General features: G+C 44.7%; 2 protein-coding genes, 1 long non-coding RNA gene and 1 pseudogene across 3 annotated transcripts; 1 reads left to right on the top strand and 3 right to left on the bottom strand.

The window, feature by feature from the left end:
* Positions 1–1,563: 1,563 nt before the first annotated feature.
* LOC143929945 (uncharacterized) lies at positions 1,564–4,716 on the bottom strand. Its single transcript, XR_013262661.1, has 2 exons — positions 4,475–4,716; positions 1,564–1,972 (listed from the first exon to the last, which is right to left on the bottom strand). It is a non-coding gene; the product is annotated as an uncharacterized LOC143929945 (long non-coding RNA).
* Positions 4,717–15,559: 10,843 nt separating this feature from the next.
* ADRB1 (adrenoceptor beta 1) lies at positions 15,560–17,725 on the top strand. Its single transcript, XM_077454982.1, has one exon. It carries the CDS (start codon positions 15,560–15,562, stop codon positions 16,724–16,726), a length of 1,167 nt encoding a protein of 388 aa, XP_077311108.1. The 3' UTR covers positions 16,727–17,725.
* A 127,253-nt stretch (positions 17,726–144,978) lies between these two features.
* On the bottom strand, positions 144,979–288,106 carry CCDC186 (coiled-coil domain containing 186). Its single transcript, XM_077454981.1, has 16 exons — positions 287,846–288,106; positions 278,519–279,145; positions 246,207–246,333; positions 224,769–224,897; positions 221,186–221,398; positions 216,011–216,130; positions 207,062–207,166; positions 203,965–204,063; positions 200,235–200,321; positions 199,885–200,027; positions 193,524–193,779; positions 192,615–192,804; positions 188,639–188,719; positions 182,891–183,101; positions 154,190–154,409; positions 144,979–151,163 (listed from the first exon to the last, which is right to left on the bottom strand). The coding sequence occupies exons 2-16, from the start codon at positions 279,124–279,126 to the stop codon at positions 151,089–151,091; spliced, it is 2,664 nt and encodes an 887-aa protein (XP_077311107.1). The 5' UTR covers positions 279,127–279,145; positions 287,846–288,106; the 3' UTR covers positions 144,979–151,088.
* Positions 254,959–255,043, bottom strand: LOC143932446 (U2 spliceosomal RNA; annotated as a pseudogene).
* Positions 288,107–288,358: the final 252 nt, after the last annotated feature.

Below are 288,358 nucleotides of genomic sequence, written 5' to 3'. Positions count from 1 at the left end.
CTGATAGGCAGCACTGGTGGGCACTAATAGGTTGAACAGATAGGCGGTACTGATGGGCACTAATGGGCATTGATTGACAGCAGTGATGGGCATTGATGGGCAGTACTGATAGGTGACACTGATTGCCAGAACTGACTGTCATCACTAATGGCCACTGATTGGTGGCACTTGTGGGCAGTGGTGGGCACTGATTGCTGCCCCTGGTGGGCACTGATAGCTGGCATTGGTGGGCAATGGTGGGCATTAAGTTGTGACACTATATTGCAATATTGTAATCAGGGCACTGAAGATCAGTGGCCTAATTACATTCCTAGCTGTCCCCTGTGAGGAGATGCCACTGATCGGCTCTTCTCTCCTAACACTCTGTCAGTGTGAGGCGAGGAGAGCCGATTATCAGCACTTCCTTGTTTACATGTGACCGGCTGTGATTGAACACAGCCGATCACATGGTTAAAGAGCCGCGGAAGCGGCTCTTTACAGAGATCGGGGTTGCACTGTGTCCTAGCAACACTGCGCGACCGCGATCACTGCTCGCCCCCATGCGCGCGCAAGAACGGCCGTTCTGGGACGCTGTCATATGACGGCGTCCCAGAACGAAAGTCGCCCCGGCGGGGTGGGCGGCAAGCAGTTAAATAAGTGGCACTTCAGCGATTTGCACAAAGCAAGGATTAACAGCAAACTACTTTATAAAAAAACAGACCTCCTTTCCAGATCATCTCTCCTTCCTCTCTGAAACATGCACTCTTTACCTCTCCTTTTCACAGTTGCAGCCTCTCTCCTCAAACTCTATTTTCTTCACCCCTCTTCTCCACCCCACAATCTGTACATATCACCCTCACGTCTGCCCTCTCCTTATTACTGCGCTCATGACCTCCTTCTAATCCTAATTCCACATGACATTGAAACCCCCCGGGATGCTGAGGCATGTCCCCTCATATAAATCATATTCTCATATTACCTCTCTTACACTTCTTTTTCCTAACCTCTGGAAATATATCCCCAAACCCTGGGCCTCGCTTATTTAACTGTACCCAACACACCCATCACCATCACCTGACATCCCCTGGCCTCTTCCCAAAACCAGCCTCCCCTTCTCTTGTGCCCTCTGGAATGCCCACTCTGCAACAAACTCACCGGTATTCATAACCTCTTTGTCACTTACTCCTTTAACCTACTTGTCACCGAAACCTGGCTACATGAATCCGACACCCCTTCTCCTGCTTCCCTCTCCCATGGTGGCCTTCTCTGGACTCACTCCCCTAGAGAGCACATGGGAGGTGGAGTGGGAATCCTCCTATCCCCACAGAGCACCTTCCAGGTTCTTCACTCTCCTCCCTCTCAACGTGAAGCTCACTGTATACGTTTATTATCTCCAACTTCCTTAAGATGTGCTGTGATCTACCGGTCCCCTGAACCATTATCAACTTTCCTTGATGACTTCTCTGCCTGGCTACCCTTCTTTCTCTCTTCTGAAATTCTCACAATCCTTCTCGGCGACTTCAACATTCCTGTTAATACAAACACTCCTAACAGACAAAAAACAAGCTCTGGACTGCCGCACTCTTCAGAAGACCACTTTCTTTTATTGGAAAATCACATCACAGCTCAACAAACACAGCGAACAAGGAAAAGTTGCTGACAGCAATGGCAGCAAGTAGTGGAACTGCGATATTGCGGTGGACAAATCGGACACTAATGCTGCGTACACACGACCGGTTTTCCCATCAAAATAAACTCCAAAGGTGTCTCTGACGGAGTTCTGCTGAATCTGTCTTGCCTACACGCGATCACATCAAAGTCCGACTGTCTAGAACGTGGTGACGTACAACACGTATGGCGGGACTAGAAAAAGGAAGTTCAATAGCCAGTAGCCAATAGCTTTCGTCTCGTACTTTCTTCAGAGCATGCGTCTTTTTTGGTCCGTCGGAACAGCATAAAGATGAGCAGTTTTCCCGATAGGAAATGGTTCCGTCTGAAATATTTAAAACATGTTCTATTTCTAGGTCTGTCAGAATTTTCGTAAAAAAAAGTCTGATGAGGCATATACACGATCGGAATATACGATGAAAAGCTCCCGTCTGACTTTTTCTGTCGGACATTCTGCCCATGTGTACACGGCATAAGGGGAGGCAGGGAGCACGCACTGTGCTTTCATTTTAGGTGTAAACAGTGTGACCAGCTCCCAGCAGTTCCGATTTACAGTTAGGCTGAGGATCGGGGAGCTCGGTCTCAGCTGCCCTTGCTGAAACCTTTGCCACTTCAACCCTGCTCTTTTCTATTCTGCTACTGACCACCTCTTTGACAAAATTTCACATCAGACATTTTTTGGTGGAATTTCCGACAACAAAAAATTGAGATCTGGTTCTCAAATTTTCAACAAAATGTGGGTGTAGTGGTTAGCAGTAAAAAACGTTGCTGGTTCAAATCCCAACCACGACACTACCTGCCTGGAGTTTGCATGTTCTCCCTGTGCCTGCATGGGTTTTCTCTAGGTACTCTGGTTTCCTCCCACACTTAAAAGACATGCTGGTAGGTTAATTGACTTCTGTCCAAAATTGGTCCTAGTATATGATGGGACTGATGTGAGTGTGCAATGTACAGGGATAGGGACAATTGCAGACACTCACTCAAGTTGAACTGGATGGACTGGTGTCTTTATTCAACCTTACTAACTATGTAAAATCCGTTGTTGGAAATTCTGATCGTGTGTACACAATTCCGACCCACTTACTGCCCAGTAGATTGCTAGTCACAGCAGAAATAAGATTGATTCAACTTATGATGAAATCTCCACTCTACAGGTATCTCCCCCACTTAACACCCTATGTCAACAGGTACAATTAACACTCCCCTTATTCAAACCTGCTACTATAGACGAAGTTGCTAAACTCATTTCTAACGCCCACCTGTCCCCTGGACCCTATTCCCTCTCAAATACTAGGATCACCCTCTGACTCTATACTACAATCTTTAACCCACATCTCCAATCTCTCCCTCTTATCTGGCATCTTCCCCAACGCTCTAAAACATGCACTGGTCACCCCCATACTTAAAAAGCCATCCTTGGACTCTACCAATCTATGCCCTATCTCCTTGCTCTCCTTTTCCTCTAAACTCCTTGAACGCCTGTTTCTACAACCAACTGAGGGACCACCTCATTAAAGAGGTTGTAAACCTCCATGGGAAAGTTGTACCTATAGGTAAGCCTAGAATAAGGCTTACCTATAGCTACTGTAAATATTGCCTAAACGTGTGTCGTTCAGGATATATTTAGTTTACTGTGCGGATGATGTCATCGGCGCATGAGCTCTGAAAGAATGGGCGCCTGTGCCATTTCTTCAGGCGAGTGTGCCGTGACCAGTGGCTCCCACGGGCATGCTCGGGAGAGACGTCTCACGGGTCATGCCAGTCGCAGACCCAGAAGGAAGAACACGGGGGCTTTGTTTGCAGGTGACACATAATGTGCTAGTATGTGATGCATACTAGCACATTATGCCTTTACTTTGCAGGAAAGAAGAAAGGAAGAAAAACCCACCAGGGTTTACTTCCTCTTTAAGAATAACCTTCTTGATCCCCTGCTGTCTGGGTTTCGCTCTCAACACTCCACAAGAAACTGCTCTTCTAAAACTCACAAATTGCTTATTAACAGCAAAAAGCAACTGACACTATTCTGTACTCCTACTTCTGGACCTTTCGGTTGCCTTTGATACTGTTGACCTACCCTCCTCAAACTTTACTCCCTTGGCCTCCATGTATGTTCTCTTCACTGGCTCTCACCCTATCCTACTGCACCTTCAGTGTCCCTTATAATTCTACTTCCGTCTCTGATTTTTCCTTTCTCCGTCGGGGTCCCCCAAGGTTCTGTTCTTGGACCTCTCCTATTTTCAATCTACACCTCCTCCCTGGGTCAGCTGATAGCCTCCCATGGCTTCCAATATAATTTCTACATTGATGACACCCAAATCTATCTCTCCACCCCCCAACTCACTCCATCAGTCTCCTCACGCATCACTAACTTACTAACTGACATATTTGTATGGATGTCACACCACTTCCGCAGACTCGACTTTTCCAAAACCAAGCTCATAATATTTCCTCCCCCACATGCCTCTTCCCTCTGTCAAGAGCAATGGCACAACTATCCACCCATCCCCACATGCCAGGGTGCTAGGTGTTATCCTGGACTCTGAACTCTCCTTTTGGCCCCACATGCAATCCCTTTTCAAAGCTTGCTGCCTCAACCTCCGCAACATCTGCAAACTATGTCCCTTCCTAACTAATAATACTATAAAGCTCCTAATTCACTCCCTGGTTATCTGTCGCCTCAACTACTGCAACTCCCTCTTCATTGGTTTAGCTTTCAATAGGCTATCTCCCCTTCAATTCATCATGAATGCTGCTGCAAGGCTCATCCAGTTTACAAACCGCTCAATGTCTGCTACCCCTCTCTGCCAATCCCTCCACTGCAAGGTACCTGTGGTAGGTAGTGTTCGAAGTGGAGCTTGTGTGCTGAGGATTCAGGCAAAATTCAGCAACAACAGATCAGGCAAAGCGGTACACAATTGAAATACAGAGAGTGGTCAGGCAGGCAGAGGTCATAAACGAGCTGGCGGTGAAGTACGAAATCAGCAGGCTAGAGAGTGGTCAAGAATCCAGGCAGAAGTCCATATACGGTAATCAGAATCACGGTGCTATCAATACACCCAGGGAGCTAGTCCACACCAACAGGCACTGAGTAACAGGAAGTGCTGCTATTTATGGGCTGCTTGATTTTATATTGTCCGCAGCTGGCAGCAGGTGGGGCTAGTGAGTCCAAGGCAATGCATCAAGCTGGGAGAACATTGTAACAACTCCAGAGCTCCCCCCAGAGGCACAACAGGTAAGGTTGCAGCTGTGGAACCAGGAGCATCCCAGTTCAATGACACCCAGGTACATGACAGCCTCTCACCCAACAAATTAAATTCAAAATACTAACAATAACTTACAAAGCTATCCACAACTCTTTTCCCAGCTACATCACTCGCCTAGTCTCAAAATGCCAACCTAATTGTCCTCTTCGTTCCTCCCAAGACCTCCTGATCTCTAGCTTCCTCGTCACCTCCTCCCATATTCGCCTCCAGGACTTTACCGGAGCATCTTCCATCCTCTGGAATTCCCTACCCCAATCTATCAGACTATCTCCAAATCTTTCCACTTTCAGCTGATCCCTGAAAACTTTTCTCTTCGGAGAAGCCTATCCTGCCTCCACCTAACAGCTGTACTTTCATTTTCTTCATCAGCACATCCCCCCGCAGTTTTTACCCTTTTGTATCACTTGATCCTCCCTCCTAGATTGTAAGCTCTAACGAGCAGGGCCCTCTGATCCTCCTGTATTGAATTGTATTGTAATTGTTCTGTCTGCTCTATCATTGTAAAGTGCTGCACACACTGTTGGCACTATATAAATCTTGTATAATAATAATAATAATAACTCAGAATTAGTAGCTGGCTGAAGAGGACCAAGATGACAGTGGAGGATACTAGCACAGACAGTTAGACCATTGCAGGACATTGCTGGGGAGCTGCTGGGCGGGCAGGCAAGCGTGTACATTCCACCCAATACAACAGGTAAGGGGGTATGGGGGAGGGTATAAAACATGTAGAGGGTAACATTCTTTTATAACTTTCCATAAACTTCAGTAAGCCGTACATCCAGGTATTACTCCCAAATTGTGCTTCACAAAGAACTTTGAAAATTAAACTCCTTTTTGCATAATCCCACTGAACAACACTCAGGTTTTTCCCTTTTGGTGTAATTTTACTAATCAGCAGAAAATCCCAAAATAACTCCCAGTATTGGAGAGTGATTATAGTGATGAGTCCACACCCAGGAATAGGTGATGTATCAGGTGTTTCGTGGTGCTCTTGTCTTTTTCTATTAAAAGGAATGTAAAGTCATTGTAATATTTAGCTTTTTCTATATCTATATATAAAAAAACAAGATAAAACTGCGATTGTGAATAACTAGATGTGTAAATAGCAGCACCACTAACATGTGATATAAGCTGAGATATAATCACACAGACAAGACATGGAGTGGCATTGATTTTGTCACTTCCCAGGTGGGCAAATATATTGATACATTTTTGCAGCCACTAGTGAAAAGAAATGCCCTCGTATGTTAAGGATACAAAATCAGTCATTAATTTGATAGGGGAATGTTCCTTTCAGGAATGATAGTGGTTGCTGACAGCAGACGTCGCATCACTATATACAATCATTCCTCATGAACTAGGTACATCTGCAGTGTAATACTATCTTGATAAGGATTCCCAGTTAGGCTCCATCCAGAAAGAATTTATTATGGACTTATTTAAATACTGTATGCAGTTACACATAATTATTTATTTTTCATGGAAAGTTTCTTCCTCCAAAATAGGGGGGTTGCAATGGGGCCAAGCATGCTCCTAGTATGGCAAATTTGTTCATGGCTAGATGGGAGGAGGTCATGTCATCTATACCCAATGCAAGAATGAACTGGTCCTGTGGGCAATATATATTGATGACATCCTCCCCATATGGAGAGGTGACTCTACATCACTGACGGAATTCATGAACACATTAAATTAAAATGATAGAGGCATTAAATGTAGTTATGAGATTATCCAAGAGTAAATTCATTTCTTTGGATCTGACCATTAAAGATGATAAAGGCCGTGTGATCGTGTCATATTTTTTCAAACCCACGATCGAAATGCGTACATTTCAAGGCATAGTTGTCATCATCGACCCTGGTTAAAAGGAGTTCCCAAGGGTCAGTTCTTCTGTTTAATAAGGAATTGTACCATCCTTGAGGATTTCAATGGGGAAACTGGGAAATTGAAAGGCAGATTTCTAGAGAAGGAGTATGACCCTGTTACACTGGAACTATGGACAGAAGAAATGCTATTGAGGGACAGGGTAAATAAGAACATAAAGGAAGATTGCAAGCTTGGTAGTATTTCTTGGATTACTTCAAATTGTCAAACGCATTTTAGGGAAGCACTGTCACATCTTGCAGAATGAGTCCTGAGGTTAGAGGGGTTACGTCATTAAAAGACAAAGTCGTACGTAGCATATTAGACCCTCCCTCTCGGTCCCCCCATTTCACAATCTCACCGGATATTACAAATGTGGGGGCTGTCAAATATGCAATCTTAATGACTTCAGCCTCAGAAGATTTGGCCCCTTAATGACCAAGCCATTTTTTGCGGTCGTGCAATGCTGTACAAAAACAAAATTGACTTTTTTCTCACAAATAGAGCTTTCTTTATGTGGTATTTGATCGCCTCTGCAATTTTTTTTTTTTTTGTGCTATAAACAAAAGAAGAGTGACAATTTTGGAAAAAAAAAAAAAAAAAACATATTTTTTACCTTTTGCTATAATAAATAACCCCCAAAAAAATTAAATAAATGTTTTCCTCAGTTTTGGTCGATATGTATTCTTCTACATATTTTTGATAAAAAAATTGCAATAAGTGTATATTGATTGGTTTGCGAAAAAAGTTATAGTGTCTATAAAATAGGGGATATGTTTATGGCATTTTTATTATAATTTTTTTTTTACTAGTAATAGAAGTGATCTGCATTTTTTTATTGGGACTGCAACATTGCGGCGGACAGGTCAGACACTTTTGACACTTTTTTTGGGACCACTGACATTTATACAGCGATCAGAGCTAAAAATAGCCACTGATTACTGTAATAATGTTATTGGCAGGGAAGAGGTTAAATCTAGGGGGCGAGCAAGGCGTTAAATGTGTGTCCTAGGGAGTGCTTCTAACTGTGGGGGGATGGGACTGCCTGGGGGAGGAGACCGATCATTGTTAATACTTAGTATGAACAACAGATATGGCTCCTCTCCCCTGATAGAACGGAGATCTGTCTGTTTACATTGACAGACCTCCGTTCTGCCTCTCTCAGAAGTGATCGCGGGTGCCCAGCGGTCATCGCGTCATCGTAGCTGGGTCCGTCATGGCGCAGCGTGGTCTTAAAGCAATCGACATACAGCTACGACAGTTCGCCCAGGGGAGCCAACCTGCAACAGTATAATGGCAGCGACTGGACGGGAAACAGTTAATGGATGCTAAAAAAGGAAGATGATGGATTTCTCTTCCAAAGTAACCTTAAAAACCTTTTTACCTTTTGAAGAGTTATGTTCCATATGGGTTAAATGTGAATACACATTATTTATTGGCGTATAACACACACATTTTGCCCCTTAAAATCGGGGGAAAATCATGTGTGCGTGTTATATGTCGAACAGCTGCCTCGGAGGGGAAGGAGGGAACGAGTGCCGCCAAAATAGACAGAGACGAAACTCCTGTGTACTCAGCTCTGCTCGCAGTCACGCCCAGTCCCACCTCCTAGCATTAACGTGCCACCATTGGACCAGTGTTATGTCCATCATAAGAGCCAGGCCAAGGGGTGGGACTGCAAGCTGAGCTGAGTACACAGGAGACCCAGCTCTGTCTATTTCGGTGGCGCTCGTTCCCTCCTTCCCCTCCAAGGCAGCCGTTCGTACAACACGCACACACAATTTTCCCCTGATTTTAAGTCATGTGCACAGCGTCATATCCAGAGGTTGTCTTTGAGAAATAGATGTATGAGTGCTGCCAGCATTGCTGCAGAGTTTGAAGGGGTGGGGGGTCAGCCTGTCAGTGCTCAGACCATACACCGCACAACGCATCAAATTGGTCCGCATGGCTGTCGTCCCAGAAGAAAGCCTCTTCTAAAGATGATGCACTACAGTTTCAGCAAGCAATTTGCTGAAACTGTAGTGCATCTTCTTTAGAAGAGATTCCTCTTCTTGGAATCTGTATCCCCTCTACTCAGCTCTCTCAGCTCAGATATGGAGATGAAATAGGACAATTGACTGAGAAAATAAAAGGCATTTACACAAAAAAAGAAAAAGATGCTGCAATGTTTAGGGAACCATGTACTGTGTGCCTGATTAATTGGGTTCAATTGGATCTACAGGACCAGAAAAATCCATTTTATTTCCTGACCCTCCCCTAGAGACAGGCTTACACATGGGCAGCCTGGGGGGGCAGTAAAAACAGGCAATTATGTTGCAGTTTTAGCCTGTATGCTAAAGCCTTGTACACAGAATCAGATTATCGGACACATTTTTGTCAGTTTTTGTTTCATGCTAGTCTCATGTGGAAAGTGAACAGGTTACTCACCATATGAAAATTCTCGTATGACAGAATTCAACGTCAGAAGTGTTGAATAGTTTTGCACATGTTCTTTAGTTTCTGAGCATGCGTAGTCTTACTCTTACGATTTTTTCGGATGAAAACTATACTAATTATACAAAAATCAGATGTTGTGTTTACATACGATTAAAATGTAATAGTCTGCTCATCCAGCTTTTGTCATACAAAAATTCAGAATCAGCTGTTGAAAGCACCCTACTAATGATGAGAAAATCGGCAGATCGTTTGTTGGACGACATTTAACTTGTACATGCCTTAACATTACAGCCAGACAGGTTTGCACACATGTCATGGCCATGATGCTCTGCAGCTACTGCGTTTTAATTCAGGCTGTACCACCTGTCAAAATGCACCCATTGAGAGCAATATGACTGAACTGCAACTACATGCCAAACTCTTAGCTTTCAGTTGTGGCACAGTCCCACAATGACCAAGAAAAGAAAACAAGAAAAAAAGTGCAGCAGTGCCTCCTGAACGCCTGCCAGCCACTGCTAAACCGCCCTCTGAAAAAGCGATCCACTGTGGATCACTTTTCAGGGAAGGTAAGCACTGCTGCCTGTCTTAAGGAAGAGACTGGTCTCTGCAGCCTCTTCTCCCCATGATGCAGTAGTAGCAGGTCTTCTGATGTCATGGATTATAATACAGGGACAGTGCACTGCTGGCACATAGAGGAGAAGAGAAGAGCACTGGCAACCGGAAAGGAAAAAAAAAGTGTTTAAACAAGTATTTAACCCTTGGCACTGAGATTACATTTGCAGCAGACCTTGCTTCTTCCTCGAAAATCAATCCACCGCGGACAGGCACCTGTGTTAACCGTGTGCATTGCATGCAGTTGCTGCACAGCCCTATTCACTTGAATGGGTAGCATTTGGTAGTGGCACTGCCCACTGAATGCGACGGGGGATTATAATCTTTTTTTCTGAGGCGATGTCATGTGTACAACCCCATACGGCTGCCTTTTGCAGCTTAGAGATGGGCTTTAACCACTTAAGGACTGGAAGGATTTGCCCCCTAATGACCAGGCCATTTTTTGCAATATAGCACTGTGTCGCTTTAACTGACAATTGCATGGTCATACATTGTACACAAACAAAAATTTGATGTATTTTTTTCTCACAAATAGAACTTTCTTTTGGTGGTATTTGATTACCTCTGCGTTTTTTTTTTTTTTTTTTGCGCTATAAAAAAAAAGAGTGACAATTTTGAAAAAAATAACAATATTTTTTACTTTTTTCTATAATAAATATCCAAAAAAAAATAGTCTTCGTCAGTTTAGGCCAATATGTATTCTTCTACATTTCTTTTTGATAAAAAAAATCACAAACGTATATTTATTGGTTTGCGCAAAAGTTATAACGTCTACAAACTATGGGATAGATTTGTGGATTTTTTTTACTAGTATCAGCGATTTTGAGTGGGACCGCAACATTGCGGCAGACCGATCAGACACTTTTGGCACTTTTTTGGGACCAGTGACATTTTTACAGAGATCAGTGCTAAAAATAGCCACTGATTACTGTATAAACGTCACAGGCAGGGAAGGGGTTAACACTAGGGGGCGATCAAGGGGTTAAGTGTTCCCTGGGAGGTATTTATAACTTTGGGGGAGGGTACTGACTAGAGAAGGAGAGAGATCACTGTCCCTGATCACTAGGAACAGTAGATTTCTCTCTATTTTCCTGACAGAACAGGGATTTGTTTGTTTACATTGACAGATCCCTGTTCTGGCTCTCTGAGGAGCAAATGCGGGTCGACTCCAGCGTTGCAGTGCTCACGTGCCCCCTAGAGATCTTAAAGCAGCCGACGTACACCTATGGCGATTGGCACAGCAATGCCAACCTGCTACCGTATAACGACGGCGGCTGGTCGGCAAGCAGTTAAAGAGTGTATATTGTTCAGGGGTGGGGGAGGGAACTGTGTCCCTCTTATTAAAATTATTATACAGGATTTATATAGTGCCAACAGTTTGGGCAGAGCTTTACAATATAAAGGAAGACAGTTCAGTTACAATACAATAAGAATACAAGAGGGCTCTGCTCATAAGAGCTTACAATATAAAAGATATGACACCTTACGGATAGGTGACTGTTGGGGGGCAATGGTTCTTCAGCGTGACATTCTTATTCCCCCCACACCAAACTTTTTTTAAAGCAAATACACCTCCCTGGATGATAAGCATACCTTCCAACTTTTTGAGATGGGAATGAGGAACACGTATCAGCAAAAGTATGCAGGCATAGGACACACCCATTGCCACGCCCCCTTATAGGAGAAATGTACAAAAAAACAAGATTGGTTAAACTCACAAGTGCTTTTTTTTTACCACTACTATTCCTTTATATTGACTTTTGGAATTTACAATTACAGCAATTTAGAAATCAGATGAAAGATTTAGCACTGGAAAAAGTCAATTTTATTAAAACATCTATACAGATCAGACCAAACAAAGGGGGTCCCCAGATCCCCCCCCCCCCTCGGGTGAATGAGTATAGGGTACATCATACCCCTACCCATTCACCTTGAAGAAAAGTAGTGTAGTGTAGTGTTAAAAAATACAGTAGACAGTTTTTGACAAGTCTTTTATCAAAAATCTTCTTTGCGGCTTCTTCCTCCATCTTCTCCCGCATCTTCATCCTCCGGTCTTCTCCTTCTTCCGCTCTTCTGTCTGGTGTTTTTCTTCCTCTTCCTCTGCTGCCGCCGCTGCTCCCAGCAACGATCCTACTTCGATGCTGCATACATTTTTCCTGTGTTTTTTTATGCATCAAAAATGCATTGAAAGTAGGTCATGTGGTTTCTAATGGTATAGTTCACACCAGTGCGGTCAGTTCCAGGGCTTTCCAGTTCCAGAAAAAAAAAGTGGAACATGCTGCATTTTTCCTGCACTGGACTGTACTGGATTGCAGTAAAAAGCTTTAAAAACATGCGTTTGCTGTGCGTTTTTGGTGCATTTTTGGGTTGCCTGCACCTGTGAAAAAATGTCCATGTGACTCAAAACCACACCAAAGATGCATCATGCAAGACTTTTCAAAACGCACTGCACCTGTAAGACAGTGGTGTAAAAAGTCCCATAGGATTTAAAGGGAAGCGTTTGTCTTGCAAGAAACAAAACACAGGAAAAACGTATCAAGGCGGGTTTACACAAAAACACACTCCAGATCCATTCCAGATGGATTTATGCATGTGCGTTTTTAAGACCTTTTTGATGAGTTTCCAGATGCATTCTAGTTTTTTTTTATTCTCTTTTCCTGTTTTTTTTCCCACTGTATTAGGGTCCAGTGCATTTGTATTGCATTTTACTGCATTCCAATACATTCTGGCATGTTTTTAAAGCGTTTTACTGCAATCCAATACAGTCCAGTGCAGGAAAAATGCAACATGTTCCACTTTTTTTTTCTGGAACTGAAAAGCCCTGGAACTGACCGCACTGGTGTGCACTATACCATTAGAAACCATATGACCTACTTTCAATGCATTTTTGATGCAGAAAAAAACACAGGAAAAACGTATCAGGGCCGGTTCACACCACAAAAACACACTACAGATCTGTTCTGGATGCGTTTCTGCATGCACGGATTTAACGCATTTCCAGGTGTATTCCAGATACTTTTTTTATGTTTTTTTTTTTCACTGTACTGGGGTCTGGTGCGTTTTGATGTGTTTTACTATGTTCCGGTACATTATTTTGCATTTTTTATGTGTTTTAACATGTTCCAGTGCAGGAAAAATGCAGCATGTTCTACTTTTTTTTGTGTAATTGGAATTCCCTGGAACTGACCGCACTAAAGTTAACTATGCCAATGGAAACCACATAACCTACGTCCCATGCGTTTTTGATACAGAAAAAAAAAACGCAGGGGCTGCATGTGGTGTGAACTGGCTCATAAAGTGGAACTACCCCATATTTTTCTATGGTCTCAGGACTGTCACTGTCCCTGCCATACCAACCCCCCATGTTGATCCTGGGGTCTTATCCAAGGTTCTTCCTATGCTGTCAGGATGAATATGTATCAGACAACAAAATTACAAACTTCCCATTTTGGTTACATTTAAAGGAGTACAATTATTTCCCTTTCCTCTTTCTGGATGATTTAAAGTAAAATTTAAAAAGATGAAAGAAAATGCCCCCTATAGTAAATTATCAGCTGTGTGTGACGTCAGCGGTGGATTGGCACAGAGTATGGCAGATGTCAGGCAGCAGGTTGCATGTGTGTGTGTTGCATTTTGACGTCACTGGAGTTGAGTTCACATACTCTTCTCCCCGATGATCAGCGCTGGTAGAGAACATTTGACAGATGGGCGTGGTTATGAAGCTGAATCCTTCCTCTCCTCCTCTCTGATTGGCTGGGAGGGGAAGCTGGAGGGAGGGGAGGTGGACAGGGAGCTGGAGAAGCTGCACAGTTCACAAACATGCTGAAATCCTACAGGAGGAGAGAGCTGAACAGTACAGGCTGCACCTGCCAGACTGGTCCTAGGGACTGTGCAATTACTACCACTATCAGAGGCTGCACCTGTCAGGCTGGTCCTAGGGACTCTGAAACTACCACTATCAGAGGCAGCACCTACCAGACTAGTCCGAGGGACTTCGCAACTACTACTAGCAGAGGCAGCGCCAGCACCTCTCAAACTGGTCCTAGGGACTGTGGAACTACTATCAACATCAGAGTCAGCACCTGCCAGACTGATCCTGAGGACTCTGCAACCACTACCAGGGGCAGCACCTGCCAGATTGGTCCTGAGGACTCTGCAACCACTACCAGGGGCAGCACCTGCCAGATTGGTCCTGAGGACTCTGCAACCACTACCAGGGGCAGCACCTGCCAGACTGGTCCTGAGGACTCTGCAACCACTACCAGGGGCATCACCTGCCAGACTGGTCCTGAGGACTCTGCAGCCACTACGAGGGGCAGAACCTGCCAGACTTATCCTGAGGGCTCTGCAACCACTACCAGGGGCAGCACCTTCCAGACTGATCCTAAGGACTCTGCAGCCACTACCAGGGACAGAACCTGCCAGACTGATCCTGAGGACTCTGCAAACACTACCAGGGGCAGAACCTGCCAGACTGATCCTAAGGACACTGCAACCACTATCAGGGGCAGCACTTGCCAGGCTGGTTCTAGAGACTGTGCATCTGATACCTTCAGAGGCAGCACCTGCCAGACTGATATTTGCATCTCTGAAACTACTATTGGCATCAGTGCCAGAGAGTGGAGACTACAGCACAGAGACTGGAGCTGCCTAGCGGATCACAAAGGACCTACATCTGGTAGCAGTAACAGGCAGAGGAGTCCAGGACCCAAAGACTGCACATGCCTGACTGATTGCTGGTGCTTTGTAACTACTTCTGCCAACAGCAACACTACTAAAGCTTGCACCCCACTGGCAGATGTCTGCTTCTGTAAGGAAAAGTCATCATTTGCTGCTACAGGACGCAGGAGTTATGTAACTACTACTACCAGCAGCAAGCACCTCCACAAGTGGGGAGAGAAGAGTACCAGTCAGTCTCAGCAGTTGTATCTACAGCACTGGCTCACCAGCTGCTCACACTGGGCACAGAAGTGCCATTAGAAAGGTGCCCAGGGTCCACTTCTAGGACCTGTCATTGTACTAGATCATCAGCTGCTTACTCTGGCCAGAGGACAGTAATTCCTACCACTTCCAGTGCCAAGCAGCATAACCCAGGGTTTGGGGTCACCACCTGTCTGAGTGAGCATTACATCTTCAATAAGGAATCACCATCTTCTGGGTGCAATGGAACTACTGCTACCATAAGCTCAGCAGTCACCCCGTTCATTGGAGGAGCAGGAAGATCTGGAGGCACACTCACTGCTCTCAGTGCATCAACTAGCACCAAGTGGAAGAATATAACAACTGCAAACAGCAGCTCTGAAGGTACTCTTGCCTGTGTAACAAACAACACCAGATCTGAAAACTGTATACTTGCTACAGACTGTTCCAGACAAAGGCATTATCCCACCCCATTCACGGGTTCTGCATCTGTATCTGCTGATACAGAAACTATTGGAGCTACAGCAAGATTCAGGAGCTCTGAATTTGGTGCTCCCACCACTGTAGAGTACGTTGACTCTATAGCCACCAGTACTGTTCTACCAATCAGTGCCTGGAGAAATATTACCACTAGCTCTGTACCCGGTGTGACCTACCCAGGAGTTCCTGAGACCAACAATTCCAGGTGGTGCCCAACAGTTTCCACCAATTTGGACCCAGGAGCCTGTTCTAAAATTGCCCTGCTGCTCAGCACTGCACTGACATGATACACCAACCCCCCTTCTTTAGCTGAACCCTCAAGTTCTGCTGCTACAATGGGGGATGGATGGGTGTCCCCTGACTGCAAAAACCGGAGTAGCCTACCTCCAACAGTGCCAAGCACTATGCAACTGCTTCCAGAGATGTCCCAGCAGTGGACAGTTGGTATGGCCATTTTGATGTCCATCATCATCTTGCTCATTCTGATGGGCAATATCATGGTCATTGTGGCCATAGGAAAGAACCAGCGTCTGCAAACACTAACCAATGTCTTCATCACTTCCTTAGCCTGTGCAGACCTGATCATGGGCTTGTTCGTGGTGCCCCTGGGGGCCACCCTTGTGGTGAGTGGTACCTGGATGTATGGCTCCATCTTCTGTGAGTTCTGGACCTCAGTGGATGTCTTGTGTGTGACTGCCAGCATTGAGACACTTTGTGTCATTGCCATAGACAGGTATATTGCTATTACCTCACCCTTCCGATACCAGAGCCTTCTCACAAAGGCCAGGGCAAAGGGCATTGTCTGTACTGTGTGGGCAATTTCTGCCCTGGTGTCCTTCCTACCCATTATGATGCACTGGTGGAGGGATACTGATGACCCAGAGGCCTTGAGCTGCTATGAAGACCCTGGATGCTGTGACTTTGTAACCAACCGGGCATATGCTATTGCCTCTTCCATTATATCCTTCTATATCCCTTTGGTAGTTATGATTTTTGTTTACTTTCGTGTCTTTAAGGAGGCTAAGAAGCAGATGAAGAAGATAGACAAGTGTGAAGGTCGTTTCTACCACAACCAGGCTCTCCATCTTGCCAGGTCAAGCCGCAGAAGGCTTTCCAAAATGTTGGTGGCCAAGGAGCACAAAGCCCTGAAGACACTGGGCATCATTATGGGCACCTTCACCTTGTGCTGGCTACCCTTTTTCCTGGCCAATATAGTCAATGTATTTTACAGGAACCTCATCCCTGACAAACTCTTTTTGTTCTTAAATTGGTTGGGATATGTCAACTCCATTTTTAATCCCATTATCTACTGCCGGAGCCCGGATTTCAGGAAAGCCTTTAAAAGACTCCTGTGTTGCCCTAGGAAGGCAGATAGAAGGTTACATGTCACAGGGGACTTGTCCCGACAATCTGGTGGGTTTACCAATTCTATGGACACGACCAATGCTTTGGGGACATGGTCTGAATATAATGGGAATGAGGAGTCTCTGCAACCAGCCTAGCATGAGCAAAGGGCACGAATGTGGTTATAAGGATCACGTACCACTGCAATTGGACTATGCACTGGTAAGCCAGTTCTGGTAAGCACGAAGGTTCTGTATGGGCATCTGACCCTACAGGGAGGTCAGTTGAACACGTTGACTATGGAAAGCTCAGGGATATAAAACACTTCATTGGAACTCTACTACACAAAGGACACCCTGGTGTAGAGACGGCACCCAACAGATAGCATAGCATAATGAAGAAAAGTTTTGTTCATGGTACATAGTACTCTTCAGGTAACACACAGTGACCTACCTAAATTGTCCTTTCAATTGCACTTATCTCTCCTATATGAATGTCAGGACAGCAAAACCAACTTCTGGCTCTGAAAGAGTTAAGTCTGCATTCTGTTGTTTTACATGGGGTTAAAACAGAATAATATGTTCCTTTTTTTGCTAAAATTATAATTTTAAGGTATTGTAATTTATTGGTCTAGTGACATATAAAGGTCTACCTCAAGTTGTGCACATTGCACAAGGAATAATATGTTTATATTAAACAGCACATTAAAGGGAGTTTATCCGGATAAAAAGATACAGGCTTCAATTGCTGACTTGTTTTTAAAGCTCACCTGGCATTGCTGTCATTCTCATCCTAGCTGTACTACTACTGAGTCACTGACCTGGGGGCAGCATGTGCCCATCAGGGAGTCCTGAAACATGGGGGTCACACACACTAGCATATTTGTTCTTGATCAGTGACTGACCAAGTAGTAAAAGGTGAGATAAACATGACAGCCCTGCTGCCTGAGCCTTTAAAAATAAGTCTATTTCTGTTCTGGTAGGGTCCTTTCAATACCCAGGACCCAGATAGTACAGAGCTTATATTGGATGCTAAAGGTGGGATCCTACAGGCTAGGAAGGGGTTAATTATACATGGCATCTGGCACAGTGGTATGTAGGATTTACATTGTAATTATGTTTTTTTTTTCGTTAATAAATGCTTTTAAATCTTTTGAATTCCAGTCTCAGTTTGCATGCTGGTACTTATAGTTCTAGTCGCATTAGGTTATCTCTATCCAATGTGTAGCTGAACTGAAGCTTGTGGAACTACAAATTTCAGCCTTGGCCCAGTGAAAACAAACATTCGTACCAGCAAATTATTTTTTTTTCTCAGATTGTAGAACTACATAACCCAGAATTTCAATTAAACCTGAGCCATGCCTTTAAAATTGCTCTTATTCAGTGTCTATAAACCACAAGTCCCAGCAGATCTTGCCTACATCAGAAACCACACATTCATTTGCATTTGTTCAGTGGCTGCGGAACTACAATTCCCAGAAGCTCCAACAAGCCACCCCAGATGGGGAATGCTGGGTATTATTGTTCCACAGCTAGCTACTGAAGACCCACATAAAAGGCATTCAAGCCATTTCTTGCATGGTTGAAGTAACATTTTTATTTGCCCTATGGACTGATACTAGCAGGAATCCCCTTTTGGCTTACCTTTCAATCTGAGCACAGGAGCAGTCAGGAAAGTCTCACTTTTACTGTTGGATTTTTTTTCTATGTTAGTTTACCTTTTGAAAAGTTAAGAGAATGGAGATAAAGCAAACAAACAAACATGGAGTCTATTTAAATCTCTTTACTTGTTGCCCATCTCATAAGCAGCATAATGACTGATTTCTGAAAATGGGGATACCGCCAACAAATGGTTAAATCTCCTTGTACAAAAGGGATTGAATTGTCTGTGTAGCTCTGAGCTGAGGACAATTGTAAGATTTTCATTAAATTCCATTTTTTAATCACATTATTAGGTAATTGTGCGCAGTGAGGCTTTTTTGGTAAGGATCAGAATTTTTAATGTGAGCAAACAATAGGAATCAAGTTTGGAGGGAGAGCATTGAGATTGCACAATGTATTTTGCCTTCCCATTACAGAGATTTGGTCATATATATATATATATATATATATATATATATATATATATATATATATATATATATATATATATATATAAAATGACAAAATACATTGTACAATCTCAATATATAATGTATATACAAAATGTTATTATGTATTTATTATTTGATGATATATATATATATATATATATATATATATATATATATATATATATATATACACACAAACACACACACAGCATATATTTATTTTTTTAATTTATTATTTGATTATTTTTAAAGTGATTTAAAAAAAAACACACACACACACACTCACAAGAATGGCAGTCATAATGTATGCCAATAGCCATAGCCAATGTGTCATTCAGCATCCATAACCAGAATACCAATATGAAATGGTCTCACTCTGTAAGCTTCCTCCTTCTCCTTCTGTGTAAGGAAAGGGTTAACAAACCCAAGAACCCCCTCTGTTGGTGGCAGGGGTCCCTATTGTATATGATTTCTTGTATGGGCACTAACAGGGACTGTCTGTAGCATAATAATGGATGAAATTGTATCTTCACTCACAAATAAAAGGAAAGTATTCTGGTTGTACACAACTACCAGGATCCATCTATTGCTGTAAAGTTAATTGTGATACAACGTGTAATGTTTTGTTAAAGATTCACAGGACAAACATTAATAATAATAACAACGTAATTTACAAATAAAAGGGTAAAACAAATCTTCTCAGTTATTTAAAATTGAACTCCAGGATTTTTTTTTTGTAATACATTGTTACAATGGTCCAGCTTGGCACAATGTAAGAATGCAGATCTTTTAACTGATGTGCCACTGGGAAGCTAACAATCATTGTAATAGTCGTCAGTGTTACTTTTGGCAGCAAATTTCAATTTACTTTTAGTCTTAGTCTTTTGAATAAAATGGCATTTAAGTTTTAGTCCCATTTTAGTTGTCTGCAATTGTTTTATGCCCCGTACACACGAGCGGATTTTCCGTCAGAATTCCGGCAGAATTCAAGCTCAAGCTTGGCTTGCATACACACGGTCACACAAAAGTTCTCTGAACTTTCAACCGTCAAGAACGCGGTGATGTGCAACACTACGATGAGCTGAGAAAATGAAGTTTAATGCTTCCGAGCATGCGTCGAATTGTTTCCGAGCATGCGTAGGAATTTCGCACTTCGGAATTTGTACAGACGATCGGAATTTCCAATCGGATCTTTTTCCGACTGAAAAATAGAGACTCTGCTCTCAATCTTTTGCTGGCTGGAATTCTGTCGGAGCAACACACCGCACCACCGAGCACAGGATAGAGCCTATGACATACGCTCTTTACCATGTGATCAGCTGTGTCCAAATACAGCTGATCAAAATGTAAATAGGGAGTGCCAGTTATCGGCATTCCTCTACTTACGCTGAGGAGTAGAGGAGAGCTGATAAGTGGCTTTCTTCACAGGTGGGATATGCACTGTTCAGTGCAATGATTATCGGGGCAGCCCCATCAGCCATGCCTGGCAGTGCCCACCAGTGATGCCTGCCAGTGCCCTTCAGTGCCTACCAGTGATGCCCATCAGTGCCCATCAGTGATGCCATTCAGTGTCCATCAGTACTGTCTGTCAGCGCCTCCTCATCACTGCCACCTCTAAGTGCCGTCTATCAGTGTCGTCTATTAGTGCTCATCATCAGTGCTGCATATCAGTGCCTCCTCATCAGTGCCCATCAGTGTCTGTCAGTGTAGCATCATCAAGGCACATGAGTGAAGGAGAAAAATTACTTATTTAATACATTTTATAACAAAAACAAAGAAAAACTTTTTTTTTCAGCATTTTCGTACTTTTTACATTTGTTTCGCAAAAATAAAAAACCCAGTGGTGAATAAATACCACCAAAAGAAAGCTCTATTTGTCTCAAAAAATGATAAAAATGTCATATGGGTACAGTGTTGCATGACCACACAATATTCATTCAAAGTGTGAGAGCGCTGAAATCTGAAAATTGGCCGGGCAGGAAGTGGGTAAAAGTGCCCTGTACTGAAGTGATTAATTTAGTCGACAAAAATATTTTAGTTGACGGAATTAACACTAGTAGTCAGCACTACTACAGTGATAGACATGATCTTCTAGAATCTAGATCTTTGCGAGAGTAGCTTCCCCTCTGCACACTAACCACACATGGGAGGATAATGCACTGCCACCATTCATAGAATGCCTTGTATTTTTTTTTCAGTGAGTACATGGCATCTGCTCACTGGGCAAAGTGAAGAGGAGAGGTGGTAAGGTCTCAAACTCCACCTCATCCAATCAGAGAATGCTTAGTATTTATTGAAAAAATACAAGGCACTCAGTGAATGACAGCAGTGCTGAGAGAGCAACACACTGTGATCAGTGTGGCAAGGTGAAACGGCTCTCATAGGACCTGAATGATCACTACTGTCACTGTAGTAGCACCTGCTACTACACTGATTGTCAGCTTCCCCAGGGACCCCTCAGGTATGGGATATGTATATTTACACCGTGCCAAGCTGAACCAATGTTAGTATACAATATAGATCGTACCCAGAGCTTTAGCACTGAACTCAAAAAAATTATACAGGCACACACACATAAAATATTTTTTTATTCTTATTAATTTTAATAACAATAATAATATAATAAAGATTTGCTATGACCTACAAATGTTAATTGTGACTAAGCAGTACCCCAAAAATGTACCTTTTCTCTGGAATACTTTTAGCTATATCAGTGGAAAGTCTGACACAGAAATCAGCAGAATAAGTACACCAGCAGGTCCCCCTGCTGGACGATGCAGGCTCACTCAAGGTGCAGGATTTAAGCATTAACCTGGTCATCACCAGAGCTCCTGATGGTGGAGATGGGTTTTGCTGCAAGCTAGAGCCAGATCGCGGCCCTCAGGCTCACCCCACCAGGAGGTGAGTAAGCTGGGGGGCGGTAGTATATGCAGCAGGTAGGGAGACACAGAAGTGTAGTCGGTGAACAAGCCAAAGATCAGTAACAAGTGGTTGCAGGTTGAGATCAAGTTGAGGCATAGTCAAAGAACAATCCAAAGGTCAGTAACAAATGGCTGCAGGTTGGGACCAAGCCAAAGATCGGTGGTGAAGATACAGACGGCAAAAGGTGCAAAATATTGGCTGGAGAGGGCACAATAATCAAGAACAAGAAGTTCAAGGTTCACCAGAAACCAGATACAAAGTAAGGTTGTGTAAGGGTAAAGTTAGGGCACTAGGCAGCATTCTCAGGTGGCACAGTAACAAGAGTCACTGGCAGATACAACAGAGTAGTGATGGTCCTTCCATTAGGGGTGCACGGGCGCCACCCCCCTATCCATGCATCCTTCCCCCTGATCTACATACAGGGCATCAGACTATGGATTCCATTGGGGGGTGTTTTTTTTAAGCATGTGATTAGAGACAGAATCTTTAATAGGCTTTAAAAAAAAAGTTGGGGTCAGGGCACAGAGCACTGTGGCCCCCATCCCACCCAGTTGTGTGACAATAGCGAATTAATATTTGCTGTTTTCACACTAAATATCCTCCCTGCCAATCAGGAAGCGGGTCGTGAGACACGTTTCCTGATTGACCAAAATGTCAGGCGATCCTATTGGTCACCTAGTGCCTAGGAAGGGGAGAGAGGAGACACACGTCGGCTTGCACAGCTGAAGCCACCGAGCTGGAGGAGAGAACACCGGAGCCACAGCCTGCCGCCCACCATGCGCCACCTACAGTGGTGTGAAAAAGTGTTTGCCCCCTTCCTCATTTCCTGTTCCTTTGCATGTTTGTCACACTTAAGTGTTTCGGAACATCAAACCAATTTAAACAATAGTCAAGGACAACACAAAATGCAATTTGTAAATGAAGGTGTTTATTATTAAAGGTGAATAAAAATCCAAACCATCATGACCCTGTGTGAAAAAGTGATTGCCCCCTAAACCTAATAACTGGTTGGGCCACCCTTAGCAGCAACAACTGCAACCAAGCGTTTGCGATAACGTGCAATGAGGCTTTTACAGCGTCCTGGAGGAATTTTGGCCCACTCATCTTTGCAGAATTGTCCTAATTCAGTTACATTAGAGGGTTTTCGAGCATGAACAGCCTTTTTAAGGTCATACCACAACATCTCAATAGGATTCAGGTCAGGACTTTGGCTAGGCCACTCCAAAGTCTTCATTTTGTTTTTCTTCAGCCATTCGGTGGTGGACTTGCTGGTGTGTTTAGGATCATTGTCCTGCTGCAGAACCCAAGTTCGTTTCAGCTTGAGTACACGAACAGATGGTCGGACATTCTCCTTCAGGATCTCTTGGTAGACAGCAGAATTCATAGTTCCTTTTATCACGGCAAGTCTTCCAGGTCCTGAAGCAGCAAAACAGCCCCAGACCATCACACTACCACCACCATATTTTACTGTTGGTATAATGTTCTTTTTATGAAATGCAGTGTTCCTTCTACGCCAGATATACTTGGACACACACCTTCCAAAGAGTTCCACTTTTGTCTCATCGGTCCACAGAATGTTGTCCCAAAAGTCTTGGGGATCATCAAGATGTGTTGTGGAGAAATTGAGACGAGCTTTGATGTTCTTTTTGCTCAGCAGTGGTTTTCTCCTTGGAACTCTGCCATGCAGGCCATTTTTGCCCGGTCTTTTCCTGATGGTGGAGGCATGAACGCTGACCTTAACTGAGGCAAGTGAGGCCTGCAGTTCCTTGGACGTTGTTGTGGGGTCTTTTGTGACCTCTTGGATGAGTCGTCGCTGCGCTCTTGGGGTAATTTTGGGCGGCCGACCACTCCTGGGAAGGTTCACCACTGTTCCATGTCTTCGCCATTTGTGGATAATGGCTCTCACTGTGGTTTGCTGGATTCCCAAAGCTTTGGAAATGGCTTTATAACCCTTTCCAGACTGATAGATCTCAATTACTTTCTTTCTCAATAGTTCCTGAATTTCTTTGGGTCTCGGCATGATGTGTAGCTTTTAAGGATCTTCTGGTGGACCTTACTGTGTCAAGCAGCTCCTATTTAAGTGATGCCTTGATTGTGAACAGGTGTGGCAATAATCAGGCCTGGGTGTGGCTAGAGAAATCGAACTCAGGTGTGGACAACCACAGTTATAGTATGTTTTAACAAGGGGGGCAATCACTTTTTCACACAGGGCCATGATGGTTTGGATTTTTTTTCACCTTTAATAATAAACACCTTCATTTACAAATTGCATTTTGTTTTTACTTGTGTTGTCCTTGACTATTGTTTAAATTGGTTTGATGTTCCGAAACACTTAAGTGTGACAAACATGCAAAGGAACAGGAAATGAGGAAGGGGGCAAACACTTTTTCACACCACTGTAGATGGGGTCTGCTGTGCTCGAGGACACCGGAGCCACTGCCCCGCCACTGTCTCTGCTTGATAGTCTCACCAGGTTTTGAGTGAGATTTGGTGATTTTACTATTATGACGTTCTACTTTCCGGAAACTCTGACATGTGAAAGCAAAGCTCTGCTTCTATCAAGATGGCTGCCCCCACATAAAGACACAGTGCTGAAAATACATGGTAAGTCTATAACGGAGAAAGATCAGCCACCAGTATGCCATGAGCATTAATTGGTAACTAGTCATTTGTCTATCTTTTGTGTCCTTGCTTCCACAATTTAGTTCTCCTCTTTAACCTTTTGTTAACAATCAGATGACGACAAGTTTACCAATAAACAATTAAAAGAGATGTAAACTGTAAATGGATTGCTTTTTCTTTTTCTTTGCTGTGCATTATATATTACAAACCGCTGTCACACTTTTCAAATATAAAGCCTGTTTTCCGAATTTTTCATTATTTTCCCCAACTCAGCACTGCTGATCTCCTACAGCCACTTTTATCCACTTCCTACATGCACTTTCTCCAGCATTGCTCTGGACCGACTTCCTAAAGGTGACAATGGTGGACCACCACTTCTGAGCAATGTGTGTCAGCATGGCTGCTTGCAGTCTTCAAAAAGGTTGCATGTGATAGGGTGACAATGCAGGGGTCCAATTGGAAGACAGTTGTTACCATAGGTGTGCACAGCCTGCTGCACCCCTAGAGCACAAAAACACACGTGTGTATATCAGCAGAGCAATGATTGGTGTCAGTAGGGCAGGGATGGTGTCAGTAGTTCGTTGTTTTTAATATTTTTGAATTATTTTTTACAATATTTTTAATTTTTTACACTTTTTTAGGAGACTCGTTGGGGGGCTTTGTTGAAATATCAAGGGTCTAAACCAGAGGTCTCAAATTGGCGGCCCTCCAGCTGTTGCAAAACTACAAGTCCCATCATGCCTCTGAGTGTGGGAGTCGTGCTTAAAACTGTCAGCCTTGCAAAGCCTCATGGGACTTGTAGTTTCACAACAGCTGGAGGGCCACCAGTTTGAGATCCCTAGTCTAAACAGACCCCTGATGTCTCACTTTTGAGAGAGAGAAGAAACTAACGATAGAGATTCCTCAGTCCCTTTCTCTGCAGCCTGCAGTTAACATAGTTTACTATGTTTCAGTTAAGAATGAAGACAGGAGCGATCAGTACAGATCACTCACTGTGTTCATTCAGAAAAGGAAGGCTGGTTAATAAAATATTTAGCAGCCCCTTCCCCGCTTCTGAGAGGGGAGGAGGGAAGCTGGCAGTACTGCAGAGGGGAGAGGCAAGGAGAATCAGCACCGCACGACACCCCTACCAGTGTTAAATGGTTTGTCTCATCCCTGTAACTGGAAGAGAGCTTTTCTTTTGAAAAACAGATTCCCTGGCTGGATCATCAGCTAAAAATAGAAGAAAGACTAAAAAAATACTTAATGCAGCTGTCACATCTAAGAATTGGAAAGATGCAATATGATAAATGTTTGCTTTTGAGTTTAATCCTGCTTTAAATTGCATATCAGAGTGTATGGTGGAATGGGTGACATGTATAGTTGGAATATCTGCTGTGTGTGGTCAGGGAAATTTAAATAAAGGTGCTCATCTTGGCAATCTCATTTACAGCCTTATTACATCCGACCCTGGAGTTCCCTTTCATCATCTACTTGTCACAATAACTTCATGTCACTTGTGTGTTACCCGGCTGTGCCAGCGCAGGCCTGTACAATGTAAGAACTTAAAGAAACACTCCGGTCCCTGCAAATCTTTTTTTATAGATGCTAATACCAGGGCAGTCTTGGTCTCTAATATCAGTTATATCCATGTCATTTAGTCATTTAGTGGACACCCTGAGTCATTTTGTGTTTGTGCCCACCTCTGAACTAAAGGAAATATTAGGTGGTGTTAGCCTTCATTGCCTCCTGAAAAAGCTGGCTTCATTACTTGACCTTGAACTAGCATGTAGCCAGTGAAGTCAGATCTGCTTCAGGAGAGGTGAATATTCACAGCGTTTATAGTCCCTCAGGACATGTTTCCTGTAATATGACTGAGGGAAGAGACCGTAAGGAAGAGATATTTTTTACTTTTTTCTATAATACATCCAAAAAAAAATGTAAAAAAATGAAATTCTTCATAAATTTAGGAAAATAAGTATTCTTCTACATATTTCTGGTAAAAAAAAATCGCTATAAGCGTATATTGATTGGTTTGCGCAAAAGTAACCGCATCTACAAAGTATGGGATAGATTTATGGACTTTTATTTATTTACTAGTAATGGTGGTGATCTGCAATTTTAAGCGGGACTGCGACATTGCGGCCAACAAATCTGAGTTACATTGATCAGTGCTATAAAAATGCACTGATCAATGTATAAATGACACTGGCAGGGAAGGGGTTAACACTATAAGGCGATCATGGGGTTAACTGTGTTCTAACTATAGGGGGGATGGGCTGCCAGGGACATGACAGAGATCACTAGCAACAGTAGATTTCTGTCATAGTTACAGAGTTAGTAAGGTTGAACAAAGACACCAGTCCATCCAGTTCAACCTGAGTGAGTGTCTACAATTGTCCCTATCCCTGTACATTGCACACTCACATCAGTCCCTACCCTTAAGGAGCCCATGATCCAAGGTCCCCATTCATATACTAGGGTCAATTTTGGACAAAAGCCAATTAACCTACCTGCATGTCTTTGGAGTGTGGGAGGAAGCCAGAGTGCCTGGAGGAAACCCACGCAGGCACAGGGAGAACATGCAAACTCCAGGCAGGTGGTGTCATGGTTGGGATTTGAACCAGCAACCCTTGTTACTGCTAGGTGAGAGTGCTAACCACTACACCACTGTGCCACCGAGTTCCCCGGGAATCCCCATTTTGCCTCTGTGCACAACCGCCAGCATGCTCCCATGCGCGCGCCGCAAATGTCACATGCACGGACCCATGTACAGGTACGTTGGTTCGCACAGGAAAGCTGTCCTGTCACAGTAAATGTATGTGAGCTGGTCGCCAAGTGGTTAAGGAAAGAGAAGAAGGGGATAAAGAAAGGAAGGAATGGCGGGAGGGCATGGATAGGAAGGAAGGAAAATAAACAGTTTAAGAAAAGAAGGGAGGGGGAAAGGAAGAAAGAAAAGGGAAGGAATGGAGGAAGGAAGGAAGGGAGGGAGGATGGAAAGAAGGGAATTGAAAGAAGGGAAGCAGAAAGGAAAGAAAAGAAGGGATGAATAGGAAAGAAAGAAGGAAGGCAGGAAGAAAGGAAGGAAAGAAGTGATGAATAGGAAGGAAGAAAAGAAGGAAAGAGAAGGGAGAGAGAGCAGGAAGGAAGGAAGGAAGAAAAGTAGGGAAGGAAGAGAAGAAGGAAGGGTGGAAGGAAGGAAGGAAAGGATGGGACGGTAAAAAGGAAGGAAGGGGAAAAAAAGAAGGGAGGAAGGGAAGAAAAAAAGGAAAGGAAGGAAGGAAGAAAAGGAAGGGAGGGAAGGGAAGGAAGGAAAGAGAAGGGAGAGAAGGAAAGAGTGATGTAAGTGAAGGGAAGGAAGGAAAGGGAAGGGAGGAAAGGGAGGAAGGGATGGATGGAGTGAGAGAAGTGATGGGAAGAGAGGGGAGGGAAGGAAGGAAGGAAGGAAGGAAGGAAGGAAGGAAGGAAGGAAGGAAGGAAGGAAGGAAGGAAGGAAGGAAGGAAGGGTGAGGAAAGAAAGAAGGAAGGGAGGGTGAGGAAAGAAAGAGAAGGAAGGAAGGCAGGCTCCTCCATCATTGTGGTGAAACGTTTTTTCTCTTATTCAGAACAGTCAAACAGTGACACGCTCCTATTGTTTTTAAAGTGGAACTCCATCCAATACTTTTACTTTTTTACTGGTAAGTGAGTGGTTGGATCCGCTGTTCTTTTTTTTATTGATGTCTGTGTCCATAACAGGAAGATTTCTCATTACATACTGTTGGGTCACTTGGGCAGGAAGTGAGAGAAAATCTCCCCAATTAGTAACAGTTGTTAAAGTGGAATCATTTTTATTACTAACTTACATTGGTCCAGCTTGGTACAATGTTATCAATGTCTATAGCTTGAGGGTTGCTGGGAATGCTAAAAATCAATGCCCACACCAGGTACTGCGATAGCCATGATCTTCCAGGTGCTGCTCCAGCAGCTTCCCCTCTGGAAACTGAAGATAGAGGAGTCAATCAATTCACACCACTGCTGTTTGAAGAACTCCTTCTATCATTTCATTGAACACAAGCAGTGCCGGTGCTAGACTATTTTGCACCCTAGGCAAGACCAGCTACATGCGCCCCCCCCCCCCCAAAAAAAAAAACTAACTTTTTTTTAAACACAGGCCACTGCACACTATGGATGAGTGGGGTAGAAATGCACCTGCATCCTTGGTGCCACTAAAATAAAATTGTCCCTGCATTGGTGGTTATACTGGGAGGACAAATGTCCTTGTTTCCGTGTTGTCACTGGAAGAAAAAAATTGTCCCTGTGTCCATTATATGTGACGTGCACCAGTAAGGGGATGGGGTGGTAGGAAGCTGGCAATGGGTTAGATGGGGATGAATATGACAGGGGGTGGGGTGATAGGAAGCTGGAAGTGGGGTACAGGGGGGTGAAGATGACAGGGGGTGGGGTGATAATAAGTTGGCAGTGGGGCACATGGGGATGAAGATGACAGGGGGTGGAGTGGTAGAAAGCTGGCAGTTGGGTACAGGGGGGATGAAAATGACAGGTGCTGGGTGGTAGGAAGCTGGCAGTGGGGTACATGGGGATGAAGATGACAGGGGGTGGGGTGGGGTGGTAGGAAGCTGGCAGTGGGGTACATGGGGGTGAAGATGACAGGGGGTGGGCTGGTAGGAAGCTGACAGTGGGGTACAGGTGAATGAGGATGACAGGGGGCAGGGTGGTAGCAAGCTGGAAGTGGGGTATGGGGGGAGAATGAAGATGACAGGGGGTGGGGTGGTAGGAAGCTGACAGTGGGGTATAGGGGGATGAAGATGACAGGGGGTGGAGTAATAAGCTGCCAGTGGGGTATGGGGCGATGAAGATGACAGGGGTGGGGTGGTAGGAAGCTGGCAGTGGAGTACAGGGAATGAAGATGACAGTGGGACGGGTGGTAGAAAGCTGGCAGTGGGGTACAGGAGGATGAAAATGACAGGGTGTGGGGTGGTAGGAAGCTGGCAGTGGGGTACAGGGCGATGAAGATGACAGGGGTGGGGTGGTAGTAAGCTGGCAGTGGGGTACAGCGGGATGAAGATGACAGATTGTGGGTGGTAAGAAGCTGACAGTGGGGTACAGGAGGATCAAAATGACAGGGTGTGGGGTGGTAGGAAGCTGGCAGTGGGGTACAGCGGGGTGAAGATGACAGGGGGTGGGGTGATAAGAAGCTGGCAATGGGGTATAGGGGGGTGAAGATGATCGCAGGTGGGATGATAAGAAGTTGGCAGTGGGGAACATGAGGATGAAGATGACAGGGGGTGGGGTTCTAGGAAGCTGGCATTTGGGTGCGGGGGGATGAAGATGACAGGGGGTGGGGTGATAGGAAGCTGGCAGTTGGGTACAGGGGGGGATGAAGATGACAGGGGGTGGGGTGATAGGAAGCTGGCAGTTGGGTACAGGGGGGGATGAAGATGACGGGGTGGGGTGATAAGAAGCTGGCAGTGGGGTACAGGAGGATGAAGATGAGAGGGGGTGGGGTGATAAGAAGCTGGCAGTGAGTTACAGGTGGGTTGAAGATGACAGGGGTGGGGTGATAAGAAGCTGGCAGTGGGGTACAGGAGGATGAAGATGACGGGGTGGGGTGATAAGAAGCTGGCAGTGGGGTACAGGGGGATGAAGATGACAGGGGTGGGGTGATAAGAAGCTGGCAGCAGGGTACAGGGGGATAAAGATGAGGGGGGCGGGGTGGTAGGAAGCTGGCAGTGGGGTACAGGGGGATGAAGATGACAGGGGGTGGGGTGATAAGAAGCTGGCAGTGGGGTATAGGGGGGTAAAGATAATCGGGGTGGGATGATAAGAAGTTGGCAGTGGGGAACATGGGGATGAAGATGACAGGGGGTGGGGTGGTAGGAAGCTGGCATTTGGGTGTGGGGGATGAAGATGACAGGGGGTGGGGTGATAAGAAGCTGGCAGTGGGGTACAGGGGGATGAAGATGACAGGGGGTGGGGTGATAAGAAGCTGGCAGTGGGGTAAAGATAATCGGGTGGGATGATAAGAAGTTGGCAGTGGGGAACATGGGGATGAAGATGACAGGGGGTGGGGTGGTAGGAAGCTGGCATTTGGGTGTGGGGGATGAAGATGACAGGGGGTGGGGTGATAAGAAGCTGGCAGTGGGGTACAGGGGGATGAAGATGACAGGGGGTGGGGTGATAAGAAGCTGGCAGTGGGGTATAGGGGGGTAAAGATAATCGGGGTGGGATGATAAGAAGTTGTCAGTGGGGAACATGGGGATGAAGATGACAGGGGGTGGGGTGGTAGGAAGCTGGCATTTGGGTGTGGGGGATGAAGATGACAGGGGGTGGGGTGATAAGAAGCTGGCAGTGGGGTACAGGGGGATGAAGATGACAGGGGTGGGGTAATAAGAAGCTGACAGTTGGGTACAGGAGGATGAAGATGACAGGGGTGGGGTGATAAGAAGTTGGCAGTGGGGAACATGGGGATGAAGATGACAGGGGGTGGGGTGATAGGAAGCTGGCAGTTGGGTACAGGAGGATGAAGATGACAGGGGTGGGGTGATAATAAGTTGGCAGCGGGGTACAGGGGGATAAAGATGACGGGGCGGGTGGTAGGAAGCTGACAGTGGGGTACAGGGGGATGAAGATGACAGGGGTGGGTGGTAGGAAGCTGACAGTGGGGTACAGGGGGATGATAAGAAGTATGTGACAGGAGGTAGGTTAGCAGGGAAACAGGCAGATGATGAGGAGGATAAATATGATGACAGGGGGACAGTAGGTGGCAGCATCATATATATTGTTAGGGCTGTGTGTGGGGCGGCTGTTAGTAGCAATTTGTAGGGCTCCCTCGGTCAGGGAGTGATGTCACGGATAATGTCAGTATCGGGCAGGACTGTCATGACTCATGTAGTACCTTGGGACTCCAGAAGAATGATGATCGCCAGGCTCCTGCTGTTCCAGGTCCTCCACCATAGTCCACAGCCATAGATGTCCATCCTGGAGAGGAGATCCGGGAGAGCTGCTCAGCCGTGGCGACCATTGTCCGGGCTCTGCATACATAGTAGGAGATGTGCAGAGCGCGGGGGCAGGGGAGGAGCGCACATGGAACCATCCACTGACCCAGCAGCTGTTGCACTTCCTGCTCTGTGTCCAGTTCACCAGCTACTCAAATGAAAGGAATGACAGCAACACCACTCCCCTGACAGGGGATAGAGAATGATTTTCTGACAAGTTCCATCACAGCGCTTCCTTCTCCACAGGACTACACCGTGCATTACGCCCCGAAAGCCTTAGCAGCAGCATCACTGCTGTCGCACAGTGAGATAGAGAGCCAGAGGCCCTGGCGGCGCCCTAGGCACCAGTGCGCCCTAGGCGACAGCCTAGTTCGCCTAGTGATAGCACCGGCCCTGAACACAAGGCATTCTCTGATTGGATATGGGTAGATTGTCATGTCCTTTCAGAGCACATCTTGTATTCACAGAAAAAACTATAAAGCATTCTCTGAATGGCAGTGACCCCAGAATTTAGCATGCAATGTGCCCGGTATTTATCAGTGAAGCAATCAGTCATCCCCAGTTTCGGGTATTACCCAGATCCGATGTGGAAATTGATCCAATTTACATGGGATTATATTACATTGTTTCCATTAAATCTACAGCTGAAAAAGAGCAGCCAAATCTGCATGCGGTGCAAATCCTTTATCTCAGCAACACAGTGTGCAAAGGCGTGAAAATCACCAAACCAGCTGAGCAGCAGGGAAATGGAGCATGTTTTTATGTTCACTGTCTGCGATGGGACAGTGTGCTTCCCCAATGACTCAAATTCTCACCCATTGTTTGTTTTATTATTTTCCATTGAGAGAAGTGTCCATCATGTGAGTAAGCGGAGACAAGCACTGGAGCCTGACCATGTGACCACTTTCCTCTGTGTAGGAGCTTCCCGTAATAAAGACCGCTCACTGCTGCTCTCTCTCCTTGTGCAGAGTGACTGGTCTTGTGTCCGCCCCCTCCTGTAGTTTTCTGCAGGCAGCTTGTAGTGGGTGGGGCCTGCTGGCCCCTCCCACAGCTCCGTTCTCAGCACCGTGATGATGTCACCACTAGTTTTATAAGGTGATAACTGGGTTTACAAAGGCATTAGGTGAACTCAAGGTCGATTTATGTCCTTTGTGGCTCATGAGGAATATATTTAATGAATGTTTTTGAGCTTGGAGTGCAGCTTTAAAAATATTGAATAATTACAAATGGCTATATATGAATATATGAGAGTTTAGTGATTTCATTAACATAGACTTTAAATGAGACTAGTCTCTGAATTATACCTCCGGTGTATTGCATTTCGCTCTGGCAATGGCGGAGTTAACTTTCCGCTGCAGTCAGGCTGGCTTTGAGCGGCGGAGGTAGTCTAGTGTATAATTAAAAATCAGAAATATAATTTACAATGATATTACCCGTCTTTGCATTCCCGCCTTTGATGTATCCTGCAGCTCTGAGATGAGCTGGGAGGAAGGAAAGATTTATGACAGCGATAGTGTGGGGGGGACTCATGGTGGGACCCACACACATCAGATGAAGGTTCCTATGTACAGTACACCCCGTCTACCATGGTGTCATTTTATAGCACAGCTGTCCTTTAAGCGGATGTTTAATCTGCCTTTATTTTGCCTTCCCTGGTTTCTCTCTCATTAACCACTTCAATACAGGGCATTTATAGAGCTTCCTTACCAGACCAATTTTTAGCTTTCATAGCTCTCACACTTTAAATGCCAGTTACTCAGTCATGCAACACTGTACCCAAACAAAATTTTTATAATTTTTTTCATACAAATAGAGCTTTCTTTTGGTGGTATTTAATCACCACTGGGTTTTTTATTTTTTGCATAAGTGAAAAAATAGCAAAAATTTAGAAAAAAAAACCTTTTTTTTAGTTTCTATGATAAAATTTTGCAAATAAGTCATTTTTGTTCATAAATTTGGGCCAAAATTGATACGACTACATCTCATTGGTAAAAATAAACCAAATTAGTGGATATTATTTAGTCTCTTTGAAAGTTATAGAGTCTACAAGCTATGTTGCAAATCATTGAAAATTGATCACATCTGATCACACCTGATGCACTGATGGCCTATCTCATATCTTGAGGCTCTGAAATGTCAGGAAAGTACAAATACCCTCCAAATGACCCCTTTTTGAAAAGTAGACATTCCAAGATATTTATAAAGAGGCATGGTGAGTTTTTTGAAGTTGTAATTTTTTCCCACAATTCTTGGGAAAAAGAAGAATGTTTTTTTTTTTTGTTTATTTTTTTTTTTTACAAAATTGTCATAATAACAAGTTATTTCTCATACACAGCATATGCATACTTCCAATTACAACCCAAAATACATTCTGCTACTCTTTCCGAGTATGGCGATACCACATGTGTGGGACTTTTACACAGGCTGGCCACACAGAGAAGTCCAAAATGCAAGGAGCACCGTAAGGGGTTCTAGGAGCATAAATTACACCTCTAATTTTCTAACAACCTATTACATTTGTGAAGGCCCTGGAGCACCAGGACAGTAGAATTACCCACAAAATGACCCCATTTTGGAAAGAAAACACCCCAACGTATATTCTATGAGGCATAATGAGTCTTTTGAACAGTTAATTTTTTTCCACAAGTCTTTGTAAAACATGGAAAGAAAATGAAAACATATTTTTTTTTACACAGAGTGGTCAGTTTATAAGATATTTCTAACTCAAAGCATGTACATAGCCAAAATTACACCCCAAAATACATTCTGCTACTCATCCTGAGTATGGCGATACCACATGTGTGTGACTTTTACACAGCATGTCACCATACAAAGGCCCAACATGCAGGGAGCGCCGTCAGGTGTTCTAGGAGCATAAATGACACCTCTAATTTCCTAACGACCTATTACATTTGTGAAGGCCCTGGAGCACCAGGACAATAGAATTTCCCACGAAATGACACAATTTTGGAAAACAAACACCCCAAAGTATATTCTATGAAGCATTATGAGTCTTTTAAGCAGTTAATTTTTTTTACACAAGTCTTCAGAAAACGTGGAAAGAAAATTAAAAACTTTTTTTTTTTTTACACAAAGTTGTCAATTTTTATAAGATATTTCTAACACATAGCATGTATATAGCAAAAATTACACCCCAAAATACATTCTGCTACTCCTGAGTATTGCGATACCACATGTGTGAGACTTTTACACAGCCTGGCCATATACAGAGGTCCAACATGGAAGTGGTACCTTCAGGCGTTCTAGGCGCATAAATTACACATCTCATTTCGTTCCTACCTATCACACAAGTTTGAAGGTCCTGGAGCACCAAGACAGGGAAATTACCCACAAAATGACCCCATTTTGGAAAGCAAACACCCCAATGTGTATTCTATGAGGCATGGGCTGCAAATAGGTACTCGGGTACTCTGACGGGCTGGTGACAGGTACTCTGTTACTCCGACGGGCTGGTGACAGGTACTCAGCTACTCCAACGGGCTGGTGACAGGTACTCGGGTACACAGATGGGCTGGGACAGGTATTCGGGTACTCCGATGGGCTGGTGACAGGTATTCGGGTACTCCGACGGGCTAGTGACAGGTATTCGGGTACTCCGACGGGCTGGTGACAGGTACTTGGGTACTCCGGGCTGGTGACAGGCATTCGGGTACTCAGATGAACTGTGACAGGTACTCGGGTACTCTGATGAACTGTGACAGGTACTCGGGTACTCAGATGAACTGTGACAGGTACTCAGGTACTCGGGTACTCAGATGGACTGTGACAGGTACTCAGATGGACTGTGACAGGTACTCGGGTACTCAGATGAACTGTGACAGGTACTCAGGTACTCGGGTACTCAGATGGACTGTGACAGGTACTCAGATGGACTGTGACAGGTACTCAGGTACTCAGATGGGCTGTGACAGGTACTCAGGTACTCAGATGGGCTGTGACAGGTACTCTGGTACTCGGGTACTCAGATGGGTTGTGACAGGTACTCAGGTACTCGGGTACTCAGATGGGCTGGGACAGGTACTCGGGTACTCAGATGGGCTGACAGGTGCTCAGGTACTCGGATACTCAGATGGACTGTGACAGGTACTCAGGTACTCAGATGGGCTGTGACAGGTACTCGGGTACTCAGATGGGCTGACAGGTACTCAGGTACTCGGATACTCAGATGGGCTGACAGGTACTCAGGTACTCGGGTACTCAGATGGGCTGACAGGTGCTCAGGTACTCGGATACTCAGATGGACTGTGACAGGTACTCAGATGGGCTGTGACAGGTACTCGGGTACTCAGATGGGTTGACAGGTACTCGGGTACTCAGATGGGCTGACAGGTACTCAGGTACTCGGGTACTCAGATGGGCTGACAGGTACTCAGGTACTCGGGTACTCAGATGGGCTGGGACAGGTACTCGGGTACTCAGATGGGCTGACAGGTACTCAGGTACTCGGGTACTCAGATGGGCTGACAGGTACTCAGGTACTCGGGTACTCAGATGGGCTGGGACAGGTACTCGGGTACTCAGATGGGCTGGGACAAGTACTCAGGTACTCAGATGGGCTGACAGGTACTCAGGTACTCAGATGGGCTGACATGTACTCAGGTACTCAGGTACTCAGATGGGCTGGGACAGGTACTCGGGTACTCAGATGGGCTGGGACAGGTACTCAGGTACTCAGATGGGCTGACAGGTACTCAGGTACTCAGATGGGCTGGGATGGGTGATGACAGGTACTTTGATGGGTGATGACAGGTACTTTGATGGGTGGTGACAGGTCCTCTTTATTGGGGGGGGTAATCAGTGTGATTGGTGTGTACACTGAGCGGTAACGAGATGTTACCGCAATCTCCTCCTCACGCACGATCAGTGTGTGAGTAGGAGAACCTGGTAACATCTCGTTACCGCGGATTGTTTACATTCTGTGACCGGCTGTGATTGGACACAGCCGGTCATGTGGTAAAGAGCCAATTTCATTGGCTCTTTACTTTGATCGGGGTTGGGCTGTGTCAGGGTGACAAGCCGTATCCCCGATCGGCACTCTGCATGCGCCCTAGGCGCGTGCACAAGCCCTATAACGGCACAGTACATATGACTGGCTGTGATTGGACACGGCCGGTCACATGTATCGGGGGTGGGTCGATGGGGATGGAAACCACACAGATCGGGGATGGGCTGTGTCCGAGGGACACAGCCCATCCACTATCACCGCGCTGTGAGCGGCGAAATATCGAGGCCGACATATGATGTCCACCCAGGATGGGAGATCCCATCTGTGGCCGTCATATGACTATGGCCGGGTATTGAAGTGGTTAACATGCTAATGACATTTTATATAAAAACTTTCTATTCTCATTATATTTCATTACCTTATTGTAAACCCAGTGATCTCATAAGTGGATCTCTCTGCTTCTCTAGGCAATGCCTGCAGATCATGGCTGGTGGGAGGGGCTGGCAGGGTGCTGTACGGAACTTCCTGAAATCATCACAGCCCCCCAGCCTCAGTACTTCTCTCAAAACCCCTAAAACCCAATGCAAATAACAAAATGCATCGATGGGTGGATGTCAGTTTGGAGGAGTGGGTGTTTCTAGGCCTTTTGTATTTGCACGCAGACCCCCCCCAGTCCCCCCACCCCCCATAGATAACCCCATATGTGATAACTGAAATCCAGTGAGAAGAGATGGGCCAGGGACAGTCAGGCTGGGAGGAAAGTGCTAGATGATGCTGGACATCGTAGGTGTGCGCAGCCTATTGCCTTAGGGTGTGCACCCCAAAGCTCCAACACATGTGCGTTTGACATATTTACCAGCCTCTTCCCCGCTCTCCAGGCTGAAACAACGGGAAGAAGGGAGAGCAAGGGAGCACATGGGGGACCCGGGCAACAGAAGGCAGAGGAACAGGAAAAGGAAAAGACTGTCAGGGGGTGTAACTCTCCAGAATCCCCCAAAAGACTTATCCGTTTTGGGTGGAGTGACTATTTAAATTCCCAAATCTGTCCTCCGTCAATGAAAGACACATATGGCAGCAATTATTACTGTTTTTATTCCTATTAATAACATATGTTTTTGATATTATGGCAACTGTCACTATTATTGTTACAATTGTTGTTGTTGGGTTTGTTCTTATTGTTTGGTTACCTGTAGAACATCCTTGCACTCATACACTGTGATGTCCTGTGTAGGTATATTCTGTACATTTCACAACACATTGTACTTGACGTCCTGCCAATCAGCCTTTGTACATTAGTGACATTTTCTAAACAGAGCCTTCAATCACATTCTAATGTAACATGCACAAATCCAATCAAATCCACAAACATATATATATATATATATATATATATATATATATATATATATATATATATATATATACACACACATATATATATATATATATAATGCATACAGAATTAAGACTTTTTAGGTTCTACAGTCTCAGAAAAATACTTTGTATTAATAGCAAGCAGATTGTTAAAAAACAAAACAAAAAAAAACATGGAACAATATAATACAGACCTACTATAATATAGTAGGTCAAGAATACATAAATATCAGAGCAATTTAGATATACACCAGTCACTTTATTAGGTACACTTTGCTAGTTCCGGGTCGGTCCCAATTTTGCCTTCAGAACTGCCTTCATTCTTTGTGGCATAGATAACAAGGTGTTGGAAACATTCCTCAGAGATTTTGGTCCATATTGACATGATAGCATCATGCAGTTGCTGCAGACCTGTCGCCTGCACATCCATGATGCCAATCTCCCTTTCCACCACATCCCAAAGGTGCTCTATTGGATGAGATCTGGTGACTTTGGAGGCCATTGGAGTAAAGTGACCTCATTGTCATGTTCAAGAAACCAGTCGTGAGATGATTTGAGCTTTGTGACATGGTGCATTATCCTGCTGAAAGGAGCCATCAGAAGATGGGTACATTGTAGTCATAAAGGGATGAACATGGTCAGCACCAATACTCAGGTAGGCTGTGGTATTTACATGATGCTCAATTGGTACTAAGGGGCCCAAAGTGTGCCAAGAAAATGTCCCCCACAACATTACACCAACATCACCAGCCTGAACAAGAATTAATCCATGCTTTCATGTTGCACTTTATGATAATCATGCACCATTTTGCACTATTTAGTATTCATTCAATTATTATTTAATATTTAGCAACTGATGATGATTTGCACGATTTGCACCTTATTAATTGTTTGTTTTAATTATCTGCACAGCAGCAGCTATTTTATTCACTTTATGAATTTATGGTAATGTGTTGTGCATTATTTGAATGACTATGACTACTTTATTTGAGTACCGTATATACTCGAGTATAGGCCGACCCGAATATAAGCCGAGGCCCCCAATTTACCCCCAAAAAACTGGAAAACTTATTGACTCGTGTATAAGCCGAGGGTGAGACATGGCTGTCCATCCCTGTGTGTCCGTCCATCCCTGTGTGTGTGTCCGTCCATCCATCCCTGTGTGTGTGTCCATCCATCCATCCATCCATCCATCCCTGTGTGTGTGTCCGTCCATCCATCCCTGTGTGTGTATCCATCCATCCATCCATCCCTGTGTGTGTGTGTGTGTGTGTGTGTGTGTGTGTGTGTATTCATCCATCCATCCATCCCTGTGTGTGTGTGTGTGTGTGTGTGTGTATCCATCCATCCATCCATCCATCCCTGTGTGTGTGTGTGTGTGTGTGTGTGTGTGTGTGTGTGTGTGTGTCCGTGCAGCCTTGTGTGTGTGTCCAGCCTACCTGTGTCCCAAGCCTCCGTCCCGAGCCGCCGTCGTCCCGTGCCTCCTCTGTCCCGTGCCTCCTCTGTCCCGTGCCTCCTCTGTCCCGTGCCTCCTCCGTCCCGTGCCTCCTCCGTCCCGTGTCGTGCCGATGGATCGCCGCTCCAGGATCGCCGCTCTTCTCGGCGGCCATTCTACAATTCAAAAGCCGCGCCTCCGTCCTCCGCCTGTGATAGGCGGAACACTCAATTTCCCAGCAGCCTGTGTTCCGCCTATCACGGACATCCTCTCATACTCGTCCGTAGTATGAGAATGAACGGATGTCCGTGATAGGCGGAACACTGACTGCTGGGAAATTCAGTGTTCCGCCTATCACAGGCGGAGGCGGAGAAGGAGGCGCGGCTTTTGAATTTTAATGTCCGCCGTCTGTCTGCTCGATACGCTGATCGAGCAGTCAGACAGCGGTGACTCGAGTATAAGCCGAGGGGGCACTTTCAGCCTCAAAAAAGAGGCTGAAAATCTCGGCTTATACTCGAGTATATGCGGTAGTTTGCGCAGCAGCTAAATAATCACATGTACAGCAAATAGATTATTTGCGTAGCTTGCACAGTAGCAGTTTTGCTCAGCAGCTAAATAATTGCATGCACAGCAGCAATTTACATTAGGATTCACCATTAGTATTGATATAATTATTGATATATTGCACCTTATCTATGAGGTAGAATTCATATCAAACAAGGATTTTCCATCTTTGTAGTAATATTTGGTATATAGTTTGCGCTGATCACATTTTTTATTTATTTTTATTTATTTACATTGGAGTACAGTGACCTCATTGTCATGTTCAAGAAACCAGTGGTGAGATGATTTGAGCTTTGTGACATGGTGCATTATCCTGCTGGAAGGAGCCATCAGAAGATGGGTACACTGTAGTCATAAAGGGATGGACATTGTCAGCAACAATACTCAGGCCATGGTATTTAAATGACGCTCATGTGGTACTAAGCGGCCCAAAGTGTGCCAAGAAAATATCCCCCACAACATTACACCACCATCAGCCTGAACTGTTTATACAAGGCAGAATTAATCCATGCTTTCATGTTGTTTATGCCAAGTTCTGACCCCACCATCTGAATGTCACAATTGAAATCGAGACTCATCAGACCAGGCAACGTTTTTACAATCTGCTGTTGTAGCCCATCTTCTTCAAGGTTCAAAGCGTTGTGCATTCAGAGGTGGTATTCTGCATACTTTGGATGTAACGAGTGGTTATTTGAGTTACTGTTGCCTTTCTATCATCTCAAACCAATCTGCCCATTCTTCTATGACCTGTGACATCAACAAGGCATTTTAATCCACACAACTGACACTCACTGGATATTTTCTCTTTTTCAGACTATTCTCTGTAAACCTGAGAGATTGTTGTGTGTGAAAATCCCAGTAGGTCAGCAGTTTTTGAAATACTCAGACCAGCCTGTCTAGTACCAACAACCATGCCATGTACAAAGTCACCTAAATCCCCTTTCTTACCCATTCCGATGCTCAGTTTGAACTTTAGCAAGTCATCTTCACCACGTTTAGACGCCTAAATGCATTGAGTTGCTGCCATGTGATTGGCTGATATTTTTTACCAAGCAATTGAACAGGTGTACCTAACAAAGTGGCTGGTAAGTGTATATTTAATACATGCATGTAATCCCCAATGACCACTACATTATTACATATCATCCTATTCATGGACATTAAAGAGGAACTTCAGCAGGGAATGAGAAAATTACCAGTCCATGGAGTCCACTAATGTCTTCTACGCAGCTAATGCTGCTCCTCCATGCCACCATCTTGGTTTCGGGAGCAGGCTATCAGTTCCTAATGGCCCACAGCCCGCTCCCTACTGCACATACACCAGACACAGTCTGCCGTGCAGCTGGTCCTGCACTCTCCTGGGATGTGTGACGTTATCCAGAGGGGCTGCATACGGGGCAGGCTGGACTGATGTCATCCTTGCCTAGCAAAGAAATGAGGAAGTAGGAGCCAGTCCAACCAACAAAAAAAATGCGCTTCTTGATGAATCGTCAAACATTCCCATAGACACACTCCTAAACCATGTGGACAACCTTCCCAGAAGAGTTGAAGCTGTTATAGCTGCAAAGGGTGGGCCAACTCAATATTGTACCCTACAGACTTATCCAACAGACTTATCCAATGAACAAATTTGCAATCGGAGCATGTTGTCGGAAATTCCAACCGTGTCTAAGCTCCATCTGACTTTTCCCATTGGAATTTCCGACACACAAAGTTTGAGATCTGGATCTAAAATTTTCCGAGAACAAAATCCGATTGCGGAAATTCTGATCGCGTGTAGACAGTTCTGACGCACAAAGTGCCATGCATGCTCAGAATACATAAATCAGACGGAAGCTATTGGCTACGGGCTATTGAACTTACTCTTTATAGTCCCGTTTTACATGTTGTACCTCACCGCGTTCTTGACGAACTGAATTTTCGACAACATTGTGCGACCATGTGTATGCAAGATAAGTTTGAGCCAACATCCATCTGAAAAAATCCAATGGATTTTGTTGTCAGAATGTCCAACCGTGTGTACAGGGCATAAGACTGGGATGCCATTAAAGTGGATGTAAACCCGATTCAAGAAATTTAAGCTGGGCACATATATCTGCAGTGCTTTCTTATCTCTCTTCTCACTATGTCCTGTAGCTGTCTCCTGCTCCGTTCTTCTGTTATTAGCCTGATTCTTCCTGACGAGTTATTCTCCATCACATATGATAAAAGCAGCCAGAGTTTGTGTGGGGGAGGATGCTATAAATAGATTAGGACTGAGCTGATTGATTCAAGGGACAGAGCTGAAAGTCTCTACCTATGAGGAGAGGGGGTGTGTGCCTTTCCACCAATCAGCTGTCTAGGCTATATGCCCAGGCTTTACTGAAGCGCTAACCAGGAAGAGAAAATCTAACACGATCTGAACTTTCTAAACAGTATATAAAGCTGGAGACAGCAGATATACGCGTAAAACGTATGTAGGGAGAATTGTTTCATCTGTGTATCATCTGAGGCTGTTCACTTCACTGGGTATAGGAGAGGGTTTACATCCACTTTAACCGCTTGCAGACCAGCTGCCGCAGTTTTAGTGCGGCAGGTTGGCTCCACTGCAGGAAATCACTTTATGGTACGTGATCTCGCGAGGTTCGGATAGCAGGCACTGCATGGGTTATGTGTGTCCTAGGGAGTGATTCTAACGATGGGGGGAGGGGCTATGTGTGACACGACACTGATCACCGCTCCCGATCACAGGGAGCAGTGATCAGTGACAGTGTCATTAGGCAGAACAGGGAAATGTTTGTTTACATTAGCATTTCCCCGCTCTTCGTCTCCGTGAGATGATCGCGGGTATGCCCGTGGACATCGAGTCCACAGGACCAGCGGCTGGACTCACGGAGCTTGTGGTGGTTGAAGTGGTTATAGTTCATGTACGTGTAAAGGCAGGTGTCCCAATACTTTTGACAATATATGTACGTATGTGTGTGTATACAGGGGCGGACTGACCATTCAGGCACACGGGCACTGCCCAAGGGTCCCATGCCACTAAGGGACCCCATCAGGGTTGCCAGCCTCAATAAAACCAGGGACAGCATGTAAAAATCTGTGTTTATTTAAAAATCCCAAGATTATAGCTGCCCCACCTCTCCAGTACCTTTTCAGTGTGTGTATGTGTATTCTGTGTGTGTATACTGTATGTGTATTGTGTGTCTGTGTGTGTATACTGTATGTGTGTGTATACTGTGTGCCCCATAATCTATTGCCTGGGGCCCCATAATCTCCAATTGCCTGGGGGCCCCGTAATCTCCTATTGCCCGGGGGCCCCATGAGTTGTCAGTCCGCCCCTGTATATATATATATATATATATATATATATATATATATATATTGTAATGGACGCCGTGGCTGGGTCCTGGAAGGACGCTATATTTCCCCTCTGTTTGGGTTGTGCTCTCTTTAAGGGAATACAATTGATTAACCCACCTGTTAAGGCAGTGTCTTTAAAAAGCAAGACAGGAAGTTGTAGATGGGTGTGGAGGAGTGTGAGCAGCTTGCTGCTGGTTGAAGAGTGGTTTGCCCTGTGGGAGACTGTAGTCCGTGTAAGGGACTGGGAAAGGCTGACAACCTTGAGAGTCAGGAAGACTAAGGAAGTCGGTGAGTCCAGGGGGCTGGAAAGAGTTGACAAACCTGTTGGGAGCAAGCAGAGGAACTGTTGACAATTGAGAGCCAGGTGGCTTGGTATGTTCATTTGTGTGCTGAATGAATTTAAACCCCTGCGTGGGATTACTGGATGAACTAATATTTTGTTTTCTTATAATAAACGTGGGCTACCAGGCCCTTAACCATAAAACGCCTGCCTGATGTAGACTAAAACGTGCATCTACCAATTGTGCTTAATCACCCGAACATTACAATATATATATATATATATATATATATAGATATAGATATAGATATATCTATCAGTGGCGGCCCGCCCATAGGGGGCGCCCGGGCGCCGCCCCACCCTCCCCCTAGGTGTAAAAAAAAAAAACAGTAAAAAAAATAAAATAAAATAAAACGGGCCCTTTAAGACATTAAAAAAAAAAATGTCATTTAACAATTTAACATAGTGTACTGTGGCGCCGGTCACAGTGCACTATGAGAAGTGCCACAAGATTTCATCCATGGCGCTTCATTTGCGGGTTAAAAACCCGCCTTGCGGCGCACTGCAGAACGCCGACTAGCTTCCGCCCGTAAAATCACTGTGATTCTACGGGTGGGAGCATTGTCATTCTTAGACAGGCAGGTCACTTCCGGCTTTCGGCTGCTTCACGAAACCCGGAAGTGACGTCGGCAGCTCCGTTCCTCAGCCCGAGCGGAGCTGCAAGACAGTGAGGCAGGAGGTGAGTCACCGCATAAAGGCTTTCTAGTTTCTACTTTGTTGAGAATGTTCATGCATTTAGCTGAATGAATGGAAAAAAAGCTTTCACAGCCAGAAAGGTTTCCCCAGGCCAGGCGACTTTTGCCGTGGCCAATCAGAGAATGAGCTCTGAAGGGGGAACTCCACGCCAAATTTCTGAAAAAAAATTTGACGTGGGTTCCCCCTCCGAGAGCATACCAGGCCCTTAGGTCTGGTATGGATTCCAAGGGGAACCCCCTAGGCCGAAAAAACGGCGTGGTGGTCCCCCCCAGACCCTTATCCGAGCACGCTACCCGGCCGGCCAGGAAAGGGGGTGGGGACGAGCGGGCGCCCCCCCTCCTGAGCCGTACCAGGCCGCGTGCCCTATCCTGGTGTGGATCTGGGGGGGACCCCCACGCCGTTTTTTCGGCGTAGGGGTTCCCTTGGAATCCATACCAGACCTAAGGGCCTGGTATTCTCCTGGAGGGGGGAACCCACGCCAAATTTTTTTTCAGATTACATAAGGGGCGTGGTTTATGAGAAGTGGTAAGGGGACAAAATGATGGGCGGGGTCTGGCGCCCCCCCATCCAAAAACTTCACCAGCCGCCACTGATATATATATATATATATATATAAGGCAGAGGTAGTCCTATATGTATCTTTAAGTGACCAACTGCAACTGTGATGGAGACCATGTAGGAGGATGAATGAGAAGAGGAGTAGGAACTTCAACAGCACATTGATGGTAGATGGTTTATATCCCTCTTTATCTTTGCTCTCTATCCTCTGACTATGAGCTCTTTCCAAAACATACTGACTTACCCCAATGCAGAGCTATTTGGTACCAGCTTCATGGTTTACAACTCTTTAACCTCATTAAATGCATGTAAAACATGCCTACAAGTGTTAGGTCTTTAGAAGAATTTTACATTTAAATGCTGTCTGTGCTTTAGATGAGTATTTTATGCAGGATCTTCTACTAGCTCTGCCAGCAGGAACCTGTGTTCCATGCAGGAATAACACATATGGTCATGTGAATGAGCCCTTAAAAGGCAGAACATAATCCTACAGGTCAGACTGATGAAGAGGAATGTCTATCTTTTATGCTCAAAACACATTTTGACCTAATTATGTCACCTGGATGGGAGGAGCTTATCGACACGCCTGTGGACTCACACCTGATCTCCCCCATATCAGCATCTTTTTCCATCAGTGCATGTTGTAAATGCTTTACTGCTCCCAGATGTTTTTCTCCTGTGAGTGCAATACAGTTTAGTTCATTACCGTTTTACTATACTATGGAGGTGCTCATTCCTCCAGAGCTGTGTCTCACTAATACTGGAGTTGTGTTACTGGCCAGATCACCAGGGGGAAACAGAGGGGAAAAAGCCAAAGAAAAGAAAACGAATGCAGCCACCATATCTAATGACTGGTAAGCTGCAATATAATGCATTTTTGATTTTGGGTTTAATGCCACTTTAAAGGCTCCCTTCATCGGGGCTCAGGTTTATTTTTGTGGAAGCAATGTGAATAAGTGCTTAATGCTTTGAATAACTTTTTGGTAAACTGTCACAAAATGCTTTTAGCTGTTTCAGATCCACACTATAGCCAAATGACGGCTATACCACTCAGTGCCACCCATCAGTGCCACCCATCAGGGCCCATCAGTGTCTCCTTATCTGTGCCCATCAGTGTCTCCTTATCTGTGCCCATCAGTGCTGCCTTATCTGTGCCCATCAGTGCTGCCTTATCTGTGCCCATCAGTGCTGCCTTATCTGTGCCCATCAGTGCTGCCTTATCTGTGCCCATCAGTGCTGCCTTATCTGTCCCCATCAGTGCTGCCTTATCTGTGCCTATCAGTGCCACCTTATATGTGCCTGTCAGTGCGCATCAGTGCAGCCTATCAGTGCCCACTTGTAGGAACCGTGAATATCTCCTAAACTTGGACCGTTTAGGAGATATTCACTGTATCAATCAGCATGTGCTGACGTCATCGGCACTTGCGCACTGAAGAAACAGCTCGCTCGTGCCGTTTCTTCAGCTGCTGTGCCATTACCGGCAGCTTCCTCACGCATGCGTGGGAGTGACGTCATCACGGCTCCGGTCAATCACAGAATCACAGCCCACGATACATGGAAATAACTCCGGGAGACATTTCATCGGCCACAGCGGTGTGCCGGGACCACTGCAGCAGGGGCTTCAATCTAAGGTAAGTATTTATAATGAGCTAGTATGCTATGCGTGAAAGACCGGGTGGATCCGAAACGACTCCGGGAGTTTTAGTTCAAAAGCCACGTCATTCAGCTTCCTTACAATAGGGAATGGACCCACAAACTTCGGGCCCAGCTTCCTGGATGGGCAAGCTAATTTCAGATTCAGCGTGGACAACCAGACCTGGTCCCCGACCTGGAGGTCGAGCTCCCCTCTAATCTTCCTATCAAAGACCTCTTTATTGTGTTCCTGAGTCTTAGCCAGAGTTTCTTGAAGGATCTTATTGTTGCTCTCGAAAAAATTAAGGTCTTCCTGTACCGAGCATTCAGGGAGATTACCGGGTAGAAAAAGCGGGTGGAAGCCAAAGTTTGCAAAAAACGGGGACTGTTTGGTGGCAGAATGGATGGAATTGTTGTATGCGAACTCTGCTAATGGCAAGAGCGATGCCCAGTCGTCCTGGGAGAAGGAAGAGAAGCAACGCAGATATTGCTCTAGCGTTTGGTTGGTCCTCTCGGTCTGGCCGTTGGTTTGAGGGTGATAGGCCGAAGAAAGGCGAAGCTCAATTTTCAGGGCCCCACAGAGAGCTTTCCAAAACCTGGACTTAAACTGTACCCCCCTATCAGAGGTAATGTCAGCAGGGATACCGTGGAGCCTTACCACTTCTCTAATAAAGATCTTAGCCATCTCCGTGGCTGAAGGGGTCTCCTTCATAGGCAAAAAGTGGGCCATCTTAGTATCCTATCTACCACCACAAAGATTGTGGAGAAGTCTTCAGAGGGAGGCAGTTCCACGATGAAGTCCATGGATATCATCTTCCAAGGTCTATCCGGGATGGGCAACGGTCTCAGCAAGCCCCAAACCTTTGATTTGCTACCTTTATTCCTAATACATGTGGTACATGCCTCCACGTATTCCCTGCAGTGCTTCTTCATTTGTGGCCACCAAAACGTGCGTTGGAGCAAGTCCGTGGTTTTGAACACCCCAAAGTGACCGGCCAGTGGGTGGTCGTGGCAGGAGCTGAGAACTGCGGCACGTATTTCTTGGGGAACGTAGATCCTGTCCTGATGCCAAAGAAGACCGTCTCTGGAGGTTAAAGAAATGTCAGGTGGGAGAGCCGGATCGCTGGAGGCCTGCTTAATTCGGGAAAGTAGGCTCTCCTGAAGCAGGAGAAAGTTTCCTGGGGGAAGAATGGTATCAGGAGTAGGGAGCTCCACTGATTCATTGTACATTCGAGAGAGAGCATCGGGTTTAACATTCTTTGATCCCGGCCTGTACGTGATGTGGAACACAAATCTAGAAAAGAAGAGTGCCCACCGGGCCTGTCTTGGTTTCAGTCTCTTGGCCGATTTAAGATACTCTAGGTTTTTGTGATCAGTATAGACCAGGATCGGGTGGGAAGCGTCTTCGAGGAGGTAGCGCCATTCTTCCAGCGCCGCCTTGATTGCCAGCAGTTCTCGGTCACCGACGTCGTAGTTCCGCTCCGCTTCCGAAAGCTTGCGGGAGAAGAAGGCAACCGGATGCAAAAGTGACTTAGGCCCCTGTCTCTGGGAGAGCACTGCCCCAACGGCCACATCCGAGGCATCCACCTCCAGGATATAAGGCAGCGTAGCATCGGGGTGTCTTAGGATTGAGGCAGATACGAACTGGTCCTTTAGGGTCTTGAAGGCCTCTTGTGCCTTGGAAGTCCATTGAAATCTTTGACCCTGTTTGGTCAGCTCGGTGATGGGGGAAATGATGGAGGAAAATCCTCTGATGAATTTCCTGTAAAAATTAGCAAATCCTACAAACCGTTGGACCCCTTTTCTGTCAGAGGGAGCGGGCCAGTCTAGGATAGCTGAGATTTTCTGGGGATCCATCTCTATTCCTTTTACTGAAATGATTAGCCCAAGGAATTGAATACTTAGCTGTTCGAAAACGCACTTTTCCGGTTTGGCGTACAGACCATGAAGGCGGAGTCGAGCCAAGACACTTTTCACATGTTCCCGATGTTCGGCTAAAGAGGAAGAAAAGATTAAAATATCATCGAGGTATACAATCACAAACAGGTCTAGGTAATCTCTGAAAACATCATTTACAAAATGTTGGAACGTAGCAGGAGCATCACAGAGTCCAAAGGGCATAACTAAATATTCGTAGTGCCCGAAGCGAGTACGAAAGGCGGTCTTCCATTCATCGCCTTCACGAATGCGGACGAGGTTGTAGGCACCCCGTAGGTCTAGTTTGGAGAATACCTCGGCCGACCCCAGTCTCTGAAATAGTTCGGGCACTAACGGTAGGGGGTAACGGTTCTTAATTGTGACTTTGTTGAGTGCTCGGTAGTCCACACATGGCCGTAGGGAGTGGTCCTTCTTCTGGACGAAGAAAATCCCCGCGCCTGCCGGGGAAGTGGATGGCCGGATAAAACCCTTCTTCAGATTATCGTCCAGGTAGGTTTTCAGGGTTCCCAGCTCGGTCTCGGATAAGGGGAAGATCCTTCCGAAGGGGATCTCTGCCCCCGGGAGCAATTCGATAGGGCAATCATATGGTCTGTGGGGAGGTAAAGTCTCAGCACCCTTTTTGCTAAACACATCCACAAATTGGTGATAAGCCTCGGGCACAGCCTGTCGGATTTCGGTGTCCGTTTCTAAGCAAAGCAGTGAAGAAGGGTCCGCATTGACGACTGGGAGGCAGTGCTGACGACAATAGGCAGACGGAAACTCTATTCCTCCAGTGAACCAATTTATCAGAGGGTTGTGGGCCTTCAACCAGGGCATGCCAAGGATAACGGGAAAAAGTGGAGACTTAATAATGTCCAGACACAGGAGCTCCTGGTGGGTTCCGGCGATGATGGCATGAAGAGGGGACGTCTCCTGGGTCACAGGTCCGGACTTTAGGGTGGAACCATCGGCCAAGTAGATTGAAAGTCCCTTTACCCTAGGCCGAAGGGGAATGTTGTTCTTTAAGGCAAAGGACAAGTCCATAAAGCCGCTGCAGGCCCCAGAATCAATAATTGCGTTGATGCTGATAGTCTTTCCTGAGAACTGTAAAAGAAGAAGCACAGCCAGATGAGAGGTGGTACTGGTACTAGGCAAGGGTAGAAGGAGAAGCAAGAGGTATAAGAAGGCACTTACGCGATTTGGCAGGGCAAGTGCGAACATAATGTCCCGGTTCTCCGCAGTAGAGACAAAGGTTACCGGCTCTTCGGCGTTGGCGCTCTTCAGGCGTCAGAGATGGGCGAAGTAGACCCAGTTGCATAGGCTCTGACGAATCCGGAGAAGATGGAACAGGAGGGACCGGGGGGTTGGAACTAGGAACCCGTGGCAACATCCAGACAGGGCGAGAGGTAGAAGAACGCTCTAGACGACGTTCTCTTAGGCGCCTATCGATCTGGACTGAGAGATCGATGAGCGCTTCAAGGGTTTCAGGGATTCCCACGCGAGCCAGTTCATCTTTTAATGATTCCGAGAGTCCCATGCGGAACTGGTAGCGGAGGGCTGAGTTATTCCACTCCGTGTCGGCGCTCCAGCATCTAAACTCAGACACATAATCCTCCACCGGCCTGCGACCCTGTTGGAGCACGTGCAAGGCTGCTTCTGCGGTAGCAGCAAGCTGGGGGTCCTCATACAGCCGAGACATCGCTTCGAAGAAGGCATTTAAAGAGTCCAGAGAGGGGTCCTTTCGTTCCAGGAGACAATGTGCCCAGGCCTGAGGCTCGTCGGTTAGTAGGGAAATGACGAAACCCACTTTTGTTGCCTCGAGAGAAAAGGTCCGGGGTTGAAGAGCGAAGAAGAGCTCACAGGAGTTCCGAAAGGCCCTGAACTTGTTTCGGTTGCCGGAGAAACGGTTCTTCACGGCCTGGGTGAGGCCGGCTAGGTGGCGGCAAAGCTCACCCATTGGCGAGGCTCCCTGCGAGGGCTCGGACATGGCTGTCCTGTACTGTCACGTACCTGGTTGGAGAGCCCAAACGTGCAGGGAGCGGCGCCTCGTAAGCCTCCGGCTCGAGAGCCCCTGGAGGTGGAAACAGGGATTCAGGAGTCCGGAGGGCACAAGTGCCAGGCCGGGTAGCAGCAACGGAGATACCACCAGCTGGTGCAGGAGGTCAGGCAGAGGGTGAAGGGTAGCAGATAGCAGGCACAGCGGGAACAGGTAGCTGACTGGAACGGCAGGTGCAACCAGCGCTGGAAGCCGGACAGGAACTGCAGAAACAGCTGGCACAGGTAGTCAGGCAGGAACCACAGGAGAAGTTGGTGCTGAAGTTCTGGTGGGTAGGCAGGCGTGGTCAGAGGCGAGCCGGGTCGGCAACTATCGGGCAGCAGAGGTACAGAGCAGAAGGCAGAAGCGAGGTCAATCAGGCAAAGGGTCGGAGGCGGGCGGCAAACAGGCAAGGTCAAGGAACAGGCCGGGTACAGTATCAGGAACACACAGGAACTGGCAGCAGAAGTCACAGGAACGCTGTAGACAGGACAGCACTGGGGAACAGAAGCTGATTCCTTAAATAGCTTGTTGAGCGCCAAGAACGGTCGCACGGTACGTTTGCGTACCCCCGCGGGTAACCGTGCTCCCGTTCGTGACCCTGCGTACCCGCGTACGCCCGTTCGGCTCGTCGCGCGCCCGCTCGTGTCAACGCGCACCCACGTGCGCCTGTTAGGGGCTACATGCACTCGCGTGCGTTCGTTAGCGCCAACCCGCGTGCGAGGGCACCGACGATCCTCTTGTACAGGAAACCTGCGGGTAAGTCTCCTATGTACGGTCAGGATGGTGGAACGATCGTGACAGTGCCCTACCAACCGACCCTGGGGGGGGGGGTTTGGGCTGGCATACTGTTCGCTGCCCCAGAAAAATGTTTCCACCTGCTGCCACTGATTATGTATATCATATATACAGTATCTCACAAAAGTGAGTACACCCCTCACATTTTTGTAAACATTTTATTATACCTTTTCATGTGACAACACTGAAGAAATGACACTTTACTACAATGTAATGTAGTGAGTGTACAGCTTGTATAACAGTGTAAATTGGCTGTCCCCTCAAAATAACTCAACACACAGCCACTCCTATATTACGCTCTCCTGAACCCAGTACTCTATATTACACTCTCCTGAACCCAGTACTCTATATTACGCTCTCCTGAACCCAGCACTCTATATTACGCTTTCCTGAACCCAGTACTCTATATTACGCTCTCCTGAACTGAGCACTCTATATTACACTCTCCTGAACCCAGCACTCTATATAACGCTCTCCTGAACCCAGTACTCTATATTACACTCTCCTGAAGCCAGTATTCTATATTACACTCTCCTGAACACAGCACTCTATATTACACTCTCCTGAACCCAGTATTCTATATTACACTCTCCTGAACCCAGTATTCTATATTGCACTCTCCTGAACCCAGCACTCTATATTAAGCTCTCCTGAACCCAGCACTCTATATTAAGCTCTCCTGAACCCAGCACTCTATATTAAGCTCTCCTGAACCCAGCACTCTATATTACGCTCTTCTGAACCCAACACTCTATATTACGCTCTCCTGAACCCAGTACTCTATATTACACTCTCCTGAACCCAGTGCTCTATATTATGCTCTCCTGAACCCAGAGCTCTGTGTATTATGCTCTCCTGAACTCTGTGTTATGCATTCCTGGTTTTATTGAACAATGTCCCTTTATAGCCCTCCCACTTCCAGCACCTATTCTCTGAGAAGCCGCCCAAAAAGAACTGGCCGCGCAGGGAAATCAATGGAGCCGACAGGGAAAGACAGTACAGTAAGGACCTATTTACATTTGGGGTTTGGGGAGCAGTAAAACCTCGTAGTTGAGACATGTTTCTACTACACATCCCCAACCACTAGTGTAGTGTCTGGAGTCACCATGTGGCACATTCTGTTTTCCACTTTGACAGAAGGCGTGGCAGGGGCAGTATATACAGGAACCGATCACTTCTATTTTCCTCCTGCAACTGCTGAAATAGACATGATCAGTGATCAAATAGCACCAAAAGAAAGCTCTATTTATGGGAACAAAATAAGAAAAAAATTGTTTGGGTACAGTGTAGCATGACCGCGCAATTGTGATTCAAAGTGTGACAATGCTGAAAGCTGAAAATTGGAATGGGCAGGAAGGGGGGAAAGTGCTTGGTATTGAAGTGGTTAACCACTTCAATACCGGGCACTTAAACACCTTCCTGCCCAGACCAATTTTGAGCTTTCAGCACTGTCGCATTTGAATGACAATTGCGCGGTCATGCTACACTGTACCCAAATGAAATTTTTATCATTTTTTTTCCCACAAATAGAGCTTTCTTTTGGTGGTATTTGATCACCTCTACGGTTTTTATTTTTTGCGCTACAAATAAAAAAATACCGAAATTTTTAAAAAAAAAAAATGTTTTTTTTTTTTGTTTCAGTTTCAAAACTTTGTAAATAAGTATGTTTTCTCCTTCACTGATGGGCACTGATGGGCACTGATAAGGCGGCACTGATGGGCACCTATGATGTGGCACCAGTGAAGTGGCACTGATGAGGTGGCATTGATGGACACTGATAGGCGACACGGATGGGCGACACGGATGGACACTGATAGGTGGCACAAATTGGCACTGATAGCTGGCATGGATGGGCGGCACAGATGGGCATGGATAGGCGGCACAGATGGGCATGGATAGGCGGCACAGATGGGCATGGGTGGGCACTGATAGGCGGCACATGTGGGCACTGATAGGCGGCACAGGTGGGCACTGATAGGCGGCACAGGTGGGCACTGATAGGCGGCACAGGTGGGCACTGATAGGCGGCACAGGTGGGCACTCATAGGCAGCATTGGTGTTATACTGTACTAATGGATGCCAATCAGTGCCAAACAATAATGCATGCCAATCAGTGATGCCCATTGTGGACACTGATTGGCATCCATTATGGGCACTGATTGGCATCCATTGTGCTGACTGGCATCCCTGGTGGTCTAGGGAGGATTACCTTTTGCTTAGCATCCCTGGTGGTCTGGTGGCGTCCCTGGTGGTCCAGTGTGGGCATCCTCGGGGGGGGGGCTGTGCTGATAATCGATCAGCACAGATCCCCCCGTCAGAGGAGCAGCCGATCGGCTCTCCTCTACTCGCGTCTGACAGACGCGAGTGAGGAAAAGTCGATCACCGGCTCTTCCTATTTACACTGTGATCAGCCGTGATTGGACACGGCTGATCATGTGGTAAAGAGTCTCCGTCGGAGTCTCTTTACCGAGATCGTAGTTGCCGGGTGTCAGACTGACACCCCGCAACAACGATCGCCGCGATGCGCGCCCCCGGGGGCGTGCAGCGGCTCATAATCCTGATCACGTCATATGACGTCCGATCAGGATTATGAAACCACTTTGCCACCGTCAATTTGTAATAGAGCGGGCGGCAAGTGGTTAAAATCTATTCCAAATAAAAAATGAAAAATATAATTGAGAACCATTTAATTTCATTGTGGCCCGCAACCAGTTAATAAATCACTTAAGTGGCCCTTGCTTTTCAAAAGTTTGAGCACCCCTGCCCTAAAGTAAGAATTTTTTCAAAAATATATATCAAATCAATATTTAGTGTGACCACCACCCAGACACAGGGTAGACATACTGCATCAGCAAGGTCTCAACCATGTAAAGATTTCAAAGCCGACTGGGGTTTCAAGATCTTTTGAAGAAGCACAAAGAAACGGGCAACAATGAGGACTGTAGACGCAGTGGTCAGCCAAGGAAACTTAATACATCAGATGAAAGACACATAATGCTTACTTCCCATCTACGTGGGAAAATATCCATCAGCGCAGAACTGGTGGAAATGGAGAAGTCTGGCCAGAAGTGGTCTTCGTGGAAGAATTGCGGCCAATAAGTCATACCTCTGACTTGGAAACAAGGCTAAGCGACTCAGCTATGCATAAAAACATAGGAACTGGGGTACAGAAAAATGTCAGCAGGTGCTCCGGACTGATGAGTCAAAATGTGAACTATTTGGCTGTAGCAGGAGGCAGTTTGTTGGTGAAGAGCTGGAGAATGGTACAATAATGAGTGTCTGTAGGCAACAGTAAAGCATGGTGGAAGTTCTTTGCAAGTTTGGGGATGCATTTCTGCAAATTAAGTTGGAAATTTGATCAGGATCAGTGGTGTCCTCAATGCTGAGAAATACAGGTATATACTTACTCATCATGCCATACCATCAGGGAGGTGTGTGATTAGCCCCAAATTTATTCTGCAGCAGGACAACAACCCCAAACATACAAACAATGTAATTAAGAACTATCTTCAGTGTAAAGAACAAGGAGTCCTGGAAGGGATGGATGGTTTGGCCCCCGCAGAGCCCTGATCTCATCATCATGGAGTCTGTCTGGGATTACATTAAGAGAAAGAAAGATTTGAGGCAGCCAACAAATCTACAGAAGATTTGTTAGTTCTCCAAGATGTTTGGAACTACCTACCTGCTGAGTTCCTTCAAAACCTTTGTGCAAGTGTACCTAGAAGAATTGATGCTGTTTTGAAGGTAAAGGGTGGTCACACCAAAGATTGATTTGATTTTGATTTATCTTCCGTTCATTTACTTTCTATTTTGTTAATTGATAAAAAATAAACCATTAAGACTTCTATTTCTGAAAGCATTCTTAAAGCATAAAAGCCAGCAGCTACAAATACTGCAGCTGCTGACTTTTAAATAGTGACACTTACCTGTCCAGCGCGCCCGTGATGTCGGCACCCGAAGCCGATCGCTCGCTCGTGCCGCCGCCATCTTGGGTATGGGAATCAGGAAATGGAGCCTTTCGGCTTCATTTCCCGGTTCCCTACTGCGCATGCGCGAGCCGCGCGGCGCAATCCGGACGGTCCCCGCTGCCTCTGGGAGCTGTGTGTTTCCCAGCAGGCAGCGGGGCACTTGCTGAAGGGGGCGGGCGCTTGCGGAAAGGGACGTAACGTACGCCCCTTTCCGCAGAGAGCTAGCCCGGAAGTGGGTGCAGTTACCTGGATTATCCAGGTAACTGCACCCCCCTCCCCCCTGAAAGGTGCCGATTGTGGCGCCGGAGGGGGGGGGGATTCCGATGAGCGGAGGTCCATTTTAGGGTGGACCTCCGCTTTAATTTACAGCATTTTTTTCACACCTGCCTAAAAGCTTTGCACAGTACTGTATATTTTTATTTCCAATTCATAGGGGAGAGGAGACTGAGGAAATGCTTCCTCCAGCCTGCAACAGATTGATGACATCATCTCAGCCTAAGCAAAGTCATTGATGGGACTACAAGGATAATTTTTTTAATGATAAATGTGGAGTTGTACAGAAAAATGTGAAAACTTTAGTTACTGAAACTTGCAAAAGTAACTGACAGGTTCTCTTAAAAAGATCTGGCCATACATACATGAAACCATAACTGTAAAATGTAGATCTGTTACTCTCCATCAAGGAATTGCAGGGGTCTAGGTGAGATAAGAATGTGACTAACATCTTCCCGAACGATATGTAACCTGGATACAGGCAGCCTGGTTGGGAATATTGGTGAATTTCTGATGTGTAATTCTCTCTACATCAACTCATGACAGTAAAAATATCCCCAGCTGTATGTGCAGATTATCAGGTGCTATAGACTGATATAGCCTCTGGAGAAGGGAGGGAAACAGCGTGGAATGTGTCACACCACCACAAGACCCCCGTTGTAGGCTCTGCTGTACAATATATATATAGATAGGATTGGGCACTCGTGTTTGGTTAAGGGGACCCTAAATCTTATCACTGGTTTACAATGGGCGTCAAGTGGTGCCCTCACTGATCTGCCATTCCTGAAATACCTTCCCCTTCCTATGGAATGTCATATGGAACGTATCGCTGTCACCACTGGCCTTACATGACAAGACATGGCGCCCATATTAAGCCAATGATTGTCCCGTGCAAGAGAATTGAGCACCCATAACTGAATTAATGACAGCGATGGACCTTTGCGTGGTACTGGGGACACTGTGGGTGAGATTTTCTAAAACTGAAGCACTCAGAACCTGGTGTAGCTGTGCATGGTAGCCAATCAGTAGGGATGAGCCGAACCCCCCCCCCCCCCCCCCCCCGGTTCGGTTTGCACCAGAACTTTCGAACGGACCCCAAATTCGTGCGAACGTTAGAACCCCATTGACTCGAACATTAGAAATTAAAAGTGCTAATTTTAGCGGCTAATATGCAAGATACTGTCCTAAAAAGGGTTTGGGGATCTGGCTCCTGCCCCAGGGGACATGGGTCAATGCAAAAAAAAGTTTTAAAAATGGCCGTTTTGGCAGGAGCACTGATTTTAATGACGATTAAAGTGAAAAAAAAAATATTCCTTTAACCACTTGACCACTGGGCACTTAAACACCCTTAATAACCAGACCAATTTTCAGCTTTCGGTGCTCTCGCATTTTGAATGACAATTACTCAGTCATGCAACACTGGACCTATATGAAATTTTTGTCCTTTTTTTCACACAAATAGAGCTTTCTTTTGGTGGTATTTAATCACCGCTGGGTTTTTTATTTTTTGTGCTATAAAAGAAAAAATACCGAAAATTCTGTAAAAAAATGAATTTTTCTTTGTTTCTGTTAGAAAATTTAGCAGATTAGTAATTTTTTCTTCATAAATTTTGGCCAAAATTTATACCACTACATATCTTTGGTAAAAATAAGTACAAATTGGTGGATATTATTTGGTCTTTGTGAAAGTTATAGAGTCCACAAGCTATGGTGCCAATATCTGAAAATTGATCACACCTGAAGTACTGACGGCCTATTTCAATTCTTGAGACCCTAACATGCCAGAAAAGTACAAATACCCCCCAAATGACCCCTTTTTGGAAAGAAGACATTCCAAGGTATTTAGTAAGAGGCATGATGAGTTTTTTGAAGTTGTCATTTTTTCCCACAATTCTTTGCAAAATCAAGATTCTTTTTACTTTTTTTTTTTTTTTTCACAAAATTGTCATATTATCAGGTTATTTCTCACACACAGCATATGCATACCACAAATTACACCCCAAAACATATTCTGCTATTACTCCCGAGTATGGCGATACCACATGTGTGAGACTTTTACACAGTGTGGCCACATACAGAGGCCCAACATGCATGGAGCGCCATCAGGTGTTCTGGAGCACCCAGGACAATTCTGACATTTCTCTCCTACATGTAAAAATCATCATTTATTTGCTAGAAAATTACATAGAACTCCAAAACATTATATATGTTTTTTTAGCAAACACCCTGGAGAATACAATGGTGGTCTTTGCAACTTTTTATCTCGCACGGTATTTGCGCAGTAATTTTTCGAATGCTTTTTTTTGGAAAAAAAACAGTTTTTTGTGCTTTAAAAAAAAAAAAAAAACACAGTAAAGTTAGCCCAATTTTTGCATAATGTGAAAGATGAAGTTACGCTGAGTAAATAGATACCTAATATGTCACTCTTCAAAATTGCACACGCTCGTGGAATGGCGCCAAACGTCGCTACTTAAAAATCCCCATAGGCGACGATTTAATTTTTTTTTACTGGTTATATGTTTTGAGTTACAGAGGAGGTCTAGGGCTAGAATTATTGCTCTCGCTCTAACGTTCGCAGCGATACCTCACATGTGTGGTTTGAACACCGTTTTCATATGTGGGCGGGACTTACGTATGCGTTCGCTTCTGCATGCGAGCACATGGGGACAGGGGCGCTTTAAAAAAAAATTTTTTTTTTATTGTTCATTTTACTTTATTTATTTTAGTTTGACATTTTTTTTCCCCAAAAATAATTTTTTTGATCACTTTTATTCCTATTACAAGGAATGTAAACATCCCTTGTAATAGGAATATGGCATGACAGGTCCTCTTTACAGTGAGATGTGGGGTCAATAAGACGGAGGGCGGCGGGAGGGGGGGGATGTCTATGGCTGGGTATTGCAGGGTATCACCGACTATGGCTGGGTATCTCAGAGTATGGCGTTGCAGAGCATTGCAGAGTGTTGCAGGGTATTGGCGGGTGTTGCAGAGCATTGCAGAGTGTTGCAGGGTATTGGCGGGTGTTGCAGAGCATTGCAGAGTGTTGCAGGGTATTGGCGGGTGTTGCAGGGTGTTGCAGGGTGTTGCAGGGTATTGCAGAGTGTTGCAGGGTATTGCGGAGTGTTGCAGTGTTGCAAGGTGTTGCAGAGTGTTGCAGGGTATTGGTGGGTGTTGCAGGGTATTGGTGGGTGTTGCAGGGCATTGCAGAGTGTTGCAGGGCATTGCAGAGTGTTGCAGGGCATTGCAGAGTGTTGCAGGGCATTGCAGAGTGTTGCAGGGCATTGCAGAGTGTTGCAGGGCATTGCAGAGTGTTGCAGGGCATTGCAGAGTGTTGCAGGGCATTGCAGAGTAATGGCAGGGCATTGCAGAGTAATGGCAGGGCATTGCAGAGTAATGGCAGGGCATTGCAGAGTAATGGCAGGGCATTGCAGAGTAATGCAGGGAATCGAGGGGTTAATTTTCGGTGAGCAGCGATGTGGGCACTGCAGATGCAGCCCACATCGCTGCTGACACCGATCTCTTCCCCCTCCGCTGTACCGATCGGTACAGAGAGGGGGAGGGAGGAACCGGCGTCATATCATGACGCCGGCTTGTTTACAAGTGATCACTCCGTCATTTGACGGAGCGATCACGTGGTAAACGGCCGCGATGAGCGGCCGTTTACCGTGATTCGTGATGCGCCGGGTCCACTGGACCCAGCGGTCACGGATGCTCTCGTGTGCGCGCCCCAGGGGGCGCGCGAGAGCAGAATTCTGGGAGGCCGTTAATTAACGGCCTCTCAGAGTTAAACAACCGCCCTGAAGCCGTTAATCGGCAATGGGTGGTTGTTAAGTGGTTAAATATCGTGCCTGGGGGGTGTCTATAGTATGCCTGTGAAGTGCCACGTGTTTCCCGTGTTTAGAACAGTCCCTGCACAAAATGACATTTAACGGAAATAACGTCATTTCTAACTGCTTGCGGTTTTAATGTTATATCTGGTTCCTGCAATATGGTTGAAAATCATTGAGAAAAATGGCATGGGCAGCCCTCCCTGCCCATTACCAGCCCCTTTGAGTCTTGTACGGATATTAAGGGGAACCCCGTACCCATATTAAAAAAAGGAAATATGTGTGGCCCCCAGGCCCTATATACTCAGAACAGCAGTATACAGGCGGTGCAAACAAGACAGGGACTGTGTAGATTTGTTGTGTTAAGTTGAATCTGTTTGTAATTTTCAACTGGTACATTTTTAAAGTGTAGCTCCAGTCAAAAAAACTATTTTTAAGCTTTTTGGAAAACATAGGGAATGGTTATCACCCCTGTATAATTTGTTTTGCCGTCCGTCTTTTTTCATCTCACTTGTTGTTGTCTCCTTCCGTTTGCAGTAGGAGATGTTTGTAAGTTGGATGTTTGAAAGTAGGGGCCTGCCCTATATGCTCTGCAGAAATGGCGGAACAAGGTGTTGGTTTTGCCACAACATTGTAAGCCCTCAAAGTGACTCTTGGTGGGCGCTGGAGCGCCCTGCTGTGAACGATTATATCAAGAATTGTAATTACATGCCATTGTTGAACAGTGGTAGAAAAATTGACCTTTGGTGGTTGTGGTGCTGGTGCCACAACACTATAAGTCCTCACAGTTACTCTGGGTGGGCACAGGAACGGGCCCTCCTGTGAAATATCAAGAATTGTAATTACATGTCCCTGTTAAACAGGGGCAGAAAAATTGGGCCTTATGCACTGGTGCTGGTGCCACGACACTGCAACCTCTACCATATACTCTAGTTTTAGTGCAGGAATTAGCCCTGCCGCAAAGCATTGCATCAAAAACTGTAATTAAACGCCCTGTTAAACAGGGGCAGAAAAATTGGGCCTTAGGCACTGGTGCCACGACACTGCAACCTCTCCCATATACTCTAGTTTTAGTGCAGGAATTAGCCCTGACTGCAAGCTCTATTTAAAACGAGCAAGATAGCTAGCTATATAGATGGATATAACGGTGTATACTGGGTTCAGAGCACGCAGACAGCACGCACAATCTCCTACCACTGACTGCAAGCTCTATTAAAAAAGAGAAATATAGCTAGCTATATAGGTGAATATAGCGGTGTATACTGCGGTCAAGGCACGCATACAGCACGCACAATCTCCTACCACTGACTGCAAGCTCTATTAAAAAAGAGAAATATAGCTAGCTATATAGGTGAATATAGCGGTGTATACTGCGGTCAGGGCACGCAGACAACAACCACTACAGAAGAGCAAGAACGAAAAATCGGCCGATAACGATCGGTGTATACTGTGTTGAAGGTACACAGAACACCCACTAACTCCTACAGACGCCAACACACTACACAAGGCCGCCGCGCTGGTGGCCTTATATAGTGTGGGGCGTGTACTACACAGCCTGAGCTATGATTGGCCACAGGCATCCTGCCTGTGGCCAATCATGGCTCTCCTCGCTGCCGGCGCTGTGATTGGCCAAGCATGTGGGGTCACAGTGCATGCTTGGCCAATCATGAGGCAGCAATGCACTGCAATGGCGCAGTGCATTGTGGGCCATGAGCGCCACACGAATTTGGCGCAAACGGTCCATAACGTTCGGAAGTTGCCGAACGGGCGAACAGCCGATGTTCGAGTCGAACGTATGTTCGACTCAAACACGAAGCTCATCCCTACCAATCAGCATCTAACTTCTGCTTTTTCAGTTAAGCTTTGACAAAAAAAAACATGGAAGCTGATTGGTTTCTTTGCAGAGCTGCACAAGATTTTGCACTCTCCAGTTTTAGTGAATCTCTCCCTGTGAGTGATATTAAACCCAAACTGGACTCGCTGTTCCCAAGGACTGAAGATAAATGCCTTGTACTTTCATGTATGGGGATCATGTGGCTCCCCTCCTCTCCTCCCACAGCAGTGGGAACTAGCCTCAAAGTCACCCAAGAATCTCACATTGGATAACGAGAAAGTCCTTAGCTCTGTGTTAGCTGCAGTGATGAGCCAAATGTACCTGGGTTTGGGTTTCAGAGAACTTCACTGAAGTTCAGATGTCATACCTGAACCCTATTGAAGTCAAAGGGAGACAAATCTTGAGCTCCAAGTTGCGACCATTAAGTCATTAATGGTGGCCCTACTTTATTGGGACCACCATTAAAGTGTTACTAACCCCACAACAGTAAAAATCATTCTGTATATGCAGTAAGTGTGGAGCCTAAGGGGTTAATCCTCTGCATTGTGTGAAAAGGCTGTTTGATCCCTTCTCCTCTAATCCTCCCCTTCTTCCACTATCCCCAATAAATCTCCAGATAGAACAGAGGCTAGATGACAAGCTGCACATGCTCAGTTTGGCATGTATTGCTAGTTTTTTTTTTTTTTTTGGGAGGGTGCATGTGATCAGCACAGGACCAATCAGCACTGTCCAGATGGAGGGTCAGGGATCCTGCAGCCTCATATGGAAATCAGTGGAGAATGAAATCTCCCCCTACAAGTTTTAACCAGACACTGCTAGAAGTCACAAGCTATATACTGCTGATAAAAAAAGATATTTATCAGTTTATATTTACTATACAAATACCATTGTAGTAATATGCTGAAATATCATATCTCTGTTTGAACTCAAAAAAATTAATTCCTGGATTGTACGATTTAGCCTTCGGTCATACTGCGACTTCCTCAATTTCCAGTGGGACCATGTAGTGCTGCTTTCTTGTACAAAGGGTTTTATTGGTAATCAGTTCAACAGAACAGCACATCACATCTATGGTCATATTGCAGATAAACATAAAATACCACAAACAAAAGGAAGACAAAAAAGGGAGTGCATTAAAATGTTCAGGTCCATAAGGGTCAAAGAATAGTCATACAGAACAATTGGGGGATGAATATCTCCTTCTGAAGCTACAGTATCTTGGAACACGCTGCTTAGAATGTAAGTAGAAAAATACCCTTATGGAATTTTGCATGCAATGTATTGTCAAACCATATGTTCTAAATATGTAATATCGAGGGTATACAATATAACAATACTGAAGATTAACCATGTGACCATATCAGCCAAGCTTAAGCCTGGTGGCCTAATGAGTTAGAAGGATATGTAAAAAGAGCAAGGAAAAAAAAAAGTAGGAGAATGAAAAGGAAGGAGGAGAGAAGAGAGGGTTGACAGAAAAGGATAACGAGAGAGGGTAGCAGTAAGAAGGAAAAGGGGATCCGCAGGGTGGAGGGCAAGCAGATATTAGATTGATAGGCGCATAGAATCAAATCTGGTAGGTCTTATGTAGGCGACCCAAAGCTGCCAGATCCTAAGGAATTTATCACGAGTGTCTGAAAGTATGGCCATCAGCTTTTCGTTTACCATAATATCGTTCATACAATTTTTAACAGCCTCAAAGCTGAGTATGGGTGTCTTCCAGGCACAGTTAGTTTAGTTACAGTAAACAGATGTAGCGCCATCTGGCGTTCCGGACGAAGCAGCCCTGTGATTGGTTTGCATAGCAGAGCCTCATAAGGGTCCATCTTCAGATTAGTATTAAATAAGGTGCAGAGAAGTGCATAGATCCTGACCCATAATCTGCATACTCTTGGACATGTCCACCAGATGTCCGACATGGTGCCCTCTTGAGAGCATCCCCGGAAGCAAAGAGGAAAATAAGTTGGAATGAATTGGGCCAGTCTAGCCAGGGTATAATACTACCTGTATAGTATATTATATGGATTTTCTAAAATGAGAATTTTTTTGGAGCATTTGGACAGAGCTATAGTCATGACCTGCCAGTCCTCCGGGTCCAGCTGCCTCCCCAGTTCATCCTCCCACTGGAGGTGGTAAGGTTTGATTGGTGCTTTTTTAGAGGAGATGATTACTGTGTAAATTAAAGAGATTAAACCCGAAGATTGAGGCCGGGATCTAAAAAGGCTAACAAAAGGGTTCAAGATGTATGGAGTAGGTTGGGACTTAATAAGCTGTAGTAGAAAGTGGCAAAGCTGTAGGTAGCTATAATGTTCACACAGTGGAATATCATGCAAGGAACGCAGAGCGTCAAATGCATTTATCCAGGTGGGAGTGAATGAAGAATGGATATCAACAAAACCGTTGTTAGTCCACCAAGAGAACTGTTGTGGGTTATAACGCCCTGGTCGAAAAAAAAAGGGCAATGGAGGAGGCAAAGTAAGGGAAGATGTGGGGAAATCAAGCCTGCCAAGTATTTAATCGAGTCCCACAAGCAAGGGACTGTGTCAGGCAAGACCCAAGTGTTTCAGGACAGTGTTTGTGAGGGAGCCAGGACAGGGAGGCGACCGGAATCGGATAAGAGTCAATTTAATCCATGGCATTTGATATTGCTCATGGAGATGAGATAATGGGGGCTATGTTCTCTGCTGTATAGTAGGCTTGCAGATTGGGAACCGAGAGGCCACCATTGATCTTATGGGCGTCTAGGACTTGTTTATTGATTCTGGTCTGGTAGAACTCCAGACATATTTCAGGATTTTACATTGATGAATGCGCAGAATATGTGTAGGAACTGGGATCGGCCAGACGCAAAAAAGGTACAGCAATTTTGGGATATAAGTCATGCGAACCGCTACAGTTCTGCTGAACTAGGATAATATGGGATGGGACCAGAAGGACAGCATGTCTGATAGCGTCCTAAACAGGGAGGAAAATTGGCCTGGTAGAGTGCCGTGTGCATCAGAGTGAGCCTAATCCCTTGGTGGCAGAGACGTTAGCCATTGAAATGAAAAAGCGTTTTTTAGGGTTGCCAGCTCCAAGGATGGAAGGATGGAAAGTTAAAAGACATAGCTTTCGATTTTCGATAATAATCTCGAAAATGACTCAAAGATATTTAGCAGAGAGAAAAGACTAGGCAAGGCGATCCGGGGGTTAGTTAGGGACATCAGGATGTCGTCTGCAAATAATGATATCTTATGAGAAGTACCCACTATGTCTACCCCTGTTATGAGTCATATAATGCCAAGAAAGATGGAGGAGAGAGCTGCACCAATATACAATATGTGTAATAATATTAATAGACCAGTAGTCCATATAAATCAATCTTTCAGTGACACAATAGTGACTCAACACACAGAAAAGAGTGGCTGGGTTACAGCCAGACGCCCTTTTTGCTGGCTATCTGGTAAGCAGGTTTATGATACGGTGGTCGGGCACTCTACAACATCAGTCATTTACCTATAGAAAAGTGCTGTAAAGCCATATAGGCCCGATCTCTTGCACACTTTCAGTTCTTTAATACATTGTAAGACTTCGGGGACCTGTAATGTAGTGCTACTTTCATAGGACATTAGCGTCTATGGGACTCTAATTCGCATTGAAATTGCATCAAAGTAGCGCAAGAACCTTTTTGAAAGCCGTTGTGGCTTGAGTCGCAATGATTGGAATGTCCGCCATTCTATGTGTCGCAAGTCGAGTGTCAAGTTGCAAGCAGTGTGAAACAGGGTTTAGTGTAAAATATTCAAATCTATTACATTTTTTATTTGAGCAATCATATTTCGGATTGGAATATTTAAATTTTCACTTTCTTTCACCACCTGAAAAAAAACAGGAGGTTCCGTACAGCAATACAATCCAAGCTTTGTCATTGCCAGTCTTTTGGTGGCCCCAATGCGGAACACCAGCACCACTCCCCCATCCTCTGCTGAGTCTCACTGCAACCCCAAACACCCATGCTGGAGCATGAGAGTGTAGTTGCAAAGTACAGAGTCTTATGACTAGAGGCTGCAGTCCTGTAAATCCTGATAAATCTGTCTTTAAATATTTATAAATAAATAACTTTTATGGTTCACCAAAATGATTTTGCTTGCTGCTTACATAGTTACATAATTGGTAAGGTTGAATAAAGACACCAGTCTATCGAGTTCAACCTGGACATTTTTAAAAGTAATGGTCATGGCAGAAATATGTAAATTGGCATTGCCAACATGTTGTTAGAGGTCCAAGCCCTGGGGCTCTCATCCTGATCCCTGTATTCACTACCTAATGCAATTCACTGACCTGGACTGAGCATTGCGTAATGTCACTGTGCCACATTTTCTCCACTTGATGATGACTGTCTTCATTGTGTTCCACAGTATAGCTAATGCCTTGGAAAATCTTTTGTACACTTCTCCTGACTGATACCTTTTAACAGTGAGATCCCCCTTATGCTTTGGAAGCTCTCTGTGGACCATGGCTTTTGCTGTAGAATGTGACTAAGAAAATGTCAGGAAAGACCTACTAGAACAGCTGAACTTTTTTGGGGGGTTAATCAGAGGCACTTTAAATGATGACAGATGTGTACTGACTTAATTCTGAACACAGCTACAGCACCAGTTATAAGAGGGTAGGCACACAAAAGCCCCATACACACTATCAGATTTTCTGCTGATTTTTTTCCTTCAGATTTACCAAAACCATATAATATGAGGACAAACCTTTATGCTACCACATTGTTTTAGTTTTTTACTTTTACTCCCCATCCTAAAAGATTTCAGTTTGTTTATCAATTGAGTTGTATAGTTTATAGAACACATTAAAGGTAGAAAAGGTTTTGAAATGAATTATCTTTATCTCATTTTTTTACATCACAGAAACCTGACATTTTAACAGGGGTGTGTAGACTTTTTATATCATATGTGTATGTATATATATATATATATATATATACACACACACACACACACACACACACACACACACACACACACACACACACACACACACACACACTTTTTTATAAATAAATCTGAATCTAAATATTTCCCAAATAACTTTTATGGTTCACCAAAATGATTTTGCTTGCTGCTTACATAGTTACATAATTGGTAAGGTTGAATAAAGACACCAGTCCATCCAGTTCAACCAGGACATTTTTAAAAGTAATGGTCATGGCGGAAATATGTAAATTGGCATTGCCAACATGTTAGAGGTCCAGGCCCTGGGGCTCTCACCCTGATCCCTGGATTCACTACCTAATGCAATTCACTGACTTGGACTGAGCATGCCGGAGTTTCCTCTTTGTTCCAGGTAAGTGAATCCACATCAGGAGCTCTCACCAATGGAGCTGGAGCTCACACCTTTAGATCTGGAGCTCCTACCAATAGAGCTGTAGCACCCACCTTTACAAACAAGCCAGCAATGGCAGCTCCCATATTTCTGTGCTGACAGGTTCACTATAAATCTACAAGACTCCAGATATCTCCTTTACAGGGTTCGTCATTATATAGCCATTGCGCACTTTGCACGCTCTCCATATTTGGTATAAACCAGTTTCATGTGCGGATGATCCGACCTGCTCAATCTGCTCTGAAACATGAGCTGGCATCATGAAGGGTAATAAAATGCTTGGGAGATTTGTAGGCTTTTAATGAAGATTTTGGGTCCATAACAAAGAATCATTACTGGAATCTTCTGGAAGAATACCAACGCAGTGTCTACGTGTATCTCCACTCAGGTCCTGGAACCAGTCATAGTCTGTGTGCCACCTTTACGTGAAGTATACATTCTGCAGTCTGTTTCATATACAAGCATGTTGTATAATGAGAGAACAATGGATGGAGGGGGAGCTGACATTTACATGTGTCACTTTTCATAGATCATGACAGAGGGGACACCGACTCATTCTAAGAAGTTACTGATTCATTTTTTTGTGTCTGAAATTTTCTTAGAGATACGTTCACTACATGTATACATTAACCACTTTCAGACCGGACCAATTTGCTGGTCAAAGACCAGACCACTTTTTGCGATTCGGCACTGCGTCGCTTTAACTGACAATTGCGCGGTCGTGCGACGTGGCTCCCAAACAAAATTGACGTCCTTTTTTTCCCACAAATAGAGCTTTCTTTTGGTGGTATTTGATCACCCCTGCGGTTTTTATTTTTTGCGCTATAAACAAAAATAGAGCGACAATTTTGAAAAAAACGCATTATTTTTTACTTTTTGTTATAATAAATATCCCCCAAAAATATATAAAAAAACATTTTTTTCCCTCAATTTAGGCCGATACGTATTCTTCTACATATTTTTGGTAAAAAAAATCGCAATAAGCGATTATTGATTGGTTTGCGCAAAAGTTATAGCGTTTACAAAATAGGGATAGTTTTATAGCATTTTTATTAATTTTTTATTATTTTTTTTACTAGTAATGGCGGCGATCTGCGATTTTTATTGTGACTGCGACATTGTCGGGGACCCATCGGACATTTTTGACACATTTTTGGGACCATTGTCATTTATACAGTAATCACTGCTATATAAATGCAGTGATTCCTGTGTAAATGACACTGGCAGTGAAAGGGTTAACCTGTGGGTGGCAGTGTAGGGGTTAAGTGTTCCTAGGGGTGTGTTACTAACTGTGGGGGGGTTGGGCTTTCATTTAGTGTACACTGATCTCTGCTCCAGTGTACACTGATCTCTGCTCCAATCACATGGAGCAGAGATCAGCGTCACTAGTTGCTAGGCAGAATGAGAAAATGTTGTTTATACAGCATTTCCTCCATTCCGCCGCTCCGTGAGACGATCGCGGGGATGCCCGCGGCGATCGGGTCCCGCGACCGGACTCACGAAGGTCCCGACCAGCGCGGGAGCGCACCGCCGGCGGCGCGCTCCCGATGGCACGGCGGCAACGAATATTGGACGTACATGTACGCCAATATGCCTGCCCGTGCCATGCTGTCGACGTACATCGTCGTGCACTGGTCGGGAAGTGGTTAATTACAAACAGGCATGCCTAATATATAACCACACAAATCATTATCCATAATACACATGCCAGCAACATGTAGATGTCAGTCCAGAACTGGAAGTGCAGTGGAACCTTGGATTACAAGCATAATCCATTCCAGGAGAATGCTTGCAATCCAAAGCACTCGCATTACAAAGCAAGTTTCCCCAGAGAAGTCAATGGAAATGACGATAATTTGTTCCACATTGACTTCAATTGCATGCAATACCACATGTGGCCATATGTGTGGGGGGGGGCGCCGGAGAGACTCGGAAATACTCAGAGACCACTCAGATGCACTCAGAAACCCTCGGAAAGGCTCGGAAACACTCGGGAACAAAGTATTTTCCGAGCATTTCCATGCAGCTCCGAACGACTCCGTGTGTCACCCACACCCCCGCATCTCTGGCCAAATGCAGCGCAGAGGCTTGAATCCTGTTTGTTTTGCAAGGCAACACTCACAAACCGAGTCAGGATTTAAAAAAAATAATAGCTCATATTGCGAAACGCTCGTTAACCGCTTTACTCGCACTCTGAGAGTTCAACTGTAACAGAGTTTTCTAGAACAGAATATAGTTGGTGAATATGTCATATGGGTACAATAAGATTCCTGGATACATTTTTTTTTTTAATTATGAGGATAACATACAACTCAGGAAAAGTTCTGAAATTATCTAATGTTTCAATGATGTTTATTGAAGTTTTTTATAGAACAATTAGCACAAATCTCGACATTTCCTTGTGCACTGCACAGTGGCCATTACACTTCATACATACAAAATGCACAGGGAATCTGCCTCATGTGTTTACAAGAGCAATAATCATTTTTGCTATAGACTGTATATTAGCTTTTATTAATTATTTTTCCCAACATTTATGGTATGCGTAACATCATAGCTTACGACCAAGGGCAAGCTCTATCTTATGGTTCTCGGAGTGCCCCCCGCCATCCTGAAACACCAGCTCTTCCCCCTGTCGTTGGGGGAATCTGGCCCCCAGGTCCCGGGGAGGCCCCCTCCGGACCTCCACAATCCATGTCTTGTTGAGAGAAGGGAGGGAGTAGGACACAGAAAAGAAGAAAAGGGGGTGGAGGGATCAAAGTTAGTGGAAGTAGAGTTGAGAAAAAAAGGGGGGGGTCCACACTCTATATGTCATTCAAGAATAGGGATGAGCTTCGTGTTCGAGTCGAACGTACGTTCGACTCGAACATTGGCTGTTCGTGCGTTCGGCGAATTCCGAACGTTTTGGCCGTTCGCGTCAAAATTCGAGTGACACGCGCGCGGACCACAATGCACTGCGTTGGCGCAGTGCATTGCTGTCCGATGATTGGCCAAGCATGCACTGTGACCCCGCATGCTTGGCCAATCGCAGCGCCGGCAGCGAGGAGAGCCATGATTGGCCACAGGCATCCTGCCTGTGGCCAATCATAGCTCAGACTGTGTAGTGCACGCCCCACACTATATAAGGCCGCCTTTAAGGCGGCCTCCTGTAGTGTGTTACTTTGCATCTGAAGCAGTGGGTGTTCTGTGTACCTTCAACACAGTACACACCAATCGTTTTTGGCTGATTTCCTATCTTGCTGCTGTGTAGTGGTTGTTGTCTGTGCCCTGACTGCAGTATACACCACTATATTCACCTCACCTATATAGCTAGTGATCTAGCTTTAACCACTTAACAACTGCCCATTGCCGATTAACGGCTTCAGGGCGGTTGTTTAACTCAGAGAGGCTGTTAATTAACGGCCTCCCAGAATTCTGCTCTCGCGTGCCAAGAGGTGTGCGCACTCGAGAGCATCCGTGACCGCCGGGTCCATAGGACCCGGCGCATCACGGTAAACGGCCGCTCATAGCGGCCGTTTACCACGTGATTGCTCCGTCAAATGACGGAGTGATCACTTGGAAACAAACCGGCGTCATGTTATGACGCCTGTTCCTCCCTCCCCTTTCTGTACCGATCGGTACAGCGGAGGGGAAAGAGATCGGTGTCAGCAGCGATGTGGGCTGCATCTGCAGTGCCCACATCGCTGCTCACCGAATTTAACCCCTCAATTCCCTGCCAATACTCTACAATACCAGTGCATACTCTGCAGTACCCTGCCATTACTCTGCAGTACCCCGCCATTACTCTGCAGTACCCCGCCATTACTCTGCAGTGCAGTACCCCGCCATTACTCTGCAGTGCAGTACCCCGCCATTACTCTGCAGTGCAGTACCCCGCCATTACTCTGCAGTGCAGTACCCCGCCATTACTCTGCAGTGCAGTACCCCGCCATTACTCTGCAGTGCAGTACCCCGCCATTACTCTGCAGTGCAGTACCCCGCCATTACTCTGCAGTGCAGTACCCTGCCATTACTCTGCAGTGCAGTACCCTGCCATTACTCTGCAGTACCCTGCCATTACTCTGCAGTACCCTGCCATTACTCTGCAGTACCCCGCCATTACTCTGCAGTACCCCGCCATTACTCTGCAGTACCCCCCATTACTCTGCAGTACCCCCCATTACTCTGCAGTACCCCCCATTACTCTGCAGTACCCCCCAATACTCTGCAGTACCCCCAATACTCTGCAGTACCCTGCTATTACTCTGTAGTACCCCGCCAATACCCCGCCAATACTCTGTAATACCCTGCCATAAATTGCCATACCCAGCCATACTCAGAGATACCCAGCCATACTCGGTGATACCCTGAAGTACCCAGCCATAGACGCCCCCCACCCCTCACCGCCCTCCGGTGCTTCTACCAACTCGCCAGTACGATCAAAGCCAGAATCTTTTTTTTTTATTTTTTATTTCAGGCTTCCCAGCCTAGAGGTGAGATGTGGGGTCATATTGACCCCCCCAGATTTCACTGTAAAGAGGACCTGTCACTCCATATTCCTATTACAAGGGATGTTTACATTTCTTGTAATAGGAATAAAAGTGATCAAAAATATATTTTTGGGAAAAAAAATGTCAAACTAAAATAAAGTAAAATGAACAATAAAAAAATAAAATAAAAATCAAAGCGCCCATGTCCCCATGTGCTCGCATGTGCCACACATGTGAGGTATCGCCGAGAATGTTAGAGCGAGAGCAATAATTCTAGTCCTAGACCTCCTCTGCAACTCAAAACATGTAACCAGTAAAAAAATATTTAAAGCGTCGCCTATGGGGATTTTTTAAGTAGCGACGTTTGGCGCCATTCCACGGCATGTGCAATTTTGAAGAGTGACATGTTTGATATCTATTTACTCAGCATAACTTCATCTTTCACTTTATGCAAACATTGGGCTAACAAGTGGTTAATAATAGAGCTTGCAGTCAGTAGTGTTAGGAGATAGTGCGTGCTGTCTGCGTGCTCTGTACCCAGTACATACCGCTATAATATAGGGCAGGCCCCTACTTTCAAACATCCAACTTACAAACATCTCCTACTTGCAAACGCAAGGAGACAGCAGCAAGTGAGATGAAAAAAGATGGACGACAAAACAAATTATACAGGGATGATAACCCTTCCCTATGTTTTCCAAAAAGCTTAAAGATATTTTTTTTGACTGGAGCTACACTTTAAAAATGTACCGGTTGAAAATGACAAACAGATTCAACTTAACACAACAAACCTACACAGTCCCTGTCTTGTTTGCACCGCCTGTATACTGCTGTTCTGAGTATATAGGGCCTGGGGGCCACACGCATTTCCTTTTTTTAATATGGGTACGGGGTTCCCCTTAATATGTGTACAAGACCCAAATAGGCTGGTAATGGGCAGGGAGGGCTACCCATGCCATGTTTCTCAATGATTTTCAACCATATTGCAGGAACCAGATATAACATTAAAACCGCAAGCAGTTTTAAATGGTGTTATTTCCGTTTAATGTCATTTTGTGCAGGGACTGTTCTAAACACGGGAAACACGTGGCACTTCACAGGCATACTATAGACACCCCCCAGGCACCATATTTAAAGGAATATTTCACTTTTTTTTTTTCACTTTAATCGTCATTAAAATCAGTGCTCCCGCCAAAACAGTAGTTTTTAAAACTTTTTTTTGCAGTGACCCATGTCCCCTGAGGCAGGAGGCAGGTCGCCAAACCCTTTTTAGCACACTATCTTGCATATTAGCCGTTAAAATTAGCACTTTCCAATTCGAACATTCGAGTCCCATAGACTTCAATGGGGTTCTAACGTTCGTACCGAACGCGGGGGTCGTTCGCAAGTTCTGGTGCGAACCGAACCGGGGGGTGTTCGGCTCATCCCTATTCAAGAAGGGTCCTAAGTTGTGATTGTCCTGGGATCATTTGTCAAATAACTGATCTATGGCTCCCATACTCTATTCTGAAATTATCTTTAATAATTTAATTATCATCACACAAACCTGACATTTTAACAGAGGTGTGTAGACTTTTTATATCCACCGTGTGTCTACACACACACACACACACACACACACACACACACACACACACACACACACACTTTTTTTTTTTTGAGGGGGGGTCTTGGTGTCAGCTTCACAGGTTGCCACTGGAGTCCTCTTCCACTCTTCCATGACGACATCACGGAGCTGGTGGATGTTTGAGACCTTGAGCTCCTCCATCTTCTATTTCAGGATGCCCCACAGATGCTCAATGGGGTTTAGGTCTGGAGACATGCTTAGCCAGTCCATCACCTTTACCCTCAGATTCTTTAGCAAGGCAGTGGTCTTCTTGGAGGTGTGTTTGGGGTCATAATCATGTTGGAATACTGCCCTGCGGCCCAGTCTCTGAAGGGAGGGAATCATGCTCTGCTTCAGTATGTGACAGTACATGTTGGCATTCATGGTTCCCTCAATGAACTGTAGCTCCCCAGTACCAGCGGCACTCATGCAGCCCCAGACCATGACACTCCCTCCACCATGCTTGACTGTAGGCAAGACACACTTGTCTTTGTACTCCTCACCTGGTTGCTGCCACACACGCTTGACACCATCTGAACCAAATAAGTTTATCTTGGTCTCATCAGACCACAAGACAGTAATCCATGTCCTTAGTCTGCTTGTCTTCAGCAAACTGCGGGCTTTCATGTGCATCATCTTTAGAAGAGGCTTCCTATTGGGACCATAGCCATGCAGACCAATTTGATGCAATGTGCAACATATGGTCTGAGCACTGGCAGGCTGACTCCCCACCCCTTCAACCTCTGCAGAAAGGCTGGCAGCACTCATACATCTATTTCCCAAAGACAACCTCTATGACGCTGAGCACTCAACTTCTTTGGTCGACCATGGCCAGTTTAGAGTTACAGAGGAGGTCTAATGCTATAATTATTGCTCTCCCTCTAACGATTGTGAAGATACCTCACGTGTGGTTTGAACACTGTTTACATTTGCAGGCACGACTTATGCATGTGTCCGCTTCTGTCCCTTTTTTTTACACTTTTATTGCTGTCACAAGGAATGTAAACATCCCTTGTGACCGTAATAGTCACGTGTCAGGTATTTTTTTTTTTTTTTAGTAATCTGGGGTCTATAAGACCCCAAATCCCTCCTTTGCACTTAAAAGCATTCAAAACACCAAGTTTGGCTGTTTTAAATACTGACATTTTTTTTTAAAGCTGAGTAATAAGACCTGATTTGAAAGGCTTCAACGCAATGTTAACTTTTTGTTTCTGGGTTTGCATACACTTATGCCCTATACACACGATCGGACATTCCGACAACAAAATCCAAAATATCTAAACATGTAGGTGAGTATCCATTGATTACCTATAGACGTTCCCAATCCCTTCGGGACATGCTTGTTCGTAGTCATTACGCTCCGGCAACTAAAACAAAGATCAAGGAAACTGGTACAAAACCTTGCTATCGATGCAACTTCTGTCGTTTTCTTTTTGTATCTAAGCGCATCTCTTTACCACACGGTCAGATATACAGACCAAGATTTCTGGCAACTTGCCAATCGATAGGCATTGTCTATATAATGCATGTGATTGTGGGGCCTACTATGTTGGGAAGACAAAGCGCCCATTTTTTCATCGCATCAGAGATCATGTATCTCTGGTGTGAGCTAAAAAAATGGAGACGCCGATTAGTCGGCATATGGGCCTCTTTCACGTGTTTGATGAGACACTCATGCATTTCTTTGCATTAGAGTCAATTCCCCCTGGAGAAAGAGGCGGGAATTATGACCGCATACTCCTACAGAAGGAGGCCCGCTGGATTTACACTTTAAGAGCAACTTGTGCCCCCGGGTTAAATGATGCGTTGAGTTACAAACCTTTTCTTTGACTGGCATTAAAGTCTTTTTATTTATCGCCTCCTTCCCTTTTTCTTCACTTTTTTATTTTTGTTTTTATGTGTCTTTATGTGTGTTTTTGACTATTTGCTAAGCGAACATATGCACTGTCCCATTTGTACTAGATTTTTGTATATATTATGTTTAGCCAATTGTTCTACAAGCTTGGGAAAATCGCTCTATACCCATTAATTTGTTCTACCTATTTGATACTTATCTGATTTCACCCATCTAAATCTATCTAGGAAGTCTCTATAAACATTAAAAAAAATTCTCTTTATTATTTATGGTCATTATTGGGTTTCTCTGGACCTAAAAGGCTTGTACGGGCGCCCGGGGCTTTGGTTCAATTTCGGCACTATTAATTTATGTCCGTTTTGTAACCCATGTAAGTCCCCCTTTTCACCTTGCACCAATCGGCGTTCTTTCTTGCCACATTACTGGTTGTTCTCCCTTCACTAAGGAACGGTCATTACGTTCTTTGGTATTGGGAGATTCTACACCTCTTTTGGTGTGGCTAGGTCTGGGATGTTCTTTGGTCGGCACTTCATCTTCTCCCCGGGGGGATGGGGGGGTGTCACCTTAGGGGTTGATGCGATGCCTTCCCGGTCCGTCCCTTTTTTCCATTCCTGCTTACCCACTTTTTGATGTGGGCCCTCCAGTTCCTATGATGGCGTTTTTGCCTCGACTGATGCAGCCCTGCGTCATTCGACGCATGCACGGACACGTCACTTTTGGAGCCTCCCTTCCACCTCTATTCTCAGTGGTTGTAGGAATTTCCAAAATGGCCGCAGACTGGCCTGTGTTTGGTCTTTTTTCGCTGTGAATATTGATTCTATTAGGTAACAGTATATATGGAAATATTATACAATTATTTTTGGGGAATCGCACTATTTGCGATTCCCGATATCACTGAATACAGTTATATTCATTTGATCTCTTTTTCTTTATATATTTATTATTTAATTCAGACTGACATTTAGGAGAGTCTCTCTGCCAGCCATAAAAAAAGGTCCAGATATCCCGTTATCCATTTGTTGAGGCCCCTTTTGGGTATGCTTTCTGTCCGGATCACCATCGATTGTTTGGTTCTTTGCTGACTTTATTGCAGGTGAGAGCGAAATTTCCCAAGTTTCTTGACCTTTGACTATACAGATGCCCTTATTTCTGTATACATTTTGTGATTTTTCTATTCAATTTATATGCATCTATGATAAAAAAAAATTCTGTGTATTTTTTGTAATGTTTCAAATACAATTCTGTATTTAATTTATTCATATGTCTCTCCATACAGCACTACAATTGTTATATTGATTCAAAGCTCCTGATGAAACTCTTTTTTGAGTGAAACATGTCGAGCATCGTTTTAAACTATATTGATTGAGTTCGAAATAAATTCTTCAAAATCATTATGTATTGGATGGATTTCTACACATGCTGTTTTGTATTATATTTTGATTATTTTCTCTTGTAATACATTTTGGGATTTTTAATTTATGATTTATTGTTGTTTGATCCCTATGGGTCCTCTCCATACTATACAATATTGATACCCTTAAAAGTCCAGTGAGGTTGGTTACCTCTCCCCCTGTTCCATATTTACATATTTAATTTGGGATGTGGTATCGTCTGATTTGGTGGCTCCAACTCGGCTTGCTAAACAAAATCCACAGATGTTGGCTCAAACTTGTCTTGCATACACACGGTCACACAAAGTTGGTCGGAAATTGCGAACGTCAAGAACGTGGTGACGTACAACACATATGACAAGCCGAGCAAAATTAAGTTCAATAGCCAGTGCGGCTCTTCTGCTTGATTCCGAGCATGCGTGGAACTTTGCGTCGGAATTCTGTACACACAATTGAAATGTCCGACAACTGATTTTATTGTCGGAAAATTTGAGATCCACATTTATCTGAAATCCGTAGGCTGTTTTACAGCTTTGTACATGTATTTAATAAATAAATACTATTTTGTATGTCATCCTGAGTGCCGACCATACCTTTCCTAAAAGTGGGACACATGGTGTGCAGGGGGTGAAAGGGGGTATGAGAGTCAGGCAACGGGGTGAGCAGCATCTCCCCAGCAGAAATACAGCAGTTGGGACAAATCAGCTGAGTTTTGTTCTCCCCTGAGATGAGGCATTTAGGGCAGATATGACCACTTTGTGTAAATACATTAATGGTCCATATAGTAAACTTGTTGCAATGTTGTTCATTTTAAGGTCATTGTAAATGACAATGGGGCATTCCTTACACCTGGAGTAAAAGAGCCCTCATCACACAGTAAAGCTTAGTTATGGTAAACGGGACCAATGTAAGTAAGCAATAAACATCATAACTGAGTTTAGTTGATGAATCCTGAAACATCCACTATATTGTCAAAGGTATTGGGTCACCTGTCTTTACACGCACATGAACTCAAATTGCATCCCAGGCTGTCCACAAGGTTTAGGAGAGTGTCTATTGCCCCGTACACACAATCGGACTATCCTTTGGACTTAGTCCAGCGGACCAGAGTCCGCCGAACAATTCGATCGTGTGTGGGCTCCAGCGGACTTTTTCTTCCCAAAAGTCCGGCGGACTTTGAAAGAAGACATGACTCAAAATTGTCCGCCGGACTCGGCTTTCGAGCGGACAATCCACTCGTCTGTGTGCCAATGAACGGACTTGCCCACACACGGAGTAAAGTCCATTAATTTTGTCCCATCGTAACGGAGTTACGTTCAAAATGAACGGACTTTACTCCATGTGTGGGCAAGTCTGTTCATTGGCAAAGTCCGGCGGACCTCCGCTGCAAAGTCTGGTGGATTGTCCGCTGGATAGTCCGATCGTGTGTACAAGGCATATGGGAACGTTTGACCATTCTTCCAGAAGTGCATTTGTGAGGTCAGGCACTGATGTTGGATGAGAAGATTTGTCTCACAGTCTTCACTCTAATTCATCCCAAAGGTGTTCTATTGGGTTGAGGTCAGGACTCTGCAGGCCAGTCAAGTCCTTCCACCCCAAACTCTCTCATCCATGTCTTTATGGACCTTGTTTGTGCACTGATGTGCAGTCATGCTGGAACAGGAAGGGGCCATCCCCAAACTGTTCCCACAAAAGTTGGGAGCATAAAATTATCCAAAATGTCTTGGTATGCTGGCGCCTTAAGAGTTCCCTTCACTGGAACTAAGGGACCAAGCCCACCCCTTGAAAAACAACCCCACACCATAATCCCTCCTCCACCAAATGATTTGAACCAGTGCACAAAGCAAGGTCCATAAGGACATGGATGACAGATAGAACACCTTTGGGATGAATTAAAGCGGAAACTGCAAGTCAGGCCTTCTTGTCCACATCAGTGCCTGACCTCACAAATGCACTTCTGGAAGAATGGTCAAACATTCCCATAGACACTCCTAAAACTTGTGGACAGCCTTCCCAGAAGAGTTGTAGCTGTTATAGCTGCAAAGGGGGGGGCCAACTCAATATTAAACCCTACAGAATTAAGCCCCGTATACATACATGGATTTTCTGACGATGGAATATCTGCTTTTTATGGCATGCTAGTCTCATGTCGAAAGCGAAGAGGTTACTTACAGTACTAAAATTCTTGTATGACAGAATACAACATCAGAAGTGACATATTGGGGGCTATTTACAAAAGGAAAATCCACTTTGCACTACAAGTGCAAACTACAAGTGCAAAGTGCACTTGAAATTGCACTGAAAGTGCACTTGGAAGTGCAGTCGCTGTAGATCCGAGGGGGGCATGCAAGGAAAATAAAAAACAGCATTTTAGCTTGCACATGATTGGATGATAAAATCAGTAGAGCTTCCCCTCATTTCAGATCTACCCAGGGCCGGCGCTCCCACTAGGTGAACTAGGCAGCCGCCTAGGGTGCACTGCCGCCTAGGGGCGCAACCATAGCCGCTGGGTCCCCTCAGGAATATCGGATTCCCCCTTGGCGGGTGGTGGCTGGTGCGGTGCGGAATGTAAACAGAGGTGGTTCTATCTGGCGGCCGCAGAGTCGCTGGGCGGGGAGAATATGCAGGCAGATCCCCCCCCCCATTCCCCTGAGCCAAAGGCGACCATGCCGATGTTACAGCTCTCTGCCTGCCCTGCCTTCCTCCCTTGGTGATGTGCAGCCATTGGAGAAGCAGGGCGGGTGGCATTGTGCACATAAAGAGACAGCCAGGATGGATCCACCCAGGCCCGGACTGGCCATGGGACACTCACTGGGCCGAGGCCGCCGGGCCACTTGTCCTGGAGCTGGAGGATCCTAAGCAAAGCTGCTCTTGCAGCCCGCCCTGCTTAACCAGCCTCTCCGCGACCGCCGGAGCCCGGGGGTGGAAGCGAATGATCAGCTGATCTGAACTGGGAGGAGCTGGAGGAGGTTCCCCTTGCAGGATCCTGGGACTGGTGATGACGACCGACGCCCACTGCCTGACATGTGGAGTGAGCTGGAAGGAAGTGCCCCAAGGTAAGAACTTGTCAGGTGGTGGGGGAAGCGCTGGGGATGAGTGGCCCAAGTCAGACCTTATCACTGGTGTGTGTCCCCACCTTGCTGCACCCACCTCCTGGCTCATCACTCCTCCTGACTCAATCCCTCCATCTGGCTGCACCCCCTCCTGTCCACCTGGCTCATCTGGCTGCACCCCCTCCTGTCCACCTGGCTCATCCCTCCACTTGGCTGCACCTACCTCCTGTCCACCTGGCTCATCCCTCCACCTGGCTGCACCCACCTCCTGTCCACCTGGCTCATCCCTCCACCTGGCTGCACCCACCTCCTGTCCACCTGGCTCATCCCTCCAACTGGCTGCACCCCCCTCCTGTTCACCTGGCTCATCCCTCCACCTGGCTGCACCCACCTCCTGTCCACCTGGCTCATCCCTCCACCTGGCTGCACCACCCTCCTGTCCACCTAACTCCATCCCTCTGCCTGGCTGCACCCCCCCCTCCTGTCCACCTGGCTCATCCCTCCGCCTGGCTGCACCCCCTCCTGTCCACCTGGTTGCACCCCTCCTGTCCACCTGGCTCATCCCTCCGCCTGGCTGCACCCCCTCCTGTCCACCTGGTTGCACCCCTCCTGTCCACCTGGCTCATCCCTCCACCTGGCTGCATCCCCCCTCCTGTCCACCTGGCTCATCCCTCCACCTGGCTGCATCCCCCCTCCTGTCCACCTGGCTCATCCCTCCACCTGGCTGCACCCACCTCCTGTCCACCTGGCTCATCCCTCCACCTGGCTGCACCCACCTCCTGTCCACCTGGCTCATCCCTCCACCTGGCTGCACCCACCTCCTGTCCACCTGGCTCATCCCTCCACCTGGCTGCACCCACCTCCTGTCCACCTGGCTCATCCCTCCACCTGGCTGCACCCCCCTCCTGTCCACCTGGCTGCACCACCCTCCTGTCCACCTGGCTCATCCCTCCACCTGGCTGCACCACCCTCCTGTCCACCTGGCTCATCCCTCCACCTGGCTGCACCACCCTCCTGTCCACCTGGCTCATCCCTCCACCTAGCTGCACCCCCCCTCCTGTCCACCTGGCTCATCCCTCCGCCTGGCTGCACCCCCCCTCCTGTCCACCTGGCTCATCCCTCCGCCTGGCTGCACCCCCTCCTGTCCACCTGGTTGCACCCCTCCTGTCCACCTGGGTCATCCCTCCACCTGGCTGCATCCCCCCTCCTGTCCACCTGGCTCATCCCTCCACCTGGCTGCATCCCCCCCTCCTGTCCACCTGGCTCATCCCTCCACTTGGCTGCATCCCCCCCTCCTGTCCACCTGGCTCATCCCTACACCTGGCTGCACCCCCTCCTTTCCACCTGGCTCATCCCTCCACTTGGCTGCATCCCCCCCTCCTGTCCACCTGGCTCATCCCTACACCTGGCTGCACCCCCTCCTTTCCACCTGGCTCATCCCTCCACCTGACTTCCTCCCTCCACCTGGCTGCACCCCCCCTCCTGTCCACCTGACTTCATCCCTCCACCTGGCTGCACCCCCCTCCTCCCCACCTGGCTCATCCCTCCACCTGGCTGCACCCCCCTCCTGTCCACCTGGCTCATCCCTCCACCAGCAGTTATGGTGCTAAAACTATTGAATTCATTTTAGATTTTTTTTTAAAGTAGCTGGTTTCGCCTAGGGTGCAAAATAGTCTAGCACTGGCCCTGGATCTACCCCTTCAGTGCAATTTCAAGTGCACTTTGCAATTGTAATATGCACTTGTAGATTTTTTTTTTGTATGAAAACCGTACTAATGATACGAAAATTAGACGTTGAGTTCACATCCGACAAAAATTCTATAGCCTGCAAATCCAGCTTTTGTCTGACTAAAGAGCAAAATCGGCTGTCGAAAGCACCGTGCTAACGAAATTAAAATCAGCAGACAGCTCGTCATATGAATTTTTTCATCCGATTTTCGTATGGTGTGTATGGGCCTTAAGGCTGGGATGCCATTAAAGTTCATACGTATACGTGTAAAGGCAGGCGTACCAATACTTTTGACAATATAGGGTACAAGTGGACCAAAGTTTCCATGGACTAGCCTTTAAAACCTTGGTGGCCATTGACTGTTGATTATATGAGAATATCTGCACTTCATAGATTGCACTTGGTGGTTCCTGAAGGTTTGGAATAGTCGTGTGCGTGAGAGCAGTCATAAGCCCTGACCCCATCTCACTAGTCTGCCATTAGGATTATCTTCCAGCAGCCTTAGATTGGCTATCTCAGTTCAACGCAATGCCGCACACCCAAGATAAGACCAATGGGATGAACTTCAGTGACCCCCCACCCTTTCCAATACTGAGAAGGAAAAAGATTTTAAAAATTCAGCGTTGAGTGAAAATTGCAAAAAACGAACACAAGTTTACATCTTCTATAAGGACTGTGTTGTATTTTTTTTACCTGTCCCCTACTTGCCCATTTTGTTCACGGAGCCAAAGTTCACTGGAGGTTAGTCTATTGCTTGGATTATCAGCCCTGGCTCTCATTATACTGCCTTTTAATAGAGATCCAATTGAAAAACAGCCAGGCCACTGACAGTGTAAAGATGAGGAGTTTTCATTTACCAGGAGAGAAAGTTGTACAGCATCAATCTGGTCTGCTGGATAGAGAATAGGTGATTGGAAGGGCCAAAATCCTGATTTATAGGATTGGTGCCGAGGTGGAAGAGCTGGAATCACAGAGAAAATATGAACACATGGAGAACATTAACACAATGCTGGTTTGCTCCATATGAGTTATTACAAACGCATACAAGTCCCTTCTTATGTTTATCACCTCTCCTTTCTCTCTCCTCCCTCTCCTCTCTTCTCTCTCTGCTCTCCTTTGTTTTGCGGATACCGGGGTATATCGTTTAGGAATATATGTTACAGGGATAAATAGTACAGGTGTATACAGTATGGTACAGAAATATGTGATATAAGGAGATATAATATTATTATTATTATACACGATTTATATAACGCCCACAGTTTAGGCAGTGCTTTACAATGTAGAGGGGGGACACCACAATTACAGTATTGTACAGTTCAATACAGAAGGGGCAGGAGGGCCCAGCTCCTAGAGCTTACATTCTAAAGGGAGGGGGTGGTGGTACAAAAGGTAATACATGCTGGGAATGATTTGACGGGGGTGGCTCAGGGACAGTTGTTAGGTGGGTGTGGGATAGGCTTCCCTGAATATAGTGAAGGGATTCATGATATACAGGGGTATACAATATAAAGATATATAATAAAGGGATATATGTTACATGGTACAAGGGTATATGCTATTATGATATAAGGATATATGGTATAGAGGGGTATATGGTACAGGGAGAAACAGTATTGAGATAAATGGTATAGAAATATACAGCATGGCACATATGATATAAGGATATATAGTAAAGGGATAAATGGTACAGGGGTATATGGTATAGGCAGGGCTTTTTTTCAGGGGGAACTTGGTGGAACTCAGTTCTACCACCTCTGGCTCAGGCCCTTTGGTGCCTGCTCACCACAATCACTTGTAAACACAGAAGTCTGGTTTCTGTGTTTACAAGTGACAGCTCTGCACTCTGTATGTAATGCAATCCTGGTATTTAATGCCCCTTTAAGACCCTCCTACTGTTTTCATGAAATTTGACTGAAAACACCCACTATTTGATGTGATTTGGAGGGTGTGTGTAGAGGGAGGGGTTTCGTGGGGCCGTGGTTATGTTCCAGCACCTATTGTTTGAGAAAAAAAGCCCTGGGTATAGGGATATATAAGGATATATGGTACAAGGGTATATAGAGATATATGGTACAGGAATATACTGTATAATATAATTATATATAGTAAAGGGATAAATGGTACAGGGATATACTGTATAATATAATGATATATAGTAACAAAATATATAGTGAAGGGATTTATGGTACAGGGGTATATAACCACTTCCGGACAGGCTCACAGACATTTATGGAAGCACGCTCCCCTGCACAAATCGCTGCACCTCTATGTCGGCTTCTTTAAGAGTCATAGCAGGCGTGCGCATGTGTCCGCTACATGGTGGGGGACCCGATGCGCGTGGCCGGCAGGTGCGATGTCCACCGGCCACCCCCAATCGCGGGAACCAGAGCCAGAAGGGAGATTTGTGTATGTAAAGACACAAATCCCCGTTCTGACAGGAGAGGAGAAACATATCTGCTGTTCCTAGTAATTAGGAACAGCGATCTGTCTCCCCCTCCAGTCAGTACACTGCCTCCAGTAAGAAACACACAGGGAACACATTTAACCCCTTGATCACCCTCCTAGTGTTAACCCCTTCCCTGCCAGTGACTTTTACACAGTAATCAGTGCATTTTTATAGCAATGTCTATGGTCCCAAAAAAGTTTCAAAAGTGTCCAATCTGTTCCGCTGCAATTTCGCAGTCTCGCTAATAATCACAGATCGCCGCCATTACTAGTAAAAAAATTATTAATTATAAAAATGGCATAAATCTTTTTTTTTTACCAAAAATATGTAGAAGAATACATATTGGCTTAAACTGATGAATAAATATGTTTGTTTTTTTGGGGGATATTTATTATACCAAAAAGTAAAAAATATTGTTTTTTTTTTGTTTTTTTTTAATTGTTGCTCTTTTTTTGTTTATAGCACAAAAAATAAAAACCCCAGAGGTGATCAAATACCACCAAAAGAAAACTCTTTTTGTGGGAAAAAAAAGGATGTCAATTTTGTTTGGGTACATTGTCGTATCCTTCCGGCGCTGAAGTGGATAAGCATACAGTATATGGTACAGGGATAAATTATATAAGGATCCAGACCAGTGGTTCTCAACCTTCTAGTGCCGTGGCCCCTTAAAATGTAAAATGAAATTTCCTAGGTTGTGGGGACCCCTAAAGCCCCGTACACACGAGCGGACTTATGTCCGACAGACTTCCAAAGGAGTTCCGTCGGAGTTCTGCTGGAATTCCGACGGAGTTCTGACAGACTTTTCGGCCGAACGGACTTGGCCACACACAATCACACTAAACTCCGACGGATTCGAACGTGATGACGTACGACCCGACTCGAATAAGGAAGTTCATAGCCAGTAGCCAATAGCTGCCCTAGCGTCGGTTTTAGTCCGTCGGAGTAGCATACACACGAGCGGAGTTTTCGAAGGGGACCGGGTCCGGCGGAGTTCCTTCGGGAAAATTTGAAGCATGTTCCATATTCTAAAGTCCTTCGGACTTTGGCGAGTCAAAAGTCCGTTGCAGCCCACACACGATCAGATAGTCTGACGGACTCAGTCCTTCGGACTTTGGATGTTGAAAAGTCCGCTCGTGTGTACGCGGCATAACAGGTTTTCTTCTAAGATTACCCTGTATTTGGCTCCATCCATCTTCCCATCAATTCTGACCAGCTTCCCTGTCCCTGCTAAAGAAAAGCATCCCCACAACATGATGCTGTCATCACCATGTTTCACAGTAGGGATGGTGTGTTCAGGGTGATGTGCAACGTTAGTTTTTCGCCACACACAGTATTTTGCTTTTAGGCCAAAAAATTACATTTTGGTCTCATCTGACCAGAGCACCTTCTTCCACGTGTTTGCTGTGTCCACCAAGTGGCTTCTCACAAACTGTAATCAGGATTCTCATGGATTTCTTTTTGCCACTGTTCCATAAAGTCTAGATTTGTGGAGTGCACGACTAATAGTTGTCCTGTGGACAGATTCTCCCACCTGAGTTGTGGATCTCTGCAGCTCCTCCAGAGTTACCATGGGCCTCTTGGCTGCTTCTCTGATGCATGCTCTCCTTGTCCGGCCTGTCAGTTTAGGTGGACGGACATTTCTTGGTAGGTTTGCAGTTGTGCCATACTCATTCCATTTTCAGATGATGGATTGAACATGGATTGTGCTCTGTGAGATGTTCAAAGCTTGGGATTTTTTTTTTCATAGCCTAACCCTGCTTTAAACTTCTCCACAACTTTACCCCTAACCTGTCTGGTGTGTCCCTTGGCCTGCATAATGCTGTTTGTTCACTAAGGTTCTATAACAAACATCTGAGGGCTTCACAGAACAGCTGAATTTATACAGAGATTCAATTACACACAGTAGGACTCCATTTACTTATTAGGTGACTTTTTAAGGCAACTGATACCACAAAATTTTAATAAGAGCTATTAAAGTAAAGAGGCTGAATACAAATGCACAGTTTTCAGATATTTATTTGTATAAAAAATTAAAACCATTTATCATTTTCCTTCCAGTTCATAATTATGTGCCACTTTGTGGATTTTATCACATAAAAAGTAACATGACAAAATGTGGAAAATTTTATGGGGTATGAATACTTTTTCAAGGCACTGTATGAGCTAAGGATACTGTATATTGTACAGGGATATATGATATAAGGATCTATGGTATAGAGATAATATGTATCATATGGCACAGGGACATAAAATACATGGATATTTAGAACAGGAATACATGGTACCATGATATATTATAAAACGATATGTGGTACAGGGATATATGATACAGAGATAGGAATATTCCATCTTGTTGATGTTGTTTCCACTGCCAGCTCTCTCTGGAAGCAAAGTTCCCTGTCCTCTCCATCTTCTGGTTGTGACATATAAGTGGAATCTTATTTTGCTGGAATAAACTATAAACATTTCATTGTCTAATACTCCAGATGTGTCCGAAATTAATCAGGAGCAAAATAAAAGCTTATAAAGAGGGATACACAATCCCTTCATTAGTAAGAGAAAATTAAAACAAACATGTTAGACTTGGAACCACACAAAGGCCTAAATTCTGTTCCTATATTCGAAAAACCAATGTATGTGATCCCCATTGAGGACATGAGAGTGGAACATAACTGTGGAATTCAATCAGTTCATATGGCGTTATCCATTTAGTTCTAGGAAATTAAATTCTTTATGTTCCTTCTCACTGTAACCTGATGTTCATTCTTTTATTCTCTCCTCAGTTACTGTTCTCATGAGCACCATTCAGAACAGGATCAAGGCATGGCCACCACCACCAGAGGAGAAGATGTAGGACCTGTGATGTCACTGGGCAGAGGACCCTTGGAAAAAAGGAATGTACATACCTGACAGCGGGCGGGTCTATTCAGCACATCATAGCAGTCTAATGTGCAGAATTAGTAACCCATGACTATCTGCTTCCTATTCAAAATACAAAGTGTGTCATTGGACGTTATTAGAGACATCACTGGAAGGGACAAGCAAGGGACAAAGTACGTGGCATGTTCACCAATGCCAGGAGCCTGGTGGACAAGATGAGAGAAATAGAGATACTGTTGTATGAGGATGATTTTGATTTTGTGGGAATTTCAGAGACCTGGTTCAACAGCTCTCATGATTGGCTGGCAACCATTCAAGGGTATTCCCTTTATCTCAGGGATAGAGAGGGTAAAAAAAGGGGGAGGGTTATGCCTGTATATCAAGACTAATGTACAGGTAAATGAGAGGGATTACACCACTAAAGGAGCTAGGGAGGGGGTGGAATCCTTATGGGTACAGCTCCAAAGGGATGAAACTAAGGGGAAAATAATACTGGGAGTATGCTATAGGCCCCCTAAACTGAGGGAGGAAGGGGAGATAGACTTTCTATCACAATCTGGATTAGCAGAAAATGGGGGATTTTATTTATCCAGACATAGACTGGGCGAAAGGAACCACATATTCGTCTAAGCCCTTGTACACACAGTCGGACATTCCGACAACCAAATCCGACGGATTTTGTCCGAAACTGTTGCATACACACAGTCGGACAAAGTTGTCAGAAAATCTGATCATACTTAACGTGATGACGTTATTTAGTTAGGACGGGACTACGTTCAGGCTAGTAGCTAATAGCTTTGGTCTAGGAATTTGATCTGAGCATGCATGGCACTTTGTCCGTCGGAGTAGGCTACACATGATCGGAGTATGTCCGATCGGAGCATTTTGTCTGAAAATTTTACCGGCAAGTTGGAAAAGTTGCAACTGAAACAGTCCGATGGAGACCACACACAGCCAGAATATCTGACAAAACGGTCCAATAGGACACATTCCGTCGGAATCTCTGACCGTGTGTACAAGGGCTTAGGCTCACCATTTCCTAAATGTCTTGCAGGACAAGTTCATGGGTCAGATGGTAGAGGCACCAACTAGAAACAAAGCGTTATTAGACCTACTGATTACCAACAATACAGACCTGAACACAGATGTGGAAATAAGGTGCAATATAGGAAACAGTGATCAATTGGCTTCAGTGTAAATCACACAAATAGGAAACATAAGGGGAATACAAAGACGCTGAATTTCAAAAGAGCCAACTTCCCTAAACTACGAACCTTGCTAGAAGATATAATTTGGAACAAAATCTTAGGAACAAAGAACATGAAGGAGAGATGGGGGGGGGGGGCTTCAGTAACCAAAACTGCAGTGTTTATTCTCATGGCACATCACAGGAAGCACCCTCATGGCTAACAGGGGACAGAATAAGAAATAGACTTGGAAAACTTAACATTAATAAGTCGCCAGGACCAGATGGCTTGCACCCGAGGGTCCTTAGGGAACCCAGTTAAGTAATTGCCAGGCCATTGTTCCTAATCTTTACCAACAGTCTACTGACTAGAATGGCACCAGCAGATTGGCAAAAAGCCAGTGTAGCACCAATATTTAAAAAAGGGCTGAAATACATCCCTGGGAATTACAGACCAGTTAGCCTAACATTAATAGTATGCAAGCTCTTGGAGGGGATAAAGGACCTTATACAAGATTTTAGTCATGAAAACTGCCATCTCTATAAAGGAAGGCCCGTACACGTGGTGTATCTGGATTTTGCAAAAGCATTCGACACAGTTCCCCATAACTTTTTACATGGTACATGGATTGAAAACTGGCTACAATGCCGAGTTCAGAGGGTGGTGATAAATGGGGAGTACTCTGAATGGTCAGGGGTGGAAAGTGGGGTCCCCCAGGGTTCTGTGCTGGGACCAATCCTATTTAATCTTTTCATAAACGACCTGGTGGATAGGGTAAACAGTTCAATCTCTGTATTTGCAGACGATACTAAGCTAAGCAGGACAATAACTTCTCCGCAGCATGTGGAAACCTTGCAAGAAGATCTGAAAAAAATAATGGGGTGGGCAACCACGTGTCAAATGATGTTTAATGTGGAAAAAAGGTGAAATAATGCATTTGGGTGGCAAAAATATGAATGCTATCTACTCACTGGGAGGGAGAACCTCTGGGGAATCAAGGATGGAAAAGGACCTAGGGGCATTGCTGTAGAGTGGGTTGTCAGAACCAGCAGCAAGGCAAATAATTTGCACCCCCCTAACCTGTGGACTTTTAGCATTCCCCGAGTCCCTTCCAATACAATAGTACTGACCTACCGATTCCTATACTGACCACTACACTAACCTACTTGATTTCAACACTGACCAACCTGATTCCTTTACTGACCATTACACACTACACTGACCACTATACTATACTGACCACTATACTATACTGTCCACTATACCATACTGTCCACTATACCATACTGTCCACTACACTACATTGACCACTATACCATACTGTCCACTACACTGACCACTATATTGTCCACTAAACTGTCCACTGCACTATAGTGCCCACTACGCTATACTGACCACTATACTATCCACTACGCTATACTGTCCACTGCACTATACTGACCACTACACTACACTACACCGACCACTATACTGTCCACTAAGCTATACTGTCCACTACACTACACTGACCACTATACTACGCTATACTGTTCACTATACTACACTGACCACAATACTGTCCTGCCTATAGTCTTCCTATACTGAGATACATGGTGCCTCCCTCCCCCCCCATTCCTCACCTTCTTGAGGAGGAGGAGGAGGTCCTGGCGGCTCACATGTTCCAGTACTTGTTTCCTGTGTCCCCCGCGCTCCAGCCGCCATGTTCAATGTTTCCCAGTGCACTGTGATTGGGCGCATGTGGGTCATGTGCAGAGGTGGGACTTCAGGAGAAACTGCGATCACGGACAGGAGAGCCCCACGCTGCACATGACCCCCATACGGTCAATCACAGGATACCAGACATCGGAGCGCAGGGGACACAGGAAAATAAAATTAGGAGGCAGCACCGTCTGTGACACGAAATTGGAGCGAGTACAAAGAAGGACAACAAAGCTAATAAAGGGTCTGGAGGATATTAGTTATGAGGAAAGGTTGTGAGCACCAAACTTATTCTCTCTGGAGAAAAGACACGGATATAGGAGATATGATTTCAATTTACAAATACCATACTGGTCATTTCCCCACTGACTGTAAATGCAATGGAACACTGACTGCTAATGTAGCGTCAGCTCTTCCCACCTAAACCGATATCTGACCCCCGAACATGGGGGGGGGGGATGTTAGATAAAAGCTGACACTCTGGACTTTGTTGGTGCACACAAACAACAGACGAAAGTATTTGGTTTCCAATTTTCATTAACAAATCTCAATTTAAAATGCTTGATGTTAAAATACTAAACAAAAAATGTATTTCCTGAGAGAAGACTCTCCAAACATGCCGTAGATGGTATCAGGTGGCTCCTCATTAACCTTGTGACTGCCTCTACGCATTTTGTGGAGACAAGGCCCACTTCTTCAGGATGGCTCCAAGGATTATTTCTCATCAGGACATATACATTCTCATTACTGAGCAATAAAGTTAATGCCAATTTCAACACATTCAATTGGAATATAACTCAATGCACATTCCGCCCACGCTGGGTCCATACAAAGAAAGAGATTGCCCTTATCATGCCTCCAATGCACCTAATAAAGTGAACTGAGTTATCTAATTGAATATGTTGAAAAATCTGAGTAAACAGGGTTTCTCAATGAAGAGAATGTATATGTCCTGTTAAAATTGTGAATTGATCTTGGAGCCCTCCTGTAGAAGCAGGTCTTGTCCCCGTGAAACACATAGAGGCAGTTACAATAGTTACAAAGTTAATGAGGAGCACCCTGATATAATCTATGGCATGTGGGGCGTTTTTTCTCAGTAAATACATCCACACTATATTGCCAAAAGTATAGTCCGTAGGGTTCAATATTGAGTTGGCCAACCCTTTGTAGCTATTACAGCTTCAACTCTTCTGGGAAGGCTGTTCACAAGGCTTAGGAGTGTGTCTATGGGAATGTTTGACCATTCATCCAGAAGCACATTTGTGAGGTAAGGCACTGATGTTGGATGAGAAGGCCTGGCTCGCAGTCTCCACTCTAATTCATCCCAAAGGTGTTCTATCAGGTTGAGGTAAGGACTCTGTGCAGGCCAGTCAAGTTCCGCCACCCTTAACTCGCTCATCCATGTCTTTGTGGACCTTGCTTTGTGCACTGGTGCAGAGTTATGTTGGAACAGGAAGGGGCCAACACAGGGGCGGACTGACCAGTCGGTCTCGGGCCCCTAATGACATGAGAGGCCACTTGAAGCGGCTGTGCCCGTATCACATGCCGCGATCATGCCGATTACAATACGGCGCGCTGCTTCCCGCCGGCCCCTCCTTCCCTCCCGTCCGTCCCAGGTGATGTCACAACGCATACAGTACAAGCACCTGGGACGGATGGGAGGGAAGGAGGGGCCGGCGGGGAGCAGCGCGCCGTTAGCCGTATTGTAATCGGCATGAGATACGGGCACAGCAGAAGAGTGCAGGGGCCGGCGGGGACCTGCGCCATTAAAAGTATTATCGGCATCCGCCGGTAAGTGAAGCCTGGGCCTGCCACAAGTGATGGGGGGGTGGTGGTACAGATGCATGGGGCCCCGGATCCCCCCAACTCAGTGTCCCCCCTGTGTGTGTGTGTCCCCTGTGTGTGTCCCCCCCGTGTATGTGTGTGTGTGTGTCCCCCGTGTTTGTGTGCCCCCCCTCCCCGTGTGTGTGTCCTCCCCTGTGTGTGTGTCCCCACCCTGTGTGTGTCCTCCCCTGTGTGTGTCCCCCTGTGCCCTCCCGTGTGTGTGTGTCCCCGTATGTGTGTGCGTGTCCCCGTATGTGTGTGTGTGTGTGTGCGAGTGTCCCCGTATGTGTGTGTGAGTGTTCTCGTGTGTGAGTGTCCCCATATGTGTGTGAGTGTGTGTGTTTCCCTGTGTGGTGTGAGTGTGTTTGTGTGTGTGTGTGTATCCCCGTGTGTATGTGTGAGAGTGTATCCCCCTGTGTGTTTTTGTGTGTGTGTGTGAGAGTGTATCCCCCTGTGTGTGTGTGTGTGAGAGTGTATCCCCCTGTGTGTTTTTGTGTGTGTGTGTGTGTGAGAGAGTGTATCCCTCTGTGTGTTTTTGTGTGTGTGATAGAGTGTATCCCCGTGTGTGTGTGTGTGTGTGTGTGTGTGTGTGAGTGTATCCCCGTGTGTGTGTGTGTGTGTGTGTGTGAGAGAGTATCCCCCTGTGTGTGTGAGTGTGTGTGTCCCTGTGTGTGTGTGTCCCCCCCCGTGTGAGTCCCCGTGTGTGTGTGTGTGTGTGTGAGTGTATCCCCCTGTGTGTGTGAGAGTGTATCCCCGTGTGTGTGTGTGTGTGTGTGTGTGTGAGAGAGAGTGTGTCCCCCTGTGTGTGTGTGTGTGTGAGAGTGTCCCCCTGTGTGGTGTGAGTGTGTCCTCCCCCCCGTGTGAGTGTAGGTGTCCCCTGTGTGTGAGTGTGTGTGTGTGTGTGTGCGTGAGTGTATCCCCCTGTGTGTGTCCCCCCCCCCCCCCCCGTGTGTGGTGTGTGTGTGTGAGTGTCCCCGTGTGTGTGTGTCTCCCTGTGTAAGAGTGTGTCCCCCTGTGTGTGGTGTGTGAGTGTCTCCGTGTGTGTGTGTGTCCCTGTGTGCGCGAGTGTGTCTCCCTGTGTTTGTGTGAGTGTGTGTTGGTGTGCGTTCTCCCTCCAGTCTCCCCCTGTGTGCTCCCCCCCTTGTCTCCCTGGCAAGATGTGGCGCCCAAGGGGGCCCCATGAGCTTCTATTGCCCGGGGGCCCCATTAGTTGTCAGTCCGCCCCTGGGCCAACACCAAACTGACCTAATCTGCATTTGTTCACTGTGGCTATTCAATAAAATGAAGAAATTTTAAGACCAACATCCGGAGTGCGGATCATTTTTTGGACATCCCCAAACTGTTCCCACATAGTTGGGAGCATGAAATTATCCAAAATGTCTTGGTATGCCGATGCCTTAAGAGTTCCCTTCACTGGAACTATGGGGCCAAACCCTGAAAAACAACTCCACACCATAATCCCCCCTCCACCAAATGATTTGTACCAGTGCACAAAGCAAGGTTCATAAAGACATGGATGAGCGAGTGTGGGGTGGAGGAACTTGACTGGCCTGCACAAAGTCCTGACCTCAACCCGATTGAATGCCTTTGAGATTAATTAGATTGGAGACTGCAAGCCAGGTCTTTTCTTTTGCAATATCAGTGACTGACCTCACAAATGCACTTCTGGAAGAATGGTCAAACATTCCCATAGACATACTGCTAAACCTTGTGGACAGCTTTCCCAGAAGAGTTGAAGCTGTTATGTTATATGCCAGTAAAGTTTGTGTGCGTGTAAAGGCAGGTGTCCCAATACTTTAGACAATGAAGTGTATATTAGTCTGTTGACTGAGTGCAGCGATAAGGTCCAGAGTGTCTGCTTATCTCTCCCTCCCCCCCCCCATTTTTGGGGGGTGTGACATATACATATCACACCTCCAAAAACGGAGGCCCAGTCTTAGTCCGTAGGGTTCAATATTGAGTTGGCCCACCCTTTGCAGCTATAACAGCTTCAACTCTTCTGGGAAGCCTATCCACAAGGTTTAGGAGTGTGTCTATGGGAATGTTTGACTATTCTTCCAGAAGCATACAAATTGTAAGTGGTGCATTGTAACCAACCCCCTCTCCACTCAAATAGAACTCTTCTAAACTGACCCCCGATGAAGCAGCACACTTCTCTACTGACTGATTAATGACCACACTCCTATAATGACCACCAATGACTGCTTTTACATTGTGCTAAACATGACATTTCTCAGACTGCTGGACATATTGTACATTCATAACACTCAGACTTTTTCAAGAATTCGCATTTCATCTCATTCAACAAGTGACCACATTTTTTTTAGTTAGAATACTCCACTACATTGATATGTGTTTTATTTATATCTGCCTGGAGTTGTTGTGGATGTTTTGGCAGTGATAAGAATACAATGAGGGATATTAGACACAGATATGTAAGCGTTCTTGTTCCTGGAGATAAAGGAGGCCTCCGCTTCTTCTACTTCCTGTTCAAACACAGATAAGATATTCCGAGAAGAGCTCTGCCCCAGGACGGTAAGGACGTGCAGTATGCGGTTGAGATACCAGGGATTGGAGAAGAGTCCTCTGTATATCGGTGGCACTGTTATTGGTGAGAGGTGACAGCAAAATGTAAACAAAGAAGAAATAACAATAACATTGCTGATACAAGGAGGCCGGCTCTACGAACCCCACGACCATAGGTTCACGGCTTTGAGATCTTGCCTGAAGGATAACAGTATAATAAAATGCTTCATTCTCTTGATTGAGTGTAAGTTTATTGTGAAAATGCCCGCACATTCACAGTCAGATAAAATCTTGATGCCTTTCACTGAAAGGGCTCGTTTACACTTGTGGTGGTGGCACACTTCTAAAAAGTGATCTGCAGTGGATTGCTTTACATTATGTGGCCTTGTGAACAAGTCTACAGCACCAAGGCACTACTGCATGCATTACACATGGTTACAAGGTGTCGGTCTGCGATTTTTTTCTGACAAACGTAACATGCTGTATCATATTTGCATTGTGGCCAGTGTAATATGTACTACCCCTTCCAGCAGCCATTACACAGTTTAGGTGGGCGGTTAGGGAGCACTAAGGGCTGCTTCGCACCAAGCACATTCTGTGTACTTTTCCCACACCACCTTTGTGATCAGCTGCGGAGGTCAATACATTGATACTGGCACCCCAAATGCAGATTGCGCAGTGCTCTTGCAGTACTCAGATCACATGGCACTGCAGTACCATGCGACTGAGCTCAGTAAGCTTTTCAAAAGTAGCGCATTCTCTACTTTTTTTGTCTTCTGGTGCAATTTGAAAATCCCACTGCAGGGGAACACAAACAGGAATCGCACAGGAAAGTGCAATGCAAAAAAAACTGCGGCGCAGCCACCTATTTTTCCAGTCCAAATTGCTTAAAGCTGAATTCCAGGAATTCACTTTTTGTAAAAAGTGAAGGCACACTGAGTTATATCCAAGGAGCTGTATGACACCTCCGGGATTTATCTCTATTATTTACATCTGACAGTTTTATATCTCTCCTGGAGGACATCTGTTGCTGTCTTTCTGGGAGCCTGATGCTTCAGGTCTAAACATCTTTAACACTAGAGTCAGTGACATATACAGCATGGAGGAATTGAGAGCCATAGCACATGAAAATATAGAGAAATTCAACACCCTATGGAAAGTATGGGTGGTCTTTAAATATTCTGAGGATTATAAGACCCTTACAAACTCCTGAACAAGGAGTAAAAGCCTAGCAATCTCATGGTATACCTGACACGCCTCTTACTCTGCTATTCTTTTTTACTCTCATTTACATCCCTAAATTTCTTCTACCAAACCTATTTGGTTATTGCAGTTGTACTTATGACAGGCCTAATGCTGGCCATACATGTGTCGAATTTCGAAAGAACTTTCTTTCGAAAATCTTATCTACGAATTTTCGGACGAATTTCGCACCATTAGTGGGCTGCAGTAATGGTCGATTTTCATGTGGCCATTGAATTTTAATAATCGGACATGTTGGACATTTTTTGAAAAAACTAACGATTTTCTAATCAATGATGGGAGAAATGTAATCGAAACTAAATGTGCATGTGCAAGAAAATAATATTCCCAGAAAGAAAAGAAGATTCCCAGACAGGAAAATTCTTTTCTGTAGGAACATGAGGTGAAATTGAAAGTTTGGTTGGTCGAATTTCGAAAATCAATGGTAGCACCATCGAATCACAAAACGCACACATTTTCTGATTTTCAAAAGAAAGTTCTTTTGAAATTCGACCCGTGTATGGCCAGCATTACAGTGTCTAGTTGATTTACACACAACGTTTGTATAATGAACAGACTTAAGTGAAAGATGATAGACTTGAAATGTGTTCAATCACTATGTGTGTTATAAGTTTGGCATTATATTGTTGTAATAATAGCACAGTTTTTTCCAATAAAACTTTATTGCGTTAAAAAAAAACGCTGCTATGCCTGCCCCTTCCCTTCTCCTACCCAATCACAAAAGCCTTTGTATTATGTGAACTCATTCACAATGTACAAAGGCTTCTCTGAGTGGGCAGCAGAGGGAAGGGGCAGGCATAGTGGTTCTGTGTGCCTCTCTCTCCTCTCTCACAGCCCTGAGTGTCAATGTATTCTCTGGCAGATGTAAATAGTAGAGAGAAGTTCAGCAGATGTAATGCACCTCCTTGGACTTAACTCAGCGTATCTGTGTCTTGTACAAAGTGGCTGAATTCTTGGAATTCAGCTTTAATCATAAGGACAGTACATATCTCGCTGTCAGCTGAATAAACAACCCAACAGCAAACACTGATGGTGTAAATCATCTTCCTTTCAATCAAAGCCGCAGCTGATAATTTGAATCTAGCAGATGCTTCAATTAGGAGTATCAAGAGTTGAATAAAAAAAAAAAATGCAAATCAACTAAAAATTATTCTAAACATCACCTAAAGCCCGAGTTTGAGAAACTTAAAGAGTAACTCCATTTTTGTTTAGGAGAAACCATTCCTCTCTGGGTGATCTATGTACATTCCAAGGATTTTTAACAAACTTTGTTGCAGATTCCTACCTTTTGTTATTCTGAAGAATCCCTGTGTGGGAAAGTGAGTTTAATGGGAGTGGTTTCATAATTATCAATCAGCTGTGCATCTGTAGGGCTATAATGAGGAATATTGCAGGGTCTGCATCCCTGTAGATGTGATTTCCTATTGGGAGTATCTCAGCAAAAAATTACATTTTTGTTGCAGGGGATGCTTGAAATCTTAGGCCCCTTTCACACTGGGGCAGTGCAGGCGTCGGCGGTAAAGCGCTTTACCGTCCTTTAAGCAGCGGCCGAAAAAGGGTTAAAACTGCCCGCAAAGCGCTGCTACATCGGCGCTTTGCCGGTGGTATAGCCGTGCTGCCCCATTGATTTCAATGGGTAGGAGCGGTTGAGGAGCGGTGAATACACCGCTTCTTCACCGCTCCAAAGATGCGGCTAGCAGGACTTTTTTCACCATCCTGCCAGCACACTGCTCCAGTGGGAAAACCCTCCAGCTTTCACACTGGAGTGAAAGAGGCTGTTTTTTTCAGGCGCTACACAGGCGCTATTTTTAGCGCTGTAGCGCCTGAAAACCTCCCTAGTGTGAAAGGGGCCTTAGTGCAGACTTCTGGGAAAATCAGCGAGCCAATCACACAAGAGGGAAATTATGTTTGTGAGGGGTGTTCTGTATGCCATCTATGCACAGAATGCCTCCAGGTTGCTATATTATTAAAATTACAGAGCTGCAGAATGAAAAGGAAAGTGATTTTTAATAACATTCAATTACGATATGACTTGAGTTGCAATTGTATAGACTACCGTATATACTCAAGTATAAGCCGAGATTTTCAGCCTCTTTTTTGAGGCTGAAAGTGCCCCCCTCGGCTTATACTCGAGTCATCGCTGTCTGCCCGCTCGATCAGCGTGTCGAGCAGACAGACAGCGGCCATTCTATAATTCAAAAGCCGCGCCTCCGGCTCCGCCTTCGCCTGTGATAGGCGGAACACTGAATTTCCCAGCAGCCTGTGTTCCGCCTATCACGGACATCGTATCATCCTCGTACTACGGACGAGGATGATACGATGTCCGTGATAGGCGGAACACAGGCTGCTGGGAAATTCAGTGTTCCGCCTATCACAGGCGAAGGCGGCGGCGCAGCTTTTGAATTTTACAATGGCCGCCGAGGCGCCGACGAAGAGGGCACGGGACGGAGGCAAGGCAAGGCACGGCACGGGACGGGACGGGACGGAGGCAAGGCACGGCGGCAAGGCACGGCACGGGACGGAGGCAAGGAGGCAAGGCACGGGACGGAGGCTCGGGACAAAGGCTCGGGACACAGGTAGGCTGGACACACACACACACACACACACACACACACGGATGGATGGAGACACACACACACAGGGATGGATGGATGGAGACACACACACACAGGGATGGATGGATGGATGGATGGAGACACACACACACAGGGATGGATGGATGGATGGACACACACACACACAGGGATGGATGGACGGACACACAGGGATGGACGGACACACAGGGATGGACGGACACACAGGGATGGACGGACACACACACAGGGATGGACAGGCATGTCTCACCCTCGGCTTATACACGAGTCAATAAGTTTGCCAGTTTTTTTGGGGGTAAATTGGGGGCCTCGGCTTATATTCGGGTCGGCCTATACTCGAGTATATACGGTATATTATTATTATTTTTGTTTTTACATTTGCTATTTGTTTTCCCACGAAAGTGGAGTTACCTTTTAAACATAAATCCTTGTAGTAGGGCTGTGCTCACATTGCAAGGTGAACTGCTCCTTTAGTCTAGGAGGGAAGAAAAAGCACTTAACTGATCCTCTGCTCTCCCAGCAGATGGCAATCCCCCATGGCTTAGTGGTGGATTGTCCCTCAGCGTCATAACATCCATGGCAGTGCTATGGACCCTGCATTGGCCCTGATGGCATCAGGACCTTAGACTGTGGCAGAGTACAGGGGGAGAAGATGCTGAAGGAAATGGTCTAGCAGCATGGAGGAGCAAAGGATCAGGTAAGTAGATTTTCAAGCAATGAACCCTTGCAGTGCGAGCGCAGCCCCATTGCAATAGATAATTTTTAAGTTGTGCTTCAATATTAGCATTTTTTTACCTTATTGATATGTATACTATTACACCTCTGTCCGTTCAAATAGGCCACAAACTGTGTTTCTACATTGTAACAGGTGTATTGATAAACTTGAATTTGGCCACTAGATGTCTCCACCGGGTTTTTAATGTTGCGCTATACTGTATGTCCCATTCCCATGAGTTTTGTTATTAAGATGGAACCTCACCTACAGTGTCAAAAGCAGTGGCGGCTGGTGCTTCATCGGTCGGGGTGGTGGCAGACAGATCTGACCACAGACATTCCCCCCCGTCGCTCCTGCCCGCCACCCCACACTAACACCCCCCGTCGCTCCAGCCCACCACCACACACCCTACCAACCCCCCCCCCCCCCCAAAGTCACTGGGTCACTCGCTCTCCCCCTCTGGCCACCAGGCCCCCAGTCAGCCCTGCACGTACCCCATGCAAGTCACGGCTGCGTCGGTTGTGGCTTCCCCCCTCTATCCCCCAGCCGTCGCTTCTCCTCCTGGCCAATGGGGTCATAGGACTCCCGGCCAATGGGGTCATAGGACTCCCGACCAATGGGGTCATAGGACTCCCGACCAATGGGGTCATAAGACTCCCGGCCAATGGGGTCATAGGACTCCCGGCCAATGGGGTCTCAGGACCCACTTCCTGATTGGCTGGGAGGGGAAACAGGAAGACATTAGTGAATATTAATTTGCTAATGTCACACTACAGGATGGGCTCAGGGTGCCCCAAGCCCACCCTTTTTTGAAACCAATTAGAGCCTCAGGATTTAATCACGTGCTTCAAAAAAAACCCATTGGAATCCATGCGTCCAGAGCCCTGCATGCAGATTAGGGGCTGGGCGCATGGATTAGGGGATTAGCTGCCACTGGTAAAAAGGGAAATTCCATTCATCCTCCAACACTTTTGGTTATTTATTTCGTTTTTTTCCCCGACAGGTAGCCAGCCGCTTCACTTCTGCTTGTATCCTCCACAGGTGCTCTGCAGGTCTATTCACAAAGCACAGCACAACTTGTGAATGTGCAGTGGGAAGTCAGCTGTGAGGCTGCAGGAAGTCAGAGCCAACTTCCCTCATCCAAGATATCGGCAACAACAACCCAAAGACCAGCGAAGAACCAGCCTGGGTGAGGACAGTGTTGGATCCCTAGACTTATAAATGCATGTTTATTAAAAGTCAGCAGTTAAAGCGGGAGTCCACCGGGACTCCACATTTATTTATTTTTTTTAAAAGCCAGCAGCTACAAATACTGCAGCTGCTGACTTTTAAAATAGTGACACTTACCTGTCCAGCGCGCCCGCGATGTCGGCACCCGAAGCCGATCTCTAGGTCGTCTGTCGGGTCCTGCCGCCGCCATCTTGGGTATGGGAATCAGGAAATGGAGCCTTTCGGCTTCATTTCCCGGTTCCCTACTGCGCATGCGCGAATCGCGCTGCGCAATAAGGACGCTCCCCGCTGCCTCTGGGATCTGTGTGTTTCCCAGCAGGCAGCGGGGCACTTGCGGGAAGGGGCGGGCACTTGCGGAAAGGGGCGTAAGTTACGCCCCTTTCCGCAGAGAGCTATCCCGGAAGTGGGTGCAGTTACCTGGATTATCCAGGTAACTGCACACCCCTGAAAGGTGCCGATTGTGGCACCGGAGGGGGGGAGGGTTCCGATGAGCGGAAGGTCCACTTTAGGGTGGACCTCCGCTTTAAAGTCTCTGTATTTTATTTTTACAGGCCAAAGATGTAATTTTATTTTAGTAGAATAAATGTCAGTAGGGTGACAAAGTTCTGTCTCTGTCTTCCAAAGGTGCTCCTGCCTTGTCAACCTGACACATATGTCACTGGCACACCAAAGATCTCCAGAACAGGTCCAAAGCTTTATTCAGCGATCACGTCATAGTTACTAAAGCAATGTTTCAGAGCCGCGCAGGACCCCTTCATCAGGCAGGGGACAACATACTTAATGAAGGGGTTCTGCAAGGCTCCGAAACGTTGTTTTTGTAACTATGATGTGATCACTGAATAAATCTTTGGACCCGTTCTGGAGATCTTTGGTGTGCCGGTGACATACGTCTCACTTTGAATGTCTTCAGTTTCCTGCCAGTGATTTCTGCAGCACCCACTTACATTTACTGCCACCTTGGAATATTGTGTTTTACCTTGTCAATCTGTCACACAAGCTTCCAGTGGTGACTACAGGTGTTCCCCTTTCCTTAGCAGCGCTACCACCCCCCCTCCTCTCCTGCTGGAGGCTGCTGCAGGCACACAAATTGATGTTTGAGGATGGAGAGCGGGGAAGAGGCCAGTAAATACTATAAGTCATTTTTATGGCCCCTTCCTTTCCTGAATAACCACATTGAGCAATCAGTACCAATCACTCCTATGTCCATTCATCAATGAAGCATAGTAAACTGTACTTATTATCCTTTTGTTTGTGAATGAGCAGGAAGCCTCAGAGTGCTTCCTATTCATTCACCTGTGCAGCTGAGGTTGCAGAGAAAGGAACTGATAAATCTATGTCCTCGGTCACTTTTGGCGGGGGGGGGGGGGGGGGAGGGGGGCATGTCAAGTAGGCTGTAGCCCTGGTTCCAACACATACTACATAGGCATGGTCCACTGCTGTCACCATCAGAAAATCTGCCAGGAGAAATGCCATGTAGCTATCACTAGATTCAGTGAAGACAGTAGGTGGTAGCAAAGAGGCTGCGGGAGATCTGCAGCACTGAGATGTAACAAAAGATGACAAAAAATGTAAATAGTATGTTATGATTTAAAAGTGGCAATTGTTCATGATACAGTGCCTTGAAAAATTATTCATACTCTTTGAAATTTTCCACATTTTGTCATGTTACAACCAAAAACGTAAATGTATTTTATTGGGGTTTTATGTGATAGACCAACACAAAGTGGAACAAAATTGTGAAGTGGAAGGAAAATGATAAATGGTTTTCAAAAAATTTTACTCATACTTTAAGCTAACAAAATGACAGAAAAATGCTGGATGAAAAATTTTGATAATAGCATTTTTGTGCCAGCTTCTAGTAGCATTTTAGTAGCAATTAGGAGCATTCAGCCTATTTTTCTGCTGGAAAAATGCTCCAAGAAACTCTACAAAAAACATGTTTTTTCTGCTCCTAGAAGCCGAAGCTCAAAAAAAAAACTATTAGCCTAAGGTAGTGTGCATGGACACACGTTCTTGATGGTCGAAAGGTCAGAGAACTTTCGTGTGACCGTGTGTATGCAAGGCAAGCTTGAGTGGAATTCTGTCGGAAAAAACATCCAAGATTTTTTCCAACAGAAATTCGTGTGTACGGGGCATAACACATGAATATGCTTTGCTCTAAACCATTCCATTGTAGCTCTGGCTGTAAGTTTAGGGTCGTTGCCCTGCTGGAAGGGGAACCTCTGCCCCAGTCTGAAGTCTTTGGCAGACTCTAATGCCGCGTACACATGACCGGACTTCCGACTAGGTCCGACGGAATGATAAAATAAACACACCACAGAGGTGATAGAATCCAAATAAATGAAAATCAAGTGAACAAAGGTAAGTAACTAAAAACAGTCTCTTAAAAAATTACTATTTTGATAAAGTGCAGAGAAAATGCAAAGAAAAAAAAGTAAACGCACTACAGAGTCAATTGAAAACCTCCATGGAAACACAACTGCTTCAATTGAGTGCAAAGCCAAAAAACTGTGAATTGATCATAAAGTGCCAAGTGCGTCTTATAAATGTGCAAATAAGTAAACACTCTCCAGAGGTGATATAAGTGAACCACCCTAATAATAAACAAATGATATACAAGAAAATAAGAAAGAGTATACCTAGACCAAAAAGAGGGTACCCTCTCCTGATCACATGGAAATAAACTTTAGAATTAAACTAAAAATATATATAATAGTAAACGCACTACAGAGCCGGCTGTAACATACGTTATATCAGAATTAATCTGGCCTCTATAGATTAAATATACATATTGAAATCCATCAAAAAGAAAAAAAAGAAAAAGATATAAATATTCAAGTCCATAAATAAACAACAGTCTCCTTTAAGTGCAAGTGCTTTGTGCAAACTTGTGCTTAATCCTGCTGTGATCACACTTTAGTGGGCAGTGGCCCCTTACCGATGGACCAAATACGACGCAAGTGAAGCTATTGGCTACTGGCTATTGAACTTCCTTTTTTAGTCCCATCTTACATCATCGCATTCAAAACAAACAGGCTTAATCCATTCGTGTGTGGGCAAGTCCGTTCATTCACAAGACCGTTGGACCTTTTCTGCCAGAAAGTACGCGGAATTATGGGTTTTCTTGTAAGATTGCCCTGTATTTGGCTCCATCCATCTTCCCATCAACTCTGACCAGCTTACCTTTCCTTACTGAAAAAAAGCATCCCCACATGGTGTGTCCAGGGTGATGTGCAGTGTTAGTTTTCCGCCACACATAGCGTTTGCTTTTAAGCCAAAAAGAGGATTTTTATAACAGCTTACCTGTAAAATCCTTTTCTTGGAATACATCACAGAACACAGAGCAGCATAGTAATAACTATGTGGGTTGTGGACCACCATCAGGTGATAAAAACTGGCACACCCAAGACAAGAAGTTGCCTCCCTATATAACCCCTCCCACACAGGTAGTACCTCAGTTTTTGTAGCAAAGCAATATACTTATATCCCAAAAAGAGGGGAGGGACCTCTGTGTCCTGTTATGTACACCAAGAAAAGGATTTTACAGGTAAGATGTTATAAAAAGCCTATTTTCTTTATTGTACATCACGAGACACAGAGCAGCATAGCAATTACTATGCAGGACATCCCAAAGCAATGCTATTTGAGGGGAGGGAGACACAACCAGCAGGGCGCCATCAGACTTGAGGACCTATACTGCTGCCTGCAGGACACTGCGCCCAAAGGCGATATCCTCATGCCTTTTTACATCCACCTGATAGAATCTAGTGAATGTATGGACTGAAGACCAAGTTGCGGCCTTGCAGATCTGAGCTATGGAGGCTTGGTGATGCACTGCCCATGAAGCATTAACTGCTCTGGTGGAGTGCGCTTTGACTTGAAAAGGTGGAATTCTCCCTTTTAAACCATAGGCCTGAATTATAACTTGCCGAACCCTTGCTCCTCTGTGGGAATTTCCATGATCACTCCTTGAGACATCAGCCGGTCTAATGCTAAAAACATTTCCTTTTCCCTGGATCTTTGGGAATGTTTGACCTCAGAAAATAAGGTGATGGGCACTCTCGGAAATTTGTCCTGAATCTCTTCCTGCCAAACTTCTGAGAACTGCAGAAGCCTTCCCCCCCACCCAAGCAAGCGGGGGCGCCCCTTCAAAAAGAGGACTTCGAATTTTGTTTTGAAGACTTCCGCCCCCAGGACTTCTTTTGTCCCTGGGCTTGACCTTGAGCCGCTTGAACCTGACGGTGGAGGCCGTCACGACTGATGCCCCTAGCCCTGGAGAAGAAGCCCATTTAAAAGGAGGGTGTTTACTCCTTCTTTTACCTGGTAAAAGGGTACTTTTCCCACTTGAAATTTGTTGGATGTATTTATCCAAATCATCCCCAAACAGCTAGCCCCTGAAAAGGAAACTCAGCCAGGAGTTTTTTGCATGGAGCATCGGGTGACTAATTTTTCAACCACAGGATCCTATGCGTATGCATTAGCAAGAGCATAAGGCATGACACCTGGTGAATAGAATCCTTACGTCAATTGCAAAACATAATGCCCTTGGCAGCTCAGCTAAGTCCCGGGCCTGCTGGACAGGGATCACCTTGAGAGTCTGTTTAAACTGGTCTTTTAGGGATGGACAAATGCCTATTGCAGCAACTGCAGGTTGAGTTACTGCACCTGCCAAGAAAAAAGAGGTTTTCAATAAGGATTCCAATCTCTTATCTGTTGGATCTCTAAACATATGAGCATTGTCTCCTGGAAAAGTTAAACTTTTATTCACACAGCATATAGCAGCGTCAACTGCTGGTATACTCAATTTTTTGGTGAATTTCTCCTCCATGGGATAAAGTGCTGAAAACTTTTTAGGAGGGAGATAATGTTTATTTGGGTGATCCCACTCAGCATATATAAATTGCTCCAGCAATGGATGGACAGGAAAGGCATGCAGAGCCTGAGGTGGTTTTAGAGAACCAAAGGAAGAAACGGACCTTTCAGCTGACTTGGTTAGGGGCAGCTTGAATGCAGAATGGACCATTTCTGTAAGGAATTGCACCAGTAATTTTTCAGATTGTGAGGCTGAAAGGGGCTCTTCCACAGTTGATTCCTCAGAAGAGGAATCACTACTCTGTCCTTCTTCCCGATCCTCTGAGGGTAACTCATTCTCCTCTGCCCACTGCTCCCTTGTTAGAGGGCCCAGGGCCGGGGAGGGGGATCCATTGCGTTTTCTCCCATTTTGGGTAGAAAATGTGATTCAATCAGCTAACCTTTCTTCTAACCCCACCAGGTTAAAAACAGGATAAAACACCCTCAGTTACATAGTCAGGAGCTGAAATGTTGGAAACATCTGCAACACCTAACAGTCCCAATGGCTCACCCTGGCCAGCCACTTCTGGTCCTTCAGGGGAAGATAGCATTGCAGAGGCATGATTAGGATCCTCAGTGCCCAAAGGTGATGGCTTTGGTCCCTTTTTTGAGGTGTTTGTACCCCCCTTCTTGGAAGACATAGTCCTAAGCACAAAAGCAGAGGTACTAAAAGAAACAAACGCACCACCCGCTGAGCTATAGTCCAGCAAAATAAAATGCTGCTATTAATGCTCAGCCTGATGCTGAATAAATGCGTCCTGGGTGCCCGTATGCACCAGCGTACATGTCCCTTCTGCTCCTGCGTCCTTTCGGATCAGTCGGCTGCACCTATGAGAGGATGTCTTATGGGCTCGGCAGCCCTACACCTGCGCCTGATGCACGTGGATGCTTGGTCATGCACATGGCGCTGTGATAAGCCACGCCCATTTCCCTCCCCCAACATGCCCCTCTCTATTATTTCAAATCTTTGATTCCTGCAGGCGCCGTCTGGATCTGCCGAACGGCAGATCCTGTGGGGGGGGGGGGGGAGAGCTGCCGCGTCCCCCGAGGGGGGCGCACAGGCCATTCATCATAGCCTCCATTCACCCTTGCTGCCGGGGAGGGAAAGAGCCTCATGTAGAAGGTGCAAGCTTATCCATGGAACATCCAGGAATCCCCCACTGCGATATCCTCCTGGTGTCAGAGACTAAGCACGCTGTCTCCATACTGACACAGAGCGAGATACCGAGGAGCTTGTAAAAGGTATGTACTCTCACACCCTCTAGTGGTAGAAACTAGGCATGACCATATTTACTCAAAAGAAGAAATCCATAAGTAAACTTAATGTTCCTTAGGATTCTTCACTTACCTTTTCCCTTTTCTGGTAACCAGACAGACTCAACCTTCACGGCGGGTTACGTTTAAAAAAAAACAAGTACCGAGTCCCTTTTTGTCAGGGGTCCACTCCCTTGGACCTGTATAGCACCCTGCCAGAAAACTTTATGGTATTAGATGAATGACCGAAGTACTGGATCCCAGGCTCCAGCCCTCCAAGGAGAGGCATTAAAGGCAAAACCTTGTTCTTCCTTTATGAGGCACAGTTACCATCCACTTTGGCCTCAGTGGCAAATGGATGGATCCGGTCAGCAAAAGAAAAAAATAGGATTTTTATAACAGCTTACCTGTAAAATAATTTGCTTTTGAAGTACATCACGGGACACAGAGCCATAGTAATCACTATGTGGGTTATAGGTCACCTTCAGGTGTTGGATCTTCATGAAAGGCATGCACAGGACACTCAGTTAAGGGTAGCATAAAATATGGAGCAGACACATTCAGTAAGAAATTGCACCCACAATGTGAAGCTTATCTTTTGCATATGACCCCTCAGAAGAGGAGTCATCAGCCTGTTCACGGTCCTCTGAGAGAAAACATCTTCTCTCGCCCCCAAATCCTCAGTTTGAGGGTCCTAGGGTAAGAGAATGGAATCTGTCGCATTTTATCCCAATCTGGGGTGCGATTAAAGCTGCCAGGGCCAGACTAGCCTACCGGGATACCAGGGAATTTCCCGGTAGGCCGCCTGCCCTGGGGCTGCTTTGAGCTGTGGCTCAAGCAGGGCCGATCCTGCGAAGCTGCACTGTGCAACGAAGCTTCTGCGCTGTCCTTCCCTCCCTCCACCTCATATGTGGCACACATACACAGCGCCTATCTCCCACTGTGTCATGAAGCTGGGGGTCCGTCTGAGCTGTTCAGCAGCGCTGTAAGAAAATCCCACCACCTAGACAGGCTTTTGTGTTTGACGGAACACTGATCCATGGGGCATTGAATCAGTGTGATGTGTGTCACAGGAGGTGGGTTTTACTTACAGCGGCCGCCCAGGCGGGCAATTTAAATCCAAGCTCCATGACACAGAAGATTGTTATCCAGATACTGGTGGGCACTGCACTGATAGGCAGCATTTGGTGGGTACTGCACAGGTGGGCTGCATCTAGTGTTCTGCATCTGGTTGGCTGCATCTGGTGTTCTGCATTTGGTGGGCGACATATGTAGTGTGCTGCAGTTAGTGTGCTGCATTTAGCGTCCTTCATTTGTTGGGCTGCAACTGGTGTTCCGCATTTGGTGTTCTGCATCTGGTGGGCTGCATTTCATGGAAATTGCACCGGTGGTCTGCATTTGGTGGGAACTGCACTCATGGGCTGCATTTGGTGGGCATTGCACAGGGGGGCTGCATTTGGTGGGCACTGCACAAGTGGGCTGCATTTAGCGGGAACTGATAAAGCTGAATTTGGTGGGCACTGGAGAGGCATCAGCACCGCCAAGCCCGTCTGAGGGGAGCGATTGATGTAAGGGGGTGAATATAATAGAGAAAGAGGGCACTGATATAAAGATTTCCCCCTTAAATCAGTCACCCCTTACCTTAGGCTACTTTAACACTGACGTGTTGCCGGTGCTATATTTAGCGTTGCTTTACAGACGTTTTAGCGGCACTATGCTGCCGCTAGCAGTTTTAACCCCCGCTAGCGGACAAAAAAGGGTTAGAACCGCCGCTGCAGCGCAGCTCCTACAGCGCTCCAAAGATGCGGCTTGCAGGACTTTTATGACAGTCCTGCAAGTGTACCGCTCCAGTCTGGAGAGACAGCAGCGGCTGTTTCAGGACGATTTGCAGGCACTATTTTTAGCGCTGTAGCACCTGCAAAGTGCCCCAGTGTGAAAGGGGCCTTAGTGTATTCTTTCTGCGGAAAGCCGCTAACCTTTTTCCCATCGTATCATGGCTGAGAAAAAAAACTTTTTAGAAATATAGGAAGGGTCTGCAGTGTTGTAAACAGTTGAAAACATTTGATGGCCCCTGAAGGCTCAATCTGACCAGCCACCCCCCCCCCCCCCTCAGGGGAGGATGCCATTGTAGAGATGAGTTTTAGGCTTTCAGAGCTTGAGGGAGATCCCTTTAGCACTCTTTTGGGGTGTTTCTAGCCCACCTTCCAACCATAGCCCGATACACAAAAGCAGAGGTACTACCAGAAGGATCGCATCCACTGCTTGAGCAATAGTCCAGCCACTGACGCTGCTATTAATGCTCAGCCTGATGCGAATAGTAAGTGTGTCAATATAGGAATGACTGTAAATAGGAATGCCTGTGTCACCAAACCTCTTTCATGCCCCTCTTTGCTCTTGTGTCCCTTTGACAACCTGCAGCCAGCATAAATGGAGTTTTTGAAACATACTCCCACTCTGGACGTTGGAGGACGCAAACACTGTGCTAAGCCCCGCCCCCTCATCGCATCGCCCCCCCTTTTTCGAAAGAGAGCCTTCCAGCGCAAGTGTGGGCCTCCGATCCGATGGGATCGGCTTGTGTGTGAGGGAGGGAGGGATGGCGACGAGGAAACCTCAGAGCCGCCGCCATGCAGGAACGGTGGAAGAAAACTGCATCGCCGATCGTTTTAGCTCTCCCCTTCCCTTGTGAAGAGAGAGAGAGAGCTTAGCCCAGGTGGGGGGTGTCTGGTGGAAGCAAACCCCCCCCCCCCCCAAACTCACTGGAGGAAAAAAGCCTGCTGCTTCCTGACACAGCGTGATCTCTGAGGAAAACATGAGAAGGTACATGCTCCATACAGCCCCCCGTGGTGACACTTAGGCATGACAACATTTACTTTTTTAAATAAGAAAATTAAAAAATTCCTTAGAAAAACTCCACTTACCTTTCCCTTCGCAGGGTTTTCTGTGGTAAAACCAACAGACCCAATCTTCACCCTTCACGGTGTGTTTCGTCAAACCATCAGGAACTGGGAACCCACACTCCTGGACCTGTAATAGCACCCCGCCAGTAAAACTTTATTGCTTAAAATACCAAGGTACTGGATCTTGGGGTCCAGCTCTCTAAAAAGAGAAGCGTTACAGGCAATATCTAGTTTCTTCCACCATAAGGCCCAGGTACCATTCCATTTGGCCTAAAAGACACTTTGAATGAATCCAGCTGCATAGCTAGCCCCAGCCAGGATTGCTCCAGTGGAGCTCAGCACATCTTTACTCGTGATCAACACCATAGACACTGGCAAAAAAACCGAGGTACTCCCAGCATGGGAGGGGTTATATAGGGAGGCAACTTCCTGTTTAGGGTGTGCCAGTGTCCAGCACCCGACGGTGGCCTATAACCCACATAGTGATTACTATGGCTCTGTGTCCCGTGATGTACGATTAAAGAAAAGGCTGTTGTGATCCAGCAAGGATCCTTCCAGCGGAGCTTTTCATAGCACATCTTTAACCGTGACCAACACCTAAGACACTGGCGAAACAACTGAGGTACTCTCTGTGTGGGAGGGGCTATATAGGGAGGTAACTTCCTGTCTTGAGTGTGCCAGTGTCCATCACCTGAAGGTGGCCTATAACCCACATAGTAATTACTATGCTGCTCTGCGTCTCGTGATGTATGATAAAAAAAAAAGTAAAATTTTGATTTCATCTGACCAGAGCACCTTCTTCCACATATTTGCTGTGTTCCCCACATGGCTTCTCGCAAACTGGACTTCTTATGGTTTTCTTTAACCACTTCAGCTCCGGACCAATAAACACCTTAAGGACCAGAGGTCTTTTTGCAATTTCGCACTGCGCTGCTTTAACTGGTAATTGCGCGGTCATGCAATATTGCACCCAAACGAAATTTGCGTCCTTTTCTTCCCACAAATAGAGCTTTCTTTTGATGGTATTTGATTGCCTCTGCGATTTTTTTTTTTTGCGATATAAATGGAAAAAGAGCGAAAATTTTGAAAAAAAAAGATATTTTCTTCTTTTTGTTATAAGAAAAATCGAATAAACTAAATTTTAGTCATACATTGAGGGCAAAATTTATTCAGCCACATGTCTTTAGTAAAAAAAATGTCAATAAGCGTATATTTTTTGGTTTGCGCAAAAGTTATAGCGTCTACAAACTAGAGTACATTTTCTGGAATTTACACAGCTTTTAATTTATGACTGCCGATCTCATTTCTTGAGGTGCTAAAATGGCAGGGCAGTACAAATCCCCCCCAAATGACCCCATTTTGGAAAGTAGACACCCCAAGGAAATTGCTGATGGGTATGTTGAGCCCATTGAATATTTATTTTTTTTGTCCTAAGGGATTGAATAATGACAAAAAAAAAAAAAAATTTTTTTACAAAAAGTTGTCACTAAATGATATATTGCTCACACATGCCATGGTTATATGTGGAATTGCACCCCAAAATATATTCCGCTACTTCTCCCGAGTATGGGGATACCACGTGTGGGACTTTTTGGGAGTCTAGTCACGCACGGCACCCCGAAAACCAATCACCACCTTCAGGATTTCTAAGGGTGCAAATTTTTGATTTAACTCCTCACTACCTATCACAGTTTCGAAGGCCATAAAATGCCAAAATAGCACAAAACCCCCCAAAATGACCCCATTTTGGAAAGTAGACACCCCAAGCTATTTACTGAGAGGCATGTTGAGTCCATGGAATATTTTATATTTTGCCACAAGTTGCGGGAATATTACAAACTTTTTTTTTTTGCACCAAGTTGTCACTAAATGATATATTGCTCACACATGCTATGGGCAGAAGTCAAATTACACCCCAAAATAAATTCTGCTGCTTCTCCCGAGTACGGGGATACCACATGTGGGGGACTTTTTGGGAGCCTAGCCACGTACGGGACCCCGAAAACCAAGCACTGCCTTCCGGATTATATATAAAAAACAAACTAACCAGAGTCACCCGTAACACTTATACGGTGATCAGTGGTGAAAGGGTTAACTAGGGGCAATCAGGGGGTTCAAATTTTTATTAGGTAGTATATGGGGGTCCCTGGCGCTATATAAAAACCTGACGGGGAACCTAAATAACTAACTGGCTAACCAGCGTCACCAGTGACACTTATACTGTGATCGCTGGTGAAAGGGGGTGAAAGGGTTAACTAGCAGCAATCAGGGGGTTAAAACCATTATTGGGTAGTATATCGGGGTACCTAGCGCTATAAAAACCTGGCGGTGAACCTAAAAAAATAACTAACTACCTAGCGACACTAGCGACACTGATGCAGCGTTCAGAAAAATTATCGCTTAGTGACACTGGCAAAAGGGGGTGAAAGGGTTAACTAGCGGAAATCAGGGGGTTAAAACCATTATTGGGTAGTATATCGGGGTACCTAGCGCTATAAAAACCTGGCGGTGAACCTAAAAAAATAACTAGCTACCTAGCGACTGTAGCGACACTAATGCAGCGATCAGAAAAACGATCGCTTAGTGACACTGGCAAAAGGGGGTGAAAGGGTTAACTAGCGGCAATCAGGGGGTTAAAACCATTATTGGGTAGTATATCGGGGTACCTAGCGCTATAAAAACCTGGCGGTGAACCTAAAAAAATAACTAGCTACCTAGCGACACTAGCGACACTGATGCAGCGTTCAGAAAAATTATCGCTTAGTGACACTGGCAAAAGGGGGTGAAAGGGTTAACTAGCGGAAATCAGGGGGTTAAAACCATTATTGGGTAGTATATCGGGGTACCTAGTGCTATAAAAACCTGGCGATGAACCTAAAAAAATAACTAGCTACCTAGCGACTGTAGCGACACTAATGCAGCGATCAGAAAAACGATCGCTTAGTGACACTGGCAAAAGGGGGTGAAAGGGTTAACTAGCGGCAATCAGGGGGTTAAAACCATTATTGGGTAGTATATCGGGGTACCTAGCGATATAAAAACCTGGCGGTGAACCTAAAAAAATAACTAGCTACCTAGCGACACATGCAGCGATCAGAAAAATGATCGCTTAGTGACACTGGCAAAAGGAGGTGAAAGGGTTAACTAGCGGCAATCAGGGGGTTAAAACCATTATTGGGTAGTATATCGGGGTACCTAGCGCTATAAAAACCTGGCGGTGAACCTAAAAAAATAACTAGCTACCTAGCGACTGTAGCGACACTAATGCAGCGATCAGAAAAACGATCGCTTAGTGACACTGGCAAAAGGGGGTGAAAGGGTTAACTAGCGGCAATCAGGGGGTTAAAACCATTATTGGGTAGCATATCGTGGTACCTAGCGATATAAAAACCTGGCAGTGAACCTAAAAAAATAACTAGCTACCTAGCGACACATGCAGCGATCAGAAAAATGATCGCTTAGTGACACTGGCAAAAGGGGGTGAAAGGGTTAACTCTAGGGGCAATCAGGGGGTTAAATCTTTATTGGGGGGTGATAGGGGGCTACCCTGGACCTAACACTAACTGTCCTGACAGTTTTTACTGTCACAACTGACACTGAATGCATTGATCAGTAAAGAAATGATCAATGCAATCAGTGACACCGTGACTGGGGGGGGAGGGGGGGCGATCGGGGGGGGGGTTTGTGTGCCTGTGTGTACCTACATGTCAGTGTAGTGTTGGTGCACACTTACTATTAGTCTTCTCCTCGTAGTCCGGTCAAAAAGACCGCCCCGAGGAGAATGACATCACTTCCTCCTTCCTGTGTAAACAATACACAGGGGAGGAAGCTTCTCATTGGCCAGGAGCGATCCAGAGGGGGTGGCCGAAAACCAACGGCCATCCCCTCATCACGGAGCGCTCCTGGACCGAATCGGACCGCCGTAAACAGCGGGAGGGGGTCCGATCGGACCCCCCACCCGCTGGAAGGCAATCACGTAAATCTACGTGATTGTGCCTGCCTGTGCCATTGTGCTGACGTACAATGGCAATACGGCGGTCCTGAAGTGGTTAAACAATGGCTTTCTTCTTACCACTTACCACATAAAGGCCAGATTTGTGGAGTGCACGACTAATAGTTGACCTGTGGACAGATTCTCCCACCTGAGCTGTGGATCTCTGCAGCTCCTCCAGAGTTATCATGGGCCTCTTGGCTGCTTTTCTGATTAATGCTCTCCTTGCCCCGACTGTCAGTTTCGGTGGATGGCCATATCTTGATAGGTTTGCAGTGACATACTCTTTCCGTTTTCAAATGATGAATTGAACAGTGCTCCGTGAGACATTCAAAGCTTGGGATATTTTTTTATAACCTAACCCTACTTTAAAATTTTCCACAACTTTATCCCAGATCTGTCTGGTTTGTTCCTTGGACTTCACGATGCTGTTTGTTAACTAAGGTTCTCTAACAAACCTCTGAGGGCTTCACAGAACAGCTGTATTTATACAGAGATTAAATTACACACAGTTGGACTCTATTGTTTGGCCGGGGAAAGAAGCAACAGCCCCAGAGCGAGGAGTAGCAGCCCTACCTTATCTTATCCTTATCTGCCTCCTAAGGTAAGGAGGCCTCTGATTGCCGCCTTCTGGGGTATGAATACTTTTTCAAGGCACTGTACACAGTGCACAAAGCAAACATTTTCTGATTTCCTTTCATTGATGTGACAGCGCAGTCTGTCTTGAGGTTGGAATTTTTTATTCATTATGTGTTCGTGGGGAAAGCAGACGCATTGGTGGGGGGAGGGGGGGTGTAATTGTATAAAAGGGTTTTCTCCTTCTATAAATTCCATCTCTCCTGGCAAAAACACATTGAGGATTCATCACATTAACTGTGATATATTGGGACTTAAACAGCCATTACCCCAGATGAGGACAACAATTGATCTATTCAGTTATCAGACAACATAAAGCATGAGAAATGTGCTCACCCTTTATGTTATTTCATAAACTCTTTATTTACAGTAGCAGCAGAACAGAAAGTTCCCGCCCGGAGAGCAGACGTAGCGGAATTCTTTGTCTTAGATTTTATTAGGTATGTTATTTATGATCTGTCCATGCAGTATGTTTAGATAGAAGAGCAAAAGGGGCGGAAGGAAGCTGGGCATATGGAGCCTGTTAGCCCTTGTACACACGGTCGGACATTCCAATGGACAATGTCCGATAGGACCGTGTTGTTGGATAATCTGACAGTGTGTGGGCTCCATCAGACTGTTTCCGTCGGAGTATCCGACGGACCAAGTTTTCCAGCTGGGCTATAAAATTTTCCGACAACATGATCCGATCGGACTTTGTCCGATCATGTGTATAGAATTCCGATCGGACAAAGTGCCACGCATGCTCAGATCAAATTCCTAGACCAAAGCTATTGGCTACTAGCCTGAACGTAATCCCGTCCTAACGAAATAACGTCATCACGTTAAGTACGATCGGATTTTCTGACAACTTTGTCCGACTGTGTGTATGCAACAGTTTCGGACAAAAATCCGATGGATTTGGTTGTCGGAATGTCCGACCGTGTGTACAAGGGCTTAGAGCTGCCTGGCTGTTACGCTGGCCCACTGGCTTCAATACACTGAGCACTGACCTGAAAAAAAGCCTACAAATCACATACTTACCATTGTTAAGAGACATTGTTAACCCCGCCCATGGTCCACATTTTATCCTCCCCCCCCCCCCCCACTTTCCAGATGAGTACATCCAAATGATGTCCACTTTAGAGGTAATGGACCCAACCACTCTTCCAAATATACAGGAGACACCCACCATCCCCACTTTGTGGGATGGCTCTAGGCTTTCTGAGACCTTAGGCAAATCTGAGACATGAGGCCCCACTCAGGCCGATAATGGGAGAAATAATTCAATGCAGTGGAGGATGGGGCTCAAAATTTTTTGGGGAGGAGCAAACAAACACTGAAAAAAAAACCATCAATTGCAGCCTCACTGTGCCATCAATTGCAGCTTTTGGGCCCGCCGTATGCAGCTTTTGGGCCCGCCGTATGCAGCTTTTGGGCCCGCCGTATGCAGCTTTTGGGCCCGCCGTATGCAGCTTTTGGGCCCGCCGTATGCAGCTTCTGGGCCCGCCGTATGCAGCTTCTGGGCCCGCCGTATGCAGCTTCTGGGCCCGCCGTATGCAGCTTCTGGGCCCGCCATATGCAGCCTCTGGGCCCGCCATATGCAGCTTCTGTGCCCATCTTATGCGGCCTCTGGGTCCACCATATGCAGCTTCTGTCACTCTCTCCCCCCCGCATGTCAGACTGGCACTTACCGTGACAGTGAGCTGGCTCCTGCATCTTCTATGGTTCCCGTGGCTCTCCTCCTCCATTCCACTAGGTGTCCAATAGGGATGTCTGTGCCTTCAGCCAATCAGATGATGGGTATTAGACCCGTGCTCCCTGATTGGCTGAGAGGCGGTTCAGTGTTCACAAAGCAAATATTCATTTGCTTTGCTAACATACCTGGGTGGGCTCGTAGCGCAATGCTCTGTGCCACGAGTTTACCTTTTTTGAAGTCTATTAAAGCCTATGGCTCTAATCAGGTGCTTCAAAAATACCCCCCGCCTGGCATCCGAAAAGGGGCCAGGCCCCTGAATAGGCCATGGAAACAATGTATGTGCAAAAAGGAGAGAAGAAAAACGAAACAAAAAAACCGTGGATAAAACTCTATTGAGCTGGGACAGACAGACAGTTCACTCCTCCACTGTGCTCCACTAGGAAGAGATCACTCCTTAACTCTACATACAGTGGTGTGAAAAAGTGTTTGCCCCCTTCCTCATTTCCTGTTCCTTTGCATGTTTGTCACACTTAAGTGTTTCGGAACATCAAACCAATTTAAACAATAGTCAAGGACAACACAAGTAAACACAAAATGCAATTTGTAAATGAAGGTGTTTATTATTAAAGGTGAAAAAAAATTCAAACCATCATGGCCCTATGTGAAAAAGTGATTGCCCCCTAAACCTAATAACTGGTTGGGCCACCCTTAGCAGCAACAACTGCAACCAAGCGTTTGCGATAACGTGCAATGAGGCTTTTACAGCGTCCTGGAGGAATTTTGGCCCACTCATCTTTGCAGAATTGTCCTAATTCAGTTACATTAGGGGGTTTTCGAGCATGAACGGCCTTTTTAAGGTCATACCACAACATCTCAATAGGATTCAGGTCAGGACTTTGGCTAGGCCACTCCAAAGTCTTCATTTTGTTTTTCTTCAGCCATTCGGTGGTGGACTTGATGGTGTGTTTAGGATCATTGTCCTGCTGCAGAACCCAAGTTCGTTTCAGCTTGAGTACACGAACAGATGGTCGGACATTCTCCTTCAGGATCTCTTGGTAGACAGCAGAATTCATAGTTCCTTTTATCACGGCAAGTCTTCCAGGTCCTGAAGCAGCAAAACAGCCCCAGACCATCACACTACCACCACCATATTTTACTGTTGGTATAATGTTCTTTTTATGAAATGCAGTGTTCCTTCTACGCCAGATATACTTGGACACACACCTTCCAAAGAGTTCCACTTTTGTCTCATCGGTCCACAGAATGTTGTCCCAAAAGTCTTGGGGATCATCAAGATGTGTTGTGGAGAAATTGAGACGAGCTTTGATGTTCTTTTTGCTCAGCAGTGGTTTTCTCCTTGGAACTCTGCCATGCAGGCCATTTTTGCCCAGTCTTTTCCTGATGGTGGAGGCATGAACGCTGACCTTAACTGAGGCAAGTGAGGCCTGCAGTTCCTTGGACGTTGTTGTGGGGTCTTTTGTGACCTCTTGGATGAGTCGTCGCTGCGCTCTTGGGGTAATTTTGGGCGGCCGGCCACTCCTGGGAAGGTTCACCACTGTTCCATGTCTTCGCCATTTGTGGATAATGGCTCTCACTGTGGTTCGCTGGATTCCCAAAGCTTTGGAAATGGCTTTATAACCCTTTCCAGACTGATAGATCTCAATTACTTTCTTTCTCAGTTGTTCCTGAATTTCTTTGGGTCTCGGCATGATGTGTAGCTTTTAAGGATCTTCTGGTGGACCTTACTGTGTCAAGCAGCTCCTATTTAAGTGATGCCTTGATTGTGAACAGGTGTGGCAATAATCAGGCCTGGGTGTGGCTAGAGAAATTGAACTCAGGTGTGGACAACCACAGTTATAGTATGTTTTAACAAGGGGGGCAATCACTTTTTCACACAGGGCCATGATGGTTTGGATTTTTTTTCACCTTTAATAATAAACACCTTCATTTACAAATTGCATTTTGTGTTTACTTGTGTTGTCCTTGACTATTGTTTAAATTGGTTTGATGTTCCGAAACACTTAAGTGTGACAAACATGCAAAGGAACAGGAAATGAGGAAGGGGGCAAACACTTTTTCACACCACTGTATGGGTAATAGAGTTTTATCCATGGTTTTTTTGTTTCGTTTTTCTTCTCTCCTTTTTGCACATACATTGTTTCATCCAGAGCACTGCACATATTTTTTTACACATTTGTATTGGATGATTTTGTATTTCCTCATCATCCATTCCCACTAATTTAACACACATTTAGTCTTCTCCTATTTCCCAATCATTTGTGTATATCTCATTCACACACACTTTTCAGTAATTAGCTATATTCATTTAACACGTTCAATCCAACACTCAGTATCCTGCTTTTGGGTTTTTATTTTTTATTTTTTTTGGTGACCCATCACACTTTTCTCTTTTCTTTTTCGCAGAATTGGGTAACACACATATACATTTAGTACCTAGTGGACCTGTGTTGAGGGTGTCTGGTTCGGTTCCCCCTGGCCTGCCCCCTGACATTGTTGGGGGATGGTCTGAACTCTGCCTCAACCCCGGATGAGACGGTTATATCTCAGCTCTAACAGTTCCCATTGCTGGAAGTTCTGCCCAATTTTTGGGCTATTTTGTAAGTCACTTTATCAATTAAGTGGACCAATTTGATACTCTCTCTATTTAACTGAGGTTCCACCTATATTAATATTTGTCATATTTATTTGCTTTTTTAGTAAAAACATGCATCCCACCCCTGATGACTGGCAAGAAGCCAAGAAACGCGTCGGGTTCTCAAACTAAGGATGCCTACTTAAGCTTATTTTAATCCTTGACAATATCAACTTTTGTCCTATAGAGTTTGTACTCATTCATGTGGTTTTATGATTTTTGATTAGTAATTTATGTATTTCTGTTATGAACTGCATTCATGTATGTCCATTGATTTGTCTATACTCCAGATTCTCTGATTACTATTATGAAAATATATTGAGTGTATATCTATATTTATATTACTGTACTACCATTGTATGCATTCAGATCATGGACAGCCCCTAGGGGTTATTGATTATAAATTAAATCTAAATTATTTTATTCACATGTATTCATAATTGTTATTTTCAATTGACATGCTTCATTTAAAGTCCCACTTGCTGCCCTTTTCTTTTTATACAATTTACCCAGGATGGAAGCATGCCATTGCTACTTGGTACTGCGGCAGGTCACTTCTCTTAAATCTAAATGATACAAGAGATGGTCAGAGACTGTGCAGACATGATACAAGAGATGATCAGTGACTGTGCAGACATGATACAACAGATGATCAGTGACTGTGCAGACATGACATAAGAGATGATCAGAGACTGCAGAAATAATACAGAAGATGGTCAGAGACTGCGGACATGGTATAAGAGATGATTAGAGGCTGTGAACACATGATACAAGAGATGATTAGAGGCTGTGGACACATGATACAAGAGATGGTCAGAAACTGCAGACATGATACAGGAGATGGTCAGAGACTGCAGACATGATACAAGAGATGATCAGACTGTGCAGACATGATACAAGAGATGATCAGGGGCTGTGCAGACATGATACAAGAGATGATCAGGGGCTGTGCAGACATGATACAAGAGATGATCAGGGGCTGTGCAGACATGATACAAGAGATGATCAGAGACTGAAAATAATACAGGAGATGGTCAGAGACTGTGGACACGATACAAGAGATGATCAGAGGCTGTGCAGACATCATACAAGAGATGATCAGAGACTGTGCAGACATGATACAAGAGATGGTCAGAGGTTGCAGATATTATACAGAAGATGGTCAGAGACTGCAGACATGATGCAAGAGATGGTCAGAGACTGCGGGCACGATACAAGAAATTATCAGAGACTGTGCAGACATTATACAAGAGATAACCAGAGACTGCAAACATTATACAAGAGAGGATCAGAGACTGCAGACATGATACAGGAGATGGTCAGAGATTGTGGACAGGATAACAGATGGTCATAGACTGCAGACATGATAAATGAGATGGTCAAAGACTGCAGACATGATACAGGAGATGGTCAGAGACTGCAGACATGAATGGGCTGAAATTGCACTGCACCCGGGTCACATCTGAATCGCACAGAATGCATAGTGCATTCTTTGAGATTCATGGTGTGAACCTGCCCTGCGTCTTGGAACCCACACTTTGCTCCACTAATTTTCCTGGAAGGGGGACACTAGTGTGGGCAACAGAACATTTGTCCACATCTCTTGTGGGGTGCCTAAAGCCACCCTTTTTGTGCCAGACAGCATCTGTTTGTGCTAGGGGGTGCTTTGGGAGAGAAGACATGTGTTGGGGGGATTGATTTCATATCCAAGTTCCCCTGTAGCACAAGTCCTAAAGTGTCCCCTAGCACATATGCTCTACCCCAAATCACTCTAAGCCCCCGTACACACGGTCGGAGAATCCGTCGGAATGTGTCCTATCGGACCGTGTTGTCAGATAATCCGACTGTGTGTGGTATGCATCGGACTGTTTCTGTCGGAATATCCGTCGGACCAAATTTTCCAACTTGTTGGAAATATTTTCCGACAAACTGGTCCGATTGGAATTCTCTACACATGATCGGAGTATGTCCTATCGGACAAAGTGCTACGCATGCTCAGATCAAATTCCTACATCAAAGCTATTGGCTACTAGCCTGAACGTAGTCCCATCGTAACGAAATTACGTCATCACATTCTGAAAGATCGGATTTTTCGACAACTTTGTCCGACCGTGTGTATACAACAGTTTCGGACACAATCCGACGGATTTGGTTGGCAGAATGTCCGACCGTGTGTACGGGGGCTAAGTGAACTGTTTGGTTGTCCACCCCTCCCCCGTGCTCCTCTCTTCTGAAAAAGACTCACTTTAGATTGCACAGATCACAGACCTCAGACCAGCATGCTCTTGGTACAGTGGTAAGCGTCCCCCCCCACCCCTCCTCCTCTGTGCACAGGAAAACATCAGAGCAGGTGAAGGAGTGGGTTCAGTTCGCTCCACAGTGCGCTGTGTGTGTCAGGTAGCTGGGGAGAGATGCCGGCTGCTATACACAGTGAAGCTTGCAGTGGGCGGGAATGGAGACACCCTGGGGCATTGCTGGACTCTGGGTCGGGAATGGATCAAATTGCAGGATAGTCACAGAGAATCATCGAGGTTGATGTATGTGCAATTTAGGCAGCCGCGAGGCCTTAGGCGACCGCCTAATTAGAGAGTCGCCTCTGTTGGCCCTACCCACACCCCACCTCTTAATATGATAGGATCTCTCACTCCCAACCCTTATCCCTGCAAGCAACACATTTTTGAGTTATTGTGCATGTGCAGCAACTATAATAATGTAGATTCTGTGGTCCCAGGACATGGACACGTCACCAGTGGGACAGAGGGCCAAGATGCAGGACTGTCCCAGAAAAATCCAGGATGGCTGGCAACTATGAGGTCAGGAATTCTGACTTTCTAACCTGCACACTTGTTCCAAGTTAGTAGCTCAAAGTGCTAAAGCCAGATCAGCCATCAATGACTGTCTTCATACTATTAAAGCCTTAAGAGGTAACAGGAGCCTCCAATAGTTAGAACCTGTGCACTGTGAGCCCCCATGCCCAGGCATTGGTTATGTGTCCTCAGCAGAGCCAGTGGCTTTGCCGAAAATTTAATTTTTCTCTTCTGGAAAAGTCATGACAAATACAGAGCTGCTGATAAGGTAATACAGCCAGCCCGCCTTTACTGGGCCCCAGGCCCTATCAGTTCAAAAGGGGCCCGGGCATCTGCCAAGTAGGAGGGTCGTACTGCCTTATTGCTGACACATGTGACTAGTGGATCCCCCTGCAGCTCTGCCTACTTCTACTTTTCTTTCACCCTCCGGCTGTACTGCAGGGGATTGGTTCTTGGAGCCTTCCACCTGCTGTTGGGCGGGGCCCCCTGTGTGCCTCCTTCCCACTTAATGCTGTAAGCTTCCATCCTCTCCTCTTTCACCAGAAGCTGCTGCGGGCTCACAGGGGGATCGGTTTCAGGATGGAGGGCAGAGAGGGGACCGGTAAACATGCCATATTTATCGACCCTTTCCTGAATGAACACAGCAAGTAATTGATATGGAATGCTCCTGTGTCCATTCATCTTTGAAGCAGAGTAAACTGTGCTAACTATGCTTCAGTTTGTGAATGAACAGGAAGCTTCAGAGCACTTCCCATTCATTCACTATCCAGTGCAGCTGAGGCTGCAGAGAAAGGGACTGATGTTCAGTCCCTTTTTTTGTCTCAATATGAGACATCAGGGGTCTGTTTTGACCCCTGATATTTCACCAAAGGCCCCCCAAAAGGTTATGTAAAAAAAAATAAAAAAAATACATGAAAATAAAACTCAAAAAAAAAAGTAAAATTCTGAAAAAATTAAAAAAAAAAAATTTAAAAACTTGTTCAAATGTACTTAGCTTTTTGAAGAACAATCAGCATTTGGATTGCTTTTTAGGGAGCATTTGACAGGCAGTGAGGAGGCAAATTGCCTCCTTACCTTCTACTTAAAATTTGCACTGACGCACAGAGCAGCGCTATTCACTTGAATGGGTCTTGATTGATAGGGGCATAGCATTGCAGCTATGGCAATTTATCCATGATATTTTTAGATTTTAGATCATGTGCTATTTTCGGGGATAGGGCCCAGTCAGGTAAGCTGAATGGGGCTCCATTATTTCTAACAGAAGCCCCGGACTAATGCCTTGGCATCTGATCACAATGCTGGACAAATGCAGCTGCTTGGCATTTCAGGGCTTCTTTAATGTCTTTTGGCTTTAGTGTGCAACGTTTGGTAGGGCAGCGAGGCAGCTAATGCTCACAGTGTGCAGTGAAATCAGAGTAAGCAGTTTTAGAAGAGGAACATGTACAACTGTGAAAGACTGAAGGGAAGGTCAGAGTTCAGATTTAAATATTATACTGTTGCTATAAGGTCCAATTTGTTGTGTGATGCAAGCAGATCACAGGAGATTGGCTTTGCTTAATTGATTGTCAAGAGCCACTGGACCAGAGAATCTGCAACACTCTACAAATAGTCCACACTGATAACTATGAGCAAATCACATGGCAAAGATTTGGGGGTTTATATAACCACCTGCCGACCGTAATACGTATATATATATATATATATATATATATATATATATATATATATATATATATATGTTGCGGTTTGCAAGTGGTTTACTAGGTTTTTGGCAGATAGAAGTATATACAATGTCTACATGTATGTACAGCATGTCCTCAAGATATGTCAGGAATGTGTCACCCAAGACTGATATTTTAAGAAGCCAGAACTTCCTCCAATGGCAATCACAGTTAAGCTATTCAAAGAAGCTGCACAATGTTCTTTGGAAAGTCTGGGAACTGGGTTAAAAATATGGCCAACTTTCCATTAATGGCCCCATCCCCGTGTGGAGGTCCAAAGAGGCCCTGGCGGGGTTTAGAAGGTTCTCAGCAACAGCACATTTAATCTTCTGCCCGCCCCAACCATACAGCTGTAAGGATACAGCATTGGGCTGGCTGTACACTAAAAGATTTACATACAAACATCCATATGAAAATTCTCATCAGTACATTTGATGACTTGACAATTGTTGTTCAAAAGTAATTTCCTGACAGAAAACAGCATTCTCTGTTCAAAATTCTGTTTTTCGAGAAAAATTTTCGATCCTTCAAATTTTCTCCTCACTGTAGTAAAACATTAAAGTCGATTTGACTCCACTAATGATTTGAAAATCAAACAAATATTCCTGAAATTAGTTTTCAAAACAACATTCATCTAGTGTATGGCTAATTTTGTAAGATCTTTCTGGAACAGACAATAGGTACAAAGTCGAGAATTATTAATTGCAGACTTTTTCAACTATTTAGCTAGAGTTTGAATGTGGTATTTATTACCGCGTCATGATATCGTTGCTAAATCCCTGGGTAAACAGTGCATCAGTGAGTGGTGCCCAGGGTATAGAAGACAGGTGACAGATCAGATTGAGGCAATTAGGGTGGTGGTGGAAAAAGTGGCAGATGAGATAGAGATGATCAGGATGGTGGAGAGGTGGCAGATCAGATTGAGGTGATCAGGGTGGTGGCAGATAAGATAGAAATTATCAAGCCAAGAAAAGATAACAGACCAGCAGGTGAAACCCAAGGCGGAGGACAGGCCACAGATCACATAAAGGTGATCAAGGTGGTGGAAAGGTGACAGATCAGCTGGAGTTGATTAGGATGAAAGCAAAGTGACAGATCCGCAGATGGCGAAAGAAAGAAAGGTGACAGATCAGCGGGAGGGGATCAGGGTGAATGAAAAGTGACATATCAGCAGATGGTGCCCAGGGTGTAAGACAGGTGGTAGATCAGATGGAGGTGATCGACGTGGAAGACCAGTGAATAAGTGGAGGTGATCAGGTAGGAAGACATAATACAGACGAGCGAGAGGTGATCAGCAGGGCTGGACTGGGACAAAAATTTGGCCCTGGACTTCATCCAGACCGGCCCACTCCAATTTTGCAAACGCGCACAAAAACAGTATGCTGCGCACTTGCACGAGAGTGACGTCATCACGGCCCGGCTAGACACATAGCAGGAGTATGCAAACTCAGAAGCCGACAGCACACTGCTGGTGATCTTTTATTTTCCAGCCCCCCCCCCCACCCCCTGGTGTCCCCCTGTCACCTGCCCGAAGTCTGGCTCTGCATTATATATTTTAAAATAAACAACTAATGCGCACACCTATTTTTGATCAACCGCAGTAATGAGAAGCTGCCAACATCAAACAGGTTTAAGCCCCTTTCACACGGGACGGATCAGTAATGATCCGCCCCGTGATGATCCGCTCGCTCAGCGGGGATCGCTCCGTTGTCCCCGCTGAGCCGGCTGCGGACAGGGCGGTCTCCGCACACTGTGCGGGGACCGCCCTGTCAGCTCTCCGCTCTCCTCTATGGGGATCGGATGAGCACGGACCGTCTGTCCGTGTTCATCCGATCCGCTCTGCAGACGGATAGAAAAATAGGATTTTCCTCCGTCTGCAGAATCGGACTGTTGCGGAGGCGGATGAAATCGGGTGTCTGCGGATGTTCATCCGCAGACACCCGCTATCCCATAGGGATGAATGTATGCCCGTATTTCATCTGCAAACGGATGGATGAAATACGGACATATCATCTGCATGTGTGAAAGGGGCCTAACACAAACCCACAGATAAATTGAATATATAGCAAAGGATGTGATGCTAACCAAAATAACATAAAAAAAATTTGGTGCAAATAATGATTAAAATAATACAAAAAATCCAACATAGCTAAAAGTACATCAAACGTGTCAATTAATATTGAAATTATAAGCATTTTTATATATGATTTTTTTGCTGAAAATATTTTTATGCACATTTTAATATTAATTGACAGTTTTGGTGAACTTTTAGCTATGTTGGATTTTGCATATTATTTTAACCATTATTTTCACCAAATGGACGTTTTATGTTATTTTATTTAGCACCACATCCTTTGCTATATATATATATATATATACACACACAGCTATATATATATATATATATATATATACACACAGCTATATATATATATATATACACACAGCTATATATATATATATATATATATATATATATATATATATATAATATATACACACATGCACAGCATATATATATATATATCCAGCCATGTGCTATATACAGTATTCAATGGGCCGGCCGGTTACCTGGATGGGTTCCTGCAGCACCGCCATCCTCCAGGCTCCCTCGTCTGCTCCAGGGACTTCTCTGCCTGTCGGCTGCTCTCATGGCGGCCCCCGGCTCATTTAAACTCACAGCGTCCGTTACCGCAGGGGCCGCCGGAGATAGCCGAGTTTTGTTCGCTGTCGGAGAGGAGCAGGGCGGGGGAAGCCGAGCGGTGGCGGAGGTGGCCGAAGATGTGTTATGAGAACGCCGAGTGGGGGCGGAAAGAGCCGAAGTGCGCCGCGCTGTGCTCAGAAGTACAGCGGTGCTCAAATGAATGGCTGTGCGAGTAGCGCAGCCATTCATTTGGCTAGGCTGTCACTGAAACCGGCCCACTGAGCCATCGGCCCACCGGGAATCTCCCGGTAGTCCCGATGGCCAGTACATGCCTGGTGATCAGGGTAGACGACCGCAGACCCAGAGCAACATCATGGGAGGATGCACGCGAGTCATAAAACATTTCCCCCAATGTAAAAATGTCCACTGGTGACTGTAAACAAAGTGGGCACCAGTATGATTCCCCCACCATCTGTTTGCCCCCTCTCTCCCCCTCCATTCACCTGGAACAGTGATACACAGGCGCCCACCGGTCTGACTTATTTCCCCACCGAAGACCGTTTGCTCTGGATGGCTAAGGATAACACATTTTTCCTCCCATTTCAATGATTTCTCCCAAGCAAGTCTGCCCAACGTACCCGGCACATGAGGTGTCCTCTCATGCAGCGGGGAAAAGCTCCTGAATAGGTGACATTATGAATATGTAGAAATGTCCCGAGCTCTCGTGGACACCAGCACCGATCTATCTCCAGACCCCAACAGCAGGAGCTATTAACGTTCCGCAGAGAATAAGATGACCGCTCTGATAGCTTTCACATTGAGGTGTGAAACGCAGACAAAAGCCAAATGGCGGGGACCTGCAACCATTGCACACTGGAGGTTTGAACACTAAGGGCATTATATTTTGTAATTAGGTGATACAAACACACCTCCCACCCCTCTGCAGGCAGACATGTTGGCTATACTCATTGGAGGGGGCCTGACATGCCTGCACCACGGATATGGGTAAGAAACCTATAGATATGTTCTCAATTAGATTAATATATCCTCTAGAGTCAATGGTTGAATATCTGGGGGTCGAAAAACCCGCATTTATGGTGGGGTAGGGCGCTGCACCAGGTCTCCAGACGCGGACCGTGGTAATAATAATACGCACAATGCCTCAATGAAAAGTATCCAGACTAATTACAGGAAAAATCGCCATACAGGGAGTATGGGGGGCTGTAGTTGGAGACCTGGTAGTTGAACACAGGTATATGCAAGTTATGTTTCGTTGTTTCCGTTTTCCTTTTTTCATGGAGTTATGGTATGTTCCTATATATTTAAGATTTGTTGGGGTGGGGGGGGGATGCTTGGAGGCTCATCTCTTGAGCCGTGTCCTACCCCTCTCCCAGATAGGTTAGCATATCCTCCTGGGGGGCGCTGAAAGGTCTCCCTGGTGTCATATGCAGATAGCTTACTTTTAGAAAGAATCAGGGCATTAGGACCTGGTTTCTTTATCTAATTCTTTTTATCTAATTTTCCACCTCTTCTCGCCTATTCAACTTTTTCCCTGTACTTCTTCCCTCTGCTCCCTCGTTCCTGCCTTTATACCTTACCCTCCCGCTCCCCTCCTCTCCCCACCCCACCCCCTCCCTCCCACACAATGGCGTTAAATAATATCAAAGTGATGTCACTTAATGCGAAAGGCCTTAACACGCCAGAGAAAAGACATATACTGCTAGATGACTTGAAAAGATCCCATACGGATATTGCATTTCTCCAAGAGACGCATTTCAAACACAACAAATTACCATACCTACGAAATAGATATTAACCTATGACATACCACGCCACTAACCCGTTCTCCAAATCCAAAGGGGTCTCCATATTGATATCCAGCAAAATCCCATGGCAATACCAGAGCTCTAGAATAGACCCTTCAGGGCTCTATATTTTCCTAGGGCCTAATAGGTAGCATTCAGGCAACACTAGCAACAATATATGCCACCAATGAACACCAAGCCACATTCCTAGATGACACTATGGAGAAACTGCAAGACTTTAGAGAAGGACACTTGATACTTGGCGGTGACATCGGACATCTCCTCACCCAGACACCAATTCAGGCGTCTGAATGAGAGCCTCCTGCAGAACCCAGGGGTGCTGATAGATATGACCAGAATGCTAAATCATTATTTCCAGGAAAATGACCAACCAGACTGCGACCCAGGGATCTTATGGGAAGTCCACAAAATGGTCATTAGAGGGACAAGCATGGTGCCCATATTAAACGGGACCGCAACAAACCGCTTTCCAAATGCAGGAACTGGCTGTTACCAAATCTAGACATAGGGTCCTTTCACACGGGGCGGATCAGTTCTGATCCGCCCCGTGGATATCCGTTTGCTCAGCGGGGATCACTCCGCCGATCCCCGCTGAGCAGGGAGATGACAGCTCCGTCTCTGCATACTGTGCAGGGACGCACCTGTCACAGCGCCGCTCTCCCCTATGGGAGATCGGATGACGACGGACCGCAGTGCCCGTTGTCACCCGATCCGATCCGCAGACGGATGGAAAAATAGCTTTTTCCTCCGTTACACTTTTTCGGATCGGAGCGGGTCGGATGTCAGCGGACATGTCACCGCTGACATCCGACGCTCCATAGAGCTCTATGGAGCACCCGTTCAGGTCCGCCTGAAAAACTGACAGGCGGGCCTGAACGGGACGTCAGTGTGAAAGGGGCCATAAACATGCTCCCTCACAATCTTCAGAAGTGGACCTGACAAATATTAGGAAACAGATCACTGACCTTCTCCAATACAGAGCTAAAATGGCCATACAGATCTGCCGCAGAACAACGTATGAATCAGGAGACAAATGTGGGAAATTACTAGCAAGTAGGGATGAGCTTGGTGTTCGAGTCGAACGTACGTTCGTCTCGGTCATCGGCTGTTCGCACGTTCGGTGAATAACGAACGTTATGGGCCGTTTGCTCCAAATTCATGTGGCGCTCACGGCCCATAATGCACTGCACCATCGCAGAGCATTGCTGGCTCATGATTGGCCAAGCATGCACTGTGACCCCTCATGCTTGGCCAATCACAGCGCCGGCAGCGAGGAGAGCCATGATTGGTCACAGGCAGGAGTAGTACACGCCCCACACTATATAAGGCCGCCAGCACGGCGGCCTTGTGTAGTGTGTTGGCGTCTGTAGGAGTCAGTGGATGTTCTCTGTGTACCTTCAACACAGTATACACCATTCGTTATCGACCGATTTAGCATTCTTGCTCTTCTGTAATTGAGCTTTCAGCCATCTGCAGGAGATTGTGGGTGTTGTCTGTGTGCCCTGACCGGAGTATACACCATTATCCACCTACAGTGCCTTGCGAAAGTATTCGGCCCCCTTGAACTTTTCAACCTTTTGCCACATTTCAGGCTTCAAACAGAAAGATATAAAATTTAAATTTTTTGTGAAGAAGCACCAACAAGTGGGACACAATTGTGAAGTGGAACGAAATCTATTGAATATTTTAAACTTTTTTAGCAAATAAAAAACTGAAAAGTGGTGCGTGCAAAATTATTCGGCCCCTTTACTTTCAGTGCAGCAAAAAAAAAAAAGATCCAATGTTGTCCTAAATGACTGATGGTGATAAATAGAATCCACCTGTGTGTAATTAAGTCTCTGTATAAATGCACCTGCTCTGTGATAGTTTAAGGGTCCTGTTGAAAGCGCAGAGAGCATCATGAAGACCAAGGAACACACCAGGCAGGTCCGTAATACTGTTGTGGAGAAGTTTAAAGCCAGATTTGGATACAAAAAGATTTCCCAAGCTTTAAACATCCCAAGGAGCACTGTGCAAGCGATCATTTTGAAATGGAAGGAGTATCAGACCACTGCAAATCTACCAAAGACCTGTCTGTCCCTCTAAACTTTCAGCTCAGACAAGGAGAAGACTGATCAGAGATGCAGCCAAGAGGCCCTTGATCACTCTGGATGAACTGCAGAGAACTACAGCTGAGGTGGGAGAGTCTGTCCATAGGACAACAATCAGTCGTACACTGCACAAATCTGGCCTTTATGGAAGAGTGGCAAGAAGAAAGCAATTTCTCAAAGATATCCATAAAAAGTCTCGTCTAAAGTTTGCCACAAGCCACCTGGGAGACACACCAAACATGTGGAAGAAGGTGCTCTGGTCAGATGAAACCAAAATCGAACTTTTTGCCCACAATGCAAAACGATATGTTTGGCGTAAAAGCAACACAGCTCATCATCCTCAACTCACCATCCCCACTGTCAAACATGGTGGTGGCAGCATCATGGTTTGGGCCTGCTTTTCTTCAGCAGGGACAGGGAAGATGGTTAAAATTGAGGGGAAGATGGATGCAGCCAAATACAGGACCATTCTGGATGAAAACCTGTTGGAGTCTGCAAAAGACCTGAAACTGGGACGGAGATTTATCTTCCAACAAGACAATGATCCCAAACATACAGCAAAATCTACAAAGGAATGGTTTACAAATAAACATATCCAGGTGTTAGAATGGCCAAGTCAAAGTCCAGACCTGAATCCAATCGAGAATCTGTGGAAAGAGCTGAAAACTGCTGTTCACAAACGCTCTCCATCCAACCTCACTGAGCTCGAGCTGTTTTGCAAGGAAGAATGGGCAAGAATTTCAGTCTTTCGCTGTGCAAAACTGATAGAGACATACCCCTAGCGACTTGCAGCTGTAATCGCAAAGTATTAACGCAAGGGGGCCGAATAATTTTGCACGCCCCACTTTTCATTTTTTTATTAGTTAAAAAAGTTCCAAAAATCCAATAGATTTCGTTCCACTTCACAATTGTGTCCCACTTGTTGGTGATTCTTCACAAAAAATAAATTTTTTATATGTTTGAAGCCTGAAATTTGGCAAAAGGTTGAAAAGTTCAAGGGGGCCGAATACTTTCGCAAAGCACTGTATATAGCTAGCTATATTGCTCTTCTGTAATTGAGGTTTCAGTCAGCTGTAGGAGATTGTGGGTGTTGTCTGCCTGCCCTGACCTCAGTATACACCATTATTCACCTATATAGCTCTTCTCTAATTGAGCCATCTGCCATCTGCAGGAGTTAGTTGGTGTTGTGTGCCTCCAACACAGCACAGTATACACCGGTATCTACCCTTTAATTCGTGATGTTCTATAATAAAGGCATCTGCAGGAGTTAGTGGGTGTTGTGTGCCTCCAGCACAATATACACTACCCAATTGCTGGTTTTCCCATCTCCCTTCAGGCCATTACCATGACTGGAAGGCCAACAAGGAGAGGCAGACAGGCACGAGCCAATAAAAGAGGGCAAGCAGGCTCTGTGTCTAGAGACAACAGTGCTGGTCCTGGATGCGGTGCATCGTTATCAGCACGTGGCCATGGGACACACTTTTCCTTATTTTCGGCAGCTGGATGTGTTGAGCCACATCATGCCAAAGACTTGGTAGAGTGGATGACCAAGCCCTCTTCATCCTCCCCATCCTCTCTCACCCAGGCTCGTCTTCCCTCGTCTCAATGTCATCATCAGTGACTCCTTCCCTAGACCCACCACGTACTCCTAAGGGGTCCCCTGAACTCTTGGAGCACAGTGTTAGGTACATGCTCCAGGAGGATGCCCAGTGTTTTTTAGGCTCTGATGATGATACTCAGCTAGAGGAAGGCAGTATCGTTAGCGCAGAGAGAGGGGATGTTAAAGAAGGACAGCAATCTGGCAGTCATGTTCCACAAGCTGCAGCATACTGCCAGGTTTGCTCCAGCGATGAAGAGGGAGGGGATGATGAGGGCACTGACTCCACATGGATGCCTGGTAGGAGAGAGGAGGAGGAGGAGGCACATCTACAACGAGGCAGGATGCCCTCCGGGGGCCAGCTTAGGGGCAGCACACTGACTGATTCACACCGCAGAGCTCCGCCTGTGCAGGGCGCTGCCTCTGCGCGTTATTCTAAAAGTTCTTTGGTGTGGGCCTTTTTTGAGACGAGTGCATCAGATCGCACCGCTGCTATTTGCAACATATGTCTCAAGCGTATCTCGCGTGGCCAAAACATCAGCCGCTTGGGCACCACATGCTTGACCAGACATATGTTGACCTGCCATGCAGCTCGTTGGCAAGCGTACCTCAAGACCCACACCAAAGAACAAAGCGGACCTCTCCTTGCTCCTCATCAGCTGGCATCTCCAACCCCACTAGACCTTCAGTCCTCTCTGAAACCTGCTCTGAGAGGAATGAAGGTGTAGAATTAGGTGTGTCACAGCCAAGTGCTTCCGGGCACTCTGCTAGCTGTACACCCACGTCCGATTATAGCAGGCAAATTTCCCTGCCCCAGCTGCTGGACCGTCTAAAGAAGTTTACTCCCAGCCATCCACATGCCCAGCGGTTGAATGCTAGCTTGGTTAAATTGCTAGCACTTCAACTGCTGCCTTTTCAGTTGGTAGACTCGGCCCCCTTCCGTGAGTTTGTACAATGTGCGGTTCCTCAGTGGCAGGTCCCCAAATGCCATTTTTTCTATCGGAAAGCGATTCTGGCTCTCTACCGGCATGTGGAAGGCAATGTCCTTGCCTCGCTGGACAGGGCGGAAGCTGTAAGGTGCATATTACCGATGACTCATGGTCCAGCAGGCATGGACAGGGACGTTACCTGTCTTTCACGGCCCATTGGGTCACTCTTCTGGCAGCTGGGAAGGATGCAGGACAAGGTGCAGTAGTGTTGGAGGTTGTTCCACCACCACGCTTCCAAAATGCTACTACTGGTTGTGACACACCTCTCCCTGCCACCCCCTCCTCTTCTTCTTCCTCCATGGCCTCTTCCAGTGCTTTGTCCTCAGAACCAGCGGTGCTCCGTAGGCGTTCCAGGGGCTACGCAAGTACTCACGCAAAACGATGCCATGCCGTGCTTGCGCTGGTTTGTTTGGGGGACAGGAGCCACACTGGGGCAGATATTTTATCAGCTCTGCAGGGGCAGGCCAAGAGGTGGTTGACGCCACACCAGCTTAAGCCAGGATTGGTGGTTTGCGACAATGGCACCAACCTCCTCTCCGCCCTCCAACAGGGACAACTGACCCATGTGCCCTGTGTGGCTCACGTCCTTAACCTGGTGGTGCAGCGGTTCTTGGGCAGGTACCCGGGCTTACAGGATGTCCTTATGCAGGCCAGGAAAGTCTGTGTGCATTTCCGCCGATCATTTAATGCCTGTGCTCGGCTGGCTGAGCTCCAAAAGGAGTTGAACCTGCTCATGAACCGCCTTATATGTGACATGCCCACCAGGTGGAACTCAACCATCAATAAGTACCTGTGCGACTACGGCACCAGGACAGGGTCAGGGGAGCTCGGTTTTTTCTCACCACGCCAGTGGGGCATGATCAGGGATGCATGCACTGTCCTGTCACCGTTTGAGGAGGCCACGAGGATGGTGAGCAGTGACAGTGCATGCATCAGTGACACTGTACCTCTTGTCCACCTCTTGGAGCATACGCTGCGTGGAATAATGGACAGGGCACTTGAGGCAGAACAGAGGCAGGAAGAGGAGGACTTCCTTGCCTCTCAAGGCACCCTTTATCCAGATAGTGTTCCTGCTGTCCCACCCATCACACAGGACAAGGAGGAGGAGGAGGAGGAATGTGTCAGCATGGAGGTGGAGGCTGGCACTCAGCATCAGCAGCAGTCTTGTAGGGACGATTAACAGTCCCAAGAAACCCGTGGACTTGTACGTGGGTGGGAGGAGGTAGCTGTGGATCATGTTGTCCTTAATGACCATGAGGACTCCGGACCGAATGCCTGATAACCTTCGCTGCATGGCCTCCCTGATCCTGCAAAGCCTGCGGAAGGATCCTCATATTCTTCGGATCAAGGAGAGGGATCATTACTGGCTGGCCACTCTTCTTGATCCACGGTATAAGAGTAAGGTTGCCGACCTTATGTTGCCGTCACAGAGGGAGCAGAGGATGAGACATCTCCAGGAGGCCTTGCAGAAAGGTCTGTGCAACGCGTTCCCAGAGACTGGGAGATTACAAACTCCTGGTCCTGGACAACGTGTTGCTGAGGCATCGGTCAGAAGGAGCGGTGGAGAAGGTGGCCGTCTGACCGATGCGTTCAGACAATTTTTTAGTCCGCAGTCCCAAGGTATGATCGGTTCCAGCAACCATCGCCAGCGTCTGATTTACAGGAATAGCTAGGGGCAAGGTCAGACTTGGACACCTTTCCCACCGAAAATCCTCTGGCTTACTGGGTCTTGAGGATGGATCACTGGCCAGAGCTTTGAATAGTATGCAATTGAGCTACTGGCCTGTCCTGCATCCAGCGTTCTTTCGGAATGCACCATCAGTGCTTCTGGTGGCTTTGTTACCGATCACAGGGTGCGCCTGTCCACTGACTCGGTTGATCGACTGACCTTCATAAAGATGAATCAGTCTTGGATCACCCACAGCTACCAAGCACCTTAAGCTGATGTAATCGAATGTTTTTTTTTGAAATATCACATCCCTTCAAGACTGCCTATGCTGATGCTGAGTGACTGTCCTGTTATGTTGATTGTCTATTCTCTTCCTCCTCCGCTGATATGTTGGAAGAACATTTTTAGTTCTGGGTGATGCCACCAGCCCAATTTTTGGCCCCTGTTTAACAGGGGCGTTTAATTACAATTTTTGATGCAATGCTTTGCAGCAGGGCTCATTCCTGCACCACAACTAGAGTATATGGGAGAGGTTGCAGTGTCGTGGCACCAGCACCAGTGCCTAAGGCCCAATTTTTCAGCCCCTGTTTAACAGGGGCATGTAATTACAATTTTTGATGCAATGCTTTGCAGCGGGGCTCATTCCTGCACCACAACTAGAGTATATGGGAGAGGTTGCAGTGTCGTGGCACCAGCACCTAAGGCCCAATTTTTCAGCACCTGTTTAACAGGGGCATGTAATTACAATTCTTGATGCAATGCTTTGCAGCAGGGCTCATTCCTGCACCACAACTAGAGTATATGGGAGAGGTTGCAGTGTCGTGGCACCAGTGCCTAAGGCCCAATTTTTCCGCCCCTGTTTAACAGGGGCATGTAATTACAATTCTTGATGCAATGCTTTGCAGCAGGGCTCATTCCTGCACCACAACTAGAGTATATGGGAGAGGTTGCAGTGTCGTGACACCAGTGCCTAAGGCTCAATTTTTCAGCCCCTGTTTAACAGGGGCATTTAATTACAATTTTTGATGCAATGCTTTGCAGCAGGGCTCATTCCTGCACTACAACTAGAGTATATGGGAGAGGTTGCAGTGTCGTGGCACCAGCACCAGTGCCAGCAGCCCAATTTTTCAGCCCCTGTTTAACAGGGACATGTAATTACAATTCTTGATATAATATTTCACAGCAGGGCCCGTTCCTGTGCCCACCGAGTGTAACTGTAAGGACTTATAGTGTTGTGGCACCAGCACCACAACCACCAAAGGCCCAATTTTTCTACCACTGTTCAACAATGGCATGTAATTACAATTCTTGATATAATCGTTTGCAGCAGGGCGCTCCAGCGCCCACCAAGAGTCACTTTGAGGGCTTACAACGTTGTGGCAACACCAACACCTTGTTCCGCCATTTCTGCAGAGCATATAGGGGAGGCCCCTACTTTCAAACATCCAACTTACAAACGTCTGCTACTTGCAAACGGAAGGAGACAACAGGAAGTGAGATGAAAAAAGACGGACGGCAAAACAAATTATACAGGGGTGATAACCCTTCCCTAGGTTTTCCAAAAAGCTTAAAATAGATTTTTTTACTGGAGCTACACTTTAAAAATGTACCAGTTGAAAATTGCAAACAGATTCTACTTAACACAACAAACCTACACAGTCCCTGTCTTTGCACCGCCTGTATACTGCTGTTCTGAGTATATAGGGCCTGGGGGCCCCACGTCTTTCCTTTTTTTAATATGGGTACGTTGTTCCCCTTAATATCCGTACAAGACCTAAAGGGGCTGGTAATGGGCAGGGGGGGCTACCCATGCCATTTTTCTCAATGATTTTCATCCATATTGCCGGAACCAGATATTACATTAAAACCGCAAGCAGTTTTAAATGGCTTTTTTTCCGTTAAATGTCATTTTGTGCAGGGACTGTTCTAAATACGGAAACACGTGGCACTTCACAGGCATACTATAGACACCCCCTAGGCATGATATTTAAAGGAATATTTCACCTTTTTTTTTTCATTTTAATCATCATTAAAATCAGTGCTCCCACAAAAACGGCAGTTTTTAAAAACATTTTAGCCATTGACCCATGTCCCCTGGGACAGAAGCCAGGTCCCCAAACCCTTTTTAGGACAGTATCTTGCATATTAGCCATTAAAATTAGCACTTTTTATTTTTGAACGTTCGAGTCCCATAGAGTTCAATGGGGTTCTAAAGTTCGTACGAATTTGCGGTCCATTCAAAAGTTCTGATGTGAACCGAACCGGGGGGTGTTCGGCTCATCACTACTAGCAAGAATGGTTAGAGAACATAAACTCTCCACATATATCCCTCACATTAACATGTCAGGGGGTCAAAGGGCAGTTTTACCTACACAAATCACTCAAGAATTCAAAAACTTCTATTCTAGCTTATACAACCTGCCATTAGAAACATCGCCCCAATCAGATATGGTAGATTATATCACTGCATCTCAATTAACATTGCTCACCCCAGAAGCCAGAGCAGAATTAGAATCCCCTGTAACCCTACTAGAACTCCAAGTGGTAGGGACAATAAAGCCAAGGAAAGCCCCGGGTTTCGAAGGCTATACACTACAATACTATAAAACACTCCTCCCAATATTAGGGCCACGTATGATCACATTGTTCAATGCGGTGGATGCCGGCAGTGTATTTGCCAGAGACACCCTAAGTGCCCATATTTCAGTACTCCATAAAGAATGTAAAAATCCGGCAGCTTGCGGTAACCGCAGATCTATATCACTTTTAAATGTAGTTATACACCAAGATTCTGGCTACCCGGCTGGGACAACACATTCAGCAACTGATACATCTTGACCAAGTGGGCTTCATACCCTCCAGGGAAGCAAGGGACAGTATTTCTAAAGTACTGAACCTACTACATGTTACACGGTCCACAAATACCCCATGCATATTTTTAAATACTGATGCTGAAAAAGCATTTGACCGGCTTAACTGGTCATTTCTGTTTGCGGTACTCAGACATGTTTATCTGGGGGAGGTGATGCTAAATTGGATAGGCGGAATATACTCTAACCCGACAACCCAGGTAAAGGCGAATAGAGCCCTATCGGATCCCTTCTCACTAACAAATGGGACAAGACAGGGATGCCCACTTTCCCCCCCTCCTATTTGCCCTCTCTTTGGAACCCTTCCTGTCTACGATGAGATTGAACCCCGACATACAAGGCATAATGGTTGGACAGTCACTCACAACATAAGACCTTTACCAATACCCAAAAGTAAAACATGATCAATTTCTCCCTCAAATCCTCACTGTGCACTAAAATACAGGAGACCAACTATAAGATCCTGACGAGGTGGTATCTAACACCCAGTCGCCTGCACAACATTTTTTCTGACACGCCAGAATACTGCTGTCACTGCCAGGAGGACAGAGGAACAATACTGCATATATTTTGGTCCTGCCCTAAGCTGACAGCTTTCTGGACGGAGATTCGCACCATTTCCCAAATATTCACAGATTTTCAGATCCCGATTGACCCCACTTTTTTTCTACTCCACATATCTACACTAATTATGTTACCTGACCAATGCAGCTAAATCCTGCATCACCTTACTCTGGAAACAACAATGCCCACCAACCACAGTAATGTGGCTGCAGAAAGTGGGAGATCTAAACAAAATGGAAGACCTAATAATGACAGCCCAGGACAGACATGAAACCTACACGAAAACTTGGACTACCTGGAACATGTTTAAATATTCAGAGGAAAGTAAATCCCTCTTTGAGAACTAAGCTATCAAAATTCACTGTAAGATAGAGGTCCAATGCTGACCTGCAACACAGAGACAAACATGCATGAAACGCCACCTACCTCCCCCCACCCCCATACTGTACTTGTTTATTCTTTCTTCTTCGTCTTTTTGTTTCGGTCGCTACTTCTAACTCATTATTCTACTCTCCGAATGATTTAATTATCTACAGCTTAGAGACCAGGACTACCTTTTACATATAACACGTTTATGTAGCCGAGTGATAACGGTACATGTCATTCACGAAATCCTCAATATGCATACTAAATGCTAAGATGTATACTAATACCTAACGTGACATATGACTGGGAGGCTGCGACCTTCACTGTTTACCACTGCTCTTTTTGGGGCATTGCCCTAAGTTTGAAAACTCAAAAAATATATTTGAAAAAAAAAACAAAAAAAACACAACAAAATCATGCAAAAACATGCCGGAAAAACGTTCGAAGACGCTACGCTCAAGAGGTGAATGCAACCTAATAGTATATACAGTATACCCCTTCTGTCTGTTATTCTGTTATTCTCAGAGTGGATTTGTGATTTTGTTCCCCGATCATATACTGTATTTGGTTATTTATATTTACCACTGCATATAATATAGATATTTAAGAATAAATTGCCTTTTTTTTTAAACTTTTACATAATAACTAAATTATACAACACACTTTTGACGTTTTTATCCGATCAAAACAATAGTCGGCCAACTAATTATGAAAATAAGTGTTAGTTGCAGCCCTAAAACTTTTGTCCCAAAAGGAAAAAAAAACTGTATGCTGTAACTGATTATAAAGTGTTAAGCAGAGGTTCAGCTTTAATTACTTGTTCTGCTCCATCTAAATTATTTAGTGCATCCAACATCCTTATCCCAGACTGACAATGCTGCTCTCCAAAAGGTGTCTGCTTTGCTCCTCCATCCAGAGTGGAAACACCCTAAAGCCTTGTTTACATTAGTGTTTAGAGGGGGCAATAAAAATGTGCAGCTGAGTCATGATTTTACAACCCCACCCAACTGCTCTTCCTTATACTGCAAAGGCAGCAGAGGGGGGAGTACATGTGACGTGGCAAAAACAATCACCTCTCCATCGCATTTTTGTGGAGGACGATGCTCGATGAGTGCGACAGTGGGGCTCATTTTTGCTGCCACACATGTACTTCCCCCTCCCCGCCTGTATGCAGTTGCACCGTGCAAGTTCAGGGTTCAATAGGTTAAAGCAGGAGGTGATAAAATGTCTCCTCACCACCTGTCACATGCTCTCTAAAGAGCAATCCAAATGAAATTGTTCTTCAGAGAGCAACACCACCGTAAACTAGACCTCACGCAGGGAGTGTGTTACTGGCCAGTTCACCAGGTGAAACGTCAGTCATTTTTTCAACTTTCCATCTGTTAAATCTTCTGCTCTTGTTGTTTTAACTTTGGATAGTAAAACATTTTTTTCTGCCAGTAAATACCTTATACAGCCCACTTCCTTTTTCTAGATTTATCACATCATATGGCATCATGCACATGCCAGGAAGAGAGAGGGGATGCGTCATAAGAGGCCCAATGAGAGCGGCAGGGCTACAGAGCTGGAGGTGTGCCTCTGTGTAAATACAGAAAGTGAACAGGCAGCAGCTTCAGCTGCCCACAGGTAAAATGGATGCAGCCAGACTCAGTGGAGGGAGATTTCTGCAGCATAATTGGCAAGTACAGAATCACGGTATATATAAAATAATATGCAAAGTGGTTGGAGGGAAGCTTCAGAATGGCAAAGATGTTTTTATTACAGATTATGGAAGCAGACTGCAGTTCATCTTTAATGTGCTACTAAACCCAGGAGCCTGCATTCACTATATATGGTCTCCTACAGTATTCAGAACATGGAAATGCAATTATTTTAGTAAATATAAACTGCTAAATACCTTTTCTCATCAGCAGTTTATAGCAGTCTTGTGACTTTTTTCATTCTCCTCTGATTGTCCTATGAGGCTGCAGGACCCTTGACCCTCTGTCTGGACAGCGCTGATTGGTCCCGTGCTGATCACATGCACCCTCCCAAGAAAAAAAAAAAAAACTCTTGAGCAATACACACCAAACTGAGCATGTGCAAAGTGCCCCCAAGGCTCTGTTCTATCAGGAGATAGATTGGGGACAGTGGAAGAAGGGGAGGATCAGCAAAGACAGCCTTTTTACACAATGCAGAAGATTAACCCTTTAGGTCCCACAGTGAGTATAACAAGCATGCTTTACTGCATATACAGACTGATTTTACTGTTGTACTAATGCAGCCAGCATATTTAAAGCCCAACTCCAAGACAACTTAAAAATGTTCCCTTTGCAGCTGTGCCAAAACCGCAAGCATTAACTGCTCGTTTGGTGTAGGGGGCATTAAAAGCACTTTTACTTACCCATTCCACCTCTCACTCATGCTGCAACACTAGTCTGTCCCTTGGCATCATTAGGCCCAATGTAGAGCTATGGTCTCTGCACTGGACTTGATGAATTTAGATTGCTGATACATTGGGGAGAAGAGGTTGCTGGGACCAGGCTAGCAGTGCAGAGGAGCAGGTAAGTAAATAAGCTTTTCCAAATGAATAGAGTGAAACAAGCAGTTAACCATTGCAGTGCAGGTGGACCCCCTGTATGGGAACATTTTGATGTTTTATAGTAAGCTATATTATATTAAACATTTTTTGTTTTTTGGATTTGAGAACATTTTAAAATTACAGGCTCCCACTCTTCTTTACATCCGGAGAAAAGAATCACACCCCGAGATGAATCTTCCTGAGCTTTGCTCATTCCTAGTGTAGCTACAGTGCATCCGGAAAGTATTTACAGTGCTTCACTTTTACCACATTTTTTTGTTACAGCCCTATTCCAAAATAGATGACATTCATTATTTTTCTCAAAATTCTACAAACAATACCCCATACTGACAACATGAAAGAATTTTGTTTGAAATCTTTGCAAATTTATTAAAAATAAAAAACGAAAAAAATCCCATGTACATAAGTATTCACAGCCTTTGCCATGACACAAAATTGAGCTCAGGTGCATCCTGTTTACACTGATCATCCTTGAGATGTTTCTAGAACTTGATAGGAGTCCTCCTGTGGTATATTCCGTTGATTGGACATGATTTGGAAAGGCACACACCTATCTATATAAGGTCCCACAGTGCATGTCAGAGCACAAGCCAAGCCATGAAGTCCAAGGAATTGTCTGTAGACCTCCGAGACAGAATACAGGATTGTATTGACGCACAGATCTGGGGAAGGATACAGAAACATTCCTGCAGCATTGAAGGTCCCAATGAACACAGCGGCCTCCATCATCCATAATGGAAGACGTTTGGAACCACCAGAACTCTTCCTAGAGCGGGCCGCCTGGCCAAACTGAGCGATCGGGGGAGAAGGGCCTTAGTCAGGAAGGTGGCCCAGAACCCGATGGTCACTCTGGCAGAGCTCCAGCATTTCTCTGTGGAGAGAGGAGAATTTTCCAGAAGAACAACCATCTCTGCAGCACTCCACCAATCAGGCCTGTATGGTAGATTGGCCAGACAGAAGCCACTCCTTAGTAAAAGACACATGACAGCCCGCCTGGAGTTTGCCAAAAGGAACTTGAAGGACTCTCAGACCATGAGAAACAAAATTGGGGGACCTGATGAAACAAAGATTGAACTCTTTGACCTCAATGGCAAGTGTCATGTCTGGAGGAAACCAGGCACCGCTCATCACCTGGCCAATACCATCCCTACAGCATGGTGGTGGCAGCATCATGCTGTGGGGATGTTTTTCAGTGACATGAACTGGGTGACTAGTCAGGATCGAGGGAAAGATGAATGCAGCAATGTACAGAGACGCCCTTAATGAAAACCTGCTCCAGAGCGCTCTGGACCTCAGACTGGGCCGAAGGTTCATGTTCTAACAAGACAACGACCCTAAGCAGCCAGCCAAGATAACAAAGGAGTGGCTACGGGACAACTCCATGTCCTTGAGTTACCCAGATTTGAACCCGATTGAACATCTCTGGAGAGATCTGAAACGGGAGATGGTTATAGTCTATTCCATGCTATTTTTCATGTTCATGTATAAAGTAACCTGAGGTTATAACCTAGCGTCAGGTGTGGTATAACAATTCCTGTGAAACTCACAGCTGCTAAGCATTGATCTCAATCCCATAGTCTGTGAAAACATATACAAAAAAAAAAAAAAAAGCAGCGCTGTGTGATACTGAACCTTACAAATGCATAGATAGTGCCATAAAAACTAAGTTTAACTATGAACATAAAAAAAAAAAATTGTGTGTAACAAGCAAGCTCACAGTGAAAGAAATTTAACTGTCCAAAACAAAAGTGCAAATTGGGGTATTATACGTATTACTGCCAAAAAACTCTAGACTCTAGTGATGATAATCCTGATCAGAAGAGGGTGACTCTTCACACACACTCTTTTTGGACAGTAATACTTATAGTGGTGTGAAAAAGTGTTTGCCCCCTTCCTCATTTCCTGTTCCTTTGCATGTTTGTCACACTTAAGTGTTTCGGAACATCAAACCAATTTAAACAATAGTCAAGGACAACACAAGTAAACACAAAATGCAATTTGTAAATGAAGGTGTTTATTATTAAAGGTGAAAAAAAATCCAAACCATCATGGCCCTGTGTGAAAAAGTGATTGCCCCCTAAACCTAATAACTGGTTGGGCCACCCTTAGCAGCAACAACTGCAACCAAGCGTTTGCGATAACGTGCAATGAGGCTTTTACAGCGTCCTGGAGGAATTTTGGCCCACTCATCTTTGCAGAATTGTCCTAATTCAGTTACATTAGAGGGTTTTCGAGCATGAACGGCTCAAAATTCCTCTAGGACGCTGTAAAAGCCTCATTGCACGTTATCGCAAACGCTTGGTTGCAGTTGTTGCTGCTAAGGGTGGCCCAACCAGTTATTAGGTTTAGGGGGCAATCACTTTTTCACACAGGGCCATGATGGTTTGGATTTTTTTTCACCTTTAATAATAAACACCTTCATTTACAAATTGCATTTTGTGTTTACTTGTGTTGTCCTTGACTATTGTTTAAATTGGTTTGATGTTCCGAAACACTTAAGTGTGACAAACATGCAAAGGAACAGGAAATGAGGAAGGGGGCAAACACTTTTTCACACCACTGTATAATACCCCAATTTGCACTTTTGTCTCTGTGGATTGATGGAAATTGGGAGAACAAAAATCCCTTTTTTGGACACTTGATATTAAGGAATAATACTACATTTCTTTCACTGTGAGCTTGTTACACAAAAAAAATATATTTTATGTTCATAGTTACATTTTTTAGCAATATTGATTTTCATTGTTTATGGCACTATCTATGCATTTGTAAGGTTCAGTATCATACAGTGCTGCATTTAGTTTTTTTGTATATATTTTTTTCTAGTCTTATTTTCTATTCAAGAATTTCAGAAGATGGTTATATTGTTATAGTCTATTCTGCTTTTTTTCTATTATATGTTATTTTCTACTCTATTCAAAATGTATTCTATTCAAATTTCAGAAGATGTTATATTCTATTTTATTCTATTCTACAGTTTTTTCTATTCTATTCAAATTTGAGGAAATGGTTAAATTTTTTTCTATTCTATTCAAATTTTCTATTCAAAATTCTAATTTCAGAAGATATTGTTATACTGTTTTTTTCTATTTTTTTATCTATACTTTTATTTTCCATTCTATTCAAATGTATTCTATTCTTCTTTCAGAAGGTTATATTTTATTCTATTCTTTTTATTACATTCTATTAAAATTTTGAGAAATGGTTATATTATATATTATATTCTATTATTTAATTTTTATATTTTATTTGTTTCTATGCTTTTATTTTGTATTCTGTTCTGTTTCACTCTATTATAATAATTTTCTATTCTAGTCTTTTCTATTCCTTCATTTTCTATTCTATTTCATTCTTTTCAGAAATTCTAATTCAATTAGAAAATTTTTAGAATTTCGCCTGAAATTGCGTTTCCTTATTTCGGATGCATCCGAATTTCAGAAGAACGAAAATAATTGTCCAAATTTTAATCCAGTGACAAACCAAAGAGTCCCTTTAACTGACAGCACCGAGCCACAGTGCTCATCCACCTCAGGTATGCGGCAGTTTGGTGGATTTTGAGTATGAAAGTGAACATAGATCAAAATGCAATAAAAAAAAAAAAGATGCATACAAGTATTAATCTTTATCTGTACATAATTTAATTAAAAATTACAACATATACAGAATATATAATAGAGAAGAAATAATTTATACATGTTATCTACAAATCAACAGATTATCATATACATGGGGGGAGGGGTCATATTATTAAACTTCATTCATTGATACCTTATGTCCTTATTGGAGTGTTACAGCTGTTAATACAGAATGTGTAGATGCAGTTTATTATTTGATAACACGTGGTCTCCTGTAATGGGGAGTCCCTTCCTGTCTTTGGGATGGAGATTCTGATAGGCCGGCGGCCAGGAAACGGCTGGAATTTTGCTTTTACTCCCCGCTACAACTTTTGGCGTGCATGGGGTTAATAGCCAAAGGGTTAAAACAAAGTCACATGACAACAATGCAGCATAATCTAAGGAAAAAAGAAATGTATATCGATGGGATAATGCGACCATTACCTTGTTTGAGCCCTACTGCTACCATTACTTAGGAGCTTTTTCCTATGACCAGTCTGTGCTTTTCAGCCATGTCTTTCCCTCTACCAGCAGATGATGCAAAGCTGTAAAATACGGTAGATCCAAGTCTATAACCAGGACATAAGAAATTTTAAATAAAGCTCATGACAGTAGAAATTGCGGCAAGCAATTTGTGTATTTTGGCACAATGGAAGGCATGCCACCCCCATCAGATCATAGTGGCACCATGCTGAAGATACGGATTAAATGGTATAAGGTACAGGACTTCCCCTTCCCCGACATGCCATCATTATGGGAGGAGAGACATTTATAGGAGATAATTTAACACTTCAGAACATTAAAGCTGTGCCGAGTTTTACAGGACAACCAGTACAACTAGTACTTAATGAATGACAGAGCCATCTAAAAAAAAAAATCACCATAAAAAAAGTTACAATAAAAAAATAATTGCATTCAGAAAAAACAAGACTTTCAGCCCAATCCAAGAGACAACCAACACCTTGAAAAAGCCAGAGAACCAGCGTTTCCACTACCTGGAGTTACATAAAACTAGTCAAATGTTTAAGACCTCCTGCAGAACACCACAATGCACAATATTGCACTACTATGCATTGTGGGGCTTTTTGTTGTCACAAATTGTTAATTTTGTTGGGAATTTTAGGTGCATTACCAGCCTATTCAATTGAACAGACTGCCTTAATGCAACGTGCCAAGGGGCCTAGTCTGAATAAGCCTTAAATGGGCCTTAGCATTGCCTTTCACCCTGGCAAGGTTACCCGTTCACTTTGAATGGGCTACTAAATGCCCAACAAGGCACCAAAAACTGGACAAAGCCCTTCTTCTGCAACACACACAATGCAATGATGTAACGTATTGCCATCTGTGCGTTGTGGTGCCCTGTAACAAAGATGTGTTCGGATGTGTTTGAAATGTTTATTGGGGCCCCATTTAATTGAATGGTAGCCCAATGTATCACCGATGGTGCGTTAAGGCAAGATGTGTTTTTGTCATGTTCCTGCAACACATACTGTAAGTGTGAAGCCGGCTTTAGGCACTTATGTACCTTGCAATTAAAAGCAGTGATGTAGCACAGTGTAAAACGCTGCACAAGAGAACACACACGCCATAATATACACACAGTGTAAAATACTGCACAACAAACCATAGTGCACTAAGAGAAAAGAGGGCCTTACACACACAATTTTACAGATTTAAAAAATACAAAAAAAAAGTAAAAAACAAATCTTTAATTTGGATTAATTTGATTCAAAAACATAAAATAAAAAAATAAAAAAAGAATATCCACAATAGTGGAGCTAAAAAAATAAAAATAAAAGTGTTCTTCCACAGAACTCAAGGTGACCATTTAGGAAGACTCTATTGACAGGTCAGCTGTCTCATCTCTGTCTGCTATTGAGCGACAAAATTTGACAGCAAAAAAAAAAAAAGAAAAAAAGATTAAAAGTCCTCTTTTCACTCATTGGAAGACATATGTGGATCTAGTTATAAATGACAGGAAGCAACGGAAGTCTAACATTCCCCCGCCTAAATACCGCCATCTTACTTCCCAGGCTTAAAGGGTTAGTCCACATTCACCCGTTGTGATAATTGGAAGAAAGGTAAGAGAAATCAGAGACTTATTTTTTTATTATCTGATGCCTCTGGTTTTGGCAGGCTTCTAGGGAAGGTTTGTGTAGACACAGCATTGTGGGAATGTGCAGTTCCCTATAGCGACAAACAAGCAATAAGCATTGCAGACACTTACGGTAGAGCCTGTACAGGTGAAACAAACCCAGATACAGATTTAGAAGGTTGACTGATTTACTGCCAGTCCTGCAGAACACCTGTATTCAAAGAGATACTCTATATTGTCAAAAGTATTGGGACGCCTGCCTTTACGCACACATGAATGGCATCCCAGTCTTTGTGCGTAGGGTTCAATATTGAGTTGGCCCACCCTTTGCAGCTTCAACGCTTCTGGGAATGCTGTCCACAAGGTTTAGGAGTGTGTCTATGGGAATGTTTGACCATTCTTCCAGAAGGGCATTTGTGAGGTCAGGCACTGATGTTGGACCAAAAGGCCTGTCTTGCAGTCTTTGCTCTAATTTATCTCAAAGGTGTTCTATCAGTTTGAGGTCAGGACTCTGTGCAGGCCAGTCAAGTTACTCCATCCCAAATTCACTCAGCCATGTCTTTATGGACCTTGCTTTGTGCACTTGTCCAAATCATTTGGTGGAGGGGGTATTATGGTGTGGGTTTTATTTTTACAGGGTTTGGGCTTGGCCCCTTAGTTTCAGACGTCAACATACCAAGACATTTCATACGCCCAACTTTGTGGGAACAGTTTGGGGATGGTCCCTTCCTGTTCCAACATGACTGCGCACCAGTGCACAAAGCAAGGTCCATAAAGACATGGATGAGCAAGTTTGGGGGGGAGGAAATTGACTGCCCTGCACAGAGTCCTGACCTCAACCCGATAGAACACCTTTGGGATGAATTTGAGTGGAGACTGCGAGCCAGGCCTTCTCATCCAACATCAGTGCCTCACCTCACAAATGCACTTCTGGGAGAATGGTCAAACATTCCCATAGACACACTCCTAAACCTTGTGGGCAGCCTTCTCAGAAGAGCTGAAGCTGTTATAGCTGCAAAGGGTGGGCCACCTCAATATTGAACCCTACGGACTAAGACTGGGACGGCATTGTGTGTGTAAAGGCAGGCGTCCCAATACTTTTGGCAACATAGCGTGTATCGACCGCCACTGCTGACCTATCCTGAAAGTACTAGTTGCCTGCCTGTTATTCTAAACCTCTAGTATTAGTCCCAGACACAGACCCAGAGGTAAGTATACAAATCTAGAGTTTTGATCTCACTTGCTGCGTGCTTGTTCTGTGGCAAGTATTAAGAGCCCAGCAATCTGCATTTTCAGAAGGTGGTCAGCAATGGCCACCTCCAACTTTCCTTCAGCATAAAACCAAAATGCCATGTGCAAGATTTCCATTTTAGTTTGGAGCAGACAAGCTTTGGAAGCACCCAGTCGGAACGTTTAAAGTTTGGATTCTGCCATACATCTCCTTATAATTAAATCTGGGTAGACCAGAAAAGAACAGATTTCTTGGAACCCAGTAAGAAGTCCTTTGGCCAGGCCGGAGTCATGAATTTATATTTGGCGTCCACTAGTCTCTCCCCTCCCCCAGACCTCTCTTACCTAGTACGGATACAGACGGCCCAGAAGCGCAATGTTACGGGCAAACTCTCACGTATCCCTGTGCATCTGTCCGATAAAGGAGATGTTTTATTCTATATCTGTGCTTCCCTGCCAATGGCTTCTAAAAGGCCAGGAAATGGCCAATTACACATAAATCATCGAGGCTGACATTGTCATCGCCTGGAAGGGTGCAATTTAACCCCTTGCTACCTAAATTGAAATTGCAGTAAAGAAAGGGAGTCAGTTGTCAGGAATAAAATATCTAAAGCCAAAAGTGGGTGTGTTTTCTTTTATTTCATTTTGGATAGAGAAGGGAATTGTTAGAACCTAGGTCAGCGTCCCAAAGGGGAGATTTCCCATTCAACTCTCATCCTGGACACACAATAGAAGGTAAGGAAATCTCTCCAAAGTCCCTGGATCAGCTCCCCATTGGAAGATTTTTCATCTCATCCTGTTTTCGATAAATTTTGCCCCTTGCTGTCTTTCCTGTTGACAATGGTCATCAGGATAAACAGATGGTGGATCTCCCAGTGGAGACAAAAACAACCCGATGGGTTCTAAACTTCTACCCCTTCACCACTTTATTGGAAAATAAAATTATTTTGGCATCAGCAGGGTTTTAACATAGACATGCCCCCAGAACTACATTTTCCAGAAGCCCTTCTGGAAAATGTGAAGGGCAGGCTCTGGGGAGTCAAGGCAGATTATACGGAAATCGAACAATGAAGGATGGATTGGGGGGGGGGGGGGGGGGGGGTTGTCCAGACAGGGAGAAGTCGGACAAGGCTGACAACACTTAAGATTTTGGTGCAGCAGGAGAAACGTGGTCCCCTGCATGTTTCCTGAACTTTCATAGAACTCAGCAGATGCAGCAATGGCGCAAACTGGCGTCATATCTGCTATACACTCTTTTGCAAAATTGGTGGCATGAGTATTCTTGAGGGAGGCATCTTTTTCGAATTTTTGGTATGTACTAACACTTTTTAAATACTGTGTAATTCACATGAGGGTGGGGGGCATAAAGTGTGCAATCTTGGAATATATAGAGAGAGACCCAGCTGGCATTTAACAAGGCCAGCAATAAAGAAATACTGATTGTAGGGACTGGGAGGTAATGGTGAATACTGATTGTAGGAATAGGGTGGTAACCAGGAATGTTGACTGTGGAGAGAGAGAACAATAAAGTGAACTGTAAGGACAGGGCCAGTAACACTGCATTTTTAGGGGTCCAATAGAGCCCTTCGGTGAAATGCAGGCCGAACTGGGCTGCATTATTCTATTGGCTCAAGCACAGATAGTGGAACGGTCACAGCAAATATGATTATCACTTCCCAGGTAAAAATTACTAATGTCACCTGACAGCAGCGGTAAGTTGTATCCTACAACAACCAAATAAATAGCTTCCTGCTAGGGGATAAAAAGACATAGCTGAAAAGCACAGAATGGCCCGATATTTAAACCTTAGTGGGTTCAGTAATAGAGGTAGACAAGTGAAAATACAAGACTAAAGTTATCTGTTCATGGTGGAAACCTCCCAATGAGCTCCATACAAAGCCGGATTATAAACGTTATTCTGAGCATTTCATATTTTATAATTGAACATATTTGAATTCCCCTCCCGCCGAGCGCTGCAAAAATCAAAAGCAGATTTTTAGCGGCAGCTGTGAGGCCATCACAAGCTCAGCATGGGGTGCAAGTTAGACAATTCTCCCCGATTGGCGATCGGTAAACATTCCTCTGCTGCGTCTAGTCATCCTCCGTTATTCAGATTCACGGTGTAGCAGGCTTTTCAGATGAACCAAGGAAATGATACACAAGCTTAATTCACAAAGCTAGCACAGTAGGATAAAGATACTTGTTTTCAATAAATTGGCAGTTATTTTTAGTTGTATCCAATGAGATTTGAAAATTAGTCATATGGCTAAAAGGAAGTTACTTAAATCTGAAGTTTACTATTTTGCCTTTCTGGATCATGCCCCGTCCCCATACTAATGAAACATTCTCATTATCATTGCATACCTTATGTTTGAATGCAGACCACCCTAGGTAGGTAACACCCACATATGATTCTGGGCCTCCATAATTGAGAGAAAGGGATGGGCTAGAGACCACAGACTGAGAATAATAAAGCAAGATGACTCTGGATGCCCTCCAAGTAGAGATGAGCTCAGGCATGTTCGGGATCCTAGTCCCAACCCGCCTGCCCAATCCCGCCAGGAAGCCAACACTGCAGACCGCTAATCACAGGTCGTGAGACATTTTCCAGTCTGTGTGCAGTGTTGGCTTCCTGGCGGGATCAGGGTGGTGGGTTGGCACTAGGATCCTGAACACGCCTGAGTCCATCTCTACCTCCAAGCAGGAAATGAGGCAGGCTCTGTGTCACGTGCTGTAGCCAATCCACATTGTGAGAAGCTCACAGGGTGCAGTGAAATTAGAGTGAGCAATTTCAGTACAAGAGGGGAGCCAGAGTCCCATGATATATTAAAATTGCAGCCAAATGACAGCCCTTAACCTTGTGTAAAAGCTTTGTGAAACAAGCCTATTGTGTTTTATAAAACAATCTTTTGAGGAAACGGATTAAACAGTGAAGCCATCCAAAAACTGTATTTCAGTTGCAGGCAGAGGCAGAGCTGAATCACCCACCAGCTTCTCTAGGGGCTCTGGTTTCAGGGAGTACAGTAAAGCGAACGGATTTTCATATGTATTGAAATAGCACAATATATAAAATCTGCCTCAAACAAACTCAACCATCAGTGTGCTAATAAACTGAACAGTCCAATTTCTAGAGAACTTAATATGATTCCTGCACTGGAATGACTCTGGTCACTGTGCATACAAATTATCATAATCACACCATATACAAAAGACTACAGGGAGGAGTATGATATCAATCCAGAAATCAAAGTGCTACAAGATTGGGATACTAAAAGCTCCTGATAAAGTGGCCAGAGCTACGATACGCCTGGAGATTCTATCCATCAGTCATGCTGTACCAAGTCATCCGTGAAGTCCTTCGAGGAGGCACAATCCTTCCCCCACATAGGTGACTACATTTCGACGTAAAGCTTTTAGCATACCATTCACGTAGTACTTTGGTTCTTTTTGAAATTCATTTAGAACTTCTCCGGATAGTCTTGAATATGGTAGGATCATAATTTTTCAAATATTATTCCAGGTCTGTAAACATATTTAAACAAGTACACTGTATTTTTTACAAGATTTCTTTGTACTTTGAAATTTTCTGTTTAGCTTTTTTTCCTGCTTCAGTTTCATGACCAGCTTCGTTTTTGGCATAGTGCAGCTTGGCTTTTGCCTTCCTCCAGGGTCACAATGGTTGCCAGGGACTTACAGCCAACCTCATAAATAGGGTGGCCATGTCGACTTCAAGCCATGTTTTTTAGGGCAGCAGGGCCCACCACATGTTTTCTTTCACTGTGAGGTAGGAGACCATCAAAGCCCTTCAGTTACTCCAGAGAAGACAGTCTTGGCTTAGTCTCGAGAGGCAGCATACCTCTAACAGAGCTCCAGAAGGTTTGCTTTGAATGATATAACCCATGGGAAAGGTTTGTGCTCACACAATTATGCAGGTAAGCAAGGTACTTAAAGTTCGTTGCAGGAAAAGTTGCCAGAAATATTGATACTTTACAACCTCTAGCAATCTTTAGAGGAACCCTAGGGTTCCATGTAACCCTAGTTGAGAAATTCTTGTAGAATCCCTATAGACTTCCGTTGATTATTCTGTAGGTAGGTTCTTAACCTTGGTGTGTCCTTTGTTTTGGTCTTTGATGTGACCTTTGCATTTGCCATCTTGTACCAACGGCTGAGAAAAAGCATGCTCACGATGATTTGAAGGCATAGTGACTCGGGTCACTCCAGTACACGACTCCTATTGAGCCATCTAGAAGTCATTGAGAAGCTAGCCCATTCAGCTTTTAAGCAGACCGATGGATGGGTTTCTTTGAGGCAGATTTTAAATGTTTTTAAATGAGTTTATGTGCCAATTATATATTTCAGTATTCTCTGTTGTCATTATTTTATGATAAGTAGGTATTTGACTGCTCGGAGCATTGCCTATACTTTTGGCATAGAGAGATATTTTTGTTACAATTTGTTCCCTTTTCTTACTCTCTCTGCTTAGTGGTGTGTCTTGTTGATCATTTCAGGTTATTACTCCATGTAGGATAATTTCCACACTGTCGCCAATAATCCTTTTACAGTACAGGATCATTTTGGGCTGTTCGGCCTCATTACAATAAATTGGTATAAATGGCGGTGTGTGTAATTTTTGGGGAAACAGCCCATAAATTGGGATTGACTATGCCAGAGAGATACAAGAATGGTAGATGTCAAAACAGCTTTCCAAGTCCCCTCAAGATAATGGAGTTTCCTTCAATCTGTTATTATCTGGACTGGTTACTGTGGAACAGAGGATAGAAATTCCAACTGGTTGACTGCTGATATTATTCCAGAAGCTTGCTTGGGGTACTGATGCAAAGCAACCGAATCAAAAAATCAAAAAGATTGTACACTGCTATGGCTACTAAATACTGGGATCTGGTTGGTTGCTGGGGTTGGGGGTGGGGGGGCACTGGCCCTTAAGCTTATTCCAGCAGCTTGTTAGGGACGTTGACCCAAAGTAACCATTCAAAGGATCTTTAAATGTTCTGTCTACTGGGCCATGACTGTTTTTTTTGGGGGGGGGGGGGGGGTATCATCCTTTAGGCGTTTTCCAGCCGCTTTGTATGGGGACTGATCCAAAGCAACCAATCAAAAGATATTTCACTGTTCTGGCTACCGAATACTGAGACCCACTGGAGGGGTTACTGGCCTCATCACTGCACTTTTACATCTCCAAAAGTCTACATTTAGAAAGCCAGCTACAAGTTACAGTCAATGTACAATCATAATAAAAGAGAACTGTATCGAGAAAGTGCCATTGACCACTTTTTGTAGGAAATACCAGTTCCATGGCTGTCATTTGGATCCAATGGCCTCAGTGGTTTCTAAAACACTGACCTGGAGCAAGTGTACAGATCAGAAGCTGCGATTTCACTTTCACTTTTTCGCAGCATTGTTCCGAGTCACGTTCAAAAAATACTGAAGCCCCTGACAGTCAGGCAACAAGTATTTCTTAGAAGGAAATCAGGAGTATCAGCTGCCAAGCATCCCATTCTGGCTTGCTGGGACTTGATATTGTGGACCAATCCCGAAAGAGGCAAGTACTTTGCATTTGGATAGAGAAAAGTCATGTGACCTGTCTGACCCTTGGAAGAAGACGTTTATGGACACACACACACACATTAAAATCACAGAATGTGATAACCTGAATAGAAGTGACGGGCTTTCATCCCTGGAATTCTTCCCATCAGTTCTGCCAGTATCTAGTGCAATCGCTTATATAGATCACAGATCTTCCTATTAGACAGTCTTGATTGAGTGCCTGGCACTTCAGATGCTGAAGTTCCAGGCGTGGAGTTCTAAATGATTGAAGGAAAGTGCTGAGTAGTCAATTAGACCATTGTCCGGGCAGGATCGCCAATGCTGTGTCTGCTACATGCGGCTCTCCAAGTCGTGTTTCTGTTTAATCAGTCGCTCAATCTCTGTTCCCAGAGTCTGCAGATTCTCCTGTACAGCAAAGAAATTATAATTTATTGTCAGATCTATTTATCAAAGTGTGAATCCAGCTAAAACTAAAAAAAGAACTACATAAAATTGTGTGCATCATTTTGGATAGACTGCAGAAGGGTTAAATCTTCGGTCTGTTTTCCCTCTAGGTAGATTCACCCTCTATACATGTCTTGATGATCGCTGTCAATGCAAAATCCAAAGATTTACAATTGTCACCAGAACAAGAGATGTGGGGAAATTTTCCAACGGGGACATTTGTTTAGGTGACAACTGACTAATGGCAGCTTTCCTCTCACTTTTGAGAGATTTCTGTACCCTGATTGATGTTCACTAGTAGCCAAAAAGGAGAAAGAGGCATATTTTCCAGGCAATGCCAGAGTTTGCAGGCAGGAGGCAAGGCAATAGATAAAGTTTGCTGGCAGGACAGTGGGCAGTTTGCAGAAGATGGAGCAGTGGGCAGAGTTTGAAGGCTGAAGGGAGGGCAGTGGTCAGAGCTTGCAGGCAGGAGGTAGGGCAATGAACAGAGTCTGCAGGGCACCGTTTCCAGGCAGGAAGCAGAGCAGTGAGTACAAGCAGGAGAGTGGGCAGAGTTTCCATGCAGGATCGATGGGGCGGAGTTGGACGGCAGGAGTCAGGGCAGTGGCTAGATTTTGCAGGCAGGGCAGTGGGCAGAGCAGGAGGCAGAGCAGTTGGCAGATTTTGAAGGCAGCGATCAGAGGCAGAGCTTTTAGGCAGGAGGTAAGGCAATGAACAGAGTCTGCAGGCAGAAAGCAGGGCAGTGGGTACAGGCAGGAGAGTGGGCAGTTTCCATGCGGGAGGCAGGTCAATGGGTAGAGTTGGCAGACAGAAGGCAGGGCAGTGGCTAGAGCCCCAAGGAAGGGCAGTGGGCAGTGCTTCCTGTGATGGGGCAAGGCAGTGCACAGAGTCTGAGTAGGAGGTAGGGCAGTGGGCAGAGTTTTCAGGAAGGTGGCAGGACAGTGGGAGGAATTTTTAAAAAGCAGGCAGGATAGCAGACAGAGTTTGCAGAACTACAGGGTCAGAATAGATGGAGGTAATGCAATACATGACTAATCCCAGTGCAAGTTCTACTCAATATGCAGGTTTGAATTTATCATTCCTGCCCTCCTGTGCGAACTTTCCTTCTGCCACTTTCCTCCTACTCTAGTCACCCGGGCGGCCTTTGTATTCCACCAATAATATCCAAAATAAACGATATTAGGGAAAATGATCATCCTAGTCTGCTAACAGATCAGTTCCAGGGGTACAGATCTAGACAAAAAAAATTCTGGGTGTAGGGCTGTGCGCCGCCATGGACAAGGTCTGCTAAACAGAAATCCATCCCTGACTATACAGTATGTATTTCAGTTGAGGTTTTTAGATATTTGCCTGAAACTGGGAGATGATGAAGATTATTTTGTGCAATAAGAGCTGATGTGACTTGGCTGACTAGTACTACTATTTAGTCAAAAGGTTTGTAGACAAACTTCATGTGATCGCCATAATTGGCGTTCATGGTGATCACATGATCAGGAACCACAATGACCTACAACTGTCAATGAAAGCGCAAGTCTCTGAATTAGCAGCGTGCACACGTGCACAATACCAGTTCTTAGATGAAATATAGATTAGCATTCTCTCAGCATGAGCACAGAACTATGTCCAGGAATATTAATCTACAGACCGTGGGTGCAAAAGGATTATTAAAAAAGGTGCAAGCTCCCACACTCTAGTGTTTTTACACACAAAAGATGGGACAATTTCACTTTAAAGAATACGTAAACCCAACATTTCATATTCTAGATATGTGGCTGCTGTACCATGTACTTGTATGAAAAAGTCTCTAGTTCTCTTTGCATTTCTTCCTTTGTGTGAAATCCCTGGAGTTCCTGCCAGTCCTTCTGCTTTCCTATTAAGGCCGGGTTCACACCTATGCAAATTGGGTGCCGCATCCAACTTGCATAGCAGGAGAATATGACCGGCTTTCTATGGAGCCGGTTCACATGTCTCTGGGGCGGCTGCGTAGCTCACTGCACAGAAACGCTGCGCGTCTTTGCCTCCGTGAATTCAGGCAAAGATTCTACCCTGATTCATACCCGAAATGGAGAACAGGGACGGACAGCGTTGCCGTGCCATTCGCCCATGGTTTAGGTGTGAACCGAGCCTAAAAGCTGACCACATTAAGCTGGAGAACACATTGTGGTTAGGTCTTCAGCTATGCTAGGAACTCAGCTAGCTCTCCTCCAATAATCAGACTTGTCCTGACAACCCCCCCCCACAGCCTTTCAATGGGAAGCTCAGTGTGCTGCTGTTTATCCTCCCCTAGCCCTTATGCAGTTGAGAATAGAGGGAATGTAATCAATGTAATAAAAGGTATTTATATACAGTATATATTTTTAGATCTATACACAAATGTATTTTAAACTGAATGGGTTGTTTAACAAGTTGATCATTTACAATCACTTTAAGGCCGATATCTGTGTCAGACACTCCAAACTGAGATGAAGTCAACAGTCACCCCACGTTGTCCTTTAAACTGTTTGCCTCACATCACCTGCAAGCTCCTAAGATTGCATATCATCATGATCCAAGCATTGCAGTTATGCAGAACATTAACAGTCAATCTTTGAGTCTCAAGATGAAGTGTTAGGCTCAGAAAAAGTAGAAGTTAACAAAGGGTTAAATATAAAATGTCCTAAAGGCCTGTGCCAATGGTCTTTTGTTCACTTTAATCTATGGCAATGCAAAATCCATATGAAACAGGTCAAATGAGAGTTTAAGAGGGGAGGTGGTCAACTGCAGGTAAAATACACCTGTCAAAGAATTCTGATGATCTCAAAAGCATTTCAACTGATGTGACTGACACAGGACCTATGCGTCCATGGACGCACTTTAAAAATACAATATTCGGATTCCTGCATAATAGTGATTGGATGTTGATAAAGTGTGGAGGCAGCCATATTGCTAAGCTCACTAAGAAGAAGTTGTATCTGGGTGACACCAGTTGGGAAGAGTTTAGCTCTCACCTTGAGTGTGATGTTCTTCAGCAGTGTGTCCTCCAGCACGGCCTGCAGCTTCCGGTTAATCTCCAGGGACAGATCCATTGTAAGTCCACTGTCCGCTGGATGGGAGGTGTACAGAGAAGCCATGATACCGCCACGTCGACTCAAATTCGCTTTGTTAAAGTCCGATGCTTCTGATGACAAGGTCCCAGCTTCTTCCCGCAACACGTAACTCTGGATGATTCTGCAATGGCAACAACAGTCATCAGGGAGGCCAGGACTCATTAAATATCAAAATCCCAATATAAAACACAGTGTAGACTGGGAAAAGCTGATTTCTGGTTGATTGGTCTGGGTTACTTTATATCAATGCTCTGTGGACGATACCCTAGAGATCTAACATTACTGCCTAAAAGCTGCCTACCCGCATTTCACATCCAGTTTTGCAATGCAGTTATGGAGTCTGCTAAACCCAATCCCACCTTACAAGTGCCCTGAGAACTGTGGCATAGATTTAGCAGCCAAGGAAATGGCACCCATTGGCCATTGTGGTCACTATTTCTAGAAATAATGTTAGGCAGTGAATTGTATGTACATAGCTGAGACATTATTTATATATAAAAAAAAAAAAAGAGCAGGAGAAGGCAAGAAGAAGATATACACTATATTACTAAAAGTATTGAGATGCCTCCCTTTACACGCACATGAACTTTAATGGCATTCCAGTCTTAGTCTGTGGGGTTCAATATTGGGTTGGCCCACCCTTTGCAGCTATAACAGCTTCAAACTCTTCTGGGAAGGCTGTCCACAAGGTTTAGGAGTGTGTCCATGGGAGTGTTTGACCATTCTTCCAGAAGCCCATTTGTGAGGTCAGGCACTGATGTTGGATAAGGAGGCCTTGCTCACAGTCTCCATCCACTCTAATTCATCCCAAAGGTGTTGGGGCACTTGAGCATGTGACACCATGTGAGTGTTTTGGCACTTTGGACAACTTTATCATTTAAAGTGGTAATGCACTATTTTTATTTTTCCTTCTTTGGGGGTTATATGCATCTTGTTTGGATGTGAAAGCGTGGGATTCTCATCAGCGAGGATTATTTGAGGATGCCCTAATAATCTTACGTTCAGCAAGGTGCTTAGAGTGATCGATGCTCATATAGCACATGCACAAGGGACCTGACACTGGGTTTTAAGGGATAAACGCACATATAAAACACACTTTTGTGAGTATTATTATTGTGAGTTGGTGAATCAAGTTTTGTTACAATATCACACTATGTGAGTTTATTTCATTTTTTGGGAGATTCCAAAATATCATATTGAGGTGTGGAGGGAAGTCATCCACCTCAATATATTTTGGAAGCTCAAAAAAAAAAATTATATTTTATATATATATATATATTATACATTTTATATTTATTATATCCATGGCTCACAGCCTGAATGACATGGTTGCTGACTGCCAATCAGACACCCCATGTCTGGTAGATGTACAATGAAGAAAGTACAAAAGAGGTACTGGCTGTATGTGGCCACATTGATTTATAAACTACATAAAGATATGTGGACTTTAATACATAACATGCCTGTGTAGTTTAGGATAGAGTAGTAGATCAGTTTAGTATGGGTACTATGGGTTAACTAAATAGACACCCCAGCAGATTAGCTTGCTTTACAGCTGAAGTTCTCCGATTGAAACCTTTAATTTGATTGTCCGATGAGAGGAATCACTGCTGCATTGACTTAATAAGCTCTGCATACATCAAGCTCTTCTTTTTAGCACAAATTAAAATTGATCTTAGTAAATACATGAAGAATGAAGACCAGATCACCACCTGCTGGCTGGAAACAAAACTACACAATTTTAATATCCAATATTATATACAAAAAATATTTTTCTTAATCCCGACACGAAAAAAAAAAAAAACACAACATCAAAAACTGCCATACATTTTCTTTAAAATCTGTGTGATTTCCCTTCGCTTTCTCACCTGCAGGCACAAGAATTGAGAGGAAATCTCTCCATGGTGAGGAGAAAAAAAAAACCCAGATCTTCGTCAGTGGAACAAGCGTCACCCATTGGAAGATTTCCCCAGGTTCTAACCCAACCCCACACTCCCACTATGGCCCCATTTATTCCCTATTAAGTCTTTGCTGGGCGAGGAGGCAAAGGAAGAGGAGCTGTTATTTCATCACATGCCTTATTAAATTCAATAATTCATTTCTTAACAGTGCCTGCAGCTGCTGAGGTCAGGAATGAATTGATTGAAAGCTCATTTATTGTTTATTAATAATGGTAAAAAAAAGAGACCCAACATAGTGCTGCAGACTTCAGCGCTTACCATATTTAGAAAAGGGGTTTTTCATTTTAGACTTTTTTTTTCTCCCCTCATTTCCTTCTCCAAAATTGACCCCCTCCCTGCTTGCCGTTTTGGGATGTCGCTGTCCCTGTCCTTGTCCTATGCAGACACCTGCCTGCGTGAGCATATTGAATGGAAGCTAAGTGGCAATCCACCCCAACCTCTCTCATTCCCTGTGCTGTCCCCTTCTCATACATGCATGTAAGACCCCTTTCACACTAGGGAGTTTTTCAGGCGTTAAAAAAAGCGCCTGAAAGAAGCCTCATTTGCAATCCCAATGTGAAAGCTCGAGTGCTTTCACACCGAGACCCCTTTCACACTATGGCGTTTTTCAGGCGCTTTAGCGTTAAAATAAGCGTCTGTAAAGCGCCTGAAAGAAGCCGCAACTGCCGCTTTCACACTGTGGCTCTGCGCTGGCAGGGCGTCAAAAAAAGTCCTGCAAGCAGCTTCTTTGCAACGCTTTTGGAGCATTGAATACACCGCTCCTAAAGCGCCCCTTCTCATTGAAATCAATGGGAAACGCCTGCAAAGCGCCTGCAAAACGTTTTTGGCAGCGGCGCTTTGAACCCTTTATTTGGCCACTAGCAAGGGTTAAACATGCTGGTAAAGTGCTGCTAGTTTAAGCGGCGCTTTACGAGCGTTTTTTGGGCATTGGCAGTGTGAAATGGCTCTTAAAGCACTTGGGCTTTCACATTGGGATTGCAGATGAGGCTTCTTTCAAGCGCTTTACAGGCACTTTTTTTTTAATGCTAAAGCGCCTGGAAAACGCCCCAGTGTGAAAGGGGTCTTACATATACAGGGCACGTTCTCCCCTAGCTGGAAGTTCAGGGAATCTATTCTTTTTGCACAGAGCCAGCAAAAGTGATCAGGGAAAGCAGGCAAGCGTTTGGGTGCACTGGGGCATGGAAAGACACTGGAGCAGTTTTTAACTTAAAGCGGAGGTCCACCCTAAAGTGTACCTTCCGCTCATCGGAACCCTCCCCCCCTCCGGCGCCACAATTGGCACCTTTCAGGGGGGAGGGGGGTGCAGATACCTGTACAGTACAGGTATCTGCACCCACTTCCGGGATAGCTCTCTGCGGAAAGGGGCGTAGATTACGCCCCTTTCCGAAAGTCCCCCCGCTGCCTGCTGGGAAACATACAGATCCCAGAGGCAGTGGGTCCATCCTTATTGCGCAGCGCGACTCGCGCATGCACAGTAGGGAACAGGGAAATGAAGCCGAAAGGCTCCACTTCCTGATTCCCACACCCAAGATGGCGGCGGCAGCACCCGAGAGACGATCGAGAGATCGGCTTCAGGTGCCGACATCGCGGGCGCGCTGGACAGGTAAGTGTCACTATTTTAAAAGTCAGCAGCTGCAGTATTTGTAGCTGCTGGCTTTTTAAAAAAAAAAAAAAAAAAACGCGGAGTCCCGGCGGACTCCCGCTTTAATGCTAAAAGCCGGGTATGCACTAGTTTTTTTTCATGCAACCCAGCAGGTTGCACAAAAAATAAAAAAATTAAAAAACACAAGAGACCTAACAGCCCTGACAGAAACCATCCAAAAATCCCACCCACCACACACACTCCAAATCCCCCCACAATCCTCTCCCTCCTATCTCTGCCCCTCCCTCCCCCCCAAAAAATTCCCCCTTTGAAAAAATAAAAACCCTCCCCCTACCATATCACCTCTTTCAGCACAAACACCCTAAATCCCCCCTTCTAGCATGTATCCTGTTCGGCTATTCCCCTTCCCAATACAAATCCCCCTATTCCCATGCCCCCAAATTTCATCCTCCTAGAACAAATCTCACCCCCTGCTGTCCCCCAACTCCCCCCCCCACCTCGTATGATACTACAGATTCCAGGACAGCCGCCCCTCCTGCCCACCTCTTGTCCTGGCCCTGTTAGCGACAGCCATTCTGGGAGGAAAGAGCCGCATAATGTTGGACATCCTCCAATCAAGGATTGAGGCAGGGTCTTTCTGACTTGCTGCAGCTTCTAATGTGCATTGTGAGAAGCTCACAGTGTGCAGTGAAATTAGAGTAAGCCATTTCAGTACAAAAGAGAAGGAGAAAAGCTTGTACAAGTGTGCAAGACTGAAAGGAAGGTTTCAGAAACACCTATTCTTCACATTGAAGAAATGTATATTTGAAATTAATCCATAAAAATTACTTCAATTAAACTACTATGCACTGCATTAAATAATGCACTTATATATTGCAGCGAAAAAAAAAAAATCAGCATTTTCTGGCACAGAAGTGTGAATCCGCCTCACTTTGCAGGTGCTCATTGTACAGCCAAGATGTTCTTTTCCTGCCAAAATCTAAAAAGATTTCCACGGTCAGATTGTTACCAAATACAGACAAATGAGCCTACCCTGTTGTGTTACGCAACAACTTCCATGTTCATTGCCAGCAGACATGTCTGTTCCATGTATGATGATCTACAGGCGGTGTCACATCAATGCCCTCCTAGCGTGTCAGGAGGAGATTTGTTTTCCCATCATCAATCAAATCACCAGATACATTTTATGTAGAAATCAGCCAACAATACACAACACTTTGCAATTACACAGCACTGTCTGCCACAAACAGCTTACAATTTAAGTGGTATTAAACCTAAAATGTAATTCAGCCACCACATTAGATGTGGTGGCTGAATTTGTTTTCTTTTTTTAGGCTTTTATCCCTCAGTTTTCACCTGATGATCTGGCCAGTGACACCTCCTTGTTTTGTGTACTGGTGCGTAGTCATGTTGAAAGAGGAAGAGGCCATCCCCAAACTGTTCCCACAAAGTTGGGAGTATGAAATTGTCCATAATGTCTTGTAATGCTGATGTCCTAATGCCGCATACACATGACCAGACTTTTGGGCAAACTAGGTCCGGTGGTCTTCCCGTCGGACTTTCGGCGGAGTTCCGACGGACTTTCTGAATGGACTTGGCCACACACGAACGAACTAAGTCTGTTTGAAAGTCCATTCCGTGGTGACGTAAACGGGACTTTCAATAGCCAGTAGCCAATAGCTGCCATTGCGTCATATTTGGTCCATTGGACCAGAACACAGACGAACGGTTTCCCTGATTTGATTCTGTCGGAATTGAGTCAGTCGGATAGATTTGAAACATGTTCTATTTCTAGGTCCGCCGGATTTTATTCCCAAAAAACAAATGGATTAGCCCACACACGATCGGATTGTCTAACGGACTAATCCCATCAGACCTAGTTTGCCGGAAAGTCCGGTCATATGTATGCAGCATAAGAGTTCCCTTCAGGGGCCAAGCCCAAACCATAATTCCCCTTCCACCAAATGATTTGGACCAGTGCACAAAGCAAGATCTATATAGACATGAATTAGAAAGTTTGGGGTGGAGGAACTTGACTGGACTGCACAGAGTCCTGACCTCAACCAAATAGAATACCTTTGGGATAAATTTGAGCAGAGACCGCGAGCCAGGCTTTCTTGTCCAACATCAGTGCCTGACCTCACAAATACTCTTCTGGAAGAATGATCAAACATTCCCATAGACACACTCCTAAACCTTGTGGACAGCCTTCCCAGAAGAGTTGAAGCTATTATAGCTGCAAAGGGTGGGCCACCTCAATATTGAACCCTACAGACTAAGACCCCATTAATGTTCATGTGTGTGTAAAGGCAAATGTCCCAATACTTTCAACAATAGTGTGTGTGTGTGTGTGTGTGTGAGAGTGTGAGAGTGTGAGAGTGTGAGTGAGGTATAATCTCTCTCTCCATCTCAACAAACTTACAAAATGCCTAGCTAAAGTAATATATAAGCTCAGTTTTTGTTGATAAAATAAATTCTTTCTAAGCCGCTTATAAAAGAGGCTGAAATTGTATTCAGCCAATGAGACGTTCGGATTCTACAGCATTATGAATGAGCGGAGTGATTTGGGCTAAATTAATTTGGTATACGGCTTGCTTAGGAGAAAATTGCTAGAAGAAAAAAAAAAAAGAAAAAAAAGATAATCAGTCTTTAATAAAACATTGTATACCCAAAGGGTACCCTTAACACAATACGTGAAAGGCATGTAGTGGTAACAGAAAGGGTTGCCGCTCCATGGTAAAACATGGGGATCATGGCGGCATGATCTCATAAAGACAAGTCACATGGTCATTTAGCCATAAACACCAGATTCCTGCAGCAATAAGTTTCCTGTGGCTGGAATGACAGGTACATGTGGCTAAATGCGAACAGCAGCTGCTCATCTGTTGCGGCATGCCAAGCGATTACCTGTGGTTAGGGACATTAGTTAACCCGCAGGTAACCCTATGGCGTGCAGCTACATGTGAACAACCCCGCTATTCAGATGCATCTCTCATTCCAGCTGCAACAATTCTCTGGTTCTTGCCACTGGAGTCAGTTGTATGCGGCTAAAAACGGCCATGTGAAGGAGGCCTAAAGCCGAATTCCAGGTAGGCAGTTTCTGATTTTATTTTTTGCATACATACAGCTGAACTAAAGCAACTGTGAAAAAAAACAAAAAAAAAAAAAAAAAGATCTATACCTGGAATTTGGGTTAAAATATAGTTCTTTGGTCTTCAAAACAGTGGTGACTTGACAATATGTGGGGGGGATGCAATTATGACGATGCATGGCCAATAAACAGGCAATGTAATAATATATGGGCAACAGATAGGCAATCCTAACAACACGTGGGCCAATTGTCACAAATATTGAACCTCATGTTCCTAGTTGGCAATGGGCCAATTTTAGTTACTGGAAAAGGCCTAGGATAGATGAAAGGCGCTTCCATAATGCTCAGGAGCCATTTAAAGCCCATTGTACCCTTAAAATCTATAATGCTGAAGGTAAAACAAATCTTAAGCACTTGACCTCCAGGAGATTTGCCCCACTCATGACCAGACCATTTTTTGCAATACAGCACTGCGTTATTTTAATTGGCAATTGTGTGGTCTTACCCAAATAAAATTGGTAATTTTCTCACAAAAATAGAGTTTACTTTTGGTGGCGTTTGATCACTATTGCATTTTTTTTTTTTTTGCACTAACAAAAAAAACTGGTAATTTTGAAAAAAATATATTTTTTTTACTTTCTGCTATAAATCATATCCAATAAAAAAAAAAAAAAAAAAAAAAAAAAACTTTCTTCATAAGTTTAGTCCAATATGTATTCTGCTACATGTTTTTAGTATAAAAAAAATCCCAATAAGAGTATATTGGTGGTATTTGATCACCTCTGTGTTTTTTTTTTTGGGTTGTATTCTGTTACATATTTCTGATTAAAGAAAAAAAGTCAGAGTAAGCGTATAATGATTGGTTTACGTGAACATTATAGCCTCTACAAACTATGGCATATGTTTATTGTTTTTTAATTACTAATGGCAGCAATCAGTGATTTACAGCAGAACAGCGATATTGCAAATCAGACACTTTGCGGGAACCAGTGACAATATAGTGTGATCAGTGCTAAAAATATGCACTTCCACTGTACTAACGACACAGGGTGATCAAAGGGTTAATTGTGTCTCTAGCCAGTGTTTGTGTTTACTATGTGTGCTGCTTTTACTGTGGGAAGAGATGGATTCAAGTTCCTGCTTTGCAGGAACACGGAATACATTCCTTTGCCCTTCTGTTACCTGTTCTGTGTTGTTTACTCAAAAATCGTCAGGTGCCAGAGGATATCGAGTGCACAGCAGAAGCGGCCCTCCGATAGTGTGAGTGCGCCCCCAGCAGATGGCAGTGCAGGATCACACACACAGACATATATATATATATATACATATACACACACACACACACACACACACGTGATACTGTGTGGAGTTGCCCTCCTGTAGCAGTATAGTGCGGTCAGCAAGCGGTTAAAGTAGAACTATAGGCAAAATATATATTTTTTTCATTTTGATAGAGTAAGGGAGAGTCATAAACCCTGTACGGTTTATTTTTGTCATCTGTGTCCCGTTGCGGATATTTCCTTTCCCTTCCTGAACCATAGCCAAACAGGAAGTGAAAGGAAGTCTCTGCAAATTAAGGGAATCTCTTGGAGACCCCCAGGTTACCAGAACTAGTGTGTCCCCATTGGAAGATTTCCCCTCTATTACTTTTCTATGGACAACCCAAAATTTGGGATTTTATTTAACTTTCAATGACAATGATAAACAGGACAAATAAAAAGGGTGACAGGCGGTCTAATCACTCTCCACTCTGTACAAAACTAAAACAAAAGTTTTTCCTTTAGTTATACTTTAACCACTTACAGACCGGACCATTTTGCTGGTCAAAGACCAGACCACTTTTTGCGATTTGGCACTGCATCGTTTTAACTGAAAATTGCACGGTCGTGCGACGTGGCTCCCAAACAAAATTGATGTCCTTTTTTTCCCACAAATAGAGCTTTCTTTTGGTGGTATTTGATCACCCCTGCGGTTTTTATTTTTTGCGCTATAAACAAAAATAGGGCGACAATTTTGAAAAAAAAAACACATTATTTTTTTACTTTTTGTTATAATAAATATACCCCAAAAATATATAAAAAAACATTTTTTTCCCTCAGTTTAGGCCGATACGTATTCTTCTACATATGTTTGGTAAAAAACTAAAATCGCAATAAGCGATTGATTGGTTTGAGCAAAAGTTATAGCGTTTACAAAATAGGGATAGTTTATGGCATTTTTATTAATAATTTTTTATTATTTTTTTTTTTTTTTTTACTAGTAATGGCTGTGATCAGTGATTTTTATTGTGACTGCGACATTATGGCGGACACATCGGACATTTTTGGGACCATTGTCATTTATACAGCAAATCACTGTTATATAAATGCAGCGATTACTGTGTAAATGACACTGGCAGTGAAGGGGTTAACCAGTGGGTGGCAGGCAGTGTAGGGGTTAAGTGTTCCTAGGGGTGTGTTACTAACTGTGGGGGGTTGGGCTTTCATTTAGTGAACACTGATCTCTGCTCCAATCACATGGAGCAGAGATCAGCGTCACTAGTTGCTAGGCAGAATGGAGAAATGCTGTTTACAACGGCATTTCTCCATTCAGCAGTACCGTGAGATGATCGCGGGACCCGCGACTGGACTCACGGGGGTCCCGACCGGCACGCGAGCGCGCCGCGCTCATGATGGCAGGGTGGCATTGAAGATTGGACGTACCTGTATGCCAATATGCCTGCCTGTGCCATTCTGCCGACGTACATCGGCGTGCGCTGGTCGGGAACCGGTTAAAGTTGATATCTTATTTAGACATCTGTTCACAAATTGTTATAGGTAACAACATTTCTAACTAGTTCTCACAGCACCCCCTATCACCACTTTACCTTCTTTTTCAAGGGACCACAAGTTATTGGACAATTGAATCAAAAGCGGTTTCATGGCCAGGAATGGGCTACTCCTTTGTTATTTTCAATTAACCTCCCTGGCGGTATGATTATTTCAGATTTTTGATGCTGAAAGTGGTATAATTATTTTGCATGGAAATTTGGCGTTTTATATTGTAGGCCTGTAATTCTTAGGAATAACTCACTTACATCTGTCCAAACAAGAGTCTAGTAGACTTCCCAGGTATGATAAAATTTGAAAAAGGAAATCATAAAATTATAATAAATATTTACAAATAATAACAAATAATATAATAAAAATTATTCAATAATGTAATCAAACCAAAAAACACAGAAATCTGCTCAGCTGCAGAATTTTCACTGTCATTACTTTCAGTATTTGATGACGGATCTCCCCACAAATCACTATCGCTCAATTCTGCGAGTGATTCTAATTTATTATCGCTGTTTTCTAGCTGGTCTAAAACCGCTTTTGATGTAAAAGGATGGTTTTGGTTGCTATAGACAATCTCCAGTTTCCAATCAGAAAGCACAGTATTTATAATATAAAACTGCATGAATGGCACGGGACAGACCACTAGGGACAAGGGGTATGTGAAATAAATTGATACAGTAATGCAATCTGTAAGATTAAAGTATACTGTATATGTATTGCTTTTTACTTTTTGAATTTGGTGCCGTTCTCTGTCCCCGTGCGTTGCAAAGCTCACAGGGAACGGAGCTCGGTTCCGTGATAGATTGAGCGGAGGACACACAGTGCAGGGAGGCATCGTAGGATCCTGGGGAAAAGGTAAGAAAGCTGTACCTGGATCCTGCGATGCAATCCCGAGTGTGGCTCAGGGTTACCACTTTTGGTGCTAAAAGTCCACCCCGAGCCACAGTCGGGAATACCGTCAGGGGGATCAAGTAGGTCTGGAGTTGATTCAAAGTGTGGTATTTGCATTTAGAATTTACCATTTCTGTGTCCACTATTTAAAGATCCATTCACCAATCAGTGCAAAGAGGAAATAACCCCCAGCCCACCCCATGACATCCAATGACATCATATCCCGCCCATAAACCTGTGTGTTTGCTTTCTATTTACATAAAACAGCCATCAGGCTGTCATAACCACTTTGGCCAGAGTGGACCAGTGTACTAGTATTCTGAACATACTAAAATGAATCCTAGTTGCACAGAGAACTAACCTACAATTGCAGCCTCATCAAACGTGTCTGATCCTTTCCTTAATTGTGTACTTCCACCTGGTCGTTTACTACCGTTGCTAGGTGACTATTAGGGGCTTGCCTTTCTACTCCAATCCGGTGACACACTATGCACATGTGCCCCAGGGGATGAATACGTCAATGAAGACAGCGGCAGTCTGCAATTAGACAGGGAGCAGACTGGGGCTAAGTGAAAAGAAGAAAAATAAAATTAAAAAAAAAGTGAAAACCGAGTGTGAAAGTGAGTCATGGCCACTGCACCATGAAGATATGGAAAGTGAAAAAAAAGCAGAAAATTTAAATAAAATATGAAAATAAAGGAAAAGAGAAAGAAAAAAAAAATAAGAAAAACGAAACGAAAAAATGTACAAGTAATAAGAAGCAAACAAAAATTGAAATAAATTTAGAAGTATTTATGACAGCCTGATGGTTGTTTTATGTAAATAGGAAGCAAACACACAGTTTTATGGGCGGGATATGATGTCATTGGATGTCAGGGGTCAGGCTGGCGGTTATTTCCTCTTTGCACTGATTGGTGAATGGTTCTTTAAATAGTGGACTGTTTGTATCACAATGTGTCACATGCCTGATGAAGGGGTCCTGCGTGGCTCTGAAACGACGCTTCTATTTATTTTTTTGATACTATGCAATTAAAGTTTTGAACCTAATTTTGGAGATCCTGGTGTGCTGGTGACACTTCCTTCCCATGATTGCAGTCAGTTCCAGCCATTGCTCATTTCCGCACCCAATATAAGATACAGCCGTTTATGAAGGAACGTGTGTGCTGGGAGTATTGCATTGGAGGAGCAGCAAAGAGGGACCCGAGAAGAGGAGAAGAGGAGAATCCAAGCTGCTCTGCAAAACCAACTGCACAGAGGAGGTAAGTAGAACATTTTTTTTTATTTTTTTTTATTACGGTAATAAAGAAGAGCCTTTACAATCACTAACTTAAATTCCCCAGCTCTAGAAGATGCACATTGTCTCAATATAAAAAAAAAAATTACAAAAAAAGTTCCATCTTTTATCAATAAAAAGCTGCCGTTGAAATACGCAAAGTGACTTTGCCTAGGATGAAATTGTTCCATCAATCTGCAGCATTTCTTCCCCAGTGATCAAACTGCAACAGTCAAACATTTTACCGAGCCCCAAGGCTGCCATGGGGGCTGATCTTCGTCAGACATTTGTGTACACTGGTGTTTGTCAACTACAGTCCTCAAGGTGCCCCAACACGTCATGTTTTCAGGATTTCCCTCAAATGAGAGATGTGGTAATTACTAAGGCAGTGAAACTGACCAAATCTCCTGTGCAAAATAATGGAAATCCTGAAAACATGACCTGCTGGGGTGCCTTGAGAAACACTGGTGTACAACGGCAAGAACTGCACAAGCATCGGAATTTACAAGGTTGCGTCATCTGTGGATCTGGCATCTCAGTCCAGGTCAGCAAGCGGTTAAAGTAGAACTATAGGCAATATATATATATTTTTTCATTTTGATAGAGTAAGGGAGGGCCATAAACCCTGTACAGTTTATTTTTGTCATCTGTGTCCCGTTGCGGATATTTCCCTTCCCTTCCTGAACCATAGCCAAACAGGAAGTGAAAGGAAGTCTCTGCAAATTAAGGGAATCTCTTGGAGACCCCCAGGTTACCAGAACTAGTGTGTCCCCATTGGAAGATTTCCCCTCTATTACTTTTCTATGGACAACCCAAAATTTGGGATTTTATTTAACTTTCAATGACAATGATAAACAGGACAAATAAAAAGGGTGACAGGCGGTCTAATCACTCTCCACTCTGTACAAAACTAAAACAAAAGTTTTTCCTTTAGTTATACTTTAACCACTTACAGACCGGACCATTTTGCTAGTCAAAGACCAGACCACTTTTTGCGATTTGGCACTGCATCGCTTTAACTGACAATTGCGCGGTCGTGCGACGTGGCTCCCAAACAAAATTGATGTCTTTTTTTTCCCACAAATAGAGCTTTCTTTTGGTGGTATTTGATCACCCCTGCGTTTTTTTATCTTTTGCGCTATAAACAAAAATAGGGCGACAATTTTGAAAAAAAACGCATTATTTTTTACTTTTTGTTATAATAAATATACCCCAAAAATATATAAAAAATAGTTTTTTCCCCTCAGTTTAGGCCGATACGTATTCTTCTACATACGTTTGGTAAAAAACTAAAATCGCAATAAGCGATTATTGATTGGTTTGTGTAAAAGTTATAGCTTTTACAAATAGGGATAGTTTATGGCATTTTTATAAATGTATTATTATTATTTTTTTACTAGTAATGGCGGCGACCAGCGATTTTTATTGTGACTGCGACATTATGGCGGACACATTGGACATTTTTGGTACTATTGTCATTTATACAGCAATCGCTGCTATATAAATGCAGCGATTCCTGAGTAAATGACACTGGCAGTGAAGGGGTTAACCAGTGGGTGGCAGGCAGTGTAGGGGTTAAGTGTTCCTAGGGGTGTGTTACTAACTGTGGGGGGTTGGGCTTTCATTTAGTGAACACTGATCTCTGCTCCAATCACATGGAGCAGAGATCAGCGTCACTAATTGCTAGGCAGAATGTAGAAATGCGGTTTACAACGGCATTTCTCCATTCAGCCGTCCTGTGAGACGATCGCGGGTATGCCCGCGGCGATCGAGTCCGCAGGACCTGCGACTGGACGCCGGTGCTCGCGATGGCAGGGTGGCATTGAAGATTGGACGTACCTGTATGCCAATATGCCTGCCTGTGCCATTCTGCCGACGTACATCGGCGTGCGCTGGTCGGGAACCGGTTAAAGTTGATATCTTATTTAGACATCTGTTCACAAATTGTTATAGGTAACAACATTTCTAACTAGTTCTCACAGCACCCCCTATCACCACTTTACATTCTTTTTCAAGGGACCACAAGTTATTGGACAATTGAATCAAAAGCGGTTTCATGGCCAGGAATGGGCTACTCCTTTGTTATTTTCAATTAACCTCCCTGGCGGTATGATTATTTCAGATTTTTGATGCTGAAAGTGGTATAATTATTTTGCATGGAAATTTGGCGTTTTATATTGTAGGCCTGTAATTCTTAGGAATAACTCACTTACATCTGTCCAAACAAGAGTCTAGTAGACATCCCAGGTATGATAAAGTTTGAAAAACGAAATCATAAAATTATAATATCTACAAATAATTATAACAAATAATATAATAAAAATTATTCAATAATGTAATCAAACCAAAAAACACAGAAATCTGCTCAGCTGCAGAATTTTCACTGTCATTACTTTAAGTGTTTGATGAAGGATCTCCCCACAAATCACTATCGCTCAATTCTGCGAGTGATTCCAATTTATTATCGCTGTTTTCTAGCTGGTCTAAACCCGCTTTTGATGTAAAAGGATGGTTTTAGTTGCTATAGACAATCTCCAGTTTCCAATCAGAAAGCACAGTATTTATAATATAAAACTGCATGCAGGGCACGGGACAGACCACTAGGGACAATGGGGATGTGAAATAAATTGATACAGTAATGCAATCTGTAAGATTAAAGTATACTGTATATGTATTGATTTTACTTTTTGAATTTGGTGCCGTTCTCCGTCCCCATGCGTTGCAAAGCTCACAGGGAACGGAGCTCGGTTCCGTGATAGATTGAGCGGAGGACACACAGTGCGGGGAGACATCGTAGGATCCTGGGGAAAAGGTAAGAAAGCTGTACCTGAATCCTGCGATGCAATCCCGAGTGTGGCTCAGGGTTACCACTTTTGGTGCTGAAAGTCCACCCCGAGCCACAGTCGGGAATACCGTCAGGGGGATCAAGTAGGTAGAAGGTCTGGAGTTGATTCAAAGTGTGGTATTTGCATTTAGAATTTACCATTTCTGTGAACCTACATCATGCGTTCAAGGGAGCTATCAAAGCAAGTGAGCCCAAAAAAGGCCTGGACGTTTACGGAAGACAGCAGTGGTGGATGATCACAGGATCCTCTCTATGGTAAAGAAAAACCGATTCACAACATCCAGACAAGTGAAGAACATTCTCCAGGAGGTGGGCATGTCATTGTCAAAGTCTACAATCAAGAGAAGACTTTACGAGGGCAAATACAGAGGGTTCACACAAGGTGCAAACCATTAATAAGCCTGAAGAATAGAAAAGCCAGATCAGACTTTGCCAAAAATCATCTAAAAAAGCCAGACCTGTACCGGAAAAGCATTCTTTGGATGGATGAAACGAAGATTAATGTGTACCAGAAAAATTTGAAAAAAAGAGTGTGGAGAAGGCTTGGAACAGCTCATGATCCAAAGCACACGTCATCTGTAAAACTTGGTGAAGGCAGTGTGATGGGTCATTCCCAGAGGGCACTTGACACCACGTGCCTTCTGCTTTCTCTGCCCTCAGCCAGACAAGATAGTACATTTCAAATCAGGAGGTACTGGGCTCCTCAGGATATGCCACACTAAGAAAATATTCTCAACCTACACCTCACCCCGTGGGTGCCTAATTCAGTTTCCTTCCTGCGAAGGAAGATCCCTTAGGCTTAGGGCCTCCATTAAACCAGCATAAAAGCCAAAATGATGGCAGAGCACCCCTACTGGAGACTGATGAGAACAGATTTTAGTCAATAGGCTGAGAAGTGACATCACAACACCCATACTCAGTACTCCTGTCAGGAGCCCACAGTCCTGATGCAAGAAATGGGTTGGCTCTTGGATGGGAGGTATGTATTTGCATGTAGATCACCCGAGTCTAGGTGAACACACACACACGTTACATGTGATGCTGAGTCTGCAAAGAGCTGAAATCCAATGAAAAAAAAAGAGCTAGGCCAGAGCAATTTTGAATCCTTTGCACATATATTCTCAGTTGGTTTGAGGTCTAGGATATTTTAAGACATTCGGGTTCCTGCTTTTATACCTCTGCAGCGTAGCGCTGATTGTGTGTTTAAAAGCCCTAGTCCGTCTAGGAAGTAAATGCCCCTCCCTTCCCCTCTCAGGTCTCTTGTCAACTGAAACAGGTATTCTTCTAGCATTGCTCCATCCATCTTTCACCCAAACCTGATTTTTACAATCCCTGTTGATAAAATGTGACATCTACACAACACAAAAGCTACTACCATCATGCTTCACAGTAGGGCTGGAGTTTGATTAGCCCACAGGTATGTGAGTGAGGTGGATTTGGAAATCCCCCTTGCTGAATCATTGTATTCTGGACAGTGGGACCCGTTGCTGCCAGAATACAGTGATCGGCGGCTACACCTGCTGATCAAGAAGCATTTTCCAACATTGTGTCGAACAGGGAAGGCCACACATGGATCTAAATTTGGCCGGTCCATGCTTAACTGGCTGAATTTTGATCCATATATGGCCAGTTTAAGACTATGTCCACAAGGTGACAATGCTGAGGTGTTATTTCACTTCAGCACAAATGATGTTGTCATCCTGTTAGGGGAAGCTAGAATATAAAATCACCATTCACACGGGTGATCTGTAACACCGAGAATCCCAGTTGAAGAAATCTGCTTGATGGCTGTGGCTATCTGCACACAGCTGTCAATCCTAACAGCCGGAATCAGTAGATTCATGCCTCTGGGATTTACAGAGTGGCAAAATGACCATAAGAATATTTTCAGGATCAACTCATATTAAATCTAAGGTACACTTTAAAGGGGTTGCAAAGGCAGAAGTTTTTTTTATCTTAAAGCATTCTATGCATCAAGTTAAAAAAACTTCTGTGTGTAGCAGTCTCCCCAGCACCCCCTAATTACCTACCTGAGCCCCTTCTCTCTCCAGCGATGTTCATGATACCCTTAGCTATCCAGTACACTCCGCCTGAAATCTCCAAAACTGTGTCCAAAAGTTTAATCACATAGTATCAAAAAAACAAATCGAAGCGTTGTTTCGGAGCCATGCAGGACGCCTTTTTCAGGCATGTGACACATTGTGATACAAACAGTCCACTATTTAAAGAACCATTCACCAATCAGTGCAAAAAGGAAATAACCCCCCGCCCACCCCATGACATCATATCCCGCCCATAAACCTGTGTGTTTGCTTTCTATTTACATAAAACAGCCATCAGGCTGTCATAACCACTTTGGCCAGAGTGGACCAGTGTACTAGTATTCTGAACATACTAAAATGAATCCTAGTTGCACAGAGAACTAACCTACAATTGCAGCCTCATCAAACGTGTCTGATCCTTTCCTTAATTGTGTACTTCCACCTGGTCGTTTACTACCGTTGCTAGGTGACTATTAGGGGCTTGCCTTTCTACTCCAATCCTGTGACACACTATGCACATGTGCCCCAGGGGATGAATACGTCAATGCAGACAGCGGCGGTCTGCAATTAGACAGGGAGCAGACTGGGGCTAAGTGAAAAGAAGAAAAAATAAAATAAAAAAAAAGTGAAAACCGAGTGTGAAAGTGAGTCACGGCCACTGCACCATGAAGATATGGAAAGTGAAAAAAAAAAGCAGAAAATTTAAATAAAATATGAAAATAAAGGAAAAGAGAAAGAAAAAAAAATAAGAAAAACGAAACGAAAAAATTTACAAATAATAAGAAGGAAACAAAAATTTAAATAAATTTAGAAGTATTTATGACAGCCTGATGGCTGTTTTATGTAAATAGGAAGCAAACACACAGTTTTATGGACGGATATGATGTCATTGGATGTCAGGGGTCAGGCTGGCTGTTATTTCCTCTTTGCACTGATTGGTGAATGCTTCTTTAACCACTTGAGACCCGCGCTATAGCCGAATGGCGGCTACAGCGCGGATCTCCTTTGCCGGGACTACGAGACTCGCCTGATCACCGATCCGAGCAAGGGGTCAATCACGACCCCTTATCACGTGATCAGCTGTCAGCCAATGACAGCTGATCATGTGATATAACAGAGCCGGTAATCGGCTATTGTTCCTCCTCGCGCTGACAGCTCGAGTAGAAAAAAAAAGAGCCGATCACCGGCGGCTGTGATCGGGACATCAGTCCCGATCACAGCCAGCCCTGCCAGTGCCCACCTGCCCCCTGCTTTGCCACATCAATAAAAAATGTGTCCCCCCCCCCGTCAGTGCCACCCAGCAGTGCCCATAGTGCCACCCAGCAGTGCCCATAGTGCCACCCAGCAGTGCCCACAGTGCCACCCAGCAGTGCCCACAATCTGCCTCAACTAAGGTGCTGCACCCCAGTGCCACATATCTGTGCCCATCAGTGTCATCTACCAGTGCCCATCAGTGCCGCCCATCAGTGCACAGCAGTGGCACCTATCAGAGCCACCTATCAGTGCTACCTATCAGTGCCCATCAGTCCCATCTATCAGTGGTACCTATCAGTGCCCCTTAGTACCACCCATCCGTGCCACCCATCTGTGCTACCCATCCGTGCCATCTTATCTGTGCCCATCTTTGCCCATCAGTGCTGCCTTATCTGTGCCCATTGGTGCCGCCTTATCTGTGCCTATTTAGTGCCGCCTTAACTATGCCTATCAGTGCCCACCAATGCAGCCCATCAGTGCCGCCTCATCAGCACACTTCAATGAAGGAGAAAAATGACCTGTTTGCAAAATTTTATAACAAACTATTAAACATGATTTTTTTTTTTTGCATCTTTTTTTGTTTGTTTAGCAAAAAATAAAACTTCCAGTTGTAATTAAAAACCACCAAAAGAAAGCTCTATTTGTGGTTAAATAGTGGACTGTTTGTGTCACAATGTGTCACATGCCTGATGAAGGGGTCCTGCGTGGCTCTGAAACGACGCTTCTATTTATTTTTTGATACTATGCAATTCAAGTTTTGAACCCAATTTTGGAGATCCTGGTGTGCTGGTGACACTTCCTTCCCATGATTGCAGTCAGTTCCAGCCATTGCTCATTTCCGTACCCAATCTAAGATACAGCCGTTTATGAAGGAACGTGTGTGCTGGGAATATTGCATTGGAGGAGTAGCAAAGAGGGACCCGAGAAGAGGAGAATCCAAGCTGCTCTGCAAAACCAACTGCACAGAGGAGGTAAGTAGAACATTTTTTTTTTTTTTTTTTTTTAATTACGGTAATAAAGAAGAGCCTTTACAATCACTGACTTAAATTCCCCAGCTCTAGAAGATACACATTGTCTCAATATATATAAAAAAAAAATTACAAAAAAAGTTCCATCTTTTATCAATAAAAAGCTGCCGTTGAAATACGCAAAGTGACTTTGCCTAGGCTGAAATTGTGCCATCAATCTGCAGCATTTCTTCAGTCTTCCCCAGTGATCAAACTGCAACAGTCAAACATTTTACCGAGCCCCAAGGCTGCCATGGGGGCTGATCTTCGTCAGACATTTGTGTACACTGGTGTTTGTCAACTACAGTCCTCAAGGTGCCCCAACACGTCATGTTTTCAGGATTTCCCTCAAATGAGAGATGTGGTAATTACTAAGGCAGTGAAACTGACCAAATCTGCTGTGCAAAATAATGGAAATCCTGAAAACATGACCTGCTGGGGTGCCTTGAGAAACACTGGTGTACAACGGCAAGAACTGCACAGGCATCGGAATTTACAAGGTTGCGTCATCTGTGGATCTGGCATCTCAGTCCAGGACATACAACCCCAATTCCAAAAAAATTGTTGGAACGCTGTGTAAAATCTACATAAGAAGAGAATGCATTGATGTGCAAAATTCAAGTACTCATATTTAAAATTAAATCTATGACAATAGCACGGCTTCGTAGTAGAAGAGTCCGGGTGCTTAACTGGTCTGAATCCAGTCCAGACCTTTCAGTTAGAATCCTATATCAGGCAAAAATGGAGCAACATTCCTCCCCAAAACAACAACTGGTCTTCTCAGTTCCCAGATGATTACAGGCTGTTAAAAGGGTAACTCCACTTTCGTGGGGGAAAAAAAAAAATAGCAAGTGAAAAAAAAAAAGAATATACATACAATTGGGACACTAGTCATATTGTAATTTAATGTTATTAAAAAAATACCTTTCCTTTTCAATCTGCAGTGCAGTCATTTTCTGTAAAATGCAGTATGGCAACCTGGAGGTGTTCTGTACAAAGAATGTATACAGAACGCCCACCAGAAATTTCATTTCCTGCTTATGTGATTGGCTGACCTATTTTTCCCAGAAAACTGCACAAAGATACAAGTCAGATTTTGGGCATCACCTGCAACATAAAGGTCATTTTTGGTGAGATACTCCCAATAGGAAATCACATCAAAAAAGGGATGCAGTCCCAGCAGCTTTCCTCATTAGAGCCCTGCAGGTGCAGCAGCTGATTGATAATTACGAAACCACTCCCATTAGATTCACTTTCCCACATGGACACAGACAAAGACACAGGGATTTCTTCAGAATAACAAAAGGTAAGAATCTGCAATAAAGTTTGTTAAAAATCCCTGGAATGTACATAGAACACCCAGAGGGGAATGTTTTTTTCTCAACAAAAATGGAGTTACTCTTTAACTGCTTCAGCCCCGGAAGATTTTACCCCCTTCCTGACCAGAGCACTTTTTACAGTTTGGCAGTGCATCACTAACTGACAATTGCACGTTCGTTCGACGCTGTACCTACACAAAATTGATCGGACAGATCGGAGACTTTTTATGGAGCCATTGACATTTATACAACGATCAGTGCTATAAAAATGCCCTGATTACTGTGTAAATGTCACTGGCAGGGAAGGTGTTAACACTAAGGGGCTATCAAGGTGTTAAATGTGTGTACCCTCAGGTGTGGGGGATGGGAGTGACTAGGAGAGCAGGCATATTGTTTTTCCTACTTAGTAGGAACAAACGATATGGCTCATCCTCTGACAGCATGGGGATTTGTGTTTACACACAAATCCCTGTGCTGGCGCTCGTGCATGCAATCGCACATGGCCAGCAATCGTTCCCGCTCGCACTCTGGTGGCCGAGAACAGGTAGGAGGTACCCATATGAGATTTCGCCCAGGAGAACCATTGTGCCGCAGTATATCTGCAAGACATGGTCAGGAATTGGTTAAAAGAAGAAGGGATGCTACACTGTGCTAAACATGGTCCCACCCCAACTTTTTTGAGACATGTTGCTGCCACCAATTTGAAAATGACCTGTTCCAATCGCTCAATTTGGCCAGGCGGTTTGCTCAAGTTCTGGTGGTTCCAATTTCTTCCATTTATAGATGATAAAGGCCATTGTGCTCATTGGGACCTTCAATACTGCAGAAATTTTTCTGGCTCTTAATCCAGATTTGGGCCTCAATACAATCCTGTCTTGGAGGTCTACAGACAACTCCTTGGACTTTTTGGCTTGGTTTGTGCTCTGGAATACACTACATTTACCACAGGTGGACTCCAATCAAGTTATAGATGCATCTCAAGATGATCAGTGGAAACAGGATGCACCTGAGCTCAATTTTGAGTGTCATGGCAAAGGCTGTGAATACTTATGTACATGGGATTTTTTCATTTTTTATAAAAATTTGCAAAGATTTCAAACAAACTTCTTTCACATTGTCATTATAGTGTATTGTTTGTAGAATTTTGAGGTCTCCCCTGCATTTTGAGCTGCAGGGGAGAGAAAGGAGCGCCAGCAATGGCTGGGCTGGGCTATGAGAGCCTATGGATGACGTTACGGCAACTGGAAATCCCAACCATTTTCAAATGCTCCGCTAGCCGGAGCTGCAGGATGTGACCAGACCACAGCAGATTAGAAACAGGTAAGTATACAGATCTTTTTTATACAGGTTAGGCAAGACAGGGGAGGGAACATTTAAGAACAATTAGACTTAGGGGTTTCTTCCATTTTTAAGAAATCCAATAGTGAGAGGAATACAGGCCTACCATTGCTGATCTCCTGAAAGGCCAGTTGTCTGGCTGTGTTGGCTTTAATATTTTGATTGACAGAGCTGGTACAAGCATGCAGCAAGTGAAGTCAGAACAGAAGTCAAGATAGCTGCAGTTCTGCATCTTATTGGACAAACAAGCCGCAAATTGATCCTTGATTCTTTATTTTGATGATCATTTTAGATTTTTTCTGGTCACAGACTAAAACATGATTAATATCCATTATCCATAGTGACTTGTTTAAACTCAACTCCAGGCAAATAAAAAAATATAAATCAATGCAATGTTGTAATCATTAATGCATCATTAAATATAGCTTTTAATACAAGCAGTGTAAGTACCTGAAAATGACCCAATATCAGCATCTTGTAGTCCCTGCACAGCAGAGCACAAACATGGAAAATGAGAAGCAGCACAGTCAGTCAATTGTACAGCAGTGCAAGGAGCATGCTGATAGGAGGAGAGAGCAGACTGACCGAGAGATTAGTTTATCAGTCTGCTGCTTCTCTTTTCACTGTCCAGTCCTAGGCTGGCGGAAGGACATAGCAGTGAAAAAATCAGGTCTGCTGCCAGGCCAGACAGTGCTATGCTGTGTGGCAGAGCTATGTCAATCTCAGGACTGGATGGACAGAAATACAAATCCTTTGGCAGGTAACACAGCTCCCATATATGAATGTAATATGTGCATTTAGCCATTTGCTTGGAGTTCAGCTTTAACTGAGCAGTCCATACAGTTCAGAGTTCACATGCAAGGGGTGGGAATCCAAACATGAAAAGGGCAAATCTGGTGAATGTGATTTCTGCATTTCGCTTATTAAATTACCCAGATGGTATTTTGGTCACACTTTACATGGCGATTAGGGTTCAGTCATCAGGAATATTAAAAAAGGGTCCTTATTTCAGGCTGTTACCCAAGGTCAGGTTCACACTGATGTGCTGTGGTTTGGCCACAGAGTGGTCATATGAATGGTTTCTGTGCATTTTACATGCAACTTTAGCCATGCATGTGGCATGTTTTGTTTTAGACCTGCATTTTGCATGTTTTGGATTTGGGGGCATGGTATACAGATCTCAGATACAAAAACTCATAGGATGAATAAATAGGCTTAGCTACCTCCTTTCTCACCAGACAGAAAAGGATGTTTGTAATCATAAAAGCCTTTCCAGAGACCATTAAGGATCACAGCTTGGTCAAAGAAAAACTAGGGTTATACTGCTGCCTACAGGAAAGACTCCTGTAGGTGTTAGTATAACCCTAGGTTGTTTATTAGTATGCTGGGTCCCTTAAACTCTTAAAAGGACAATAGAGACATTTTAACATAAGCCTATTTAATCGGACTATAACCAAGAAAAATTAGTTTAATCATTTTTTTCTTCCGTTTCTAATAGACAGGACCAAAATTAAAACCACATTCCTTATATGCTTGGTCATACATGTGGAAATCTGATAATTTTTCATTTTCATTCTCAAAAACCAAAAAAAAAGCAATTGAAATGCAAAACAATTTAGAGAAACTCCAATCCCAGCGCAGTGGAAGATCCGATCAATCTTTCGATCAGATAGCCTGTCCCAGTTCCTGGTTTTAATCACAGTATTCTTGTAATTTAGTAAATCAAATCAATTACAATTTATAAAACTGATCAGTTAAAATAAACCTATGTAAACACTAAGCCCTTGTACACACGGTCGGAGATTCTGACGGAATGTGTCCGATCGGACCATTTTGTCGGATATTCCGACTGTGTGTGGTCTGCATTGGACTGTTTCCGTCGGAATATCCGACGGACCAACTTTTCCAACTTGCCGGTAAAATTTTCCGACAAAATGCTCCGATCGGACATACTCCGATCATGTGTAGAGAATTCCGATCGGACAAAGTGCCACGCATGCTCAGATCAAATTCCTACACCAAAGCTATTGGCTACTAGCGTGAACGTAGTCCCGTCGTAACGAAATAATGTCATCACGTCAGATTTTCCGACAACTTTGTCCGACCGTGTGTATGCACGGACAGTTTTGGACAAAATCTGTCAGACAAAATCCGACGGATTTGGTTGTCAGAATCTCCGACCGTGTGTACAAGGGCTAAGACTGCTTTCACACTGAAAGCGCCGGCTGTAAGTGCTAAAGCTCCGCTTGTTTTTGAGCCACTTTTCAGGCCACTTTTAACCTTTAAGTTAAAAACTCCAGTTTTGCAGCACTTTGAAAGCGCTGCCCATTCACTCCAATGGGCAGGGCATTTTGGGAGCACTAAATACAGCACTCCAAACCCGCCCCAAAGATGCGGCTTGCAGGACTTTTTGGAACGTCCAGCAAGAAAACTGCCCCAGTGTGAAAAGACACACTGCAATGAATGGGAGGCGGTTTTCAGGCGCTTAGCAGAGGCTTTTTCCAGAGCTAAAGCAGATGAAAACCATCCCAGTGTGAGAGGGGTCTAATGAGTCTATTCCTAAAATAGTCATAGGACAAACGTCACAAACATTGACACAACCACCATATAATGTCCCTATATTTTGTCTATGTTAATATTGTAATTATATTAAGGAGTAGCATTAATGCACCATCACAGGGTGGCCATAGTAGGTGCTTGTAAGGTACTTTGAGTGCCACATCCCTGAAAACTTCAAGCAACTACAAACATGCACTATATTGGCACCAATCCTGGTTAAAACCCATTTACCTTTATTCAAAATCTATTAGACTTAAAAAGAGAGAGACACACACACATATTTTCCTGATTGAGGTATTCTAGGAAAATAGCACTAGATGGAGCTGATGATCATAGGAAATTAACATTGAAGGAAATATAGCAACTATTTGTGATAGCTGTGTGAATGTTTGTGACATTTTTACAGTGCATTTTTAATAAATAGACCCCTAAATCGATTTTTCAGTATGTTTAGCATCTCTAACCACTGCGTACAGTTTTCTTATTAAAGCAGAACTTCACCCCTCAATCAATGTAGATTATGTTTAATCATTATGCTGCTAGAATTAGTAAATAGATAGGAAAGTATATCATATTTGCTTATTTTAAACTTTTTTTTTTTTTTTACATTTCTTTAGTTACTACCTGGTTTGCATGCGTAGGCAAATTATGTCATACATTCTTCAGTATGAGAGGAGTCACAGGGGAGGAGGTAAAATGCTCACCCAGACCCAAAGACTTGGGCATTGTGATGGCTGCAGAAGAGAAAGCCTCCATTGCAGATCCTATGTAAGAGGAGTATAAATAGGACAAGGGGCCCTAAATGGGAAAAGAGGATCCCCTGGGTCTTAAAGTGATTCTTTAGCCTTTTTTAAACAAAAATATTCATGTTATACTCACTTGTCTGTGGTTTTGCACAGAGCAGCCCAGATCCTCCTGGCTGCTCCACCCAGAGCAAACCACTTTCTTATGAGGGCACTTGTGGGTGCTCGCTTCCAAGCTGGCTCTGTGTGTCCCCACCCCCTGCACACTCCTCGCTAGCTGTGATAGAGAACAGCAGGAGCCAATGGCTTCTGCTGCTGTGTCTGAGCCAATGAGGAGAGCGGAAGCCTCAGATCGTGTGCACATTGCTGGATCAAGTTCTGGCTCAGTTAAGTATGGGGGAGAAACTGCTTGCTGAAGTAATTTTTGGGATAAAATCTATTAAAGCAGAGCTCCAACCAAAAGGGGAAGCTCTGCTTATCTGAATCCCTCCCCCTCCGTGGCCACACAAGGCTTTTTTCTGCCTTAAGAACCACTTTAAAGGAGTTCTGAAAGAAAGGAGACTGACTGCTTGGCTGTCACAGTGATCACAAGATTGGGAGCACCTCCCACCGACCGGTGATCGCTCGGTCACTGTGCCAGGAGTACACTCTCAGCACAGAACAGTGGAATTGGCCTATGTGTACAGCTGGTATTAAGGTCCACCCACCATGCTTAAGTATATGTGCGTTACATCGGTGGTAATTGGACAACACACACTTTAATGTAAATCGCCTTATAGAAGTGTGTCAATGTGTAATGAAATATGTTTCTATGTACAGTATTTAATAAAATATGTACAGCCACATTTGCTGCACAATGAAAAAGAAAAAAAAAAGAAGAGGAGAATGTTTTTTTACAAAAAAGAGCTTTTCTAACATAGAGGCTCACATAATGGGCAAAGTGGCACGTTCCCTTGAAGACTCACTTCCACACCCCATACGATGATACAAACCCGCCTGCTCCATTTGCCGGAGCCTTGGCTCTTATTCCCTGTGTAAATTCACTTTTGTGCAGTGTCAGAGCTTACATGGGGTTAACCATCTTCTCCCTCCCTCATGTGACACCGGTTAAGCCTGCCAAGTGTTTGCCAGACCAAAGCATTTGACAGATCAAATGCTCTCTGAAGAGCAATCTAAATGTGGATGGCTCTTCAGAGAGCAGCATAAGTGTAGTAAACAAGGGCTAAGAGAGTGAGCTTCTATTGGAAGCCCCTACTGCAGGGGTCTCAAACTGGCGGCCCTCCAGCTGTTTCCATCATGCCTCTGCCTGTGGGAGTCATGCTTGTAAATGTCAGCCTTGCAATGCCTCTTGGGACTTGCAGATTTGCAACAGCTGGAGGGCTGCCGGTTAGAGACCCCTGCCCTACCTGCCTTCTTAGTATTGTAACTGATGCATCAGTTTAATACACACCTTGAGTGAGAAGCGGGAGGGGAAGGCCAGAAATTGATGAAAATAATTGGTCAGCTTTTCCCAATCTTCAGAAATTCTACATGGCATCGGTATTAGTCACTGGGCATCAGGAGGTGCCTACTAGTGAATGTAACCATCAGTTTACCAACTTAAATGTAACTAAGGGAAAATCAGATAGGACACATGTAGCTTTTAAATTTTCCCATAGTTAGCCTATAAGTGCATCCACAGGTTACCATCCTACAAGATGCCAGTCACATTCCCTGATGTTCACAGGGGTCATCAGACAGAACATTTACACATCTCTACAATGCAATAAAATATTAAACAGCAAAATGTAAAGGTCTCAAAAAATAACTAACTTTCTGGTAAAAATGTTACATTACTATCTTAAAACATATACTGAGAATACAACCTAGTCCAGCTTTTCTCAACCTTTATGAATACAGGGGAATCCTTGAAATTACTTTCATGTCTCATGAAACCCCTGCTTAAGATTATTATATATCTTGAGACATTAGCATGAATAGTAAATTGTGGATATTTGAATAATAGAAGGATTTTGGTGCTTGGTGTATTTGACACCCAGAGCTGCTCTACAGAACACAATGGGTAATAATGATGCAATGAAACATATTAAAAAGAAAAGTTATAAAGACTGTAGTTTGCCCTCATATTGGGGGTCAGTGGAAAGTGTCCTTTTACATTGAAGGTCACTGAGGTCATTGGTGGTCAATAAGAATGGCCCCCATAAATTGGTGGCTGGTGAAGAAGGGCCACAATACATTGGTAGTCAGCCGGAAGAAAGCTTCTTACATTGGTTGTCAATGGGAAGAATGTTCCTTACATTAGTGGTCAGTGGGAAGGATTCTCCTTGCCATGGTGGCCAGTGAAAAGAATGCTCCTTACATTGGTGGCCAAGGAGGAAAAACACTCCTTACAATGATCATCAGTGGGAAGAGAGTGTCCCTAACATTGGTGGTGAGTGGGAAGAATGATCCTTGCATTAGTGGTCAGTGGGAAGAATGCTCCTTACATTTGTCATCTGTGGGAAGAGTGCCCCTTACATTGGTGATCAGTAGAAAGAATGCTCCTTCTATTGGTGGCCAACAGAAAGGATGATCCTTACATTGGTCGTCAATGAGAAGAGTGCCCCATATATTCGTGGTCAGTGGGCAGTGTGTTCCTTATATTTTGTGATGTAAAGTAAACTGAACTACCAGGATAAAAAAAAAACTGTGCAGAATTATGCTTGTGCACATTTGTGCTGCCCATACTTCTAGGCAAAACTGGACGTACTGTGACAGGTTGGTATGCGCATGTGCACATAGCAATTGGCGTTTACACTTGATGCCCAGCAGCCTATTTAAACTATGTGTGTGTTACTGAGAAAAGTTGAATGATCTTCATCTTATTTCCATGTTCCCTAACCTGCCTATCCGAGACCTTGCCTGCTGCATTTGCTATCCATGTATAATCCGGCTTACCCTTGGATTTCGCCTCTGCCTCCTGACCTAAGCTTATCTGATTACCTCTTACCTCCGCTTGTTTACTGGACCTGCCTTTGCCTCCAGTTTTTTTAGTGTGTTGCCCAGCTATTACCGACCTTCACTTGCTTCCTGGCTCCCATGCTGTTGCTGCTTCGGCTTGCTCTGTTTTCCTCTACTGCTTCCTACTCTGGTTCCTGTGTCTTGTCCCAAAGGCTGTGGCTTCCAGGTCTACCTACCTACAGTCCTGATTCTGTTAGCCAACTACCACTGCACTCATGCCATTCCTTGTCTTCACACTCAGTCTCCACCCTCAAGAGGTACAAAAGATGCCCCCACAATGTTCCAGTCTCCACCAAGTATGTGCTAGATGGTCAATGGAAAGAATGCTCCTTACATAGAAACGAATGAGAAGAATGTTCCCCTTACAGATAGAGTAAAAGATTATTGGTACTTATCAGAGAGGCAAACATTTCTCAGTACTCAAAGAACCCCTAACAACCTCTGGAGGAACCCTGGTTGAGAAAAGCTGGTCTAGTCTCTAAAATCAAGCAAAGCAGAAATGATACATAGTTAATTGTTGGAACAGAAGACAATGAGATGAAACAGAGAATGAGAAGACCCAGAGGCAACTGGTGGGGGAAGAGCCAGAGGGCCCCTGTAAGGTTAAAAAAAATTATAATTATAGATCTAATTATAGATTGCTATAGGACAAGATCAGAGAGCACTATATAATAACTGATATTATTAAATTTTTTGTTTTGTACAGCGGGGCTTGTGGCTCAGCCGAGGACATGAGATTAGTGAAATTAGACATTGCTGTGGATTAGTGGCGGCACAAGCGTCAGAGATGTGTTAGAAGCACAGACAGACAGAAATCCGCCATGTGACATTTGGGAGATCAGCGTCATACGTACTTTGTTTTTTTCCTAATTTCCTCCACCAGTTGCTTAATGTGGTCCTCCATGAACTCTATTTTTTCGTTTTTCCGGGCATGCGCTTTCTGCAGGCGGATGATCCGTTCAATAAGGACGGCCTTGTCCACTTCTGGAAAACTGTCCACAACCATGGCGTTCCTGATGTTCTCAGGAGATCGATCGTCATTGCTGCTTCGAGCGTTGAGAGACCCTGTGCATTAAGAACACAAAAACAATGGTCTCAAACATAAGAAATTTATGATATACTTCTCCCTCTATTTAACGCCCCATTCCTGAAATACTCTTAAATGCTGGAGGACTCTGCTCCAGGAGAGGAGCATTAGATTAGAGGAAAATACAGTCCTCCAGAGGATCATAGTATTTCAAGAGAGGAGAGTTAGGCAAAGGAAGGAGCAGCAGAGACATCAGGCAAAGCTCTTAAGGAGAGGAGAGTTGGATAGAGGAAGAAGTACTTTGCTCTGCTAGAAGTACTTTGCTGTTCCTTCCTTTGCCCAATTCTCCTCTCCTGAAATACTCTGCTCTCCTGGAGGACTCCGCTTCTTTTCTCTATCCAACTCTCCTCTCCTGAAATATTCTGTGCTGCTGGAAGGACTCTGTGCCAAAAATGGTCCATTCATGGATAGAATATTAAATGAAAAGTCGAGTCATTAGACCCTTCATTTGATTTTTGTATGGTCAGTGTGCTTATGGCAAGTCGATTTCTGTTTCAAGACTAAAAATTAAATTTTTTACCAAACAAATTTCTATTCATTTTTAGGTCAATTGTTAAAAAAATAAACAAGTGAAATTCACATGAGTTGTAGAGGTAGCAGAAAAATCTGAATACATTTTTTTTTTTTTAAACAATGAAATTCGCTGCAAAATTAGGCCATCAAACGTTCGATTTCTTTTCTTTTTTCGTTTTTCTACTTATCTAGGGCCAGCTTTACTTTAGCTCTCTTCTCCTAAAGTACAAGATTTCCCTCAGGAAGCTGAACACAGAGGGAGATGAAAATAAATTACTATAAAGCTGAAGTGATTTTACGCACAAAACTGAAATTGATTAATTTTCTCCTTTTCATAAACTGTTCTTGTAAAAGCAGCCATTCATTGTTTGCCATGTCATGATGACAGAATACAAGAAATGTAATAATAAAAGAATTTTGTGCTGTGTAGGAGGAAAGTGAACACTGGTAGTTAATTCAGCAGAATACAGCATTAAACAACACTATACTACGGAGTTAATGTGCTCCAATGGTTTGAGTGTAACACTCAGCGTATTGTTATTCCAGCAGCTAAACAATCGTGTCAGCGGGGGAATACTTATCTCCAAGTATCATTACTGAAATCACTCCAATTACAGATGTATAACTGCACAATGCAGCTGTAATGGGTCCAACCAGCTGGCAGGTACAATGTGTGATTTATGTATCAGAAATAAGAGTAAGGGGATAGGGAAGACTCCCGCAGCAACAACTGCAGAGGCTTCCCTGGAAAAGACGTTTAACCATTCATCACGGCACAGAGAGTCAAAACCGGACATTGAGTCGCTTGTGTATTTAGCCTGGAAAAGGTATTAACATGGAACTCCTCTGTTAAATAAAAAAAAAAAATTGCCAAAACTTATCTATCCTTTGGATACTCCAGTGCTGTCCTCCTTGGTCCAGCTCCGATCAGGACGGGAGCACCGCTCAGCCCTAGAAGAATGCCTGCCCACCACCGCCACCAAGTAAGAAGAGGAAGCGGTTAGGATATCATCAGACCGACTAGAAGACATTATTTTCATCTGCTGATCCTGCTTGTAACACACTTCCTGTCCTTGGATGACACAGCTAACCTACTGTACTACATCTATTGAGGAGCAGTGTTGGCTCTCTGACAGGACAGCAGAACACCTTCCCCTCTCCATGCCATAATGGTAGAGGTGTTCTGTAGTCTATCCGTGGTGAACTGTAGTTATTACAGTAACTACAAGTACAGACCTATATCCATGTTAACTTTCACAAAGCAGGGGTCTCCAAACAGTGGCCCTTTGCTTGCTTTTATCCAGCCCTTGGGGCACCATTTCTGGTACAATATTTGGTACTGAAATGTAAGAAAAAAGCTAGTAGTATCCCTCTTTTTTTTTTTTTTGCCTTTTGTTCATGTATCCTATATGCAATGTAACCATCTAATTGTTGAACTGATCTGCTGGATCGAAAATTACTAAAATTCTTTGTAAAAGAAATATAAGAAAAAAGACATAGCTGTAACAATCCCATGCAGTCAAACAAAAATAACCTCCGGTCAAAGCCGGAGGTCAGCACATGGGGTCTGAGCTGTATTTCTCAGGAGCTGGGGTGTGGAGAAGTCCACAAAATGTGGGAAAAATTGAAAGTAAACCAAACTCACAAAAACAAAAAAGAGGGGGGGGGGGGGGTGTCAGATAGTGAAGAGGGAAGTGAGGGGAGATCACAGAACAGGAAGAGGGAAAAGTAGCACAGAATGAGCAGGAGGAGTAGGGTCCCCCAGGCAGAGGAGATCAGTCCCTGGGGCACTATTTCATCCAAACAATGGGGCATAACTCCCCCCACTGACACCAATAAAGGGAGCCCATTTCCTCCAAATGACACCAACGATTGGGAGCAATTCCTCCCACTGTCACCAACAATTGGGGACAATAATATCAATGATGGGGCACAATTCCTCTCAATCACACAAACAATGGGGCCCAATGACATCATCGATGGAGCACAATCCCCCCCTCCCCCCCTCCCCCATTTACACCAATAATGGAGTGCAATTATTCTCACTAAAACAAAGGGGCATTATTTTTTTCCACACTGATGCCAGGACCTTTTCTACTCCCGATGGCCACAATGCAGCCCTCCTAAAGTCTAAAGCAGGGGTCTCAAACTGGCGGCCCTCCAGCTGTTGCAAAACTACAAGTCCCATGAGGCATTGCAAGGCTGACAGTTACAAGCATGACTCCCACAGGCAGAGGCATGATGGGACTTGTAGTTTTGCAACAGATGGAGGGCCGCCAGTTTGAGACCCCTGGTCTAAAGGATAGTAAACTAGCTCTTTGTTTAGAAAGTTTGGAGACCCCTGCTTCAAAGGATAAGTTTACCTTATTGAACATGTTACACCCATATTCAGGGTGTAACATGTTCAGCATCTGCCCCCTCTTCCCCCTCCTTGTGGCAGCGGGCTGAGGATCTTCTCACTGCAGCCGCTGTCACCCACACGGCCATGTCATCGATTCACAGCCCTGTGAATCAATGAACTGCAAGTACCGCCAGCCTTTGCGGCTGATGGCTTGTAGTTCTTAATGAACTACCAGGGTGCTGATGAGCGCTCTAGGTAGTTCATTGAGCTTCCGGTCATTCAGTAATTGCCTGTCTGTATTGGAGGTATAGACAGACAGCTACACAGACAGACTGCAGGAGAGTGGCAATATGCACACAAAATCTGCTGATTGTGGTGCAATGCTTTACAGGATCCTAAAAAATAAAGTAAATAAATACATGCATAGATTTTTTCCCTGCAAAAAAATGTGCGTTTATTATTTTTTTGTAAAGGTGAACTTATCCTTTAAATAGGCCCAAACAAACAAACTTTTTCCTTCACCAACATGTGTGCCCACTGTATAAACTGTATGTAGCCTCAGCTACATACAGCAGCGTTCCTTCCATCAGCAACAAAATAGTGTCAGGATGAGTGGCACTCAGCCATTCATAGGTAGCTTTCTATTCCATCAATGAATACAAAGCTTCCTCCGATTGACCGAGTCGGACGGATGGGCTGATGACATCACAATCTCTAACTTAGCCAATCAGAGAAAGCTTTGCGTTTATTGATAGAATGTAAATCAGAGGCAGCCTTCTAAATCTTCCAAGAAGCTGAAATGAAGGAGACTTGGAAGACTGGAAGGACAGTGTAAATCTAGGCTATTATGGACCCACCCCCAGGGTCAGAGGTTTGGTGAGTGCACAATTTGTGTGTGAGCACCATGCTGGCATGGTATTTGTGTTTTGGGCAGGAGGTGTTTGTATTCCACTATGCATGGTTTGCTAGAGTATATATTGAGATCTAGATAAAGAAACCCTGGATTTTTTAGAGATATTTCTTTGTGGTTATATAAATATACAGGAGACTTGCATGGACTTTGATTTCACTTTATGGTTCCTCATTGGACTCTTATGTTAAATCTGGGTTTCTTAACTAGGGTTCCTAGAGGTTGCTAGGAGTTCCTTGAGCAATGAATGAGCAATTTCTGCCGCTCAGATCAGTTCCCACTGACACCAATTATCACTTTAGCTATCTGAAAGGGGGGGGGGGGGGGGGGTTCTTTTCAATGACCAAAAATATAAGAAGCATTCTTCCCAGTGACCAACAGACTAACCTATCATGAGTTGTATATATAGGAATTTTTAGCAGGGGTTCCCCGAGACCGGAAAGTTATTTCAAGGGTTCCTCTGTATTGAAAAGTTTGAGAAAAGCTGTGTTAAAGTAAGTTAAACAAATCATTTATCAAGTTTTTTTACATGTTTTACTTTGATTATGGGATTTACATACATAAGCATAGTGCAGCACTTGCGTTGTATTGTGTTCAGAGATAAAGGTTTTAAAGTTGCAGTGATGTCACTATATGTGTGTTATCCTTTCATCAATCTCCGGCAGCTTGAAGGTGGGATCTTTAAAGTGTCATGCGTCCTTTCCTACCTCAGATCCAGCCCGACTGATTTGTTAGAAATGTAGTTAATAGCATAGGCAGGGACTGGGCAATTCCTTGTGCTCAAGTAACTGCTCACCTAGCCAGAATGCATGGTCATTTACCTACTGGGACCACTGATATTTGCATATGCTGTCCATCAACAGGTAAGGAAGTGGATGGGCAGGACAGACCAAAAAGCATTGCAAAACAGATCCAGCCATCGCAGGTACCTTTGACATAAAAATGTCAGCAGTGCTTTGCAAAGATTGTATGGGCAAGGGGTTACAAGACAAGAATCAAAGGTGAAGGGAAGAGGACAGTGGGGAATCATCATTCAGTTTGGATGATAATTTATTAAAGCCCTGTGGATGTCATCTTTGAAAAATTGATTTATTCGGGCATTGCAGCGTTTTTTCAAAAAGATGTATGGAGATTTGGTTACAGATAGGGATTGCTTTAAAGATGTTATAAAAACCCTGATTGGAGTTCAGTCCTAAAAGTAACTGTAAATTCAAGATAATAAACAAAAAAACAAACAAACCACACACACCATTACAACCTTCAAGAATAAAAAGGTAATAGAGTTTTGTTTTTTTGTTTTAATGTGGTTTGCATTTGGTAGAAAATAGCAGTTGATCCTGCCAACAACATGTAGGCTTAACTAGTCTCGGCAGGACTGCCACCGCATTCCACATGCTACAGATCTGTATATAAAAAGGAAAAAAGCCAAGTCTTTGGCTTTCTGTGCCCTGTGATACTCACAGCTACAGGTGCACCACCTCACGTGGAAGGATCAAAAGCACTTATCTGATAGCAGCTCCTTCATGGAGTCTCAACCTCATTTATTCTTGCAGCAATGCTCATCATCATGACTATCGTCATTGCTGTGCAAACTATTGGCACTACATAAATTCTATATAATAACTTTGTAAGGAAAAAAAAGATAACATTTGATTGTACAGTAAAAAGTGAAGTGCTGCCAGTCCTGCTGTGACCAGAAGGAGGAGCCTTGAGTCAGGGAATTGCATTTAATCTGAGGGCGGCTCCCTTACCTGAAGAGCTGGACCTGCTGCCCATACTGCTGACTTCCTTCTCGTAGTTGCCATTCTCCATTTGCTCCATCCTCTTCCTCGCTGCATTAATAAAAGGAAATCAGGAACTCTGTAAATACCCTTAAACTTTCCTTGTTAAACCATAGTACAAGAACAGCGACATGCATGTACAATTTTGATCAGTTTATTCACTAAAAAGGATACCTGGGTGAGGGCTGGCAGAGCTATCCTGGCACACTGGTTTGTCCCTCCTAAAAGGTTATCTCCACCCTGATCACTGGGTGATAAGATGAGAGGAACAGATATCAGAGTTCTGGCTTCTTTGGGTTCGGTCACTGCCATCCGTCTGAAAAGCAATCCATAGTGGTTTACTCTTCAGAGGGTGTCTGACAGGCAGTGAGGAGGACATGGATCATTTCCTCACCACCTGCTTTAACCCTCAAAATGCCGAACAGCCACACTGAAACAACAGTTTTTACTGCTTCCCAGCCACACCATGTCATCAAGCCTTTAGAGTGGGCTCTCTCTACAGTAGTTAAAAAGACAGGTGCATTTATATATATATTTTTTTTTTTTAAGCAGCAGCATTGACTACCCTATTCTTTGTTTACCACCTCAACCCTTTAATGTGAGTAAAGCGATGTGTGTGGTGTGATGTGATGTGAGGGTGCCCTGGAGCAGTCTGAAGTTTTTGGGCACACCTATGAAAGCTTGTAAGCCGGAACGCACGAACCCCTGTATATTATTTGCTCACTTTTTTTAATGCACCAATAAAGAAGCGACAAGGACATTTGGAGTTACCGGCTCTGTTCTTTGTATTTATAACACTATATCAGTTCTGGTCAGGAATAAGGAGAAATGCTGCCTAGTTTGTCTTTCATTGATACTCATGAAATGCAGAGATCCCCCTTATGCAAAAGTTTAGTAGAAATATGTACGGGTGTATATCAGTATGTTCAATATTAACATGAAACTTCAGCACCTTATATGATAGAGATGTGAGTATATTATCAATTATTATTATAAATATTTAAATAGCGCGGTCAATGTACGCATCGCTTTACATACATATAGTACATTCTCATCAGTCCCTGCCCTCAAGCAGCTTACAATCTAAGGTCCTCAAACTCACATTCAGACAGACATTCACATACTAGGGACAATTAGACAGAAGCCAATTAACCTACCAGCATGTCTTTGGAGTGTGAGAAGAAACTGGAGTACCCAGAAGAAACCCACGTACGCACAGGGTGTACATGCAAACTCCAGGCAGATAGTATCATGATTGGGATTTGCACCAACGACCTCAGTGCTGCCAGATAGAAGTGCTAACCAGTTAGCCACTGTGCTGATCATACTGTATATACAGTTTTATATGTATATACAGTATATCTCACTCCCACACATACATAAGCACAGACATCTTTCCATTTCTACAACATGGTGCAGGTCAGTTATGAGACTTAAGTCTGTAGCTCCCCAACTGTCTGCCTCATATTGGCACTATACGTCCATCAAGGTATGCTATGAACACCTTCTTGGCATTGTACACGGTTAAAGTGATTGTAAAGGCTCAAGGTTTTTTTTACGATCATTCCATGGCTCTCCGGGGTCTCTCCCTCCTCATTGGCTGAGACAGCAGCAGAAGCCATTGGCTCCCGCTGCTGTTAATCACAGCAAGAAAGCCAATGAGGAGAGAGAGGGTCAGGGCTGAGATGCAGCTGTGTGTGTGTGTGAATAGACACGCAGAGCAGCGCTCGGTAGCAAGCCTGCCTGTGTGTCCCCATAGCAAGCTGCTTGCTCTGGGGGCCGGAGGGACGGGCAAGGAGCACAGGCGGGGGACCTGAGAAAAGGATCGGGGCTGCTCTGTGCAAAACCACTGCATAGAGCAGGTAAGTATGACATGTTATTTTAATGTAAAAAATAAAAATAAAGCTTTAATATCACTTTAAGCTGAAACCGACCAGAGAAAAATAATTTTGATGCATTTGACCAGTTTGCACATATTTGCAAAAGAAGCAAACCAATAATCGCAGTTTTCATACAAAATTTTGCTAAAAATATGTATAGCAGTGTGCAGAGGGTTAATTAAGAATTTGGTCACACCCCTTTAGAACCTCATGTGTTATATATAGCATCATGTAAAAAATTAAGTACACCCCATAAAACTTTTTTTGGCTTTCTCAACATATTTGAAGAGGCAAACATTAGAGCTTAATTCTAACAGTGCTTACAGATAAAGACAATATACTTGAAATAGGAAAACAAGAAAAAAAAATCTTTAATCATGTATTCAACAGAAATATGAAAAAATGTAATGGTGCACCATAGAAAAAGTAAGTACGACCTTGGTATCAGAAGCTGATAGTGACACCTATAGTGGAAATGACCATTTTATATAACTGCCCACCAGTCTCTGACATTGACCCACCCTGAAAAATCTCAATGGGCATCAAATCAAGGCATTGACTTGGGCAGTCCATAACCCTATAGGTCTTCTTTCTGAGCCATTGCTTGGTGGATTTGTTGGTGTGCGTTGGATCAATACTGTGTTAAAAGACTAATTTTCAGTTTAAGTTTAACTTTTGGACAGATGGCCTCACATTCTTCTCAAGTACACTTCAACATGATGCAGAATTGACTTGAGCTACCCAGACCCTGAAGTAGCAAAGCAACACCAAACATTTGCACCATCACTACAATTGTTGTAAGGTTCTTCTACTAAAATACGGTCTTCCTTTTCAGCAAAAACATTTAATACTACTGTGACCGAGGAAACAGCATAGGGAGCAAACGAAGTGCAGTATATAGCAAAAGACTCTCAAAAAATATAAATGGCAACTCGCAAGATCCATAATAACAAGAGCATGTCATCCACAAAGTTCAGTCAGTTGTTGAGCCTCAGTACGTCTTCAGAACCCGGGAAGCAGATGCCGCTGTCAGAAGCGGTGTAGGAGACCAGAAACGAGCCACCCTAAAGCATATGGACAGCACAAGACTGGAAGTGTCGTCACACCTAAGAGGGCTGCAATGTAGAGAGCATGGTTACATGTTTCAGAGTGTGCCTGCTCCTTTTTCAAGCCTAAGGCTCATGGGCATTCATGTACTGTATATAACAGATACATACAATATATATATATATATATATATATATATATATATATATATATATATATATATATATATATATATATATATATATATATATATATAATTTCACATGCCCTTAAGCTTGAGAAAAAGGAACGGGCACGCTTCAGGATTTCTGGTTTTATTTCAGGTGTCCTACCAAACTCCTGACAGCGGCTTCCTGGCTTCTGCAGACTCACTGAGGCTCAACAGCTAACTGCATTGGGTGAATGACATGCTCTTATCCTTATGCACCTTGTGAGTTGCCTTTTGTTATCTTTATTAAAGTCGTTTCCTATATACTGCACTTAGTTGGTGCTCTCTGCTGTTTCCTTTATATATTGTAGAGATCACTTATGTCTCATTGAGATGCTTCCATGGATTATTTTGGATTTATGGACTTTTTAGTATAATCCGCAGCAGATTTACATGTTTGATTATGCTGTAGCTCAGCTGTTTCCCTACCTACGCCAATTCTCGATAATTCCTTGTATTACTGTGACCAAACAACTTCATCTTTACCTATATGTTCACAAACAAGCTGTAATCTTGCGCTTATATTCTTGTTTTTTAAATTTAGATCATGAAAATAAATATACTGTGTCAATGTTATGCATTATTTGTTCCTTTATATCAAATTTATCTGTAGGCACTGCATGAATCAAGGTCTAATGTTGAAAAGTGAACAATTTCCACTGGGGTGCACTTACTTGTTCACATAACCGTATGCAAGATATTTTTATTTGACAGACATCTCTCCATTTCTGTCACTGTGAAAGACTTTCACTTTCAGAATTAGCCTAACAGTGGCCATGCCTGCGGGTAGCGTGGCCGGTCATGTCGTCACCTTGCTGGAGCTGTTTGGTTAAATCCTTCAGATTGACGGCGTGTTTCCTCCTCTGTGCAGCAAGCTCATTGTTCAGCTCTTCTATTCGAGTGTTCAGTGAAGCCACCAGAGACCGCTGAGAGTTCAAGTCTGTCTGGAGGGCAGTCACCTCCTGTTGTCTTAAGGTCCTCTCTGCTTTCAGTCTCTCTTCCTGTCACACACAACATGACAAGACACATAACAAGCTGCAACATACTATTGTCGTTTAAAGTGGTCGTTTAATCAGCTTATATTTTGCCTTCATTGGTTTCTCCTTTCCCCCCTCCTCTTGGATCCAGCTGCCACAATTGTTGTGGACATTCCTGATCATATATTGTAGTGACTTTTTGTTTGGACCTTATGTATACCTGATTGTGCCTTAACCCTTATGCACCATTAACCATTTACCTTTTACTGCACTATTTTCATTACATGCCTTTTATCAGAGGGTATCTTTGCTTTTCTATCAAATGGGTGCTGTACATCCTCTGCGATGAAAGCTGTGGGCTGGCTCTCAAGAGGAGTTATGCAAATATCAATATCATTGATGGGTGGTGTCAGTCTGGAGAAATAGGTTTTCCTAGGCTATTGCATACAGACTGCTCTATAGAGTGCCCACTAGAATATTCATATTGAGTAATTGGAAAAACAGATCTATTAAAATGAAAAGGGTGTGCCAGGGACAGTCAAGCTGGGGAGGAAGAAGGTAGAGGATGCTAAAGTTCACCATGTTCCCTAAAATAAGGAGAGGTGCCCATACAATGGTACAAGACTGAAGCGGAGGCTTCAGTCTTGTGGAGTTCAGCTTTTAAGTTAATACTTCGTTTTCAGGTTTACATAATTGTAGTGGGGCTATGGAGTGACATTTCATGTAAACATAACATTTCTTACCAGTTCAGTGTTGGAGTGCTGGAACTGTTCTAGTTGGCTGCGGAGCTCACTCTCACTATAGGTCAGCTTATCCAGCTGGGACTGTAAGGAGTTGTTCTCGGACTGGATCTGAGCGTTTTTGCTGGTCAGCTTCTCTGTAAACCCCAGCAGCTCAGACTCCCGCATCCTACTACCCTCTATATCCCGCTGAAGGTCGGAGATGAGCGAGTTTAGACTGTTCACTTCCTCCCGTAAACTCTGAATCTCTTGTATGTCCCTGCAGAGGGTGAGAGGAGAACAGAGGGGTAAGGAAAGGACAGATAGAGATCAATATAACCATATATTACCTATAGACTGCAGACTGTCAGAACATAGGCAATGTAACAATTACTATACCAGAGTCTCCCACTCTGGTAACAATTAGTAATACTAATCTACTTCCCCTTACCTGGAGGAGAGCTATGTGCTCTGGCCTGACTTTGTGAATGTTTCAGAGTTGAAATAAAACTTTGGATCAACTGTGGGTGAATGATTTTGTATAGGGGATTGCATTTATTTATTTTTTTGGTTGAACTAGATTGACTTTTTTTGTCTTTTTTCAGCCTGACTAAATATGTATTGGTGCAAAGAAAATTAAAAAAATACAAGTTTGTGTGAATGTGCATTTTCTTTGTTCTGAAACTAGTATTCTGGGGATAAACATACTTATCAAGTCTGCAAATGGTGCCCTTAAGTGAACCAGTCTATAGAGGTAAACCGTGTGTGCGTGTACACACACACACACAGTTGCATTAATTTAAAAGAGAAGTATGGCTTTTAGTTTTTTTGTAGATTCTTACGTACCTCGGTGGATGGAGCATCAGACCGATGCTGCAGCTGTCCCCCCCGTGTCCCTGCACTGAGAACTGAGCTCTCGAACATCGCAGATGGCTTGGTTCCCACTCCTTCATTAGTGGAGAAATAGTGCCCGTTTAGTCAGCATCTCTCCTGCTCTGATCCTGCACACTCATTGGAGTGCTGAGCTATGGAGGGGCAGGGAGCGGCCACCTCAGTGGCCCGCTGAGACTGCCATCAATGAAGGCAGCTGGCAGATCCAGATTTGGGATTTTGGGATGACGCACTGGCTCGACTGATGGAAGTGACGTCAGCAGAGAGTGGACTTCAGACCACTCTCCGCTGACAACGGGTCACAGGAGTGCAAAACTAATTGCACTCCTGTGACCCATAGGAGAAGCCCAGCCTAAAAATCTCAGACTGGGCTTCTTTAAGTATAGCACTGCATCCGTTTTTTTTTTTTAAAGGACCATCCTATTCTGATACTTTGTTTACAAGTAAAAATCAGTGTGTTTTTTTTGTTTTTTTGCTAGAAAATTACATGCAATTAAGAAAAAAAGAAATTTAATAGATACCCAACCTGTCATGCTTTTAAATTGTGCATGCTTGTGGAATGGGGCCAAACTACGGTACTTAGTCTAGTGCTATCATAACCACTAGCAATAACTGCATGTAAAATCCAACTGGCTGGTTATACCCAAGTTGATTGGGTACATTCAGCCTGCCCACACATGGTTTGAATCTTGGCCGATCCCTGTGGAAAATATCTATGGCCAGCTTAAACATGTTAAAGCCAACAGGAGTTTTTTTAGATTGAGTTTAAATCTATTTTAAAACGTATAGAACAAATCAGACTGTCAAACAATATTTCCAAACAAAAAAAAGAGGCAAAAATGTGATTACAACCTTTAATCAAAAGGTACTAAAAGAGTAATAATAACTAAAGATGAGTGAAGAGGAAGAGACCATGAGGCTACAGAGATAAAACAAGCAGTGTCTCATCTATCCATGAGAAATCCAATTACTGTTCATTATTCCCACTGATCAGACACACTTTAAGAAGATCGCCTGCAGATGAAAGGACTAAAACCCTAACGGAGTAACCGCACAGCACAGTGATTAGAGATGTCAATTACCCTCATTACACGACTAATTGCAGCCAACACTCCAGAGAGAGAGAGATCACAGAACGCACAATGGTATATTCATCGTATCCCTACTGCTAATTAAAGAACACAAAATTACATTGTAACTTCATGAATTGTTTTGTGACATGCAGATAAACCATAAAACAGACCATGAAAATTACTGATGTCCACGGCTGCCACAAATCTGAAACGCTATTCACAGTAACTGTATAAATTACACACCTAAAGAACACCAAGCAGGACAACAAAGCTGCATTTTATTTCAGCAATGGGATAGAACAGAAAACTATTACCATAAAGCTGTGATCCTGGAGGAGGAGATTTATGACATACACTTGAGGCTGGGTTCACACCTATGCAAATTGGATGAGGCTTACACCGTCATCTAATTTGCATGACAATTTAAAATATGTTCATTTGAATGAGGCCGATTCACATATGAGCGTTGCATTCGTACTCCGCATTGCCCAAAACACGTGTGTGTTTTCTGGGTATCGTGGTGCGAATTGGAAGCACATTACCCTCTATGGCAGTGATGGTGAACCTTGGCACCCCAGATGTTTTGGAACTACATTTCCCATAATGCTCATGCACTCTGCAGTGTTGGTGAGCATCATGGGAAATGTAGTTCCAAAACATCTGGGGTGCCAAGGTTCGCCATCACTGCTCTATGGGAACGCATCTGATTTCCAGATGCATTCCATTGTGAACAGGATAAAATCCTGATGTAAACCTGACCTGATCCTGATCAAAAACTGATATTGAAACGCTGAACAACTACTTTTTGAATTCGCTGTGAAAACGGAGCTTCAAGTCGCACCGCACGTGTGTGAACCCAGCCTCACTGTTGGCCTATACAAACCCTGTAAAATAATAATTACAAACAGCTGACTTGCTGCATGCAGTTGGATACTTGCCAGCAGAGTGGATAAAAATCAAGGATTAAAAAAATATAAGGAAAAAAAGTTATTTTTTTTTTATTTCAAGAGGATTTTTTTTTTTGGCCCATTTATACTTACCTAGGTGGATGCAGCATCAATCCGATACTGCATGTGTCCCTCTGCACTGAGAACCAAGCAATCAAAGACCGCCGATGGCTCGATTCTCACAGATCCCTGAGCGGAGAGCTGCTGACTGTCAATCAACAGCTCTCCGCTCTGCTCCTCCACGCTCCCTGGAGTGCTGAGCTGTGGAGGAGGCGGAACGGCCATTTCAGGCTCTCATCGGTTCACTGAGAGGCTGAAACAGGCACCTGGCAGATCCAGACTTTGTCGCGTTGACGTGGTGCCTGGACCGATTCCAGTGACGTCAGCAGAGAGCGGACTTAAGACCACTCTCTGCTGAAAACAGTTCACAGGAGGGCAAAACTAATTGCCCTCCTGTGACCCATTGGAGAAATACAGCCAAACAAGCTAAGGCTGGGCTTCTCCTTTAAATCTGATCAAATCAATCTATAATTTTTTTTGGATTTTTATCAAATTTATTTTAATAAAATGCTTTTGGAGTAAAAGATAGTTTTCCATTTAAGATACATTAAAAAAAAATTGTTTATTCAGCATGAAATGGAGCTTAGTTATGCAGCATGAGGCTGTATATTCTGCAATTGTTACATTTTTGGTAAATTCATTCAACGAATCCAAGTTCTGCAAGCTGAGATAACATGCACTGCATTGATGCATTTACAAAATGTCACAGTAACCATGAGATAAAACAAAGTTCAGGAATATTCTTTTATCCCATTGTTTTGCAAATCTATGTACACTAAAAACTGTATGATATATTGCTGTTTTACTAACCTGACATCTTATTATTCTAAATAGGAAACCTTCATTTTGTTTGCAAATATTAATGATTCAAACTACCAGCAAGAATGAGTCCTTACATTTAAAGAGCACCTGTTACTTCAGATCATTTGTGACATCGCCTTTTAGCGGGCATCCACTCACCTGTTGCCACAATGTCCTCCACCTTGTTGTGTCACTGCCACATCACCAGATGTCCCATTAAAGTAAATGAGACTGTCGGTGAGTCAACAGCAGGTCAGAGGAGGCGCCACTGTGGGACAGAGATGACAGATGCCCTTTAACCATGATAATTTAAATCAAGCCTTTTTACTAGTGATTTAAATCAAATCCACCCTGCTTGCCAGTCCAAACTATAATAATTCTTGAATGATTTAGGATTAAAAATTACATTTACAGGCAAGATTTACTGCATTAATAACCATTGGTCATCTGTTTACGGAAATGTATTATTTCAACCTTGTGGAAGAAACCAATTTTTTTTTTAAGTGTTTGTAAACCCTTACCCTAGGTTCACACTAGTGCGGGCAGTGCATCCCACCTTTGCTCGGGCTCAGCAGCCCATTCATTTGAGTGTGAAACGCACAAAAAAAAAAAAAAAAAGGCACATGCACCTTTTTAAAAATGCAGCCGCAGGGAAACAACATGGTCTTTTTGATCATGCGGTTTCCCTGTGGCTCTCGCACACTCGATCGCGATGCAGGCTGAGATGTGTGGAAGTGCCATTCAGAATACATGGCAGCCCCATGTGTCTCACAAGAGCAGTGAGATTTGGCTGCGTTTTAGGGCAAACAATGCGATTCCTGCAACCAAGAAGCATGGTGCAGGCTAGTGTGAGTCTAGCCTAAAATATACCCAGTGAAGTGACTGGCCTCAGGTGATGCACAGAGATTAAATAAATCCTCCCACATACGTTGTACCTGTTATCAGCAGTCTTCTCTATATCCATTCAAAATCCAGAATTTATAAAGCGTCTGAGTTCTGCGAAAAAGGGGGCGGAGAGCTGACATTACACACTGCTGAGCTCAGCAAGGGGAGCTCCAAGAGCGGATCGGAGGTCTTTGCCTCTCTATCACTGATTAAAGACCTGAATTTTTAAATCTTGTCTAAGCTTTCAGAAGAAAAAAAAACAGGGGCAGAGAACTGAAGTTACACTCTGTAGAGCTCAGTGAAGAGAGGAGAGCTCCTACATATACACACGCACACATTTTATACATATATATATATATATATGCGATCGTGAGCATAGCTGCCATCCTGTAGCAATAAAGCTGCTATAGGATGGTCAGCAAGTTGGAAAAAAAAAACTGCAGAATTGTTATCTAAAAGTATGAAGTATAGTGGATGAGATTAGCAGAAAGAAAAGAAAAATCGTCACCGTCTGCAATCTTGATATTCCCATGACTGCAACAAATTAAAATGATACACATTTTATGTGGCCCTCAAACCTCTCCTGCAGCTGTGGCAGCCCCCCTCATTTTTTGCCCCCTCCTTCTCTCAGAAGTCAGCAGCAGAGAGGACAGAACTTCTCCGCCAGATTCTGCGCTTCTCTGTGAAACCACAAAGAGGCTGGTCTTTGACCCACCTCCCCCGCATCAGCAGTCAGAAGCAGAGAGGAACACAGAACTCCTACAGATCCTGCGCATGTCTGTGCAGCCGCAGCACACCCCCCCCCACCCTGCACTTTCTGCTCCCATCTCCTCCCAGCAGCAGCATAGGATGGGGGGGAGGGGTGCTCTGTGATGTAAGGGTGGATGGGGGGGTCTCTTGACATATGATGTAAGTGAGGTTGGGACAAGCCTTACAAATGCAACCGGTCCGTTTGAGGGCAACCATAAAGCTGACAGGACCCTTGAGTTAGACGCTTCTACATTAAAGCTTTAAAAGAGAACTTCTGGAATCAAAAATAACAAGCAGTCATACTCGCCTAGATGGCTACAGCACTGAACCCAGCTGCAGCTGTCCCCCGCTGCCTTTAGACCAAGAACAGAGTAATCAAAGTTCGCTGATCGCTCAGTTCTTGCTCTCCAATCTGCAGAGAGCTGAAGACTGTCAGTCAGCGGCTCTCCTCTGCCCCTCCAGTGCAACCCCGGGCTGTGGATGGGGGCGAGAGTGGCTGGCTAAGTCTTCCAGTGGCTTGCTTAGAGGAAGAGCCCGCTGAAAGGTCCAGGCATTTGGGTGGACACCGACTGTAAAGTCTGGATCGATTTGGAACCTGGTCTGGCTGAATGACGTCAGCTGAAAATGGACTTTAGCCCACTGTCAGCTGAAAAATGGATCAAAAGGAGTGAAGAACGAAGCACACGCCTGTAAACCACAGGAGACATAGGGTATGCAGTGAGCAAATATGGCTGCTCTCATGCACATAGATACACAAAACAACTTTTTTTATATCAGATTGGTAATATTTATACCAACCTAATCCCTTAAAATCACTTTCCTTCCCCTTTAAATACGATGGTTGGTATACATTGTCATGATTCACACTTGCTGTACGACACATATTTACATTCGTTTTATACAGAGCATAAGGCACTTTTGATTTTGTGAGGCTGGACTATGGATTAGGCTGTGTGGGTCAGGACGAAAGTCAGATACCTTTTGTGCCGCTCTTCCTGCTGATCCACGACCTTTACTCTGTCCTGTAGATTCTGGATCTCAGCTTTCTGCCTGTTAATAAGTTCTTTGTACTTGGATAATTCTTCCTCTGTCCGAAGCCGCTCAGCTTCTAGACACTTCACCTGAGTGACAGAAGACAAGTGACATATCCTTCATTTTCTGTGGATCAATATCATATTGTAGACATTCAACTATCTCCCATGTCATTTATAAACGCAACAAATAAAAATGTAATCACGACTGAAAATTCCACTGAAAAAACAAAAAAAAACATTGAAAGTGGTATGACAAGTGGTATGACAAGTGGTATATATGCCAGAGACAGCTACCTTCGTTCGTAAGGTGCGCAGTTCATCCATTCCTTCTGTAAAAGTTCTTTTCAGATCATCCAGCTCCTTGATTTTTGCCTGATGAACCTTGGCAGGGACAAAAAAAAAAAAAAAAGTTTTAGCTGAGACTGCAAACAGAAGATTTTAGAGACATCTTTTCACAGACAGATCTGTATGCATTCCAGGCACACAAAGCTGAACCTTCACACAGTCAAGTCAACAGTTGCTTGGTGGTCCCATAGGGCTCTCAGCTGACTTTACAAAAAAAAAAAACAACAACTTATAGCTGCCTCTCATAACATTAGATGCTTCCTAGATGCATACAGCCAAGCACAGATTGCCTAATTTATAGAATATGTATAGTTATCTATAATCTGTTCTGTCTTTGTCATATGTAGTGTGGCTCACTGCCATGGCACAGAAATCAAATTGCCCATTCACTGGTTAGCGATGCTGGAGGACAGCCGTCACTGCCTCTGGTCTGGGCAGCAGGAAGAAAGAACTTGCTTCCAAGTAGAGAAGAACCCAACTCCAAGAACTCATGTCTTCTGGCAATTAAGCCATGCGGAATGAAAACGACAAATACTTGGACAGAAAAATGGGCAAATATTGGAGTGAAATGGGTCGTTTAAAGCTGAACTCCAAGCAAACAATTGGTTAGCATTAAGATCTGCACATTTCATTCACTAATTTCCCTTCCTTTTTTGCCTGCAAGTCTCACAAAGTAGTAAAGTGCCCTATGACAGTCATTTCTTGTGTATATGATTGATCACAGCAGCTTGCTTCATATCTACAGGGTGACCAATTGTGTCATCACTCCATCAGCTTATGTTATCACATCTGCACAACACCAAGTGTATGAATAGATTGCTTTACTTTATTTATAGCTTGATCCTACAGAGGGGAGTCCTATGCTCCTCTGACACTGCCTTTGCGTCTGCCTGCACATCCGTTCACATTGTGCACAGAGCCCTGGGCAGCAGGAGAGAAGCACTCGTTACGCATTATTCCTCACCTCCCTTCACTATTCCCAGCTCTGCCCCTGCTCAGCAACCCACATTTCTTTATTTTAAAGTGACACTAAAGGCTTTTTTTTTTTAAAGCAACAAATATATTAAAAAAACGTACCTGCTCTGTGCAATAGTTATGCACAGAGTAGCCCCGATCCTCCACTTCTCGGGTCCCCCAACAGCGATCTTGGCTCCTCCACCTTGCTGAGTGCCCCCAAAGCAAACCAGTTGCTATGAGGCATTTTGGCATGCTCGCTCACAAGCCATGCTCTGTGTCCATAAGAAACACAGAGCAGGTCTCGGCCCCCACTTGCTCCCTAACTGGCTGTGACTGATAGCAGTGGGGGCCAATGTCTCTGAGCCAATGAAGAGGCAGAAAGCTGGGACAGCAGCCACTCTCGTGCACATTCCTGGATCAAGATCGGGCTCAGGTAAGTATTGGGGGGGGGGGGGGGGGGCTGTGGGTGAGCTGCATGCTGAAGGTTTTTCAGCATGCACACACACACACTAAAATTTTAAATACATTTTGACTTGATATACAAGCGGCGTCATGTCACAACTCACTATAAAAAAAGAAGAGAGGTGCCTCAAAGTGTGGCAATATGGTTAAATTTAATGAAGGTACAACATTTAGCAACTCGCATGGTTGAGGATTAAAAGAGGCACATTTAAGTATGCAGACATCAAGGGTAAAGCGGTTCACATAGATCATCCTCAGCACTGCCATCAATCCCTTCCACGCTGCTCTCCACGAGGGTAGTCTTCCTGGTCACGATTGCAGACTGAAAGCGGTGAGACCTGGCAGTGCGGAGGATGGTCTATATGGACAGCTTTACCCCAGATGCCTGCATACTTGGATGTGCCCGTTTTAATCATCAATCATGTGAGTTGCAAAATGTTGTACCTTCAATAAATGTAACCATATTGCTACACTTAGAGGCGCCTCTCTTCTCTTTTATAAAAGTGTAGCACCTGATGGATTTTGCTTCCAATTTCCTTGTGGAGGCTGCCATCACATTGCTATAATCTTTTTGCGTGGACTATAAAACTGAAAAACCTAGGAATAAACGGTTGCGGAATGAATCATTACACACACATACAGCATCTTACAAAAGTGAGTACACCCCTCACATTTTCGGAAATATTATGTCTTTTCATGTGACAACACTGAAGAAATTACACTTTGCTACAATGTAAAATAGTGAGTATACAGCTTGTATAACAGTGTAAATTTGCTGTCCCCTTAAAATAACTCAACACACAGCCATTCATGTATAAACTGCTGGCAACAAAAGTGAGTACACCCCTAAGTGAAAATGTCCAAATTGGGCCCAATTAGCCTCCTCCCAGTGTCATGTGACTCATTAGTGTTACAAGGTCTCAGCTGTGAATGGGGAGCAGGTGTATTAAATTTGGTGTTATCCTTCTCACTCTCTCATTCTGGTCACTGGAAGTTCAACATGGCACCTCATGCCAAAGAACGCTCTGAGGATCTGAAAAAAAGAAGAATTGTTCCTCTACATAAAGATGGCGTAGGCTATAGGAAGATTGCCAAGACCCTGAAACTGAGCTGCAGCATGGTGGCCAAGACCATACAGCAGGTTAACAGGACATGTTTTATTTAGAACAGGCCTTGCCATGGTCGACCAAAGAAGTTGAGTGAATGTGCTCAGCGTCATCCAGAGGTTGTCTTTGGGAAATAGACATACGAGTGCTGCCAGCACTGCTGCAGAGGTTGAAGGGGTGGGGTGTCAGCCTGTCAGTGCTCAGACCATACACCGCACCCTGCATCAAATTGGTCTGCGTGGCTGTCATCCCAGAAGGAAGCCTCTTCTAAAGATGATGCACTAGAAAGCCTGCAAACTGTTTGCTGAAGACAAGCAGACTAAGGACATGGATTACTGGAACCAGTAATCCATGTCCTTATTTGGCTCAGATGGTGTCAAGTGTGTGTGGCGGCAACCAGGTGAGGAGTACAAAGACAAGTGTGTCTTGGCTACAGTCAAGCATGGTGGTGGGAGTGTCTTGGTCTGGGGCTACATGAGTGCTGCCAGCACTTGGGAGCTACAGTTCATTGAGGGAACCATGAATGCCAACATGTACTGTGACATACTGAAGCAGAGCATGATCCCCCTTCTTCAGAGACTGGGCCGCAGGGCAGTATTCCAAAATGATAACGACCCCAAACTACCACTGCCTTACTAAAGAAGCTGAGGGTAAAGGTGATGGACTGGTCAAGCATGTCTCCAGGCCTAAAACCTACTGGGCATCTGTAGGGCATCCTCAAATGGAAGGTGGAGGAGCGTAAAGTCTCTAACATCCACCAGCTCCGTGAGGTCGTCGTGGAGGAATGGAAGAGGACTCCAGTGGCAACCTGTGCAGCTTTGGTGAACTCCATGCCCAAGAGGGTTAAGGCAGTGCTGGAAAATAATGGTAGCCACACAAAATATTGACACTTTGGGGCCAATTTGGACATTTTTACATTGTACTCACTTTTGTTGCCAGTGGTTTAGACATTAATGGCTGTATGTTGAGTTATTTTGAAGGGACAGCAAATTTCCACTGTTATACAAGCTGTACACTCACTACTTTACATTGTAGCAGAGTGTCATTTCTTCAGCGTTGTCACATGAAAATGTGAGGGGTGTGCTCACTTTTGTGAGATACTGTACATATATACATACACACACACTAAAGTCAGGAACATTTTGGATTTTTACCTCCAGGTTGTCAGTTTTTTCCTGCATCTGTTTCTCTAGCTCCCCTTTTGTGACCCGGAGTTTAGCGTCCAATTCATGGGATTTAATTTCCTCCGACTCCTAAAGAGAAATAGGATATACATTTGTAATATAAAACTCATGCTACCTAGTTCAAAAGACATGACGTTATAACAGCACTGTGACTAGTGAATTCCATAAACCACAGATTCAGATTCTGTACAGCAATGCTTCATCCTCACAGGTGTAAAAATAGAACTATTGCCTCCCAGTAAGAAAAATAAAATATGAGCTGCAGCACTTAATTATAAGAGCATCTGTACTTACAGTTTTCTCTTAGTTCCCCAGCAAAGCCCCACAAATGCACACTGATCCTGCCAGTGGAGTCCATCTATTGCAACCTCCTGTGATGGGGTGGCAAAGCTGCTGCACTGCTCCTGAATTCAGAGCAGATTTATCTATCAAGTAGGCTTTGCCTACTTGCACTACAGCAAAATGAAAAAAAAATCTTGCAAGGGGCATAGCTAACAGTATTGTTAGCGCTTCCATTACTGATTGCTCACCCCCTTCACTGTGAGCTGCAGTGTCTGGGAGGGGGAGCGCGTGAGATATAAATGAAGGAAGATTTGTCTCACTCAGAGAGGGTAAAGGAAGTTTTTTTTGTTAACTTTAGGAGGCTTGTGCAGATAGTAACTGGAGTTGGAATTTTAGACTTTCATACAGGAGCCTTTAGTGAAAGGAAATGTCGTCAAAGTTACCTGGGACTTTCCACACATATTCCAGTACATCCAGCAGGGGTACACAATGAAAGAGTTTAAGACAAAAACTAAAAATGTTTTATTTTTGTTGTACCATAAAATCCTTTTCTCTGCATCCACTGAAGGATACAGCCGTTTCTTTGGATCATGGCCAATGGGTTATCGTGCCACTTACAGGAATAGGATGCTAGATAACCCCAAAAAAATACTCAACCTGCTTGCTTGTCGGGGCGTTTTCATGCATTTTTTCGGCCATTCTACAAGCTTTTTAAAAGCTGAAAACACTCAGGTGTGAATGCAGCCTTAAAAATATAGCCAGATCGTTACACTGTGAGTAATGGGATGCCCCAAAGCTGTGCCAGAAACAAAGAGGGTGGGCTCAGAGTTAATCAACCAAACCTAATAAAGAACCACAACCCAGCAGAACTCTAATTACTGCCTGCAAGACCTTACGGCTGAGACCAGCATCCGTACAAGTGGAAATGTCAACTTTGTACAACTTGGTAAAAATGTGAACAGATGACCACATAGCCGCCTTGCAAACCTGAGAAACACAAGTACAGTGATGAAAAGCCTGGGAAGCGCTCAGAGCCCTGGCAGTAAAATTTTTAGGTTCTAATGTCTAAGTGATATGAAAAAAAACTAAGCTGTGTGTTTCAGATAGGAGGGTTTGGATAAAAGCAGGGGCCGTCCCCAGGTAGCGTTTTTTCTGCAAGTGGAATAATCCCTTATTTAAGACATAAACCCCTTATTCAAGACTTAAAGATCCAACTGTATCTTTCCATAAACTGAAGTAAAATAAAATCTGTGTCTTATGTCCGTCACTGTGTACCAAATTCTGTCCGACAAACTGGAGGAGAGGTGAAAAGTCACAGAAGATTTGGAAGCTGTAATTCCATCCTTCTGTGGTGGTGTGGAGCTTGAAAGTGATCAGAGAGCCAAGAGGAGCAAGAACAGCACAGGATGGTTGCTACTTGAGATTACCTGGAGAAGCGGTGATAGGGAGGCTGTAACACAAACATTTATGGGCCTTCAGAAATGCAGGTCTGGCGTTTCCGGTGAGTGCTGAATCTGATGGGCTTAGGTTAGTAATTTAAAGCGCAGTGGTTGAAATACTGTTAGGCTCGGTTCACTGCTGCCATGACTTGGAATCCGTCTTGTGAGAACCCAAGTCGTGTGACATGTGAAATCCCATGTTAATCAATGAAAGTTGTCCTAATTAGCACTGCTGAAGTCACTCCGACTTTAGAAAAGGTTCCTGTACTACTTCAAGGCGACTTCTATCCGACTTGTGCCCATAGACTTTTATGGAAATCGCCTCCAAGTCAGATCCTTATCCATATTGATTTGGATCCGACATTACAAGAAGATTACACAGGCATTCCCTGAAAGTCGCTTCAAAACCACATAAAGTTGTACTCAAGTCGCCAACAAATTGCCAAGAAGTCATCTGAGTCCCATGGTAAGTCACGTGACTTTAAGGTCGCAGCAGTGTGAACCAAGCTTTACTGTTATTACCCCGGAGTGGGTGGATGAGCTGTGGCTGGACACCAATAATAGGGATTTGGGTTGACCTGCAAAATCCTTTTCTTGTAGTACTTCACAGGACCTTGGGGATCTTCACCTCCATTATGATGGGGTAACACTGTTGCCTTCAGGTGATTGGGCATTACCAAAAAAAAAAAAAAAAAAGAGAGAGAAGACGATAGGAGGTCCCCCCTCAGGCAAGGTTTTTGTTTTTATAGCAAGCCATAAACCGCAGAGGCAGAGGGAGTGGGATCCTCGTGTCCTGTGATATACACCAAGAATTTTTTTTTTACAGGTAAACCAAAAATCCCATTTTCCTTATCCTACATCTTAAGACACATGGTATCTGAAATATGGTGAAAACCTCCCCAGCAGGTACAAAGAGTCTAATCCTTCCACACTGCATTCAAAACTAAAAGACAAAAGCTTTATTAATGGAATGTCATAATCTTTCCCCGTCAGTCATTTGCATCCCTTCTAATTAAAATCCTTCTAAGAGGAGAATTTTGCTTTTCATGTTCAAGGTAGGAGGCATCTGAGACGTGTTTGAAGGTAAAACTCATGACTTATGATGTCATGCACACAGACAATGCTTTTCTCATGTAGCCATTGACTGCCAAGAAATGAAAACTACCCTTTCTTGCAACCATAGCTCTACCAAACCCTTGGCTTTACACCACCAAACCGCTCACTCTAAATATGCCCTGGGGCTATCTACCCATTTCTCTGGACCACTAAACAGCAATAAACTTTCAAACACCCATGCAGCATGAATATATAGATTCAGGGCAGTGTGAATAATCAAGATATCATACCTGGTAAGTTTTTATTATCTCCTGGCAATTCCGCCGCACCTGATCTGCCTCCTCTTTAGCTTTGTTTAGTTTTGTTGTTGCATCTCGCAATTTATCTTTGGTTTCCTGTAAAGTAAAAACAGAATTTTTTTTTACACCATTCAAGTGGACCTGTCAGTACCTTGAATGTTTACCTTCCCCCACCTCCGCTTAATTAATGATAAACGCAGTAAGGCCTTAGCTAGTAGCAATTCATCACATTCAGTAACAAAATGCTGGATTTTTTTTTTGCAACACTGAAGACATTTTGCAATTTCTCCAAGCCACTCCATCAGTTCTAATGAGTGTCAAGAAGATGCTTCAACATTTATATCCACACAGGTAGCAAAGACCTTACTGCAATCACCACGGAATGTGTCCAGACAGATGCTGATTGTCCAAGAACAGGATAAGGTGTAATGGTTGTGGAACCACTTCTAAAGGCATGAGGAAGGCCATCTATGACAAGCTGGAACAATCATCCCCAAGACAGGGGTAAGGCCATCAACACCAACTGTCTTCCACATACATATAAACCAGTTTTAACCTCTTTATCCCAGTGATATAACAATTCACACATTCAGCTATGTAAATCGACATGCTATACTGCTTAGGTAAAACTGGCAAAAAAAAAAAAGCATATATGGGGATTTGTTTTCCAACAAATTCATGTGATATCCATATCAGTTCAAAGCTTCAACTACTATTTCAGTAGAATAATACATTCTAAGGTTACTCTTGATCTTTTCACCAGCTAGTATGAGGTCATTTCTTGTGTTCTTGATCTCCACTTCATCTTGAAACTGGTTCACACCTATACAGGTTGCAGTTCGCATATACCAGGTGCATTATGCATTTTTCAATACACGTTTTTAATCCATTGAGGTCTATGGAACCAAAAACCAGAAAAAAAAGTCCCATGAAGCTGCACAGCTCTGAAGGCAAGAGGGGGTCCAACCCAGTACTAGTAAGGGACACCTAAAAGTGGTGGGTGAGAGTACATCTCCAGTACATCACTGTCCTCTAAGATAACACCACTAACCCAAAGAGAAGAGTTCTCTGGTTTCTATAAATAATTTACATTCCTGTACATCACTGTCCTCCCAGACTCCTCCACTAACCCAGATAAAAGAGTTCTTCAGGCTTCTTTACAGGATATATACTCCTAAACATTATTCTACCACACTTCTCCACTGACCCAGTCAGAGGAGTTCTCTGGATTCTATACAAGATCCCTGTTCATCATTGTCCTCCCAGACTTCACTGTCCGAGATAGGAAAGCTCTCTGGATTCTATACATGAGATACATAATTCCCCCTGCACTTAACTGTCCTCCCAGATTCCTCCTCCGACACAGATTGGAAAGATCTCTGGATTCTACAACCCCATTTCCAAAAAAGTTGGGATGCAGTGTAAAGTCAGAATGCAATGACCTACATTTTATTCACAATAGAAAATATGTTAAATGTTTAAAACTGAGAAAATGTACCATTTTAACCACTTCAGCTCCAGAAGTTTTTACCCTCTTCATGTCCAGGCTATTTTTTGCTTTTCGGCAATGCACTACTTTAACTGTCGATTTAGCGATCATGTAACACGATACCCAAACAAAAATTTTATATTATTTATTTATTTTTATTTTTTAAACACAAAGTTTCTTTTGGTGGTATTTAACCACCACTGGGTTTTTTATTTGTTGCGATATAAACGAAAAAAGACTAAGAAAAACTTTCTGCTAAAAAACCTATCCAATAAAAAAAGATCTAACTTCAAAAAAAAATTTAGGCTAAAATAATATATTCTGCTACATGTTTCTGATATAAAAAAAAAAAAAAAGGCTGAAAAATAAATAAAAAGTTCTGCTATAAAACCTATCCAATAAAAAAAATAAAGAAAAAAAAATCTCTGATATAAATTATATATATATATATATATATATATATATATATATATATATATATATATATATATATAAAAGTGTATATTGATTGGTTTGTATGAAATTTATAGCGTCTACAAACTATGGGGTATATACTGGATTTATTTTATTTTTTTATACTACTAATAGTGATGATCAACGACTTAGATTGGAACTGCAATAGTGCGGCGGTCAATCTGACACTAACTGACACTGAGGGGAACTGACTAACTGCCACTGACATCACCACTGCCACCAATACAGTGATCAGTGCTAAACATATACATGGTCACTGTACCAATGACACTGGCTGGGAAGGGGTTAACATCTACAGCACTCAAGGGGTTAATTAAGTTCCTATGTGTAATGTGTGCTTTTTTACTAATGATCTTTCACTTTCTCATCCCTGTTTTGCAGATGGTTCCCTGTGTACAGAGCTCTGTGCTTAATGTCAGCACAGCGCTCTCGACTGTGAATGTACACAACCGATCAGCAAGTCCTGGCCATGAATCATTGTCCAGGACTTGCTGACAGGCTCCCGCTGTGTACAATCACAGAGAGAGCCAGCCAGGGGGTATGCCCTAAACCTGGAAGTAGGCAGCGACGTACCAGTGCATCACTTTGCCTTAAGCAGCCACCCATCCACAGTATAATGCGGTCCCAGTGGTCATTCAGTGGTTAACCACTTCAGCCTTGGAAGGATTTAACCCCTTCCTGATCAGAACACTTTTTGCGATTCAGCACTGCGTCGCTTTAGCTGACAATTGCGCGGTCGCGCAACGTGGCTCCCAAAAAAAATTGAAAATCGCAATAAGCGTGTGATTGGTTTGCGCAAAAGTTATAGAGTCTACAAAATAGGGGATAGTTTTATGGCATTTTTATTAATAATTTCTTTTTTTTATATATATTCTTTATTTTTATTTTTGACAATTTATACATATACATTTGTACAATTATTGAAAGGAAACGGTTATATAATTTGTTACATAGTCTCCTTGCCCCCCTCCTCTTACAAAATACAATTCAACCCTTAAATTGAATTTGCCGCCCTGCCATCGTGAGCGCGCCGCCAGCGGCGCGCTCCCGCACTGGTCGGGACCCCCGTGAGTCCGGTCGCGGGACCTGCGGACTCGATCGCCGCGGGCATCCCCGCGATCGTCTCACGGAGCGGCCGAATGGAGAAGTGCTGTTGTAAACAACATTTCTCCATTCTGCCTAGCAACTAGTGACGCTGATCTCTGCTCCATGTGATTGGAGCAGAGATCAGTGTTCACTAAATGAAAGCCCAACCCCCCCACAGTTAGTAACACACCCCTAGGAACACTTAACCCCTACACTGCCACCCACTGGTTAACCCCTTCACTGCCAGTGTCATTTACACAGGAATCACTGCATTTATATAGCAGTGATTACTGTATAAATGACAATGGTCCCAAAAATGTGTCAAAAATGTCTGATGGGTCCCCCACAATTTCGCAGTCACAATAAAAATCGCTGATCGCCGCCATTACTAGTAAAAAAAAAAAATAATAAAAAATTATTAATAAAAATGCTATAAAACTATCCCTATTTTGTAAACGCTATAACTTTTGCGCAAACCAATCAATAATCGCTTATTGCGATTTTTTTTTACCAAAAATATGTAGAAGAATACGTATCGGCCTAAACTGAGGGGAAAATTTTTTTTTATATATACCGTATATACTCGAGTATAAGCCGAGATTTTCAGCCTCTTTTTTGAGGCTGAAAGTGCCCCCCTCGGCTTATACTCGAGTCATCGCTGTCTGCCTGCTCGATCAGCGTGTCGAGCAGACAGACAGCGGACATTCTACCATTCAAACGCCGCGCCTCCGCCTCCGCCTGTGATAGGCGGAACACTGAATTTCCCAGCAGCCTGTGTTCCGCCTATCACGGACATCGTCTCATCCTCGTACTACGGACGAGGATGAGACGATGTCCGTGATAGGCGGAACACAGGCTGCTGGGAAATTCAGTGTTCCGCCTATCACAGGCGAAGGCGGAGGCGCGGCGTTTGAATGGTAGAATGTCTGCCGAGGCGCCGACGAAGAGCGGCGATCCTGGCAAGGCACGGGACGGAGGCAAGGCAAGGCACGGCACGGGACGGAGGCAAGGCACGACACGGGACGGAGGCAAGGCACGGCACGGGACAGAGGCAAGGAGGCAAGGCACGGGACGGAGGCAAGGAGGCAAGGCACGGGACACAGGCTCGGGACACAGATAGGCTGGACACACACACACACACACACACACACACACAAACACACACACACACACACGGACACACACACACGGACACACACACACAGGGATGGATGGATACACACACACACAGGGATGGATGGATGGATGGAGACACACACACACAGGGATGGATGGATGGAGACACACACACACAGGGATGGATGGATGGATGGATGGAGACACACACACACAGGGATGGATGGATGGATGGACACACACACACACAGGGATGGATGGATGGACACACACACACACAGGGATGGATGGACGGACACACAGGGATGGACGGACACACAGGGATGGACGGACGGACACACAGGGATGGACGGACACACAGGGATGGACGGACACACAGGGATGGACGGACACACAGGGATGGACGGACACACAGGGATGGACGGACACACACACAGGGATGGACAGGCATGTCTCACCCTCGGCTTATACACGAGTCAATAAGTTTGCCAGTTTTTTTGGGGGTAAATTGGGGGCCTCGGCTTATATTCGGGTCGGCCTATACTCGAGTATATACGGTATTTTTGGGGGATATTTATTATAACAAAAAGTAAAAAATAATGCGTTTTTTCAAAATTGGCGCTCTATTTTTGTTTATAGCGCAAAAAATAAAAACCGCAGGGGTGATCAAATACCACCAAAAGAAAGCTTTATTTGTGGGAAAAAAAGGACGTCAATTTTGTTTGGGAGCCACGTCGCACGACCGCGCAATTGTCAGTTAAAGCGACGCAGTGCCAAATCGCAAAAAGTGGTCTGGTCTTTGACCAGCAAATTGGTCCGGTCTGAAAATGGTTAATCACCTCTCCTAGTGTTATTTCTTCTCTCTTTGCCCATCTACTATAATACAACCGCTCCTCCTTCCCTGGCAAAAAATGTTTTGTGTCTAACAGTGACATTAATGGAGAGTTAGATGTCCAATTGTGTGTCTTATTTATTTTATCCCATATTCTAAATGTATGTCTTGTTATTGTACTAGTGCTTATTCCTAGGTTCCGCGCCTGAGCTGGTATCCAAATCATTTTTGCTAAATCCGTCCCGCTTAATCTAGTTTCCAACTCCGCCCAACTCTTCTCCTTTAAATTATGTAACCAGTCTGCTATCCTAGATATCACTATAGCTTCATGATATTTTTTAAAATCTGGGAGTGCAACTCCTCCTCTTTCCTTTTCAAGAACCTTGTACGCAATGCGCGTTTTTTTGGGGGACCATATAAATGAGAGAACCATAGATTTTAGTTTTCTGAAAAAGCTTCCTGGAAGTGAAATGGGAATCATTTGGAGTGTGTAGAGTACCATGGGTAATTTAAACATTTTTATTACGTTTATTCTACCCATCCAGGATATTGCTTTGTACTTCATACTTTTTATTTGCATTAAAATTTTGTTTAGCAGGGGCATATAGTTAGCTTCGTATAGATTAGCCCATTGTGCCGTTAATTTTATCCCCAAATAGCTCAGTTCCCCTCTACTCCACTTAAAAGGTAGGCTAACGAACAGATCTCTCTGCTCTGATTCGGGCAAGTTCAAATTTAGTATTTCTGTCTTGGATAAATTGATTTTGAAATTTGAGAGTCGTCCGTACTGTTCCATTTCTTTAAGTGCCGACAGGATCGATGTTCTGGGGTTTGTAATATATAGCAACAGATCATCGGCGAATGCAGAAACCTTGTATTCTCTACCACCCACCTCGATTCCCCGCAAATCCCGGTTGCCTCGAATCGCTGCCAACAGCGGCTCCAAGGCAATCACAAAGAGAATCGGGGATAAGGGGCATCCCTGTCTCGTCCCATTGAACAATTCAAGGGGGCGAGACAGGGAACCATTCACCATGATCCTGGCTGTCGGCTTGGTGTACAACACCTTTACCCATCTCATCATTCTCTCACCCAGGCCCATGTGTTTTAAGGTCTCATTTATAAACTCCCAGTCTGCTCTATCAAAGGCCTTCTCGGCGTCAACAGACAAGAGCAGAGTGGGAGTCTTTCTTCTAATTGCTTCCTGGATCAGTATGATTGACTTCAATTCAATCATTTCTTTTTTACTAGTAATGGCGGCTATCAGCGATTTTTATCGTGACTGCGACATTATTGCGGAAACATCGGACAATTTTGACACATTTTAGGGACCATTGGCATTAATACAGCAATCAATGATATAAAATTGTATTGATTACTGTAAAAATGTCACTGGCAGTGAAGGGGTTAACCACTAGGGGGCAGGGAGGGGTTAAGTGAGTCCTGGGGGAGTGCTTTTAACTGTCTGGGGGAGGGGCTGTGTGTGACATGACACTGATCGCTGTTCCCGATAACAGGGAGCAGTGTCCTGTCACTAGGCAGAACGGGGAGATACCGTTTACATCGGCATCTCCCCGTTCTTCAGCTCCATGATATGATCGCGGGTATCCCTGTGGCGATCGAGTCTGCGGGCACAGTCACAGAGCTCACGTCAGGCGTGCACGGCGGGAAATTCAAAGTAACATATGGGTACGTTACTTGGCCCAGCCGTGCCATTCTGTATGCTGACAGCAGTCGCCAAGTGGTTAAGAAGAATTTTGAAATTGATGGCATCAATGCATGTCTAAAAAGGTGGGACAGGGTGACAAAAAGCTGGCAAAGTACAACCCTGATTACAAACAGAGTTGGGACAGGGCCATGATTACCGTGGTATAGGATCCCCTCTTCTTTTAACAGCACTCTGTAAACATCTTTTTTTTTTTCACACAAACAGAGCTGTGAAAAGTTAGAGTGTCCACAAGCTATGGTGCCACTCATTGAAAATGAATCACACCTTATGTACTGACGACCTATCTCATTTCTTGAGGCCCTAAAATGTCAGAAAAGTATAAATACCCCTCAAATGACCCCTTTTTGGAAAGTAGACATTCCAAGGTATTTAGTAAGAAGCATGGTGATTTTATAAGTTGTAATTTTTTCTCACAATACTTTGCAAAATTTCTTTTTTTCACAGAATTGCCATAATAAGTAATTTCTCACACACAGCATATGCATACTTCCAACTACACCCCAAAATACATTCTGCTACTCCTCCCGAGTATGGCGAAACCACATAGGTGAGACTTTTTCACAGCCTGGCCACATACGAAGGCCCAACATGCAGGGAGCAACATCAGGTGTTTTGGGGACATAAATTACACCATAAATTTCTTGACTACCTCTTTCACTTTTGAAGGCCCTGGAGCACCAGGACAATGAGAACGCCCAAATAATTACCCAATTTTGGAAAGTAAACACCCCAACGTATATTCTGAGGCATAATGAATCTTTTGAACATCTAATTTTTTTCCCACAAGTTTTTGGAAAATGTGGAAAGAAAATGAAAAACAATTTTATTTATACAAAGTTATCAATTTATAAGATATTTCTAGCAGAAATTACACCCCAAAATACATTCTGCTACTTCTCCCGAATATGGCCTTGTTTTTCAAACACATCCCACAGATGCTCAATTCGAATGAGAACTGAAGAATTTGGATGGCAAGTCAACACCTCAAACACTTTTCCATTGCTCCTGTGGTCCAGTTCTGATGCTCATGTGCTCATTATATGCGCTTTTGGCTTTGGATACAGGGCAGCATGGGCACCTTGACTGGTCTTCAGCTACGCAGTCCCATATGCAACAAACTGGGATGCAGCATGTTTTGACAGCTTTCTATCAAACCCAGCATTAACTTTTTCATCAGTTTGAGCTACAGTAGCTCTTCAGTTGAATCGGACTACACAGGCCAGACTTTACTCCTCACGTGCTTCAATCAGCCTTGGCCACCGATGGCCCAGTCTATTTCACCAGTTTTCCTTCTTTGGACTACTTTTGGTCAGTCCTGAGAACTGCAGAGTGGGAACATTCCACAAGGGTTGAATTTTGAAGATGCTCTGACCCAGTCTTCTAGCCATTACAGTTTGGTCCTTGTTAAACATGTTCAAATCCTTACACTTGCTGCCTAATATCCTGTTTCCCCAAAAATAAGACCTAGCGTTATTTTCGGGGATGGCTGCAATATAAGCCCTACCCCGAAAATAAGTCCTAGTTAAAGTCCTCGTAAAAACATGTAATGAATTTTGTAAAAGCACTATATAATGTGCAGTGTCTCCTTTTGTAACTATATTGTGGAAAATGCTTACTTACAGCGCCGCTGGGAGCTCACGTGACCGGGTGGAGATCTTCTACTCTCCTCCTTGCTGACGTCAGCGTCCCCTTCCTCTGCAGTGCATGGAGCGGGGAAGAAGAGCTACGGAGGGTCACTGTGCTTTCCATCATGCTTTAAAGGATCAGGATATTTATTTTTGGGGTTACAACCACTTTAAGTTAGTCATGATGGCAGGACTGTATTTGAATAAATGTATATTGTTGTAAATAGCATAAATAAATAAGACATCCCCTGAAAATAAGCCCTAGAGTGTTTTTTTGTAGCTAAAATTAATATAAAGCCAAGTCTTATTTTCAGGGAAACACGGTGTATCCTACCCATTTTCAGATGCCATTGGGAGTAGATAATTAATGTTAGCTATTTTACCTGTCAGTGGTCATAATGTTATAGCTGATTAGTGTACATTACTGAACATCACCATCCACCAAGACAGGAAACAATTCTATACAGGACAAACATCCCCACACATCGCTGTCCTCCCAGATTCATCTACTGACCCAGATAGAGTTCTGGGGATTCTTTACAGAATAAAAATGCTGCACATTAACTTCCTGGCAGACTCCTCCACTAACCTTGTGCGCATCCAGCTCTGTTTTAAGTTTGTTATGAGCCCACTTCACTTTGATGGCATATGAATTCACCTCTTCTTTAAGCTTCTCGATGTCACGGCTCTGTCTGCTGGTTTCATTTTCCTAGATTAAAAGAAAAAAAAAAAATATGTAAATCAAAGCTTTTGGACCCCCCCGGAAAGCGAATTAACTTCCCGGTAAAGTAGCTTAAGTAAGCTATGGATTTAGAATAGACGGGTGTTATATAATTATTTCTAATTTACAAAAATCAAAGACTAATTATTGGGCAGAAAAAGACAGAGCTCTTCCTACTCAGCCGATAATACTTACACTAAGTGGAATAATTATTCTTTTTAAAGTTCCCATTTGAATATAATCATATATATATATATATATATATATATATATATATATATATATATATATATCCTAAAATAAAGCCTCCAAAAAGTTTGCAACAACGTAACTTTTGATCTGATGTATGCAGACCTCAGCTCCTACAGAATCCATACATACTAATCTCAAAATTCTGAAACATAACACACACAATATATTTTTATGTATACTGTATATGGTGTGTACAGTGGGGTAATTATTTGATCCCCTGCAGATTTTGGAAATTTGCCCACTTACAAAGAAATGAAGGGTCTATGGTATTTTAAATGATAGAGACAGAACATCACTCAAAAATCCAGAAGTTGGAGTTGCAGTTCAGTGAGTAAAATAAGTATTTAATCCCCAAGCAAAGCATGACTTAGAACTTGGTAGAGAAACCCTTGTTCACAAGCCACTTTGTTGCCTTGGCAGTGTGCTTTGGGTCATTGTCCTGCTGAAAGACCCATCCACGATCCATCTTTTGTGTTCTGGCTGGGGGAAGAAGGTCCTCACCCAAGATTTTATAATACACGGCCCCGTCCATTGGCCCCTCAATGCGTCAAAGGTGGCCTGTACCTTTAGCAGAGAAACAGTAGGGGTGGTGTTCTTAGGGTCATAGTCAGTATTTGTCTTTTTCCAGTCGAGTTAATGCCAAAGAGCTCAATTTTAGTCTCATCTGATCACAGCACTTTTCCAATCATTCTCTGAATCATTTAGATGTTCATTGGCAAACTTCAGACGGGCCTGTACACGTGCCTTCTTGAGGAGGGGGACCTTGTGGGCACTGCGGGATTTCTATCCATTTTAAATTTCAGTTCTAAGGATACCTATTGTTCTGAGGAGGGCAGCAAGACCACAGGCATTTTACTTTCTATCCAGAGGGTTGGCTGCACCACCTGCCTATAGACTAAGCCCCCAAGCGCAGAAGATTGTGTTGGATTTCTATCCATGGCGGCGTATTGTGTTACCAACGTTTTGCTTGGCGACTGTGGTCCCAACTGCCTTGAGAGCATTTACAAGCTCCTCCTGTGTAGTTCTGGGCTGATCCCTCACTTTTCTCATGATCATCCTTACCCCATGAGGTGAAATCTTCCATTTGCAAATAAATCGCTCCAACAGTTGTCTGCTTCTCGCCAAGCTTTTTACTGATGGTCTTGTAGCCCATTCCAGCCTTGTGCAGATCTATAATCTTGTCCCTGATGTCCTTTGACAGCACTTTGGTCTTGCCCATTATGGTGAGGTTTGAATGAAAGAAAGATTCTGCAGACAGGTGTCTTTTATACACATGACGAGTTGCCGATAGGAGCACCTTCTTAAATTGACAGGACTAATTTGTGTACCACGTGAGCACATACTGTAGCCAGAATTATTGTTGGTTGGTAGTGAACTGCAACTCAATTTATAACATTGGTATCATGTGTTTTTTTTTCTGGATTTTTAGTTGATATTCTGTCTCTATCATTTAAAATGCATCTATGATAAAAACGATAGACCTTTCAACTCTTTGTAAGTGGGCAAAAAGCTGCAGGGGATCAAATAATTATTTTCTTTTGTGTGTGTGTGTGTGTGTGTGTGTGCGCGTGTGTACACACACACACACACACACACACACACACACACACACACACACACACACAGAGACAGACAGACAGACACACAAACCATATTGTCACAAGTATTGGGACACCTGCCTTTACACGCATATGAACTTTAATAGCATCCCAGTCTTCGTCCATAGGGTTCAATATTGAGTTGGCCCACCCTTTGCAGTTATAACAGCTTTAACTCTTCTGTGAAGGCTGTCCACAAGGTTTAGGAATGCGTCTATGGGAATGTTTGACCAATCTTCCTGAAGTACATGTGTGAGGTCAGGCACTGATGTTGGACGAGGAGGCCAGGCTCCCAGTCCACACTCCAATTCATCCCAACGGCTTTCTATCAGGTTAAGGTCAGGCCTTTGTGCAGGCCAGTCAAGTTTCTCCATCCCAGACTTGCTCGTCCAGGTCTTTATGGACCACATTACAGATGCACTAGCCCCCGCTCCCCCCAAACCCACAGTCTGACAGCTAGCAGAGAATCTTTTCCCTCCTGCTAGCTGTCCTAATTTGGAAAAGACACAGCCGTGCAGAGCTCCATCCATTTACAGTGTTATGTGAATCAAAAAACTACAAGGTCTGACAGCCTTTGCAGCAGTCGGCTTGTCGTTCTCAATGAACTACCAGGACGCTGTTGAGCGCCGTGGTATTTCATTGATGCTTCCTGCTAGCGTGTAAGTGCTTGGCCGTATGGCAAAACAGCTTACACACATAATCTGCTGATCATGGGTGTAATGCTTTCCAGGCTCCCAACAAAATAAATAAGTGCACTTTTTTTTACCTGCAAAAAGATGTGTATTTATATTTTTTTGTAAAGGTGAACGTATCCTTTACAACTGGGTAAGGAGCATCCAAACTCTGCTACTAAGGTGAGGTTGTGGAGGACAGTTTCATGTCACAGGTCATACACAATGGCAAGACTGAGAACAGCAATAACACACAAGGTAGTTCTACTGCATCAGCAAAGTCTCTCCCAGGCAAAGATTTCAAGCAGATTGGGGATTCAAGATGTGCTGTTCAAGCTCTTTTGAAGAAGAGCAAATAGGCAACGGGGACTGTAGACAGTGGTCAGCCAAGGAAACTTAAAGTGGTTGTAAACCTCAGACACAAAATATGAACAAAGCATATCCCTCTTCAGTGTGTACTTATCTCAATTAAGAGTACTAAGTATCACTTCTTTCCTGACACCACATGAAAAATGGTGACGGGGAGGGAGCCCCAGCTGATTGACAGCCTCAGCTCTATTCCTGTGAGCTTTGTAAAGGGGGATGTATCCAATCCAAATCAGCTCCCAGAGCTCTTCTTACTGAGCTCTGCAGAGTGCAACTTCAGTTCTCAGCGCCCCCACCCCCCCCCCCTTTTTTTCTGAAAGCTCAGACAAAATTTATAAATTCAGGACTAGAAAACGGTGATAGAGAGGCAAAGACTGCAGATTAACAGCTACAACATCTGTAGGAGAATTTCTTTCATCCCTGTGTATCACCAGAGGCTAGTCATTTCACTGGGTATATGTAAGGGTTTACAACCACTTTAATGCAGTAGATGAAAGACACATCATGCTTATTTTCTTTCAGCATTGGAAGACGTCCAGCAGCACCACCAGCACAGAACTGGTGGAACCCAGTGGGACCCAGGTACACCCATCTACAGTCTAGAGAAGTCTGGCCAGAAGTGGTCTTCGTTAAAGAGTTGTGGCCAAAAAGCCATACCTTTGACATGGAAACAAGGCTAAGCGACTCAACAATGCATGAAACATAGGAGCTGAGGTGCAGAAAAATGGCAGCAGATGCTCTGGATTGAGGAGTCAAATGTGAAATATTTGGCTGTAGCAGGATGCAGTTTGTATTCACCAAATGGCTGGAGAGCAGTTCAATAATGAGTGTCTGTGGGGCATCAGTGAAACATGGTGGAGGTTTCTTGCAAGTTTTGGGCTGCATTTCCTTAAATGGAGTTGGAGATTTGGTCAGGATCAATTGTGTCCTCAATTCTGAGAAATATAGGCAGATACTTACTCATCATGCCATACCATCAGGGAGGGGTGTGATTGTCCCCAAACTTATTCTGCAGCAGAAAAACCACCCCAAATACACATCCAATGTCACTGAGAACTATCTCCAGTGTAAAAAAGAACAATGAGTCCTGGAAGTGATGGTTTGGCCCACACAGAACCCTGATCTCATCATCAGTCTGTCTGGGATTACATGAAGAGACAGAAGGATGTGAGGCAGCCGACACCCACAGAAGATCTGTGGCGAGTTCTCCAAGAGGTTTGGAACAACCTACCTGCTGAGTTCCTTTAAAATCTGTGTGCAAGTGTACCTAGAAGTATTGATGCTGTTTTGAAGGCGAAGGGTGGTCACAACAATATTGATTTAATTTGGATTTCTCTTTTGTTTTGTTAATTGATAAACTATTAAGGTCTCTTACACATGATACTCTTGTTTTAGCATCTACTTTTTCAAACCTTTTTCTTTGTATGCATTTGCATATATTTACAGGCATTTTCATATACACATACACACATTATATATATATATATATATATATATATATATATATATATACACACACACACACACACACACACACACACACACACACACACACACACACACACGCATGCGTTTGCGCAATTTCGCACAAAACACATTCTCGGTTTCTCGTTCTGCGCAATATGTAAATTGTCATTTACTATATTTGTGCACAGTTGCACGTACTTGAGTGCATGAGGCGTAAATTGCTGGCCAAAAAAGCAGATTTTTCTATTTATTTTTTTAACTGAAGAATGCACGGCGCTTGTTTAAGCACCTGTGTGCTCCATTAAAAAAAAAAAAAAAAAGGCTGTACAGAGCGAGGTTTTTCAAGCTGCAGTGTGCAGGAGGTATAACGCTTCTATTTCTGAATATTATTTTATCAATTAAGAAATATTTCCGCTGGGATCAAATGCCCAATACCTTTGTTATTTGGGAAAATTACAGGAGTGGAGTGGGCAGGAGACATGGAATGTTTTACCGGTAGATTTTATACACATGGATGGAAGGACTTTGCAGTAAAATGGGCATCTCATAAATAATTCAGTGCCGTGATACAAAGTGGCTTGAGCAGACACATCCTCCAGCACTGCGGACAGCCAAGCCTGGATGCGATTCAGTATGGTGTAACAATATTGAGAGACAATGTATGTTTGCGAGTCCCAGTCCTAGTATACCTTGGCTTCATGTAGCTGGTGTAATCGGCCTTTTTCCTGAGTTAGCAGTTTGATCCTGTTGTTGTGTTTCTCTATCTCCTTGTTGGCTTCCCTCAGTTTCCTCTCCAAAACTTCCTTCTCTTTCCTCAGATCCAGAGACTCCTTCTCCCCCCTGACATACTTCATGACCATCGCCTCTTTCTCCTGCCGAGCCTCCTCACACTTCTTATTCGCCTGAAAAAAAAAAAAATATTACTAAAAGTAATATACTGCATTATTATAAAACTTCTTAAAGGCAAAGTGCGTAAAAAATAATAAATGTTAGATGAGGAGAAAAAATGTGCTTTTAATATTTTTTCTTTTTCTTTTTACAATGGAGTCTGCACAGTATTGCACCCTCGATCAGCAAATCGGGGGTGCAATGTCAGACAGTACAGCTGTCTGCCCATACCTCCCATACCGGTAGTTATGGAAGAGCAACTACTAGAGCGCTCACCAGCACCCTCAAAATGCATCAAGAGCTACAAGCTGTTGCCCGCAGTGGAAAACAGGACTTATGGTTCATTCATTCACAGAACTCTGCAAATTAATGATGCAGCTGTGTGGGCGGGGCCCCACTGTTTTTAAATTGTGATAGAGCATCCCCCACCGATGGGGGATTGGGGGGGGGGGTGCAGGCTGCCGCATTAGTGGCATGCTACATGTTACACCTGTATTTAGGGTGAAGCATGTTATTAAAGGGTCAACTTTTCCTAAAGTGTTACTAAACCAACAGTAGAATCAGTCTGTATATGCAGTAAAGCATGCTTGTTATACTCACTGTGGAACCTAAGGAGTTAATCCTTTGCATTGTGTAAAAAAGCTGTTTGATATGGTCTCCTCTGATCCTCACCTGCTTTCAGTGTCTCCAACTCATCTCCGGACATTATAGAGGCCATGGGACAGGCTGCACATGCTCAGTTTGGTGTGTATTGCTAGAGAGTTTTTCTTTTCTTGGGAAAGTGCATGTCATCAGGACAGGGCCAATCAGCACTGTCCAGACACAGGGTAAGGGGTCCCTGCAGTCTTCTAGGACAGTCAGAGGAGAATGCAAACTCCTCCTACAAGCTTTAACCAGACACTGACATAAGTCACAGAACTGCTCTAACTGCCGATGGGAAAAGGGTATTTAGCAGTTTATATTTACTAAAATAATTGCATTACCATGTTCTGTGTACTGTGGGAGACCAGATAAAGGGAATGCAGGGTCCTGTGTTTAGTAACACTGACACCAGCATTGGATCCTTCTGTCATGAACACATCATCTTTTACCTTAATATATAGTGCATACTTAAGGCCCCCCCCTTGCACACAGGAGGGACAAGTGCAGCGTTCAGCAAAAGACTTGCATTCCAGAACTTAGTCCCTGAACACACAGGACCCTTCAATGCTGGTACCACTTGGTACAGCATTCAACCCCATCTGCACGCAGCTTGCCTCAGACTCTGACAGGCTGCCTGTAGCGGGGTTGGGTTCTGCACCGGTCCCTATCCTGACACACTAAAACAGCTGAACGGCTCAGTGTGCAAGAGGCCTAAAGGATTAGCCTGCACCAAAACTTTATCAGTGTTTAATATATGATGGAGAGATAAATCATCTGAAAATATAGATCTTATATGACACTATTAATCACTTGCCTACTGGGCACTATCACCCCCCTTCCTGCCCAGACAAATTGTCAGCTTTCAGAGCAGTCACGCTTTGAATGATAATTGCGCTGTCATGCTGCACCATACCCAAATAAAACTTTTATCATTATTTTCACACAAATAGAGCTTTCTTTTGATGACATGTATTTACCACTGAATTTTTTATTTTTTTTGCAAAAGAAACAAAAGCTAGAAGATTCTAAAAAAAAAAAAAAAAAACTTTTTTTTATTTTCTGTTATAAAATTTAGCAATTAAGTAATTTTTCTCTTTGGCTGATGTGCAGTGATCAGGCTGCACTTATGGGAACTTATATGTGGAACTGATTGGCACTGATGGTGCTGCATTGATAATCAATGCCCCAATAATCCATGTACATGTCCCTTGACACTGGCCGATTACTGGCTCTGCTTTCCTTGCGCTGTAACAACGTCCAAGTACTGCCGATAACTGGCAAGTCTGTTTACATTGTGATCACATGGTAAAGGGCCGCTGTGATTGGCTCTTTACCCTGATCTGTGATCGGGTGTGTCCAAAGGACTCCAGGGGGTGTGGCTCTGGGAGGGCGTCCATGCAGAACAGAGCTGTGCTGTAGCCACTTTTCAACTATAGCGCAGAAAGGAAGTGGTTATAGTAATATTGAACCCAAAAGGAAACATTTATTATATTGCAGCTTACCAAATCTGTGAGGGCTGCATTTGTTTTATTTTTATCTGGGGATCCTGCCAGTACATCTGTTTTTCAAAAGAACAAGCTGTCCCGAATATGTAGCAGTTAGAGAGTTGAGAGAAACCATTTATCGGATAACATTTACAGGATAACTCACAATTATCAGCTTTTGTGTAAAATCTTTTTCCCACAAAGGAAAAAAAACAAACACTTGCTGTAACCTCTTATAAAGTGTTATCTTGAGTTTGGTCTCAGTTTGTTAGTGTTAATATATCTGCCAATTCATCTCGTACTCTCTCCCCCCCCCCCCCCCCCCCGCCAGACTGACAATGCTGCTGTCCATAGGGGTCTCTGTTGTGCCTTCATCCAGAGTGGGGGCATTCTAATTCAGTTGGTGTATTAGTGGTCAGACTAAAAAACAAAAAAAAGAAAAAGAAAAAAAAAAGGAAAAAAAAAGCCTAAAAAAGAAAACTAACACAGCCACCACATCTAATGATTAGTAAGCTGCAATATATTACATTTTAGGATGTGAATTTAATACAGCTTTCACTTTAATGATTTGAAACAAAACTGAAGGCATTTTACAAAAACCTTGTGAGCAAGCAGGCTATTACAGAAGAGACAAGCAGTGGATCATCTGCAATAAAACACAACTACCTGCCTGCTTGCAGTCTCCTGCGGCATGTAAGAGGAGAGGCACATATGCAGCTCAGTTTACACTGACAGCATGGTCCCTGTGTGCTGGAATGAATTACTTCTGTGCAGGACTTGCATCATTCCACACCCGCCAATAAAAGAGCCTAAAGAGGAACCACTTCACGGACTTCGGACCATTAGAGAGCAGGTGAGTATAGTGACTTAAGTTCAGGTTTAAGAAACTTAAAGCCGAACACGATTTATCCCACCTCCTCCATCCTGTGTTATCCCGATTAGTCACAGGATTCTCTCCCTCATTTACAAATCATGATATCAATGAGCAAACTTGCCCTATTTGAGGAGCAGAAAGGAGAGGTGTGTCCTCGTCAGACCATCTGTACTGCCGCTCTACCTGAAGATCCCAAAGCTATTAATGACTGCTGCATCAGAAGTTCAGAGACAGGAAGAGGATAGGCATCCCAGCAGTGAGGAATTTTCCAGGATCCAGCTATCTCCCAATATGAGACATCCTTCATTACAGGCAAGTTATGCGGCTAAAGCTGTATGCAATATTTGGGGTTATTCTCTATAGCAGTTCATGACTGCCAGTTACCTGCTCTGTCCGAGCGGAAAGCTCCTTGTGAAGTTGTTGGATTGCGTTCTTAGCAGCGGTGTCCTGTGCCACCATCCTGTCCTTCGCGGATTTCAGCTCTCGGTTGAGTTCTTCTATTCTTCCTTCCAGCTGGAAAGATGAAGGAAAATTATTGGATTAACGCACAACATTTGGAGTTCAATTAATAGCCTTTATTGGTTAGCTGAAAGCTGAACAATAGGCTCAAAAAACTAAATGTTATTCCTTTTTTTCAATAGCCACAAGGATACATATCCACTTTTGTGCGCCTTTGCAAACCCAGATATAACCTTGTAAATTTGCAGTGACATCGTCACTAAAATGTACATAGCCTGTGTTGGGAGCAGAACTATGGGCGGGACCAATCAGGCTCCTCCCACTACAGGCTACCTGAAGAAAACTACAGGAAGGGGTGGAGACAAGACCAATCACCCTGCACAAGGAGAGAGAGAGCAGCAATGACTGGACTTTATTACATGCACAGACCTGGAAGAAATACACAAATCCCACCGTGATTCCAGGAAGAAGAATATGTGACTTTTGTATCTAGACAATATTTGCTTATCCCAGAGTTCAGCTTTAAGTTAAGAAGAAAGCTTTCAGGATTTCTTCGATTTCTTCTTCATATACAATTCTGAAACCCACATATTAACACACCGAGTTACAAAGAACAACAAAAAATTATAACTGATGACATCAGCAATGACGAAACGCATTGAGCAGAGTCTAGTGATTGTTTTTTTTTTTCTATTTGAACAGAGAGCCGATCTGCCCTGTATTTGCCTGATTGATTGGATCCACGAGGAATGCTTAAGCCTGATCCCAGGATTTAAAGTGACATACGCTTAAGACCTTTGTAGTGCGGGTCTAACCCCAAAAGGTGAGAGTGTGCCCAAACGGGATGGTAAAGGTTTCACGTTAGGATTGCACATTATGACCTTGTTCATATAAACATCTGGATTCCTTTTTCTCTTTGGGGCTGATTTATTATGAAATACTGAAATTTACGAAAGGTCACTTTGTCGCTGAATCTCTAGAGAGGTTATGCACCGTATTTTAATTTAAATGTAATATTTTGCACAGATATTGTTTTTGAAGTGCAGCACTTTTTAAATTTTACATAATAAATAATACACAACTAAAAAACAAAAAAACAAGGAAGTAAGACCATTTTTCCTGACACTGACAACTATCGTAAAGGGTTAGGCAATTGAGATAGAAATTAGTAATTGGAAGCCTTATTGGGGCAATTGACTTGGAGATAAGAAGTCCAGGCACACCTCAAAATGACCGTCCTTTTAAAATTTCCAGAGATGCAATGACATACTACCATTTTTCTACACACCCTTGAATAGAAATGCTCATAGTAAATAGAAGTGATGCTTCCTTTTTTAAGAACAGCACTGTAATTATCCATCCGCAAGGCCGCTGCAATCTCACCTGGTGGCACTGCCCCCCTACAATGTCACCGACCCAGCATGCACTATTCAGTTACGCCCGGTGGCCGTGCCCCTTAGTTAATCAAGAACTTGTTGGTGCGAGCGGAGCTTTTCTTATCTCCCCCCCCCCCCCCGGTTGGCGGGCATCATGAACGACCATGGATCTATACTGGGGGACATTTTTTTGATTTTTAATGAAAGAATTGTCAAAAACACTGTCTGTGCTTTTATTTCTTTTTGACACTTTTTTTGGTGAATGAGTAGAGGTGTATATGAGCATTTGGGGATGCCGGGTTCTGGGGGCGCCATTGTTAAAAGGTGGCTTCCAGTTTCCAATAAGCCCCCTGCCTGCAGACACCCACAACCACCAGCCAGGGTTGCAGGAAGAGGCTCTTGCTCTCATCAACATGGGGACAAGGTGCCCCCCCCCCCCCCCCCAGAGCAATCCGATGTTGAGAGCATGTGGCCTGGTATGGTTTGGTGGGGGGGGGAAGCTTTCTCTTGCCCCCCTCCTCCACTTTTCTGGCCTGCCAGGCTGCATGCTTGGATAGAGGTCTAGTAAGGATTTTGGTGGGACCCCATGCCTTTTTTTTCCTGCTCAAAATCCATATTGCTTGTTTTTTTTTGTGGAATCAAATTTGTGTTCAAAACTGATCCGATGTGTGATTCAGATGCATTCCCATAGAGGGAAATGAGCCTGGAATTCGCCTCTAAACCACACTGCAGTGCTCAGAAAAGGCACAGGACTCTTTGAATTTGCCATGGATTCAGACTGCCCCTACACCGCACATATATGTTAACCGGCTCGATTCACATGTCATGCGGATCGGATGCCGTTCAAAATGCATAAATTTGCATATATGTGAACGGAGCCTTATACATATAACCCAGATATCTGACTGGCCCCTGGTGGGTCGGACAGGTAGAAGCAAAGCAATTTTCTCGGCTCCCCAGCTCATGACTTCCTGTCACTTTTGCTTAGGACAATGCAGACGGTGTTTCCGGATGGGTGAACCTTCATGCTCACTGCCTAGATTTCTCGGTCTATAGTAACTTTGATCTTTGCTAAGCTTTGAAGTGTCTCCATTTGCACTATAACAGTAGAAGGTGTGTCACAACAAAGCTGACCTAAATAAAAGAGCAGGCTGCAAATTCCAGTGACTTCTCCCTCTGGAACGCATTCTGTGCTCATCCACTTTCTAACAATTTTATTATGTATACCGTAAATACATAAAATAATAGTGATGAGCTTAACGCAAATCATTTGATCGTTGTGTGCTACTACAGTTCCTTTCTCAAATGAAAGTGTATTAGCCCTCTGTGTCTCATGGAGGAGAATACAATCTTTCTGGCCATGCTACTCTTGTGGGTCAAAGGAGTGCACTTACACTTAATTTTGCTCTCCTGTGACCCAGAATCAGCTGGAAGTAGGCTGAAGCCCGCTATCAGCTGACATGGCGGAGCTGTTCCTGGCTGTGGAAAGATCCTGAAAGAACCGGAGTCAGCTTTGCCCACCCTCTCCCCTGCCCAATACTCCAGTGAGTGCTGGAAGAGTAGAGTGGAGAGCAGTGACTGACATTCACAGCTCTCCACTCAGACCAAGAACCAAATCAATGGTCACACAATCGCTCAAATCCCAGTCTTATGTAGGACAGCTGCAGTATCCCATCAGTGCTACAGCATAGAGGTGAGTATATATGTGTGTATATTATATATATATATATATATATATATATATACACACACATACATATATATATATATATATATATACATACATATACACATACACATACACACACACACACACACACACACACACACACACATATATATATATATATGCACACATATTATATATATATACACTACCGTTCAAAAGTTTGGGGTCACATTGAAATGTCCTTATTTTTGAAGGAAAAGCACTGTACTTTTCAATGAAGCTAACTTTAAACTAGTCCTAACTTTAAACAAATATACTCTATACATTGCTAATGTGGTAAATGACTATTCTAACTGCAAATGTCTAGTTTTTGGTGCAATATCTACATAGGTGTATAGAGGCCCATTTCCAGCAACTATCACTCCAGTGTTCTAATGGTACAATGTGTTTGCTCATTGGCTCAGAAGGCTAATTGATGATTAGCAAACCCTTGTGCAATCATGTTCACACATCTAAAAACAGTCTAGCTCCTTCCAGAAGCTACAAAACTGACCTTCCTGTGAGCAGATTGAGTTTCTGGAGCATCACATTTGTGGGGTCAATTAAACGCTCAAAATGGCCAGAAAAAGAGAACTTTCATCTGAAACTCGACAGTCTATTCTTGTTCTTAGAAATGAAGGCTATTCCATGCGAGAAATTGCAAAGAAATTGAAGATTTCCTACAACGGTGTGTACTACTCCCTTCAGAGGACAGCACAAACAGGCTCTAACCAGAGTAGAAAAAGAAGTGGGAGGCCGCGTTGCACAACTAAGCAAGAAGATAAGCACATTAGAGTCTCTAGTTTGAGAAACAGACGCCTCACAGGTCCCCAACTGGCATCTTCATTAAATAGTACCTGCAAAACACCAGTGTCAACATCTACAGTGAAGAGGCGGCTGCGGGATTTTGGGCTTCAGGGCAGAGTGGCAAAGAAAAAGCCATATCTGAGACTGGCCAATAAAAGAAAAAGATTAAGATGGGCAAAAGAACACAGACATTGGACAGAGGAAGACTGGAAAAAAGTGTTGTGGACGGATGAATCCAAGTTTGAGGTGTTTGGATCACAAAGAAGAACGTTTGTGAGACGCAGAACAAATGAAAAGATGCTGGAAGAATGCCTGACGCCATCTGTTAAGCATGGTGGAGGTAATGTGATGGTCTGGGGTTGCTTTGGTGCTGGTAAGGTGGGAGCTTTGTACAGGGTAAAAGGGATTCTGAATAAGGAAGGCTATCACTCCATTTTGCAACGCCATGCCATACCCAGTGGACAGCGCTTGATTGGAGCCAATTTCATCCTACAACAGGACAATGACCCTAAAACACACCTCCAAATTGTGCAAGAACTATTTACAGCAGAAGCAGGCAGCTGGTATTCTATCGGTAATGGAGTGGCCAGCACAGTCACCAGATCTGAACCCCATTGAGCTGTTGTGGGAGCCGCTTGACCGTATGGTACGCCAGAAGTGCCCATCCAACCAATCCAACTTGTGGGAGCTGCTTCTAGAAGCGTGGGGTGCAATTTCTCCAGCTTACCTCAATAAATTAACAGCTAGAATGCCAAAGGTGTGCAATGCTGTAATTGCTGCAAAAGGAGGATTCTTTGACGAAAGCAAAGTTTGATGTAAAAACAATGTTATTTCAAATACAAATCATTATTTCTAACCTTGTCAATGTCTTGACTCTATTTTCTATTCATTTCACAACGTATGGTGGTGAATAAGTGTGACTTTTCATGGAAAACACAAAATTGTTTGGGTGACCCCAAACTTTTGAACGGTAGTATGTATATATATATATATATATATATATATATATATATATATATATATATATATATATATATATATACACACACATACACACACAATATATATATATATATATATATATATATATATATATACACACACACAATATATATATATATATATATATATATATATATATATATATATGACACAGTGCCTTGCGAAAGTATTCGGCCCCCTTGAACTTTTCAACCTTTTGCCACATTTCAGGCTTCAAACATAAAGATATAAAATTTTTATTTTTTGTGAAGAATCACCAACAAGTGGGACACAATTGTGAAGTGGAACGAAATCTATTGGATTTTTGAAACTTTTTTAACTAATAAAAAAATGAAAAGTGGGATGTGTAAAATTATTCGGCCCCCTTGCGTTAATACTTTGTAGAGCCACCTTTTGCTGCGATTACAGCTGCAAGTCGCTTGGGGTATGTCTCTATCAGTTTTGTACATCGAGGAACTGAAATTCTTGCCCATTCTTCCTTGCAAAACAGCTCGAGCTCAGTGAGGTTGGATGGAGAGCGTTTGTGAACAGCAGTTTTCAGCTCTTTCCACAGATTCTCGATTGGATTCAGGTCTGGACTTTGACTTGGCCATTCTAACACCTGGATACGTTTATTTGTGAACCATTCCTTTGTAGATTTTGCTTGTATGTTTGGGATCATTGTCTTGTTGGAAGATAAATCTTCGTCCCAGTTTCAGGTCTTTTGCAGACTCCAACAGGTTTTCATCCAGAATGGTCCTGTATTTGGCTGCATCCATCTTCCCCTCAATTTTAACCATCTTCCCTGTCCCTGCTGAAAAAAAGCAGGCCCAAACCATGATGCTGCCACCACCATGTTTGACAGTGGGGATGGTGTGTTGAGGGTGATGAGCTGTGTTGCTTTTACGCCAAACATATCGTTTTGCATTGTTGGCAAAAAGTTCGATTTTGGTTTCATCTGACCAGAGCACCTTCTTCCACATGTTTGGTGTGTCTCCCAGGTGGCTTGTGGCAAACTTTAGACAAGACTTTTTATGGATATCTTTGAGAAATGGCTTTCTTCTTGCCACTCTTCCATAAAGGCCAGATTTGTGCAGTGTACGACTGATTGTTGTCCTATGGACAGACTCTCCCACCTCAGCTGTAGTTCTCTGCAGTTCATCCAGAGTGATCATGGGCCTCTTGGCTGCATCTCTGATCAGTCTTCTCCTTGTCTGAGCTGAAAGTTTAGAGGGACGGCCAGGTCTTGGTAGATTTGCAGTGGTCTGATACTCCTTCCATTTCAAAATGATCGCTTGCACAGTGCTCCTTGGGATGTTTAAAGCTTGAGAAATCTTTTTGTATTCAAATCCGGCTTTAAACTTCTCCACAACAGTATTACGGACCTGCCTGGTGTGTTCCTTGGTCTTCATGATGCTCTCTGTGCTTTCAACAGAACCCTGAGGCTATCACAGAGCAGGTGCATTTATACAGAGACTTGATTACACACAGGTGGATTCTATTTATCACCATCAGTCATTTAGGACAACATTGGATCATTCAGAGATCCTCGCTGAACTTCTGGAGTGAGTTTGCTGCACTGAAAGTAAAGGGGCCGAATAATTTTGCACGCAGCACTTTTCAGTTTTTATTTGCTAAAAAAGTTTAAAATATCCAATAGATTTCGTTCCACTTCACAATTGTGTCCCACTTGTTGGTGATTCTTCACAAACAATTAAAATTTTATATCTTTATGTTTGAAGCCTGAAATGTGGCAAAAGGTTGAAAAGTTCAAGGGGGCCGAATACTTTCGCAAGGCACTTTATATGTGTGTGTGTGTGTATATATATATATATATATATATATATATATATATATATATATATATATATATATATATATATATACACACACATACACACACACACACACACACACACACACACACACACACACACATATATATACATATATATTTTATTTATTTTTTTGCGAACCCCAAACTTCTTCTTTAAAGCCCAACTCTGGGAAACTATTAAATTATACCTTGCAGTGGGGCTGCAAACTGCTTGTTTTGTTTAGGAGAGAAGAAGAATCACCCTTTATGTCTCGGGTCTTTCACTATACGAAGCAGATGGTGCTCCCCCACACCCCAGCAGTGGACTGTCCAACATCCTCCCATCTAGTGCACAGCAATTAAGCCTGCACTGTTCTTGATGACTTGAGGACCTTAGCCTGATAAAGCACAGGGGAGATGATTCAGTGAGAACTGATCCAGCAACAGGAAGAAGCAGAGTATTGGGTAAGTAAGTCTGCTTTTCTGTGTCCCCTAGACATCAGCCTGCTCAGAGTCGATAGCTGGGACTGTCTGTCACTGCTCTCTGCTCTTCTTTCCCCTAAACAAAACTAACCTTTGCAGTGAAAGCCCCATTGCAAGAGAAAACTTCATAGTTTCCCAGAGTTGGTCTTTAAAGAAGTTTGGTGTTTGCAAACAAAATAAACATATACTCATCTCAATGCTGCAACACTGGTGGGATGTGCAGCTGTCCTTCGCTGGCTTGAAGACAAGATGGGAGCGATAGTATGACCACCGATTGCTCGGTTCTCGGTCTGCTCAGAGCGGAGAGCTGTGAACGTCTCTGCTCTTCCAGCACTCACTGAAGCACCAAACATGATCTTTCCAGGGCCTGCAGTGGATCCCCCACAACAGCTGATAGCAGGCTATAGATTGCTTTCCACCGATTGTGACGGTTTGCCCTGAATGAGTAAAGTATTAAAGCCAAACTCCTCTTATGTTCTGTATTATATAGTTACATTGATCCAGCACAGACCAATGTAAGCATGCATATCTCATACTTCAGGGGCCACTGCGAAAGACAACAAGCTTATAGTAGTCAATGCTACTATAGCGATAGATGCAATCGTTTGAGTCCCGTGTCAAGTTGCTCCCCAACAGCACACTAACCACATGGGGTCACACTTTTTTTTCCATTGAATACAAAGTATTTTCTGTTTGGACAGGGTGGAGATCGTGCAATCACCCCTCCTCTGTGCCTTGTCCAATCAGAGACTGGCTTTTCGACCAATTAAAAATACAAAGGCATGTTATTAAATGGCAGCAGTGTTGTGTAAGTGACCCCTTGTGGTCAGTGTGTAGATAGGAATCCGCTTGGCACATGTGCATCATGACAGTTGGCATGGCGAGTCAGAGAGCAGCTTGATAATTTTGAGCCCTGGTGTTTTTGTGCCTAGATGGATGTCCATTTGTTTGCTAATCTTATGGAGACCATTTTTTCCTGCTGGGTCTACGATTACATTCTTGAGCCATCTATATTTTAGCCCATATACACTTCTCTATTGGGCACATGTTGGCCTTTCTAGTCCCATTTGGATTCCACTAAATAATTATGTTTATTTACCCCTGTGCCTGCCACCGAGGCTAATGTTTAGGCTCTACGATCCACCACATTGATGTGAAAACTTTTTCGTTGTAAAGATATAATTATTTACGATTATATATATTATGTAAAAAATGATTGGTGCTAATAATGTGCTATTATCTTCATCTAGTGATTTCCGTTCAATATCCTTAGTCCTGAAGAAGCCATATTCTGGTGAAACGTGTTGAGCTCTACAACTGAAAGTGTATAAACCAAAAGTATTTTGCGTATGCTATCCATTTACATGGGGTTGTGTGTAAATATTTAGACTTCCAATTTATTGAGCCAGTTTTCCAATATAAGACCCTAATTATATTTCAGGTCACTAGGGGACAGTTTGTTGTCACTTGATGTTTTGTGTTTTTTGTATCTGTAAATTTTATATTTATGTGCTTTTAACATGAACAAATACATTTATTACTTTTTATAACTATATGTCATCTACTATGCTGAGCCAATAAAGTCTAGTATTGTTTTTTAAGAGACTGGGGTTACCCTGTCCACAAAAAGTTTCTCTTCCACTTGGCACACGTCTTTGAAACTCACGGCTATCACTGTAGTAGCAGCAACTAGCGCCAACTACTACCGTGATTGCCAGCTTCCCCAGTGGCCCCTCAGGTATGAGATACGCATACTTACATTGTGTTAATCTAAGTACCGTATACAGTAAAGATCAGACCTGGAGTTCAGCTTTAAAACCTCTTTAAAGTTCACGTGAGAAACATGTGGAAAGGAGCTCGAGCCCCATCTCAAACTTTGAAAAGGTAAATATGATATAATCCTATGGAATAGAAAATAACTCAACAAAGAAAAGAAAGTCTGGCAAGGACTCAGGAAAGCAGCACTTGCAGGTCGCTGGCAGTACAGGTGACCGGCTCACGTACTGCAATATCAGGAAGTCATTTCATAACTCTTGGCCTTGTTATTATCGTGTGTCACGTACTATATTTAGACCAACTCCCAGCATAGTAAGCTTTGATTGTAAATTAAATTACTAGCAGAACTGGGTGAGTCTCCAGCTCGTCACTCACTATAATCATTATTATTGTGTGCCCGCATGTTAATCCTGCCTAACAAGCAAGGAATGCAGAGTTTCAGTGCACCATCTCTGCAGCTGCAAGTGACAATTCTAAATATGTGAGGGACACACATGCAACGTCTGGCCTTACAGCTGCATGATAGCAATCCAAATTTAAGTTGCAGTTCTGATTCAATATATGGCAAGGCATACATACACAGGAGGCTGTTTCCCTGAGAATGAAGGGTGAGGGGGCATCTGCCCACTTTCTGTGGTGTCAGATTCAGAACTGGTCATCGTCTCTTGTGCCATTGGCCTGGCAGACAGACGCAGTCCAGTCTAGTACTTCTTACGGATAAAAAACAGAAATCCATGCAGTCCCATAGAAAGCTAGAACCGAGCGATGTTTCACCTAAGGGTAGCCTTAGATGCCCAAAGTTTTGAATTTGGGCCTTGGTATTAAGAGATGGTTTGAGTAGTTCATACATTTCTCCACGTATGCCAACAAGGTAGATGGAGGAAACACCCCTGCCAGGATATTATATTTCGATTGTCTTTTACTGCTTAATGGAACATTTTCCAACATGTCTGATCGACTTCTATAAAGCAGGGGTGACCCTACACTGATCAAAAAGTGTCCAGTACCTGCTGAAGCAGCCAAAGTACGATCAATGTATGGCCAGCTTAAAAAAAAAAAAAAAAAAAAAAAAGAGGAGAAAGAAGAATAAATGCACAAGCATTGCAGCAGCGACCAGCAGATCTGATGCCATGCAGGTCTGCCAGTGTTAGAATCCATGAACTAGCCATGGTGCTCAACAGGGTTGTGGTAGCTCTTTGAGATCAAAAAGCTGACAGCCGCAAATGCTGTCAGTATTGTCAGTCAGTTCATTGACTCACAGGGACCTTTGAATCAATGATGTGGCGGTGTGGGCAGAGCCTCGCTCTCTGAATTGTGGCAGCCAGTATGAGAAGATCCCCCACTCTCTGCCATATAGGGGAAGGGTGGGGGGGGGGAAATCGGAGGGAGATAGGTCTGAAGCTGAACATGTTACACACTAAAAATGGGTATAACACATGTTCAAAAAGGTTTTAAACTCCACAGCCTACCTCAGTATTGTTGCTGACCATGTCCATCCCTTTAGGACTACAGTGTACCCATCTTCTGATGACTCCTTCCAGCAGGATAATGCAGCAAGTCACAAAGCTCAAACTGATTTCTTGATTATAAAAAAAAGGAGTTTACTGCACTCCAATGACCTCCACAGCCATCAAATCTCAATCCAATGGAGCACCTTTGGGATGTGGTGGAACGGGAGATTCGCATCATGCATGTGCAGCCAACAAATATGCAGCAACTGCATGATGCCATCATGTCACTATGAGACAAAATCTCTAAAGGCATGTCTCCAAAACCTTGTATCTATGCCACAAAGAATTCAGGCAGTTCTGAAGGAAAAAGGAGGTCCAACCCGGTACTAGGAGGGTTTACCTAATAAAGTGGCTGGCGAGTGTAGATCCTAAAACAAACCAGGACAGGTGATAAATTCGTCCATCCTCAGTTCTGTACTTGCCAGAGACTGATGTCGTGATAACGGTTCAAAATTCAGACCGATGCTGCAGCCATATAGGCGAGTATGAATGTACTACTCCTTTAAGTTTATCAAAACTATGTAATAGAAGGATAAATCTAAAACAATTAATTCAACTTGTATCTTTAACTGTAGGTCCTTACATTACATGGCTGATTATACGACCCCAACACACCATCACTCAGACCCGCTTCATTGGAAAAATTGGGGACAGTTGCATGGTGCCCCAAAGCCAGAAGTACTATAGGGCATGAATGGAGATGCAAGGAAGGTATCAAGATGAAATGTGTTCATTTTATAGTAAATCATTTTGGAAAAAGCAAATACAATTGTGGGGTGCATCGCCAGCAGTAAGGAGGAGGACAGGTTTCCTATACATCACGTGTGTTAAACACAAGGCCTGTGGGCCTAATCCAGCCCACCAGGCCATTTCTTGTGGCCCTTGCACCTTTCCTGCAGCTGTGATACCCCCCGTGTCTCCACCCCCCACCTTTTCTCAGCAGTCAGCGGCAAAGAGGACAGAACTCCTACACAAGATCCTGCGCTTCTCCATGCAGCCACAGCACCCCCTCCTCTCCACCTCCCCTGGTCCCAGCATTGATTGGACTCCGGCAGACCCTGCACTGTTTTTCAGCTCTCCCCCCAACTTCTTCCTGGCAGCAGCACAAAGTAAGGGGGGTGCACTGTGATATAAGGGATGGTGGGGGACTCTTGATTGGTGGTGGTGGTGGTGGGCTTTTGACATCTGATGTAAGGGGGAGTGGGGTGTAGTGGACATCTAATCTTACAGATACAACCGGCCCTTTGAGGGCAACCATAATGCTGGTGCCGCCCACTATGAAATGGAGTTTGACACCCCTGTTCAACATAGATCTTTAGTTCTCACTAGAGGGTTCACCAGCAGGAAGAATGAAGTCCTGATTCTCCTATCCAGATCTATATACATTTCATTTGAGAGATCTTCACAAAGAGGAAGAATTTCCAGATTCCTATGAATAGATCTTTAGTTATCATCACTAGAGGGATCACAAGCAGAAGGAGGTCCCGATTCCTCTATATATTTAGGGAGACCTAATTTAGAATACGGTGTCCAGTTCTGGAGACCTCACTTACAGATTTAGGACCCTTTCACACTGTCGGACCGTTCAGGTCCACCAGTCAGTTTTGACGGCGGACCTAAACAGACGCTCTATGCTAGTTTATGGAGTGACGGATGTCAGCGGTGACATGTCCACTGACATCTGACCCAGACGGATGGCCCTACGTTCGGATCCATCGCTGGCGGATGAGATTGGATGAGATTTGATAAAAACGGAAATGCTGTCCGTTTTCATCCAATCTCTCCATAAAAACCAGCGGCACTCGACAAGCCCCTCCCCGCTCAGTGAGCGGAGAGGGACCTGTCATCCGCCGGCTCAGCGGAGATCAATGGAGAGGCGGACTCCGTGGAAGCGGATCCGCCTTGTGAGACAGAGGCCTTAAACTTAGAGATTTTGATAAGGCAGAGTCCAGAGATGGGCCATAAAACAAAACATATAGAGAGAGACTGTAGGAACATCTCTACCCTCGGAGATATGACAACAATCCACAACTTCAGCCGTTTGAATAGGAAGATTGACACTCATGTAGGCCTCTTACACCAAGGCTGGAATTATACCACTGGTTCCATGTCTTTTACACCTTCCATCCTGTACTTGGACAGCCAACATCTACACATTCCATGGTGCTTGATTAAATGGTCTGTGGATGTGTATAAAGTATTGGATTTAAATGTTCCCAACAGTCTTCAGAACTGGAAATTACGAAGGTAGAGATGTTAAAATGATATTATATGAGGAAAACAGATTTTGTTGAAGGCCCCCCCAATCAGGGATGGCTGTTCCAGTTTGATCTCTTATATGCCTCCTGCAAACAAGTTGTTCTGTCTGAAAATGTGCACCTCGCTGCCCTCCAAAGAACGTCCCGTTTCCTCAGGGTGTGGGGAGACTGCATAGTCCTCACCTTATTAGAACTGAAGAAGTGTCTTTGGGAAGTTCCAAAATATCTTCGATATTTCAGAACAAGTCTAGTTGAATGTGTCTAAATACTACTAGCTTATACTCATCAGGTGTTGTCATGCCACAGGGCGAGTGCCGATGACAGGCGTGTTCCTGCTGCCTCGCATTCCACAGAGGTTCACACGTGAAAGTCATCACATGTGACGTTCTTAGCAGACGTCATCTCCCTGAAACTCTGAACACTTGTATTCTCATCAACCAGTGTAGTCAATGCTCACAAAACTGAATACAAATATACAATGCCCAAATTGCATCTATATTCAACCAGATCTTACAAAAAAATATATTCTGGGTTAAACTAGAACACCAGTCCAAACTTGAATTTTATTTTATTTTGGACAGATCATGGAAAAGTGAGAAGCATCTTGTTGTTTGAGTCCTCCTTGGGGAGATTTCCCTTCATTTACCATTCCAGAAACCTGACAGGAAAGATAAGAAACGCATCCATTGTAGCTGCTGAACAGGATTGTCTCAGCGGTAAAGATCAGCAAAATTGGAAGTTTTTTTGCTTTGCAGAACATTTTGTTGAAAATTGGGACATGTTAGTTAAACGCTTTGTAGTCAACAAGGAAAGCAAAAGTAACCATTTGCTTAACGGGCACTTATACCCCCTCCCTGCCCAGGCCAAATTTTCAGCTTTCGGGGCGGTCACACTTTGAATAGCAATTGCGTGGTCATGAACATTGTACCCATATAAAATTTGTAGAATTTTTTTTCATGCAAATAGAGCTTTTTTGGAAGTATTTAATAAAAAAAAAAAAAAAAAAAAAAAGAAGACCAAAAATTTAGAACAAAAAACAAACCAAAGTTTTTCATATTTTGTTATAACATTTTGTACACTTCACTGTAATTTTTCTCCTTCACTGATAGGCTGCACTGATTAGCAGCAAATGCGGGGGCTAAGGGGACTGATGTCCCTCTAACAGAAGCTGCAGCTTTTTTTTCCCTTCATGCTGGCCCTTTACCCCATTGATTATCAGCCAAGTCCTACAGACTCAGCAATCACAGAGTGCCACGGGAGGACGTCCGGCAAATGAACCCTGCGCTGTAGCAGTCTTTCGGCTATAGTGCAGGCAGTAAGTGCTTAAGGCTAGGTTCACACTATTGCGATGCGGGAACGCCGCGAATCCGCGGCGTTTTCCCGCATCGCATACCTCCCGCCGGCAGTTCACACTGCCCTATGCGGACGGCTGGGGGTGTCAATGTTATGTTAATGACACCCCCAGATCCGTCGGCATATCGCAGTGCGATCTGCCGACTCGCACAGGAATCGGATCGCATGGTGTGAACCCCCATGCGATCCGATTCCGTTGCGGACCCAAAAAAGGGTCCTGTGCGAGTTTGCTGCGGGACAGCTGCGAGTTCAGCCATACTATCTGTATGGCTGAACTCGCAGTGCTACGGAGATCGGATGTGATTTGCTGTGCGAATCACATCCGGATCTCCCCCCGCAGCAGTGTGAACCCAGCCTAAGGCAGTTTTGATGGTTTTTAAGGTGCAAGGAATTTTGAACGTCTCCTAATGCTGCACACACACACGATCAAACAATCCGTTTTTTTACCCAAAAGTCCGGCGGACTAAGAAAGTAGTTTTGCACCAAAATATGTCCGCCGGACTCGCTGTCAGGCGGACAATATGGCCGTGTGTGTGCTAGTCCGCCGTACTTTTGAAATGAACTGACTTTTCCCACACAGAGAAAATCAGTTCATTTTGAGCGCGGCTCCAAGTGGCAGGGACCAGCAAATGAAGCGCTGCTGGCCCCGTCACCTGGTAAGCCTGGTAAGCCCTACACCGAAAAAACGGTGTGGTGGTCCCCCCCAGGTCCATATCAGACCCTTATCCGAGCACGCAACCTGGCCGGTCAGGAAAGTGGTGGGGATGAGCGAGCACCCCTCCTCCTGAGCCGTACCAGGCCACATCCCCTCAACATGGGGGGTGCGTTGGGGAAGGGGGGCTGCGCAGCCCCCCCACCCCAAAGCACCTTGTCCCCATGTTGATGAGGACAAAGGCCTCTTCCCGACAACCCTGTCCGTTGGTTGTCGGGGTGTGCGGGCGGGGGGCTTATCGGAATCTGGGAGCCCCCGCTCATCTTCGGTTCTTCTTGTCGGGCCTCCGCACCTTCTTCTAGCTCTTTTACAAGCGGTGGCCTGGTCATCTGTCACCGTTGTCTTCGTCGTTGCCTTCTGTTCTTCTTCTCTTCTTGAGCTGTTGCCTCGTTGCTGTCTCTGGCCACAATGACAGGCATGCGGCGTCTTATATAGGGACATCACCGGATGATGTCCCCACCGATTATGATGTCACAGTCCCAGACCTGTCATTGTGGCCAGAGACAGTGACGAGGCAACAGCTCAAGAAGAGAAGAGAAGTAGGGCTGCAACTAACGATTATTTTCATAATCGATTAGTTGGCAGATTATTGTTTCGATTAATCGCTTAATAGCCTTAAAAAAAAAAAAAAAAAGTGGGTCAAATTGACGTTCATTTTCAACCACAGTGACAGGAAAATTTGGAAATAGAAAACTTCTCGGTCAAAGGAATTTGCAGACAGTGTATGTGGTTTTTGTTCAGAAATTAAGTGAAAATTTCAAACAAAATTCTTTCAGTGAATGTACAAAGATTTTTTATCTGAATATTCTCACCTGAAAATTGATCCGTGAGGCCAGCATAAGGCTCAGTACACACCTATGCAGCTTTTGCTTTGATCTGTTTCTGCACTGCTTTTTGCTGTGCGTTTTTGATTTTTGCTCACATGATTTTACTGCAATTTGCATTTCTTTTGGGCAGATTAAAAAACACAAATTGCTGCAAAAATGCATTACATTCTATTCTGCAGCTTCTCCATTGAAGTATATTGAACCAAAAAAGTTGGTTAGTTGTCGAATAATCAATTAGTTGTTTCAACCCTAAAGAGAAGAACAGAAGGTGGCGGCGACGACGACGAAGACAGCGGCGACAGAAGACCGGGCCACCGCTTGTAAAAGAGCTAGAAGAAGGTGTGGAGGCCCGGCAAGAAGAACCGAAGAGGGGGACAAGACCCCCAAAGTCGGAAGAAGACCCCTGGACGGCGGCGAAGAAAGCCGGACTCCTCCTCTAGTAAAAAAAAAAGAGCTAGCAAAAGAGAAGATAGCGGAGGAGTCCGGCGAGAAGACCCCCCAAGACAGAAGAAGACCCCCGGAGCTGTGCAATAAACTATTTTTAACCCTTGTGTGTTGTGTTTTATTTACATTTTTTTCACAGGTGAATGGGTAGGGGGTACATTGTACCCCATACTCATTCACATAGGGTGGGGGGCCGGTATCCGGGGGCCCCCTTATTAAAGGGGGCTCCCGGATTCCGATAAGCCCCCCGCCCGCAGACCCCGACAACCAACGGCCAGGTTTGACGGGAAGAGGCCCTTGTCCTCATCAACATGGGGACAAGGTGCTCTGGGGTGGGGGGGCCGCCTTCCCCAAAGCACCCCCACATGTAGAGGGCACGTGGCCTGGTACGGCTCGGGGGGGGGGGCGCTCGCTCGTCCCCACCCCCTTTCCTTGCCAGCTGAGTAACATGCTCGGATAAGGGTCTGATATGGACCTGGGGGGTCCCCCACGCCGTTTAGTCTGTGGGCAGGTCCGCTCGTTCGGACAGTCCCGCGGACTTTACGGCGGTTTGTCCACCAGACTAAGTCCGCCAGATAGTCTGATCGTGTGTAAGCGGCATAAGAGTTAAAGTGGTTTATTCACCCTCCCTATCCTGCATTTATTTTTTATTAAACCCCTACCTTCAAGGTGATAAGATCTGCACATATGCGGTGCATGCTAGCTCATTATGTATGTTTTGTTTTGTTTTTGAAACGCTTGTTTTTTATGTTATACTCACCTGCTCTGTGCAATTGGTTCCTCCATTGGATCCTCCACTTCTCAGGTCCCTCGCTGGTGCTCATGGCTCCTCCCTTCTGCCTAGTGCTCCCACAGCAAGGCTTACTCCCTCCCCTCAGCCTCTCCCTTTATTGGCTGTGTCTCAACCAACGAGGAGGAATAGACACCGGAGAGCCCAGGCTATCATGCACATTGCTAAATCAGGATCAGTCTCAGGTGTTTGGGGTGGCTGGGAGCACATAAAAAGGTTTTTTAGCTTCATGCATAGCGTGCATAAAGGTAAAAAACTTTCAGCCTTTACAACCACTTTAACAGTGCTTTGATTAATTGCTATTTTACCATGAAGCTGTGTTTGACTACAAGACATGAGCCTTGTGTAGGACCTTTTCTAAACAATGAACCGTGTCCCTGTAGCAACGCAATCCCTTTTTTATCTTTGAATTTGTTGTTTGAAGATAAAAAGGGCAAGATGACTAGTTATCGTTAAGCCAATACATAAAGCTCATTCTGCAGATTATAACCATTGACACTCCTTGTACATAAAACCAATAATATGAGCTGCAGAGAGCACGTAACAGCAAATCACAGAGAAGGAAATCACAAAATCACAGGAGGGTTAAACACACAGAATGGACTTTCCTCAGGTTGTAAATTACAATTCAGTCTTTAACCATTGAAATGCACTTCAGACCTCTGGACTTGGGATGCTCTTAAGAGGTCCAGACAGAATGACAATGAAGGCTCACAAATGGCAATGAACTATGCGATTTTTATGCAAAATGTTGCTTATTTTCTGCTTAATGAAAATATATATATGTTTTTTTACAACAAAATCGGCTCTACTATTATTTTTGCGTAGTTTCATTTATTTATATATGTTCTTTTCATTTGTGTTTTTCCTTTTTTGTGTATTTTATCATTTGTGTGCTTTTTTACCAAAAAATAATGAGACCAATAACGAGGGGCCATTTAGCCATTTATTTAGCACAAGCACCATATTGGGTTAGGTAAAAGCAGCTTCTGTAACCCTTAAAGCAAAACTAAAAACTCACAAAAATACTCAAATCCACATTCTAACGATGTGGCTGTGAATTCCTCGTCAGTCACTGTCATCTTCTCTTCAGCTACTTTCAGGTGCTGGGTTTTCTGCCTTCTGAAGGGCTGTAAAGGGAATGACGTCATCCTACGCACTTGCACAGACTTCCATCATTCCAGCACAACCAGAGTGGGCAGGAATGCACGCTGAGCTGCATGCGCAGCAAGTCCCATCCATGTCGATTTGGAAGCAGTAGCTGCACAGCCCATCTGTCAGCAGGGCAGGCGTGTGTCACACGTGCTTTCCTGGCACTCACAGAAATGCGGGGCAGTGCCACTAACTGGTAATGGCACCCCAAGTAATCTGGAAATGCACGGGTTCTCGTGTGCCAAATTGCATAGTGCCGCACCACCATGTGGTTCGGTAAAGGACATTTCCTCTCCCTCTCCTCCAGCACCTTTCCCTTCCCCACTCAAACATGCACTGGTTACCGAAATACTTAAAAAACCCTCACTAGACCCCACCTGTTTGAATAACTTAAAACTCATCTCCCTGCTCCCATTTGCCTCCAAGCTCACCGAACGCCTTGTCCATGACCGAATGAGTCACTACCTCACCGACAACAACCGTCTCAACCCCCTACAGTCCAGCTTCCGTCCACAACATTCTACTGAAACTGCTATACTAAAACTCACCAATGACCTACTAACTGCTAAAATTAATGGCCATTACTCCATACTCAGACCTCTCTGCTGCCTTCAACACAGCTGACCACTTGCTCCTCAGCAAATTCCACTCCCTTGGGCTCTGTGATTCTGCTTTATCCTGGTTCTCCTACCAATCTCACTGCACAACTCCATCTCCTCCGCTCCTCTTCCTCTTTCTTTTGGGGTACCCCAAGGCTCCATTCTTGGGCCCCTCCTATTCTCACTCTATACCTCTTCCCTGGGCCAGTTGATAACCTCCCATGGCTTCCAATACCACCTGTACGCCAACGACACCCAGATCTATCTCTCAACTCCTCAATTCCCCCCCTCGATCTCCTCACGGATCTCAAACTTACTGAATGACATATGAGTATGGATGTCACACCACTTTCTTAAACTCAATCTTTCTAAAACTGAGCTTGTAATATTCCCTCCTTCCCGGTCCCACCCCCCCCCCCCCCCCCCCCATGACTTTACCATTAAGATCAACAGCACAACCATTGGTCCCTCCACACATGCCAGGGTGTTGGGTGTAATCCTTGACTATGACCTATCCTTCAGCCCCCACATCCAATCACTGGCTAAATCCTGCCACCTTAACCTCCACAACCTCTCCAGAATTCGACCCTTCCTCACTAATGACACCACAAAGCAACTTTTTCACTCCATTATTTCCCGCCTTGACTACTGCAACGCTCTCCTTAATGGTCTATCCTTATGCAGGCTACCCCCCCTTCAGTCTATTATGAATGTTGCTGCTAGACTAATACACCTCACTAACCGATCCGCGACTGTTGCCCTCTATGCCAATCCCTTCACTGGCTTCCCCTACCCCACCGCATAAAATTCAAAATACTAACCGCAACATACAAGGCCATCCACAACATCGCCCCCAGCTACATCACCAACCTAATCTGCAGAGATCGCCCAATTGTCCCCTCCGCTCCTACCAGGACCTCCTTCTCTCTAGCTCCCTTGTTACCTCCGCTCATGCTCACCTTCAGGACTTCTCCAGAGCCTCTCCCATCTCACTTATTCAGGGAAGCCTAACCCACACCCACCTAACAACTGTCCCCAAGCCACCCCCATCAAATCATTCCCCGCATCTATTACCTTTTGTACCACCACCCCCTCCCTTTAGAATGCAAGCTCTACGAGCAGGGCCCTCCTGTTTCTTCTGTATTGTACTTTATTTGTGCTGTTCCCCGCCCCTACATTGTAAAGGGATGCGTAAACTGTTGGCGCTATAAAAATCATGTATAATAATAATTTCTCATGTAAACACTCCTTTTGCTATGATTAAAAGGAGAAGTACAGCCAAAGATAGTATGGCTGTACTTCTATGGATCACAGGATTGCAGTTTGTTCTGCTCGGTGACTGGCGTCGCGTGACGTCACTCCTGCGCATATGCATATGCATGTGTCTTGTAAACGGGTGCTGGCCGCATCTATATGTATCCTGAAATAGGCACAAATAGGAAAGAAAAGCAGCATGGACATAGGCAAGTATACTTGTTCATGCGTGCTGTATTAGATATTATTGTCATTTTTTTGTAGGGCAGGGTGGAGGGTCTATCTATTCAGAAGTCCAATAACTGCTGTATAATTTAGAGGGAACCTCCTATGCAAATCTATTGAAATGCTTCTTGCAGACCGAGGTCTGTAAAGAATTGTATGACAATTCTTGCCCTAACTTCCTCTACGGGGAACAGACTGGATTTGTCTCTGCTGCAGTTCAGTAACACTTAAAGCCTGGTTAACACCCATGCGTTTTCCAGTGCTTTTTAGTTTTTCAGAAACATGCTACAGTACATTCACCATGGTTTCCTATGGGTCATGTCTACATCTGTGTGCGTTTTTCACCAATGCAAAAGGTCAGGGACTTTTTTTGCCCACAGCAGGTTGCATTTTTGGTTCCATATATTTTAATGGAAACGCACCAAAAACATAGTGCTTGCATTTTTGCTAGTTTCTCCCGCAAAACAACAAACACCTCCGAAAAAAATTGCAAAACGCATAAAAAAAGCATCAAAAACATTTGAAGAAAATGCAAAACACATCCGGAAAACGCATCAATCACAACCTGCATAACAGGTGTGAACCAGGACTAAAGGTTTTCTCTCTTCCCAGCCTGTGATTGGACAGTCTAAGGAGAAGCAGCAAACTGATGAGCTCATCTCTCTGTTATGCGCCTCTCAACTATCAGCATATTCCTTCTGCACTGCAACTGATTGGCTTCTTGTGTTGCTTCTGTCTCTCAGTCTAAGCTCTGCTGTACAGGGACTGGAATACCAAGATAAATTCAGGTACTTTTAATTTAGTGAAGTATTGAGTACAGAGCTGCATTAAAAAGATTGTTTTTTTTAATCCCAAGCCCAACATTTATACGCACCTAGGTGGATGCAGTATCTGTCCCCTGCTGCCACTGCTGATCGCTCAGTTGTCCCCTCCGCTCTGAGCAGAGAGCCAGGACTGTCAGTGGCTCTGGGTTGTGGAGGGGGTGGGAGCGGCTGGCTCAGGCTCTCGGCGGATAGCTGAGAGGCTGAGGCAGGTACAGCTACAGGCATTTGGGTGGATCCCAACCATACAGTGGGGATCTTTCACAAGCATGGACTGGCTGAGTAACATCAGCTGTCAGTGGGCTTTAGCCTGCAGTCGGCTGAAAACAGTTTACAGGAATGTAGAACGAGCTGCACTTATGTGATCCATAGGAGAAGCACAGCCAAACAAGCTATGACCATACTTCTTTAATTTGTGTCCTTCATATCAGCCTCTGGAGCTCAGTTGTAAGCACTGCTGTGACTGTCACCTGTTTGATGGAGGTCAGATGAAGTATCTCCGTCTCTCCTCTTTTCCGCAGGTCTTCTCTTAGATTGTCCTTCTCAGAGCAGATATCCAGGATCAGCTGCTGGTGCTTCTTATTCTCTTCAATCAACCTGAACAACAGAAAAGAAGTCTCAGTATCTCCTACATTTCAGGCTTCATTGTGTTGCATTCACTTTCATCTGAAGCTTAAAGTGGTTCTAAATGCAGAAGGGAAGAGCATCAGCGGGGGACCCAAGAAGAGGAAGATCGGGGCTGCTCTGCGTAAAACCATTACACAGCTAAGTATAAAATGTTTGTTATTTAAAAACGCCTTTAAAGTGGTTGTAAACCCTTACAAACCACTTTGACCTACAGGTAAGCCTAGATTAAGGCTTACCTGTAGGTCCAAGAAATATCTCCTAAACCTATACGGTTTAGGAGATATTTGCCCGAAGACAGGCACCGCTGTCTACGGCGCATGCACCGTAGACAGCGGCGCACTGAGCACGGCATTTCCAACAACGGAGCTGACAGTGGCGGAGCTGCGAGACCCCACCGAAAAGATGGATGCGGATGTGCTCCTGTGTCAGGTAAGTGACACATAATGGGCTACTATGCGATGCATAGTAGTCCATTATGCTTTGCCTTTGCAGGGAATGAAAGAGGAAGTAAACCCATCAGGGTTTACTTCCTCTTTAAGATCCCTTTAGTGCCAGTTCACACCAGATGCAGTTCCGTGTGCTTTTTTTTCTGCACTAAAAATGCATGAAGTGTTTTCCATGTATTCCAATGGCTCTAGTTCACACCAGTGCAGTCAGTCTCCGGTCAGTTTCCGCACCAGAAACTGACCAGTACTGACTGCACTGGTGTGAACTAATGCCATTGGAATACACTATGCATGCATTTTTAGTGCAGAAAAAAAAGCACACAAAACCGTATCTGGTGTGAACTGACCCTTAAGCTGCCTTTATTTCGCTTATCTGGTTCTTCCCTCATCAACATGCTAAAATTTTAATAAAATCCAGTTCCAAACATATACAGCCCATTTAATTTCCTGGCTAGAGGACATCCAGAATCATCTAGCGCTTTCCTCCCCAGCCTGACTGTCCCTGTCCCGCCCCTTTCATTCATTGGGTATTAGTTCCTTCAATCATGGAGGCTCATAAAGGCATTTTGATATTTGCATAACCCCTCCCAAGAGCCAGCCCACTGCTTAAATCAGGGCTGAGGACTCTTGAGAGGTGTACTGAGGCAGGGGGCTGTGTGTGATGTTTTCAGGACAGCTCTGATCTGCCTGCATTGCATACAGAAGCATATAGACCAAGTTCCTTTATTGTTATGTAAAAGAAACGTTTAATTGAATCTGGAACCTCCTGCTACCCATGTTAATGCATATGTACAGTGGCAAAGGGAATGAGCTTTAAACGCCTGCATGCTTCACATACGATTACATAGGCAGCAGAGGTTTCTGTGCAAAGAGCGTGCTTCCAGCATAGAAAGTGAGCTGTCAGACACCTTATGGTCTATAGTAATGATCAGGAGATAGCTGATCATGTGACTGCTGTGACAGCCAATCAGAGTGGTCAAGTGTTTTTGCCACCCAGGTGTAATCGTCAAGTTAAAACAGACACTAGGGCTTTGGCAGGAAAGGGTAAATTATAAAATTAAGTGGGGGGGGGGTTCCAGGGGATGCAAAATATAAGAAGATTAAAAGTATAACTAAAGGCAAAAAAACAAAATACCTTTTTAAAGTAGGGTGCACACTATGAGAAAATCGCAAGAAAAATCTGTGCGAGGAACGATCGCTCGATTTTCGTATAATGCGTACACAACTTTCCACATCCTATTCAGACTTTGCAAATGAAAATTTTCAAAAGGGCAAAATTTTAATTTTTTCTTGTACATGAGCAAAACAAACAATTTCCATTTTAAGTGTACTGATTTTGTACAAGAAAAATCAGAGATACGAAAGACTGCGCATGATCAGAACAAAAAACAAAAACAAAAAAACAAAAACAAACGTACGAGAATTTTTGTACATTATTTCCTTCCTCGGTTCCGGCAGAGGAGTGCAGAAAGGCAATAAAAAGCCACGTCAGATTTCTATTGCTGTCTCTACCCCCCCTGAGGGAGATACACCCTCTCTATATGTCACGGTTATCACTGAAAGTTAAAGAAAATCAAATTTTGGATTGTCTCCAAAACAGGAATAGAGGGGAAATCTTCAGATGGGAACACTAGATCTAGTGACAAATTACAGATACCACGAAATTTCGGTGGCTGAAACATATTAGCTGAAAATTGTGTTTTCTGCATTTTTTAAATAGAGAAAACAGTGCAGATAATGGTACCGAAAACGCACGCAATTTTAATGTGTTTATGGTGTGTTCTTGATGTGTTCTTGCTGCGTTTTCAATGCATTTCAACGGGAGGTGCGTTTTTTTTTTTTTGTTACTGACCAAAAATGCAGCAAGAAAGATTTGTAACACCGCAATGGACCAGTGTGAAGATATACATAGAATTTAGAGGGATGCATTTTTCTTAAGGTACACACACACACACACAAAACTGCCAGTTTTCACCTTAATGCATTAAGGTGAAAAACCTCCTGTGCTGCATCAGCGCCCCCGAGCCCCCCTTATACTTTACCAGAGTCCTGTAATTCCCACGACAGGAACGAGCACACCAGCTCCAGCTGGTATCTAGTGTCCTATTGGATAGATTGATAGTAGTGCAGCCATTGGCTCCCGCTGCTGTCAATCAAATCTAATGAGCCAAGTCAGGCTGTCTAGATCTACGGACGCAGCAGCAGGACATGGGGGCACGCCCTCACGGGTGTGCACAAAAGGAGAGCACTTCTCCGACAGGACACTTGAGAAGAGGAGGAGGAGACAGGAGCACTTCAGAGGGACCCCAGAAGAGGAGGATTGTGGCCACTCCGTGCAAAACCAACTGCAAGGCGGAGGCAAGTATGACATGTTTGTTATTTTTAAAACCAAACCTTTACAACCACTTTAAAGGTTTGCTTTTGTCCACCTTCCAAAGGGGTAGGACTGACCCCGGGTCACAAGGCACCTGACGGGGACATAGGCAGACCATGTAAACCTAGCCAGAAGACCTGGCAGACCCGGTTCTTCTGAGACAGCTGAAGCCATCCCTGAATACTAGGTCAGGGCAGCTCTCCTGAAAAGAGACCCCCCCGGAGGCAGGGGAGGAAAGAACCAGAAGGCCACACATCTTCCCCCTAGAAGTCGAGGTAAGCCCGAGGAGTCACACCCTTCATCCAGGGAAAAAATACACACACAAAAGTCAAAAGGTGATAAACCGTAAGAGAAAAAAAAAGTGGCCATGCCAAATAGTGCACTGGCCGAGCCCTGAGGCCTGGTAAGCAAAAACTGCCTGGACTTAAACCAGAAGGTCCAGCCCATGAAGCGCAGGGCAAAAATGGGAAAGCATAATTTAGTGTTGTGACCTTGAGTTCTTTTCACACCGTGGGGTCCCACACCCAAGTGTTACTTAGAGCTCCCCTAGGGCGACTACTCCCAGGGGGAACAGGCACTATGGACCCTCTACCTTCCTGGCCCATGGCCAGACAAGGTAGAACATTAAAATCAGGAGGTAATGGGCTCTTCCAGCTTTCACAGGGGAATTATTCCCATGTCCCACCTGCCTGTGGGCACCCTGGTTTCTGTTCCAGCTGGTATTTACCTTCAAAGACCCCATCACTCCAGCAGATTTGCACAGCTGCCACCCCAACCTTGGTCAGGTCAGGATCACCGATAAGAAAATATACTACACTTGATCTTAGCCAAAATGCAGAGAAGCGATGCGCTCCTCTAATTTTTTTTTTTTTTTTTTTTTTTTTTAGATAGAATTTAGAGGGATGCATTTTTCTTAAGGTACACACACACACACACACACACACACAAAACTGGCAGTTTTCACTGGTGCAAAAATCCTATAAAACGAAAAACCTGCAAGTGTACAAAAAACATGCATACGCACAAAAAAAGGGCACTTAAGGGTGTGGTTTTTGTGCACCCCACGAAGGGGTAGACTCGGACTCTGAACCCCAGGGCGCACAAGGTTCCTGACTGGGACATAGGTTCAACATAGCCTAGCCAGAAGACCTGCCAGACCACCGTTCTACTAGGAGAGCTGAAGCCAATACTAGGTCAGGGGAGCTCTGCCAAAGAGAGACCCCCCAGAGACAGGGGAGGAAGGAACCAGAAGTCCACATAAACACCCCCTAGACCTCAGGGTAAGCCAGAGGACTCACACCCTTCATCCAGTGAAAAAACAAACACACACAAAAGTTGAAAGGGACAAACAGTGAGGAAAACTAAATATAAATTAAAAAGTGGCCGTGCCCAAATTGGGCAGTTGCCCGATGGGCTGGCCTAATTTTTTTTCTATTGAAAAAGCCTATGGCGTGCAAAACACACCCAAAAACTTCCACCTGGTGCCAAAAAAAGTGCACAGATCGGACTTCAGGAAATACGTTGTAGGGACTGCGCCAGTTACCACTTGTGGACTAACGCCTAAGTCGCCGTCCCTCATCTTTACCTTCTGGAACAGTTTCCCATTAGGTCTTACAATTCAGGTAATAATCTCACCACTTGCCTGGCTATTCCAATGACGCTAATACACCGGTGTGGCATTTTCTCATACACCACATCTACACACTTTTCTTATATGTATATATCATCATGCACTTGACACTTTTATTGATTATGTCCCCTACCACTGTCACCTAACTTAGCGCATCTTGTTTTTGCACACTTGCACATGTGGTGTTTTCTTGTTTGTTTGTTATATGACCCGCATATATCATCATTTATTCATGTTTTCACTTTTTCACCATTCCTTTGCGCACCTTTTCTTTCTCTGCTTAAACGTATACTCACACCGTCTTCACATAGCCCACCTCCCATCACCTTTATTTCTCCTTTTTCCCTATTTCCTTTTCTCCCGTCCCCCTTCTTCTGCGTATCATGGCTGACACACCGACACACAGTTGCACACCTACTCATTCTAGGCTATTTCTTCTTTCGTTCCCCTCTTTCTTAGGCTCCTTGGACTCCCAGGCGTGGTTCCTTTTCCCCCCCCTTCTCCTTTCTTTTTTTGTCCGGGTTTTAGAAAGCATGTGATATGGACATTTGGACAATTGGGGGTGCAAGTGTGTATATGTATATGTGTACATGTGCACAACCTTTGGCATACATAATGGGGATATGATATCATTATCCCCATACCATGTATGCACTCCATGTTTCCAACACTAAACAATTCTCGCTTTCAATTATTTAAACAATTAATTTTTTGCCATTGTTGGGATCTTGCTGCAGGTGTGACCCGCCATATCTTCGGTGTACCCTTACTCGTACCTACCCCCCCGGAGTTTCCTCTTCTGGGGGGCAAGGCAACAGTGTGACCTCCCGTGAGTCACACCAGTGGGTGTGTGACACTGCCTCTTCTTCCATCTGATATCTTGGCAATATATACGGACCAGGTACCACTCAAGATGCGTAAAGGAAATTGAGACATTGCCTTATGGGAGAACCTTTCTTCTGAAGCACTACAATCCATCTTACCTATCTGGAAGTACATTATTGGGTAAACCATTTTTAAATTAATAGTGGGTATCCCTTATATGTATAACACCGGATTTATTTATTCAGTGTAATCTTGTTTTTCTTTTAACAGATCACCATCTCTGAAGAAGACCCCCTTTGGGGTCGAAACGCGTTAGCTTTATGCTCTCACTGTTATCTACTCATACAGTGTAACATAGTTGTGTCTGTTATTTTACTTCCATGTGACATTATATGTACTTTATATACATGATTTTGTCTGTTGTCCAAGTGCTCAGGTGAAGCTCATGTTTGTTTTTACCAATTATTATTATTAAAATACCTTTTATACTACTTCTATTGGCTTCTATTACTGTCTCTTGCTGCCTAAAAACCCCGTTTGTGGGGGAACTAGTTTTATTTGTATCTACTTGGGGTGAGCAGCACCCTCCTAGCTTTTTATAGCACTGTGTTCTTATTTGATTGTTAATCAGACTGGGTGGATAAACACCCTTTTTCTTTTCTTCTTTTTCCTTTTTCTTTTTCTTTTCTTTTCTCTTCATACCATTTCTTTCCCTTTCCCTCCCCCGAATTGAACACAGGAGGGTTAAACATGAGCTTGGCCTAGCACAACTAACATTGAGGAATTGATTTGTCCTTATATGTATATTTTTATGCAAACATTGTTATGGTAAATATGAATATGTTTCAGGGTAATGATTGGGATCTGTTGATGTCAGGGTATGAAACAGAATTTGAGAAAAATGATCGGGTTGATACTGAGATCACTACTTTGACCTCCAAACTAATGAGAACACTTGAAAGGAAATCAGCACTATTTTGGCACATCAAATCGTTCGAAAGATATAAAAATGAAAAGATTAACCCATTAGGTCTCAGGGTCCAAATTTTTCCAAATATAGACCTAATTAGCAATGAATGCAAAACAGAATGGGAGGCCAACCTAAATGCTTGCTCTCAGCAAATGATGACTATCCTTGTCAAGGAGTACACCAGGCAGATTGAACTCCTTGACAAGGAAATTCACACCTTGGAAATGGCTTTACAACCTTATGCGTCACATACCCTAGCTGTAGAAACCCGGACTAAACTCCGGGATGATTTATCCATCTATAATAAAAATATTTTACGCAAGAAGGAATCCAAATACTGGAGGGATAAATTTGCCTTCTCAGAGGGACGAGCCTATAAATGGAGTATTAACACACAATCTAAAAAAAATGTTAATGGAAAGATACATCTTCCCAATAAGAACACAAATAAATCCAAGGACCCGTCTAAACCTAATGAACCAATCAAACAGGTGCAAAAATCACGGGGAAAGTTCAAAAGGAACCGTAGCAACAAAGATTCCCCTGAAGGTAACACTAAAAAACGTATTACCGATAACACCCCAACAGGGACACCCGAGAATGGTCGGGATCTGCATACAGATGCACAGGAGGCATTTGCATTTGGTGAAGTCCCATGCAAATACCCCGACGATATAGGCACTTCCACATGTGACAATGGGTCACGTAGTGGGAGAGAAAGGGATGCCCCGATACTCCAAGGGGAACCTAATCGTAATATCGAGGCTATTTGTAACAATGGGACATCTAACGGACATGCTAGGGACATTGTAGCACCCAGCCTAGAACTATGTCAGAGCTCTTTAAACTCGAAACGGGGATTCCCCTCACCCCATCCAAACAAGGGAACAGGAAATTTGGACGCATTTGTCACACGGATTCAGGTGAATCACTCAGTGTGATTAATCTTTCGTCCTATGCACTATCTACGGTTGAAAGTGATGTTCTGGCACGCGGCCTAACATTTTGCCCACAGGCAAACTTAGACCCCTTCGGGGCCATTATTGATATCCAACTATTTGCACGCAGGCTCCTATTAAAAAGCCTGCATGCAAAAAGTACCACTGACACCGATATTACCGACTGGTCAAGGTTTAGTATGAGGGAATTTAAGGCCCTAAGGGACTTAACACTCCTATACGAAGAAAACAACACAGTGGACCTTATAGACCAAATAGACTTGGAAGCGCTACTCGAAACGGCTGATGAATCCACACATAGAATTCAGCATAATTTTAAGAAACCCTCTGGGAAATTTTTTTTCTATTGAAAAAGCCTATGGCGTGCAAAACACACCCAAAAACTTCCACCTGGTGCCAAAAAAAGTGCACACACATCAATAGTGAAACACAAAAACGTGCCACAGGTGTCAGCTATCCTCCACAAGGAAGGACATTACCCTGATCCCACGGGGAGTTAGGCTCCAGACGAGGACTGAGGTACCAATACATGGCCCATCCAGCCGGACGACCGCCTTTCTCCGGGAAGGTCTGCCGAAACAGACCCACCCAGGTACTAAGGTAGGGGCTCCCCCGAAGGGAGACCCCCCAAAGAGAGGGCGAGCCAGAAGGCCTATGTCCACCCTCCCACACAACTTTCAGGGTTGGCCCGAGGACCGACACCCTACTCGTCAAACGTGAAGTGACGAACATAAAACGTGACACACAACACACAAATAAAATAGATAAATAAAGCGGGGAAGGGATAGTGAAGAGGGAGAGTGAAAAGGTGGCCATTGTGAATACTGGCCTCCGGCCAGGAATCAAAAATTCCTCTGGTCCTAGCCAGAAGGCCCGGACCTAGAGGCAGGTGTGAAAAAGCGTGTATACAGTGAAGTGCCCATGGTGCCAGACATCAGTGTGACAAAGCACAGTGAACGTAAGGCACCCCTGAACTGCCACTTCAGGGGCACATCACCAATGCTTTTCAACAAAAGCATCCCGACCCCCAGCTCAGACCACAGCAGCCCCCACCCCAGCCAGAAAGGCATGGAGATCCAGGAGCTTAGTGAGAGCCCTTTGCCATCAGGCCTCACCCTCGGTCCCATCACTCCTACCCAATTACATTTGGGAAGTACTGGCCGTTCCCCCCGGTGGGAGAAAGGGGAACCAATGTTCCCTCCCGAAAAACTGACCGGAGCTAAAGCTGCCCCAATCCAGGCCAGAAGGCCAGGGTCCCCTCCCCTGGTGCCGACCAGTGATTCTCCATCCTCATCAGAAGGCTTCCCTTTTGGCTACGAACCGCTCTGGGTTACCTTCACACCAGCAGGTTTTGCATAGCAACCGCAACCCCTTCTCCACCTCGCTGTAGAAAAGGGACAGAAGCAAGCGCCACCTCCTGGTAACTGATAAGAACAGATACTACACTTGATCTTAGCCAAAAGGCCAAGAAGCGATGATGGGCTGCCCTAATGCCACACCTGCACAGGTGTAAATGGAGTAAACAGAAAAATGTAGATCAACTTGTATTGCCAATGACAGTTGGGTAGAGCTAAGAACTCGTGGAGAACATATAAAGCACCCAGTATTTGCTCTGTGGGCATCCATCCCAAACTACATCTGTTCTGGATTTGATGTGTAATCCAGCTTACCCTTGTGCATGTTAGACGGCATTTTCAAATACATGTGCAGTCAAGCGTTAGAACAATTCAAGTGCTTTTCACATACAGTGCATGAGCTGAAGCTCATTTTCTATGCATTGCATTTGCTTTTCTCCTGTGTTTCCCTTTTATTAAACCACTTTCTGACCGATATGAACGTAAAAAAGTATAAGTAGTGTAAGTGTAAAAGAAGGGTGGATTTGATTTAAATCACAAGTAAAAAAAACGTTCGCTTTAAATCATAATTTTTAAAGAACGACTGTCATCTCTGTCCCGCAGTGGCTCCTCCTCGGACCCGCTGTTGACTCACCGACAGTCTCATTCACTTTAACCACTTACCGACTGGCTCATGTACATTTATGTCGGCAGTCTGAAAATGGATATCTAGGTAACGGCAGCAGCTGCCACAACCGAGGTATCCATCTTTAGAGCCAGCGGTTCTCTTTACGATAATGGTGGTCTCTGTGGTGGATTTGCCGCGAGATCACCGTTATGGGGGGCGGGAGAGGACCCCCCCCCCCCCGCCGCTCTCCGTCGCTTACCAGAGCTGTCAGTAGCGGCAGAGGCAATCGAGTCCTTCACGTTGCTGGGTATGGAGACAAGTGAGGGAAAGATGGCCCCCACCCGTCTTTATACTATAGCAGGGCGGAAGCGACATCAAAACATCACTTCCGTCCATACTTCTTAAAGGCACATTTTTCTGTTGTCATTTTTTCAAATGACACATTTTTTTTAATTTTTAATTTTTTTGTATTCAAGTCCAAATATGAGATTTGAGGACTTTTTGACCTCAGATCTCTTTTTTTTTTTTTTTTTTTTTTTTAACCAAAACAAAGTTTATTGAGCATGTGCAAAAAAGATTACATAAAAATACTCAAAGAACGGTGCAACAGGCACCAACCATCATAAAAAAATAAATAAAAAAAAAGGATACCGTATATACTCGAGTATAAGCCGAGATTTTCAGCCTCTTTTTTTGAGGCTGAAAGTGCCCCCTCGGCTTATACTCGAGTCACCGCTGTCTGACTGCTCGATCAGCGTATCGAGCAGACAGACGGCGGACATTAAAATTCAAAAGCCGCGCCTCCTTCTCCGCCTCCGCCTGTGATAGGCGGAACACTGAATTTCCCAGCAGTCAGTGTTCCGCCTATCACGGACATCCGTTCATTCTCATACTACGGACGAGTATGAGAGGATGTCCGTGATAGGCGGAACACAGGCTGCTGGGAAATTGAGTGTTCCGCCTATCACAGGCGGAGGACGGAGGCGCGGCTTTTGAATTGTAGAATGGCCGCCGAGAAGAGCGGCGATCCATCGGCACGACACGGGACGGAGGAGGCACGGGACGGAGGAGGCACGGGACAGAGGAGGCACGGGACAGAGGAGGCACGGGACAGAGGAGGCACGGGACAGAGGAGGCACGGGACAGAGGAGGCACGGGACAGAGGAGGCACGGGACAGAGGAGGCACGGGACAGAGGAGGCACGGGACAGAGGAGGCACGGGACAGAGGAGGCACGGGACAGAGGAGGCACGGGACAGAGGAGGCACGGGACAGAGGAGGCACGGGACAGAGGAGGCACGGGACAGAGGAGGCACGGGACAGAGGAGGCTCGGGACGACGGCGGCTCGGGACGGAGGCTTGGGACACAGGTAGGCTGGACACACACACAAGGCTGCACGGACACACACACACACACACACACACACACACACACAGGGATGGATGGATACACACACACACACACACACACACACAGGGATGGATGGATGGATGGATGGATACACACACACACACACACACACACACACACACACACACACACACACAGGGATGGATGGATGGATGAATACACACACACACACACACACACACACACAGGGATGGATGGATGGATACACACACAGGGATGGATGGACGGACACACACACAGGGATGGATGGATGGATGGATGGATGGACACACACACAGGGATGGATGGACGGACACACACACAGGGATGGATGGACGGACACACACACAGGGATGGATGGACGGACACACACACAGGGATGGACGGACACACAGGGATGGACGGACACACAGGGATGGACAGCCATGTCTCACCCTCGGCTTATACACGAGTCAATAAGTTTTCCAGTTTTTTGGGGGTAAATTGGGGGCCTCGGCTTATATTCGGGTCGGCCTATACTCGAGTATATACGGTACATTCCATGTCTGACACATCATATTGAAATTGCAGTGTACACAGTACAATGTCTACCTGTAGTATAGAGATATAAATACCATAAGTCGCCCAGATGAGCGTTTCGAAGAGGTAGCGGCTCAACCTCCTCATATAATCCCAGAGACCTAACCCTCACAGCTGTAAGTATTTTCCAGCCACCTATCCCATATTTTGTGGAATTTCAGCAGGCATCCTCTATTCGAATAAATAGTTTTTTTGTAAGGTAAGGTACGGTTGACAGCCCCTTTCCACTGTTGGATCGTAGGGGGATCAGGTCTAAGCCACATCCTAGCAGTAAAAAGAGAGTCTCCTGTAAAAAGATCCTTAAGTATTTGCTTTCCTCCTGAAGGGGGAGGAGACCACGAATACACTGGCGTGGACAGAGCGTAAGGGGAGATCCCATATGATCATGTAGAAATTGGATAATCTGTGCCCAGTACCTTTGAATGGGGGGGCAGGTCCAAATAAGGTGATAAAAAGTACTGGTCATATCACCACATCTGGGGCATGTAGAGTCAGAGTCAAGTTTGTATTTAGAGAGCCGGCTAGGGGTGACATAGAAGCGATGAAGTATGTAGAGGTTAGGAGTGCACTCCAAATCAGGGGGCACGCTCCCAAACTGCGTCTGCAGTGCATGGCGGACCTGCAAGTATCGAAAGAACGCATGGTTGGGAAGGCCAAATTCATCCTTGAGTGCCTGGAACGTCTTGACACCATGAGTTGTGTAAAGCTGAGACAGGTATATAACAGCCCTGCATATCCACACTTTGTAGTCTGGCACTCTCAGCAACTCAGGTAGCTCAAGATTATCCCCAAGGGGCGTAAGCGCGTGTAGGGAGGGGGCCCCAGACCTAGACTGTGCTACCCGCCAAACCCGGCCGTGGTGCACGAGCATATTGTGTTTAGGGCCCGAACGGGAGATACCTCTGTGTTTGCAAAAGATAAGTTGGTAGGGATGTGCAATCACGTCTGTTACCGAGGTGCACACCAAATAGGAGTACCTCAGTTTGTCATATGTGTTAAAATAGTAGAAGTGGGAGAGCTGGGAGGCCAGGTAGTATGTTTCTAAGTCAGAAAGTGCAGCTCCTCCAAGGTGGACCGGACATTTGGAGGGTCTGCCAGGCCAACTTATGCCTGGAAGAGCCCCAAACAAACGAGTTGAGAATTGACTCCATATCACGGAACAGGTGGGACGGCACATGGAACGGGGCATGCCAAAACAGGTATAGTAGTTTAGGGAGAAGAATCATTCTGACAAGACCCAGGCGGCCCATGACTCCAAGGGGGAGTCTGGACCAGACCTGGGTCTCACACTTCAACAAGGGGAAGATAGGTGCAATGTTGAGGCTAATATAGTCCGCAGGGGAGCGAGAACAGTATACGCCGAGATATTTAATCCTATCCGTGCGCTAAAGAGGCAGCAGGGCCTGCGTCTTGGTGGGGACGGTGACATCAATGGGGAGAATTTGGGATTTGGACCAATTAATATGGAGACCAGAAAATACCCCGAAGCGTCGAATCACTTCCAAAACCGCCGTCAGGGAGGGGCCAGCATCTTCCAGGTACAGCAGCATATCATCCGCGTAGAGGCTTATAACCTCGGACATTTGGCCCAGACGGAGGCCACAAATGTCCGGATGCACTCTGATGGCGATAGCCAGGGGCTCCACCGCCAACGCATACAGCATGGGCGAGATGGGGCACCACTGACGCGTACCTCTTGATAAGGAGAAGGGACTGGAAATCTGACCATTTACAAGGATACAGGCAGTGGGGGCCTGATAGAGGAGCTGAAGCCAACGTATAAACCTAGGGCCGAAGCCGAACCTATGTAGGCATTCCCACAGGTAGCCCCACTCCACCGAATCAAATGCCTTAGCGGCGTCCAAACTGACCACCACCCTGGAGCCGGTGTGGTCATGAGGGGCCTGCAGGTTCATAAACAGTCTCCTAAGATTGAAAGCCGTGTTCTTTCTGGGCATAAAGCCTGTCTGATCTGTATGTATTAGGTGAAGTATGACCTTATTAAGTCTAAGGGCAAGAATCTTAGCCAGAATTTTGACGTCCAGTTGCAGAAGCGAAATGGGGCGGTATGACTCGGGGTAGAGGGGGTCCTGCCTGGTTTAGGGATAAGAACTAACAATGCTTCATTCATGGATCTGGGGAGTACACCGGTGTCAAAAATGTGAGTATAGGGTAGGTGAAGTTTGGGGAGAAGGACCTCTTGAAACTGAGTATAGAACTCCCGGGGAAGACCATCTGAGCCAGGGGCTTTGGACGGTGGCAAGCATGCTATGGCCTCTGCTATACACTCCTCAGTTATGGGGGCCACCAGGAGCTCCACCTGGGAGTCCGCGAGGACCGGGAAGTCCACAGTCTGCAGCAGAGCACGCAGCCCATCCAGGGAGTCAGTAGCCTCCGAGGTGTATAGATCTGCGTAAAATCGCCGGAATTCTCGGGCTACCTCCGTTGGAACCGACAGTGTGGTTCCAGCCGCAGACTTGAGTTGGACCACCACCGGGGGACTGTGGTCCAGGTGGGCCATGTATGCCAACAGTTTTCCAGCCCTCTCCCCATACTCATAAACTTTTGTTTGCTATAAAAAACTTTCAAGGTGTAGATGGTCAGTGAGTCTAGATTGCATTTTCAATTTGGCGGAATTAGAGGGTGTGGGGTGCACGAGAAATTTGCTCTCCATCTCCACCAGCACCTTTTCAGCCTGCTGTATAGCAAGCTTCTAGGAGTTTTTGTAACGGTTAATGTGAGTGGATAGAAGCACGCGTGCATGCAATTTAAAAGCTTCCCACACCGGACCAAACGGAGCATAACCCTTGTTAGCCCGGAAATAGTAGTCCCATTCACGCTGGACTGCCTCCAATTCAGGGAGGACTATTAGCCAGAATGGGTTTAACCGCCACATACGGGATACTGGGGTGGTGGGCAGGCTAAGCCTGGCCCGATAGGGCGAGTGGTCAGACAAGATCCTGGTCCCGATCCCCACGTCCCGCAAGTACGGAAGCAGGGTAGAGGAGAACAGGATCATATCTATCCGGGACATGGCATCATGTGCCGGCGTGAAGCAGGAGTACTCCCTCCGGGTAGGATGTCTATATCTCCAAGTGTCCGTCAAGGCGAATTCAGCGAGGAATTTGCCAAATCTGGTCTGCAGGGGGGGGGGCATAGGGGATCGAGTAAGCCTATCCATATTGGGGGGATACCACTGAGTTGAAGTCCCCTAGCCACATAGCTGGCAGCGTGGGGTGCTGTAGCATGAAATCAATCCCTGCCTGGAGGGCCTCAAATTGGAAGGGTGGGGTTATGTAAAAGGCTAGTAAAAGGAATTCCAGGCCTCCAACCGTAATGTGCAAGAATAAGTAGCGCCCCCGCCTGTCTGATTGCAGAGTATGTAGGTGAAATTGGGCAGTTTTAGCCACCAGGACAGCGACTTCACTGCAGTTGTTAATATAAGGGGCATGATACATCCACCCAACCCACGGCTTTTTAAGGGACATCTGTATCTGACCTGTAATATGCATCTCAACCAGCACCATGATATCCGCATTAATCTGCTTAAGATGAGACAGCACCGCCACTCTCTTAGGTCTATCCCGCAGGCCCCGCACATTCCAAGTAACTACCTTAAGGGTTGCCATAACAAGCAAATATCACATGATGGGGCTGTGGAAACCGGTGGCTACGCCCCAGCCCACAGCTCACCAGGAGGGGACCCCCACGGAGGGCAGTACACATGGTGATAGCTTCTCCCCCACCCACTGTGGGCACACCTCACACACATACCCAAAAGCCTCCCCCACAGCAATAAGAGAACCCAAAAACAGTGCAGTTAATACTTGGTACACATAGTCAAGCAGTAGAACAATTGGCAGACATAGTTGGATGAGTACAAACAGAAAAAAAGTAGAACTGAAACATCAGACAAAATCTGAGTGTGATAACGTGTATCTAAACATTGCCCACACTGGATCGGCAAGGCAGGCAGAGTACACAGCAGCCCATAAAGTACATGAGAGCTGAGGCCGGCCAGGGAAACATAACTTGAAGTGCCAGCGGGGAGTGCACGTGGGCACGAGGGGCTATAGAGGAAGCATCCAGGTGTAAAAAATGTGTGTGACCACGTGCACCCCCCACCAGAAACAGGGAGGAACAAAAGTCAATTGTGCTGTGCGGCCGGGTAGGAAGTCTCAGCATAGGAAAGTCCTGGCCGAGAGCCATAACCAGAGCCCCGGCTACAAATTCGTCTGTGGGATAAGGGGACACAAAGGACGCAGGACAATAGTGATAGATGGCATGAGCAGGGGCTCGCACGAAGCATCGTGGGGCACACCAGTCGACCGAGGGGCATTCGTTTTAGGAGAGAGCAGCAGGAGCTCAGGATTACTCACGGTTCGCATCATGACTGTCCCTCGACCGCAGAGGCCAGAAATAAGGCAGCTGAAGTACATCAAAAAAGCCATCAGAGTCAGGCAGGGGGATCATCCGGGCGTTGTTCAAGCCAGGAAAGCACAGCAGCAGGGTCCTCAAAGAAGTGGGTCTTGCCATGACGGATAACTCTGAGCCGAGCAGGGAACATCATCGTATAAGCCAGGTGGCGGATACGGAGCTGACGCTTGGCCTCAGTGAACTGAGCCCTCTTCTTCTGGACCTCGGCCGAGAAATCTAGAAACACCGCTATGCGCTTGTCCTCGTAGGGGATGTTGCCCTTCTCGCGGGTGAGGCGCAGGACTGCGTCCCGGTCGCGGTAATTCAGCATCTTTGCAATAAAAGTGCGCGGTGGAGCGCCTGGAGGCGGGGGTCTCGAGGCCAGGCAATGGGCGCGCTCAACCACGAAGGTGGAGGAGAAGGCCTCACGGCCAAAGTTTGCAATTAGTAGGCGTTCAAGGAAAGCAGGGGGGGTCGGAGCCCTCCACCTTTTCAGGCAGTCCCACAAAGCGGAGATTACAGCGGCGCATTCGGTTTTCAAGTTCGTCCTGTTTGCGCAGGACAGCGGTCAGTTGGTGCTGCAGCCTTTCAGTGGAGATTTGAAGGGGGGGATATCATCCTCCACCTGCCCAAGCCTGCGCTCCGTCTCCCCCACCCTCTCCCTCAACTTGTGTAAATCTTGGCAGATGAGTGAAATGTCCACCTTAACCACCTCAATCCTAGAGGTAAGGGAGGTGCGGCAGAGAGTGACAGCCTCGAGGATACGGGCCGTGGCACCTGAGGGGGGGTTCTACGCGGCAGGGCCTGGTGCGGCGCCATCTTCCTCTGCGAGGTCCGGAGCATCCGCACGGAACTTTCCGAGCCTGGCGATCGCGCCCTGAGATTTCTTCGGCGGCGACATGAGCGCAGGGTGTTCTCCCAGGAGGGGTAGGATGTTATGCCTCGAAAAAAGGTTAAATTAGTCCACAAGGATGGTATAGAGGATATAGGATAGCCGGAGCTCATGGAAAGTGCGTCCTACGCCATGCAGCTGCAGGCCACGCCCCCCTCAGATCTCATATTTAAGAAGACCTGCCATGCTTTTTTCTATTACAAGGGATGTTTACATTCCTTGGAATAGGAATAAAAGTGACATTTTTTTTTTTTTTAACAGTGAAAAAATAAATCAAATCAAGTAAAATAAATAAGAAAAAAAAACTTTTTTTTTTTAAAGCGCCCCGTCCCGATGAGCTCACACGCAGAAGCGAGCGCATACGTGAGTAGCGCCCGCATATGAAAACGGCGGTCAAACCACACATGTGAGGTATCGCCGTGATCGGTAGAGTGAGAGCAATAATTCTAGACCTCCTCTGTAACGCAAAACATGCAACCTGTACAAATATTTTAAACGTCGGCTATGGAGATTTTTGAGGGTAAAAGTTTGACGCCATTCCACGAGCGGGTGCAATTTTGAAGCGTGACATGTTGGGTATCAATTTACTCGGCGTAACATTATCTTTCACAATATTGAAAAAAAACTGGACTAACTTTACTGTTGTCTTATTTTTTTTATTCAAAAAAGTGAATTTTTTTTATTTATTTTTTTTGGAACAAAGAAAGCGCTTGTAAAACCACTGGGCAAATATGGTGTGAAAAAAAAAAAGTATTGCAATGACCTCCATTTTATTCTCTAGGGTGTTAGAAAAAAAAACAATATATAACATTTGGGGGTTCCAAGTAATTTTCGAGCAAAAAAAAACAACCTGTTTTAAACATGTAAACACCAAAATCTCAAAATGAGGCTAGTCCTTATGTGGTTAAAGTGGTTGTAAACCCTTACAAACTACTTTGACCTACAGGTAAGCCTAGATGAGGGCTTACCTGTAGGTCCAAGAAACATCTCCTAAACCTACACGGCTTAGGAGATATTTGCCAAAATACAGGCACCACTGTCTACGGTGACTTTGCTGGCTCCTGTGTCAGGTAAGTGACACATAATTGACTACTATGCGATGCATAGTAGTCTATTATGCTTTACCTTTGCAGGGAATCAAAGAGGAAGTAAACTCATCAGGGTTTACTTCCTCTTTAATGGGACGGCTGGTGATGCGGCAGTGATATAACAAGGTGAGGGACGTGGCGGCAGCAGGTGAGTGGATGCCTGCTAACAGGCGCTGCCATGATGGATCTGAAATGACAGGTGCTCTTTAAAATGTAAAGACTTAGAGCCCATTCACACAGGGGCAACTCCTGATCCGACTTCAGGTCGCCCCTAGTCGCCTCAGGTCGCCTCAGGTCGGACAACATTTAAAAAGCAATGTAAGTGAATGAGAGCCGTGTTAATGCACGCTACTGAAGTCGCTCCGACTTCAAAAAAGGTTCCTGTACTACTTCTATCCGACTTGTAGGCGACCGGTACCCATTGATTTCAATGGAGGTCGCCTCCAAGTCGGATCTCCGTCTATACGGAGGCGACTTTGACAGAATTATCAGCTCTCAAGAGGGAACTCCACGGCAAATTTCTGAAAAAAAATTGGCGTGGGTTCCCCCTCCGAGAGCATACCAAGCCCTTAGGTCTGGTATGGATTCCAAGGGGAACCCCCTACGCCGAAAAAACGGCGTGGGGGTCCCCCCCAGATCCACACCAGACCCTTATCCGAGCACGCTACCCGGCCGGCCAGGAAAGGGGGTGGGGACGAGCGGGCGGCCCCCCCCCTCCTGAGCCGTACCAGGCCGCGTGCCCTCAACATGGGGGGGTGCCTTGGGGGAGGGGGGGCGTGCGCCCCCCCCCCACCCCAAAGCACCTTGTCCCCATGTTGATGAGGACAAGGGCCTCTTCCCGACAACCCTGGCCGTTGGTTGTCGGGGTCTGCGGGCGGGGGGCTTATCGGAATCCGGGAGCCCCCTTTAATAAGGGGGCCCCCGGATACCGGCCCCCCACCCTATGTGAATGAGTATGGGGTACAATGTACCCCTACCCATTCACCTGTGAAATAAAGTACAATAAAACACACAACACAGAGAAAAAGTATTTTATTGCACAGCCGGGGGTCTTCCGTCTTCGGGGGTCTTCTCGCCGGACTCCTCCGCTATGTGTGTGTAGCTCTTTTGCCAGCGGAGGAGTCCGGCTTTCTTCCTCCCCGCCGCCGGCCTCTTCTCCCGACTTCGGGGGTCTTGTCCCCCTCTTCGGTTCTTCTGCTGGGCCACCGCGCCTGGTCCGGTGGCCCGGTCTTCTGTCGCCGTCTTCCGTTCTTCTGTCGCCGCCTTCGGTTCTTCTGCCGGGCCACCGCGCCTTCTTATAGCTCTTTTACAGGCGGTGGCCCGGTCTTCCGTCGCCGCCGCCGCCGCCGCCGCCGCCGCCTTCCGTTCTTCTCCTTCTTCTTCTCCTGGAGATGTTGACTCGACGAGCTCTCCGGCCACAATGCCAGGGACGCGCTCCGCTGCCTCTTATATAGGGACAATGGGGCGGTGTCACATGGGTTGATGTCACATGGGTTGGTCACATGGGTTGATGTCACATGGTAAGGGGGCGGGGGTCACCATGTGACATCAACCCATGTGACCAACCCATGTGACATCAACCCATGTGACACCGCCCCATTGTCCCTATATAAGAGGCAGCGGAGCGCGTCCCTGGCATTGTGGCCGGAGAGCTCGTCGAGTCAACATCTCCAGGAGAAGAAGAAGGAGAAGAACGGAAGGCGGCGGCGGCGGCGGCGGCGGCGGCGGCGGCGGCGACGGAAGACCGGGCCACCGCCTGTAAAAGAGCTATAAGAAGGCGCGGTGGCCCGGCAGAAGAACCGAAGGCGGCGACAGAAGAACGGAAGACGGCGACAGAAGACCGGGCCACCGGACCAGGCGCGGTGGCCCAGCAGAAGAACCGAAGAGGGGGACAAGACCCCCGAAGTCGGGAGAAGAGGCCGGCGGCGGGGAGGAAGAAAGCCGGACTCCTCCGCTGGCAAAAGAGCTACACACACATAGCGGAGGAGTCCGGCGAGAAGACCCCCGAAGACGGAAGACCCCCGGCTGTGCAATAAAATACTTTTTCTCTGTGTTGTGTGTTTTATTGTACTTTATTTCACAGGTGAATGGGTAGGGGTACATTGTACCCCATACTCATTCACATAGGGTGGGGGGCCGGTATCCGGGGGCCCCCTTATTAAAGGGGGCTCCCGGATTCCGATAAGCCCCCCGCCCGCAGACCCCGACAACCAACGGCCAGGGTTGTCGGGAAGAGGCCCTTGTCCTCATCAACATGGGGACAAGGTGCTTTGGGGTGGGGGGGCCGCACGCCCCCCCTCCCCCAAGGCACCCCCCCATGTTGAGGGCACGCGGCCTGGTACGGCTCAGGAGGGGGGGGGCCGCCCGCTCGTCCCCACCCCCTTTCCTGGCCGGCCGGGTAGCGTGCTCGGATAAGGGTCTGGTGTGGATCTGGGGGGGACCCCCACGCCGTTTTTTCGGCGTAGGGGGTTCCCCTTGGAATCCATACCAGACCTAAGGGCCTGGTATGCTCTCGGAGGGGGAACCCACGCCAATTTTTTTTCAGAAATTTGCCGTGGAGTTTCCCCTTGAGCTCATTCTCTGCTTGGCCGCGGCAAAAGTCGCCTGGCCTGGGGCGACTTGTAAGTCGTCCCAAGTCGCGCTTGAAGTCATCACAAGTCGTTTTGAAGTCGTCCCAAGTCGCCGCTGTCAAGTCGTGTCCAAGTAGCCTGATCAAGTCGCCTACAAGTCGTGTTGCCCCTGTGTGAATGGGCTCTTAGGCTGCATTCACACCTGAGCGTAGCGTTTTCAAGCAGAAAATCGCGCGATTTTGTGGCGTTTTTTACCGCGATTTGCGGCATTTTTTACCGCGATTTGTGCAGGGCAAAAGGTCACCAATGTTAAAAGAAGAAAAACGCCCAAATCTGCTCAATTCGAGCGACAAAAAAAGGGTCCGGAACTTGATTGAGCTTCAGGCGTTTGGCTTCAGGCGACATGGAGTGGAGATGTGAACCATCTCCATTGAGAATAATACATTTTTTCCCCTCCAGCGTTTTGTAGCTTCAGGCTTCAAGCTACAAAATGCTCAGGTGTGAATGGGGTCTAATTCTTGTAGTTAGAATCTTTAATATTTGCAAACAAAATGAAGGTTTCCTATTTAGGATAATAAGCTGTCAGGTTAGTAAAACAGTGATAAGAGAACCGATTCAATCATACAGTTTGTAGTGTACACTGATTTGCAAAACAATGCGATAAGGGAATATTCTTGAACTTTGTTTTATCTCATGGTTACTGTGAAATTGTGTGAATGCATCAATGCAGTGCATGTTATCTCACCTTTCAGAGCTTGGGTTCATTGAATGAGTTTACCAAAAATATAAATATTGCAGAATATAGCCTATATAACTAAGCTCCATTTCATGCTGAATAAACTAAAATTATTAATGCATCTTAAAATAGAAAACTATCTTTAGATAGTTTTACTCCAAAAATAATTTTATTAAAATAAATTTGATAAAAAAATAAAAATAAAAAAAATAAAAATCTGATTTGTATTCATTTTATTTTAAAGAATTGTTGTTTTTTTATCTACCCGGTGTAAGAGTGATCACTTTTACAGCAATCGGGGGAGAAAGCCCACCAATTTTCAGTGCTATTGCACTTTGAATGAGAATTGCATGGTCATGCGACACCGTACCTATAGTAAATTATTATTTTTTTGCCCACAAATAGAGCTTTATTTTGGTGGTATTAAATCACTGCTGGGTTTTTTTAATTTTTTCTAAACAAATAATAAAAAATAAAAATAATGTTTGTTACAAAATTTTCTAAATAAGTATGTTTTCTCCTTCACTGACAGGCACTGATGAGGCAGCACTGATGGGTGGAACGGCTAGGCAGCATTGATGAGGAAGAGGCACCAACAGGCATTACTGATGGGCATCCCTGGTGGGCACTTGTGGGCATCCTTGATGGCTCTGCATTGATAATCGTCAGGAGAGCTGTTGATCCGCTGCTCTCTACTCACCCCTTGTCAGTGAGAATAGAGGCATAGCCGATGACCGCCAATTTTTGGTTATGATGTAATAAGCTATGATTGGACACAGCTGATCACATGGTAAAGAGCCTAAGTCAAAGGCTCTTTACCGAGATCGGAGATGCGGTGGGTCAGGGGCGCACACGAGCGGCTTATCCTACTGGACGTCACATGACAGTCAGGATAATGAAACCACCACCTGGCAGTCATTTTGCTATAGGCCGAGCGGGATGTGGTTCAACTTTATGGCAAATTTCTACCTTGTGTTATTCTGAAGATACAGCGGTTTGTCTTGTGTCCATGTGCTAAGTAAACCTGTATAGGAGCGATTTTGTAATTATCAATCAGCCGCTACATTTGAGGAAAGTGGCAGGGGCTGCATTCCCTTAGATGCACTTTCCTTTTGGGAGTATCTCACCAAATATGACATTCTGTTGCAGGGGGTGATCGAAATCTGATTTGTATCTTAGTGCAGACTTCTGGGAAAATCAGTGAGCCAATCACACAAGCAGAATCTGTGTACAGAACACCTCCAGGTTGCCATATTGCATTATACAGAAAATAAAAGCACTGCAGATTGAAAAGGAAAGGTAATTTTACATACCATTCAATGACAATGTGACTTATTTCGCAATTGCATATACTAGGTTAAATGTCTTTCTTTATACTATGCAATATATTTGAAGGCACCGGCCAGATTGTTGATTCCATCTCAGAGTATATCACAAAGTAATACAGAGATCCGGATATAATAGCTATACCCTATACTTTTATCCGTATGAACTCTTTATAGATACCAATATGGACTCTAAATATTAAAGATTAGTATATTTTATGATATACTTTCATCTTTGTATAAATGTCTCTGACATTCATACAATGTCAGAGACATTGTGATTGAGCTAAACATATAAAATAGGGTGGAGCTCCGCTTTAAGGCTAGGTTCACATTGCAGCGATGCGGGAATGCCGCAAATCCGCGGCGGGTTCCCACATCGCATACCTCCCGGCGGCAGTTCACACTGCCCTATGCGAAATGCTGGGAGTGTAAGTGAAATGTTAATGACACCCCCAGATTAGTTCGCATATCGCAGTGCGATCTGCAAACTAGGACAGGAATCGGATCGCATGGTGTGAACACCCATGCGATCCGATTCTGCTGCGGACCAAAAAAAAGGGTCCTGTGCGAGTTTGGGCCGTGTACGATGCGAATTCAGCCATACTATCTGTATGGCTGAACTCGCATCGCACAGAGATCGGATGTGATTTGCACAGAAGTGCGGTGCGAATCACATCCGTTCTCAAACCGCTGCAGTGTGAACCCAGCCTAGGACACACTTTGCACCCAGACTCACATTCTGATATGCTTTTGTGAATTACACACATTATCAGCTCTGCATGTTTATTCACATAAATGTTTTTTATTTGTTAATTTTCTTTCCCACAAAAGTGGCATTTCCCTTTAAGAGATACAGCCAGGGAAGCAGCTAACCAAGCATGTGCTGAGCTTGGTTAGTTGCTTCAGGGGGGGTAAGGGAGAACCCAAATGTCGCTACAAAGAGGACCTAACGCTGTTTGTGATGTGATCTTTCTTCAATAAAAAAAAAAAAAAAAAAAAAAAAAAAAAAAAGGGGAAGAAAACTTTGGACGTTGCCATATCCAGCTGGTGGTTGCTACAGCACCCGTACCTTGAGAGCTCATTTCAGGAACACATGTGATGGGAATATGGACTCTGTACAAAGAGGACCTGTCACCTGCCCAAATCTATCAAAAGGCAAAAACAATAACTAAAAAATGGTTAAAACAATAAAATAAGAATATTGTAATAGTAATATAAATACACGCAAAAGAGTGTGCAATAATTCTAGCATCATTGTTCACAATAAACTCTATAATGATCACCTTAAAGCACTGGTTGTCAACATATATAAGGTATATTAGGCCAGAAGTACAACTCTTGATACCACCACAGTGGCCCATGCGATATTATTGTATGTATTGCTACAAAAAAAAAAAAAAAGGGGGGGGGGGGGCAGGGGGGCGACTGCTACAAGAGTTGTTGAAGACTGGAGTCGAACTGTCAAAGACTAGGGACATGTTCCATGAAACTGCTAGAGGTCACAGCTATTACAAATCAACAGTCCCGCTGAGGACTGTTTGGTATCTATTTACTGGACATAACATCTTCAAAAACAAAATTGGGGAATATATTTTTTCCCGAAAAAATTGCATTTGATTAACAACTGTCAAAACAAATTGCGTGACAAAAAAAAAAAAATGGAACAGCCACTATTTTATTCTCCAGGACCTCTGTTTTCAGAAACTATATAATGTTTGAGTGTTCTAATAAATTCATAATTTTATTTGTTAGAGAATTGAACATGTATGTGAAAAATGGCCCAGAACAGATAGTGGTGAAATTCTCGCTAGCCGTAGAACACAGATGTACGGCGGCAAGGCGGCTCTGCTGTGCCGAATCACATACTAGATAAATAATCTGGCACTACCAGCCACCCGGCTGTGCTGAGATTAAACACAGCAGTCAATGGATTACCACCGGCATCAACTGATCGTCTGGGATTTACATATGACAGAGTGCTGCCTATATAAACAAGACAGAGCCCTGTCCTGTCAGCAGGGGAAGTAATGGATATTCTTCCCCTGCAGAGCAGGGAATAAAATCTATTACTTGCCTTAGTGAAAGCACCACCCTGTTTACACAAACACTGGCTAGGCACACAGAAGGCTTTTTATCTTAATACATTCTATGCATTAAGATAAAAAGCCTTTTTTGTGCAGCAGCCCCCCCTCAGCCCCCCTAATACTTACCAGAGCCCCATCTCGATCCAGAGATGTCAATGAGTGCCTTGGCCATCTGTGACTCTCCCTCCTGATTGGCTGAGACACAGCAGTGACACCATTACTGTAGCTACCGCTGCTGTCAAAGTCAATTAGCCAATGAGGAGAGAGAGGGGGCAGGGCTGAACCCCAGATTTCTGTCTAAATGGATACACGGAGCTGTGGCTCGGGTGCCCCCATAGCAAGCTGCTTGCTGAGGAGGAACCTGGCAGGAGGGAGGGGCCAGAAGCACCAATGAGGAACCCGAGAAGAGGAGGATCTGGGCTTCTCTGTGCAAAACCAAATGTACAGAGCGGGTAAGTGTATACTTTTCTTTTTTTTTTTTTATATATAAAAATATATGAGACTTTACAATCACTTTAACCTCTTCCCAGCCAATGTCACTGATCGCCGCCATTACTAGTAATAAATAAAAATTCCAGTACATATCCCATTGTTTGTAGATGCTATAACTATTGCGCAAACCAATCAACATACGTCTAATATTAGGGATGCAACGAATGGGTTTTTTGGTGCCGAAACCGATACCGAAAATAAATCTTCCTTGATCCCGAAAACCGATAACCATACAGCACCAATACCGAAATTGACTGCAGCCTCACCAGTGCACATCATATGCAGCCTCACTGGGCCCAGCAGCCTACCAGTGCCGTCATGTAGCCTGCATGTGCCTCACCAGTGCATATAAACATACACATATAAAAACCACACACACACTTAACACAGGCATACAAACACACATAAACATACACATATAGGCATACAAATTATATATATATATATATATATATATATATATATATATATATATATATATATATATATATATATATATATATATATATATATATATATATATATACACACACACACATACATACATACACACAGCGGATTTAGACATCGGCTGAGGAGCCATATGCAGCCACCGCTGTGGAGAGGGGGACTTTACAGCGAGACCCGACAGGCTAACTGCAGCATGGGTGAGGAGGGAGGGGAGGAGAGAGTACAGACGGAATAACAACCCTGTGATGGGCGGCACTGGGGGCAGGGCCAAGCCCAGCAGGCCCCGCCCCATTTCTGGCACCAGTATCGGCAAAAATTCTCTTTCGTTTTTTTCGGGCCATTTTCGGCTGATATGTTTCGGTGGCCGAAATTTTGTGTGCATCCCCACTTAATTAAATTTTTTTTTTTTTTTATGTTTTTACCAAAAGTATGTAGCAGAATACATACTGGCCTAAATTTATGAAGAAATTAGATTTTTTACTATTTTTTTTTGGATATGTTTTATAGCAGAAAGTAAAAAATACTTTTTTTTTTCCAAAATTGTTATTTTTTGTTTATAGTGCAAAAAATAAAAAATAAAAATAAAAAAAAAGTGGTGACGAAACACCACCAAAATAAAGCTCTATTTGTGGGAAAACAAAATGTTGTTTAGGTACAGCAGTGTCCCATGACCATGCAATTGTCAAAGTAACACAATGCCGTATTGAGAAAAATGGCCTGGTCATGAAGAGGGGGGTAAAGTAGTTAATATTGTATGATAAACAAAATGGCTATTATATTGTGTTTGTGTGAACTAAAATGTATTTTAGTAAAAAAATTTGAGAAAATTCCATTTGATTAATGACCAAGTAAAACTTGTGTGACGAAAAAAAAACAAAAAACAAAAATTGCATTTTATTTTCTCAGGACCTCTGCTTTCAGAAAATAAAAGTAAATTTTCTAGCAAACAAAATTCAGATTTTAACATGCGTGTGAAAAATAGCCGCAGAGAGCAAGTGGGGTTAAAACGGGTTTTCTATCCTCCAAATCCTTTATAAATGGAGTAAAGAGGCGCTATACATAAATCTGGTGCATCACCCGCTCAGTCCTAAGAGGCTACAAAAACGCATTAGCGCAATCAAATTATTCCTCATTTTAATCCGCCGCCCATTAATTTTACCGCCATCCTCTGGATTACATGTGGTACGGAGAGGTAAACTAATGAAAGGAAGATTTGTTACCATGTTAATCCTTCAGTAATAAGGAAACACAGCTGACCCCCATAGACATACACAGTGACAGTCCACGGCGTTCTGACACATTTACACACTGATAACGCTTGTTGACTTTTCTGTACGGCTTCTATAGATTGCCTTTCAGAGGAACGGTTTAGCTCCAATATTAAAATGGCTGTCTGAATGCAAGTGGACCTGTCATCAGATTCTTCCATGTTAAATCTGAACCCCGGCCTTCCCTTCAGTCTTGCACAGTTGTGCCGTCTCCTCTCCTGTACTGAAATGGCTTACTCTGATTTCACTGCACACTGTGAGCTTCTCACAATGTACATTAGAAGATGCAGCAAGGCAGAAAGAACCCACCCAATTTTCCCTCTAGAGGACGTCCAGTATCATTTAGCGACACTACATTTTCAAAAGTATTGGGACACCTGCCTATACACACATGAACTTTAATGGCACCCCTGTCTTCGTTCGTAGGGTTCAATATTGAGTTGGTCCTTCCTTTGTCCTCCGGTGTCCTGCTGTGGCGTCTGTTCCCATAGACAGCAGGACTCAGCCCCGCCCCCCTGCACCATTGGATTTGATTGACAGCAGCGAAAGCCAATGGCTAGGCTGCTATCAATCTATCCAATCAGGACACGAGACACAGGCCAGAGCTGGTGTGCTCGCTCTCGGAGGTACTGCTGCAGTAAAGGTTTTTCACCCAAATGCATTAAGGTGAAAAACGCCAAGGGTTTACAACACCTTTAAACTGTCAGTGTTGATAGGAGAATCTCACCTGTGAAGCCTTTGTTTTCTCCTGGTGTGGGAAGACATCTCCACAAGGAGAAGACAATAATTATTGCTAGAGGTTATAGCAGCTGCTAGCAAAAATCTCAAATAAAACCCAGCATGCTGGTTGTACCCAAACTGAGCGATCATTCAGCCTACCCATATACGGTTTGAATCTGGACCGGTTCCTGCTAAACCGGCTGACATTTGAACAGTGTATAGCCGGCCTAAGTGTCATTTCGGTGCTGCCTCCTTCCTTCTGACAAGTTTTCCTGACACCAAGAGAAAAATGGTGACGACAGCCTCAGCTCTGTTCTTGTGTGCAGGTGGGTGTGTCCCTTCCCTCCAATCAGCTCTCAGAGCTCTGCAAAGTTTAACTTCAGCTGTTGGTTCCACTAGATTTTAGTTAGGGTTTTCAGAGCAAAGGGGGCTGAATACAAATGCACACCACACTTTTCACATATTTGTAAAAAATGTTGAAAACTATTTATCGTTTTCCTTCCACTTCAAAATTATGTGCCACTTTGTTTTGGTCCATCACATAAAATCCCAATAAAATATATTTAAGTTTTTAGTTATAACCAGGCGTGTTCACAAACGACATGTGCAGAGCCCGCCAGGAATTTGGCGCTGTGGAACGCTAATCACAGGCAGCGAGACGTTTCCCGATCTCTGCAGCCGCACATTGGGACAATGTCTCACTGCCTGTGATTAGCACTTCGCAATGCCGACTTCCTGGCGGGCTCTACACGTGCCGTTTGTGAACACGCCTGAGTTTATCCTTAGTTGTAACATGGGGTGTGAATAGTTTTTTCAAGGCACTGTATATAGCCAGCAAGCATTTCCTGCAGTTGATAAAAGGGCTTATTTTTCAAAATTTCTGAAAGAACTACTGTCTGTGCTGTCAAAAAAAAAAAAAAAAAAAAAAAAGGAAAAATCATCATGCAGGCACTTCTTAGTTCAGGTGTTGTCATTGCAGCAAACCTGCTGTGGTGTGGAAAGTGCTTCATAAGAATAGGATTTCAATAGCAGGTACCCGACCCCATCCATTCCAAGACCTGCAACAGTCACTTCTGGGGAAAACACTCACTTCTACATATCTATGAAGTAATAAGGTCTTCACTGAAAAGGCAACATCAGCCACCGTTACATCAGTCAGGAATAAAAAAACAAAGTCTTGCACACTTGTACCAGTTCCTCTCCTGTACTGGCATTATTTAATACCGATTTTACTGCACACTGTGAGCTTCTCACAATATACATTAGAAGCTGCAGCAGGTCACACAGAGCCTGTCTCATTTCCTGGCTGGAGGATGTCCAGCTTCATTTAGCTCTTTCCTCTCTGTCCTGACTGTCCCTGGCTCACTCATTGGATTTCAGTTCCTTCAATTAGTATCCCATGTAAGCCTTACTTAGGGTTTCCTACTGTGCATGCAAGAAGCATGCTGCGCTTTTTGAATGGGCTGCAGTCTGGCACCTGTGTAGTGTCCCAGAATGCTGCAGGGGAAGCAGAGGGGCCAAACTGTCAGCTCAATTCGCTGCGACAAACAGAGCCGGGAGTGGGTTCAGATACTTGTCAAAACCAGGTACCCACTGCCAACCCCCCCCAGAAAAGGTGCCAAATGTGGCAGCGAGGGGGGCAGACAAGCAGAGCTTCCCCTTTTTGGGTGGCGTTCCGCTTTAACCCCCACCCCCCCCCAAGAGTGTTTAGGCTGCTTGCATCAGGACTGAGGGCTTGAGGAGTACCGAGGCAGGGCGCTGTGATGTTTTTAAGAAGCTGCACCCTGCCAGCCCCTTTCACCAGACATAACCTGCATGCAATGCATAGAAAAATAGAAAAGCACAGAGATGAAGTCTAAAATAAAGTATGGAAAGAAAACAGAAGGGCTGCACCGATACCACTTTAAGACAGAGTACAAGTACAGATACTTTTTACTTATTTTTTCATGTCATGTGACAGTGGACTGTGTCAGTAATTTATTTTTATTTTTTACCATTTTTATTTTATTTTATTTTTTACAATGCTTTCTTTTTTTTGGAAGGGGGAGTGGATGGTGTCGGTGTTTTATCGTACTTTTTTTTTATTATTATTTTTTACCTTTTAGAGGATTACAGCGATCTGCATGAGAACAAGTTATTATATGCCTATGGCCTCTTGTGCCTGTAATAAATCTTTTAACCATTGCTCTTAGAGGTGCCTTTCTCTTTCCTTTATGACCCTCCAGAGCTGCTTCTTCTCTACAAAGAGCTGCATTCAGTGCCATCTCTCCACTGCTACTAAGGACCAAATACCCAGCCTTTACCATAGCGCCCTCATCTCTCCCTCTAAACTTCAGTTTCAGCCTGGGTTCACACTGATGCTGTGTGTGGAACTGCATGTGATTCAGACAGGAATCTCCCAGGATTCCTGTTCAAATCACAAGTGATTTTTTGCAATGTAATGTTAGGCCATTTATTTTTTATGGCTCAAATCACACCGCACCCACATGAGAAAGATGCATGCACCTTTTTTCTTGTCGGACTGGAATTCAATAGAATTGCATTTTTCAAAATAGTTGTTGGCGTGCCGCTAAATTAACATTGACATCCGCAGATGTTCGCATGAAGGGAGTGCGATTGTGATGCAGTGTGGAAAGCGCACAGGAATCGCTGCGAATCCTGCACTGCATTAGTGTGAACCGAGACTTAAGCTTAAAAAGGAGACTGTCTAAAGCGCACTGAGCTAGGATTGCCCTTGTCTGCTGCGGGGGTCCGACAAGCCTCAGGGAACACATCAACACCACCCCCCCCCAACAGATTTTCTTTACTGCTCATAACAGAATTTTCTTGAGTCTCGTTCTTGTGGTTTTGTACACTTGTGGTTTGCTCTACACGGTTCATTTCTACTGCACTTTCAGTTTGACTTTATGTCTAGAACATTGTTGATGTGCTCATCAATTTCATATCTAAATAATAATTTTATGTAATCGGAGATGAACAAATGAAAAGGAAATGTAGAGGACTGTACATACCGCATAGGGTTACAGTTCAACACTTATTTTATTTTTTTCCGCTTCAGCAGAAAAGAGGTCTAAAAAGAACAGGACCAGCAAATTATGCTGCTGAAGTAGTACACAGCTCATGTGGGGGAGCGCAACTTAAAGTGATAGTGAAGGATAACATTTTCTGGATTAAAAAAAAAAAAAAAACCCAACCCTCTTCTTTTGGCAGTCCCTTGCTGGTGCCGTCTGCCTCCTTGTTAAGCTGGGTGCTGTGGGAGGTATCCATGCATGCTCCTAAACTGGGCTGTACACGTCCGTAGACACACACAGTGTCACACTCCCCCTCCCTCCTCACAGGAGTTCGAATGACAGCTGCCCTCAGTGCCTCCTGTGAGAACAGGAATGGTTCCGCAGCTCAGACAATGCTGGATCAGTGACAGGGGCTAGGGTGTTTAGGGATATGGGGGGTTACCTTAATAGAGAGAGAGCACGCGAGACAGAGCGCGCGAGACAGAGCGCGCGAGACAGAGCGCGCGAGACAGAGCGCGCGAGACAGAGCGCGCGAGAGAGCCAAGACAAAACAATGTTTTTACCACTTTAACCATTTTGTTTTGGGTGCTGAAGGACCCTGTTCTTTTTCCAGCACTGGTCTCACTATTGGCTGGCACTACCTTTGTATAATGCTACCTCAATGCCCAAATATGACAATACTTTTTCATCTTTGGTTTCAGTGAGGAAGGATTGAAATCGCTTTCAATTTATTGAGGTCCTAATTAGGGAGATATCACCCGATTTCCTGTTCAGTCATCAGGACAGGAAGTTAAAAAGGAAAGGCATTGGATTCAGGGAAAAAATAAAATAAAAATCTACATACTCATCTCCAGGCTGGAGCATCGGTGTGATGCTGCAGCTGTTCTACATCGGCTCCAACTAAGAACTGAGCAATCTCACAACTGCTGATCGCTCAGTTCCTGGTCTGCTCAAAGCTGTCAGTCACCTTCTCTCTGCTCCTCCAGTGGTCATTGGAGCATCAGGCCGGAGAAAGGGCGATAGCGGGTGGCTCTGGCTTTCAGCCGTGTAAGGTAGCTGCCGAGAAGGCATTGGGGGTGGATCCCGACAATATTATCAGTTGTCAGTTGTGGTCCAACTGACTCAGTCACAGCAGAGCAAAAAAGTAAGGGCACTCCTGTGACCCAGAAAAGAAACATGTCCAACAAAGCTTTGCCCGTACTTGTCTTTTAAGGCTGGGTTCACAATGATGCAAACTGGATGCATTTTCTCCGCATGCAGTTCGCATGGCAGGAGAGTGTGACAGGCTGTCAATGGGCTCGGTTCACACACCTCCGGGGCTGCCGCCGTTAGAATTGCAGAAGGATCAGGTGTGTCTTCTGGTCAGCTTCAGGTAAACCTAAAACAGTGAATAGGGACGCACTGCACCCCTAGATGTGAGCCGCAGCTAATGTGAACCCAGCCTAAAGGAATCTTTTTAACAGGGATACAGAGAGCAATGAAAGCATCTGATTTTATTAAAACAGACAAGGGTTAAAACCTTTAGCAGTTGCAAGTTTCTAGCTATGTACTTTGGCATCATTTATCCTCAATTCTCATCCCAATGAACTCATAAACCTTGAAAGCAGCACTAAAAAGTTAACAAAAAGGTTCTAACATTTCTCCTCTCCATTGGAAAAAAAATACAGATTATGGGCATAAGGCTTTTATTCGGCGGCCAAGTTCACTTTAAAGCAACAAACCCCTAAACAGTGCTAGGACAAGGTCCTATAGCACCCAAGATAAACAGACCAATATGCACCCTTCTACAACCATGGGCTGTGAACTACTTTAGCAGCAAGGGTTGCAGGTCCTGATTATTTAATGCTCGGCTCTTGCCAAAGCACGCAAGGTAGCCACCTCCTCAGCCTACCCCTTGGACCTGCCATGTCCATTAAACACAGCAAAGCGAGCAATAAGCATTAGCACGAGGACTTGAGATATTTACCTTCTGATGGTGTTCTCCTGCTGAAGATACTTCTCCTGGACACAGTGCTCTAGCACAGAAAGCGCCAGCCCACCTTTCGTCAATCCATTTTGCTGCTTGAGCTCAATTTCGGTGGACTGGAGCTCAGATTCAATCTCGTCTAGTAAAGTCTCCTGAGACAATGGAAGGTGGATTTTGGAGAGGAGTTCTTTGGTGCTGATTGTATTAAATGGACTCTCTGTGTCTGGGCTCTCTATGTCATCGTCCTTCACATCTGGAGTCTCCCTGTCGGGAGAAATTTCGGGAATGCCGTTTTCCGTTTCCTCATTTGATGAGGTTTCAGGCACGGCTGCTACTTGTGCAGAATCTGGACAGTCGGAGTCACAGGGCTCAGTTCCAGCCTCTGGCTCCTGCTGGACCGGCTGCTGAAGTTCACATATTTCAACGATGTCTTCTGATGAGGAGTGCCCACAATCGCCGACCGATTCCTCCTGAGGTTTGCTCCCTTCTTCTTCTGCAATAGGCTGCTGTTCCTTTATTGATCCCAAATCGCCATTACAGCTCGGGGCAACAGACTGGTCATCCAGGGGTGTTGGACTGTCCTCACAAAAACCACCAGGTTCCTCCATATCTTCAGAAAATGTAGCTCTGCAACAAAATCATCAACCATTATTACAAGGTAAACACAGAACATCCATACAGACTTCATTCATACACAAAGTGATGTTCACAATGAACGGCCAAAATTGTATACTTTTCATAAAGCAATTTATTTGTAATCTGCAGCCCCTCGTGTACTAAAAGCTTTGTAATGATGTCCATGACAGTTACTGGTTAAAAAAAAACAACCTGAAATGAAAAAAAAAACGTACCGTAATAAACATGGGTACTACGACTATGAAAAAAGTGCCCCGTAACACTGTCCAGACAGAAGCATTCATTAAGGAATAATATGGTTTGGGCAAGACAGGAGAATCAGCTGGTGCTGGTTGTAGTAAAGGGGTCCCCTGTGCCCTGTGTCCAGTTTTTTATTTCTTTAAAACAAAAAAAATCTTTTGGATAAGGTAAGGGAGGGGACTCTGTCAGATTATTTTCTTTTTTTTCAATTTAACTTTTGTGCCCTATTGGGGAGATTTCCCTTCACTTCCTTCCCTATAGCTAGAACAAGTGGAACTATAGGCAAAACTCCACCCCCCCCCCCCCCCCCACATTTGGGATAGAGTAAGGAAGGGTTATAATCATCAGTTTTTTTAGCCATCTGTGTCCCATAGGGGAGATTTCCCTTCACTTCCTGTCCCATGGCCAAAACGGGAAGTGAGGAAATCCATTAGTGTTACCAGAACTAGTGTTCCCATTGGAAAATGTCCTCTCTACTCCTGGTCTGGTGACATTCCTGAATTTGTGACATTTCATTTTTGGTAAAAATGGCAAAACAGGACAAATAGAGAGGCTTGCATGGGGATGCTCATGTGTCCTGTGCACCCCTATGCAGGAAGTCCGATTCCTGTCAGTTGAGACACAATGGCTGCACATACACAACCAGTGCTTCCAATCTGACAGCAATGTGGGTACAGATTCATGGACCCCAAAAGTACATGGTTTGTACTTGGGAGCAGCAGCTGTGACCATGGAGCCAATATGTCCTACATGACATAAACGGGACTACCTGTGCATTCCCATGCAGGCTAACTAGGCCATTGCACAGGTATAAACAGTAGTACTCCTGTGTGAACAAGGCCCTAGGGTCCTTTCACACGGGCAGATCATTGATGATCCGCCCCATGGATATCCGCTTACTAAGCAGGGGGATCGTTCTTCCGATACCTGCTGAGCAGGCAGAGGACAGGTTCATCTATGCACACTGCACAGGGACGGACCTGTCAGAGCGCCGCTCTCCCCTATGGGAGATCGGGTGACGACGGACTACAGTGTCCGTCGTCACCCGATCCGATGATGGATGGTAAAGTAGGTTTTTCCTCCATCACACTTTTTCAGATCGGAACAGGTCAGATGTTAGCGGACGTGTCACCGCTGACATCCGACGCTCCATAGACCTCTATGGAGCATCCGTTCAGGTCCACCTGAAAAACTGACAGGATCGGCCATGTGAAAGAGGCCTTAGGCTGGCCATATACTGTGCAAATTTCTTTCCTGCAAATACGGGTTGCAGGAAAGAAATTCGCTTGATCCCCCCCATCAACAGACAGTGTTGATGTAGGAATCCCTCCTGTGGAGCCATTGTATTCTCCCAGGAAGGGAGTTAATATATGGTTATACATGGTTCGAATCTCGGCTGGTGCCTGCTGAACTGGCCAAGATTTGAATGATGTATGGCCGGCCTTAAATTCACTCAATAAATTTGTGTTGGCAATTATTGTTAATGGGAAATCAAAAAAAAAAATTGAGTCGTTCCCAAAACAGGAATAAAGAGAAAGTCTTTCAACAGATATATGGAATTCCATCACTGTGGAGACCATTTTCTTTTGTGAACAGGAAGTGAAATTAAATGTCCCCCATGGCATGGAAAAATAAAATCTATCCTTGCAGTAGAGTTAAAACCTTCACTGGTTTAATACCATACATGTTATGCCCCTCCTCTTGACCCGATGCTCCTGGCCAACCCTGCTGAGCACCCACCATAGCAAGCAACCTGCTATAGGAGGCACTTGTGAGCACGCGCACTCCCGTAGAGACACGGAACACAGCTTGGCCCTGGCTCCCTCCTCACTGGCTGAGATTGACAGCAGCGGGTGCCAAAGTCTCCTGCTGCTGTCTCTGAGACAATGAGGAGGAGGATGAGAGCGGAGAGAGCCACTGCTCCCATGTACATTGCTGGATCGAGATCGGGCTCAGGCAAGTATGGGGAGGAGCTGCACTCAGAAGATTTTTTTACCTTAATGCAGAGAATGAAATAAGGTAAAAAGCTTCTGCTTTTACAACCATTTTAAATAAAGCTATAGGTTTAAAAGAATTGAAAATAACTTTTGAAGGGCCATTACCACAATAAAGGAGAATTTAATGAGCAGGTTTATATGACTTTTTGGAGTTCCAATTTAGGACGAAAACCTTAAGGCCCCTTTCACATTGTCGGACCGTTCAGGTCCGCCTGTCAGGAGGACCTGAACGGGCGCTCCATGCTAATCTATGGAGCGATAGATGTCAGTGGCGACATGTCCGCTGACATCCGACCCGGCCCGATTCACTAAAAGCGGACGGATGGCCCTACGCTCAAACTAGTCGCTGCCAGATCGGATTGGGTGAGATCAGCATGTCCGTTTTCATCTGATCGCACCATAGAAACCAGCGGCGCTCGACAATGAGCAGAGGGACCTGTCATCTGCCAGCTCAGCGGAGAGATCTCCCTCTGAGCTGACGGACAGAGGCGGACTCCGTGGAAGCGGATCCGCCTCGTGAAGATGAGGCCTAAGGCTCCATGCACACTGGACGTTAAAATAACGTTATAAAAACTGCAGTAGCTTTGCAGTGAGTCTTTCAACGTTTAACGTTTTTGCAATAGCGTTTATTAGCGTTTCTGTGTTAGTGTTTTTTAGCTTCTTTTTTTTTCCCCAATGGATCAAAACAATTAAAAACGCTAGTAATGCATTTTTGAGCGTTTATCATCGTTTAGCGTTTTTTGAGGTCAGAAAAAAACGACTCCTGAACGCGATTTTATGGCGTTCAGAAAACAGGCCATAAACTCCACTGCTGATAAACATCCAAAAACGTCCATGTGTGCATGGACACGTAGGATAACATAGGGGTGGGGTTTATGAGCTGTAAAAAAATAAAAATAAAAACGCCCAAACTCCCAAAAACGTCCGTTTATGAGCTCCAGTGTGCAGGGAGCCTAAAAGAAAAGTCCAATCCCAATCAATCAGCGCTGTGTATACCAAACCTGTACAGGAAACGGATTAATATTGAGTAACACTGACATTTCTATGACAGCATTTTCTATCTAGGTGATAAAGCCTGATGTACAAGTGCCCGTCCTCTGCACTGATTGGAGCCCCATATCTCTGACACTCGCTGTAGGAATGCAGCAATGAGAATTCCATGCGGCCTTGCCAGAGTTGCTGCAGTAATTATCTAAACAGAATGGAATATGCTGCTGTAGCTTTGTTTGTATGTGGACGTCCGCCCCACAGAAAGCAATTATCCGAGCAGGCTCTGAGACGAAGGAGGACGAGCCAACAAACTCTTATTATCCTCGGACAAAAGAGCTCCTGTGCCAGAGGAAACAAGTACAGCTTGTCAGGATCAGGGAAATACCGGTAACATGTTTTAGCAATAACACGATTTAAAGGAAAGGTCACAAGACAATGCTGTGCCATGACCTGACCATCACACCTAATATATGGCCAACACCACTGAGTTCAGGTGTTTCCAGTGACTAGTACCATTTATACTACATCATCAGAGCGAGAGCAATAATTCTAGCCCTAGACCTCCTCTGTAACTCAAAACATGCAACCTGTGGAACTTTTTAAACGTCGCCTATGGAGATTTTTAAGGGTAAAAGTTTTGACACCATTCCACGAGTGGGCGCAAATTTGAAGCATGACCATGTTGGTATCAATGTACTTGGCGTAACATTAGCTTTCACAATATAAAAAAAAAAAAAAAAAAAAAAAGAAAGAAGAAGGATTGGGCTAACTTTACTGTTGTCTTATTTTTTTATTCAAAAAAGTGAATTTTTTTTCCAAATAAGAGCTCTTATAAGACCGCTGCGCAAATACGGTGTGAAAAAAAGTATTGCAATGACCGACATTTTATTCTCTAGGGCGTTCGAATAAAAAAACAATATATAATGTTTGGGGGTTCTAAGTAATTTTCTAGCAAAAAAAAAAAGTTTAAAACACCAAAATCTCAAAACAAGGCTAGTGGTTAAAGTGATTGTAAACCCATGAGGGGGGGAAATAAAAGCAACCTGCAACGCAAAGGCATAATGAGCTAGTATGCATAGCATACTAGCTCATTATGAATAACTTACCTGAGAGCGCTTCGCCCGAAGCGGTCCTCCGTCTTCATGTCTGCCGCTGCGATGGATCCCGGAGTGACTTCCAGGTCACGCTGCTCCAGCGCTGTGATTCGCCGGAGCAGCGATGACGTCACTCCCGCGCATGCGCACGGGAGCCGACACTCGCGGCATATCGCCGCGATCTGCGGCCTGCCCAGTGCGCCACTGTCTACGACGCATGCGCCGTAGACAGCGGTGGCTGTGTTCGGGTAAATATCCCTTAAACCGTACAGTTTAGGAGATATTTCTTGGACCTACAGTTAAGCCTTAGTCTACGCTTACCTGTAGGTCAAAGTGGTTTGTAAGGGTTTACAACCACTTTAATAGTCTCAAGTAGAAATTGAATAGGTTAAAAAAAGTCACCAAAATTCTCACAGAAAAAAATAAAAATAAAAATTCGGAAGTGATGTCATGTGTTGTAATGTATTTGTATTGCATTTTCGGACAACAATAATGACTAAGCGAAAATCGTACGATCTGGTAGCCAATCGGCTTCTACATTCAGCTTGTTCAATCAACCCCTTGATGCCGACATAACGCAACTTTGCAGTCTTCTGCTTCATAGGGTTGTACCGGCTGATGCCTGTAGCTGCACACATCACCCGGTAGCATTTTTTTAGGGCCGACGGTCGGCTTTCTAACAACCGATGCAGGTATTTCAAAGATTAGGTTTGTAGATGATGGACGTTATAGGTATAACACAGATATAAATTACAAATAAAATTTATTACAAAAACATACAAGACAATTGCATTAAAATTCATCAACCATTCACAAAAATGCCTTGAAGCACGACCACCACCACCACCTACATACACATACAGTAAATTACAAAAAATGGGGGACCAATCAGGTCACTCTACAATACTTGGTAAGAGGAATGAGAAGGCGGTGCAGGTAAACAGCCTTCCGCGAGCCGCCAGGGCTTTCCCGTCCCCGGAATCGTCTTTGATCGGGTCTTGGGTCGAGTAACCCGGAAGTGATGTCATGACCCCTCAGTGCCCCCCTCCTCCAACTTCCTTTCACATCAGATTCCTCAGTGCCAGCCCCCCCCCCCCTCCATATCACTCAGTGCCAGTCTCCCCCGCCCCCCTCCATATCACTCAGTGCCAGTCTCCCCCGCCCCCCTCCATATCACTCAGTGCCAGTCTCCCCCGCCCCCCTCCATATCACTCAGTGCCAGTCTCCCCCCCCCTCCATATCACTCAGTGCCAGTCTCCCCCCCCCTCCATATCACTCAGTGCCAGTCTCCCCCCCCCCTCCATATCACTCAGTGCCAGTCTCCCACCCCCCTCCATATCACTCAGTGCCAGTCTCCCCCCCTCCATATCACTCAGTGCCAGTCTCCCCCCCCCTCCATATCACTCAGTGCCAGTCTCCCCCCCCCTCCATATCACTCAGTGCCAGTCTCCCCCCCCCCCTCCATATCACTCAGTGCCAGTCTCCCCCCCCCCTCCATATCACTCAGTGCCAGGCCCCCCCCCCCCCTCCATATCACTCAGTGCCAGTCTCCCCCCCTCCATATCACTCAGTGCCAGTCTCCCCCCCCCTCCCCATATCACTCAGTGCCAGTCTCCCCCCCCTCCATATCACTCAGTGCCAGGCCCCCCCCCCTCCATATCACTCAGTGCCAGGCCCCCCCCCCCTCCATATCACTCAGTGCCAGGCCCCCCCCCTCCATATCACTCAGTGCCAGGCCCCCCTCCATATCACTCAGTGCCAGTCCCCCCCCTCCATATCACTCAGTGCCAGTCCCCCCCCCTCCATATCACTCAGTGCCAGTCCCCCCCTCCATATCACTCAGTGCCAGTCCCCCCCCCCCTCCATAGCAGCGCCTAGAGGCGATTCAGTTCTCATTGTGCGCTATATAAGTATTTCATTCATTCATTCATTCATTCCATATCACTCAGTGCCAGTCTCCCCCCCCCCCTCCATATCACTCAGTGCCAGTCTCCCCCCCCCCCTCCATATCACTCAGTGCCAGTCCCCCCCCCCTCCATATCACTCAGTGCCAGTCTCCCCCCCCCCTCCATATCACTCAGTGCCAGTCTCCCCCCCCCTCCATATCACTCAGTGCCAGTCTCCCCCCCCTCCATATCACTCAGTGCCAGTCTCCCCCCCCCCTCCATATCACTCAGTGCCAGTCTCCCCCCCCCCCTCCATATCACTCAGTGCCAGTCCCCCCCCCTCCATATCACTCAGTGCCAGTCTCCCCCCCCCCTCCATATCACTCAGTGCCAGTCTCCCCCCCCTCCATATCACTCAGTGCCAGTCTCCCCCCCCCCTCCATATCACTCAGTGCCAGTCTCCCCCCCCCCTCCATATCACTCAGTGCCAGTCTCCCCCCCCCCCCCTCCATATCACTCAGTGCCAGTCTCCCCCCCCCTCCATATCACTCAGTGCCAGGCCCCCCCCCCTCCATATCACTCAGTGCCAGGCCCCCCCCCCCTCCATATCACTCAGTGCCAGGCCCCCCCCCCTCCATATCACTCAGTGCCAGGCCCCCCCTCCATATCACTCAGTGCCAGGCCCCCCTCCATATCACTCAGTGCCAGGCCCCCCCCCCTCCATATCACTCAGTGCCAGTCCCCCCCCTCCATATCACTCAGTGCCAGTCCCCCCCCCCTCCATAGCAGCGCCTAGAGGCGATTCAGTTCGCATTGTGCGCTATATAAGTATTTCATTCATTCATTCATTCATTCCATATCACTCAGTGCCAGTCTCCCCCCCCCCCTCCATATCACTCAGTGCCAGTCTCCCCCCCTCCATATCACTCAGTGCCAGTCCCCCCCCTCCATATCACTCAGTGCCAGTCACCCCCCCCTCCATATCACTCAGTGCCAGTCACCCCCCCTCCATATCACTCAGTGCCAGTCACCCCCCCCTCCATATCACTCAGTGCCAGTCTCCCCCCCCCCCTCCATATCACTCAGTGCCAGTCTCCCCCCCCCCTCCATATCACTCAGTGCCAGTCTCCCCCCCCCTCCATATCACTCAGTGCCAGTCTCCCCCCCCCTCCATATCACTCAGTGCCAGTCTCCCCCCCCTCCATATCACTCAGTGCCAGTCTCCCCCCCCCTCCATATCACTCAGTGCCAGTCTCCCCCCCCTCCATATCACTCAGTGCCAGTCTCCCCCCGCCCTCCATATCACTCAGTGCCAGTCTCCCCCCGCCCTCCATATCACTCAGTGCCAGTCTCCCCCCGCCCTCCATATCACTCAGTGCCAGTCTCCCCCCGCCCTCCATATCACTCAGTGCCAGTCTCCCCCCGCCCTCCATATCACTCAGTGCCAGTCTCCCCCCGCCCTCCATATCACTCAGTGCCAGTCTCCCCCCGCCCTCCATATCACTCAGTGCCAGTCTCCCCCTGCCCTCCATATCTCTCAGTGCCAGTCTCCCCCCGCCCTCCATATCACTCAGTGCCAGTCTCCCCCCGCCCTCCATATCACTCAGTGCCAGTCTCCCCCCGCCCTCCATATCACTCAGTGCCAGTCTCCCCCCGCCCTCCATATCACTCAGTGCCAGTCCCCCCTCCATATCACTCAGTGCCAGTCCCCCCCTCCATATCACTCAGTGCCAGTCCCCCCCTCCATATCACTCAGTGCCAGTCCCCCCCTCCATATCACTCAGTGCCAGTTCCCCCCTCCATATCACTCAGTGCCAGCCCCCCCCTCCATATCACTCAGTGCCAGCCCCCCCCTCCATATCACTCAGTGCCAGCCCCCCCCTCCATATCACTCAGTGCCAGCCCCCCCTCCATATCACTCAGTGCCAGCCCCCCCCCCCTCCATATCACTCAGTGCCAGTCCCCCCTCCATATCACTTAGTGCCAGTCCCCCCCTTCATATCACTCAGTGCCAGCCCCCCCCCCTCCATATAACTTAGTGCCAGTCCCCCCTCTCCATATCACTCAGTGCCAGTCCCCCCCCATATCACTTAGTGCCAGTCCCCCCCCCCATATCACTTAGTGCCAGTCCCCCCCTCCATATCACTCAGTGCCAGTCCCCCCCCCCCATATCACTCAGTGCCAGTCCCCCCCCCCCATATCACTCAGTGCCAGCCCCCCCTCCCATAATCACACAGTGCCAGTCCCCCGCTCCATATCACTCAGTGCCAGTCCCCCCCTCTCCATATCACTCAGTGTCAGCCCCCCCCCCCCCATACCATATCACTCAGTGCCAGTCACACCCCCCCCCCCCCCCCCATATCACTATATATTATATATATATATATATATCACTATTATCTCTTCCGGTACTCAGATCCGTTCCCCAGCCCGCCCTAACAATGACCCCCCCGGTACACGGTGCCTAAGGTGCTACTCTCTCACCTGCCGGTGTACCCTCACTGCAGATCCATCCCCGACTCTGACACATCAACAAAGATGGCCGCCGTGCCGTCACATTCTGCAGCGCTCTCCTCCAATCAGCACATAGAATCCCGCCAACGTCAGAAAGTACCTCCGACAGCACTGCAAGGTGACCGAAATAGGAGGAGCCGTACCGCTGTCAATGCTTCAAAGCGAGGAACTGGCCCGATCATTAAGATTGAGGGGCGGAGAGGGGATCAGCCGAGCAGAGTACCTGAGAGGGCAGAGACAAGGGCTGGTGAAGGCGGAGCTTTGTGGTGGTAAAGCGGACTAAGAGCAACTAGAGTGCCCTCTATCGGGCACTGAGCTCCACTCAGTGTCACCTCAAAGTGGGGGAGCTAAAAATTAAATAAAAACAAGGAGTATTATAATATTAAAGTATAACTTTAAAGGAAAGACTTTTTTATTTATTTTCCAACAATTTTTATTGATAAGTGTTACGATATACGTAAAATTCCAGTACAAATTTCAGAG

Source organism: Lithobates pipiens, unplaced genomic scaffold (genome assembly GCF_037356315.1).
Source record: "Lithobates pipiens isolate NorthernLeopardFrog02 unplaced genomic scaffold, aLitPip1_a1.2 Scaffold_25, whole genome shotgun sequence".
NCBI classification, from domain to species: Eukaryota; Metazoa; Chordata; class Amphibia; order Anura; family Ranidae; genus Lithobates; species Lithobates pipiens.
The sequence above is the reverse complement of the archived record's forward strand: the minus strand, read 5'-3'. Positions and strand labels throughout refer to the sequence as shown.

What these genes read in the sequence shown, in the direction of transcription:
- CCDC186 (XM_077454981.1), bottom strand. Translation starts at nt 279,126, where the DNA reads ATGGAGGAACCTGGTGGTTTTTGTGAGGACAGTCCAACACCCCTGGAT. An exon ending in AAAAAACTGACAACCTGGAG is followed by an intron (nt 200,322 to 203,964) that starts GTAAAAATCCAA and finishes GTCCCTGCCAAG; the next exon opens with GTTCATCAGGCAAAAATCAA. An exon ending in AGCACTCCAACACTGAACTG is followed by an intron (nt 192,805 to 193,523) that starts GTAAGAAATGTT and finishes TGTGTGTGACAG; the next exon opens with GAAGAGAGACTGAAAGCAGA.
- ADRB1 (XM_077454982.1), top strand. Translation starts at nt 15,560, where the DNA reads ATGGGGGATGGATGGGTGTCCCCTGACTGCAAAAACCGGAGTAGCCTA.